This window comes from Antechinus flavipes, chromosome 2 (genome assembly GCF_016432865.1).
Source record: "Antechinus flavipes isolate AdamAnt ecotype Samford, QLD, Australia chromosome 2, AdamAnt_v2, whole genome shotgun sequence".
NCBI lineage: Eukaryota > Metazoa > Chordata > Mammalia > Dasyuromorphia > Dasyuridae > Antechinus > Antechinus flavipes.
In genome coordinates, this window is record NC_067399.1 from 639,036,410 (window position 1) to 639,289,991 (window position 253,582).

At 47.3% G+C, this 253,582-nt stretch overlaps 1 protein-coding gene across 2 annotated transcripts; it reads right to left on the minus strand.

The window, feature by feature from the left end:
• Positions 1-11,684: 11,684 nt before the first annotated feature.
• UNC5B (unc-5 netrin receptor B) lies at positions 11,685-135,532 on the minus strand. 2 transcript variants are annotated; one of them, XM_051982201.1, is made up of 17 exons: positions 135,018-135,532; positions 42,765-42,986; positions 36,559-36,702; positions 35,528-35,631; positions 30,248-30,428; positions 29,701-29,868; positions 28,433-28,597; positions 28,173-28,205; positions 23,437-23,631; positions 20,413-20,802; positions 18,856-18,943; positions 17,016-17,184; positions 16,534-16,767; positions 15,052-15,201; positions 13,591-13,755; positions 12,851-13,032; positions 11,685-11,924 (listed from the first exon to the last, which is right to left on the minus strand). In XM_051982201.1, exons 1-17 carry the CDS (start codon positions 135,130-135,132, stop codon positions 11,759-11,761), a joined length of 2,871 nt encoding a protein of 956 aa, XP_051838161.1. In that variant the 5' UTR covers positions 135,133-135,532; the 3' UTR covers positions 11,685-11,758. The 2 variants fall into 2 exon arrangements, with proteins under 2 accessions (XP_051838161.1, XP_051838160.1); XM_051982200.1 differs by lacking the exon at positions 28,173-28,205 and having other exon boundaries at positions 135,018-135,517.
• Positions 135,533-253,582: the final 118,050 nt, after the last annotated feature.

Genomic DNA, 253,582 nt, shown 5'->3' on the forward strand with positions numbered 1-253,582 from the left:
TATTAGATTCTGCTCTAGCCCTTTATTTTAACTCTGTGTGTCTTTCTGTTTCAAGTGATTGCTCATGAACACCATATTATTGGATTATAATTTTAATCCATTCTGTTATCTGCTTTCGTTTTACAGATTAGTTCACTGCATTCTCATTTCCCTCCATTCCATTTTGTTCTGATTCTTCTCTCAAAATCAACTTTTTAAGACAATTTGGGACACTAACGACAACTCCATTCTTCTCCATGGACAGAAACCTTGGAAAGCTGCAAGTGTGAACCTAGGCTGAGCTGGAGAGTAATTCACTCTGGGTAGAAAGTGAGCCACATTGAAGCTTTTCTATTTTATTTTTTCGCTTCTTTTATTTTTAATTTTAATTTTTTATTTAATTTAATTTAATTTTGGTTACTTTCTTGGTGAGACAATTGGAGTTAAGTGATTTGACAGTAAGTCTGAGATCAATTTGAACTTGGGAGCCAGTACTCTATCCACTGCGTCACTTAATTGACCCCTTGGTTATATTTTAAGCTCCAAATTGTCTCCTTCCTTCCCTCTTGATCCCACCCTAAAGAAGGCCACCATTTTAGAACTTTCCTATTTTAATTAATTATTCTTGTTAACTAATGCTAACAGCTGCTGTTTCCATGATGCTGAAGGACTATCTGTGCTTCTAGCAGCCTTTAAATTCACTGCTCTTGATCTAGCTCTCAGAAAAACTCATTCCTCTTGTCATGTCTGGATTGTAAGTTTATCTGGTCAAGGATTGAACCTTCTCCCCATTTCCCATCTCTCCTCTAAAGCTTGACAGCAGCGCCTGGCTCTCTGTAGCTACTACCTCCTAATGTCATTTCAATTCAAGTCATTAACAACATACCTAGAGACATAGTTGAGAAACTGGCAATAAGATGCCTGTCATACTCAATCTAGTTCTTAAAAGCATCGGAAGTCCCTGACCAACAGAACCTTCTGTCTAATCCTCACAGACTAGTTTGAAAATAAAAATCTTATCTTGTCTCTGGATGGAGTCTTTCAAAGTATATTCATGACCATCATCTCAGTCAATTAACACAAGAGCCTGAGAGGTAAGCAAGGATGCACTGGCAGCCGCTGAGGAAGGCCCAATAAGGTTCTGAGGTTATACAGAGAGTCACTCATGTCAGGGACTGGAAGCCGTGTCTTTTGGGTTTTGTTTTTATGCAAACACTAGAAAATTTAATCATAACTTTAAGCAACTTCAGAAACAAAATGAAACCAGTCAGATATTAAAATCTAATTATCTCCATGATTCCAGCATGGCTATATTTGTTCATATACACACAGACAAACACATGTAGTTTAAAAAATTTGTAATTTTTACATATTACTTTGTGTCATAGATCATGTTATTTAACTGCTAATTTAATGTACACATAATGTTCATCACAGGACAAGTGAATAAGAATAGTGCCATTGGATTTTATTATATTCTTAGACTTCAATCCTTCAGAGATTTCATTGGTGAAACCATAGCTAATCATGTTTATAATGGGGCTAGAGACACAAAATTCATTCTCCCCAATTGAATTATGGGAGTATGGCTCAGATGCCAGAACTCCTTTTTTGAGCTATTGCTAAATATACTCAAATAAATAAGGAGATCAGAGAGTTCATCTATAAATGCAGAGAAGAAAGATGGGAGAAGAAAGGTGAAAGGATGAGCCATCTGGTAGAATTCTATTTTAGCTAATCAATCTTGCAAATTAGGTTCTAAGTTCTATTATTTTCAAGTTGGGCCTGGACTTGGGCTAAAAGTCCAAGGGGCTAAAATGCAGTTAGACTTCCTTTAAATGTTGGTACCTGGTGGCAAAGATCTAGGCGCCCCATTTTAGTTACAGCTCTGTTCTTATTGATATAGCCATTCCCTCCACCAATATAAAGTTCTCACCCCTCCTTCATAATGTTGTAGATGGTGTTTTAGGCTTACTGTGTCTAACAATTTCATCACCCAATGACGAATCGGTAATGAGCCTCTCTGGGTTTAGATCACCTGTTCTTTGGACAACAAAATCACAGATTTGGAAGGAGCAGCTGAGGTCAACTAAGTCCAAACTATATCAGGACAGAAACTCCTTGTAATACGTGCAATAACAAGTCATCCTGTCTGTACTTAAATATCTTTGGTAACAAAGATCCCACTCCCTTCCTAATTGGTTGTTAGATTAGTTTTAATTATTAGGAAGCTTTTCTTTGCCTGAGTCCTAAATTTACTGCTTTGTCTTCCCATCTTTTGCTATAAGTTCTACTCTCTGTGGCCAAGAAAAACAAAAGTCATCCTTTTGTCATTTAGTTCATTTTCACTTGTGTCTAACTCTTTCTGTCACCCCTTTTGGGTTTGTTTTTGACAAAGATGCTGGAATGCTTTGATATTATTCCCTTCTCCAATTCATTTGACAGATGAGGAAACTGAGGCGGGTAAAGTGACTTGCTCAGAATCACCCAGCTACTAAGTGCCTGAGGTTAGATTTGAACATCCAAAGATGAACGATTCTTCCTGTTGTCAGGCTCAGCTCTCTATGAACTATGGTACCACCTAGCTGCCCCTTCCTTTTTTATAGCCTTTTATCCACTTGAAAACAATTATGATGTTCCTCATCTTTTTGATTATGCATTTCTGTCAGAAAACAAAACAAAAATTCTTTTCAGCATCTACTCCTGATATGTGTACATTTATTTATTATATGGTAAGGTACAATGGAAGGAATACTTATTCTGAAGGTAAAAAACATGGGTTCAAATCCCACCTTTGATGTTTACTGCCTGTGTGACCTTAGACAAGTCACATAATGTGATTTTTGATTAGAGGGCAAGAGAGTTGGACGAGGTGGTCCCTAAAGTCCTTCCTTGCTTTATGCCCATGGTCCCATGAAATCTAGATTCAATGATGTTTGACCAGAGTTGGTTAGCAAGAAGCCACTGGAATTTGTAGAGGGGGAGACTGGCATGGGGAGATGTAGACTTTTGGGGGAATCACCTTGGCAACTGGGGAAGGGGGACTGGATTGAAGAGACAAACGCTCAAAGACCAGTTAGGAAGTGATTGCCAGGCAAGAAGCAAGAGCTAATACAGTATTTCATGAGAATAGAAAGATGAGAGGGAAATATCAAGATTTGGTGTGAGAAGTGTAAGTGAGAACAAGGAATCATGCTACATCAAGATTTTGACCTTAGGGAACTGGTGGGATGGGGCTACTTCCACCATGGAGAAGGGCAGAAGGGGGAGTTCAAAAGGAAAGACCATGTAATGACATCTCTGCTCCCTTATGCTGGATGATTGATTTTGTCCCACCCCAAACAAAAAGAAGTGGGAGTGACCACTTACTCCTCGGCTCCTGCTAGCTGAGAAGCACCTGCTACAGCAGCAAGGTGACCCAGGGCAGTATCCTGGGCAACAGATTAGGGGAGAAGGATTTTTAATGGTACCTGCATACTACTGATTATAGGTGCCCAAGGGTCAGGTTACCCAAAGGAGATGGATGGAAGAAGAGAAGTTGAGAGTTGGTACAGAACTGGGAAGTTGTAGAGTGGGGGGGCATTGGGCAACTATGGGTGATATACCGTGGTGCTAGAGACAAATTCGATGATTAATTTTCACAGAGAAGGGAGGATGTGACCCTCTGATTGGCTGATCGCTCAGCTCTGGGAACACTGCCCTCTTAAACTAAGAGTTAAATGACAGTGACTGAGGCAGGAATTCCTCTCAGATTTTTTTTTAAGGTAATTGGGGTTAAATGACTTGCCCAGGATCACACGACTAGGAAGTGTTAAGTGTCTGAGGCCAGATTTGAACTCACAAGGACCTGAGATACGACTACTAGACTTCCACCATTGCCTTGGATGTATAATCTATCACCAGCCTTTCCCGCTTGGTAGGTGTTGCTTAGGCTTATACTCCTCCAGCACAGCCTATGCGGAACAGGGTCGCGTCCACACCCTTATGAGGTATCAGAGGAATATTTTGGATGGACGCCTCCTCGTGACTGGAAGAATACTTCAAAGTGAAGCCCCTAATGATGAAGGGTTAGGCAGTGTAGAGATAATTGTGTGAGAAAATACTTTATTGATACTAAAGGATGACAGAAGAGAACTAATTGGTCCGGTTTGTCTCCTTCCTAAAAACAGTAGGTCCCAGAAACTGTTACCTTCGATCCATTTTTAAGGTCTTTCATTGTTTCCATCCACTCAATAAATGGATTCCCCTGGAAGGAGCAGAAGCAGCTCCGGTATCTCTGGATCTCCTCCCCACTGCTACCCTTCTCTCCTTTTACCTCACTCAGCACAATCAAAAACAGTTGACTCCACAGTTTGGGTCTGTCTCTGACAAAAACAGTCCCTATGCTGCCTAGCTTAGCACAGAATGGAAATTTTAAAGGAAGAAATGATTTTCCCCCTTGTTTCAACAGAAATTTATTAAGTTAAAAATGAATGACTGAATGAAAATGCATTTATTAAGTACCTACTATGTACCAAGAATGATGTTAAATGCTACAAATCGAAAAAGCGGGGATAATTCTTTCTCGCAAGGAGCTCATATTCTAATTGGGGAAAACAAACTATCTTTTTAAAAGTTCAGTGGTAGGGTAGATGGAAAGGCCAAAAAGCATGTGTGTCTGGACTGATGGCTAGGCCGGTGCAAAAGTTCCGTAAGGTGCGGTAACAGAAGCGGGGAAAGGCATGAATCCCTTCCATCTCCCTAGAAGGAATAGAGGGAGTGACTCCCTCTATCATCCAAGTTGTGAGAAGAATCAACTAACATGGAGGCATTCTGGGTGGTGGGAATGGGGAGGAAAAGGGGAAAAGGGCCCCCTGTTGGTGCTAAGTCTTGCACCTAGACTATACAACTGGAATGGGTTCTAGAGCATACATTTAGCTAGAACAGGAACCTTAAGATCATCAAAGCCAATTCCACTTTTTTCAGGTAAGGAAGTGAAGGTACAGAAAAGTTAATTGACTTGGCCAAGATCACACAGCTAATAAATGTCTGAGGCGGCCCACAGAATGTACAAGGCACTATTTGTATGCACTGGGCACGGGGTTTGTCTCCATTTGCCTCAGTTTCCTCAGCTGTAAAATCAGGATAATAAGAGGGTTGTTGTGAGGATCGACTGAGCTGTTTGTAAAGCACTTAGGACAGCGCCCAGTGCGAGTAGGTTCTGTAGGAATGCTTCCTCTCCCTCTCTCCACCCTTCCCCAGTTACTGTATTTATCCATATGTCTCCGTTCCCTCTCTACAGTCATGTGTCCCAGGGGCATTTCATGGGGTAGATGGACTCTGGGGTCCAGCAGCCAAGCTGCGCTGCCAGTTTCATCAGTGGAATTGGCTCTCAGGGAACGGGAGCGGAGCCCAGAGCGGGGAGCGATTCCCTGATGCAATCGGGAGAAAGCTCCGTGTTCTGGGAGTGTAATGGAACATGGATGCCCCTGAAAAAGGCTGGAGTGAGGAATTCTAGGAGGCAGAAAGCCATAAAAACCCCATACGGAGACTACAGCGAGAGGCAGGAAAATAAACATGGATGCCTGTGACCCTCAGGGAGTGCAGAGAGCTGGGGCGGGGGTCTCCTTCTCTGGGAGAGCGGCCTTCCGCAGGTGTCGCCCACGGCCAGCATGTCGTCTCCCTAGTTTTACTCTTCTCCCACTAAGGAGGAGAAGGCTTTCCAGACTCCCGTCTCACTGCCAAGGGGTTTATGAGCAGGACTAGAAATAATATGGCGTCTCCCCTGCTGTTGGTCTCCTTTCTGGGCAGGAGGGTCTCTCTCTCTCACAAGATGGCTACGTTTGCCAATCTCTTAGCCCCATGGGGCTTCTGGTCCCCGTTCCGAGTGACCAGGCCGCGTGAGAGCCGCGCTGGGCCCTCTGGGGCTTGCTTCTGCCCGCTCCCCTCACCCCCACGGCCACCATCGGAAACACATGGCTTCCATCACTGCCCCTGCCGGCGCCGCCCCAGTAATGCCAGCGCCTTCCCCGAGAACCCCGCGGCTGGGCAGCACGAGGGACAGGACGTCCCGGCCACGGCCTCCCCCGCAGGAGCACTTCTGGGAGCACCGGGACAAACAAACAAAGGCTCCTCTTGCTCCACGTGGCAAAGCAGACACGGGGCTGCTGCTGGTACACGTGAGGGGAAAACCACCCAGCGTCCTCACGGAAGGGGAGGCTGCCTCCCGGGGCAGCGAAATCCTCTGCGAGTGCGCTCGTGTTAGCTGTGGCTGGGGGGCTGGGTTAGCATCCGGGGGTCCCAAACTCTGTGGAACGGCCCTGGTGGGGAGGAGGAGCACCGTAGCCCTGGGGACGGCGGCAGGCTGGGCAGCTCCCCAGGCCTCGGGCCTCCCGGCTTTCGAGGGCTTACCCAGCCCGGGCAAATGCTCAGTCACGGAGGCCCCGTTCCAGCTGTCCCTGCTTTCCCGCTCTGGTCCCGGCCCGGCCCCTCACATCCCAGCCCCCGGCCGCGGCCGCTCTCTGCTCCAGGCCTGAACACTTGTGCCCGGTACGCGACTTCTCTGATAATGGAGAACCAAAGGAAACCCCCCGGACGACAGGGCTCTGCGGGGGCACCAGCTTTGTAGCGGGGCCTCTGTGCCCACCTTGAGGCCATTCCCCGCCCCCGGGATGTCTGGCCCTTCCCGGATTTGCCCCAAAGTCATCTTCACCTGGGCTAACTGCTTCCCGGCACACCACCTCTCTGCCCTCCGTCCCTGTGCCCGTTTTCTCTCTCGCTGCCCCACAAACACTCCTTGCCTTTGCTCACACCATCCCTTAGCTTCTCACGGGTGAAACTTGGATTCAAATCTTGGCTCTGAGACTCTGGCCTGGGGAGGAACTTCACTTAGCGCAGAGCCTCGATTTTCCCACCTGTAAAATGGCACTCCTATGGAAATCTGAGTGGCCATATCCTAGAGGGAGCCTTACTTGGCCGTAACAGCTTTGGTTCCCTCCCTCCTCTAACCAGCTCCTGAATGCTCATACCCTAAGCGGGAAAACCCCGGAGGGCAGGGACGCTTTCCTCCTTCTCCTCAGCTCTCCTACTTGTGGACCCTGAGGAGAGAGGTTTGTTGATTGACTTAATGATCCCTTCCTCTTTCCCTTCAGGGTCAGGCGAAGGACAGCAAGAAGCCCAAACGCTGTTTTCCAATGTGCCAAAACAGAAGTTGGCAGCGGGATTCACCCGATTTCATTTTTTATTAGACTAGGAAATATAATTTATTCCATAAAAATTAATTTTGTTACAATAGGAATGCTAGACATTATTTACAGGTTTGGATTTTACAGAAAAGACAGCTACAGGTTCAGGGGCCGTGATTCCGGCCCCTGGCCTCCCTGCCCATCCCTTGCCATGTATAAATAGGAAAAGAGGATGCCCACTGAGCATAGCAATTGGCCCTTTCCCCCCGGAAAGACGCTCCCCCCACCCCAGCCACCGGAAGCCCCCCTCCCGCCGTGTGTCTGTCTGCCTGTCCGCCCGCCGACCGGGGACGCGGGCAGAGCTGCTGGTCCCTCTCAGGGCCTAGACCGGCCCCCTTGTGGACCCAGAAGCCCCCAGGCCCCCGGAGAAGGTCACAGAGAGAGGCAGGGAGGGCAGAGAGGCACATGGAGTCTGAAAAGGCTGCTCTCAGGGTTCTGGGAGAAAGGAACAGACACTTCAGATATCCCAAACTGGAGACAAATAAGTGAGCATACATCGTATGTAGTCAGGAAAATACAGCACGCGCACAAGGCACACACACACACTCACACAGCCCCTTTCGATGGTCTGCGAAGCCCGGAGGAAGGCGAGCTCCATCTCCCCGCAGCCCCCTTCCCGGCTCTGCCTCCGGGGGAGGCAGTTGTGCAGCAAACCTTATCGATGAGGGGCCCAGGAAGCCCTTTATGGGCCTATGTATAACTCCGGGCAGCTGGACCCATCCTTCCTGGGCCCATCCGAGCTGCTCTGCGCGCCGGACCTTCCCAGCACTTCCAGGATTCTCTCCATTCGAGGCTGAGCTACTCTGCCAACCCCAGAGCCCGGGAGCGGGCCGGCCGGGCCATCACAGAGCAACAGGGGAGGGCGGTCCGCAAGAAGAGCAGAGAGGGAGGTGTTTGGGGTTGTAGAAAAGGGGGACAAAGGAGGGAAAGAGGGTGGGAAACTGGGGCCCTCGGAGGCTGGGGCTTCTCCTCGGCATTTCCCTTAAGGATGACAGAAATCACTGAGGCTGGAAACAGGACCCCAAAGTTTGTGTCTAATGCCGCTTTGTCGTCATTTGACAGAGAACAAGACCCAGATCACTGGGGGCAGGATCGTAGACTTACACTTGGAAGGATGAGTCCAGACCTAAGCCCCCTCCCCATTTTAAAGATCAGGAGAATCCCTATGATTTCTCTGGGCGCCCAATCCCTGTGATTACTGTTCAGCTGCTTCATTCGTGTCCGACTCTTCCAGCCCCATTGGAGCTTTCTTGGCAAAGACGCCAGAATTGTTATTTCCTTCTCTAACTCATTTTTTACAGATGGGGATACTGAGGGAAACAGGTGAAGTGACTCGCCCAGATTCCCACAGTTACCAAGCATCAGAGGTCAGATCTGAACCCAGGAAGTCTTTCTGACTGAAGTCCAGGGCTCTGGGTACTACGGTATCACTTAGCGGCCCCGGTCCCTACGCTTCAGCTGCTCCAAGGTCCAGTTTGCCTCCAGCTGGTTGCTAACATTTGATTGCTAACAACTGACTTGTAGGGTGACTTTCCCTCCAGGGTAAACACCCCGAGTTGGGCTATCCTTGCACCCCAAATGGCCCCTCCCTCTCCGGACCCAGCTTCTGCCCCATCCTGAGTTAGGGAGATTTTCCCACCCTCCTTTCCTCCCCGCCCCACCCACTTGTGAGAACCACCATAAAGCCTCCAGCTCACAGCCCCGGATGCCCAGTGCGGCCTTGCCTCACGCACTGTAAAAAGAGCCGCGTCCCAGGTGAACGGCATCTTCAAAGGCACAGGGTCTGCCCGGCTTCCTCAGGTGAATTCCCAGCAATCGCATGATGGCACATGTTCCGGCAGGTCCCGAGATAATAGCCAGGAGTAGACCTGAGGGAACCGGGGCAAGCTCCCAGTCTGGGGCGGGTGGGAGGACAGAATTATGGGCTGATTATGAGCCTGTAAATAGCAAACACCCAGTGTTTGCCATGGAATGGGACCAGCCGGGGCAAGACCTCGCCCCCTCAGGAGCCAGAACTCTGCCCTCCTTCCAGTCCCACCTCCCCTTTCCTTTGTCCCCCTATGCTTTCTCCCCCCTCCCAGAAATAGGTGTAGTGGGAATACTAGGGAGGGTGTCTCACTTCCTGACCTCTCCTCCTGGGACTACTGCCCTTGCACTAAGGTCCGTGGGGAAGGGGGTCTCACTGTGCCAGGCTCACCATCAGGAGGTAAACAGACCCATATTTCCTCAACTTCCATGTCTGTTAAAATAGCCCAGAACTAGCCTGGAGGCTTCCATTCAAGCTTTCTTACATAGTAACACCTGGAAAAGACCTCTCTAAGGAGGGACCCCGTTAGAGAGGAGGCAGCCCTCGGAAATGAGACTCGAGAAGGCAGGAGTGAGAATAGCTGCCAATGCCATCCACACCTTGGCACTACCCCTTCCCCAAGCGGGTATTACTGGATTACTGATCCCAGACCCTCAGAATCCAGGATCCGGGATAGAGAATTAGGACGAACGCCAGAGATCATCAAATCCAAATCTCTCCTTATATAACGGAAAAAAAAAACTGGGACCCAGAGAATGTAGGGGTTTACCCTAAGCCACCTAGGTAGGAAGTGGGAGCTGAGTTCTATTCCACTACAGTTTCCTTAGCAGAAGCAGTCCCTTTCTCTGAGGAACTAGGGGGAAGAGCTGGAAAATCCCTTCTAAGCACAGTCTGCGTCCCCCGCTCCTTTTCTCGGATTGATTGATGTGCAGAAACAAGAAATGATTCCGGGCCGCCTAGCGACTCGCCGGCGTAGCCTCGACCAGAACCAGGTGACGCTTAATTTCCTATTTTTCACTATAGCAGGACGTCGGTCACCTCAGGATCCGCACGAGGGGCAGAGGCACGCCCCTTCTCTGGAGTCCCAGCTGGTGACCTTGCTCAGCCTGGCTGGTTAAGGAGCTCTTGGACCCTGGCTGCTGGCCCCCAAACCTGGCTCAGCTTGTGGGCTCCGGCCTCCTTTGGACTCCTCACCACGTGTATCCAGCTTGAGTCTTTTCTCTTACTTTTTTCTCCCACACACCTAAGCCCTGATTTGAGGAGCTCATCCTTCACCTGGGATACAGGGAGCACGGAACAATGACTAAGCATCCTCCAGGACGCACCAGGAATCTGCCACGTGTTGTGCATGGCGCGAATTGTATACCCTGACCCCCTCTGCTAACCTGGGCAGGCGGGCTGCCCTCCTTCAGAAGTGGCTCTGTCGTGGTCCCTTCTAAATCCCATAACAATTATTATTAATTTTTTTGGCTGAGGCAATTGGGGTTAAGTGACTTGCCCAGGGTCACACAGCCAGGAAGTGTTAAGTGTCTGAGGCCAGATTTGAACTCAGGTCCTCCCGACTTCAGGGCTGGTGCTCTATCCACCGCACCACTTAGCTGCCCCCCACTAATAATTTTAGCTTTAGCATCAGCATCAGCCAGGATACTGACCAGTGTCAACCCTTTCCGATGATGCCATCCCACTCCCCTCCCTTCACCCTGCTCAGGAGAAAACTCTCTTTTTCCTTCTCCCCCTAGACCCCAGAAAAGTAGGGGGGACCATTCTTAAGCATCTGGAGATGAGCAAAGCCAGGTGATTTAGCCTTCTTGTTGTCACATATCTCTTCTGAATTTAGCCCAAGATTGATTTCTTTTCCAGCCAGCCTCTACTGGTCTCCTTCCCTCCCTCTCTCCCTTCTTCCTCCCTCAATTTCTGTGTTCTCTGCGACTTTTGTCCACACCCCCAAATGCACACACTCATCCACTCAAGGAAACAGTTTTTAAATCTTTTTTTGTTTGTTTTTAGTTTTCTTTCTTTTTTTTTTCTTAAAAAGGACTCATCCAAAGATCTGGATAATAAATCGTTTTGCGTTTCCTAAGAAACTGGGTTTTTTCCCCTCTTTTTTTTCCTTCGTTGCGGCTTTTGTGGTTTTCTTCTTTGACCTTTTAATCGCCATCTATCTAAAGCTCTCTCTTTCTCTCTCTCTCTCTTTGACAGAAGAAAGCAATTTGTCTAGATCGTACTGGACTTCTTCAAAGCATAAAGTGATGTTAAAGGAGGAGAGCAGGGTAGGGCATTAGGAGGAGAGAGAAACCCATCATTTAAAAGAAATGGAAAGAAAATCCAACCCAGAAGCCTTAGAGAGAGCCCTGGTCTCCGAGGGCCGTGGGAGCTGTTGTGCATATATGTGTCTGTGGGGTGGTGGTGGAGGGGTCACCTCCCCCTTCGACTGAGACACTCGTCGTCACAGAGCCGTGGTCCCAAGTTCCCTGTGGCAGGAGGGTTGGAGCAGGAAGAGACAGAATCTGGGGCTGGGGGATTCTAGGCTCTCTTGTCAATGGAGTGTGTAGCTTTCCTAAGGCTGGTTATGGTAAGTGAGAGTGGGAAGAGGAAGAGGAAGAGAATGGGGAGACCCCTGTCTGCAGTGGTGGGGTGAGGGGGGAGAGGACATCTCCCCATCCCCAAACTCACCCCCTTTTTCTCTCCTCCTGTCATGCCCCCTATAGTTCCACCCTTCCTCTGTCCGTGGCTGGCAGTCAGGATGGCATCAGCAGTCACCGTCCGTGGCCATGACCACCAGCATCTCACTCTTGCCCATTTCTTCCAAGGCACTGGCCAGGGTGTTGAGGTCACCGTCGTCCTGGTGCAGGGATTCCCACAGATCCAGGATCACCCCCGTGGGGCTTGCTTTGGTGGCAAAATAGTTCAGGTACCTGGGATTGGTAAAAAGAGAAAGATTGGTTCCTTAATGGGGGGAAAATCAGCAGGTGATGCATCAGGGGAGGGCAGAAGGAAACAGCTGGATTTGGGGGATCTGGATTCAAATCCTGTGACCCATTTGGGGGATTGTAAGTTACCTCATTTCTGTAACTCAGTTTCTCCGTTTACAAAGTGGGGATAATAACAATCTATGCTAACAAATGAGATCATTTTCACAAGACACATAAAGAACTATATTACCATTATAAATATTATTAATACATGATTATATCATATATATTAATAATTATCAAAACATTATTGATATTGATATTAAAATATCAATTCAGCAACAATTCTGCACGCATATGTTGAGCGCCTATGGTGTACAAGACACCGTGCTAGGTGCTGGAAATACTAAGATAAAACAGGAAGTTTCTACCCTCAAGAAGCCAGGAGAGGCTTGATGTGCACATTGTAATAAATACAACACACGTCTAAAGTGGCCAATCAGTGGACATTAGTAGACTATAATAAAGTATAGAAATTAAACAAACTAATTTCAAGAGGAAAGAAACTATCAGCTGTGGAGGTCAAGGAGCTATAGGAGCTGCAAAAGGCGAGTGAGTGGATTCTGTACAAAGGCGCGGAGAGGGGAGACAGAAGACTGGATTTGAAGAACAGCAAAGAGCAAGTTTGCAATGAAGGCTAGAAAGGCCAGGGGAGCCTCGAGGGCAGGGGACTTTATCTGATGCTCCCCTTTATACCCTCGATAACAAAGGTGACACTCAGTGCTCGAAGAATGAGCTCAAATCCAGAGCCAAAGGTAATCCAAGCAGAGGAGATGGGGCTGGGTGAGGGGTGCGAGCACTCAGAGCCCTTTCAGTGAGGGGAACACGGCCGTGGTGGGGAGGGAGAGCAGGAAGCCCCCAGCACTCACCTATCCATAGACAGCTTCTGGGCCAACAGCCTCCAGTCGTTTCCCCGGGAGTTGGGAGCATCGAGGCTGTTGCAGATCTTCTGCCGGATGGACAATGGGATCTTGAAGGCGTAGGGTCCCACCTGGGTGGTCGCCGCACTGCTGGGCGCAGAGCAGAAGTTGTCCAGGGAGCCGGCGGCCGTCTGAAAGGGGAAAGGCCGGGAGAGGAGTTAGGGAGGGCGGAGGGTCCCTTCCCGACACTCCCTCGGTTCTTAGACCTCCTCTTTAATCAACCTATTTATTAAGCTCCTTCTATGGGAGAAGCAGCTGGATGCTGGGGGTACAAAAAAGAGGCAAAATATATTCCCTGCCCTCAAAGAGCCTACAACCTGCCGGGGAGGAGCCTGTTGAGGAAGCTTGTTGGCTACTGATGTCTACACAAGTCCCACCTTGGTCTTTAAGGGTGGGAATCGAGCCTGAAGACTTTTTCTTTTACCTAACAGCTAGCACGGTGCCCTGCACATTGCACTGAACTTCTTTTTCCTGATTTTCAGTCACTGCAGACCGAGCTCTTTTCATATTTGACGACATTTTGTCCAACTCTGCTATTTATTCACGGAAAGAGATGATCTGTCTCCCTGGGGTCCCGGGGCGGGGGATGGACTTGGCAAGCATCGTGAACGGTCTTCCCTGGCCCTGGTGGGCAGCTCCCTCTCAGAGAAGGGCCCAGCGGGGGCCAGCACTCCCATCCCCAGGCTCACCTCGGCCAGCGTCGTGTGCAGCTGGAATATCTGGCCCTCCCCCTCCACCTGCCGCACACAGATCTTGCAGGTAAGCTCTGTGGAGGCCAGGCTGTATCTTTCCAAGGTGAAGGTACAGTGCAGGGCCTTCTGGGTCCCGCTCCAGATGTGGTAGAAGGGGATTTCCTATGGGGAGGGGAGGGACGTGTACGGTCATACATCAGTGGTTCCCCCCTCTGCCAACCCATCCCAGGAGCATATGGCCACGCCACGGCTAGGAGCCCACAGCCAGTTCTAGGCTTCTCAGCCTGGGTTCCTCACTAGAGTAGGGTTCTAGGTATGTAGATCCCCTTGGCAGTCTGGGGAAGCCTAGGAATCCCTTCTCAGAATCATGCTGTAAAAAGTTGATGGAGGCGCTAAATTTCAATTATAGATTTGTGAAAGTGATGAAACGATTTTCCCATTTGAGTTTAAAGAGTCTTTGAAATCCATACATGGACCCACATGTTCCATGAGAGCATGTGACCAATCCCTTCCTGTCCCAGAAGAGGAAATTGGGGAAGTCATTTGTCCAAGGTAACACAACTAGTAAATGGCATGCACACACACACACACACACACACACACACACACACACACAAGTATTTCAAAATTTAAGTAGAAGGTTGGTCTATATTAACAACCACTTAAAGACTCCATTTATTATTCCCATTTCTACATCCTTTTCCTCTTAGTAGTAATGACTAACCCTGATTTCAGGACCAATGAGGAAGAATATTGTCCATCTGCTGCCAGAGAAATGATGGACAACACGTGAAGAATGAGGTATGCCTTTTTTGGACATTCTTTCTTTCTTTCTTTCTTTCTTTCTTTCTTTCTTTCTTTCTTTCTTTCTTTCTTTCTTTCTTTCTTTCTTTCTCCCCCCCACTTTTGTTTCTTTCTTCCTTTCTTCCTCCCTTCTTCCTCTTTCTTTCTTTTTTACTTTCTCTCTCTCTTTCTCTCTTTCTTTCTCTTCTCTTCCTTCCTTTCCTCCCTTTTTCCTTCTTTCCTTCCTTCCTTCCTTCCTTCCTTCCTTCCTTCCTTCCTTCCTTCCTTCCTTCCTTCCTTCCTTCCTTCCTTCCTTCCTTCTTTTTGAGAGGGAAGGGAGGTGAGAGGGAGAGAAAAAAAAATCAAATTTGTTTTAAAAAGAGAAAGGGCTCAGCAAACTTGCCAGTGCTTTAGAAACAGCAGCTGTTTCTATGATTGTTGAGGAAATGTCTGTATATGGAAAAGCAGGCCCATTAGCAAAGAGAGTCAGAAGAGCTGAGTTCAAATTTTGCTGATGGTGATCACTACCCCTCTTACCCTGGGCAAGTGCCAACCCCCCAGGCCTCAGGTGGACGACATGACTTCGGAGACCCCACAGCATGGCCCTGTAGTCTTGGGTCCATAGGCTCTCTTGATGTGTGGCCCTCCTCTCCGACACCCTGCCAGTTTGCTCACCTGGTACTTGGCCAGCAGCTTGCTTCTCCACAGGGCATGGGGGATATCGTGAATGGAAAGGCGGAGGTTGTGGTAGCTGTCCTTAAAAAGCAGGGGCTTGGGCTCCTCCAGCAGGTACCCACCCAGGGTCTTCTCCAACTCCAGCACCTCCTGCAGGGCAGCCAACAGGATTGCTCAGGGACCGGGCCCTTTCCCTCTAACCCTGACAAACTCTAGCAGGACCAGAGGGATCAGGACCAAGGAGAGGGGCGCCCAGGACAGACTAACAGAAGCCCAGCCCAGGGAACGGGGCAGATGAGAGAGGAGCTAGGCTGGAGAAGGCAGAAGAGGATGGCACCAAATGCCAGGCTTGAAATAAAAGATGAGCCTGTGGTCAGAAGGGACCCAGTGAGAAGACAAAGATGGTATAACTCGATGCAGGGAACAGTTATTGATTTGTAAGGAAAAGTGGAGGGAGATTCCAGAGACAGATTTATAAGAGAGACAAAAAGAATAGAGATCCCAAAGACCTGCTAATATTACGTAGAGCTCTCTGAGACAAGATCACTCTTGGTTTAAGCTAAAGTGGGTCTGCTGAGGTCTCCCACTCATTCCAGAGGGTTAGATCATGTGTCATTTTGTGATTCAATCTATTCTCTGGGTATGGGCGGGATCTTTCATTACAAATCCTTCAGAGTAATCGGGGATCATTGTCCTGCTGAGAACAGCAAATAGACAATGTTTCCTGCCAATGAAAATGCTCCGTGGAGCCTTCAGGCGAGCTCTCTCCTTGCTGAGGCCCTGGTAGACTCGCAGCCCAGGAAGCTCATTGAGAGCCACACGGGAGCCAGGGGAGACCTGCAGTTACACTGGCTGTGTGGCCTTGGTCCCATCGGTAAAACGTGGGTCACAGCATCTCCCGTTATTGCCTGGCTAACTTCCATTCAGCTTTGAGTCCCAACTATAACTGCCCCTCTTCAAAGAAGCCTTCTGGGACCCCCTCCCTCCACGGCTGGCCCTTCCCCCCCTCCCACGGCTGGCCCTTCCCCCCACCCTCCATGGCTGGTCCTTTCCCCCACCTGAGGGACTTCACGAGGAGCCCTGGTTTTAAACCTCGTCATTCCCAAGTCTGGCTTCCAGGCCAGCCACGACCTATTTTTGGAGGGGGGTTGGTGGGAAAAGTCTACGGGATAACAGAGAGACGTACCTTGGAGGGGACTACATTATCAGGGATGTCAGTATTTCTGTACGCAGTTGGGGTAGGGATGAGGGGATGAGGGGTCTGATGTAGCCCTTGAGACCAGGGACTTCCATTTTTGTCACTCTACCCCAGGATATCTGGCACAGCGCCTGGCGCTTAGTAGCATTTAAAAAGTGTTTTTGTTTATTGAAGTCAAGGAAGAACCAAGATGGCCCCAGAGGAGTTGGAAGGTGCCGTGTTGAGTCGTCAGGGAAGCGTGGAAAATAAAATAGGGGCTGTCCCCAGACTGGCAGCCCAGCTACCTTGAGCGCATCGGGTGTGTCCTCCAGGCAGTAGACTCTGAGGCTGTACTCCAGAGAGGTGCAGAGCGCGGGGGCAAAGATGGCCAACTGGAGCCGTTTGATGGCCGAGCGGGAGTAGGATTCTCCCATGAACACGTAGGTGCCCAGCTGGTCCAGAAGGATGTGGCAGGACTTGGCTTCCAGCTGGCAGTAGCAGGGGGTGTTCAGCGTCTCCTCATCCAGAGTCACGACCTCCTGCCAAGACAGGGGTGGGAAGAGCCCGGGGGGGTAGAGGTCAGACCCGAGACGCGCGCCGGCCTCCCCAGGTTCGGGGCTGAGCGCCCCCAGAGTCTCCTGGCTGGTGAGCCAAAGAGGAGAGGACCCCTCTCCCTGAAGCCTCGGAAGGAGCGGGACAGGGAGCTTGAGGGGTTCCCCCAGTCCCCCAGCCCCATGGAAGGGAATGAGAGGTTGCTTTGTCCCATTGCGTTCCCCTTCCTCCTCACCTCCCAGTTCCCCTGGTGGGACTGAGTCTTCAGCTGGAAGATCCAGTCACCGGAGCTGACCTCAGCACAGTGGGGGACCGTGAGGATGACTGGACGGCAGAGGAGCAGTCCCGTGGGCCCGCAGGTCACCATGGGGCTCAATACTGTCTGGGTCCCTTCCGAAGGCAAACTAGAGAAGGGGAGGGAGAGAGGGGGGGACAAAAATGAAGGTTGCTGCCCTCAAGCAAAGCGGGATCCTAAATGTGGGACACTTCTCTTTCAACCAGAATGGAAGCAGGAAGGACCTGAACCTGGCAAGAATCTGTTCCTGACCTGGCTACCATCTTCAAGGGGGCCTTGTGGAGTCTCAGAATGTCCTTGTGTCAGAGGGGGAAGGATAACTCCACCCTCCCCTCACAGTGAGAAGACTATGGGACAGAAACCCAGCACTGCCCGACGCCCCCTTTATTACCGGGAAGGGACCGATGCCGGCCTGTCCTGGGACCCCAGGGGACCCTCTGTCCGGGGGACAAGGGGTGCAGCCTACTTGGAGGGAAGGGGAAGGGCTCTGGGCAGCTACTGCTGGGGATGGGATGGAGGGTGGGGGTAACTCCTCTCTAGGGTTCCTAAGCCCCTCCGAATGTATTGCTGTAAGGTAGTGTAGAAGCAAAGAAAGAGGGAGGTGGGTGGGTCATGGGGAAAATGCCCATTCCAGAATTGAAGGACTTAAGGTCAAATATTGCCTATATTGCTTATGATCAGGTCCCACGGAACCAACCACTTAACACCCACAGTCCCCAGCTGTCAGATGATGGGGTTAGACTAGACAGCCTCGGGGTCCTTCTAGCTCTTGGATCATAGATCCCCCCATTTGCATCAGGGTGACTCCCATAATATTGCCTAGTCAGAGAAGGGGGCTCCTTACAAATAGAGACCCTTTTCCCCACAATTCTGGGGGTTCCATTTCCCATTCATGGGAGGTAAGGGACAGAAGGAAAGCAGGGTCTGCAGCAAGGTAGGATTTGAGAGACATGAGGAAAGGCTGCAGTCTTCCCTCCCTCTCCTCCCAGCTCCCTCTTCTATTGTCCAGTGAAATACTGCAGTATTCCTCCACCAGTGACTCATGCCTTTGGCTTAAGAAGCATCAGTTTTGGACATGGAAATGCCTCTGGGAAGGGTGAGGCATCAGACTGTCATTGTGAGTCCCTCACACTTAGCTGTGGGAAGTACTTTATTCAGATCTTTTTCCTTCTGACAGCTGGCTGAAATCCTGGCATTCAGAGAGTAGGGTTTTTTTTTTTTCAAAATGATTTGCTTTTTTTAAAAATTATAGCTTTTTATTGACAAAGCATATGCATGGGTGATTTTTCAACATTGACCCTTGCAAAAACTTCTGTTCCAACCTCTCCCCTCCTTCCCTCCACCCCTCCCCTAGAAGGCAGGTAGTCCCATACATGTTAAATATGTTAAAGTATATGTTGTATTTAACATATCTAGAGTTAACATATTTAAACATATGTTTAAAATACATGTGTATCTAACATATATAAATATATACATATCTATACAATTATCTTGCCCACAAGAAACATCAGATTTAGAAAGAAGGTAAAAATAACCTGGGAAGAAAAACAAAAATATGAGCAAACAATAACAGAAAGAGTATAAATGCTATGTTGTGGTCAGGGAGTGGTTTTGATGGGAGAGAGAAAAGGGGCATTTTGGAACAGAGGGCCCAGCTTGGAAAGGGAGGGCAGGACCACAAGGGGCCCCGGGCAGCAAAGGGAGGCTGACAGAAAGGAAGAAAAGAGTAGCCCTGGGGTAGGGAGGGGTGCTGGGGGAGAGGGGCTCAGCTACTCACAGGGTGTTCTCTGCCTTGTTGATGAGCAGGTACATCTCGTAGAATTTCCCCTGGGGGATGGCTCCGTTGGGCACCAGCAGGCTCACCCCTGGAGGGAGAGGGAGTTCAGGGCAGGAAGGGGCACGAGCCCTGGGCTCTACAATTGCCTCCGCCACGGAAGGACGGATAGGCTGCTCCGACTGACGCCAGGGCTGAGGTGCCCAGGAGACACATTTGGTTGGGATAGAGACACGGTATAGTGGAAGAGGAGGGCCAAGCTTTCAGCCAAAAGACCTAGCTTTGCTCCTTATTAGCGGCATGACCTTGGTAAATCTGAGTCTATTTTCTTAAAATGAGGAGACCGAACCGGATCACCTCCAAGATCCTTTTCAGTACTGACATTTCGCGAGTCTAGATCCTACTGCACATAACTAACATCTCGGAGTCAGGAATATCTCAGTTCAAATTCTGCCTTTGATGCTTCCAAGCTATGGGACTCTGAACAGCGGTCTTAAGGTCTTTTACCTACAAAATGAGGGAGCTGGCCTTGGCAGTTTCTAGGTCATTTTCAGCTCGAAAGATTCTGAACCCATGATCTTCGTGCCAGGTACAGGCCCAGCAAGAACTAAATGAAATCTTGTGTGATTTAGCCAAGCCAACTGAATCTTTGAGGTAAAGGTCCAGTAGTCAGCTTTAGTGTCAGGATGAAATCCTCGCTCTACCATTTACTGTTTATGAGGCTGTAAGAAACTTCCCCTTTCTGATCCTCAGTTTGCTCATCTGTAAAATGGGGATAATAACACACTACCTACTTCACAGGGTGAGGGTGAGAAAAACTATAAAAACTATAAAGATCTACAGAAAATGTGAGCTATTATTATTTCCTTCCAGTTCTAAAGTCCTATGACATTATGACTAGATAGAAAAGCGGCAGTGAAATATATGGTGCTAAACTTCAGTTTTAAAAGATTAGGGTTCAAATCTTGCTTCTTATATGTACTGAGTGAATAATTTTTTCTCTCTGAGATTCCATCTCCTCAACTGTAAATTGGGGATAATCATATTACCTACTTCATAGGTAAGACTCAAATGAGGTAATGTGTGAAGCCTACCTCAGTGTGAAGAGCATAGGCTTTGAAGTCTGAAGATCTGGCTTTGGATCCTGTCTCTGGCACTTTACTAGCTGTGTGAGTAGAGGCAAGCCATTTAACCTCTTTTGCTTTTGATTTTCTCATCTATAAAAGGAAGAGTCTGAACACTGAGACTCCTTGGGCTCTAGAATGAAATCTCTGCGATGTGTTATAAGTGCTCTGCAAAGCTAAAATGCTACCTAAATGGCAGCCATCATCATCATTTTCATCACTAAACCACATAATAGAGACCCTAACAGCGGTATGATCCAAAGGGAAAGGGAAAAGGAGCCAGGGCAGGAGGGGGCACAGCCACAGCAAAAGGAGGCAGGACCAAGGGAGAGGGACAAAGGAGCAGAGCTAAGTCTGGGGCATTCTACGTGGCCCCACCTTCTCAGAATAAGCTGCTGCCCTGACAGGGTTCTAAACACTCTGACGGGGGGCATACCTGTGCCAGGAATAGTGAGTCTCCCCCCGAGGCAGCCAAATGTCCCACTGGCACAGTTGCTAGGATCTCGAGGCAGCCCCAGGGACTGCTGGGAGCTGAGGCTGGCATTTCTCAGGTTGAGGAAGTGAGCATCCCGGATCCCCTCACTCGGGTAGGTGCCCACAGGCAGGACTCCCAGCAGATCAGCTCTATCAGGCAGACCCGGAGTGGATGATGTGGTGGATGAATTGTACACCTTGATCTTCAGGCTGGGCAGGGGGTCAAGCAGGGGTGAGTTGGTCATAGGAATCTTATCAGAAGAGTCCTGCAGAGCAAACACGGGCCCTCGGTAGATGCCTGCACTGGCTGTGAGGTCAGGAGGCACGGATGGGTGCAATAGTTGCGGGTTGTCTGCAATTCAATACAGAAATCAACAATTAGTCAATAAGCATTTATTAAGCACCTACTGTATGCCAAGCACTGTGCTAATCATTGGGGATATAAAGAAAGGCAAAAAATAAGTCTCCCCTTGAGGAGTTCACCATGTAACATGCTAACAATTGTATACAAATAAAATACAAAAGGGATGAATTGGAGATGAACAACAGAGAGCATTACAGGGAATCACGCAGGGCTTCTTGGACTAAGCGGGATTTTAGCTAGGCTGAGAAGGAAGCCAGGGAAGATAAGGGGCAGAAATGAAATTCCAGGTTTGGGGGATAGCCAGAAATCCTGCTCAAGAGTCTGGAAAAGGAGGGTGGTGCATGAGAAATAGCAAGAAAACCAGTTTCACTGGATTAAGCGTGTTCAGGTCACTGTGCGAGAAGCTGAGTGATGGGATGGGATAAGATAGTGAGGGGAACTGGGATTTCCTTGGCATAAGGAACTCTCAAGTGAGGAAATGCCTTCTCCCAGGGCAGGCTGGCATCTTCTTGGCCACTTATAGTCTTGGAGGTTGTTGAGATCATTAAGAAACTAAGCGACTTGCTTACGATCACTTAATTAGCATGGCTTATAGGCAGACCTTGAACTTGTCTTCCTAGCTTCAGGGTGAGCTCTATAACTAACATACACTTGCCTACGATCTGGGGCATACAAAGACAAAAGGAGAATATTCCTTGCCTCCAAGGATTTTCCTTCCTACTTGGAAAAGTCAATATAAGCAGAGATAAGTCTCATATACAAAGTGCTCTATAATTGCTAGTTGTTATCATCACCACCACACCATCATTGACATTATCATCATCATCATCATCACCATCATCAATGTCATAATTGTCATTGTTATTGTCATTATCATCACTATCATTGTTATTGTCATCACGACCATCACGATCATTATTATCATTGTTATTGACATAAGCTATCATCATTATCATCACTATCATTGTTATTGTCATCATGATCATGATCACGATCATGATCATCATCTTTATCATCAGTGTTGTCATTGTCACCATGATGATCATGATCATCATTATCATGGCCACTGTCAGCATTTTTAACATCATCATCAACCATTACCAGTGTTGTCTTATCATCATCATCATTATGCAAGGTAGAGAGTGATGGAAGTAAAAGCAGAGATCAGAGAAAGTGTTCTCTAAAAGTATTAATCTCTTTTTTTTTTCTTTTGTGAGGGAACTGGGATTAAGTAACTTGCCCAGGGTCACACAACTAGGAAGTCTTAAGTATCTGAGTCCAGATTTGAACTCAGGTCCTCCAGAGTTCTAGTGCTCTATCCACTGTACTATCTAGCTGCCCCATGTTCTAGAATAATTTGAGGAAGGAGAGAACATGATCAGCCAAAAGAGATGGGATTAGAAAGTGTGACCTGGGACACTATTCTTCACCTTACATGCACTGATCTCCTCTCCCAGAAGGAGCTTTTAGGGACCCTTTACCCTAGTCTTAATGAAAAAAATGCATGGTTTCAGACCCAGTGTCAGCTTAACTCATTACTCAGTGGATACCTCTTCAATAAAGTCCTCCCTAGACGATCCATTGGGCATTTCTCTCTATCTTGAATAGACCCACATCTTATTCAATTTTGCACTTATTACACTGTCTCATTGGCCTCCAGATTATTTTCTGTATCTTAATCTTATTCCCCAACGTTTTCTGGGATGGGTAGATAGTGATTTTCCCCATTATATAGTCAGAACTAGCATTTCTACTTTCAGATTTGCAAAGTACCTTACAAATACCATCTCATTTTATCCTCACAACAACATGGGAGGCGAGAACTATTATCACCCCATTTTACAAATAAGGAAATGAAGATAGACAAAAATTAAATGACTTGTCCAGTGCAATGGTTAGAACACCAGCCCTGAAATCAGAAGGACCTGAGTAACTCTGGACAAGTCACAACCCCAATTGTGAAAGAAAGAGAGAGAGAGACAGACAGAGAGAGAGAGAGACAGAGAAAGAGAGATACATAGGCCTAAGTCCACAACATATGAAAATCAGTTAAGCTAACTGAAAATGTTCAGCCTGAAGAAGAGAACATTCAAGGAGGACTTAATAGCTATATTCAAGAATTTGAAGGGTCACCTTGAGGGAAGGAACTGCTTTATCTTTGTCTTTGCAACCCCAGTACTTAGTATACCTCTGGCACACAGTAGGTGCTTAATAAGTACTTCGCGGTTAGCTTTATTCTCCAAAGAATACCTGATGCTCCACCAGAGATCTGGTCTGGGTGGACCATGGAGCCAACGCTGATGTTTGGTGCCCCAAGAACCCAAGCTCCTCCTTGTCTCTCAGCTTATTTCTCCTCCCCATAATCCCATCCCTTGCTGGGCAGTGAGCTCCTCAAGGCTGGGAGTAAGGCAGACTTATTCCCTGTGCCAGACACTGTGCTAAAAACATCTACATAAGTATCCCTTCACAGCTGGGCATACAGCAGGTACTCAATAATTGCTCACTAATAGAGTCTAAACAAGGCCTGGTGTCCCTGGCTCCCCATTCCCTCCATCCCAGGATTCCTGCTCTCTCCAAGCCTCAGCACTTCTTTCCTCCCCTTCTCCTTCTCCTTCTCCTTACTGTGCCGCGCTGTCTTGAAGTTAACCGGGTGGAAGCCACCAGTGAGGGCGGCGGATGAATCGGTGATGTCGGTGTCGAAGTCGCGGCAGCTGCGCCGGTACACCACCACCCCGACGGCCATGAGGATGACGATGAAGACGAAGATGGCCACCACCAGGCCCGCATAGAGAGCCACGTCTCCTGTTGCCTCCATCACTGGGAAAGAGAAAATGGAAGTGGAAAAAAGTCAGGAAAGGGGAGGGCAAAGCAGAGATCCCCACCTCCGAAACCCCAAGCAATCCCCCTGGCTCCGACCTAGATCACCAAAGGTCTGAGTTCAAATCCTGCTTCTGACGCTTTCTAGATGGGTGGCTCTGTCGATCCCTTAACCTTTTTGAACATCATCAGGGACAACACAAACAGACTCCCCCAAAGAGACCCTGGTGCTCCTGTCAGAGACCTTGTCTGAACAGACTGTGGGATCCACGATCATCTCACTAGCCCTCCAGCATCGTGGTGGAGGGTCCTAAAAATAGTGTATGAAAATTACTTGGGAGACTCTAAAATGCCATAAAACCGTCAGGTGTTATTATAAACAGGAGAGACCCCAAGGCCTAGTTTGCATCTTACAAAGGGGATCCTGCCCTGCTCCCCCAGCCTTTCGAAGCTTTCAGCATGGACAGGCTCGGGCTCAGGGACCTGCCAGACCAGGGCAAGATACGTCCAGAGAAGCAAGTACTCATCCTTTCCAAACACTATTAGGTTTTTCCCAGCCCAACCTTGGATCGATTTGACAGGGCAGAACAAGGAAACAGGTCTTGGAGAGGAACAGGTACATGACTTAAACAAAGTCACAGAATGAGTTACGGCGTGGAACTCCAGGCTTTAGAACTGGCTTTTCCCACTAGGCCGTACATCCTGTGTGAGCTGCCCCTGGGATTCAACCCCACTCCCGTGGCTGTTTCCATGTTCAGGAAGCAAGATGGTCCCACAGGAAAGACCACATGGTAGCCGAGGAGATGGCAAGAGGGGAGGAAGAGGAGAAAGCCATAGTCCCGAAAATTAGGGGGAGAAGGGATGGAAAGCAGTAAAAATAAAGAGGAGGGGAGCAGGTGAGGAGGGAAGGCAGAGGCAGCCCTTACTCCTTTCCCTTCCTCCCACCACGTAGAAGGTCACTCGCTTTGGGATGGATGTGGGGCTGGGGCGAGACTGACCAGCTGCTGTCACTAGCTAGCCCAGCTGGGCACACCGGGTGCAGCCATTCAGCCTCAGGACACCCTGATGTGCATTATAGCAGCTAATTCTTTCCTTCCTTTCTTCTGCGGAGCTCTGGGTAAATCTGCCTTTCCCCCAGCCTTTCAGGGGATCCCCCCCAACCTCATTTATGAATAAGGAAACAGGTCTTGGAGAGGAATAGGCCCTGACTTAGAACCAGAGTCACATAATGAGTTATGGCGAGGGTCTCCGGACTTTCAGCTCTGGGCTTTCTCCCGGTACACCCTGTGTGAGCTGCCCCTGGGATACAACCCCATTCTCCGGCTGTTTCTGAGCTCCCACGTTCAGGAAGCAGGATGGTCCCATAGAAAAGTTAGAATTCTTAAATAGGCTTTGTCTGCAGCCTACCCCCTCCCTCTGCTTCCTCTTGCAGCCTCTCTCTCATTTTAGAGCTCTTTTGCCCAATGTGTTTTAAGCCGTTTATCACATCTCTCGATTAGACAAGAAACTCCGAGAGGGGAGACACTTTGCCTTAAGTGAACCTGGTGTCTTCCCAAATGTCTAGCCCAGGGCTCTGTGAAAAGAAGCCATTTAACTGAATCTCTGCCTCAGCTCCTCCTAACTGTATGCCCTAGGCAAATAACTGGAGGTCTCTGAGCCCCAGTTTCCTCATCTGTCAAATGGGGATAATAATAGTGCCTACCTCACAGGGTTGTTGCAAGGATCAAATGAGTATCTGTGTCTTAAAGGGCTACACAAATGCTAGTTATTAGAAGCCATTATGTGATGGCCTCCAAGGTTTCCTTCTGTGACTCGGGATGGCGGGCTCAGTCAGGGCAAAGATCATGTGTCCCATCCCGGATCTGGCTTCCCCGGACTCCCCAGCTCCTAGCATGCAGGAGGTGCTCGGTGATGCTCTCGGCTGGCCAATGGTTTGGCTGAGAGGCTGGGCTTCCCTGCCACCCCCTGCTTTACCCCGCTCTTGGATGGTTGCAGAAATGGGGGCCACTTCTGTCTGCCTTCTCATTCACTGTATCACCCACATGTGGCCATTTGCTCAGTAATTTACAATCTCCAATTAGCCAACCTGGCTTCTCCCTCTCCCTCAGCACTCCCCCCACCGTCCTCCAGAGAGCTGGGGGTCGTTCAGCATTATTGCTAATTTTATTACTCCAGAATTATCTGGGAGCTGTAGTTTAATTACCACAGTATTATTTGGCTATTGCTGCTTTATTAGCCTTGGTGTTATTACTGTAGCATTATTAGCATGGACACCCGGGGGGGCTGACTTATGAGACAGTAAGTCCCTGACAGGATGGGGAGAAGAGAAAAAGGGAGGGAAGGATAGAGGAAGGGAGGAAAAATAGAGGAAGGGAGGGAAAGATGGAAGAAGGGAGGGAAGGATGGAGAGAGGGAGGGAAAATGGAGGAAGGGAGGGAAAGATGAAGGAAGGGAGGGAAGGGTGGAGGAAAGGAGGAAATGATGGAGGAAAGGAGGGAAGGATGGAGAAAGGAAAGGAAAGATGGAGGAAAGGAGGGAAAGATGGAGGAAAGGAGGGAAAGATGAAAGAAGGGAGGGAAGGATGGAGGAAGGGAAGGAAAGATGGAGGAAAGGAGGGAAGGCTGGAGGAAGGGAGGGAAGGATGAAGGAAGGGAGGGAAAGATGGAGGAAGGGAGGAAAGGATGGCGTGGAGGAGGCTGGGAGGTGATCTGGGTGAGAAGAGAACAGGGAATGACGGGGTGCCCAGGGGTAACTTTGGAGAGCATAACCAGCCATTTGGGGCCAGGAGAGGCCACATCAGTGGCTAGAAAGCCCAGAATTCTAACCCATGATTTGGCCATGTGAGAAGAGCGTCTCTATTCTGAGAGAATAAGAGCCAGCTGAGGATTGAAGGGGAAGGAATGGGGCATAAGGGACAGGACTCAGGCATGTGAGACTGAGGGCACAGGAGTGAGGGAGGGCAATGGCACGAGGGGATCAGAGTGGGGGAGGACAGAGCCTCAGTCGGGGGATTCAGCACTTTGGCTCCCTCCAAAGAAGCAGCAGCAGCACTGACTGAACCCCATACATCAAACCACCTACGCCAAGTGGACCTTGCAAGCGAGGTCTGTAGTGCTCTCCGCTGCTCTCCAGCCAATGTATCCATCTCTCTACAGCTACAAGAAACAATCCAGACACCATTCCAAGCCAAGAGCATTGTCTCTCCGGGGAAGATCCCCAGCATCCTTCACTTGGGATGGTCTACTGCTTGCCCATATGCCTCTAGCCTTTTCCCTTTCTCTCCTCAGCTGGTTTTGGGGGGATAGAAAGGGCCATCAGTGAACAAAGAACTCTCCTTGTGCCTCCCAAATTCCTCATCAGATAAAAAGCTCCTTCAACCATTTCTAACATATTTAGAGGGTAGGGGACCTCAGATTTCATCTAATCCAGGTGTTCCTCACCTGAGGCCCACAGAGCCTCCAGGCTCCAAGGTCTGTGCTTTAAATGGAAAAAAAAATGAAGCCCTTTTTCTCCTTGAATGTCTAACTGAAATATAGCATTTCTTAACATTGCTTTAAAATATTATGATAAGGTTTCATCAGACTACTGGGCGAAACCACGAGAGAAAAAAATGTTAAAAATAATCTAATCACTTCATGTTATAGAAATGATATTGAGAGAGATTAAAGGCTCTGTGTGTGTGTGTGTGTGTGTGTGTGTGTGTGTGCGCACAAATCTTATGGCTCCTAATATTTACTTTGAGGTAGGGATTTCCTATTTGACAGAAAAAGAAACTGAGGCACAAAGCTCATTAATTTGCCAAATGTCAGGTCTCCAGATCCTTGGATCTGCTCTTTTCAGTATCTTAGGGGTGCTTGCCTTTCTGGGAGCAATACTACTATGTCCAGCAAGTTCTAGTTGGTTTGGGCAAGATTTGAATGCTGGTCTTCTTGGATGGCATCATTCTAAGATTACATAATTCTCATGCCCTGGTTTTTTAATCTGTCAAAGGAGTTTCTATGGTTGCCTCCAACTCTAGAATCGAAGACTCCAGGAGCTAACTGGGGGAGGCAGGAAATGGTCTGCACCCCAGAGGAGAAACTCAGCCTGAGTATCATCTCCAAAAAATTACAGGGCTTAAAAGGATTGGCCCCAATGCTACCACTGTGTGATGTTGGAGGAGTCACTTTCCTTCCCCTAATCTATAAAACAGGGTGGGAGTGGAGGTGTCGAAGGGTCCTCCCAGTGCTCTCCTTCTATCCTGTCTGTTCTCCAGGGCTCTTGCCCCTCCATCTCTACAGACGGAAGTGTGCGGTCTCTATTTGACAAAGCAGAATGCACCCAGTTGGATGCTATCACCCCTCAGAATGCGGAGAAAGCCCAGCCCCCTCCGGGTTTCTGGATCCTCAGGACGCAGGTTCCAGGAACGAGATACTCTCGGTTCTTCCGCTCCCCCAGCCCCCGAGACCTCTCATCCCTCTCCAGCCCATAAGAAGACAACCAGTTAGAGAGAACCAATGATCCCATAGCAGATAGAAAATGGTCATGAAATGGGGACTTACGGTGGCTATTGGGTTCAGTTAGAACTCTTTTATCTGTTAGAGAAAACAAAGTAAAAGAAAAAATGATATGGGTGAATATGATGAAGATGAAGATGACACAGAAATGACACGTGGGAGGCCCAGAGCAGCCCCCCTTGGCGGGCCCTCATGCAGGCGCCGGTGGTTGGGGACAGCTTTGGGGGGTCGGGCCTGCTGTTTCCCCCCCGCTCCCCCCACGCCTGCTGGCCCCCGCCCGGCCCGCCCAGCGCCAGCTCACTCACTCTGAGTGCACAGCCCGTCTGTGCAGTTCTTGGAATCCAGAAGCGTCCCGCTGCAGTCCCGACCCCCGTTCTGGGGCGGGGGGGCCGTGCATTCCCGGCTGCGCCAGTGCGTGCATTCTGTGCTGCAGGCCGACCACTTACTCCATCCTGTCCACGCTCCGTCTACTGTGGATCACGCAGCAGCCGCCCACGCATTCACACCGGGATGGAGAAACATGGGGAGCACAGGGGCCCGCAGGTGTGCGGGGGAACAAGGCAGGTACATGCAGGTACACAGCACGCGCACGACATATACAGTCAGACAGAAGGACAGCCAAACAGACAGTCAGATGGACAGTCAGACAGATGGACAATCAGACAGACAGTCAGACGGACAGTCAGACGGACAGTCAGATGGACAGTCAGACAGACGGACAGTCAGATGAACAGACAGACAGTCAGACGGACAGTCAGACAGACAGACGGACAGTCAGACAGACAGACGGACAGCCAGACATAAAGTCAGATGGACAGTCAGACAGACAGACAGTCAGACGGACAGTCAGAGAGATGGACAGTCAGACAGACGGAAAGTCAGACAGACAGAAAGACAGACAGATGGACAGTCAGACAGACGGACAGATGGGAGAGGCGGACAGAAGTCACGCATTCACACCGGGATGGAGAAACATGGGGAGCACAGGGGCCCGCAGGTGTGCGGGGGAACAAGGTAGGTACACGCAGGTACACAGCACGCGTATGACACATACAGTCAGGCAGACGGACAGTCAGACAGATGGACAGTCAGACAGACGGACAGTCAGACAGACGGAAAGTCAGACAGACAGTCAGACAGACGGACAGATGGAGAGGCGGACAGAAGTTACCCATTCACAGTCAGACACACACCCAGAGAGAGCAGGACACAACACAGAGAGAGGAGCATATGGAGAGTCGGGTATCAGACACACAAAGCAGACAATGAAACAAAGAGAGGAGGATTACTCATCATCAGACTGGGAAGAGCAGCTGAGGAGTCTCAGGTGAGGAGTGGGGGCGGTGCCTTTTCCCAGGGATCTCTGGGCTCATGCAATGGGCAGCACCAGGTGAGGGGGGATCTGTGGGAGACCCCACTAAGTGATCCCCGGAAGGAAGCCCCCAAGGGCAGCTTCCTGAGCCTCCGGGGGCTCCGAGCTAACCTCTGGCCTGTCCCCGGGGAGGGGGCGATGGGGCATCAGAAGGAGAAACAACAGGTAAGCTTGTGTGGGCCATCTGAGGCCTGCCCTTACCTGGGCACATGGTGGTACAGGCGACCTTCTGGAAGGCCTGGCCCTCGCAGAATGCGCCGCCATTGAGGGGCGCAGGGTTACTGCAGGTCCGGGTGCGGTTCTGCCAGCCCCGCCCACAGCGGTTGTTGCAGGGCGACCACTCTGACCAGGTGGACCAGCCACCATTCACTTTGGGGAGAAGGGAGGGAAAGAGAGGGGGGAGGGAGGGAGAGAAGGAAGGAGGAAGAAGAGAGGTTGGGAAAGATGGAGGGAAAGAGGAGAAGAGGGAGGGAAGGAGGGAGGGAGGGAAAGAGGAGAAGAGGGAGGGAAAGAGAATGGGAGGGAGGGAGGGAAAGAGGAGAAGAGGGAGGGAAGGAGGGAGGGAGGGAGGGAGGGAGGGAGGGAAAGAGGAGAAAAGGGAGGAAGAGAGGGAGGGAGGGAGGGAGAGAGACTGTCATTGTTGTTGCTGAAGCATCCACCCCATGGCTAACAACCCCAACATGGCCCTGCCTCCCAGGAGGCGCCCTCCCTCTCGGAACGAGCAGCTTCGAAGCGGAGGGAGCCCTACCATAAACAATGATGGTGGCCGTGGTGCTCCGGCGCTTGGCCACGATGTTCTTGGCCACACACGTGTAGTTGGCCGTGTCCGACAGCCGGGCCTGCCGGATGATGAGGTTGTGGTCGATGGTGAGCAGGTAGTTGCTGTCCTGAGCAGGGTCGATGACATCCTCGTTCTTCAGCCACTCGACCTGGGGGAGGGGGAGGCAGAGAGGAGGACTTAACATCCAAGGAACAAGTGCCCCCCAGCTCGGGAAGCCCCCGAGGGCCAGGCCGGCCCCGCTCCCAGGGCACCTGCTTAACACACACTGAGCGCTTGGAGTGTAACAAAGGAGAAAGAGGAGACGTTCAAATCCAACATGAAGCTCCTTCCGGGTGGAGCAAGTCCCCAAATTTGGGAAATTCTGCTTAGCTCCCGAGGCGTTTGTGAGCTCTGGGCCAGGGACAAGGCCGGGACCAAGCAACCAAGGACAAAAGTGGTGTCCTCGAGGAGCTGTTCTATCAGGGAACGGTGAAGGCCCGTACGCGAGGTACACGGAGAAGTGGATCCGGAGGTACCCCAGAGTGATCCATCCGGCCGGGGCTCGGGGAAGGCCTCCTGCGGGGCGGGGGCCGAGCGGGGGACTCCGAGGGCCAGGGGCCAGGAGGGAGAGTGTCCGCTATGGAGAGAGACCCGGTCCCTGACTCACCGGGGACTCCGAGGGCAGGGGCCAGGAGGGAGAGTGTCCGCTATGGAGAGAGACCCGGTCCCTGACTCACTGGGGACTCCGGGGGCCAGGGGCCAGGAGGGAGAGTGTCCGCTATGGAGAGAGACCCGGTCCCTGACTCACTGGGGGCTCCGAGGGCCAGGGGCCAGGAGGGAGAGTGTCCGCTATGGAGAGAGACCCGGTCCCTGACTCACTGGGGACTCTGAGGGCCAGGGGCCAGGAGGGAGAGTGTCCGCTATGGAGAGAGACCCGGTCCCTGACTCACTGGGGGCTCCGAGGGCCAGGGGCCAGGAGGGAGAGTGTCCGCTATGGAGAGAGACCCGGTCCCTGACTCACTGGGGACTCTGAGGGCCAGGGGCCAGGAGGGAGAGTGTCCGCTATGGAGAGAGACCCGGTCCCTGGCTCACTGGGGAGAGCGCACAGCGATGGGGAAGGAGCCCCACTGATCTGCAGCCATGAGTCCGAGCTTCTCTCCTGACAGACAAGGAGACTGAGGAGCGCAGAGACTGAGCGGCCTGCCCAGGGTCGGGGGCTCGTGTGGGGCACTCTCTGAACTGCAGGGTCACCTCGGCCCGTGTCTCGGAGCATGCGGAGAGAGGCCTACAAAGTGTGGCAACATCTGAGGCTGGCAAGGGCACCACTGTCTGTCTCCTTACAAATGAAGCAAGGGAAACCTGCACGAGATGACTTCCTCTGTGTTCTGGAGTGGATGAGGGCAAGGAGCAAAAACAAGACTTTCCCCCCTTATTTTCCCTAACCCCGTGCGAACCAAGGCTGTGGCTGTGGTGATGGAGGTGTCGGGGCGTGCAGAGGGCTCGGGGGCGCGGCGCTCATTAGCAACGGGGAGATCAAGGGGGCAGGGAGAGAAAGGGGGAAGGGGAGACAGAGGGAAGGGGAGGGGGACACACAGGGGATGGGGCAGAAAAGGAAGGGAGAGAGAGAGGGAAAGAGAGAGGCAGACAGGGAGAGAGAGAGAAAGGAGAGAGGAGAGAGAGGAAAAGAGAAGAGGGAAGGGGGAGAAAGGGAAAGAGAGGAGGGGGAAGAGAAGGAGAGAAAGAGAAGGAAGGAGGGAGAGAGGAGAAGAGAGAAAGGGGGATGGGAGGGGAGAGAGGGACAGACAGATTTTGCCTTTTTTGTCCTGAGATGTGAGTGGGAGGACCCTCCTCCTCCAAAGGCTTGGCTTCCCTGGCCTCTCATGAGGCAGTTCTTTAGATGCTTATTTCTTCCTGTCATCTCTTCACTCTCTCCCCATCCTGGGGTTGACTTTTCGACATCTTCCCGTTGCTAAACTTGCCTGTTGCAGTTTCTCCCAGGACTGGCAGAGGGGATTTAACTTCAACCCGCTCGTTTTTTATTTTTTAATGACAACAACATGCTCAGAGAGATAAATGGCTTGTCCAAAGCTCCACGGAGCTTCTACCTCTACTGGTCCTTTCCATGCAGCGTGGTGCCATAATGGACATAATGTTTCAGACACCGGCCTCAGTATTCTCACCTGTAAAATGGGTATAATAATAGCTCCTCCCTCCCAGGGTCACTGTGAAGCTCAAATGAGATCATATTTGTAAGGCGCTTGACCAACCTCAGGTCAGTAGATGAATGCTAAGCACACCCACGGATATTTTATGTAATAACATCTCTCTCAATCTGCTGCCTCTTTAAGATAATTCAGTGTCCAAGGCTAATAGGAGTGCTCCTCCTAAGCAGGGAGGAAGGGGATGGACCCGTCTAGGGAAGGGTGGGAGGGGAGAGGAGGAGAGCCGGGGAGTTCACACATCCCCTTCATCCATATCCCACTTTCTCACAGCAATAACAGGAATATAATGATAGCTTACGTTTATATGCTACTTGAAGGTTTAAACAGCACTTCACAGACTTCTTTTGAGCTTCCCTCAAAAGCTGTGAGGCGTTATTATCCCCATTTTATAGAGGAGCTAACTGAGACTTGGGAAGTTGGATGATTTCATAATACCCCAGAGCTGGGACGCATCCCAGAGACGTGCTGGAGAATTCCCCTTCCCTCCTCCAGCGTCCCGGGCACCCAGCCATGGCCGGAAGACCAAGAACAAGAAAATCACTGCGTCCCAACGTGGTCCGTTCCACCGTCCGAGAGCTTTCGGCGTCAGGAAGCTTTTCTTTGCTTTTGTTTTGCAGCAAAACCAAATCTGCCTCTGCAAGGCCCCTGCACTGCTCCCAAGCAGAACAAACCCGAGCTCTTCCACGGCTCCTAACCTGCCGACGGAGCTAAGCTGCCTTTCCCCAGGCCTTCCCTGTCCCTGACCGTGCCCAGCCCTTGCACCCCATCTCACGGCTGCCATGCTGAGCCCCGGGCCGTCCTGATGCTCTCCCCTAATCTTTCCCATTGAGTGATCCAAGTTCTTCCCGAGGATGTTGCTCAAGGTCCCACACTGCCCCTTCCACCTCATTTGGCTGCGTGGGGGATGGAAAGGGAGCGGGCGCGCTGGGTGCGAATCCTATCTCTGATATTGTGTGACCAAGAGCTTAAGTTCTCTGAGCCTCAGTCTTTTAAGCAGTAAAATGGGGATGATAACCTAGATGTGTTTATATCACACAAGACCGAACGTGAGAACACGCAGAAGTGCTTGGTCCCCCTAAAAGAGCTGCCATCAGCAGGGACCCCTCAGAGTCTGCCCCCGAGGCTCATCTGCGTATATGGACCTTTAGACAGACTCAGCAGCCCCGGACCAGCGTGGAGGTGACGTGTGGGATGAGGAGTCAGAGCAGCAGCCCCGCCGTCCAAAATAAACATTTGGGCCCAAATAGCAGCTGACAGTCTCCTGACAAGCCCATCCATCCCTCACGCCCCCTTCCATCTGTGCAGCCCGTGCGAGCGGCTGCATCATCTTGCTGGAACTTCACCAGTGCCCTGAGGGGGTCTCGGCGGAGCCAGGAACGCTCCCAGACACCAGGGCTCGAGCTGCCAGGGATGCTAGGAAGTGGCTTCCACAAGGAGGTCAGGGAGGGCTTCTCTGAAGGTCTCTTACTTAGAGGGATGGCGCGAAGGGAGACAAGGAACCAAAGAGAGGAGGTGAAGGGGAGGCAGGTAAGTGGGGGATCCTGTGTGGTGTAGACTCCTGCAAGTCTGTTCTCCTTTTCTCCTTTATTTTCCTTCCTCCCTCCCTATCGTCCTTCCTTTCTTCTTTTGTTTTTTCCTCTCTTCCTCCTCCATTTCTTCCTTCTTTTCTTTCTTCCTACCTTCTTTCCTCCCTCTCTCCCTCCCTCCTTCCATTTCTTTCTTTCTATCTTCCTTCCTCCCTTTTTCCTTCCTCTGTTCCTTCTTCCATTACTCCTTTCTTCCCTTTCTTCTTCCCCCTCCCTCCTTCCACTCTTTCTTTCCTTCCTTTCTCCCTCCCTCTATTCTTTCTTCCTCCTCCCTCCTTCCATTCCTTCCTTCCTTCTTCTTTCTCCCTCCCTCCTTCCACTCTTTCTTTCCTTCCTTTCTCCCTCCCTCCTTCCATTTCTTTCTTTCTATCTTCCTTCCTCCCTTTTTCCCTTCCTCTGTTCCTTCTTCCATTACTCCTTTCTTCCCTTTCTTCTTCCCCCTCCCTCCTTCCACTCTTTCTTTCCTTCCTTTCTCCCTCCCTCTATTCTTTCTTCCTCCTCCCTCCTTCCATTCCTTCTTTCTTCCTTCCTTCCTTCCCCCTCCCTCCTTCCTTTGCTTCCTTCTTCTTTCTCCCTCCCTCCTTCCATCTCTTTTTCCTACTCTCCTTCCTTCCTTCCCCCTCCCTCCTTCCATTCCTTCCTTCCTTCCATCCTCTCTTTCCCCCTCCCTCCATTCCTTCCTTCTTCTTTCTCCCTCCCTCCTTCCATCTCTTTTTCCTACTCTCCTTCCTTCCTTCCCCCTCCCTCCTTCCATTCCTTCCTTTCCTTCCATCCTCTCTTTCCCCCTCCCTCCATTCCTTCCTTCCTTCTTTCTCCCTCCCTCCTTCCATCTCTTTTTTCCTACTCTCCTTCCTTCCTTCCTCCCTCCTCCCACTGCTTCTCTCCTCCCCGACTTCATTATTACAGGGAGTTCCCATGGGTGAAGATCAGCACTTTTCTCTCGCGCTGTGCCCGAGGCCCTGACAGGCTCACGGGGCCAGTCTGCCAGAGGGGCCCGGGCCCGAGGACTTCCCGCCTCCAAGCCAGCGCGGGCCACTCTGCCTCTCAAGGAACAACTGTCTTTCCCGTTAACTAAGAGCTGGGCCTGTTAGCAGGAAGAGCTGCATTGGAGCCGTGGTCAATGAAGACCAGGCTCAGAGCCATAAAATGCCATTGGACAAGGGGCTCTCCGGGCACTCTGCCCCCAGCCCCTGCGGCCTGACAACTTTAGGAGCTAAAGGGCAAACACGGGCGGGGGGCAGCTGGAGGAGGGGCAGGTCGGGGGAGAGCAGGGGGAGGAGGGGATCCCCAAGGCCCCACTAGGGGAGGGATGGCACAGGTTTAAGGCCAGAATGGAGAAACCTGAGGGACCACGCCCCTCCTCCGGCAGATGGGGATGCACTAAAGGGAGCCTCTCCTGGGCCGGAGGGCAGGGCCGCGGCGGGTCGGGACCAGGGGGCAGGCCCGGTGCCCTCACTCACCTCTGCGGGGGGCACCCCCTCGGGGGGCCGGCACTGCAAGAGCACCTCGTGCTCCAGGGGCACCTCCTTCCCCAGCGGCTCCTGGTCAAAGTTCTTCCGGAGGTCTGGAAGGGCGAGAGCAGCAGGTTAGCGCGAGCGGGGGCAGCCACCTGACGGGGGAGGAGGCCCGAGCTCCCAGGCTTCTGCCTCCCCGGACAAAGCTCTTCTCTAGGGGATGGTTGGGAGGCGGGGGCTCCGTGCCGGTGCTGTCGCCACTAGATGGCGGCACACTCCCTGGGAAGGGACGCCCGAAGCCGGGCTTGGAGCTTGGGAATGGGGGTGACTGGACTCAGGATGGATGAGGGAGCGAGCTCCGGGCCCGGAACCGCCACATGCAAGCATCCCGCTGACGGGCTGCTTCTGAGAAAGTGGGCTCGGGCCCTCGCCAGGGGGCAAAGGCTGCAAGACCCTGCCCACTGACTGGTGCTCGGGGCCGGGGGAGCAGAGACCACCCCGGGGAGGGCCCTGGCCAGGCTGCCCGGGGTGGCGGTTACGGGGCCCTGGGGGTCTTGGGGGCAGAATCGCAGACTTAAGTAAAAAGCTACTTCAGACCCCACCTGGACCAATCACGTCATTTTATGAGGGAGCTTCAGGCAAACAGAGGGTCTGGAACCCGGGGAAAGCGGGCCCCAGAGGCAGATCCAGAGATGCTACTGTCTATTATAATTTCGTATTAATCCCCCACTTAGCTAAGTGTGCAGTGAATAGAGCTCACTGGGCCTGGGACTCATCCTCCTGAGTTCAAACTGGCCTCCTCCAGCCTCTGGGCAAGTCACTGCACCCTGTTTGCCTCAGTTTCCTCATCTGTAAAATGGACTGGAGAAGGAAATCACAAATCTCTCCAGTATTTTTGCCAGGAAATTCAAAAAAAAAGAAATTCAGGACACAACTGAACAACACAGAAATCGGATTCTCTCCTGTCTAGTGTTATCTGTTTGCTTTCCTCGGCTCCCACAGGGAGGGGGAAGGCTCGGGGTGCCGGAGACACCTACAAGCGATTCGGATGTAGGCCCGACGACTCTTGGTGGTGCCGGCCGAGCTCCAGGCCACACACTGACACCAGTAATCCTCCAGCCCGAACAGCTCCTCCACTTGCTGCCGGGACACCTCGATCTGCACCTCCCGCACCAGCAGGCCTGTGAAGGGAGGGAGAAACACGGGTCAGGCTGCGCCGTGAAGGGTCGGAGCGGGGGAACTGAAATGGGAGAAGGAAAAAGGTCTTTCTCTCCCCTGCCCAAGGGCACTGCCCGGGCACAGAGCCAGGCACTCAAGGAGCCAGCACCGAGGCCTCGGCCCGTGCTGAACACCGGGAGGGAGATAGAAACCGTCCCTGCCCTCGGGGAGCTTACGCTCTCCTTATAGAGAGCATGCAAAATAAGCACAATACAAATAAGTAATAATCAAAGCAATAAATAGAACAAAAGAGGCCTGAACATTCTGTGGGAAGTGATTGTCCAACTAAGCTTTAAAAGCTTTAAAGAGCTGCTTCCCGGAAGCGATGGGAGTCATGTGTTCCAGCCATGGGAGAGAGCCTGAAGAGGGAACCATCCCAGAATCCTAGATCCGGTACTCTCGGAATCCCAGAATCTCACAATCACTGAGTTTGTTTTTGTTAAGAACCTTTGAATTATAAGGGACCCTAGAGAGCCCCCCTCCAGCCAGGGCCGGACTCTGCTCTGCAGTTTCCTCCCGGACAGCAGTGACTCATCTTGGGCTTGAACACCTGGAGCCACAAGGAAGTGCCCAAGTGCGTGGTGAGCACATCCTACGCTGGACAGCTCCCCTTGCAGTGTGACCTCTCCCTGAGCACCAGCCCCGCCTTCCAGTGACCCAGAACCGCTGCTGGACCTTTGGGAGTGGGTTGTGGCCGAAAGCCCACTGAGTCTGAGTCGGGGGACGTGTATCCAAGCCACCCAGAGCTTTCTAGCAGAGCTAGAAAGCATTTCAAAGGTTCAGCTGGTCCAACCTGCCCATTTCACAGAATGAGAAAACTAAGGTGCTGAAAGTAGAAATGTCTTTCCCAAGATGATGCTGGGAGAGAGCCAAGTTTCAAATCCAGGTCTCCTGACCTCAAACCCACTCCCGACTATGGGTAAGAGCCCTAAATATGTGGTGTATGTGTGAAATATACACACATACACATACACATGTATAGTATATATATATACACAACATATACATATGCATATATTTTATATGTGTGTGTGTATATGTTATGTATATGCAATAAGACCCCTCCAATTCTCTTCTTCTCCAGACACTGAGCCTCTCTCACTGATTGTGACCAGCACCCCTTCCCCCACCAACTCTTCCACAGAGAGACATGGAACATAAGCTTCTTCCCGAGGCTGAGCCGGGAGTTAGCGTGAACAGGATGGAGCTGGGGGCAGGGCCCCCCCTCAGAGGCAGCTTCCTCAGGCTCTTAGAGATTTCTTAGCTCCCTGTCTTGGCTGGAGCTGATCGGCTCTGGGGCCCCTGATCCTCCTTGGATAAATGGCCCGCCCGCCCCCCGAGTGCCCGTCACTGGCCTTTGCCCGGCCTTCAGCCTTGTGCACTTCATTCATGAGTCAATCCTGCCCGAGCTCCCGGGACAGGGGGTGGGGATCTGTGGGGAAGGCCATGTAGCAAAGGAGAGAAATTAAAGTACAGGAGACTAAAGCTCAGGATCTCTTTTCCACCACCTGACGTCTCATCAAAGACGCTAACGGGCTGCCGTCATCTCGGAGAGAATGGCCGGGCTGGGGACAAAATGAGGAACCGTGGCTGATGAGGCCGGGAGAACGAAAGACTTGGGGGAGAACATGGCAGCTGTTTTCAAGCATCTCAAGAATCGTCGTGGAGGAGATAGATCAGGGGGGCTCAGCTTGGCCCCAGAGGGCAGAGTTAGGGGGCAAACTGCAGGCTCATTGTCAGGAAAAGTCCCTTAACAACCAGAAGGGTCCAAAGGGCTGCCAGGCAAGGTAGTCATATCCAAGGGAAGGGCTGGCTCCTTGGCAAGGTTGTTGTATACAGGGCACTCCTGTTGGGCAGTCCACAGGCGCGGCTCCTTGGCACGGATACCGCATAGGACTCCTGTTGGGTGGTTCCTAAATCCTATTTCTGGGCTTGTCATGTGGGAGTGGGAGGGCTCCTGAGGACCCTCGTCATTATCCTGCTAATTCTTCCATGCAGCCTTCCAAGACTACTCTGAACTCCTCCAGGGTTCCCCTTCTTACCATTGAAAGATTATATACAGTCTGAGATTATTCTTTTTGAGTGTACGTTGCCCCCCGAACCAGAAAATAAGTGCTCTGACGGCAGCAAGGTAGTTCTTCTGGTGCCCCCATAGGCACAGTCTGAGATGATTCTTTTTTTTATTACAGCTTTTTATTTTTAAAACATATGCATGTTGGACATGTATAGATTATTGTATTTAACTTATACTTTAACACATTTAGCATATATTGGTCAACCTGCCATCTGGGGGAGGGAGGGGGGGAAGGAGAGGAAAAGTTGGAACAAAAGAACTCGCAACTGTCAATGATGAAAAATTACCCATGCACATATCTTGTAAATAAAAAGCTATTTAAAAAAACCATATGCATGGATAATTTTTCAACACTGACCCTTGCAATACTTTATGCTCCAAATTTTCTCTCCCTTCCCCCACCCCCTCTCCTAGATGGCAAATAATCTAATATGTGTTAAACATATTAAAATATAATTAAATCCAATATATGTATACATATTTATGCAATTATCTGCTGCACAAGAAAAATCAGATCAAAAAGGAAAAAATGAGAAAGAAAATAAAGTACAAGCAAACAACAAAAAGAGTAAAAATGCTACATTGGGATCCACACTCAGTTCCCATAGTCCCCTTTCTGGGTGTAGATGGCTCTCTTCATCACACTGGAACTGGCCTGAATCATGAGATTATTCTTATTGGAAGTGTATGCTGGCCCCTAACCCCAAAAGTAAGCGCTCTGAGGGCAGCAAAGTATTTTCTCCTCGCGCCCCACAGGCACAGGACCTGTTGAAGTTTTCATGTTGTATTGTCCATCAAAGGGGGGGCCCTCTCAAGGTTGGCAGGCTGCCATATTGGAAGACCCAGTGATAAGGGTGGGATAAGAGGGGCACAGTAATAACAAGATCAGGCCAGAAAATGGGAGAGAACACCTAATCTATCATTTCACAGATGGAGAAATTCAGGACTGAAGATGGGAAATGTCTTGCACAAAGTCACATAATTAATGAGTGAGCAAGGATTTGACCCCAGGTTCTCTGGCTCCTCAGTGTACCATGCCAGTGGGTGTCGACTAAGGCCATGCAAGAAGGAAGTAGCGGAGTCCAGTTTTCTCAGTCTAAGGTTCCCCAGGCTTGGAGGACAATAAGCTAACCTGGGTGGTGATCCCATCCGCAGGGGAGGCTGTTCTGGCTCCCTGATCTACTCCCAGGCATGTTAGGGTAAATGTCCGGAGGGGCAGGACCACCAGTATAGCTGTCAATACTTCACAAGACACTGAGGTATCTCGTGGGACGCCAGGAAGTGGGGGCTTCATCCTGCCCAGTTGGTGAGGGCTGGGTGGGCAGGGCCGGTCCCCATTATCCCATGTTAATGAGGGCAGCTGCACCCCAATTTTCAGGACACATAAGGCCTCGTGCTATTGCTGTCACAGTTAGGAGCGGAGGGGACAGTTACCAATCCCCATCCGCCATGTACAGAAGTCAGGACACATCTCTGGCCTCATGACCCATAAAATATGGAGTTGTCAGGAGGAAGAAAGGAAAGAGAATCATGGAGGGAGAGAGGAGAAATAGAAGGAGAAAGAATAGAAGGGGCACAGAAAGAAGGAAGGAGAGAGGAAGAGGGGGAGGGAGAAGAAGGAAGAGGAGAAGAGAGGGAAGGGGGATGAGAGGGAAGGACCCCTCCTGAGAGGGATGCTCTCTCCAACAGCCCTGATAAGTAGTGGGGCAACTTCCAACAACGATGGAGAACTCACTCTCCCCAGAAGCAGCCTATTACACTTTTGGGCAGCTCGAAATGTCTGGACGGCTTTCCTCTTTATCCAGTGAAATCTGCCTCTCTGAATCTCCCGTTGTCCGTAGCTCAGTATCACAGATTTGAACCACAGAAGCTCAGGGGCCCAAAGCAATCCCATGTGTACCCGAGCGAGAATCCACTCTATAAGACCTTTGCTGACTTGGGCTGATGTCAGGGGCCCAAGGAGAGACTCAGCTGGGATAAATAATCTGTGGGCTCGCCGGGGTGTTAGCCCTTCTCCAGCTGCCCCCCATCCGTGGGGGGGAGGTGGTCTAATGAGCAGCCAGCCTGTGGATTGCCACCAAGACGTGGAGATGTCTCCTGGGCACCTAAGACTGAATAACGAAGCTCAGCATCCCCATACAGAACCTCCTCCGCGGATCTCCAAGACCCCCTTCTAATGGCTGCTCCCCAGGGACCTGCCTCCCTTGTCTCTCTGGAAGCGGTCTCCATTACCTCCTTCTGTGGCTCAGATGATCACAGGCTCATCAATGTACAGCTGGAAGGATCTTTCGAGATCACCCGAGTCCAAGCCTCTTCCTCATTTTACATTTAGAAGATCCGAGAGGTAAAGTTGCTTGCCCCAAGTTTGCACAGGCAAGATGTGAGTTGAGTCAGTTGATACAGACCCAGTGCTCTTTTTTCCCTACACTATCCCACTGGCACGAATAACTCAAATGAAATCTTGCAGTGGAAAAGGTTTCATTAGCAAAATAGAGATGATTTCTAGGGTCTAGAACAGAGGCAATCTATGATCTGAAAGATTAGCTATTCCAACCATCCTCATTTTCTAATCAAGTTCTGCCAGTCAGTCAATTAACAAGCATTTATTAAGTACCTACTGTATGCCAGGACTCTGCTAGGCTCTGGGAAATTAAAAAAAAGGCAAACAAGTCTCTGTCTTTGAGGAGTTTACCATATAATGGGAGAGACAACATGCAAACAACTATGTACAAACAAGCTACGTCGGGGATAAAGAAGAGAGAAGTCACTAGAATTAAAGGGAACTAAGAATTACATTCAGTGAAGGAACTAATGTGCCATCATAGTTAGAGAGCCAGTGCTGGAGCTGAAATGAGTCACAGAATCATTATTCCGGAGCTGGAAGGGAGCTGAGAGATCATTTAGTCTGATGCCATTTGACAGATGAGGGGGAACGATGCCCACAAGCACAAAAACCAGGACAGATCCCGAGACTGGGACTTCTGATGTCTGGGGGAGTCTTTTTCTCTGTAATCACCTTCCACGGCGTAGCAAGGTGACTACCCGACAGAACAGATGAGAGAAGGAAGTAGCCTCTCAGGTTACCTGGAAACAGGAGGCACTGTCAAAGGGACTCTCATCTGTAAAATTTGGATGATGATGGGGATGATAGTAGTTCATAGCATCATTGTGTGGATTAAATGGAATAATGTATGTCAAAGACTTGAGAAGCCTTAAAGCACCCTAAATACAAGCTTTCGGTGTCCTCCATTCCTTCTATTATTTGGCTCCTCTCCTCCTCTAGTCATATATGCCATCGATGACATTCCTCATAAAATACGGTAACAACAACAACAACAACAACAACAACAACACTCCAGATGTAGATAGGGAAAAGACAGGAGGATGTCATCCCTTTTGTCTGGGTACTACCACTCAATCAATCAGCATATACTGTTTAAGTACTTATGATGTGCCAAGTGATACAAAGACACAAATGAAACCCTTCTTGTCCTCAAGAAGAATATATTCTTACCATCCTGTACCCCTTGGCCACCATGTCACACTGCTGACTCACATTCACCTAGCAATCCATGAAAACAAACACTTTTTTCTCTTATGAATTGCTATTTGGTCCCCACTTCCCTCATTCTGGATTTTTGCAATTGGTATTTTAACCCATTTATATCAATGAATCTCTATTAAATTTCATCTTTTTAAAATATTGTCTGTTGTTCAAATATCTTTTTGGAATCGGAGTCTGATTCTGTGATCCAGCCTAGTGAACATCACCTGGGACCATGGAAGGGTCTTACCCTGTAAAAGAAACGACTCATATCAAAGGGGTGGGTGAGGGCCCTTCTGACTAAGGGTGATTTCGTTATATGCCCTGGATCTCCTTCAGAGAAGGTGGGGGAATGGGGTAGGAAGGGAATGGGACGAGGCAAGGGAGGGCAAGTTGAGGTTCCTCACCCGTGACCTCGTCCAGGCTCTCCTTGGTGAGGTGGTCATTCTGGTTGACCCATTCGCCATTGCACTTGAAGTAGATCTGGGTGGCTGGGTTGGCTCGGCACAGCAGCTCCACGGGCTTGTTCTTCACAATATAGGCATCCTGGGGCTCTTGCAGGAAGTGGGGCAAGGGTTCAGCAGGGGCAGATGGGAAGGAATCTGGAAGAACTTCACCATACTCGATTCCTGTAGACAGAAGGAGACAAACAGATAGAACTGAGTTTAGCTGGACAAGTAAATCTCTTTCACCAGTATCTCCCACCTCTAATAATAATAATATTGCTCAGTCCATTGCTCCCCCACATATGATCCCACAACATCACTGTGAGGAAAAAGATAAATGAAGAAGTGATTCAGAGAATTAATCATATTTTATATTCATTTACAAATAAGAACTAAGGCCCAGAAAAATTACAACTCACACGAGCTCACGATGAGTTAAAATGAAAAAACAGCAGAGATGAGAGGAAAATCCAGGGGTCTCAATAAGCCCACATCCTGAAAATCCACAGTATGTCTAATGCTTCATCCCCAAACCTCACTCCACCTTCTCATTGACTTTTCTCTAAACTCCCAGCATTAGTTCCTTCCCAGCTATAATCTGGTTTCCAATTTATAACAGGCAGGGTGCCAGAGCACCAAACACAGCATGGAGCTAAGGAACAGGGCTCAAAGTAGGGCAGACTGAGCCCACCAGCAAGCTGACCTTAGATGCCTCTCTTCCTTCTTGCCATCACATGGATCGAGGCAGCCGGGCTGAAGGAAACTGGAAGGATATGTTAGGGACACTGGGGGTGGGAGTGTTGTATGTGCTCTGGAAGCCAAAGACAATTCTCCAACCCCAACCCCAAAATGCTGCCAGGGTGGCAAGGGATCCAGATGCCCCTCTTTTCCCCAAGCCACTGAAACTGGGCTCTCCCAGAGTCTCTCCCTCTCCCTCAGCATGTAGGTTCTTCCCGAAGGTCAGTAGGGAAACCAGACCTTGAATTTCTCTCTGGGAATCTCAGCTTTTGAATAGGGCTTTGGACCTAACCTCAGCAGTCCTGTCTTGTAGTTAAACCTGAAACCACCCAGTCAGCCCTACTCCTCCACCACCATCAATCAGAACCCCGCTCAGCATTCTTTTTCTGGTAATTTCCCGAGCCACCACACAAGCTACGGCATTCTCTTGTAAGAGCTCCAGAAACTGTTCTTTGGGAAAGCTGTCTAATAATGGGCTGGTCCCAGGGCCACCTAACTTCTTTTACTAGACCATGTTCTATACTTCTCGATCTCTCTTCCCTATCCTCCCACCTTTTAATCTTATAATTGAAATCAAATCTGCACTTGTTCCACTCTCCATCCCTGTGACTTCCCAGACTAAAATATAGCCCTTCCCAAGTGACCAATTCCCTATCTGTGTTTCTCTATTGGAATATAAGCTCCTTGACAGCAGGAACTACTTTTGTGCTTAGCACAGACTTGCCTTTTACCTATTAATATGAGTAATAAAAGGTAATTCATTCATTCATCCATCCATCACAGATAGAACTAACATTAGTTACAGTTGATCCTAGATTCAAAGAAATGAAAGAGCTTCTCACTAATCCCAGTGTCCTCAGCATCACCAACTGGGAGCCATTTTGTGAGTAATACAATGGAGGTAGAGTCAAGAGAGAAGAATGAGATGATCTCAGAAATTCCTTTTTCAATCCATATGGAATATATGTAGTCTTTCAGGTTGCTCCTCCAAATCATGGGATCCCAGATCTATAACCAAAAGGGCTTAATACTAGTTCTCTTTTATTAATCGAATGCTATTTCCATGGCGGCCTAATAGACCATCATAATTATAGACTATCAGAACAAAAAGGAGACTTAGTGGTCGTCTAAATCCATCTCAATTTCATCTCCATCCTATAGACTGAGTCCCCAAGAAGTAAAACAAGTTGGGGATGGCTCTTTCTGGACACCCAATTTCTTTCCCAAAGGAAGTCCTATGACAGGGACTTCCAGTCTCCCTTGGAATCACTAGTCCTATGAGGAGAGAAGCAGAGAAGGAAACAGGAAAGGAAGAGGTCCAGAATGGGAGAAAGACCTTGATTGAGCAAGCGAGCTCTGGAGCAAAAAGGGAGGGGAAAAACAGCTAGGCTAGGTCACTCGTTTAAAATCCATTTAGGAAAATTGACTTTCCATTTCCGCTCTAAGTCGGCAGGGAGAAGAGGCAGCAGGAGGTTTGTCATAATCCATTAGCTGTTCTTTTGGAAACAATGAATTAAACTGGGGGTCAGTTCTCTCTCTCCTTCCTGAACAGAGTCTAGCCCTCTCTTCCCTCTAATTTGCTCAGCACCCTTGCAATTATTTTGGGAATTGTAGTCATGGGACATACTTGGTCTTCTCAGGAGACGGGTAGACAGGATGCCAGGTGTGCCCTAGGCTGCCGGTCCAGCCATCGCTCCCTTGGAAGGTAGACTGGATGACTCTTAAAAGTTTCCTTTTAATCCTTTGAGGCTAAGAGGCAGCAGTCTTAGGATTGGACGTGCTAGGAGGGGTTATACAAAAGTGGGAAGACTATATTTTAAGCCACCTTAGGATGCCTTGAATCAGGACAGATAGCAATGGCTTGGGCAGAATTTCCAGAGACAATTTGTCGTTCTTATCTGTCGGAGGAGTACAGACATGAAATTGGACCACAATTTGCCTTGATGGCCCCATGATTTGCCTGGAAATTAGTAGACAATCTTTCCTATCTCTGTCCTTATTTCTGCCATCTGTTAGTGAAAGATACCCATTTCTCATGACATCTCCTGGGAGGAAGTGCATTCAAACCACCTTCTTTTACAATGAGCCCTGGTCAGGGAAATGGGTATTTTGTCTGCACTTAACTGCCTCCACTTTCTCCCCTCTCACTTCTCATTCTTTTGTAATAACTTCAAATCTCATCACTCAGCTGGACAGCTCCCTTCAAAGTTACCAGAGACCCCTTAATTCTCAATGGCCGTCCTTTTTTGGACCTTCCGCTGCACTGAACCCCAGTGGCCACCCTCTTCCTTCTGCATCCTCCAAGGATCTTTGGAATACTCCGTCACATTACCCCCAGCTTATTCCAAGCCTTCAATACCACAGCATGTTTCTTCTGACCTCCCTTCTCTGAGCCATCCTTCCCCCACACAGCTGCCATGGTAACTTTCCTTAAGTATGTAGAACCTTTTTCAATAAACTCCACGGGCTCCCGTTGCCCTTATGACAGAAGTTCTTAACCCTTTTGTGTCACAGATAGCTTTCACAGTCCGGTTAAGCCTGTGGACTCCCTCCCGTCCCCGGGCCTCCTTCTCAAATCACCTCAGTCCCTTCAAAGCACCCCCCACTTTTGCTCTCAAAAGAACCGGGCCTGAAGCAGGTTAAAATGTAATCGAGAATATTTGACAAAATAAATAAAAATGCAATATAATATTGATAATGTAAATTTGTGGTTTTCTGAGTCAATAGGGGGCCCATAGAAATCATTTCTATTCTGATGGTCTTTCCTAATCCCCTCAGCTGCGGGTGCCCCTTCCCAGAAGACTGCATTGATTTTTATTCTCTCTATACTTAGGTATGTCCATTTCTCTCCCTAACAGAAATTCTCATTTGTCTCTGGATGCCCAGGGCCCAGCACAGTGCCTGGCACATAGTAGGCACTTACTAAATGATTACCAATTGACTGACAGCCCCCTTTCTTAAGGACAGGAACTCTCTTTCATTTTGGTATTCCTAGCATCTATCACAGTACCTAATCCATAGTAGGTGCTTAATAAATGTTTGCTGATTGGCTGGTTGATTGAATCCAATCTATATGTCACACACAGATCACCTAGGTCACATAATTCAAAGTATAATCAGATGCCCTTGACACAAGCCCATGCTGGAGAAGAGAAGTCATCCTCTTCCTTGGATGGATTTAGAAGACACTTTCAGGACCTGGACAAATGCCATTAGGAAGCTCAATGCACCTTCTATTCCCCAATTCCAGAAGCAAACATTGTCATGCATATAGTAGGTGCTTAATATTTGCTTGTTGATTTTCAACCCCTTCCTTGAAGTTAAATACTATCTTAACAAAAGTTGTAATGAAGGCAATTTGAGACAAATTTGCTTTATTTAAGAATAACTGCTTCAGAGGTTGAAAAACACACCCATGCTACAAGAGTCCATTGGGAGAGCAGTTACCCTGGAATGGATAATTTTACCACTGAGTCAAGGTCAAAAGAAGTGTAGATTTAGGGCAGAATGGGAGAGGAGGGACATTCCTGGTCTGTGAATGCTTCTTTCCACTAGAACAAGTTCTCCAAAGAAGGGAATATTTATGGGAGGCAGACTGGTTACAATGGAGGCCGGGGCCGGTGTCCTAGCTTTGTCATTAAACAGACGGGTGACCCTTGACAAGTTACTCCCCCTCATCTGCTAAATTAAAGGGAGGACCAGATGCTCCCAGAGTCCCTCGTAGCACTTACAATCTATTAATCTGTTCGGAGAGGGGAAGACTGCATGGTGCACTTCTGCCATCTTGGTTCCTCGCCCCTTCTCTCAGAAGGCCCCCAAAAGGGTAAAAGATGGTCTCTACATCTCTGCTCCCCCTCTCCCCATTCCCACCTCCCTCCATATCAGCCCAGAGCTCTCACCCCAAGGAATATTTTCGGTTGGTCATTCATATCGTTACCCAAGGTCAGGGGAACAGAAATTTTGGAATTGGAAAGGACCTCAGAGGTCAACCAGTCTAACCCCGGAGGGTTCAATGATGTTCAGTGTCACACAGGGAGCAAGAGGCAGGGTCAGAATCTGAACCCTGGGCCTCCGGCTGCAGTCAGTACACTTTCCACCAGAAAGGCCAGAAGCCAGATGGCCTTTTCCATATCTGGAGAAAGGAGGGCCCAGAGACTTTACTCTTAGGCTAAAGTGGGGTTAAGCCAGGCTTTGATGTTGGAAAACAGCCTCCCAGAACAATTCTGGGGTCTCCAAAGAGTGGAAGGCCAAGGGAGCCCTTGGGCTGGGACAGTAGGCAAAGTCCAAAGAAAACTTGGAAAACCAAGTGGGCATCTTGGACCACCTCCTCCCTCCTTAGTCAGCTCAGATCTAGACCCCAAACCCCACCCCTACCAACCCCAAACTTTCTTGCCTCCTCCTCCTCTCTTCTCCAGTTGTCCCCATACTTTGTGGGATGGGCCCATCGAGATGAGTGTTCTACATCCCTAAGAAGGGGCTCACTTATAAAGCTGGCCCAAGTCTGAAGCACGTGCACATTAGAAATCCATTAGCCCGAGCAAGCGACTGTGTCTGTTCCTCCTCCTGCCCCCACCATCCACCTTCCCTCCCTCCTCACCAAGTAATCTCTCTCAGATATGGCTGAGGAGAATCTTAAAGATTACAAGTACTTAAAGATAGATTACCCCTGGCCTCTGAGCTCCGCGGGCCCAAAGCTAGTGATTTCCTCTTCGCTATTGTTTCACTGTTTTGATTCTATTATTCATCTCCATTTCTCAATAACTGTATTTACCCTGTCCTAGATCTGACTCTACACTCACTCCCACCTGCTTGAGTCCCCTGAAAACTAATAGTAGAAGATGCCCATGGAAGAATCCCTGGGCTGAGTCCAGATCCTGCCTCTGCCATTGCCTTGTGACTCTGACAATTCCCCTCTTGAGCCTCAGTTTCCTTATCTGTAAAATATAAACTAAATGGTCTTGAAGGTCGATTCCAGTTTTTAAACTGAAGGATTTAATAAGGACCAGATAAGAGGGTTATACAAAATGAATTATAAGTTTTAAGCTTGGACATTTCTACAAATATCAAATTCTCCATTCAGAAGAGGGAGGGGTATCTATTACACAGCTAAATCAATTCAGGACTTATACTCTGAGAGATTCATGCTGTCCTAGACATGGAGCCTCCATTCATTGCTCAGTCTGGGAGGCAGCTTGGGACAGTGTCAAAAGCACTGGTTCTAGGATTTGGGTTCAAATTCTACCCTTTATAACTTATTATCCTGTGATCTTGGATCACAGTCATTCAACAGAGAATACATTCAGCACATTCACAAACAAGTCATTTAACTTTCTTAAATGGCTTCAATCACCTCATCTAAAATGAGGGGATTGGACTAAATGACCTCTGAGGTCTTTTTTTGTTCTCAATCTGTGGCTTATTTTCTTCAATTCTTGTCCGTGTTATTATATAGACCTTCCAAGGAGGACCTGTCTAATGCCTGCTTCTTTAAATATTTAGTAAGTGATGTTACTGCTGCTACTATAAAACTACTACTATTATTATTACTACTACTACTACTACTATTACGACAACATTATCACTACTACTACTACTATTAGTATTACTATTACCACTACTACTACTACTACTATTAGTATTATTATTACTACTACTATTACTACTATTACTACAACATTATTACTACTACTATTAGTATTACTATTACTACTACTATTACTCCAACATTATCACTACTACTATTAGTATTACTATTACTACTACTACTGGTTAATATTTCTATAATGTCTACTATATATACTATGCTAGCTACTTTATAATCATTCTCTCATCTGATACTCATAACAATTCCAGGAAGTAGGTGCTATTATTATCCTCATTTTACAGAATAGGAAACTGAGGTAAAAAGAAGTTTAAGCGACCTGATCAGTATCTGATTCACATTCGAACTCAGGTCTCCCAGACTTTAGGGCTGGTGCTCTATCCAGTACATCACCTAGTTTTCCATTGTTATCTTTTGATACAAAATAGAACCACTTCCTTTTCTAAATATATATGGCCACGATGATATCTTCCATGTTATTTCTCGCCTACATGTTATCATTGGAAAAAATCAATAGTCTACAAATATATCCACGATGCATTTTTCCAATTCCTACTGGGTCACCTGAAATTAGTTGTTGTTTTTCCTGAGAACATGATATTCCATGATTTGCAGTCACCTAGAGTCAGTAGTTCATTGGTGTTTAAATGATGGAATTTTGTGTCAGAGGGCAGATCACGATTGCTGAAAACACTGAAATTTCCCAAAGTTAATTTAGCCTCCCATCTTCCTCTTATTCATTTCTGTCCACTCCATCATATCCAACGTATGATTTCTGATAGAATAACTACATCTCAGAATCTGAGTAATATGCATTTTTCATCCACTTGGTTTTTCCTACATATACTGCAAGACCAATATCTTTTAAGAGGTTGAAAACTTACAAGAGAATTAACACAATGCCATTTATAAAGAAGAGAATCTCACTATTTAATAATAATAATGATATCCACTGTCTATAAAGCCCTTTAAAATTCACAAAGCCTTTTACAGATAATCTGCAATTTGATTCCCACCATGATCTTATCAGGTAGAAGCTATAATAATAACCATCTTGCAGATGAGAAAAGTGAAAAGCTGGGGATTTCTTGACACAGAGAGAAGTGGGAAGTGCAATCAAACCACAGGGAGATGTCTTTGCAAAAGGCACCAATTTCAAGCAATAGCCAGGAGCCTAGATGATGTAAAGGAGATAGCAAAAAAAAAAAAAAAGTCCAGAAATGTGTATAGAGCCAGAAAGGTCAGTCTGAGCCATCTGCATTCCATCCTGGAGGTGATAGGGAGCCACTGAAGACTGTTGAGCAGGACAAGCGATGGGACCAGAACTTTGCTTTGGGATTTAATTGGCCAGGGATGTGGAGACCGGATTGCAGAGGGGAGAGAAGCTGGAGAATCGCTTCCACAGTACACTCCCCATTCCACATCTCCTTTAATGTCTATCCTCAGAGGCTCGGAACACAGTATTCTCTGTGGATTTTATCTGTCACGGACTCTTTTATAATCTTAACATATTCATGGTAAACACCTTGTGGGAGAGAAATTTTTAAGACTGCCCTTGGTTCTGGGGAATCAAACCTTTCTTATAATCAACAAATAACAGACACAGCGGGAATCTGTCTTCTCTACACCTCTCAGTCAATTGTGTGCCTCGGAAGAATAACTGCTGAACACGCACGTTCTCTCCTTTGGGCCATGTTAGGGCAAATGGGAAAGGAGAGGGAGAAAGGAGGAGAGGGGGAGACGGAGACAGACAAAGAGAGAGCCTGTGCGTCCCAAGCCCCTGGACCCCGAGCCAGCCCCGCCGGACAGCCAGGACAAGTGTGTGACCGGTCCCATCAAAACCGGCTCAAAGAGGCATTTAAAGAAATCCTTCGAGGAAAGCTGGAGGCCCAGATGAGGGGGACACCCGATTGTTCACAAATCAAATAGGAATATCTTCCCAAATCGTTTTTGAAAAAGCTTCCTTCATTCAATTCACTGAGCACTTATTAGACACCTACTAGAGGCAAGGTGTTACTGTAGGTGCTAGAAATGAGAACTCAAACAACAACCAAAAACTCAATCTCTGATCTCAAATTGCTGCTTCCTAAAATTGAGAGAGTGAGAGAATATATTGGGCTGCCTTGGGTGGTGGTAGAGGACCCCTCAATGGAGGCCTTCAAGCAACCCCATATCTGAGATGTCAAAGACAAGGATTTTAGGTCAGATTCGGGCTTCCCCTGTATCTCCAAGACACCCCAAAAAGGAAGACATAATAAGAGGTAATATCTATAGAGCACTTTATAGACAGGATCTCATTTGGGAGGTAGGTGCTATTATTATTCCCATTTTACAGATTGGGAAACTGAGGCAAGCAGATTAAGTGATTTGTCCAAGGGCATAAGCTCTACACCCTTAGCCTGCAGACCTCTAATGAGGGGCTACTTCTATGTCCCTGGCCAGCCTGGGACCACTTTTAGTCAATTAACAGCTTAAAAGATTTGGCTCTTTACAATTACTATCCATTGCTCCTACTTGAACCAAGTAGAACGAATCTAATTCCTCTTCCAAAAAACTGCCTTTCAGATATTAGAAAGAGGGGCAGCTAATTGGTGCAGTGGATAGAGCACCGGCCCTGGAGTCCCAAGAACCCAAATTCAAATCCAGGCTCAGACACTTAACACTGCCTAGCTGGGCGACCCTGAGCAAGTCACTTAATCCCAATTAGCTCAAAAAAAATTAGAAAGGAACTATCATGTTCCCCATCCACCCTCCGCCCCTTCTCTCCTCCATTCCCAGTGCCTTCAACTACATCTCATCCAGCCTGACCCTGAGGTATGACCTAGATAATTTATTTTGATAGCATGTTAGTGTTTACAAATCATTTCCCTCAGAACAATACTGTGAGGTAAAACGTCTATAAATATTATTCCCATTTTAGAGATGAGGAAATTGAGGTTCTGCGAGGTCATGATTTCCTTATAGTTACCGTGTGACCTTCCCAGCTCCTTCTATGAGTATGTGTTTGGAGCACATCTCCCTCCTTTAATGGACTATTTCCTAGAACAAAAAGGCAAGCATGTTAGGTTATTCCTCGCATTTCATCACGTTCATGTTGCCCTTTCTTAACTTAAAAAGCCTGATACTTTTCCATTTTTCCTCTCTACAAACCAGCAAAGCTGACCACACGCTGATGAGACTCTGTCTGAACCACGGCTGGTTTTTGTCCATGGGTCAGTGGCCATCAATAGAAAGGAAGTTCCCTCCCTTTACACAATAGATGTGTTCTTGAAAAGTTATGGGTAAATAGAAGTTTTATAAATCAAATCCTATTTGAAATGCAGCAGGGGAGCCAAGGGCAAAAGGAACCCCACGGGGAATTCTTGGGTCATTTGAAAAAAATCTTTCTGCCAAGTGAGCAGCCAGACTCGATTTATCTGTGGTAGAGAAGTAGCCATTTGGTACAATGGAGAGAGACCCAGACTGAGTAAGGATGACCTGAGGTTGTCCTGGTCCCCTGGGCCTAGAGGTAGGAAAACCACGGTTCCAATCCGGCCTTGGACACTTGTTAGCCGTGTGAACCTGGGCAAGCCACGTAAGTGTCTGCCTGCCTCAGTTTCCTCATCTGATCTTGGTGATAATAGTACTGATAATGAGGATAATAACAGTACTTCCATCACAGGAGGGGGAGCAAATGAGATACATGGGTGAAGTCCTCCTGAAATTATAAAGAACTACCTTTGTATTTGCTCTTATCATTAATCAAAATTTGTACGCACTGAGTTATTTAAAGTGAGACCCACGGAGCACTGCCATGAGCCTTAGGGAGAACTCAAGAGACACAGCGGGCTCTCGTTCTTGCTCTACCAGGTTATCTCCTCTCTCCATCATCAGCACTGAGCATGGACGGATCTTGGAGAGGAAGGAAAGAGAGCGGCTTGCCAGTGGGCCCTATGTCTGCTCTAGGGCAGAAGGCCGCACCCTCCATCACAGCCCTGGGCCGGATGGTCAGTGAGATAGGGACTGACCTCTTCTCGGGAGCTAACTCAGAGTGTCTACCGGGATCAGGAATCCTGGCTTCGATACTTCCCAGCTGGAAGACTCCAGACTAGCCCATTTACCCCTTGTTGAACTGAATCAAAGAATCTGGGCCCGATCCTCCCAAGTCCTCCAGGACAGGAAACAAAATTTAGGAGAAAAGAAAGGGAGCCTCTACCCAAAAAATCACCCTCTCTCTTTCTCTCTCTGTGTGTCTGTCTGTCTGTCTGTCTCTCTCTCCTCTCTCTGTTTCTCTCTGTCTCTGTCTCTCTTTGTCTCTCTCTGTCTCTCTCCTCTCTGTCTCTCTCTGTCTCTGTCTCTCTCTCTGTGTCTCTCACTCTCTCTCTGTCTCTCTCTTCTGTCTCTGTCTTCTATCTCTCTGCCTCACTCTCTCTGTCTGTGTCTCTCTCTGTCTCTCTGTCTCTGTCTCTGTCTCTCTGCCTCTCTCTCTCTCTCTCTCTGTCTCTCTCTCTGTCTCTGTCTCTCTGTCTTTCTGCCTCTCTCTCTCTCTGCGTCTCTCTCTGTCTCTCTGTCTCTGTCTCTCTCTGTCTCTCTGCCTCTCTCTCTCTCTCTCTCTCTCTCTCTGTCTCTCTCCTCTGTCTCTGTCTCTCTATCTCTCTGCCTCTCTCTCTCTCTGTGTCTCTCACTCTCTCTCTGTCTCTCTCTGTCTCTGTCTCTGTCTCTCTGCCTCTCTCTCTCTCTCTCTGTCTCTCTGTCTCTCTCCTCTGTCTCTATCTCTCTGTCTCTCTCCTCTCTGTCTCTCTCTGTCTCTCTGTCTCAGTCTCTCTCCTCTCTGTCTCTCTCTCTCTCTGTCTCTCTGTCTCTCTCTCTCTCTGTCTCTCTCTCTCTCTGTCTCTCTCCTCTGTCTCTGTCTCTGTCTCTCTCTCTCTCTCTGTCTCTGTCTCTCTCTCTCTCTCTCTCTCTCTCTCTCTCTCTCTCTCAACTATTCTATATAGGGGAAAGAGACAGAGACAAAGAAGGGGAGAGGGGTCAGGCTATTCTGTTTTCCAAGGGTTAAATCATTTGGATAGGCAAAGGAGTCTTCTTCCACTGGTAGAAAGACCTTCCACAGGTAACCTGACTTATTTATGATATCTAGGAATCCCAGAAATAGGCCTTTGAAAGCAGCAGTCTCTGGATAAATAATAGGATTTTTACTATAAATATTATATATACTACATATCTATAGTATAAATATAGTATAAAATATATATGTATACTATACACAAGTGTGGAATTTACTTACAGGCTTGTCTGCACCAAAGGGGATGAAAATACTATTCAAGAAAATTTTAAGCCATTATAATCATCAGTATTATTATTATTGCTATTATTACTGTATTCTAGGGCAAGAGATTCCTAATGAGTTATTAACTGCAGCTAGGGCTATTTTCTCAACTTTTGAAGATCATGTCAGGCAGACCACCCCATTCTATGCCAAAATAAGCCTCTTAATGTTTTAGTGAAATCAAAATATCATTTACATTTATATAGCATCTGGAGGTTGTATAAGTCTATTACCTATATTATCTCATTTGATCCTCACAGCTCTGGGAAGTAGGTGCTATTATTGCCCCATTTGACAGCTGGGAAAATGAAGGCTTAGAAAGATTGAGTAATTTGCCCAAGATCACATAGTCTGCATGGATCTAAAGTTAGATTAGAACCCCGAGTCCTAAACCTCATGGGCCACGGGTCGAGTATTTCCTGTGCTCTTAGACTCGCTGGAGATCAAAGCAGGATCAGAGGGGCACCTGTACCTGTTCATTCATCTGAAAATGCCATTAGTCCAGAAGATATAGTACAAAAGAACATTTAATGGAAATATGCTTAGAAGAATTGCTGTCTAGGGAAGGGAGGAGAGGAGAAAGGAGAGAGAAAAATATGGAACACAAGGTTCTGCAAGAGTGAATGTCGAAAACTACCTTTGAATGGATTTTGAAAAATAAAAAGTCATTATTTAAAAAAAGAAAAAGGAAAATAAAAGAGCAGAGTCAGAGGCCCTGGATTCAAATCTCATTTCTATCCCTTGCTTCATTATCTAGGCAAGGACCTCTCTTTTCCATCTGTGGAATTAAGGGATTTAAAGTCTCATTTCCAAGCTATGAGGAGCTGATTCAAATTTATAATAATAAGAGCAATTTGCCAGCTGACAAATAAATGGCCGAGATATGAACAGACAGTTCTCAAGAGAAGAAATCCAGCTATCTGCAGTTATATTAAAAATTCTCCAAATAATTAATAATTTGAGAAATGCAAATTAAAGCAACCATACAGTTCCACCTCATGCCTATCACATTGGCAAAGCTGACAAAAAAGAGACAAATGGTCAATGCTTGGAGGGGCTGCAGGAAGATGAGGGTGCATCGTTGCACTGTGATGCAGCCACTCTGGGAAGCAATTTGGAACTAAGTGCCACAAGTGACCAAACTTTGCATGTCCTTCGTGTAGTGATCCCATGATCTAGGCCTCTGAGAATTCAAGGAAGAGGCAAAGGATCCTATATGTACGAACTGATGCAGAGTGACTTCAACAGAACCAGGAGAATAATTTAAACTAGAATAATGCCATAAAAATAACCCCCTTTCAAAGACTTGAGAATTCAGATCAGTGCAACGATTAGCCACGATGCTGCTGGGCCAGTGATGAGGAAGCTACCTACCCACTGCCAGAGAAGTGACGGACTCAGAATGCACATTTTTGGAAGCCAACATCAGAATTTGTTTTGTTTCATTATTAGCTTATTTGTCACAAGGGTTTTGTTCCTCCCCCATCACCGCCCCAATTGGCTGAAGTAGAAGAAGGACTGAAGGGAAATGAAATTTAATTTTAATTTAAAGACACTCAAATGAAAAAATAAAATCGAGAAGACTGAACTAGATAATCTAGGGTCTTTCTTCCAAATCTAAATTATGAAATTAAGAATACTCTTATGCAAGGGGGAGATAGATGGCTCTGCCTCCCAGGAAGGGAGAGGTATTACTGGGCTGCATAGTGTAATGGGAGCCTCCTCTGGAGCTCTTATTTCTGGAACAGTGTGGATTTTCCATAACTGCACACTGGATAGCCCATTCCCAGCTGCAGTCATGCCGTCAAACCCCAAGACTCTGTGGGAACAGGCAGTGGGGTTCTAGGCCGATGAACCTGGCTTTGGACCCTTCCCAAGAAGCCAGGGAAAGGAGCATAAGCTTCCTAAATTCAGAGCCCGAGCTTCTCCAGACTTAGAACAGGAAGGGACCTTAATCAATGAAACAACAAGCATTTATTAAGCAGCTACTGAAAGCAGGAATCGGATCAGGTGCTGGGAATACAATCCCTAGATGCTCACCAAAAATAGCGCAGGCCCTGGAATCAGAGGACCTGTGCCTGCCATTTCTGTCTATGTGAGTCTGGGAAATCCAGTCCAATAAAATCCAGTAAACATAGTAAGCACCTACTATGCTCCAGGCACTGCACTAAGGGCATTTAGAAACAGGAACGCCATCGCTTCCTCCTCTGCACCATTGTGGGTCTCAGAGACGATCTCCAGCCATCTTTCCAATTTGAAATCTGGGATCCTTCTGTGGAGTTGGACATCCTAGCTGTACAGACAGGGCAGGGCAGGGAAGTGATCCGTCCAGGCACAGAGAGTGGCGGCCCAGGAAGGGCCTTCCCTGGTGGGGTTGGGCTCCGCGGTCCCTTTCAGCCTAAATCTGTGAGCCTGTGATGGCCAAAGAGGGAGGGGTAGCCGAAAACCCCAGAAACGGTGTCCACAGCTGGACGCGGTTGTGAGACTGTCTCTGAGGCAGGTCACTCGAGTTGGAGCCAGCGGGGAGCGGGGGGCTGCCGGCGGGGAGAAAGGGAGGCAGGCAGACGGGAGGTGGGGAGAGAGAAACACGCCACGCTGGGCGCATTCATCACAGGCAATCACAACAGCCTTTCACACACCGGCTCTGCCCCCTGAACACTAGCTAATTCCAGCCAGACTTGACCACCCACTGCATGGAAAATCTCTTCCATTCTCTCTGCTTAGCTAATGCTCGCAGTGGGACGTGGGGAGGGGAGAGGGGAGCAAAACCCATTTGTTATGATGTTTAAAAAATACACAAACCCCACACTGAAAGACCCCCCGCCCCAGACAAAAAAAGCCTTTTTTTCCATCTGGCCCCAGCTCCCAGCGTCTGGAGGGGACAGAAGGGCCCTGGCCTGGCTCCCCTCAGAGACCGTCACAATGGCCGTTCCTAATGACAAATGGGGGACTGGTGGGGCCTGGGGACATGAAGCTATTCAGGGCTCCCTCTGGAAGCCATTTTCCCATACCCCTGTCCCCTAGTCACGACGGTGGGGGGACACGAAGTGCCCACCAGCCAGCCTCCCCATTATACGGGTCCTGGTGACCAGGGATGCGGGACATCATCTGCCTTACTCCTCCACCTGGCAGGCCCTGAGGGAGCGGAGAAGGGGAGGGGGCCAATGGTGGACAAAAACAGTCTGTCCCTCCCTCAAGGAGCCAGAGCTCCGGGGCCCGAGACATCACTTTGTCCCTTTGGCTGCATTTTGTGTGCTCATGTCCGGCCCTCCGTGACCCATGGTCCCCAGCCAGCACTGTACTGGGCTTTTCTCGGCCAGGCTACATCTCTCGTGGATGAAGGCGAACGGGAGTTAAGTGACCTGCCCAGAGCCCTCCAGTTCTAAATGTCTAAGGTCAGATTTCACTCAGGGACTCCAGGGAGTCCAGCGAGTGCTCTAACCACTGAGACACCTGGTTGCCTTTTACAGGTGAGTTAGTGGGAGCCCGAGCTGACCATGAATGGCCTTGCCCACAATTCCTTTCCCAGCTGGGGACTGTGTGCAAGGGAAGTCAAAACAGCCGGCATCGATTTGGGCCCTTGAGGGGGAAACAATCTCACAAGACCCAGGATCAGACAGTTAAGACATTTTGGGAGGGAGGATCTGAATCCAGGTCTCCTACTCTGAGGTCTGCAACTCTTCCCATCACATCTCATGGAGCCGGAGCAGACAGACAAGTCTGACCTCTGGACCACAAAGAGAGGAAAGGGTAGACTTTGGGGTGGGGCATGAGAGCCAGGTCGGGGGTCCGGACCATCCATCACTGTCATGGAGCCCTCCCCTCCCCCAGCCACAAATCCTAGCCACTGCAGCCACTACCCTCTCCCCCCAAACTGGGAAGTCAGAAAGTACTCAGCGATCCCCAAGCATCTCCTCTCCCCAAGAAGGCCACAAAGGAACACTCGTGGAGGGGGATGGAAGAAAGCCATAGGTTCTAATATCCCCCAGTACCATGTAGACCAGAGATTCTTAACAGTCCATGGTCCTAATCCGGGATCCGTGAAGACCCTCCAAATGGGGGATTTACCCAAACTTTTATGGCTAAATAGTGGTATTTAGGAGGGTCCAGGAATCTCCTGGTAGTGAGACTTGCGTTCTTACCACTGACCCCATTCCTGCCTCACCAACCTTCCCCAGGGGCCATCAAAGGGTGCAGCAGGTTCTCCCTGCCCCTTCTCCTGTGCCACCCGTGGGCACCCGGAGGGCAGAACCGAGTGAGTAGACTCATGGGTCTGAAGAGGGAACACTGGTGACATGGGGTGGGACAGAAGCTGCGGCAGAACGCCAGGTGGTACGCCACGGCCAACCACGCACGGAGCCGTCCTTGACACCCGGGCAGCAGAGGGACTCCCTGGGACCGGCCCGAGCCGGAGAGCTTGACATTGGAGAAAGCTATCTCTGATCCGGCGCACAGGGAAGGGCAGAGCAATACACGTGTTCAGACGCCATCTCGGAGGACTCTGGAAGGTCACCAGGAAAACCTGGGGGTGAAGGCGGGCTGCAGAGCCGGAGGCCCCCCATCCTTGCCTGTGCAAATCACCGAAAGGTTTGTTGTTGTAGAAGGTATCACACAAGCAGTAGAGATAAGGCATTTTAAACTGAGATGATATCTTACTGAGCTTATAAATTTGTCCTTCAGAATCTTGTCATTGGATTTCCTGGCTTGCCCATCCCCACTCCTAAATGTGCACACACACCCATGCTCAGACATTTACCAATTGTGCTATAAGGGGCAGGTCACTTACTCTCTCTCTCTCTCAGTTTCCCCATCTATAAAATGGGGGTGATATAGCACCTCTATCTTATAGGGCTGTGAGGATTAAATCAAATAAAAAAATTTAGTGCTAGCTACTATTTTTATAATTTTAATTTTACTGTTTCATTATTCATTCATTTATTTCACTAGTCCTTCTTTTTATAGGAATAAAACCCTCCTAGATGTCATAGTATCTTTCATTTTGAGCTAGAGGGGATCCTACAGATTACAGATGAGAAAACTGAGACCCAGGGGAATTGACTTCTCCAATAAGCATATGAGATGGGATCCCAACCAAGTCTCGACTTGTCCCACCTCGGTCCCCTATAATATAAGCCTATGGACCCTTTTCTTGTATTCTGAATGTGCCGTTGGTGGTTGACCGAGTTACTTCCACTGCATGCTAAGGATAATTCACATTTATTTGGGTTTTAAGGCCTGCAAAACCCTTTGGATCGCCTTTAGTATTTGCTCCTCCGCACCTCTGTGGGGCAGCTATTACCGATGTGATCCCACCATTTGAGGGGGGCTGGAGGTGGAATTGAGACTTAGAGCAACAACTTGTCCAGGATGACAGAGCTAGTGAATATGGAAGGAGTATCTGAAACCATGTTAGGCTGGGGTTCAAAACCACTGTTTGTGGTTCCTATTTGTCTCTGATTCTGCCATGGGAAAACCACTGAAGTGGGGGTCGATGGAGTCTGAACTCCAGGCTTATACGCCATATTTTGGGTAAACTGAAGGTATCAGATGGGGTAGCCTCTGTCCCATCCCTTCCAGCCCTAAGCCTGGGCGGCCTTTGACCTTCAACACGGTTACAAGAACCCAGCTCTCCTCGCTGCCATCCCTTGGGTGCAAATTTCATCAGGCCGGCCTGGGAATAGAGCCCAGAGCTGTGACGGGGAGGAGGGCAGTATCGATCCCAAGAAATTCCTCCCGGAACGTGGGATCCCCCAATCCGATCCCTTCATTTTTCAGACAAGGAAACTGAGGTCGCCAAGTAAAGTGATGTCTAAAGTCACAAAGTAGTGAGGCGAAGGGCCAGAATGGAACCTAAATTTTCCAAAATTAAGTCTTTTCTGGCATCCCATAGTCAAGGAGCCTTCTGTATGGACCTGAAGAGTTCCAGGCGCCATTATCCCGGTCAGCCCACAGTGCCTGTCGTCAGTATTCTTCTTCCCACTGTCTTTCATCCTCAGCTTGAACGGCCGCTCCCCCGAGACAAATCTCCATCTCTGATCCCTGCCAGTCCCCAGAACTCTCTTCTCCATCTTCAGCCCCCCATGGGCCAGCTCCCTACCAGCTCCCCCCCTCCTGTGCCCAACTGCCCCCCAAACCCATTTCTCTCTTGGCCGATGACACTCCCACCCTCCCAGGCACCCAGGAAAAACTTGTGCATCACCTTTGCCTCTGTCCTCCCTCTCGCTCCCCCAGGCCCCACCAGCTGCCAAAGCCTGTTGATCTTTCCTCTCCTATCCACCCACTTGTTTCCATTCCCACAGCCACCTCCCTAGTTCAGGCCCTCATTGCCTCTCACCTGGACTATCACAACAGCCTCCTAATTGGCCTCCCTGCCTCCAGCTTTCATTCTCTCCAACTCATCCCCCACACAGCTATCAAAACAATCTCGAGCCTGACCGTGTCTCCGCCTGGCTCTGAAGCCTCAGCCGCTTACTGCCTCGGAGCCAAAGTCCAGAATTCTTCATACTGGGGTTCTGAGCTCTAGCTCCGGTGCTTTCCCCACATTATTTCACATAATTCATCTTCATTTATTCCCTCTTGCTGTTTCTGGAACATTGCCCAACCCCGGGCTGTCCCCTAGAATTCTCCTCCTTTTCCGCTCCATCTCTTGCTCTTCTTGATTTCCTTCCAATCCCAGTAAACTTATCAGGGGCAGGGGGATGGCACAATCAGGGAGATCCGAGTTCAAATTCAGCCTCAGATACTTACTAGCTGTATGATCCTGGGCAGGTCCCTTAACCTCAGTTGCTTCTCCAAAACAAACCCTCCAAACCCAGACTAATCATCTGACAAGAAGCCCTTCCTGAGCCCCTAAACCCCTTCCCTCTGCTGCTATTTCTAATCTATCCTGCAGACACAGCTTGTTTAGATGTCATTATTTGTGTGTTGTTTCCACCATGAACTCCTCGCGGCCAGGACCAGATTTTGCCTTTCGTTGTATCCCTAGCACTTAGCCCAAAGCCTGAAATTTGGGAGATATTTAATTGACGTTTGTTGGCTTGTCAAGGATGGGTGGGACGGTGGGAGCATCATGGGCTCGGTGTCAGGAAGTCCCTGCCCCGGACACTTACATCTGTGTCTAGGGAAGCATCACACGGCACTTTCTAACTTCCTTGTGTGTAAATTGGGGACTGGTCCCCGCCAACCCTAAACCTGTGGGTCAGCGGGGACATCCTGAGAGGTCCGCGGCTGGGTCTGTCCCTCTTTTCTGCCATCCTTCTAGAAAGCATCATGTTACTCTATCCGAGCCCTTCTACCAGAGATTTAAGGAAAAAAATCTTTGGACCAGCAGAACCTGGCACATAGTTGGTGTCTAATAAATGCTGAACTGAATTGAAATATCTCCTTATTGTGGAGAGCAGAGTGAATGTTTTTAAAAGTAATATTAAGAAATGTTCTAGGTTACACCTCCCCAGGTGTAGTACCCTAGGCAACGGCCTCCTTGCCTACCCCTGGTCCCTGCTCTGCCCTTGAGGTAAACAGAGGGCAGTTATTACTCTGGATATGGAAATCGCATCCCAGAGGAATTCAGCCTGAGGTTGCAGTTAGTAACATGAGAGACAACTCCGGGAAAGGGCTTAGAGGGTTTTGGACTCAAGGAAACTGGGTCCAAGCCCTGGCTTTGACAGGGGAGCCATTGCCAGGCTTCTCGGCACCCCAAACCCTGCTCTAATACCATAAATTACAGGCGAGATGCAATCTGCACAAGCAGAGGATTTTTTACGCCTAAAGTTCCTCTTGTCGTGTCCACTCTTTGAGACCCCGTTTGGGGTTTCCTCGGCAGAGATACAGAAGCGATTGGCCTTTCCTTCTCCAGCTCATTTTCCAGAGGAGGAAACGGAGGCTCAGGGGACAGACCGGCCGGTCCAGAGTCATAGAGGCTCAGGGGGATGGACTGGGCTGTCCAGAGTTACAGAGGCTCAGGGGGACAGACCGGCCTTCCAGAGTCATGGAGGCTCAGGGGGATGGACCAGCCTGTCCGGAGTCATGGAGGCTTGGGTGGATGGACCGGGCTGTCCAGAGTCATAGAGGCTCAGGAGGATGGACTGGGCTGTCCAGAGTCAGGGAGGTTCATAGGACAGAACGATCTGTCCGGAATCAGGGAGGCTCATGGGACAGACCGGCCGGTCCAGAGTCATAGAGTATCAGGGGGATGCACCAGCCTGTCTGGAGTCACGGAGGCTCAGGGGGATGGACTGACCTGTCCAGAGTCACACAGCTTATAGTGCCAGGAGCAGGAGTCAGGCTCATTTTCCCTCAGGCTGCCCCCGGCACTGCCTGGCCTCTCAGTATCGGCTTCATGGCTACTCTGGGAGCTCCCAGTCCTGTCTCCTCCCTCCTGGACATCCCAGATACTCCTAACCAGGGAGGCAATGGCATTGCCATTAGTGCTTGACACGGGCACTCAGGGCCCTGCTGCTGCACACACACCCCTCCAGAACCGAGGGCAGGTCGGGCAGCTTCTCCAGCCCTCCCCCACCTCCCACCTCCTTTTCCTGGGGGCTGCTGCAGACCCTGTTGTTCCATGGCTGCTGAAGGTGGCCCTCAGCCCTTCCCTGCCTGGCTGACTCATCCCTCTCCGGCCTCCTGAGGGCCTTTTATCAGCAGAAGGACAATGGGGACGAGGGCACCCGCTTCTTCCCTGCCGTCCCTCTGTGAGCTAACAGAAGAAAACAACAACCCAGGGAGCCGCGACCCAGTGACCAAGATGGTCCCACTGCCCGCTGGCTCTTCAAAGCACGAGTGAGGCCGCCGCAGGCTGCAGCCGGTCCCGGGAGGGGGCAAGAGCCGCCATGTCAGACTCCTGTTCACAGGCCTGTTGGGCACGAGGAGCTGCCTCTGCTTCAGCTGCTCATTGGGGGGTAGGGGTGGGGGGCAGATAACATGGACGCGGACTGGGGATGGAGCCTCAAGCCTGAAGCCCTAAGCCCAAGCTGCTCCTCCTCCCCCTCCTCCCTGGTTCAGTCAGGGGCTGGTTTTGAGTTGAGGGGAAAAGAAGAAAGGGGGAAGAGGAAGAGAAAAGGGAGGGAAAGGGGAAGGGGAAGAGAAAGGAAGGGGAGAAAAGGCGGAAGAGAAAAGGGGAAGGGGGAAGGAAAATGAAGGAGAAAGGGGGAAAGAGAAGAGGAAAGGGAAGGGAAAGTAGAAGGGGAAGGGAAAAGGAAGAGAAGGGAAGGAAAGGGGAAAGAGGGAAGGAGGAAAGGAGAAAGGGAGGTATCAAGAGAGAAAAGGGGGATGGAGGAAAGAGGAAGAAAAGGAAAAAAAGAAGGGAAAAAAAGGAAAAAAGAGGAGAGGAGGAGAGAGGAAAGGAGACCAGAGGTTGGAATACAAAGGCAGAGACCAAAAACTACTCAGCTGGCCCTCCAGACATGCTTTCCCCTTCAAAGCCGCTGAACCAGTGTTCAGCTGGCCAGCTTTCCCGTGTCCAGTTCCTTCCTCTTCCCAAACACAAAGGGTTGGAAGGTACCCCAAAGGCCAGGCAGCCGAGCACGCACTTGGGCACAAACACCCTCTAAAACCTCCCTGACAAAAAGTCCTCCAGGATCTGCTTGGCTACCTCTGGTGATGAGGAGCTCACTCCCTAGCAAGGCACCACCTTGGAGAGCTCTGCGCTCCTTCCTCCTGTGGAACTGTGGCTATTTCTCTGTCATTTCTCCCCATCACTTGTAGATTTGTCATCTGGGGTTTCAGCAAATCTGTTCCTCCTTCCACACGCCAGCCCACGGAGTCCATGGAGAGACTCCCTTTCCTTTCCCCCACACCCATCTTACTTCCTTCAACCAATTCTCGTGGGGCTTTGCTTCCCCAAGAGCAAACTGAGGCACAGGAGCTGTCTCAAGCCCGGGCAAAGCAATGGGAAATCCAGGACCAGCCCGCTTTCTCTGACTGTCCCTACATCTGGAGCAATCCTCCCTCTCCCCTGATTTCCCCGAAGTTTTAGCTCAAGTCCCATTTTCTACAAGAAGCCCATTTTCCTGATTTTCCTCCTCTCTGCTTTTTGCTGAAGGTCTCCTGTGGGGACATGGTCACGTGTTGTCTACCCCACTACACTGTAAACATCTTGAGGTTTTATTTTTGACTTTTCTTTGTATTTCTAGCCCAAGTCTGTAGTTTTATTGTTACTCCATCACTTTCACTCACATCTGAAACCCCCATTTGGGGTTTTCTTGGCAAAGACACTGGAGCGGCTTCTAATTTCCTTTTCCAGCTCATTTTACGAATGAGGAAACGAATCAAACAGAGTGAAGTGACTTGTTCAGGGTCACACAGCGAGAAAGTATTTCAAGTGAAGTTTTCCTGATTCTGAGCCCAGAGCTCTAGCCCCTGTGCTACCCGGCGGCCCACGGGTCAGTGGTACTTTCTACTTAATGTACGTCAGTCAGAAAATGGGGCAGCGCTCACTGGGTGCCAAACCTTAGGCCAGGGGCTGAGGCTCCATGGTCCCCGTCCTCAGGAAGCTTACCTTTGGTGGAGGCGTGAGTGGGCAAAGCCTGGGTAGGTGACATTCTTGTTAATTAAGTGTTTACACTTACAGACACACAGAGTCACAAACATACTCCCCCACGAGCACACACACACACACACACACACACACACACACACACACGTCAGTGTGTACCCATCCCAGCTGGCCTGGCTGCTGCTTTTGGCCCAGACTCCCAGGTGGAGAGATGAGCTAAAAGCTGACAGAGCTGGCGCCCGAGGCCGGCTTACGCCATTAGCTCATACCACCCAGGTGTGCATAAGAGGCACAGACAGAACTGGAGGCCTCCGCTCTTCTCTCCGGACCAGACAGAAGCATCTGAAAGGGAAGCCCTTGACTAGGGAGGAGGACACGGGGGGCGGAGGGGCACAGCCAAGCTGGAGACAAACAGGTTCCCTGGCCAGGTATAACCTGGGCAGCAGAAGCCCAGCCTCGGTCGGGCTGACTTACAGCCCTCACTTCCCTCAGCTGGCTGAGGCTCAGAATCACCGCTGGCCCGCCCTGCCTGGAAATCTTGCAAGATAAGACAGTCTGCGCACAAGCTCTTTCCAAAATATCAAACTCATGCCTGAAGAATCCCGGGCTTCCTTCAGGATTTGGCGGAGAGGGAGGCAGCTTCCCTGGGCCTTTCCCTTGCAGGCCGGGCTCCTCCCCGTTCCTGGGGTCCCCTCTGGCGGTCCGGAGGAACTTCTCAGTTATGTTTTTAAATGCGTGGTATCATAAAGGAAGCACCTTATACTGAAACTCAGTTATTAAAGGATCACTTAAGTTCCTAAGACCCAAGTTCACAGAGGGATGAATACAGAGAGGCCTGAAAGACTGACAGGAACTGATGCCGAGTGAAATGAGCAGGACCAGGAAATCATTATTATCAACAATAAAACTATATGAAGATAAATTCTGATAGACATGGCCCCTTCAACAATGAGATGAACCAAATCAGTTCCAATGGAGCAGTAATGAACTGAACCAGCTACACCCAGCAAAAGAAGTCTGGGAAAAGAGCATGGACCACAACAAACATTTCCACTCTTTCTGTTACTGTTTGCTTGCATTTTTGTTTTTTCTTTTCAGGTTATTTTTACCTTCTTTCTAAATCAGACTTTTCTCGTGCAACAAGATAACTGTATATATATGTATACATACATTGTATCGAACATATATTTTAACATATTTAACATGTATGGGACTACCTGCCATTTAGGGGAGGGGGTGGGGGGAAGGAGGGGAAAAGTTGGAACAGAAGGTTTTGCAGTTGTCAATGCTGAAAAATTACCCGTGCATATGTTTTGTCAATAAAAAGCTATAGTGAAAAAACCCCATGTTTCTGGAATATACCTAATTACTGGCACATCTGTGCTGGTAGAGTGTAAGCTTCTTGAGGGCAGCGACTGTTTTTGTCTTCTCTTGCACATTCCCATGACCTAACACTGCATTAAATGGATGTTGATTGATCGACTGATTGACTGGTTTCATAGAAAGTCTGCATGCAAGGACAGGCTCAGGAAGGGAACTGATTACTACAGGGTGAGCAATGGTACAAGGAACCTTTAGCCAAACTCCGCAGCGAATGCCAGGGAAGGGTTTTCCATCTGGTCGGCACTTGGCCATAAGCCCCAGATGCTGAGATTTCAATGTGACTCCCAGGCCCAGCGGCTCCCGTACTCTCCTAAGAGAGTAAGGGTCTCTCAACACTCTCCAGGGCCAGAGAGTGGCTGTGCCCCAGGTCTTCTCAAGCATTCTCCATTGGGATTTCACAGTCTTCAGTCAACAAGGAAGAAGCGCAGAGTTAAACAAAATGGCTACAAAGCAGGAAACGGCTTTGGGTCATTTTTAGGTCCTTCCGATTCCCATCACCCCCAGTCAAATCTTGTATTCACCAAACTTCCCCTGTGGACAGGCAACCACCGCAATAATGGGCCGTGGCTAATGCTCTTCCCATCCCCCCTTCCGTCGGAACTTGTCTCCCCCTCCCCAAAGTTGGAGGGGACTTTGGGAGTCAGCCCCGCCTCCTGTTTGACTGGGGCACAACTGAGGGGTGAGAGGGGATTAGTCCCAGAGACAACGGCTGAGCTGGGAAGGGAGCAGGCGGGTCATAGGGCCCGTTCCTGGCCAGGCCCTGTGCTAAGTGAGGGCCATCTCCCTTGGTTCTCACAGACTTTACTGTTCTAGAACTCCCTTCAAGATTGCAGAATGGCCTCTGTTCTAGATCAGTTGTAGATTAAGGGATCCTAGGATTCAAAGAAAGACAGATTTAATCTGAGTAAAGGGGACGCCGCTTCGTCCCATTCCTGTCCCTCTGATCCCCATTCAGCCCCCAGACCCTTAGTCACCATGGGGGGGCGGCGGTGCTCCATGTTCTTTGGAGAGCCGGACGGGGGCATCAGAAGGCAGAAAGGAAAGGAAGAATGAAGAAAGCTTGGCTCTCAAAGGCCTCCCCTCCGCAGTCGGCCGGGCTGGGTGATTTGGAGGCTTTTCCCAAGAGCTGACAAAGGGGCCGAGGAAATAAAGGCAGCCTCCCCCTGGGGCAGCTGGAGAAGGGGGGGAGGAGATCCCCCCGCCCCCAGCTCCTGGTGCCCGGGGAAAAAGGGAGGCTGGGAGGGGCTGCCTTTGGGTGGGCCACCCTGGACTCCCTGGGATGGTCCCAGCAGCTTCCCTACGGTTCCTTGGGAGCCAGAGAACTCGGGTTTCCCTCACACCAATTCTGGCGTGCTGGGGACTTAGTGCCATAGATATCTGATTTAGAACCAAGAAAGGCAGCTGGGCTTCCAGACCCTGACTCTGCTAGGTTACTTTGGGATTCTCTGGGCCTCAATGTTCCCATCTTCAAAATGGGAGTAGTAATTCTGGTATTCCCTGACTCCCAGGAAGGCCCTTTTTAAATTTTAAAAAATGGCTGTTCTTGTTTTTGTTTTGTGGCTGTTGTTATTCTCCAGTCAAGACAAGGAGATGGAGCAGAAAGAGCTCTCCCAGTAGAAGGGCTAGAAAGGAGAGAGAATTCATTCGTTCATCCATTCATTCATTCATTCAGCGGGCACTAATTAAATGTCCAGCATGTGCAAGGGACCGCGCTAAGTGCTGAGTGCCCACGTTACAAAGAAAAACAAACCAAAACATCCTCTGCCCTCAGGGAGTTTCTGTGCATGGGAAGGTAATAACATTCACCGTACACAGATAAATAAGCATAAAATATATGTAGAAGTTCAATGCAAAGCAAATCCCGGGGGGTGGAGGAGGCTAACAGTGGAGGCGGAGAAGAAGGAGGCCTTGGGGAAGAGGTGAGCGGGGCAGAGGCTGGGCAGCTCCTCGGTGGGCAGGGGGCACCGCAGGCAGGGGGAAGCCAGTACAAAGACCCGGAGGTGGGAGATGACGAGGACTCTATGCCTTTAGTCAAATTCTTTCCAAGGCAGGCGCTCTGGAAGGAGGCGGCGGATGTGTTCTGCGGGCAAACTGATGCAAACAAGATGGAAAACAGTGAGGGAGAAGGGGTGAGAGCGGGGGTGGGGGAGGGAGGAGAAGCCTTTGAAATACCAGGAAGCCTGGTGGGGATCCTGTCAGTAACAAGCTGCCGAGGGACTGAGGACAAGAACCAGACTCGGACAGGACGGGGTCTGTTCTTCAGAGCAGAAAAACGACTTCAGAAGGCAGCCCAGGGTCGGGGGGAGGGCAGGCCCAGCCCCCGGCCCAGCCCGCGCTACAGCTGGCCCTGGGTAAACATACACACGGGACCAGGGAGCCCCAGAGCTAAGAAATCGTCTCTGACTCAGGAAGGAGAGAACGGGGTCAGAGGGAAAACTGGCCAGCCCAGGCCCACGGCACATGAGGGCCGGGTTAGGGTAAAAGAACCTTCTCGCGCGGCCCTCGTGTCGGCGATCGGCCTCAGCCAGGGGCTTCTGGGGAAACAACCAAGGGGATCAAATTAGGACCCGGATCCTTGGAGCAAACGTCCTGGGAAGTGGATGCTAATATCGGTCCCATTTCACAGACAACTGAGGCAAACAGGTAGATGGGCGATTAAGCAAAGGCACGGCCAGTAAGTATCTGAGAAAGGATTTGAACCCAGGACTTCCTGACTCCAAGTACAACAGTCTGATCTCTCATGAAACTATTTCAAGCCTGATTCTGGTGGCCTGCTTCTGGCTCTACATTGATAATCCCGAGTTATCACTCTCAGCAGGAAGAGAGGGATCCTGCTGGGGCACATGTTCCTGAGCAAAGACCAAGGGAACAGCCTGAGTTTAAGGGGCCGTGGGGCGGTCTTTAGCATCAGAACTTTTGTCCGGGCTCTCCAGGGTTGGGGGGCAAGGAGGGCCACACAGGGGAAGGGTGGATGCCCCCATTTCTCTGGCTTTTCATTTCCATACCCCGGGAGCACAGAGAGGTCCCTGTAGACCTGCTCGTGCCCACGGCAGCCCCCGTGCTGGCGGGATGGAGCACACCCTGACCCGGCTGTTGCAGAGAACGCTGACGGCTAACAATAACAATATCGCCGAAAACAACAATCACGTTCCATGAGGGCCGCGAGGCTGTTACCAAGGCCTTCCACCACTGTTGTCTCTGCTGAGCCTGCCACAGCCCCGGGACATGGGCTGGGCGGGGTGATCCATCCAGTCAGCCCAGACAGAGAAGGAGATTCCAGAATCAAGAGCAGCAGAAAGGCCTCTGGGCCCCTGGGCCTGGACTCAACCTTCCAGGTCCCTGGCAAAGTTTGGTTCAATCCCCTCACTATTAAAGTTAATTATGATTATTCAAAACGTGTGGAAAGGCATAAAACAAGACCCACAGGCTCACAAAGGGAGATTGTTCTGCTGAAATGTAGCTATTGGAGAACTGAAGTACACAGACCTGGGGCTGAGGACTGGTGAGAGAGAAGCATTTTACAGAACAGGAAACCGAGGCACAGGGAAGGAAAGTGGTTTGCCCAGTGTCCCACGACTGGATGGGGGCACAGCCAAGTCCCCTGGGGGATCATATTAATGTGAGAGAGCTCCTCAGATGTTGTCCCAATGAATAAAAGGCAGCACGATTTGGAGGAGCATCAGAGAGGCCGGATGGACTCCCTGAAAAACTGCAGGGTCTAGGAAGTTCCTCACTGTGCCCCGGGACCAGCTGGAGCGGGCAGCTTCCCCTAGAGGGCAGGCAACCTTCAGGCTGGGTCCAGCCGGCCAGGCAGCTGCTCTGCCCCAGGAGTCCAGCCCAGGTGGGAGGAGACACCAGGATGCTCAGCCTCTTATGGAGGCAGCTGCTCTGCCCGGGCCGGGCCCCCACCTAGCCCGGCCCAGGCGGGAGGAGACAGCCCGCATGCTCGGCCCCTCTCGGAGGCAGCTGCTCTGCCTGGGCCGTGCTCCCCACCTAGCCCGGCCTGGGCTCCCCACCTAGCCCGGCCTGGGCTCCCCACCTAGCCCGGCCTGGCCTCCCCACCTAGCCGGCCTGGGCTCCCCACCTAGCCCGCCTGGGCTCCCCACCTAGCCCGCCTGGGCTCCCCACCTAGCCCGGCCTGGGCTCCCCACCTAGCCCGGCCTGGGCTCCCCACCTAGCCCGGCCTGGCCTCCCCACCTAGCCCGGCCTGGCCTCCCCACCTAGCCCGGCCTGGCTCCCCACCTAGCCCGGCCTGGCCTCCCCACCTAGCCCGGCCTGGGCTCCCCACCTAGCCCGGCCTGGCCTCCCCACCTAGCCCGGCCTGGCCTCCCCACCTAGCCCGGCCTGGCCTCCCCACCTAGCCCGGCCTGGGCTCCCCACCTAGCCCGGCCTGGCCTCCCCACCTAGCCCGGCCTGGCCTCCCCACCTAGCCCGGCCTGGCCTCCCCACCTAGCCCGGCCTGGCCTCCCCACCTAGCCCGGCCTGGGCTTCCCACCTAGCCCGGCCTGGCCTCCCCACCTAGCCTGGCCCAGGCGGGAGGAGACAGCCCGGATGCTCGGCCCCTCTCGGAGGCAGCTGTGGGCACCCAGCTCTGCTCCTGCTGACAAGGCCCTGCAAAAAAGCTGATGCAAGTTGGGAGGCAGCCCTGTAATAGAGTCCTGGAGCATCCCAGCAGCCCCTGGGGATGTGCTGCTGATGTAATCCGGGGCCCTGTTGGCTCAGAGCTGGGTGCCTTCCTCTGAGCTGAGGATGGGAGAAGAGGCAGGAGGAGGTCAAGGCAGAAAGGACTGAAAAACAATATGGATGGAGCAGGGAGGAGCCAGGGAGAAAAACCATTCTCGGGCCTGGGAGAACAGGAGGGGTCAGAACTTGTGGGAGAACACCCTGTCAGTCAGGAAGGGTTCAGATCCTCCCTCGGAATAGCTTTGTGACCCTGGGCAAGGGACAACTGCCCTCAGTCTCAGTTTCCTCATCTGTAAAATGGGGATAGTAATAACAATTCCTTTATATCTGAGAATCAAATGAGAATGTCTATCATGAGTTTTACAAACCTTAATAGTAAATAATTATAATATTGCCACCCATCTCTCATCTTCCATGGGACAAGATTTCCACGGAAGGAGGACTTGGCTGAGATCGCTCAGGTTCCACCCAGAGTTTCTGCCCCCAAATCCAGGGCCCTGATCACCTGGAGGATCTCAGATTTAGAATTGGGCCACCTGGAGTTAAATGAACTCTCTTACAGCGGCCCCCAGGATCACACAGGGAGTAGATTCTGTTCCTGATCTGCCTTTAGACCAGAGCTGCTTAAACTTTTCCCACTTGAGACCCCTTTTCAATTTTTCCGTGACCACGGGCATATTGGTATATAGATGAGGTATTGGAATCAAACATTTACTGATAATAAATCATAATTTCACAGCCCCCACATTCAGTTCCGAGATACCATATATGGTCCCGAACCATAGTTTAAGAAGCTGGGCTTTAGAGGAGGAATTTTACTCCTTTGAGGTTAATTGCTGTATCCATAAAATGGGGATAAGTAGAGGCCCTCCCTATCTTAATAATGACAATCATGACTCACAGTTTTAAAGTTGTTTAAGGCTTACAGAGCTAGGATTATTATTATACCCATTTCACAGATTGGGAACCAGACAAAGATCTGCCTGTGATTATGTTCGCCCTCGGGTCCCCCCATTCCAAGCCCTTTTCCCTCATTCCCCGCTGCCCTTTAGACACTAAAGAAGGACGGGACATTCTGGAAGCGTCTGGCCAAATTTTCCTGTCTATACCTTCGGAAGCCCCCAATGCTGCTATTACTGAGCTGGGACTGCTTGGGGGCTCTCATGCGGGCCAGGCCATCTCCCGATGGAACCTCCCTGTGGGCAGAGCCTGGCTCGGGGTAGGAACCACACAGCGCCCAAGCCTCTTCGGATTTATTGTGTTTCTTTCCCAACTAGCAGAGCCCGAGAAGTGGGGAGGAGGAGGGGGAGGAGTGCTTTCCAGCTCAGCCCAGCCCAGCTCCCGAGGGCCTCATCTCGGGAAGGGAGAGAAGATGAGGAGGCAACTTTGCAGTTTCCCTGAGGACCCAGGGACTCCAGCAAAAATCAATGGAAGGAAGAGCAGAAAAATGCTCACTGAGATCTCAAGGATTCCTACATCAGCCGGGAGTCTGGATTAAATTTAGTTCAATTCAATTTACAAAGAATTTAGTAAGTGACGACCATGATCACTGAATAGGCAATTATTAGGCGCTTACTGTATACTAGACACTGTGCTTGGTACTAAAAACACAGAGACAAAAAAGAACAATTCCCTGATCCCAAGGAGTGATACATGATGATACATGTATGATACCTGCAGGCAGGAAAGAAAATATAAGGGAGTGGTGGCTTGGGGGGTTCAAGGAAGATTTCTCACATAAATGGTGCTTGAGATGAGTTCTGAAAGAAGCTACCAATTTTAGGCAAGAGGAGCGAGAAAGGATCGCAAGCCAGAAAACTAGAAAGTACCTGCATGTTACAGAGAAGGAAACTGAGGCTCAGTGAAAGTAAGCGACCTGCCCAGGCCCCTTAAGTAGACACAGAATTGCCACAGATTGCACGCCAAGCACGCGGAAGGGTCTGTACAAAAACCCAGAGGTGGGAAACAATACTGAGTTCAGGGAAGTGGAAATGGGCCATTTGGGACGCAGTAGAATATAACACATACCTGCAAGGTCAAACCAACGTCAGAATGTAAAGGGCTTTAAGTGGCAAGATGAGCAGCAGTCTATATTTTATCCAAAAGGCAATAGGGAACCACAGAAGCTTCTGGAATAGGGGAGTGCCATGGTCAGGATTTTGGCAGCTACGTGGAAGGTGGATTAGAGGTGAGAGACTGGAGGCAGGAAGAATAGTTAGGAGATTGTCTAGGCAAAAGTGATGGGCCTTCACTATGAAGGTGGCCGTGTATTTGTGTGAGAGAAGGGAGGAGAGAAAGATGAGAGGAGAGAAGATGGGGAAAGGAGGAGAGAAGGAAGAGAAAAGAGAAAAAAGATGAGAAAAGGAGGAGAGAAGAAGGAGAGAAGAAGGAGAGAAGAAGGAGAAAGGAGAAAAAGAGAAGAAAACAGAAAAAAGAGGAGAAGAGAGAGAAGGAAGGAGAAAAGAGAAAAAAGAGGAGAAAAGGGAGGAGAGAAGGAAGGAGGAAAGAAGGAGAGAAAAAAGGAGAAAAAAAGGAGAAAAAGAGAAGAAAAGAGAAAAAAGAGGAGAAAAGGGAGGAGAGAAGAAGGGAGAGAAGAGAGAAGTAAGGAGGAGAGGAGAAGAGAAAGAAGAAGGAGAAAAAGAGAGAAGGAAGGAGAAGGGGGAAGGAAGGAAAAAAGAGAAAAAAGGAGAGGAGAAGAGAAAGGAGGAAAGAAGAGGAGAGAAAAAAGGAGAAAAAGCAAGAAAGAAGAGAGAAGAAAAAAGGAGGGAAGAAGGGAGGAGAGAAGGAAGAGAAAAGAGAAAAAAGATGAGAAAAGGGAGGAGAGAAGGAAGGTGGAAAGAAGGAGAGAAGGAAGGAGAAAGGAGAAAAGAGAAGAAAACAGAAAAAAGAGGAGAAGAGAGAGAAGGAAGGAGAAAAGAGAAAAAAGAGGAGAAAAGGGAGGAGAAGGAAGGAGGAAAGAAGGAGAGAAAAAAGGAGAAGGAGAAAAGAGAAGAAAAGAGAAAAAAGAGGAGAAAAGGGAGGAGAGAAGAAGGGAGAGAAGAGAGAAGTAAGGAGGAGAGGAGAAGAGAAAGAAGAAGGAGAAAAGAGAAGGAAGGAGGAAAGAAGGAGAGAAGGAAGAGAAAAGAGAAAAAAGGAGAGGAGAAGAGAAAAGGAGGAAAGAAGAGGAGAGAAAAAAGGAGAAAAAGCAAGAAAGAAGAGAGAAGAAGGAGAAAAAGAGAGAAGGAAGGAGAAGGGAGAAGGAAGGAGAAAAGAGAAGAAAAGAGAAAAAGAGAAGGAAAGACAGAAAGAGGAGAGAAGGTAGACGAGAAGGAAGAGAGAAGGAAAGGAAAGGAGGAGAGAAAGGGAAGAGGAGAGACTGGAGAAGAGAAAAGGAGGAGAGAAGGATGACAGGGGTGATGATCTCCCCTCCCATCTCTACAGTGTCTCCAAGCTTTCACAAAGCACTTTGCTCATAGCATGCTTGGAGACAAAAGCAATAAGAGTTATATCATCCCCATTTAACAGATGAGGAAACTGAGCCTGTGTGATCTGGGCTGCCCCTTCTCATGGACTCTCAGCCTGGATAGAGCTGTCTCCCCACCCCCACCTCTCCTTCCCATCCCCCTCCCCTGAGACAATGTCCGGCGTGGGATCAGGGAGGAGGAAATGGCTCATAGCCGGCCTCTGACTGCGGCTATTTTGTTTTCAGGCCCATTACATCCTAGTTTCCCATCCAGACTACAAAGTCCTTGGGGAGCAAGGACTCCATCTCCCTTGCTCCTCCTATTCCCCCCTCAGCGCCTACTTCAGTGTTTTCACATATAAGACAAAGTCAATAAATCCTCATGGATGCTGGGCTGAGACCTCATTTTGCCAGGCAGGAGCCAAGGGCACAGTAACACGCTCAGCACGAGGAGGGGGACCTCCGCCTGGCTCTCTGCTGCCCTCATTCTCCCAGCATCCCCGGGGCCCTCGCCCTCCCAGCATCCCCGGGGCCCTTGCCCTCCCAGCATCCCAGGGCCCTCACCCTCCCAGCATCCCCAGGGCCCTCGCCCTCCCAGCACCCCCGGGGACCCTCACCCTCACAGCACCCCCAGGGGCCCTCAATGTCCTGGGGGCCCTCAGCATCCTGCCTTCCCCGGGGGCCCTGGCTCTCCCACCATCCTGGGGGGGGGGCCCTGACTCTCCCAGCCCCTGGGCCCTTCTCCCTGGGCTTTTTCTCCTAGCAGGGCACCCGCGGCTCCAGATGGACCACTCCTGTGATCTTGCCCCGCCTCTCCCTCCCCCCAGGTCCCTCGGGACCCCTAGGTCAAAACAATGGAGGCCTTTGCTCGCCCTTGGTATAATGGCTTATTAAGTGGCTAATTTTAGCAAGGAGACACTCGGCTTTTTCCCAGCGGCAGCGCTCCCCAGGACAAACAGTCTTGCTTTTTTCTCCCCAATTGTTCTCAGGACGGAGGCTGACTGAGGCCTGAACAATTCCTTTTGTGTCTGCTTCCTGGGGAGCGCTGGGCCCTTGGTGAGGAGAAGTGGCTCCCAGGTGCACCTCCCGGCTCCCAGGCCAGTTCCCTGGCTCCCAGGCCAGTCTGCCGGCTCTCAGGCCGGCCCCTGGCTCCCAGGCCAGTCTGCCGGCTCCCAGGCCGGCCCCTGGCTCCCAGGCCAATCTGCCGGCTCCCAGGCCGGCCCCTGGCTCCCAGGCCAGTCTGCCGGCTCCCAGGCCGGCCCCTGGCTCCCAGACCGGCCCCTGGCTCCCAGGCCAGTCTGCCGGCTCTCAGGCTGGCCCCTGGCTCCCAGGCCGGCCCCTGGCTCCCAGGGGCGCCTCGATTTGTGGGAGAAGTCAATGGAAGGTCTCGTCTGTCCCAAAGTCCCGGGCCATGGAGGAGAGGAGAGGGGGTAGGGACCCTGGGCCATCCGTAGAAGGAGATAACACTCCCTGTGGGCCTAAGCCAGCGCTGCCCAGGCAGAGCCCAGGATCCCAGGGACAAGGGTGCGGGGTCGCCGCCAGCTTTCCCTTTGTGGAGGCTGCAGTCCGGCCAAACCCTCCATGAACCCTGTTTTTCCCTCCCGGTTCTGGCCCCCAGAGAACACCTCCTCCAGGGCAGCGAATCAGCACCACAGGCCTAAGAAACCTTGTGATTCATTCATTCATTCATTCATTCATTCATTCATTTTTCTCCAGCCCCCCCAATTAAGATTTTACTAAGATGCTTAAAATCGAGGGCTGCAATAACTCCCACCTCCTTAGCGTGAAGGTTCACACAAAGCCCTTTTCAACACAAAGTATTCCCATGTTACAAATAAGGAAACTGAGTCTCGGCCAAATGCCAGCAAAGGCATTCCAACGGTGGTTCCTCCTTCCCCGGGGGTCCCCTTCTTTCCCGGCAGGGCTGGGGGAGGGGAGAAGCCCCTGACTAAGCCCTCCTGCCCCGAATGGGACCCTCCTTCTCACGGGTTTCTCTGGCTCTGGAAGGACCGAAGGGGCCTGGGGGAGAAGGACATGGGAGGATGCGCGCAAGCTCCAGTCCCCTGCCCAGAAACTGCAAGGGGCCTCCCCAGGGCCGGAGCCTCCTCCTCCCTCCCCGGGGAGCCCCAGAGCCCTCCCCAGCCCCTGTGTGGAGTCAAGTACAATGTGGGCCTCTTTACCGTCCCCTCCCCCCATATGGTCCCTGGGAGCTTCCTGCTTCCCGGCCCCTCCCCTCCCCCCATAATTACCGAGTATTCCTCCCAGGCTCCAGTAATGAGGGGGTACCCGGAGCCAGCACTAATTACAGGGTTTTTAAAAGGAACAGGAGCCTCCTTTTAAGCAAAATTATAAAGTCTGAAGCTGGACTCCCTTTATATGGGGCATGGGGGAGGGGGGAAGGGGACTCCAAGGAACCAGGGAATTTCTGGGAAGCTGGGCCCTGTCTGGTCACTGAGAGGGAGACGTGGCCTGGAGTTCAGCGAGGCGGGAGAGCTGGGGATCTGGGGGGAGGTTACTCTCCTCCAGGCTCTCAGCTGCTCCACTTAGACCTCTCTGACTCACCCTCCAAACCAGGAGCCAAAATCTTCCACCTCTCCTGCCTCAGTTTTCTCATCTGCTAAATGGGGGCGGTGTTGGGTGAGCCGGCCTTTAAGGCCTCCTTAAATCTCCGCTGTTGAGTAAGCCGTTCAGCGGCTCTGTGGCAACTGGTTGCGGGGGAAGATGGCTCTCCGGGGGAACTGAGTCACGCTGTTGTTGGTCTGGATGGGTTTACAACCCGGCCAGCTCCCTTCCATTTTCCTCCCTCACAGGGTGCTTCAGCCACCGGCTGCCCACTCACCCCAGGAATCAAAGCCCTCCCCATTACCTCCTCCTCCTCCTCAGGGGGCATCCCCACTGGCCCCGACAGGCCCTTCCATGGAGCCTTTGATCAGGGATCTCAAAGCACTTTTACAAGCAGCTGGGTCTCCCTGAACCCGTGTGTGTGGGTGGATGGGATCGGGGTCCCTGGTCTCCAGAAGAGAAGGGGGCGACTCCCCAAGGTGACCCCGGAGCCTCCAGGAGAGGGGCCGCAGGCTTGCAGGAGCAGCGGCCCCCCTGGCAGCCCCACCTGGCTGGAGGGCGTTTGCGAGGGCACCTTAATTAGACAGCGGCGGGCGGTCAGCCAGGGGAGTTATGGGGCCACACCTAAGCACACGCCTTCTAACCTGGGGCCGCTATGGCCGTCTCTCCGCCCGGGTCCCTCCCGGCTCCTGAGCCGCGCCATTCCCGGGTGGAGGGGAGCCCTGACGTCGCCCTCCCCACTGTCCCCAAAAGGAACCGCTTCCTCCAGGCTGGCACTCCAGAATCCGGGCACGGAAGGGGTGCAGAGGCAGCAGGAGAAGGAAGGATTCTGGGAAGGAGGAAGCAGAAAGCCCCGGCCTCCGTCTCCCTGGTGCTCCCTGCCAGAACAGAGCAGGGGAGAGACCGGTGCCCCACGCAAAGCGGGAACGGCCACTGGGGCTTCTGGGCGCCAGGGCCGCCTCCTCCCCCAAGCGCCAGGCCCGGCTCCCTTGGAGGGCCCATCTGCCAGGGTTAGATAATTTCCTCTGAGCCAGCCAGACCATAGGCAGTGTCCAGGGATTCCGGCCATGAACGCTCCCTCCCTCCGGAGAAGAGCAGAAATGGCCGCCTCCTGCCTGGCCATCTGGGCGTTTGGATGCCCGGGCCCCAGCGGTGGCCGTCCCCCGGATCCTTCCTCCACCTGGCAGAGGTGGCCCTCGGGGACCCACCGTCGGAGCGTGGCCCGGCCCTGGCCGCCGGCCGAGTGGGGCTCTGGGGCCTGGCCCGGGGGAGGACCCTGTGCTGGGGAGCGGCTGGGGGGCTGTGCCCACCTCCGCCCCTTCCCCACCTTCCCAAGGCAGCCAGCCGGCCCGCAAAGGCGGAAGGCCGGAGCCCAGCCACCTCCACCCAGACTGACCTTGAGGGCTCTCACTGACAGGAAGAGCAAAGCAAACTGCCCGAAAGCTTCTGTGCTCATGAATGGTGTCTATCGATCGGGTATCATGTGCTCTGCCCTCTCCTCTCGCCTCCTCGGTGCCCTCTGCCAAGTCCTCGGCTATTAGCCCCCCCGGCTCCCCCGCGGCCTTCTGGAGGGCACGCTCCGGCCCGGCCTTCAGGGCCTCAGATCCCCCCCCCCCCAGCTCTCTCTCAGGCCACGGGCCAGTCCTCAGGCCGCTCGTGCCCCCGCCGACCTCGGCGGCTTCCCGACAGCTCCTCCTGACCACACTGTCCTTCCCTTCAGAAAGCTCCCGGCTTCCGCCCTTCTGCAGGTCGCCTCCGCTCCCGTTGGGACCTTTCCTGTGCACCCAGTGTGTTAGAATTGTCCCCGAGTGTGCTGGCAGACTGCCTCACTGCGCCTACTAGTCTTCAGGGGCCCGAGGAAGGGACGGGACTGCCTGCCTGCCTTACTCTTCCTGCACGGCACCCAGTAGGCCCTTAAATCCTTGCGGTGCACTTCGTGTTCCCGGGATCGCAGACGGACCCTCTGTCCTCCCCCCGACAGAGAGAACCCCGGCATTTACAGAGCAGGCAGAGACTTGCAACGAGCCGTTCGTGAGTTCTTACTGGTCCTCACGGTCCTGAGAGGTGGCCGCACTGGGCCCATTTTACAGATGAGAAAACAGGAAGACGGAAGCTAAGAGACTTGTGGAGGGGAAGGGGTGGAAATCCCACAGCTGCTAAATATCTGAACTCAGTCTCTCAGAGTCCGGACTAGACCTGTGAACGCTGCTCCCCGCCCCCCTCCTCCCCCCCCACTGCCTCCAGACGGCCTGAGGTTGCCCAGCAAACCCGGGAGCCACGTGGGAGCCCGAAGCTTCCGGGCTCCGGACCTAACGTTCCCTGCGATCACACCGGCAGCTTTCCCCGGGATGCAGACCGGGTTTCCCCTCCAGTCTCTGATCCAGCTCTGAGAGGGCTGTCCGTGTGTCACGAGGCGAGTCCTTTCTCAGAGACAAAGCCAACAGTTTTTTTCCTTGGGCCCGGGGGGGGGGCCCGAAAGGGGGTGAATTGGGGCATTCTGGTACCACTTTGGTCCCCAGATTCGGGCCTGGTCATAATAAAGACCCCACCTTCTCTCTGTGGAGCGAGGCCGGCGGCAGGGGCCCACTCGTCTCCCTCCTGTCTCCGGCCACCTCCTGGCACCGGGGACTTTTTCCTGACTCTTTTCAGGGCTGGAAGGAGCCTTGGAGGCGGGAAGGGCTCTGCCTTCTGAGGGGTGAGGAGACATGTCTGGGGCAGGCGAACCGTCTCCCCGAGTCCCAGAGGCAGAGAAGGGCCCTCAGGGCACTCGGGTCCAGCCATTCCCCATCACTGCCCAAGAGCCTCTATTGAGGGCGGATCCCCCTGTCCCGAGGCAGCCCCTTCTATTTCTGGACAACTTAGATCATTAAGGAGTTTTTCCAACTCCAGACCAGAATCCCCCTCTATTACAGTACTCAAAGAAGTGAAATAATTTCCCATAGTCACACTCAGCTATCTGCGCAGCCCCTTTGCTCTCTCGCACAGCCGCTCACTTCCAAGCTAGCGCTTTGTCATCGTCCTTTCCCGGCCACGTGATCTCAGGAAACTCAGATTTACTCATCTGCAAAATGGGGAGAATGATACTTGGACTCATTTCCTCAAAAGATGACGTGAGCTTCAAGTGGGTTGCATGTAATGTGGTTTGTAATCTTAAAATCGCATATCAAGATAAACATTATTATAGTCATTCCCTCATTCAATAATAATCTGAGTTCCTTAGTTAACCATATGCTGTGGAGGAGGAATGTGCTCATCTAGGGAGCAAACAACCAGCTCTTTAGCATTCCAGCAAGTAACCTTTAGTAAATGTTTAACAACCAGCTCTCCAGAAGGAAAGAGCATGCATGATAGGATTCCAGCAAAAGTATGCTGTTAAGCATTTAACAACCAGCTCTCCAGAAGGAAAGAGCATACATGGTAGGATTCCAGCAAAAGTATGCTGTTAAACATTTAACAACCAGCTCTCCAGAAGGAAATAGTATGCGTGATAGGATTCCAGCAAAAGTATGCTGTTAAACATTTAACAACCAGCTCTCCAGAAGGAAAGAGCATGCATGATAGGATTCCGGCAAAAGTATGCTGTTAAACATTTAACAACCAGCTCTCCAGAAGGAAATAGTATGCATATGTGACTTTAAGTTTATGTTACAGGATTAACATTTTCTCCACCATTTCTTAAGTCTAGACAATCTTGCACTGTGCTGTTAACATTTTCTCTATCACTTTCTTAAGTCTAGACAATCATCCAAACAATAATTAAGCCCCAATTTGTTGCCTCTGCCAATTTTCAAGGTGTAAACGCTCAACGCTGATTATTCAACAATCGGAGCCGACGCCCCTCTTGACATCTCTCTGTGGTTTGGTTTTCTTGTCCATAAAATAAAGACCCGAGTTACAAAAAGATGAGATCATGGGGGCTCCACGAGCCTTAGGGGGGAGAGGGAGATCTGGCTGCCTGGCCCACCTCTGACACTGGGGCTGCGTGACCCCAGGCTGGGCCACGTTCTAGAGTATGGAATGAAGAGTTGGATAGATGGTCCCCCCACTTGTTCTTTCCCTCTCTGTCTGTCTGTCTGTCTCTCTCTCTGTGTCTCTCTCCCTGAGACACCATGTGTAAGGGTTGTGATCCAAGGGGAAGGTACAGCTATTACCTGCCATGCACCTTCACATAGAGTAGGACCTTAATAGAGATGGTTATTTTAGAAGTGAAAAACCGGGATACTGAGGTGGCGCAGTGGAGAGAGCACCAGCCCTGAAGTCAGGAGGACCTGAGTTCAAATCTGGCCTCAGACACTTAACACTTCCTGGCTGTGTGACCCTGGGCAAGTCACTTATCCCCCATTGCCTCAGCAAAAATAAATAAATGAATTAATAAACAAATAATAAAGTGAAAAAACACTTTAGATGTCTCTGCTAATCAGAGAAAAACAAATTGAGGCCCTTGAAGACACTGTCTTTTACATCCCTGCAACTGTCCAAAAAAGCTAAGAAACAGAGTAAAAAGTTAAAATGATTATTTTAAAAATAAATGATCATTGAATGAAGACACATCCATAGATAAAGATAAACTATGGCGCAGCTGGAGAGGCAGCGTGTGGTAAATGCCAGAGAAGCACAGCCAGTGTGAGCTGGAGGAAGAAGGAGTAGCATCCCTGTGAGCTAATAGAAATCCTGGAAGGCTTCTAGGAGGTGGCAAAGCTTGAGCTGGGGCTTGAAAAATGGCTGAGATTTTGAGGGTATTTTAAGGGCATTCTGGGAAAGGGGAACAGCCCGGGGCCTAGGACTGAAGCCAACGAAAGTCTCAACGGCAGATGAAGGGGCTTAGGGCCTGGGAGCTTATAGGAACAAGTGAGTGATGAGACTGGTTCCTGGCAGAAGGAAGGGCCATCCGGAGGCTCCCACCAAATCGTTGCCAATCTGGGCCTCGAAGGACTCACGACGGGGCGGACCTGCTACCTGCCAGAGACCAGCCACCTGGAGTTTTCCTCCCCCGGTCATCACTGCCCGACCCCCAGTCCCCTTCTCCCCATTCGGCCTCTCTGGGACGGCTCCTGGGCCAGCCAGTTTCCACACTGCTCCAGCCCACACTGGGCCCATCACCTGGGGAGGCGGCGTGCTAGGAAACCACGGGGAGCCCTTCCTCTCTTCAAAGCATTCCTGCTCGGGGTGTGGGCGAGGAGCCGGGGGGGGATGGAATGAGGGAGACAAGTAGGTGGTGTTCTCCCCATTTCACAGATGGGAAAATTGACTCAGGCTCTTGGACACTTGCCTCGGGCTACCTGGGCCTTGGCCCGATGTGATCTTCAGTCAGAATCCTTCACCTCCATCCTCAGCAGCGTTGCGGTGGGGAAAGGAGAGTCCTCCAGAGTCTAGGCTGCGCTTAATTCTTCCACGCTCCGCTAAATCTGGTTTGGCTCCGGGAGGCAGAGGATGGGAGGGAAAGGGGGAAAATACAAGGCAACCCAAAACTCCAGGATTGTATGAACACTCATCTGGGGCGCGTTCTGGGGCAGACCTCCCTCCGGGGCTCAGTTTCCCTCCCTGTAAAAGGGAGGGCTTGGACGAAATGCTGGCTGCGTGACCCTGAACAAATAGTTCTGTCTCTCTGAGCCTGCGGGTCCCCCAGGGTCTCGGCCTGGGTTTCCTAGCTCCCCCCCGGAAGAATGGCGGACTTTCCTTCCAGTCTCCGCCAGAACTGCCGATGATTTGGTCCGGTGCATAATGCGCTTTGAGCCTGCTGTTGCTCGTGCACCTGCCGCCGGAAGCTCGTCGGGAGACAGGTCATTGTTTGCTGGCGCGGGAAGAGAAAGAGGAGGCCGGAGGCGGGGGCGAGGGGCGCTATTCCAAAGGCAGGAAATCCACCCATGAAGCGCCACTTTCCCCCTGCTCACGGGGAGCCTATTGATGGGGGCTCTGAGCATATCCTCTGGGATTGTGAGCCTCCTCCCCAGGATATGTGGGAAAAATTTCCCATCGCACAGGCCCACGAAGGCTCCTTCCCCAGGAGCCCCGGGTCTGGGAGCTTCCTCTGGGTGTTTCCTGCAATTGTAGGACACCAAAGACAGAGGAACAGACCTCTTGTGGGCCGAGGAGGAGAGGACGCCGGACGGCTTGCTCACCTGACAAGGCTCCTATCCCAGCATCCCAGGGGATGTCTGACCTCCCCTCCCCCCAGGCTGACCGGGCCTGGCTGTCCCCCATCCTGCCCGCGTGGACAAGGTTATTAGTCCGTCTCTCCAAAATGAGGGCACTGAGCCAGCTGACCCCTAATTCTCCCGCCAGCCCTCGGCCTTCATCTATAGCAATAGGTGGAAGGACAATTAGAGAGCTAGATCAGGAAGGTGAGTTCCAATCCGGCCTCTGACACTTACAGTGGGTGTCCCTGACAAGTCATGTGACCCACCTGCCTCAGTTACCTTAGCTGCAAAATAGGGATAAAATAGCATCCAGCTTCCAGGAATACTGAGGATCAAGTGGGAGAACAATTATAAAGTGCATAATAAGCACTATGTATTAGCTGTTATAGATCTCTATATAACCATCTATCTCTCTCTATATAAACAGAAATAACAACAGCACTTTACAGGTCTGCTTTAAGAAGCAAATGAGACAATAATATGTAAAGAGGGAAGAGCAAGATCACATGTCAAACACTTTGCAAACCTTAAAAGTGCTAATAAATGCTATGATTATGACCCTATTGATTGGAATAAGACCATATTTTTTCTGTCTAATGTGGATTATAAAAGAGCCCAGTCTGGGAATGAGAAAATCTGAGTTTGAGTTCTTGCCCGGCTATTTATTGACTATTTAGCTGTTAACTCCGAGCATGGTACCACCCTCTGTGGGCACCGAGCAGGGGCGGGCCTAAGCAGCCCGTGCCCAACCATCCTTGGGGCCCCCGGCCCCTGCCCAGCAACAGCGGTGATTAGGCCCGGCCTCGCTCCAGCGAAACTCTGGGAAGGCACCCAGAAGGCCGAGGCTGCTCCGGGAGCCCTGGCAAGGGGCAGGGGGCAGCCTGTGCCATCTGGGGAGCGGGCGGAGCAGGGCCCCCCTCGTGCCCATGGCACCAAGACAAGCCGTCAGCCGGGCCAATCTCGCCGGGCTCTGACATCTGTGGCCGGCCCTCGCCCGCCTGCTCCAGGTACCTCTCGTGCCATCATGCAAACGGAGAAGGAGAGAAAACCCGTTGTGCCTTTGTGGGTAAGCCGGCTCCTGTCACGTTGCCGCCCGTTGCATCAGGCTGGTGGGGCCCTGGAGGCCGGGGAGGAGGGGAGGCGGCAGAAGGCCCAAACTCCGGCCTAAACTGGGGACTCTTTCCTTGCTGGGCCTGGGGGGCCTGGGGCAGACTATGAGCAAACAGGGGAGGAAAGAGTGTTTCCTGCAATTGTGGGACCCCAGAGAAACTCCTCTTGAGTTTTCAAAAGTCTGTTCAAATCAGGGTGAGGGATTCTGTCTCCATTGGGAGATGGGAATCATCATCACCATCATCACCATCACCATCACAGGGAGGTTTTGATGAAAAGTGTTTTGTCAACCTTTGCAGTGCTATAAAAATGTGAAATGTTACTTCCAAGGCTTCTTCACAACTCCGAGATGGCAAAAATGGCTGTTGCTAAGGTTCTAAAATTCTCTAGATCCTGGGAAATTCCCTGATAAAAACCTTGGAATTCGGTCTCCAAACAGGCATGGAGCCAGCAGCAAAACCAAGGGACGGGCAGCCGAGGGCTGGGTCCGGGGGAGTCAGGGACGTTTAAAGCCGTGGCCGCTGGAACTCAACGGGGCCTGAGGAACGGCTTCACACAGAGGAGGGAGCCCTGCTCCCCACATCTTGTACTTCTCTGGGGATTTCTCACGGGTGCCTTCCTCTCCCTGGGTGAGAAAGGAAGAAATGGATCTGGGCCACCACGGGGACGGGAGCCAGCACTGGGGACCCTAAAGATCACCCCCTTTTCTGCTGCGTTCTCCGGCCTTTCGGGGTAGCCCTCTCCCCCTGCTCTGATCTAAGCTTAGGGCATCAGAAGCGGGATCTGAACTCAGAGCCCATGTTGATAAAATTGTGGCTCATTGGGACTGCCACAAGGCTGCTCCCCCCTCCCCGAAAAACCCCATCTAGGAATCGTGCTCCTTTTTTATTTTTTACAAATGGGACAACCAAGGCTGGAAGTGTCCCGACTCACCTGAGGTTGCCCGCTGACAAAGTGACCCTGTCGAGGCAGGGATAATCTAGGAACACTGCCTAGAAATGCGACGGGAAGGGAGGGGACACAGAACAAAGAAAGTTTCCCGCGTAGTCGTGTGGTTATTGGGGAAGGGGGAAGGGTAGAATAGCAGAAATTTGGGGAAAACTTGAAATATAAACACCACATTTTTTGGCACCCTCCCGAGATCTAGTTACTTTGTTAGCTTCGAATCATAAAAAATGTATCACGCATAACTGGGTTTGCTCACAGAATTATCACATTTGGTATATTTAGAGATGTGAGGACCTAGGGGGAAAAATGAGAAAAATCCAAGGGGGAAAAGCGGGCCTTCTTCTCTGTTATTCTTTTAAAAAAAATGAAACAACACAAAACCACAGGAAACAAGAGATATTTTCCTAGATTCTTTTTTTTTTCCAAGCCGCCCCTTCTCTAGCCTTGACCCCAGAGCTGAAGGCTTCCCTAGAAGCTTCCCAGCTGCCCCTCCCACCCACTCAGTCCTGGGTCAGTGACTTCCAGTCAAGTGGCCCGGGCTACAGTTTCTGGGGCAGGCTGCCTTTTACCCACTGGGGCTGGGGGCGTCACGGGGCCCCCCTCGCTGAGGAAAGAGGCCCAGGGAGGCTGCGGGAAGGAATGGTATAGGACGTGGGGCCACTGCCCACCCCACTTTACAGACGAGGAAACAGCTTTTCCAAGATCATAAAAATAACATGTAATCAAACCTTAGGTTGAACCCAAGTCCCATGTGAGGGCATTGTCGAATTTGGAATTGGAACTCTCAGATTTAAATTAAATTCAGTTTCTGACATTTACTACCTGTGTGACCCTTTGTCTCAGCTTCTTCTCTGCCCCCCTCTCTCCCTCCCCTGCCCTCTCTCTTTCCCTTTCTCCCTTTCTTTCTTTTTCTTTTTCTCTTCTTTCTTTCTTTTTCTTCCTTCCTTCCTTTTTCTTTCTTTCTTTCATCCTTCCTTCCTTCCTTCCTTCCTTCCTTTTCTTTCTTTCCTTCCTTCCTTCCTTCCTTCCTTCCTTCCTTCCTTCCTTCCTTCCTTTTCTTTCTTTTTTTCCCTTCTTTCCTCCTTTTCTTCCTTCCTCCCTCTCTTTTTCTTTTTTCCTTCCTTTTTCTTTCTCTTCCTCTCTTTCTCCCTCCCTCTTTCTTTCCTTCCTTCCTTTTCAGCAATCAGGTTTAAGAAACTTGCCCACAATTAGTAAGTATCAAGAGTCTGAGATCTGAATGCAAGTCCTCTGCCTCCAGCACCAGTGTTCTATCCACTGTGCTACCTACAGGCCCCTGCCTCAGTTTCCCCACCGAGACGGTTGGACTAAATAGCCTCTGAGGTCCTCCAAGCCTAGAGTCCTGTAAGGTTTCTTTTGGACCTACATCTGTGCTCCTCCTCCTGCTCCCATTCTTGTGCCCCATGGAGACAGCAAAGGCTCAGAGAACTTCTGAGGGAGAGGATGTACAGACAACAAGTCTTTCCACACGGGGCGGGCCCCATCGACCTTGCCGAGCTCACAATGGGCCCACAGTGCTCCGGGCCTGTTCTAAGGTGCCCCCCTTCGGAGTCTGGGCCCAGCTGGCAGCCCAAGCTCAGGAAATGGTCGGGATGAATAGTGCCCGTAGTGTCCTCCCTGAGGTTTGTGGGGAAGAAGGGAGGTGAGGGAGTTGGTGGCTAGATATTTTCCACCCAGTCCTCATGGGGTCAAGGTCTGCCCGGCGCCCATCACACACACGTCTCAGCACATGTCCACTGGCACGTCATCATCTTCCACCCCAACGCCGTCTCTGGGGGGCGAGGCCGCAGGCCGGGAAGTAATGAGGATGGGCAGATCTGAGCCCCAGAAACCTGAGGCACCTCACAGGCCCCTTGGTCTCCCGGGCACCAGTCCTGACAGCTGCCATGAGGAGCCCCCAACTCTACCCAATTGTGAGGGAGATCTCCCTCTCAGGGACGGCTACCCGGGGTTCTGGGTTCTGTCCTCTGGGGCCAAACAGAACGAGTGCGACTCCTCAACCCGGGGATGGTCTTCGTAGGATCAGAGACTCAGGGTTGGAATTGAAAGGCACCTTGGGGATCACCTTAGTTCAACCCTTTAGTCTGACAAGGACAGCTAAGTTAAGCAGTAGGGACTAGGTGGGACGGTGGCTAAAGAGCCGGGTCTGGGGAGCCGAGTTCAAATCTGGCCTCAGACACTTACTAACTTAACCCCGTGTTTCTCAGTCTCCTCCTCTATAAAAAAATGGACTGGAGAAGGAAATGGCAAATCACTTCAGTATTTCTGCCAGGAGACCCCAAACGGGGTCACAAAGAGCCAGAGTGATTGAAAGCACTGAACAAAAAATAGAGCAGCAGATAGGACACTGAATCGGGGGTCGGGAAAACCTGTCTCTCGCTGTGACCTTGACACATCAGTTAGCCACCGTCTGCCTCAGTTTCTACTTCTACAAAACATGGATAATAATAGCACCTGCTTCCCAGGATTGTTGCGAGGACAGAATATAAAAATAGTCTCTGCCACTATAGTCTCTGAGAGATAATTATTTATAGAACATTTTGCACACCTTAAAGGGCTATATAAATGCTAACTATTATTAATTATTATTCTTATCACAGAGAAGGAAACTGGAGGAAGCCTCAGCCCAGGAGCATGCAGCCAGGAAGCACCAGTAGGGATTGAACTCGGGTCCTTCCGATCCCCAAGCCCATCCCCTTTCCATTTCTTGAAGTCAGTTAAAATGTCCTTCATTCCCTAAAAAGCGCCAGTTTTCCCCCTTCATCCTCCCATGGCCCTTTCTAGGCACTTTGGGACGTCTTTTTCTTCTCTCACCAGAACAGTAGCTTACGTTGGTAGAGGATGCTGGGAGCAGTTCTCAGCCAGGGCAGGGAGGCCCGGACCGGGACAGCTCAGTTTGAACCAGTCGGGCCCAACGTAACACAGCCAGCAGAGGACCTCGCCCCCGGGCAGCCCTTAAAACGCCCTTGTGTGAGGTCTCCGCAAAGGGGTGCGGGGCCGGAGCGCGGCCCTGTCATCCGAGGCCGGCCTGGCTAAGTTTGGAGAGGCTCGCCGCCGGCCGCCGCAGGGCGATCGATTCCTCAGCCACATTAAGTCTTAAGAACATCTCCTAAGTGGCAGGGGCGGGGGGAGGGAGGGGTCCGCATCTGCACTGGGGAGGGAGGGCCCACACTGAGAAAACCACAGGTTCTTGAGGTAGCAGAAACATTTAAAGTCTGCAAAGTGCTTTTCGCCTAACAATTCGAGGCGGGACAGAAAGTCCAAGTTCTATAGTCCCAATATTCCAGAGAAGGACCTGAGGCCGGTCAGGGGGAGCCCCGAGCCCCCAGACTCCAATCCCCTGTGAGTGCCTCCAGGCAGGCAGAGAGCTCGTTCTGGACAAACGGCTATTTATGCTGCTCCAGGTCTCCTCCCTCCCCGGGGACATAGGACCCTTCCAGAGCAGGCAGGGGGAAGCAGGGTCCGTACCCCTAGGGACATGAGCCTCTCACCTAAATGCCTGGGGAGGGGAGGGGTCCAGTGGCCCTGAGCCCCCTGGGCTACTCAGCCCGGCCTGGAGCTTGAAATGACAGAAACAGCGGCCTGAGCAGCTCTTTGTGACCATGGTCCGCCCAGCTTGCTCTGGGTGTCGTGGGAGGTGTGGGATTCGGGAGAGCAAGACGGTCAAGGAGACAAAGGCTTCAGGGAGCCAAGGGGGACGGCGAACCCCAAACTGGGGGGGGAGTTCTCGGGACCCCCGAGTGTGCGCCGGGAGCACCAGCTGCGTATGGGGGTGCCGTGCCCCAGGACAGACTGGCCCCAGGGGGCAAAGCCGGGCTCGGGGGTGAGAGGAGCTCGGGTTTACATCCTGGCCCGACTTCCTTTGGAGCCCTTAGTCACTCAGCCTCAGTCTGCGTGGCACGGGAGGGCCCTCTCAGGGACGGCTCTCTGTCATCCCTGTGGACCGAGGGCTCTGAGTGCAGCTCACTCCGCAGCATTTTCACCTTCTTGGGGTTGTCTGCTGGCATTTTGTTTCCTTTCTCGTTTTTTCCCTTTTTGATCTGATTTTTCTCGGGCAGCAGATAAATGTGGAAATGTGTACAGAGGAACTGCACATGTCTAACCCATGTTGGTTATTTGCTGTCATGGGGAGGCGGGGAGGGGGAGAAAGGAAAACTCGGAGCACAGGATTTTGCAAGGCTGAAAGTCAGAAACTGTCTTTGCATGTATTGTGAAAACAAAAAGCCATTATCCAAAGAGAAAAATAAAATAAAATGACCCGGTTGAACCAATCTCTCCACGGCTCCTCTCCCGCCTCTAGAGGATACGTTGGAATATGTTCTGATGCTTCCACATGCGTGTGCACACGTGCACACTTACATGCCCTCTGCCACACGGCTACGTGTGTACCCTGTGTGTTCAAAGACCTGGAAACGCCAAGGAAAAGAAGTCCCGGGAAAACCTGGTGCGCTGAGATTAGCAGTCCACTGGGGGCTGTTACTCTGACAGCGTGGCCATTCAGACTAATGTATAAATTACTAATGTAAATTAAAGGATAATTGAAGGCCTTTAGGCCCAAATATTTAAATTATTTAATATGCAGTCATGGTGAGGGAGAAAGGTGGGGAAGGAAAAACAGAGCTTAACTCCCAGAGTTAAAGAAAATTGCCGGTCCAGGGGGAAGAAGGAGGGCTCTCCCCTTCCTTCCTCCCCTCTGGTGCTTGCTCCAGTGGGAGAACTCCCCCATCCCCAGTGCTATTGCCATGATTCCAGCTTTCAGCCAGAAGAAAAGGAAAGGCCCATTTCTGGGGACTTGGCCTGAACCCTGCAGGACAGAGACCCACCCCCCCTTTCATGACTTCTCTTTGGGACTCAGGCTTGATTTTTTCTTCTCTCCCTAATGTCCCACCCCCTGTGCTCATGTACTCCTCAGGTGCCTCACTGTGGGCCTGGGCTGTGGGAGGCTGGGCCCGAACTGGCCACTCCAGAGAAACTTGAGGAGGGGCTGGGAAAGGGATGGTGGGCCTGCATCCAAGCACCAGCTTGGTCCTAGAACCTAGAAATATCACTGACCCATGAGCTAGTGTTTGCTCCCTCTCCCTCCCTGTCTCTCTTTCTCTCTCTTTCTGTCTCTGTCTCTCTTGTTTCTCTTTGCCTCTCTGTGTCTCTCTCTTTCTCTCTTGGTCCGTCTCTGTCTCAGTCTCTTGCTGTTTCTCTCTCTTCCTGTGTCTCTATTTCTCTCTCTGTGTGTCTCTTTCTCTGTTTTTCTTTCTTTGTCTCTCATCTCTCCCTTTTCCTTCTCTCCTTTCTCTCTGTCTCTGTATCTCTCCATATTTCTATCTCTGTGTCTGTCTCTCTCTGTGTGTCTCTCTATCTCTCTGTCTCTCTCTCTGTCTCTGCCTCTGGCTCTGTGTCTCTGTGTCTTGATCTATCATCCCTCCCTTTTCCTCTCCCCCTTTCTCTCTGTCTGTCTCTTCACCACTGGACCGCAGCCTGACAGAAACCAGAGAGAAGAGACCCTGGTGGGGGGGACCTAGACCTTCCATACCTCCCAAGGGAGGCTCTGACTAGGGCCCTTCCTGTGATCTCATCAGAAGAAATCCCCCAGCGTCTCGGGTACAGTGAGTCCTCAGACAGAGCTCACACCAAGAACACCGAGTCCTTAGCAAGACTGAGAAGTTAAACATTTTTTAAAAGGTTAAAACCATTGACCTTTCCATTTGGTGTCAAGATTATAAAGCTGAAGAGGAGCAGAGCTGGCGGGGCCGAGGAGATGCCCTCTCCATCCCCCTCATTTCGCAGATGAAGAAAACTGGCATGGGGGGGTCACAGCAAGTGGGAGGCGGGGGGGGGGCTCCCAGGTCTGGAAACCAGGACATCTCAAGGGCACGGGGGCAGGCAGCCTTGCCAGTTCTGGCTCATATGCTCGTCCCCTTCTCAAGTAAGAATTCAGCTAAATTCAGCAAACATTTAAGAATGATGCACCTACTGTGTGAGAGGCAGCTAGCTGACACAGGGGAAGGAAGGCTAAGCCTGGAGCCAGCTGTGCGGCCCTGAACAAGCCACTTCCCTCTGTTTGCCTCAGTTTCTCCATCCGTAAATTAAAGCTGACTGGAATCCTCCCAGTCTTTCCAACTTTAAATCTGGGGTCCTGCCATCATATTATGGTATCAAGAGGGAAGGAATAACCGTACCTGGGAGGTTCAGGAGCTTAGGTGACACCTGAGCTGGACTTTGAAGGGAATTAGAGAAAAAACTGAGGAGGGACAGTGAGTCACTCTAGGAGGTAAGGTGCCCTACGCTTCCCCCCCATAAGTGGTTCCTCCCAAAATGAGCCTCTCCATGGCCATTATTGGGGAAGATGGGCCAGCCTGTGACTCCGTGATCCTCTCTGGCCTGGACCGTTACTTCCCTCCAGGGTCTATCCCCATCACATCCTTTCCAGCAGTCGGGGGACCCTCCCCCCGATTCCTGCTCCCTCTTACATGTTGCCTTCCCGCATTAGAATGTTTATTCCCTGAAGATAAGAGTCTGGACTGTTTGCTGCTTTTTGCATCCTCAGCCCAACACCTGGAAAACACAAGTGCTTAATAAAGGCTCTGCTTCTCTATGTGGCTGGACATGGTTAGCCCTTCAGGGCTTCCAGCTCCCTTCTCAGAATCCAGCGGACGCCACAGCGTGATTTTTCTAACATCCACTGCCGGGATCCTCAGATTTCCAAGAAGGGCCATTTCCCCACCTCTGGTGCTAAACCCGTACAATTGAGGAGAATGAAGAAGACAATAACCCATAAATAGACCTGGTTATTTCTCTCAAAGAGCTCGTGACCAATCGAAATCTGGGAAAGCAGAACTAAGTCCCATTAAATAAGTAGGTCACCATACAGATCTGTCATGTCACGAGTGGGTCTCGCATCCAGCACGGAGTACACAGCCTCGCCTAAGGAGGGGCAAGAGACAACGGAAAAAAGGATAGACTTGGGGGGCCTGGGTTTGAGCCCAGACACTTCCCACCCCTGTGACACTGGACAAATTACTTCCCGTCTCCGTAAGCCTCGTTTTGACCGTCTGTAAGATGTAATACTCACTACCCTAGCCCACCTTCATCGCCTCAGAGTTGGAAGAGATCTCAAGAACCACCCAATGCAATTGACACGTGATTGAGAATCCCTTCAGTGATATTCTCAAAAAGTGACCCTTCAGGCTTTATCTGAAGCGAGGGGGACCCCATCCCCCGTTCTCCACGACCAAAGCAGACCATCCCACTTCTGAATAGCTCTAATGCAAGATTCTTAACTTCCCTTGTGTTGCTGACCCCATTAGCAGTCAGTATGGCAAAATGTATGCATCCCTTCTCAGAATAATGTTTTTAAATGCATCAAATTAAATACATAAAATTTCAAAGAAAACTAATCATTTTAAAATAAACTTCCCAGATCTACTTCAATCTATCCTTCGGGGAGGGAATCCAAGAACCCCGTGTTAAGCACCCATGCTCAGTCACCCCTTGCTCCCAATCTTGTTCCCACTGTGGTCCCTTCTCCCCCAGTACTCTCACAGGTCTCTGTCCCCTCAAGAAGCAGGGTGCCCCGTAGGAGACCTGAATATCAAACGAGAGGTCCTAGCCTCAGATCCCAACCTTGGGCAAATGATTTAAAATCTCTGAATTTCCCTTCATCCACAAAATAAAGAGTTTGAACTCTGCCCTCCAACATCTTCCCTTTCCAGGATAAAAGCTTTGACCTTTCCTGTGATCCTTGGATTGCACAATTGTGAGAGCGGAGCTTTGTGAACCATCTTTGGAAACGTGAGTAATGATGAAGAACACAAAAGGAACCCCAACCGTGGGGGGCAAGAAATCTGGATTTAAATCCTGTCTCTTCTCCTAACTACTAACTTAACTCTTAATTCTCTTTTCTAGTCATCAGTTTCCTCAACTCTAAACTTAGAGACAAGCTCTAAGGCGCCTTCCAGGCCCAAGACTTCATGCCCTAGGTTCTCCAAACCTAAAAGCATTCAGAATGGGCATCTCAGGCTTGACTTTGTCTAGCAGTGAAGGAATAAACTCTCCCTCCTAAAAATCCTAATGATGGGACGATGATAGGGGAGAAGGGACGGCCTTCCGGGGACCAAGCTCTGGACTCAAACAGTTCTCAGAATTAGCGTTTACTCCTTCCTTGGGGTTTTCTTTGTGGCTTATTTTAAATGGGATGCCTGAAAAATAAAATAAAATAAAATGGGATGCCTGGTATACAAAAAGGTAGATGAAAGAACATTCCAGAAGCTCTCTTATTGTGGGAGTGATGTTCAATACTTTCCATAATGGCACCAGGGCATGTATCAGAAGCTCCCCCTCCCCTCCGCTGATGGGGAGCTTTATGCAGCCCCTCCGCCCTGGGGATGATGGCATCCTGGGGCAAGGTCCCTCCTGCACACCGAAAGCCCTGCAGGCTTCCAGCCGCAGCCCGACTTCAATGGGCAGTTTTTAAATCACACCATTTCCCAAACTTCCAGCCACAGACTCCCAAAGTACTCAGCAGTCCGCCGGGAATGTACGTCATATGAGAACCAAAAAAAAAAAAAAAAAGAAAAGAAAAAAGAACCAAAAAAAACTTTTTCAAAAGTGGGAATGGGGAGGCCGGAGGGGAGAAGCTGCCCGGAGACAATAGTGAATAGATTTCAGATTATTTCCTGAACTCTGACTCCTCGTGGGAACGGGGTTATGAAAAGCTTTTCTTAAAATGGTTATTATTTGGTGGGCCGTCCAAAATAAACACACGCACGCAGAGCACGGAGCCAGGCAGGAAGTGAGAAACATCTGGGAGACATCTGGCTCCTTGCAGTGTGGAGAGCCAGAGGCTGGGGGGGGGGCAGAGCAAGGGGGGTTATGGGGACTGTCTTCGGGAGTTGTCAGCAGGCTGGGACCCGCGTTACATACAACCCAGACACACACACACACACAGAGCCGGCCACTCGGTTTCGCTTCTGTGGTTCATGTTGGACGCTCGGCATCTACTTTCCGGGAGCCGAGATGGAGAAACTGGACAATCTGATGAGTGGGACAAGCGGGACGGCTGCTCGACTACAAGAAATAGCAGCCGTCCCCCCGGGAGCCCCGATTTGGAACTGGCGAGGGAACGTCCAGGAAATCTAAACTGAACTTCAGACCCATTTTACAGATGGAGTACTGAGGCTCAAGAGACTCGGTGACTTGTCCAAAGTCAGGCAGGCAGGAAACGAAAGAGCTGGGATTTGAACCCAGATTTTCTGAACATACACACTCTTAAGCCCTTGTTGTGGGCCAAGCACTGCATTATTAAGCCCTTGCTATAAACAAGGTACTGTTATAGGTCTTGGGAATACAAAGACAAATTGCAAAACATCCCTGCCCTCAGTACGCTCACATTCTGCCGGGAGGATTCATTTACAGAAATAAGAAGGACAGAATTAGAGGGGGAAGAAAGCGACGAAAGGACGGGTAGAGAACGGCAAATCTGGTAGACTCTGAAGGAAACTTAGGGCTTTCCTGGCATTGGGGCTAGAAACTGAAGTAGGAAATCTCATTACTAAGCTGGGTAATGTAATAACCTCCTAAGTCATGTCTCCGCCTCTGTTCTCTCCCCCTTTCCCCTATCCTTCATAAATTGCTAGACCGACCTTTTGTATGCACCTCTGACTGTATCGGCCTCTGCTCTAAAGCTTTCAATGGCTCCCCATTGCCCACCCAACAGCCTAAACTTTAGCCTGCTCTTTTCTTTTCAACTCCAGCTCACCTGGTCCTTGCCATACACCCAACACGCCAGCTACACTGGCCTGGTTGTCCCAATTCCTTAAGCACATCTAATACAAGATACCCCCGAGAGTCCCATGCACTCTGAGCCCCTTCTCCTCCCACGCTTAGGGAGGCTTCTATCCCAGATGGCGCGGAGGGAGGGGACTCAGAGATGGAGAATCCATCTGAGACTGAAACCACTCAAGGAGGAGACTTTGGGCAATTACCCTCATTTCTGCTTCTATCAAATCAGGGGCTGTTTTTATGGAAGTTTTAATCTTTTTCTTTGTCATGGACTCCGTGGGCAGGCCGGGAAGGCCCATGGATCCTCGTCAGAATCATTTTTTAAAAACATACAAAATAAATATCAAGAATGACTAAAGCCTTCACTCTTCCCCTCCAAGAATGACAAAGGAAACCAGTTATATTTAAATAGATTTAACAAAATATCCTTTAAAGGACAAGTTTATGGAACTCAGGTAAGAACTCCTGAAACTAAAGGATCACTAAGGAAGGTCTCTCCCAAAAGAGCAGGAAGTTGGGCAATAACTCAATGCAATAAATATTAATCGAATGAATGAATGAACAGTTGGGGGTGGGGGACAGCAACAACATCAGTTACAACAACCATCTTAGGGCTGTTTTCCAGGACAGGCCTTGGCAAAACGAACCAGTTGGCCAGGATTACCTCCAGTGCCCAAAGAACACCATCCCCACCCAACCCCACCCCCATGCTGCCCACCAAGTCTTTTGCTGGCCAACATTCTGTTCTGTTGAGTTGCTCAGGTCTCTTCAACCAAATAAACTCATTCATAATAAACTGTTAGAAGTTTAATTCATTATCCACTAACCGCGCCCTCACCAAGGATTTACATTTTTGAAAGATCCCTAAAGAAAGACATTACTGATGAGGGAATTAATTTCTAATGGTGGAAATTTCCAGCACCTCCCAGACCAGACATCCATCCTCTTTCCCTTAGAACACCCCCAATATTCTTTACAATTCTTTCCCCCTGTTCCTCAACATCTCCCCCATAATAGAAGGTTCAGAAGCTTTTCTGTCCCCCTTTCCCTTTCTGCTGTTCCCCATGACAAGATCCCCTGGGCTCTGGGGACCTTGAGTTCTCCATTTCCCATGGTCCCACACAGGGACCATGAAATGAAGAAGGTGCTTTCTTGGCCGGCCATTAGATGGAAGCAGCAACAGCACCAGGGAAGGGAAACAGGGAAAGCCGAGCTGCGGTGTGAACATTTCAGACTGCGATTGGCTAATTCTCCCTGAAACTCCTCTTCCAATGCTTCGTCTTGGGATGGCGGTGGCTCATCGCCCCAGAAGGCTGGCCTGTGAGAGCCCATTTCTGGTGGGGCCTGCGGAGCTGGAAGGCCTCCACAACCGGTCCTGCTGACGACTTGGACCATCTGTGATCCGAAGGCCGGCTCGGACGTTCAGAGAGATCAGTCACAGGCTGGCTCTGGGACAAATCTCCTCTCGGCGTCCCAAAGGAGCGATCATTTGCAGTGGCGAATGGAGGGCCCACTAATGGGCACACGGGCTCCGAGAGCTCGCTAGTCGCTGGGACGAGGGGGTCTGGGGAGGGGGTTTCAGGGTCAGAGGATCATGGAGGATCCAAAGCCCAGCCCTCCATTTTACAGATGAGGAAACTTAGAGAGGTCAGAGTGCCAGAAGGATGCAGCAAGGAGCCAGGACCAGAAGGGCATGGCTGCCCTGGGCGAAAGCAGAGTAACTTTGAGCATATCATTCAAGCTCTCAGGTTTTGCACAGTAAACAGGGTATCACCATGATAATAGTAAGGATGACAAAGCTCTTTATAGGCAGTACCTCATCTGGTCTTATAACAGCCCTACATCTAGGCCTTGTAATGTATTATTCCCATTTTACAAATGCGGAAACCAAAGTCTGCCGGGATCCAACAGCTAGTACGGGTTTGGAGCACAGTAGGCACTTTGTGTGTTCAGACTGTCAGCAATTCAGTCCTATCTGCCATATTCCTCTTAGCAGGGGGCAACAGCCGGCTCTGCCTTGGTGGGTGATATCCCAGGCCTAAAGAACAGAAATGAAGGAGGGGGCAGAGTAGGAGAGGCCATCCTGAGCCCACCTGGGCAGGGGTAGCTTCCCCGGGAGATCCCATCATCCTGCTCACTCCCAGCTGCGGCACATCTGGTGGCCAGTTATGGGTCAGTGTGCTCTGCAGTAGAGCTGGCTCCTCCCCCCAAATCTGACTTGGACATGGATTCTGCAACAGGTGCTGAGGAAGTTAGCAGTAATCACCATCCGTTACGGACCTACTATGTGCCAGCCAGTGTGCTGAGCTCCAAGAAGTCACAAAACTGTCCCCTCCCTTGAGAAGCTCGTATTTGAATGAGGGAGACGCATTCTATAATTCTATGTCTTTATCTATGTAAATACACAGCAAGAGACAAATATATATATATATATATATATAATATATATATTACACGTATTCATGCACACACAAACATGCATGTGTAGAGACACACAATACATGTATATTCCCAATACATACATATGTATATACCCTCCCTACATATACATACATACACACACATATGTAAAGAGCAGAGGAAAGGTAATGTGGGAGGGAAGGGGGAAGACCCTATCATCTGGGAGTGTGGGGGATTTCCTGCAGACTGGACATGGGCTAAGTCTTGAAGGAGGCCAGAGAAACTAGAGCAGAAGGAAGCAAGGAAGGAGGCATTTCAAAGCCAAAGGACAGAGATGAGATTGAGTGTTTTGCAGCAATTACAAGTAGGGCCAGCGAGGCTGGATTATAAGAGGAGTTAAGTGTAAAAAGATTGGAAAAAAAAACCAAGAGGAAAACGGGTCGAGAAGAGCTCTCAATGCCCAACCAAGTACTTGACATCAGATCCTGGAGAGAAGAGGAAACCATTAGCATTTACCGAGTAGGGGACAATATGATCAAACCTCATTTTGGAAAATGACCTTGGCAGCCGAGCCAAAGACGAATGGCCAAGGGGAGAGATGAGGCAGGGAGGCTGATCTGAGCCACTGCGGCGGTCCGGAGAGGTAACAGGGGCCCGGCCGGGGCTGGTGGGTGTTTGCGTGGAGAGAGAAGAAGGCAGAAGACACATGTGGGGCTGGAAAGGACATTTGGGAGTGGATTCAACGGCAGTGAGGGCTAGGAAGGAGCTGAGGGTGACATGGAGCTTGTGAGCCTGAGTGTCAGAGGATGGAGGTGCCTTTGAGAACAAGAGGGAAACTAGGAAGAGGGGAGGATGGGAAAAAGAAGGAGCTCTGACTGGGCATTTGAGATGTCTGTGGGATATCCAGCTTGATATATCCACGAGGCAGCTGGTGACAGGAATGGTGCTGAGAAAGAGACTGATACAAATAGACAGCAAGAGAGGAAAAGAGAGCAAGACAGAGACAAAGAGAGATAGAGGAGAGAGACAGAGAGAAGAGAGAGAGAGAGAGAGGGGGGGGGGAAGGGAGAGAAAGAAGAAGGAGGGGAGGGAGAAGGAGAAAGGAAAGAGTGGAGACAGAGAGAGAGAGAAGAAAGGAGGGAGAAAACACAACCTTCAAGGTTCTCTCCCAGGGGACATAGGGAAAACAGCTGCAGCAACAGCATCCTCCAGGGACCAGGACGCGCCCAATGGCTGCTGCCCGGGTGACAGCATATGACAGCCAGGCAGTGCACAGCATCACTCTACTGTGACTATGGGCTATCTTGATAGCCCTGGTTGCAAAGAAAGAGATAAGAGGCTCACCAGAGGTCCAAAGATATTATTTGAGATAGAGAATCCCAAATCCAATTAAAAATGAAGTCAGCTTCACTTTTTTTTTTTTTTTTTTTTTTTTTGCTGAGGCAATTAGGGTTAAGGGACTTGGCCAGAGTCACACAGCTGGGAAGTGTTAAGTGTCTAAGGTCGGATTTGAACTCAGGTCCTCCTGACTTCAGGGCTGGTGCTCTATCCACTGCACCACCTAGCTGCCCTTCCACTTTCTAATGTGATGCCCAGTATTCCTTTTTCTGGACTAAGACTAGGGAGTATCTCAGTCTTATAGCAAGAACCAAAGGAAATCAACGTTTGATCGTGGATGGAAAGTGAGATCAGCAGATTTAGAGTCAAAGGGTCTGGGTTCAAATCTCCATCTCTGCCATCTGTGGGCTTAGGGCCAGCCACTTAACATTTCTGACTCTCGGTTTCCTTATCTATAAAACGAAAGGCTGAGTCAGGATGGTCCTTAAGGTTCCTTCCTAAGGTAAATCTATGATTTAATGAATAAAGGATTGTTCACAATGCTTTCTCTACCCTCCCTTCCCTCTTCTAACAGACAGCAAAGTCACTCTCCCTGGTCAATTAGCAATTTCATAAGTGATCTCAAAGTTCCTTCAAATGACTTTAAAAAATCCAAGGCCCCAGAGAAGCACTCACAAAATGTGTGATTCAGTCCCTCTTCATCAGCTTCCACTTACCCAGCCCCTGTTGTTCCACTGCTTGCTACCCCAAGTTAGGCTCATCCTGCGAAAAGGGAAGCCCAAATAGCAGAGTGAGGTAGAACACCATACAGATCAGTCTGGAAGAGGTCCACTCACCCAGCACTTGCTTCCAATTCCCTGGTGGGGTTAAGGTTAACCTTAAGGTTAAGGGAGGGGGTGTCAAATGGGGGAAGTGGGCCCTAGGGATGCAGAAAAGGGCTCAAGACACCAGGGCTGTAAGAGGTTCCACGCCATCACTCACACCGATTTACTGTGTGACCCTAGCCAAATCACTTAGCCTCTCTGAAACTGTATCCTCAAAGGAGATGAACTATGGGATAACAGAGGTGAACGCTCAGAGGAATTATTATCACTATTGTTATTTTTATTGTGCAGATTAGTCTGACCTTAATCCACCATAATAGGACAGGCCCCATTAGCCAAGTATATTACAAAGATCCACTGTTGGGATAACAATCTCTGGGCCAGAAATCAGGTAGCTAGATGATCCTATCAACCTGTATTAATGCCAATTATTATCATCACTACCTTCATCTTCATGATTAAAGTCAAACCTATCCTCCCTGTGGCAAAACTCGAAAGGAAAGGCCTTTTTTAGATGCCATTTTTAGAAAGGGTTGTCGTCCCTTCGATTAGCTAGGAAATAAAGAACTCCCCGGTCTTTTGCTAATATGGGGGCTCCTTGGGCAGAAGCTAAACTTTCAGAAATCTGCCGACAGAGGCAATTGTTCCGGTTTCGACTCTTTCTTGCCCACCATCACGTCGCCTTTCATATTTTCACTCTGCAGACCAACAAAATAGCCAGCCTGAAAAACTGGGAGTCACTAATTTCTAGTTAGTGAATCCTTAAAACAAGAGGTCTTAACTTTTTTTGTTCTGGACTCCTCTGGCAGTGTCTGGTAAAGCCTGTGAATATCTCAAAATAAAGTTTTTTTATTTTTTTAAAAGCTTTTAATTTTCAAAACACATGCCTAAGTAGTTCTCAACACTCGCCCTTGCAAAAGCTTGTATTCCAAATTTTTTATCTCCCTCCCTTCCTCCCACCACCTCCTTCAATCAGCAAGTCATCCAATATATGTTAAACATGTGCAATTCTTCTATACATATAAAATAAATATTTTTAAACGCATCAAATAAAATACATAAGATGATGATGGAAATTAATTATACTGAAATATAGTTGTAATTTTTTTCCCCTAAATCGACAGTCCTCAGATTTCTTTTAAAAGAAATCGGACTCTTTGAAAGTCCCAAAGAAATACCCACTGCTTGCTACCCCAAGTTAGGCTCACTGTGCTCTGGGAAGGGAGGTAGAATACCATTTAGGTCAGCTTGGAAGCCTTCCTATAAGAAGACAGAAAATCTCACTGAAATACCTGTTCCAGACTGAGTCCAGTCTTTTGACAAAATTTACTGGGCACCTACTATATGCCAGCCACTACATAAATGCTGAAGTTCCAGAGACAGAAAGGAACTGGTCTGTGTACTTAGAGGATTTACATTTGACACATAAGCAAACACATTTAATATACTCAGGAACTAAAAGTAGTAGGGGTAGCACTAACAATTCCAGAAATAAGGCAAGGCTTCCTGTAGGAGGTGGCACCTAGGCTGTGGGCCAAGCAAGCCCCAGATCGCTCTCTGAGGTTTTGCAGAGGCCACCTGGGCAGTGGATGTGTTTGGGTTTCTTTCTTTCCTGTTGTCTTACACCACAGAAGCTTCAGAATCCCAGGCTCTGACTCACAGAACCTCAGAATGCTGGAATCCCAGACTTGATCAAGGTTGGAAAGGGTTTTTAAGGTCAGAGTACTTGCCATGCTCCCAGCACTGTCCTAGGCACAAGATACAAAGCAGTCCAAGACAAAGACTCTACTCTTAAAGATCTTAAAACTTTAGATATGAGAAAAGAAAGATAGCCAGAAAACAAAAGCAAAGAATATCCCTAGTGTCCAGCACAGCAATAATACGTTTAGTGGAGCATGAAGTCCCAAGTGGGAGATTTGTATGGTCTAAAGTTTAGCAAGGGAAGATTTCCCTTTAGGAGGGGTCTGCCACTTTGATCCCACTCTACCAAGGATCCCCCTCCAAGGCATACCTAACAAAGGTAGCTAGCTGCCACAGTAGATAGAGCACTGCACCTGGAGTCAGGAAAACTCAGGTTCAAAGCCAGTTTCATTTAATAGTCAATCAAACAATAAATATTTATTAAGTACCTATAATGGGCAGCTAGGTGGTATAATGCATAGACTTCTAGATCTGGAATCAGGAAGACTCATCTTCCTGAGTTCAAATCCAGCCTCAAAAACTTATTAGCTGTGTGATCCTAGGCAAGTCACTTAACCCTTTTGGCCTCAGTTTCCCCATCTATCAAATGAACCGGAGAAGACAATGACAAACCACTCTAGTATCTTTGCCAAGAAAACCCCAAATGGGGTCACAGAGAGATGGACTGATCAATTAAACAACAGCAAAAGTCTATTATGTGCCAGGCACTGTGCTAAGAGTTAGGGATACAAAAAGAGGCAAAAGACAGATCCTGGATGAGTCATTTAGACTCTGCTTCTGTTTCCCTTCACTGTAAAATGGATCAAATGAGCATCTATGCATCTTTTGTTTTCCTTAAAAATTTTAAATGCAAATAGAATTTCTTTCCAATTACATGTAAAGACAATTTTCAACATTCATTTTTTAAAAATGATTTTGACTTCCAAATCTGATATAGGCTATACATGTGCAATCATGTAAAACATATTTCCACATTAGTCATGTTGTGAAAGAAGAAACAAAACAAAAGGAAAAACCATGGGAAAAAAAAACAAAGAAAGTGAAAATGGTATGCTTTCACTCTGCATTCAGACTCTAATAGTTCTTTCTCCCGAGGTGGACCTACTCACTTTGGGTTGCTGTGAGGTACTTAGCACAGTGCCTGGCACATAGTAGGAACAAAATAAATGCTTACTGACTGATTGCTTTTTTCCTTCTTTCCTTCTAACAAACAGGCATCCAGCCTCATTCGTGGGACTCAAATCCTGGCCCTGTTTTGAGTATCTTAGGGAATTATCCCACATCTCTGGGCCTCAGTTGTCCTGATAGTAAAAATGGCAAGTGGCCTTGGTCCTGGCTTAAAGAAATATCTGAGTAGAAATATAAAAGAGATCAAATCTCTACTAACCCCTCACAGATTAAGCCTCTTAAAAGTTTGTCTTTTTCTTTTTTTTTAAGGGATTGAAAATTCAGGAATGAAGGAAAACAAAGAAATATAGTCAGAACCTAGAAATCTGGTTGTAGTTCAATGCCCAAGAAGGAAAATAAGGAATTCCTTTGGATTGGGTGAGAGGGCTGTCCTGGCACTTCCCTGCTCCTCCTCCCAGGCTTTGAGGGCCTTCAATTCAGCCCAGAAGCTCCTGAACAATCCCCTGCTCACTTTTTGCCTCCCTTGCCTCACAAACCTTATTTACAAAAGTCAACTGCATCATGGTGCTATGGGGAAAAAAGAAGTAGGAAACTTGGTGGTCTGGAGATCCGGATTCAAATTCTGACTCTGACATTAACCATGTTCTTCTGGACAAATTGTTTAATCCCACAAAGCTTAATTTTCAATTCTATAAAATGGAAATACCGATGTCCCTCTTTTTCCTTGACAGGACTGTTGTGAGAAAAGGCTTCCAAGGCTATGAAAAGGATGCAGTTGGGAAAATCACTGATAGGAGGTTCTGGAAACCCTTCCTGAGCAGCATCCTCTCTCTCTCCAAAGAGTCATTCAGCCTTTGCTTGGAGACCTCCACCCGATGCGCTGGCAGCCTGGCCCCTTCAGATTTCACGGCCACCAGGGAAGCGATCCCCACAGTGTCCGTCTGGAAGCCCTGAACACGCTACTGGCCAGCTCACCTTCTTTTCTGGGCACATGGGCCCTTGGGGGGTCTTGTATGCCTTGGTTCTGTTCATTTTCTTGTTGTGGATGAGTCCCCACTGGTAATGTCATACGGGCTCCTCAAACCTATCAGAGAGCTTTGCTTTATTCTCTAAAGCATCTCCACAATTTGGATTCTTCTGAGACCACAGGGTTTCCATGAGTGGCGGCCATAGAGTATCACCGGAAGAATATTAATGGCAGAAAGATGGGTTTTTCAAGAGGGAACAGCTTGGGAACAGTGAAAGCTAAACAGTTTCCCCACTGTAATCCAGCCGGCTGGCTCTCCTCCTCCTGCATTCTGTGCCCAGATCTTGTCTCTCTGCAGCCCTGTGCAAGGTAATGATGGACCAGCTCAGGGGGCAGGAGAAATTTCTCTTTTTCTCATTCCCTTTCTCCTTCCCCTTTCTCCTTTTATCTCCTCATTATTTTCAATTGGTTCTCTCTCTCTCTCTCTCTCTCTCTCTCTCTCTCTCTCTCTCTCTCTCCCCCCTTTCCCCATCTCTTCTTCTCATCAGGTCCAATCAATTTAGCTACCATCTCCCAATCAATAAATCACAAACCTGCCCTTGCACTTAGCAATCTTCAGTAGCTCCCTATTTCCTCTAGGACAAAATAGAAATTTTTCTGTTCCGCATTTGGAGCCCTTTGCAATCTGGAACCAGTGTATCTTTCCAAGTTTATAGCACATTCTGTTTACATCATGTTCATCTACTCTCCACTGACCTACTTACTGATCCTGCTATGTGACATTCCATCTCTCACCTCTTTGCTTTTGTCTGTTCCCAATATTCCCCCTTATCTGTCTTTCAGAATGCTTCTTGACACTCATCTCAAGGGCTACCCTCCGCGAGGGGTATATTGCCACCCTCTCCGACTGCTATCACCCTCCTTTTCAAATTCTTTTATATTTACTTTGTGTAAATTTTCATATATTTATTTGTCTTTGTGCAAATTCTCATATACTTATTTATCAATGTTGCCTCTATCTCCATAGAAAGAACACTAGTTGAGGACAGGAACATTTTATTATTGTCGTCACATCCACAGGGACATGAATAGTCTAGAGAAAATGGTTTAAGAAATACCTGTTAAAGGTTAATTGTACACTATTTCAAAGTCCGATTCTTTTTGTACAGCAAAATGACTGTTTGGACATATATACATATACTGTATTTAACATATACTTTAATGTATTTAACATGTATTGGTCAACCTGCCATCTGGGAGAGGGGGTCGGGGGAAGGAGGGGAAAAGTTGGAACAAAAGGTTTTGCAATTATCAATGCTGAAAAATTACCCATTCATATAACTTGTAAATAAAAAGCTATTATAAAAAAAGAAAGAAATGCCTGTTAAAGTAAGTATATATATATATATATATATATATATATATATATATATATATATATATATATATATATATATATAGTATTGTTAAAGTAGACTTGTGATGGAAAGAGCCATCCACATGCAGAGAACTACAAAGACTGAATATGGATCAAAACATAATATTTTCATCTTTTCTTGTTGCTTATTTTTTCTCGTGTTTTTTTTCTTTCACCTTTTGATCTGATTTTTCTTGCACAGCATGATAAATATGGAAATATGTTTAGAAGATTTGCTCACGTTTAACCTATATTGGATTACTTACTATCTAAGGGAGAAGGAGGGAAGGAGAAATATTTGGAACACAACATTTTGCAAAAGTGAATGTTGAAAAATAGCATGTATTTGGCAAAATAATAAAACTATACTAAAAAAACATGTTTGTAAATGGCTCTGCGAATGGAGCACCTGCCTTGGAATCGGGTCCAAATCCAACCTCAGACAGCTGATACTTAACTAGCTGTGTGACCCTGGACAAGTCACTGAACCCTGATTGCCAAGAAATGCTTGTTAAATGAACATGTGCACAATATATATCCTTCATCCACATTGTTTTTCCTGTGCTCCCACTGTTTGGAGTATTTACATCCCTCACTGAGGAGGCTCAGTGTGGTGAAAACTCTATCATTTACATGAACCAAATATTCTGTGAAATACTCTACCCCAGCATTCTGGGAACAGACCCTTCTTGGTATCCTGGGATGCTTCTACACCCTCTGCCCCTCCTGGAGTCAACAGGAAGTGAACTCTACCTTGAAGACTAGCTGTAACAGCTAGGATATGTGTACCTTAGGGGTGGATTCAATCCTGAGGTTGGGAGTGAGGGTTGTGTATGCTTTAAAATTATTATAGCTATTTATTTATTTCCTTGGCTGTCCCTAATTCCTGCCTGAGGGAGTTACCAGCAGCCAAGTTATTTGTAATAAACTTAATGAGGCGGACTCAGAGCAGGCCTTTCTCTTCCTTCCCCCAAGCTTCATGGGGAAGGTAAAAGGGGGCTCCCTTTGGTCCCCAAACCTGCCGACCCATGAGACAGCCTGTTACTCCCCCTTTCTCAGCATCCCCATCGGGTCACAGCAGGGCGAGAGTGAGGGAGACTCCCTTCCCTTTCCCCACACCAACAGCACAACTCCCAACTTGCCATAATGATAGAGAACCAATCTAATTTCACATTTTATTATCTTTTATCGCCCTGACACAAGCATTAAAAGTTTATTTTAAAAAGCCCTGATCCAGCAACGTGAGGGCCTCGCCTGGGGGTGTGGGCAGTAGGACTGACTGCCAAACAAAAGGGCTTCTCAGAAGAGACCCTCTGACCCTGAGGATTGGATTTGTTTTCCTAAAACCCTCTTCCCTCATGTAATTCTTCTGCTCATAAACCTTTAGTAGCTCCCAAAAGCCTCAGTTGGGACCTCAGTTTCCTTCTCTGTAATATGAAGGGGCAATTAGACTAGATGACCTCTGACACTTTCTCCCACTAGAAACCCTCAGCCCCCTGACACCGCCATTCAAAGCCCTCTGGAATCTGACTCCATCCGAGCTTCCCAATCTGAAGCTATGGTCGTTCAGGGGAGCGGTGCTTTTGATCACCTGAGAATGCCCTCTTGCTGTAGAAACTGCACTCCTCCTTCTAGGCCATCTCAAATGTTGCTTCCTCCATGAAGCCTTCCACAGTCTGGCTAGGGCACAAGCTTCTTTCCCATCTCAGTTTTCCTCATCCTTTATGTTGAACTTTGATATATTGATATGTCTTGCCGTCTCTGCCATCATCACACAAGTTAAAAAGCATTTACTCAGTGTTGTATACAACGGATACAGCTGACCTTGAAATTAGGAAGAACCACCTGGGTTCCAATCTTGCCATTGACACAGAGCAAATCAGGCTTAGGAGCTCTCTAAGCTACAGCAAAAGTTGCACTGATGGAGGTACTTTTCTTAACTGGGAGTTCCCCATATTAATTAAAACATAACTCCCTGTTCCTTGTTTTTAAAAAATAGTGCTGGGTTCTGAATGAGACAAAAATAGAAAATGTCACAGTCCCTGTTCTCGAGAAGCATACATTCTGTTGGGAGGATACCAAAAATACCCACGTAAATAATCTGAGGAGAATTATCAATCTCACACAGAGATGGTTTAAAATAGTGAGTATCTCCTAAGTGGAGACTTGAATGAAAATTAGCATCATGAGATAAGAGGATAGTCCAAAAGTGGGAGAGAGACCAAAATCAACAATATGGGAGATGGAGAAGAAGCTGGAGTTATGGGAGAAGTGAAACTGACAAGGCTGGGAACCGGATTGGATGTGGGAGAAGGATGACGTCAGACTGTGAATCTGGGAGAAGGATGATGCCCTCAGCAGAAATGGGGAGCTTGGAGGGTGGGCAGGCTCGGGAAGGAGGGACTGTGGCACAAAGATAATGAGTGTTGTTTGAGACATATCGAGCGGGGCAGGCCTCTGGGATAGCTGGGAGATGTCCAGCAGGCAACTGGCAAAGTAGGACTGGAGTTCAGGAGGGATATTAGGACCGGAAATATAGATTTGAGAGTCAACTGTAGAGAGATAATTGAGCCCCTGGGAGCAGGTAAGATCACTGGGAGAGATTGGAGAGAAGAAGGTGACCTCAGACAGAACTCTAGGGAATAGCCAGACTTAGGGAGCCAGAGATGGATGATGAGCTAGCAAAAGAGCCTGAGAAGGAGCAGCCAGAAGAGTGGAAAAGAGAGCAATGTCAGGGAACCCAAGCGAGCAGAGCATCCAGGAGGAGGAGGGCGTGACAAGCAGTAGTGAAAGTGGCAACGAGATTGACTGGGAAGAAGAACGAGAAAGGATCATTACAGATTTCACAATCAGAAGACTTAAAGACAAAAATTAAAAAACAGACCCTAATAGTCCCTACCCTCAAGGAGCTTTCATTTTCCTGGGGGATCATAACGGGTACGCAAAGTCAACACAAGGCAATTTGTAGAGGAAAGAAGTACAGAGGAGTCAGAGGAGATTTGGAAGCAGGAGGGACGCCTCAGTCAGGCCTTGGAAAGGATAACTTTCAGTTGAGTGACAAGGTTGAAAGCCAGTTTTTGAAGGGATGAGCAGTGAGGAAATGGAAGTACCAAGGGTAAATGAATTTCTGGAAGCTGGGAAAGGTGTTATTAGGCATTTGTTTGAAAGAATGGCAGGATTTTTGTTTTTCTTCCCGGCTTATTTCTACCTTCTGAATCCAACTCTCCCTGTGCAACAAGAAAACTGTTCGGTTCTGCACACATATATATTGTATCTAGGATATACTGTAACCTATTCAACATGTATAGGACTGCTTGCCATCTGGGGGAGGGGGTGGAGGGAGGGAGGGGAAAAATCGGAACAAAAGTGAATGCAAGGGATAATGTTGTAAAAAATTACCTTGGCATGGGGTCTGTCAATAAAAAGTTATTTAAAAAAGAAAAAAGAAAAGAAAGAATGGCAGCGTCAACTAAAGAGTTTTAATTTTTTTAAAGTATGAGAAATACTTAAATATAAATACAGGGGAAGAGTAGAGATGAAAGAAGAAAGAATGGTATAAGCTTCTCGGAGAAATGGGAAGTGACGGCATGAAGGGCAAAGTAAAGGGGGCCTGAATATATAAATAGTTATTTTAATAAGTGAATGAATGAATGAATGGAGAAAGGTTAGTTTTCATATTCCCAAAATTTTCACTCTTCTGCTGGTGACAAAATTCCTTCCTTTATTAGGCATCTTCCCACCATCCCTTAGAAATCATCCTGGTTCTTTTGGGCCACCAGGACCAGTCAATTACCTTTCTTAGATTCCAACAACTTTATACATCAAGGAGGATGGTTTACATGATCCCTTTTGCCCCTTCTATCCCTGACAGTGAACAGAGTACTAGATTTTGAGCCAAGGAACTAAGGTTCAAAGCCCAGCTCTGTAGTACTTAACCTTTGTGACCTTCCACAAATCACTTCAACTAAATGATTTAAATAAATCAGAGATTTTGGGGGTGGTGGTGGAGGCAATTGGCCATACGTTACTTGCTCAGAATCCCATGACTCATAAGTATCTGAGTTCAAATTTGAACTTAGATTCTCCTGACTCCATACCCACCATCCTTAATCTGGGATCTATTGCCTTTTTAAAATTTTTTTTTTGATAATTGCATTTCAATAAAAATCAATTTCCCTTGTAATTCTATATCTTTTCTTATTTTATGCATTAAAAATATTCTTCAGAGAAGGAATCCATCAGGCACTGCCCAAGGGGTCCAAGACACACACACACACACACACACACACACACACACACAATGATCTTAGAGGCCCTTCCCATCTCTAAATCTGTGATCCTATAATCTATAAGTTTCACCCAAACTAGAAGAGGTATTTAGGCTAGGCTGCCCACTCAGGTTCTTGAGGGTTGTCTGGCCCTCATTCACCCTTCAGGAAAGTCAAATGCAATGAGGTTTCCTAATTTACAGGGAGGAAGAGGAGATTAAAAAAGGAGGTCTGGGGGAGAAAAGGGAGAACCAGCCACTGAAGGGACTCCAGGACATAAAGATAAGGAGGGCCAGGGGAAGCCAGGGTCTTGTAGAGGAGAGAACTCCTAGAGTGGTGGGGTAGAGATGCCCAGCCCCCATAGTCAGCGGTGGAGGCTCTGGGAAACATTTTATGACTTTCTAAGTGGGAGCCCCACTGACAGCTTAACGATGGGCTTCTGGGCAGTGGCTTAATATTTACGAGCTGAAAGGCTCTGAGGGGGAAATGGAGGAAGCCCCCATGAGCAGTCACCCAATCACCAGCCCCCTGCTCTGAGCTAAGCAAAGAGCTCCAGGAAGCCATAAAAAATGATCTGACTTCATCCTGCTCCCTTTGGTTGTTGTTATTATTTTTTTTTTGAGTGGGGGGAGATGTCAAGGAGAGGAAGGAATCTTTTGTACTCTTCACAATGTCTGCCTCTATTAAATATTCATGGCAGAAAAAAACACTGAACTGCCTCCTCTCCCAACCTTCACTGAGGAGAGCTCCCCAATACCCATGAAGGCTGGGAAAAGAAGGAAGAAGGACGGGGCTGAGAAAATTGAGAAGGAGCAGGGGAGGCAAGGAAGGGAACTGAGCAGGGACACCCTGCAGGGAGTTTCCTAGAAAAAGGCGAAAGATTCATACTACTGCCGCTCCCCTTCTTCCTATAGCAAAGAAAGGACCAGAAGAGTAGGTTGTCTACCCCGGGTATCTAAAATCTACCCACCAGCTAACTTCAGCACACACACTCAGATAAAAAAATCATTTACTAGAACTATAGGAATAAAAATGCTGGATCTGGAGTCAAAAGTCCTGGGTTCAAATCTTGCTCTATTACTTGGTGCCTGTGTGACCATGGACAAAGCAACTAGCTTCTCTGAGCCTCGGTTTTCTCATCTATAAAAAGAAAAGGTTGAACTAGAATGTCTTCTATCTCTAAATCTGGGCTCCTCAGATCCTACGGAGTCCTGTGCCCCAGTTTAGGACATTGGGCAATGTCTCTCCCTCCTTGTAAACTGTTTATGTTATTTATAAAATGAAAGGTTGTTCTCAGTGACCTGGGAGTCTCTCTTCTCCTAACATTGCATGTTCTCAAGACCCTTTCTTTCTGTGGGTTCTCATTTATACAAAGGGGGTGAAGGGTTAGCTCCATGATGCTTTAGAGGACGGAGTACAACTTCTGGAGCCACTGAGTCTGAGATTGAGTCCTGGCTCTGAAGGGCCCTGCCTGCCTGCCTGGGCACCTTGCTGGGCCTCTGAAAGGGTTGGACCAATGACCTCTGAGGACACTTTCCAGCTCCAGGGCTGTGACCCCTGGGATGGGGCAAGAGTCTTCAGCCAATCCCCGAGGATCTGGTTTCTAGCCATCTCCCCATCACCCGCCTCTCAATGGCCCCATTTGGCCACAAACATCTCATTTGCGCCACTCCTCAAGTCCATTCTCCCGGCCCCAATCTCAGTTTTATGGGCCAAGGGGGGCGACCATGGTTTTATACAGTCTCTCTTAATGAATGGCCCTGCTCAGCTTCCTCGTCTGTAAAACGCAGTTGGCTTGAATAATCTTCAAGGTCACTTCCAGCTCAGAAAGTCTAGGACTCTTCCCTGAGATGGGAAAGCCAGAAGCCCCTGTGTCAGTCACTGGCCTCTAAGCATCCTCCTGGTGCCACCCTCTGCCCTCGGCAGATCCAGCTCTACATTTCACAGCGAGCGGGGCCGGGGGACCAATTCCAGTGGGACCTCTCGGTCTCTGGCTGGCTCTGGGGGAGCAGGATCCACCCACATGGTCCCACCCTTCTCCCCTCTGCCCTCGGCAGATCCAGCTCTACATTTCACAGCGAGCGGGGCCGGGGGACCAATTCCAGTGGGACCTCTCGGTCTCTGGCTGGCTCTGGGGGAGCAGGATCTACCCACATGGTCCCACCCTTCTCCCCTCTGCCCTCGGCAGATCCAGCTCTACATTTCACAGCGAGCGGGGCCGGGGGACCAATTCCAGTGGGACCTCTCGGTCTCTGGCTGGCTCTCGGGGAGCAGGATCCACCCACAGGATGTGGCTGTCTGTCTGTCTGGCCAGCCCAGGCCTCCACCACATCCCCTCTGGGTGCTGTCCAGGCCCGATACCGAAGTACACTGACCAGAGAAGAACCCCCACCCTCCAACCCCTTCCCTCACCCCAGCTCCAAATTTAAGCCTGTCAGCTTGGGTCCTCCCCCTCCTCCTCCTCCCTAAATGGGCCCAGACCCAACAGCCGCCCCTGCTTCCAAGGAACAGAAGGCAGGCCCCTGAGAACCAAGGGACGGCCCCCTCACTGCTGGGCCCCTAGCTCTCCCTCCTTTTCCTCCCCCAGCCTGACCTTCTGCAGTCTTCTCTGCTACAGCTAGGATTTCAGGGCCCTCCTTCAGGGCCCTCCCTCTGTCCAGTCATTTCACAGATCCCACAAGGAGCCCCGGCCCAGGCGGGACTGGGGGGCAGAGAGCCCGTCTGTCTGGCCAGCAGCCAGGCCTCTGAGGCTCCCCCCACCCCCAGCTCCACTTCCCCTCGCCTTCTTTATCTGTGGCCTGAGGCTCCTCTCTGCTCTCCCCCCTTCCACCCCCAATGAGGGGCTGTCTGCAGATAATCAGGGAGCAGATTTGGAAGGGGGGGAGGCACTCAGGCGCCAGACAGGATCCTTATCTCCTTTCGATGAGGAATGTCAGCAGCAGGGCAGCGTGGGCCACATTTTCAAAGGGTGGGGGAGGGTGGGGGACAGGCTTCTGGTCACAGAGGAGCAGAGACATAACCTGGGGGGATGAGGGAGCGAGCCTGGCCAGAGACTCAGGGACCAGTAATTCTTGATTCTAAAACTCTGTCCCCCAAGGGGCCTGAATGCAAACTTCCGGGACAGTGAAATTTGGGCCGGCTTCTGGGGGTTTGGGGCATCGGATCCGGGGCAAAGTTCTGTTAGCTGTGAAATGGACCCAGCCATCCCTCCCTCCTTTACCCCCCTAACCAACAAGGTTATTGGGAGGGCTGAAGGAGGTGATGGGCCGCAGGATCAAAGAGCCTCAGCGGTCACCCAATCCCGAGCCCTCTATTCACAAATGAGAAACAGAAGCCCAGAGACCCGCGAATCTGCCTTTTGTAGCAGGGGCAGGGCCACGACTGTCCCGAGGGACCCGATGATGAAACCCTTCCCACAAAGGCACTGGAGAGAACAGAAAGAGCCCCACGAACCGAAGGGCTCCCCTTATCCGTACACACGGCAGGTGCCCAACCCGACTAACAGAAGGTAAACTCCCCGAGGTAGGAGATTGTGTCATCGACCCCTCAGGGCCTGGCCTGTACCCGACGTGTAACAGATTCCATAAAAACCCACTGATTGACTGGCGGACCTAACTTTCACATCCCAATTCTGTGAATGAAAAAGGAGGAAATCTGGCCCCGCCTCAGGCGGCCCGAGCCGCTATCAGAACCGAACCGAGCCCGCCCCCAACAAAAAAGCTGAGGGCCCAGTCTCCTGATGGAGGATCCCTCCCCATGGTCCAGCGCCCACCTGCCCCCAGAGACGGGCCTGTGACCTCCCTCTTCTCAGGCCCCAGCCCAGAAGCAACAAAGAAAGGGTCTGATCCAACGGCAAATCGGCTCCAGCTCCAGCCCCCTTTTAAAACTCAAGCGTCTCCCCAGGAGGGCGAGGGCTACTTCAATAACCGCCCTGACACACAAGGAAAAGAATTTCTCCCCACTGCTGCCGCCGTCCCTGATTAAAGCGGCTCCCCCTCCCTCCAACCGAGCCTGCCCTTTCAGTCCGTCCCCCAGCTGTCAGCGCACGGGGGCTGGTTCTCATTAGAGGCCCCGGGCCGGGCCGGCTGCCGAGGTGACGTCTGTCTGCCAACAGAAGCCGGGCTGACACCGTCCCCACGGCGACTTCTCGGGCACCTCGGGAGCCAAAGGTGGCCTTCTGTGGGAGTGGGGGGAGCGGGGAGGGGGAAAAGGCAAGGAGTCCGGGGGAACAGGGGGACGAGAGTATCCCAGCTCCCCTCTCTCTGGCAGCTTACAGAGTGACCGCCTGCCCAGGGAGGCGCAGGGACCGGTCCCATTTCCCAGATGAAGAGACTGATGCTGCCCAGGGTCACTTGGCCCGTCCAGTCTGCAGCCAGGATCCAAGTCTAGTGGGTTTTTCCCAGCACAGGGCTGCCCGGGCCAGCCAGGCTTCCAGCTGAGAGGGGCCCAACCAGAGCTTTTACTGGGGAGAAATGTTTTATTTACTTAAAGATTTGACACTCAGATCAGCTATTAGCTCCACGTTTGTTTATGGGCTGTCGGCTCCTCATCACTAACAGGAACTCAATGGAGGGGGACCCAGGTCCCAGCGGGCAATCAGTTCTCCAAATCTGATCGTTCTTGCCCTCCTGGACGAGCCATAGAAAACCAGAGGGCAGGAGCTACAAGGAATCACAGCTAACTCAACTTTCTCCTTTTCCAGAGGTTTAAATAACCCTAAGTAACATGTCTAAGCTCACATGGGAAAGGGACAGAGGGAGGATTTGAACTCAGTTCCCATGACTACAAATACTTGTGCCAGGGATCTGGGGCCCTCGTGCTGTCAGAAAGATCTCGCTGGCTTAGGTTCAGCGCTGCTTCCCCTCCTCGGAGTTAAGCGAGGGGAGCTGGGGCCCAGCTGTCAAAGGGTAACGTAGCCTACAAGTAAGAGCCCACTGCTGCCACCGGAACTGGTGCCGGCCTCCAGGCAGGCGGCCGCAAGGGGCGTTTACGGAGGGACAGAGGAGGGATGGGTCCCAGGCGTACAGACCCTGTGTGACTGTGGGAAATTAGACCAGGGAGACGTCAGCCTTGGGACCTCATGACATCGGACCAATCGCCATAACCGGCGACTCTGCCCAGGCCATGTACATGAAAGGCTGCATCCACCAAGGATGAACCCAAAGAGAAAACTCACATCGGAATCAAGATGGTAAAAGAATGGCCCCCAAAACTCTCAAGGCACCCTGTCTCCCTAACCCTCCGGTGGCCCTCCATCCCTCCTTCAGCCCTTCGTCCCTCCTTCGGCCCTTCATCCCTCCTTTGGCCCTTCATCCCTCCTTCGGCCCTACATCCCTCCTTCGGCCCTTCATCCCTCCTTCGGCCCTTCGTCCCTCCTTCGGCCCTTCATCCCTCCTTTGGCCCTTCATCCCTCCTTCGGCCCTACATCCCTCCTTCGGCCCTACATCCCTCCTTCGGCCCTTCATCCCTCCTTCGGCCCTTCATCCCTCCATCGGCCCTTCCTCCTCGTGTCGGCCCTACATCCCTCCTTCAGCCCTTCATCCCTCCTTTGGCCCTTCATCCCTCCTTCGGCCCTTCATCCCTCCATCGACCCTTCCTCCTTGTGTCGGCCCTACATCCCTCCTTCGGCCCTACATCCCTCCTTCAGCCCTACATCCCTCCTTTGGCCCTTCATCCCTCCTTCAGCCCTTCCTCCTTGTGTCGGCCCTACATCCCTCCTTCGGCCCTACATCCCTCCTTCGGCCCTTCATCCCTCCTTCGGCCCTACATCCCTCCTTCGGCCCTTCATCCCTCCTTCGGCCCTTCATCCCTCCTTCGGCCCTTCATCCCTCCTTCGGCCCTACATCCCTCCTTCGGCCCTTCATCCCTCCTTTGGCCCTACATCCCTCCTTCGGCCCTTCATCCCTCCATCGGTCCTTCATCCTCGTGTCGGCCCTACATCCCTGTGGTATCTCGGCTCACCTGGTGCCTGCACCTGGATCTCTCCCTCTCTGTCCCCCACTCGGGACCTTAAGCACTAGAATGCCCAAAGCTAAGTGAAATTCCCTTCCCAAGCCCCCGGGACGAGCTGGAGGCTTCAAGTCCTCCGGGCCCTTGCCTGCCTGTCTCATACCCTTGACCCATTAAGTCAATCAAGAAATACACGGGACACCTCGTCTTCCTTCCTTCCCAAAAGCTCTCTCAGGTCACCTTCTGAGCCCCGGCCTCTTGGTCTGCTGCTCGTCTCCTTAGGACTAAAACCAGACCAGACAGCAGCCTCTCCACCCCAGAGATAGTCTGATGGGCTCCCCATCCTGTCACCCCATCCAGGTGAACGGATGCTAAAACTCACTCCGGGAAGAGCTTCAGGCTCAAGTCTATCAATCAGCAAATCTCCCCAAACACCAGTTCCTGAAGGCTCTAGCGAGGGGCTTGGGGAAGGGGGGGCACCAAGAAGCTTCGGCCAGCAGAGACTCCTGCCCCCGGGGGCTTCCAGGCCAAGGGAGGAGACCGGACACAGACACAATGCCCAGGGCCTCGCTTGCTAAGGGCCCAAAGACGGGTATAGATGATGTCGTAGGTCCCAAAGGGAGGGAGGAGGGCTGGGTGAGGGCCGTCCCTCCCAGGGAAGGCTCCCAGAGACTCCCCGATGGAATGGAAGTTGAGTGAGGAAAGGGCTGGTTCCTTTCTGTGTTTCAGCCCCGACACCTGGGTAGGAAGGCGCGCCCCTACGGCTCTTGCTCGCCTCCACTGGCCAGGGGGATGAGGGGGAGGCCGGGGGTCTCTGTTCCCAGGAATAGGGTTACGGCGTCTGGATTTGGGTCGAGGGAAGGGGTCTTAGTTAAGGCGCTCTGTAGGAGGCCTGAGGGACCTGAAGTCTGCAGGGGAGGAGGGCCGGAACACAGGTCTTCGCATCCAAAGTAAGTGCTCTTTCTCCTAGGCCACACAGGCCCATCGACGGGGTCTGAAGAGGCTATTTCATGACAGACTCTTGTGTGGAGAGAAGGTTCCTTCTAAGGGAAGGGCTGCCCCGCATCCCCGCCTGCCACAGGAGGAAGCGGACCTCCGAGCAGGGACGAGAGCTGCCCGAGGTCTCACCGGGGCTGACAGAGAGAGGCTCTGAAGCCGGGCCCTGGGGCTCCAAGCCAGGCCTCTGCCCCACAAGGCTCCGGGCTCCCGGGCACGCTCCGTCTTTGCCAGAAGATTCCTATCCTTGGCTGGTCCTCCTAAGGGGGCCCTTCCCCTGCCCTCCCAACCTACACAGGAAGCAGAGGAAGAGGAGGAGGAGACGCCAAGAAGTGATGAACGACTGATTCACTCAAGCACTGGGGGGAGGGGCAAAAAGAGGGGGCAGCTTCCCCTCTCCCAGCCGGCTCCGGCTTCAGCATTCTCCTTCTCTTCTCAGGTGGAGAAGGGTGCACGGGGGGAGGGAGGGGGCAGACTTCTCCACACAGTGCTCTGTCTGCCTTCTCTGACTGTCTCTGTCTCTGTCTCTGTCTCTGTGTCACTGTCTCTCTCTCTCTCTCTCTCTCTCTCTCTCTCCTCTCTCTCTCTCTCTGTCTCTCTCTCTGTATCTGTCTCTGTCTTTTTTCCTTCCTTTCTTCCTCCTTCCCTCCTTCCTTCCTTTCTTCCTTCCTTCCTTCCTTCCTTCCTTCCTTCCTTCCTTCCTTCCTTCCTTCCTTCCTTCCATCCTTCCCTTCCTTCCTTCCTTCCCTTCCTTCCTTCCTTCTTCCTTCCTTCCTTCCTTCCTTCCTTCCTTCCTTCCTTCCTTCCTTCCTTCCTTCCATCCTTCCCTTCCATCCTTCCTTCCTTCCATCCTTCCCTTCCTTCCTTCCTTCCTTCCTTCCTTCCTTCCTTTCCTTCCATCCTTCCCTTCCTTCCTTCCTTCCTTCCTTTCTTCCTTCCTTCCTTCCTTCCTTCCTTCCTTCCTTCCTTCCTCCTTCCTTCCTTCCTTCCTTCCTTCCCTTCCTTCCTTCCATCCTTCCTTCCATCCTTCCTTCCTTTCATCCTTCCTTCCTTCCTTCTTCCTTCCTTCCTTCCTTCCTTCCATCCTTCCTTCCTTTCATCCTTCCTTCCATCCTTCCTCCTTCCTTCCTTCCTTCCCTTCCTTCCTTCCATCCTTCCTTCCTTTCATCCTTCCCTTCCTTCCTTCCCTTCCTTCCTTCCTTCCTTTCCTTCCTTCCTTCCCTTCCTCCTTCCTTCCTTCCTTCCTTCCCTTCCTTCCTTCCTTCCTTCCCTTCCTTCCTTCCATCCTTCCTTCCTTTCATCCTTCCCTTCCATCCTTCCCTTCCTTCCTTCCTTCCTTCCTTCCTTCCTTCCTTCCTTCCCTCCTTCCTTTCCTTCCTTCCTTCCTTCCTTCCTTCCTTCCTTCCTTCCTTCCTTCCTTCCTTCCTTTCTTTCCTTCCTTCCTTCCTTCCTTCCCTCCCTCCCTTCCTTCCTTCCTTCCCTCCCTCCCTTCCTTCCTTCCTTCCTTCCTTCCTTCCTTCCTTCCTTCCTTTCTTTCCTTCCTTCTTTCCTTTTCCTTTCTTTCCTTCCTTCCTCCCTTCCTTCCTTCCTTCCTTCCTTCCTTCCTTCCTTCCTTCCTTCCTTCTTTCCTTCCTTCCTCCCTTCCTTCTTCCTTCCTTCCTTCCTTCCTTCCCTTCCTTCCTTCCATCCTTCCTTCCATCCTTCCTTCCTTTCATCCTTCCTTCCTTCCTTCCTTCCTTCCTTCCTTCCTTCCTTCCTTCCCTTCCTTCCTTCCATCCTTCCTTCCTTTCATCCTTCCTTCCTTCCTTTCATCCTTCCCTTCCATCCTTCCCTTCCTCCTTCCTTCCCTCCCTTCCTCCTTCCTTCCTTCCTTCCTTCCTTCCTTCCTTCCTTCCTTCCTTCCTTCCTTCCTTCCTTCCTTCCTTCCTTCCTTCCTTTCTTCCTTCCTTCCCTCCCTCCCTTCCTTCCTTCCTTCCTTCCTTCCTTCCTTCCTTCCTTCCCTCCCTCCCTTCCTTCCTTCCTTCCTCCTTCCCTCCTTCCTTCCTTCCTTCCTTCCTTCCTTCCTTCCCTCCCTTCCTTCCTTCCTTCCTTCCTTCCTTGCTTCCTTCCTTTTTTTCCTTCCTTCCTTCAGAGGATTTTTTTGGCAAAGACGCTGGAGCAGTTGGCCATTTCCTCGTCCAGCTCATTTTCCAGATGAGGAAACTGAGGCCAACAGGGTTAAGAGACTTGCCCACAGTCACAGAGCTAGTGAGGCTGGATTTGCCCTCGCCCCTCCTCCCTCCAGGGCCTCCTCCCAACAGCAGATCTGTGACAATCCCAGCCAGAAAGACAAGGAGGGCGCGCTCTCCCACCGGACAAAAGCCCAGAGAGGGAGGACAATGTGGCTGAGCTCGGAAGGGGGCGGGGAACAGGGTGCGAGAAGCCCGGCAGCCTGTGATTCTGGGGCCCGAAGCCGGGAGAAGCCTCTTCCCTTCCCACCTTGGAAATGGGAGCATTGTGGAAGAGAGAGAGTGTGTGTGTGTAGGGCGGGGCTTTGCATCTCCAGAGCAGGAAGCCAGAAGGGACTGGAGAAGAGCAAAAAAGATGAACTTATTCACGTGTTAAATAATCTCCATATATTATTTATAGTTACTAATAATGGAGATTAAACAAGGGCCCCCTGAAGGGACGGAGCATCTCCTCGCGCTCCTGGGGGGCCGACCGCCCCCCGCCCCCGCAGGACGCGGCCCCCAGGAAGGAGCACGAGGCCCCTGGCTCCGGGCCCAGGCCTGGGAGAGGCGAAGGGCCGCGCGCTGCTCCTGCTGAAGCGCCAGTGCAGGCTGGCGAGGGGCCCGGGCCGGGCGTTCTGGGCGCGGGAGGGGGGGGCGGCCTCGGGGAGCGGAGGAGCAGGGCCGCCGAAGCCCTCCCCGAGCGGGGGAAGGTGCCCCTTGCACCGGCAGACTGAAGGCGCAGCGGGGCGCGGGGAGGAATCCGAGCAGCGGGCACAAACCTGCCACTCCCCACCGGCTGATCGGCCGCCCGCATCCTGGTTTTCCAAGAACATTCTCTCGGCAGGAGGATTATGTAACTTCTGGTGAGAATGGCAGATGGTGCATTTGTTCTAATGACATTAAACCCATCACTTAATGCTAACCCTTCCTGACGTGGGGCTGCAGCCCTCTCTGGCGCTGGGAGGGGCCCGGGGGAAAGGGCAGGGCCTGGCAGCCCATCCTCCCCGTGCCCTCCACCGTTCACCGGCCTCCTCCCTGCTCCCTGGGACTCCTCCCCGAGCCCCGTGCTACGGCCTGAGGATGCTGCCTCCATGTGCCCCCCCCCAGCCCCTGGCTCTGTAACTTCCCCAGGCCCGAGGATGCTGCCTCCATGTGCCCCCCCCCAGCCGCTGTCTCCCTAACTTCCCCAGGCCCGAGGATGCCGCCTCCATGTGCCCCCCCCCCAGCCGCTGGCTCTGTAACTTCCCCAGGCCCGAGGATGCTGCCTCCATGTGCCCCCCCCAGCCGCTGGCCCTGTCTCCGTAACTTCCCCAGGCCCGAGGATGCCGCCTCCATGTGCCCCCCCCAGCCGCTGGCTCTGTAACTTCCCCAGGCCCGAGGATGCTGCCTCCATGTGCCCCCCCCAGCCGCTGGCCCTGTCTCCGTAACTTCCCCAAGCCCGAGGATGCCGCCTCCATGTGCCCCCCCCAGCCGCTGGCTCTGTAACTTCCCCAGGCCCGAGGATGCTGCCTCTGTGTGCCCCCCCCCCCAGCCGCTGGCTCCGTAACTTCCCCAGGCCTCTGCCCGTCTCCCAGCCCTCAGTCTGCCCCCAGACCGGCTCTTCCTGGGAAGGCCCCGACTACTTCAAGTCCCGACTCCTTAGAACCTGGGGCCCTCCACCCTGCTCTCCCCTTTACTAACTGCCGGAAACAGTCTCCGAATTTCTACCGTTCTTTAACCTTCCCGCTCCTGGCACAGCGGCTTACGATGCACCGGGGCTCGCTCCTGTCTAAGACACTCAGCCCGACACTGGCAAATCATGCAACTGGTGCCTGCCTCAGTTTCCCCTTCTGCAAAATGACGATAGAGGAGAAGCTCTAAAACGCGAGCTCCTGTTATTATTATTATTAATGATCCCTAATTGGCTACAGTCGAGTAATATGGATCAGGACTAGGGCCACCTTCTCGGAAAGCTCTGAAAGGGGGGAGAACTCAGGGCCTTGAGGAATGATATACTCTAACTGAAAGGCTGCCGGGTGGAAAAGGAAGGAAGCCGGCCTCTAACAGCCCAGTGGGCCGGCGAGCAGTAGCCACAAAGTGATCTAAAATATGTATATCTCTCGATGATATATATTATCATATATGTGATTGATGTAATGGTATAATTAGGATTATTTTATTGATATATAGATCAATTATGTCTCTGATATAAGAATTTTCAAATAACTAATAAGAGCCGGTATTTTTCCCAGCACTTTCAAAGGTTAAGAAGCACTTTATGCAGGATTTCCTTTGATTCTCATGACAACCTGAGAGAAAAAGCCCACTATTACGCTGACGCCCTCCGGGGAGTTAAATGACTCCTCCAGGCTGACACAGAAATATGTGGCCGAAGCAAGATCTGCCCTCTCTCACATCTGGCTGGGAGCCCCCAAAAGTCAGCTAAGCTGCCCGTGCTCTGACCACCTCTGCTCCCTGGGCATCTGCCCCCACTAATGGCCAGGGGTGGGCGTGGAGCTGGAGGGAAGAGGTCAGGCCCTTGTAGTTAGGAGTCGGGCCAGGTTGGGGGGCTCAGATGGGGGCCAGTGGGCTGTGGGGGCGCCCTCGGGCCCGGCTGGCCCTTACTCTGTCAGCCTCAGCCGGGTATGGCTGAACGGTAATTCTGAGCTCACTGACCTTTGGGCCCGGGTCTCACATGGGAGAGGAAGTAAGTGGTTGACTCTGGCTGGGCCAAGGAGCCTGTCCATGTACATCCCGCTCCCTAAAATGGCCTCGGTTTTCCCAACTGTAAAATAGACAATTCTCACTCAGCAACTGGAGAACCCCAGGAGGATTATTGATTAGAGGCCCGGAGATCCAGGAAGAGCCTTAAGCATTCAGGAGATTTTCGCTCTTCTTGAAGACCCCCTCTGAAGTCACTGCTCCTGATGGGGAAAGGGAGGCAGCGTGGGGGCTGTCCCCTAAGGCGATTCCCAGGTGGTCACTTCTGGTCAGTCCAGCAGCCGCCTCAGACTCACGTCACGCTGTCTGGAAGTGGGGGGTGGGAAGGGGACTGGTCAGCGAGAGCAGAAAGGGCTTCTTGGAATCCTCCCTGCCGGCGGCTGCTGGTGGGGCGCAGGCCCCAGGTCGTGCCGGCAGGCGCCTCCTCATCCCATTATCCGGCTGCCGGCAGACACTCCCGGGCCTCCTGGGGCCACCGGCTCCTGGGGGAGCTCAGCTGAACCCACCCGCCCAAACTCTCCTAATGGGCAGCATCTCCTGGGGCTGGGAGCGCTGTCCCCACGCCCCGCCCTCCCACAGCCTCTCAAACAGCATCAACAAGGGCTCCTTCAGGCCAGAAAACGGGGGGACGAGCCTAGGTTCTGCTCAGACGCATTCACCAGGGGAAGGGACAAGGCTACGGGCAGGAATCCTCAGGTCTGGTCTGGCCAAAACACCCCCAGGTGATTCCACAAAGTCACATCCAAGGGAACCGGATCCAAACACCTGCCTTGGGCTCCTTCCCTGGGGACCCTGGCTCGCTGCCTCCTGCCTCCCCCTCCTTCTCCGGAACGCTCACCCCTCAGCGAGTCCTCCTGACCCGTCAAGGCCTCTCTCAAGCCCACCTTCTCCAAGGGAAGGTTCCCCTTGGCGGTGCCCCCTGCCAGCCCATGGACCAGAAGGCCACAGAAAGGGACCCGAGGAGCTCAGTCCAGTCAACCTGACAGATGTGCACACTGAAGTCTGCAAAGATCATTGACTTGCCTAAGATCACACAGGGCTGCCGTCACAGGCATGGATATTCACCTGCCAAGTTTTCTGGGCTCTAGATTTCCAGCCTTCCTTACCAGTCATCTCCCTTCCCATGTGCCCTCCATTCAGTCTGTCAGTTCTGTTCTCTGCAGTAGGGGAAGTAATCTCTGAACCTTTGAGAGGAGAGCTTCTGTCTGTCTCTCCTTTTCTCTCTCTACTCCTCTTTCTATCTCTCCTCTCTATGTCTCTGTCTCTTTCTCTCTCTCTCTCTCTCTCTCTCTCTCTCTCTCTCTCTCTCTCTCTCTGTCTCTCTCTCTCTCTGTCTGTCTCTGTCTCTCTCTCTCTGTCTCTCTGTCTTTGTTTCTCTCTCTCTCTCTCTGTCTCTCTCTCTCTCTGTCTCTCTCTCTGTCTCTCTCTCTGTCTCTCTCTGTCTCTCTCTCTCTCTCTCTCTCTCTGTCTCTGTCTCTCTCTCTCTCTCTCTCTGTCTGTCTCTCTCTCTGTCTCTCTCTCTCTCTCTCTCTCTCTCTCTCTCTCTCTCTCTCTCTCTCTCTCTCTCTCTCTCTGTCTGTACTTAGGAGGCAGATGATGCTAGGAAGCAGAAACCCAAGTCCACAGGCTAGCTGATTTACAGCTCTGGAGAGAAACCCAGGGACGCATAATGCACACAAGGGCACTCCAGTCGATATATCGACTTTCAGGAGGGGCCTCTGGTAAACACAAGTGGGTCCGGAGGTCTGTCTCTCCTGGAGTGCTGGGGCGCTCTCTGAAGGAATCGGGGAGCCTCCCACTTTAGAGAGCACAAAAGTCAGGGGCCAGAGGACGCTGACTTGGCTTGGTCACGGCCGGCCGGGGGCCTGACATCTCCCCTCTCTCCATCCTTCGGCATCACGGGGCTTCCTCTCCTCGGGTGGCCTTCAGCTGAGGCTCCCGGGGAGCCTGGAGGCAGATGGAGTCAATAAGCGCTTAAATCCTCCCGATTCGATTTGCCACACTCTGTCACCGAGTCTCCCGGCCTCACCTGGGCTGGGACTCTGAAAGTAAGTGTACGAATGGGCAGGGCCCGGAGGTCGCTAAGGAGGCGGTGATGGGAGGGAAAGGCCACGGCGCCAGAGGCCGGCCTTTGTCCAGTGGGGCTGAGGAGGGCCGGGCCAGCCTGCCTCGGCTGCGCTCTCCGCTCCCTCTCAGCCGATCCGAGCCAGAGGCGTGGGGCGAGCGTCCGGTGTGAGCGAAGAGACCGGTATGAAGTGTGGAGCAGCTCAGAGCACAGTGACTTCACAAATGAGGGGCTGAGCAAAGAAACGGGGGCGATCGCTTCTGATCCCTCCCTACTCTTTCTTCTGATGGATGTGGAGAGGAGAAATCCAGCACACACACACTCTCTCACAGACACACACACACATACACACTCACACACACACTCATTCACACTCACACACACACACTCACACACTCACAGACACACATACATACACTCACTCACAGACACACACTCACACTCATACATTCACTCACAGACACACACTCACACTCATACATTCACTCACACACACACTCACACACTCTCACAGACACACACTCACTCACACACACACACACTCACACACTCACACTCATACACACACTCTCACAGACACACACACTCTCACACACACTCACACTCACACACACACACACTCACAGACACTCACACACTCACACTCATACACACACTCTCACAGACACACACTCACACTCACACACACACACTCACAGACACACACTCACACACACACTCACAGACACACACTCACACTCACACACACACTCACACACACACTCTCACAGACACACACACACACACACACACACACACTCATACTCACTCACACTCATACACTCACTCACAGACACACACTCACACACACACTCACTCACACACACACACACTCACACATACACACTCTCTCTCACAGACACACCCTGGCACAAACAGCCCGACTTTTTCATTTCCTTTCTCCCTGATGACTTCCCCCCTTCCCAATGTGCTGCGACCTGCCGTCCGGGGCTCCTTCCCTCCCCCAGGTGTGCAGGTGACTGAGGCACTGGATGGGAGCCATGGGAATACCTCCAAGTCAGAACCGGACGAGCCCTCCCCTCAGATCAGCCGCCAGCCCCAAACGGGGCTCATGGAGACAAGGAGCTTTGGAAGCCTCTAGAGACCTGGAAAAGAAGTCCCAGACTGGGAGATGGGAGAGCCCAGGGCCGGCTGGTCCCACCACGTACTGCGCAGCTCAGGAACCTGATGCGGCGACCTTGCCAAGGTGGTGCTGGGCGTTAGGTGGCAGAGGTGCCAGGAGTCTCGGGCCGACCCTTCCCAGCCTTGTCACTAAGACAAGGGAAAACTGCCTTCTCCTAGACCTCAGGTGGGAGGAAATGGACACGGGGAATGGAGCCGTCACCTCGTCCTCAAACTCTGGGGGTTCAAGACCCCAAAGTGTAAACTCTATAGAAGTTTCTGGGGATTCCCCACAGAGCTTTGGGGATTATCGTTGTAGGTATTTTTCATACCAGAAATAAAAGTGTCTCGATGCTATTAGAAAAAAGCTGCCACTTCCTGGAAAGGGAGCCCAGGTCCCTGACCCACACTTGGGGGACCTCCCCTACATGCTGCAGAGAAGGACACTGAGGCGCCCAGAGTGGAAGAGGGTGGCTGAAGATCAGAGAGGACTTAAGCTGGGCTCTCGGGCCTGCCTCCAAACCCCGGGCTGTCCCCTTGCCCCCGGAGGTGAAGCCCTTTCCCCCTCTCCCTCCGCCTTCGGGTCATGGCGAGGCCGGCCCGGTGCTCAGGCCTTCCGGATGGCCCCCGCTGTTGGATACGGCTCCCGTGTTGTCTTGCTTCGGTATTTAACTCGAGATGTCCATTTGTGTCTCTTATCTCCCCTCCTAGACTAAGTGCCTGAAGCCAGGGGCTGCTATCTCCGCACTCGGGTGTCCTCCCACCAGACGGGAAGGGGAGGGGAGGCCCGAGGTGCCGCAGACGGCGACTTCCCGACCCTTGGACCTCGCCGCGGAGGGAGGGCGAGAAAGGGCAGCTGGGGCCCGATGTCGCTGCCAGCTCTGGGACCTCCCCCTGCCAGGTCCCGGCCCCCAGACGCCAGGTCCCCGGTGCCAGAGGCTCTCGTCCTCCGGCAGCGCCGCCCTTAGGGTTCTGATTCAGTTAAGCCCTGTCTGCCCTTTCTTGACCAGTCCCAGGAGCGAACTCTCCAAGGGACGGTGCTGAGGAGCGGCCGCGGGGGCAGGAGCCGGGGCCAGGAGCACACTCACACACTCACAGACACACACATACATACACTCACTCACAGACACACACTCACACTCATACATTCACTCACAGACACACACTCACACTCATACACTCACTCACACACACACTCACACACACACACTCACACTCACACACTCACTCACACACACACTCACACACTCACACTCATACACACACTCTCACAGACACACACACTCTCACACACACTCACACTCACACACACACACTCTCACAGACACTCACACACTCACACTCATACACACACTCTCACAGACACACACTCACACTCACACACACACTCTCACAGACACACACTCACACACACACTCACAGACACACACTCACACTCACACACACACTCACACACACACTCTCACAGACACACACTCACACACACACACACACACTCATACACACTCACACTCATACACTCACTCACAGACACACACTCACACTCATACATTCACTCACAGACACACACACACACACATACACACTCTCTCTCACAGACACACCCTGGCACAAACAGCCCGACTTTTTCATTTCCTTTCTCCCTGATGACTTCCCCCCTTCCCAATGTGCTGCGACCTGCCGTCCGGGGCTCCTTCCCTCCCCCAGGTGTGCAGGTGACTGAGGCACTGGATGGGAGCCATGGGAATACCTCCAAGTAAGAACCGGACGAGCCCTCCCCTCAGATCAGCCGCCAGCCCCAAACGGGGCACATGGAGACAAGGAGCTTTGGAAGCCTCTGGAGACCTGGAAAAGAAGTCCCAGACTGGGAGATGGGAGAGCCCAGGGCCGGCTGGTCCCACCACGTACTGCGCAGCTCAGGAACCTGAGGCGGCGACCTTGCCAAGGTGGTGCTGGGCGTTAGGTGGCAGAGGTGCCAGGAGTCTCGGGCCGACCCTTCCCAGCCTTGTCACTAAGACAAGGGAAAACTGCCTTCTCCTAGACCTCAGGTGGGAGGAAACGGACACGGGGAATGGAGCCGTCACCTCGTCCTCAAACCCCAAAGTGTAAACTCTATAGAAGTTTCTGGGGATTCCCCACAGAGCTTTGGGGATTATCGTTGTAGGTATTTTTCATACCAGAAATAAAAGTGTCTCGATGCTATTAGAAAAAAGCTGCCACTTCCCGGAAAGGGAGCCCAGGGTCCCTGACCCACACTTGGGGGACCTCCCCTACATGCTGCAGAGAAGGACACTGAGGCGCCCAGAGTGGAAGAGGGTGGCTGAAGATCAGAGAGGACTTAAGCTGGGCTCTCGGGCCTGCCTCCAAACCCCGGGCTGTCCCCTTGCCCCCGGAGGTGAAGCCCTTTCCCCCTCTCCCTCCGCCTTCGGGTCATGGCGAGGCCGGCCCGGTGCTCAGGCCTTCCGGATGGCCCCCGCTGTTGGATACGGCTCCCGTGTTGTCTTGCTTCGGTATTTAACTCGAGATGTCCGTTTGTGTCTCTTATCTCCCCTCCTAGACTAAGTGCCTGAAGCCAGGGGCTGCTATCTCCGCACTTGGGTGTCCTCCCACCAGACGGGAAGGGGAGGGGAGGCCCGAGGTGCCGCAGACGGCGACTTCCCGACCCTTGGACCTCGCCGCGGAGGGAGGGCGAGAAAGGGCAGCTGGGGCCCGATGTTGCTGCCAGCTCTGGGACCTCCCCCTGCCAGGTCCCGGCCCCCAGACGCCAGGTCCCCGGTGCCAGAGGCTCTCATCCTCCGGCAGCGCCGCCCTTAGGGTTCTGATTCAGTTAAGCCCTGTCTGCCCTTTCTTGACCAGTCCCAGGAGCGAACTCTCCAAGGGACGGTGCTGAGGAGCGGCCGCGGGGGCAGGAGCCGGGGCCAGGAGCACACCTAAGGCCGGGCCAAGCAGCACAAGCACAGCCGGGCCCCCACAGCTCAGCCGGCTCCCGGCATCGTCCCTGGGGCAATCTGCCCCAGGGCGGGACTGGAAAGGAACCAGACCTCAGCTAACAGTTCCTGATAAGATGAGAAGCCTGAGACACCCCAGGGTCATGAGAGCATAGATCAAGAACTGGACGGGGCTTTAAAGGTCAGTTAGTCCGATCTCTTCGTCTTACAGATGAGGAAATTGAGGCACAGAAAATGAAGCCGCTTGTCTGACTTAGGTTAAACAAACAGCAAGAGTTGGAGCTGCAAGTTCAAAGTGTGCGCTTTCATGCAGTGTCATTCTGTCACATGTACAGCGCAGCCTCTGACCTCCCCTACACACACACACACAGCAGACAATTCCCTTCCCCTCCTTCTTCCAGCTCACACCCACCCACACCCAGCAAACAGCGGGGCCCAGTGGTTAGGGTGGGATCGGCTGTGGGATCTTGGACACAGCCTGCTCTCCTAACACACACATGCATGTACAGGGACAGACACCTGCACAATCACCAATCAGCCTAAAACAAGCATGCACCTAGACCCTCGGGCCAAGTGCCCATCTAGGCCCACAGGCCAGGTGCCCATCTAGGCCACAGGCCAGGTGCCCATCTAGACCCTCGGGCCAGGTGCCCATCTAGGCCCACAGGCCAGCTGCCCATCTAGGCCCACAGGCCAGGTGCCCATCTAGACCCACAGCCAGGTGCCCATCTAGACCCTCAGGCCAGGTGCCCATCTAGACCCACAGGCCAGGTGCCCATCTAGGCCACAGGCCAGGTGCCCATTTAGACCCACAGGCCAGGTGCCCATCTAGACCCACAGGCCAGGTGCCCATCTAGACCCTCAGGCCAGGTGCCCATCTAGACCCACAGGCCAGATGCCCATCTAGGCCTACCTACCAGGTGCCCATCTAGACTACAGACCTGACTCTCCCCGCCCAATGGCTGCCCCAGCCCCATCTACACTGGCGCTGGCAGCCGAGGACTTTCACATATCCTGCTGCCTCATCCACCCCCTCACACCCTTTTGCACCCCCTCACCCAGCAGTATAACCCCCCCCACAGCACACTGCCCCCCCTCCCCGGGAGCACAGGAGGTTGCAAAGTGCTGGGGGAAGCCTGTTGTCGAGGTGCGGAGGGGGCGGCCCTCTCGCCCTCACCGCTTTCTGATTGCATCACTTATGGGGGGGGGGGACAGAGCGGAGGGGAGGCGGCCGGGTGGGAGCGAGAAGAAAAGGTCCCCGCGCTGCCTTGGCTGCCCGGCTCCGAATTAAATCCCCATCGCCTAAGAGATGCTAATCAGCCCGCTTTGTTGCGCGGGTAAATGCGGGAGCTTCCAGCAACTCCGGAGCTTTTGGAGAGAAGGAAGAGGAAACAAAGCGGGAGGGGGAGATGGGAGCGGGGGAGAACCGGCCCGTGATTTATGCCGGCACTCCAGCAAATGTTTTCGCTGCCATTAGCATTGCTGAAGCCAGAAGGAGAGAAGCGGAGGAGACCTGTGGCTCGCAGCGGCTGTAGCAAGGAACTCTGGGGTCCCTCGGGGGGAGGGGCGCGGCCCCAGGGAGATCAGGGTGGGGGCGGGGCGGCGGCGCTGACCTGGGGAGTGGGCTCCGGCTCGGAGGAGGGGCTCCCCTTCCTCGCCCTCCCTCTGCGACCTCCGCTAAAGCCAGGCCAGTGTGACCTTGAGCGATCTCGGCCTGGAACTGTATGGCTCAGTTGGGAATTGGCAGGGGGTGGGGGGGGAGAATTGGACAAAAGGACCTAAGTTTTCTTCCAGCTTTTAACCTTCTAGACCCCTGATTTCCTTCTAGACACTGTCCCCCAGCATCCCCTGCTTCCTCCCTGTCAGGTACGCAAACATCTGAATCTCTAAAATGGGCTTCCATCAGGCATCCCGAGCCAGGGAAAGAACGCCCAAAGATCTGGGTTCAAATGGTGGGTTATTTTATTGTACGACTGGGCAAATCACCTCCACTCTCTGGGAGGCCGCTTCCTCATCTGCAAAGGCACCAGGGTGGACTGAGCGACCTCACGAGGGTGGATAAAAGTAAGTACAAAGTGCTTTGGGGAGAGGAGATCTGCTTCTGCTGAGCAGAACCCAGAGGCGCTTGGAAGGACCCCAAGGGATCCATGGGGCAGTGGGAGGCAAAAAACCTGCCATCCTCCCCCAATTCAAGCTGCCTCTAGGGGGTGGCAGAGAGAGGGGGCAGGGAAGAAGCCCCAATCGCTAAGGAAGCATCCTCTGACTGCTCCCCAAGCAGCCTGGAACACACGGTGGATTATTCTCATTCCAGAATTTGGATTTTCTTTCTTTCTAATTGAAAGAAAGAGCACAGATTGGCCTTGTTTGATTTCTTTTCTCCTCTTCTAATGATTCCATTTGTGGGAGTTGTTTAGGAAACTGGTGAGGAGGATGGCAGCAGAAGAGCAGTTTGCTCCAGAAGCTCTTGACGCCCTCTCCCAGAACCCCTTCTCTCTCTTGTCCCATCCGGTAGCGGTGCCAGTTCTGCCTCCAGGTGGCTCTCCCAGCTCTGGAGTCCATGATGGTACCCCGACTGTCCCCTACAAACAGTGGGGTCTCTGTCTCTTCTCCTCTTCTTCCTCTTCTTCCTCCTCTTCCTCCTCCTCCTTTCTCCTCCTTCTAGCTTTCTCTTTCTCTTTTCTCTCTCCCTCCTTATCCTCCTCTTTCTCTGTGTGTCTCTCCCTCTCTCCCTCTCCCTCCAGCCTTCCCTCCTTCCATCTCCTAGTCTCACCCATTCTTCTGCATTCTTAGTTCCCACCAACTTCTCCACCCCCCCCCCTTAGAGGCAGGCGGCTGAGCTACAAGCTCCAAACTGGCTCCCTCCCCCCCTCCGTCTGTTCACAAGCCCATATGTTCAGTGAGCAGACTTGGGGTGAGACTCCCCCGACAGGTCTGCACTATTTTGGGTATCCCTGCCTGTTGTAGCAGCCCTACCTATTCCCCTGCACCCAGGAACTGGGGAGGTTTGGGGAGCTTAGACCTGGTTTCCTTCGTCCCCCAGAAACCTCTACGCCCTTTCACAGTGGAATCCAGTAGCTCAAAGATGGGGCTGAGAGGCAAATCCTACCAAGGGCAATCAATGTCTCAATAGCCCAGCTCCGCAATCCAACTGCATCCCAGAGCAACCCACCCACCAGCGGGGATACCAGATTCTTTGGAAATTGGGGAACAAATCGGGCTGTTGGTGAATACAAAATCTCGGATGAGTTATAAAAAGGCTACAAATAGGGTGGTCCTGCCCGAATGGGCTTGTCTTGTTTATACTTTTTAATCTTTTCTCCCCTCTAAGCTGTTTAGGGAGGAAGTGATGCAGAATGGGTCAGATCCAGCTGTCGAGCGAGTCTGCTATGTCCTGCCGGTGCCCCGCTGGCATAGAGATGCTATTTGATGAACCCCACTTTCACAGGGGGGAATCCCCACAACCCAGATCTGGTCAAGATCATGACATTCACCACCGATGTCTTCAGTTCTCAACTCTCTCATCCATCTACCTACAATATTGGGACCCCTAACTCCTCACCCCTCATTCTGTAACTTGCTCCCACTGGAAGAATCCATGTTTACAATCCCAAGTCATCAGAGATCCATCAAGCCCTGCCCAGAGGTCCCAGGTCAATCGGGAAGGCCTGTAATCAAAATGGAAATAATTGCAGTCCATTGTATGATCCTGGGAATGGAACTCTGCCTTGGTTTCCTCTTCTGTAAAATGGGAGGGAGTGGGATTAAGTAATCTCTTAGAGCCTTTCCAGCTCTTAGCTTCTATGGATCTTTGTGGAGGGAAGGGGTAGAGAAAGCCCTTCCCTGTACTTGGGATTTAATGAGAAAACTCATTATAACCCTCTTGACTTTCCATTTGTTTAGGTGAGATAGCTGCTCTGTAAAGTGTGGAAGCAATGGGAGGAAAGGAAACACACTCCCAAGGATGTGGGGGGAAACTACAGCTTTTAATCATACTTTAAAATGAAGGGACTGTCATCACACCTTGGTTTCTGCATCCCAGTGAGCGCAGAGGGAGAAGAACGTTGGATGGATTTGGGGAGGGGGCAGATCAGGGGGCGATTAGGACCGGGCTGGGCCCTTTGAAGTGGTCTCCGCCTGCCTGCCTGCCTGCCTGTCAGTCTGTCATTGAGATCTCCCTCTCGGGGCTAAAGCTTTTATAACTTGATCTCATCATCCAAATTCAGCAGCCATCAAACTTTATGCTCTCCCTGCTGTCATTTCCCCTGTGCTCTCTCTGCCCTCTCCCCAGGAGCCAGGAGGGAGGGAGGGAAAGCCAGCAGGGCGAGGGTCCCAGGCTGAGGGCACCCTCAGTTAAAACTGAGGGCTCAAGAAATTAAAGTTAAACAGAGGTGGAGATGGGATTGGGGGGGTCTCTCTCACCACCAAATTTTGAAAATATTGGGGTAGTGTGTCAAAGGAGGTAGCCTGGTACTATAGAAGGAGCAATAGCTCTTCAGTCAGAAGAGCTGGATTCAAATTCTGCGTATGGATGTTTACTATCTGTGGAATATGAAGGTTATTTCCATATACATATATACACATATATATGTATATGGAAATATATATGGAAAACATATATTAATATATTATAGTTATAAAACATACAATTATCTATAATGTGCACCAAATAGATTAATAGGCCTATGTGACTTCTAAGTCCTTTCTGTTTCTTTCTGAGGTCTTTTCTATCTCTAAGTCTATAAGACTCATATATTATACTATCTGGAGCTCCTAGATAGAAGCTGCAAAGACCCTCTGACCAGAAGTCTCTTTGGACAAAAAGAGAAACTTAGGCAGCTGGGTATCACAGTGATTAGACACTGGACCTGGAAACAAGCCTTGAAGTCCAATCCAGCCTCAGACCCTTTCTAGCTGTTTAATCATATATATCACTTCAACTCTATGCCTCAGTTTGTTCATCTGTATAAAGGGAATAATGTTAGCTCCTACTTCCCAGAGTTGTTGTGAAGATAAAATGAGATTATCTTCGAAAAGTAATTTGTGAACTCTAAAGCACTCGATAAATGCTAATTATTATTATTAAATAACAGGGAATCAAAACTTCCAGAGTAGACTGCCATTGACAGCCTAAGCCCTAAGGAAAGCAAACGCTTTCAGCCTCTATTTCCAAATCTGTAAAATGGAACACTTCAGGATTTGAAATAATAATGATTAACATTAAAACAACACTGTGTGTTTAATAACATATCAAATTTCTTGCCTTCTAAGTGAGGGGAAAAAGAAGGAGGGAAGAAAGGAGAGAATTTAAAACTCAGTTTTAAAAAAATATGAAAAATTGCTTTTACATATAATTGTAAAAAATATTTTTTAAACCACTATGTGCCAAGCACTGTGCTAAGTCCTTTACCATTACTATATAATTTGATTTTCAAAATTTGGGGGGGTAAGTGCTGTCATTGTCTCCATTTTACAGTTGAGAAAAAGGAAGCAACACGGGTGAAGCGACTTGCTCAGTTTCACATCGCTACCAAATGTCTGGGGTTGGATTTGAATAAAGGTCATCATGACTCTGGACTCACCTTCTATCCCTTCAAATGGGAAGGAACTGTGTTCTGTATGTTCAAGAATGCCAGAAGACAAAAAGCTCTCCAAGCTACAAATTTAAGGGTTAAACTCCAAATCTGAGGGACCCAGAGGAAGAAGCCACAGGAAACTTGCACTAGTTAGCAGCCTCTCCAAAGTGGTGGGCATTCAGCACCTGGGTGCAGCCGGTAATGAGCATAATTTAAACCCCAGGTTCAAACACAAGAGAGAGAAATCAAAGCCCATTATTAGAGGCTAGCTCTAGCTGGGTACTTTTCTTTCCAGGCAAGGCGGGGACCAGGCACTTTATTAAGCAGGCCCACTGAGACAGCCGATTCCTCTAGGTTAGCCCTTCTCAGAAGACAGAAAAAACTCAAGATGTCCTACTAGCCCTAAGAAATGCAACAATGAAAAATCTGGCCCAGCCATTTTCAAAGTGCCAGCCCTCTCCTGATTGTCCAAACTCCCAAACTCCTCTCTGACTCTCCCATCACTTGATCTGCAACTCCATGAAAATACTCTCAGCACCCACTCATAAATCCTAGTTGGTTTAGTGGCTAGAGGTCTGTGCCCCAGAGTTTCTCCACCTCAGTTTCCTCATCTGTAAAATCGGAATAATATCATCTACTTCCAAGAATTATTGTGGAAATTGTCCCACTAAATTCCTTGCGAGCCTTAGAGGTCTATAGGATTCTACCACCCCCTTTTAAAAAATATGGTTCATTCTCCAGTCCTCCTTCCATCAATTAGAACTCATTTCCAACTTTGAGATTCATCTTTAAATCCCAAAGGCTGCCCTCGAGATGAAATGAGAAGCTTTGGAACTTTACAGCTCAAGAAATAAAAATAAAAACAGAAAGAAAGAGAAAGACAGGGCGGGGAAGAGAGGTGATTATTTAAGAGCAAACCCGGAATTACAGGGCCCATTGACCCGACTAACAAATAATCAGCCCCCAAGGTGACAGCCATTTGTTATAGTGAAGGGGGTAGGAGGGTAAAGTAATGTAAATAACTACCACTCTTCTCCTCTGCCCCCCTCCCCATCATACATGCTTTCTGTGTCATTGGGCCTGAACTCAAAGAAAGAACTTCATGTAACACACAAACACACACACACACACACACACACACACACACACACACACACAGCCAAGTACCGCACGCTCAGCTCGGGTCCCAGTCCCCACCTGCCTGGGCTCCAGCAGCAGGAGGGGGCTTCTCTGCCTCCTTCTCCTCGGGCCCAGCAGACTTATGGCCACATGGGGGATCGGGAGAACGCTTGGATTAGTGGCTGGGGATGGGTGGGGAGGCGCGGCATCTGAGTCTGAGAACCCACACCTCCCCGCCCCCCAGTCCTCTACGTACTCACAAACAGACACATGTCCCGCTGGGAGATTTCTTCCTTCCCTACGGTGAGAGCCAGGGCCCTCGGCCGCTTGGGCGCAGCCCTCCCCGGCCAGACGGCCCGACGGAGAGCAGTCCGAAGGAGAGTGACCTACTTACAGGGGAGCTCGGCCTGATCCGCACACACCCCACCCTGCCCCACCCGCCCGGCCCTCTGCAGCCCCTGCCCACCGCGGGCTCGTCCCAGCTCGAGCCCCGCACGGCCATTTCGCCCTTCAGTGGCCGAAGCCCCGGAGCTCGGCGCAGCTCCAGCCCCCGAAGTGTCAGCGCGCTGGCCTGGGCTGCCCTGCCCCGGTCCCGCAGCTGCCCTGCCCGATCTCCCCGCTTCTCCGCCGATTTCTGCCAGAGAAGAGTGCGAGCCGAGGCGAGGGAGCCCGGAGCTCCCTGGGAAGTTGTCCGGGAAGGACGCGCGTACCCCCGCGCATCTCGCGTGCATCGCGCCCGCCCTTCCCCGGTCCCTCCTGGGTTCCTGGGGATCCGGGAGGACCCTGGAGCTGACGCTCTCGCTACCCGGGGTACGCTCAAGCACCCAGGAGAAAGCCTTGAGACCCGGAGAGTCAGGGCGGTCGCGGGGAGCCCTTTTGACCAGACAACACCCTCCAAACTAACCTCCCCGGAGCCGGAGCCGGAGCCGTCTAAGACGCCACCCTTCTCCCCTCACACCCATCCGCCCCACACATTTTCCACTTTTCTAGCGAAAAGAAAATCCCAATCACCCAACGGGGGTCTCTTGGCACCCTTCGGGCTCCCTGTCTCTCCTCGCCCCAAGGAGCAGTATGGGCTCCCCTCGGGAAGCCGCTGCAGGTTAGCAATGACCTTTGGCGAGAGGATGATCGAGATCTGTTTGTTTGTAGGGAAGGGGCGTTTAAAGGGGGGAGAGAACCTCTGTAGAGGCAGCCGAAGCCCCCGGACGCCCCCACCTCGAACTCCCCGATCCCGGACCCCCAGATCTTCCTACCTGCTCCGCACAGCCTCAAGTTCCAGAGCAGCAGCAAGGCCAGGAGGCGCGCCCCCCGCGCTGTCGGGGCCGCCGCTGTCGCCGCCGCCGCAGCTGCCGCGCTCCGAGCTAACATCGTTCCCCGGCCAGGCTCCGGCGCCTCTCCCCCGGGGATCTCTCCCTGGCCCCAGCCTCGCCGCCGCCGCCGCCGCCGCCGCCTCTTCCTTCTCGTCCTCGTCCTCCCGAGTACCTCCAACCTCCGGCCCCCGGCCGCCCGGCCGCGCCAGCCCGTGCCCACCCTGGGGGCACTGCCAGCCACGCTTTGGGGAGGGAGGCACGGGGCACTGGCACCCGGGCACGGAGCGGCGTGGAGGAGGCGGCCGCCGCTGCTGCGCCGCGCAACGACTGGGAGCGCGGCGGCGTCCGGTGCCTTCTCCGGTGCCAGGCTACTTCGTGCCCCTCCTTGCCTGCGGGCTCCGATAGCTCCCTCCGCTCTCTCCGAAGTTGAGCAACGAGTGAGTGCGGTCAGCGCAGCGCAGCGCAGCCCTCAGCAGCTCCTCCTCCTCCTCCTCCTTCTCCTCCTCCTCCTCCTCCTCCTCCTCCTCCTCCCGGCTGGCAGCCCGCCCGCCCGCGCTCTCCTCCACCGGCCACTCAGCTGGGCTCCGGCATCCTCCCCTGCCCAGGCCGCCAGCCACAATGCCGAGGTGTCCCGCTTGCTAGCCCGAGTCCTGGAGCTTAGGGGAGACTAGAGGAGGGAGGGAAAGAAGGAGGGGCCTCGTGAGAAGGGGTGGGCACTAGGGGGGATCCGACGTCCGCACGGGCGCTGCGCTTGGAAAGGTAGGGGCCCCTCAGGGGGACTCGCGAAGAGCGGGACCCTGTTCTATGGAAAACCCGGAGGACTGGCAGAAACTCCGGGATGGTACTGGACTTCACCTTCCTAATTACCCCCCGGACGTTCCTTGTCCCATCCCCTCCTCTCAATAATCCCTAGCTTCCTCTTTGGGTCGTACCTGCGCCTTCCCTGGTCCTCTGATTGTTTCCAACGTTCCTTCCCACATTCCTCACCTCCTTGAGTGATATCAGTTCTGGGCCAGAGACCGGAGTTTTCAGGGGTGGTAAGTGGGAAAAGGGGTTCCGAAATCCTGCTTCCGACTCGAGAATTTCACCTTACCCAGGACCTCAACTTGAGATCCGTGCATAGATTTTAAGGGGTGCAGAAACTTGGGTGATGAAAAAATTAGATCTTTATTTTCATTAACTTCTAGCGGAGTCTGCAGATTTCTTTCAAGTGTTTTAATCCAAATTCTGAGAAGCGGCCCAAAGGCTTCCAAAGGATGCTGGGAAACAAAAAATGTTAAGAACTCCTGTCTATAGGGCTTAAGAGGGTGAGTTGGAGGTAGTATTCCCCAAGCCTTTCATCTTTCCAGAGTTGAAGGGGTTGTATAATCAAGAATCTGCTCACCTTCTCTGGGCCCCCTTTCCTCTTTTTTTCTCAAAATCCTTTGGGAGAAATTCTTACCTAGGATTTCTCCGGGGGATGGAGTCCGGTGTGTTATCCTAATGGTATGATGGGAAAAAATCTTGGACCCGGGAAGCAGGAGGCCTGGGTTCCAGTCCAGATCCTGATAATGATTTGCTGTACAAGTCCCAGTCTGAGCCAGTTTCTTCATCTGATTTATGAAAAGGCCAAACTTTCCATGATTTTATGGCTGCATTTAAGTGTGGGATTTGTGGGGAACAGAAAATTGTTGGGCATTGATGTGTATCTTTGTGTTTTCCAGTGTCCGGTTTCCATTAGAAGGGATGGAGAAAGGTTGGGCTAGAGAGGACGAAACAATAAGCAATGGGATGAGTGAGGGAGAAGGCTGTGAGGAAGAAGGGCTGTGAGGATTGGAAGAGGTTTATAAGATCAGATTTGCAGCTGGAAATGACATTTTTATCTACTCTTTCCCTCATCTCACTGAGAAATATAAGGCCCAGAAAGGGGAGAGCTCTTCTTTTTTTTTTTTTTTTTCTTTTTTCTTTTTCCTTATTAAAGCTTTTAGTTTTCAAAACATATGCATGGATAATTTTTCTACATTAACCCTTGTAAAATCTTGTGTTCCAAAATTTCCCCTCCTTCCCTCTACTCCCTCTCCTAGATAGTAAGTAATCCAATATATGCTAACTATGTTAAAATACATATTAAATCCAATATATGCATACATATTTATACAGTTATCTTGCTGCACAAGAAAAATCAGATCAAAAAGGAAAAAAATAAGAAAGAAAACAAAATGAAAACAAATAACAAAAAGAGTGAAAATGCTGTGTTGTGATCCACACTCAGTTCAAGGGGAGAGTTCTTAACCAAAGTGGTGCAAATATACAAGCCAATGTTTTCAACCTGGCCTAGGCCAAAAGAAGGCCTTTTGCCCTCTCATCCTCCTGGAATTCAACCACTTCCCCAAGGGAAAATCAGCCCTTCTATCCAGTTGGCAAATATCAGGCCCTGACAGAAACTGTAGGGTCTGAGAGGAGGGGATCACACAGCAAGACTCATTTGTCACCTACACTATCCTGCTAACAGGAAGTGTTTCTGGAAGGGGGCAAAAGGAATTGGAAGTGGCTGCCTCTATAGCCATTCAAAATAGGAAACCTGGGGGGGGGGAGGGTACATGAAAAGAGGGACTAACAGTCTTTCCCTTTCCTCCTTAATCTTAGCGTCTCCTTCTCAGACTACCCTCTCAGTTATCCCAGCTATGTCTTGTTTGTCCATAATTGAATGTTTTCTCCCCACACCTCACATTAGAATGTGAGTTCTAAAAGAATGACTTTTGCCTTTCGTTATAGCCCAGTGCCTGGCACACAGTAGGTGCTTACTTATTGGCTCCCTCCCTTCCTGTCTAACTTGGATAGAGAGTTTGAAAAGGTCGAATAGGGGCTTTAGGAAGCTGGAAGTTGGAGGTGGAGGACTTAGAATTGGAGAGATACAGAAATAGGACCCTTAACGCAGGGTAGGTGGCTGGCAAAGGAAGAAAGGTTAGGATTTTTAAACTGCCTTGGACTTTCCCCATTTGACTCTCCCTGGGGTGAGGGAGCTCTAGGGCTGTGTTCTGACCTGGCAAGGTTGGGGAAGAAGGCCCAGGAGGCTTCCCCAGCCCACCAGAATCTTCTCCTGCAGCCCTGCTCTGTTCTGCCACTGATTTTAGTGCACAGAGATAATGTAAACTTAGTAGAATCCCCAAGACCCCCCTCCAAAACCAGGGTCCTCTGGTAGATGGGGCCTGTTCTTCCACAGCCCCTAGAACCCACTAAGACAAGTGCTGGGTTCAATGGCAGGATGGGGGGAAGGAATCAGGAAGGGGAAAGCTCTGAGACCATTCTCTCACTCTGCCCCCCATTGTTTCTGGGCTGGAGGAGGAAGAAAAACAGTCCTCTATAGAAACCCCCACACACAACCCTTGGGGGGCACAGCCCCTCAGCTTCTGCTGCTATCTCTGATCTGGGGAGAATCTTTCCCATTGGGTGCTTAAGAGGGACTACTCTGATTCCGCGATGGCTCTGGGTCTGCAGAAGCATTGCAGAGATCAGGGATCTTGCCCTGCCCCTGAGACTGTCTGAATCTCCACAGGGAGGAGGGAGTGTGGTGGTCCTCGGGACGCTGGGTAGGTGACTTGGCTGCCAATGAAAAACCCAACACCTCCAAAAGAAAAGTTGGAGAATCTGGGGTCAATCCCCAAAAGAAAATGAGATGTGAGTCATCGATTCCTCTTCTACATTGACAAATAACTACAAAGACACACACACACACACACACACACACACATACTCACCCCTCTGTAGACACAACCCAAGAGAGACACAATTACAAAGACCCTCCTACACAGACTTGTTGCTAGACAGACCACTCCCAAAACACATCCCCACCTCCATTCCAAAGGCAGCTCCCACTACAAAGCAACACCTCCCTGTGACTCCAAAGACTGTCTCACCAAAGGATCTATAAAGTCCCACTCATCATTTCAGGCCAGGATGCTCCTTTTGATGAAATAAGCATTTATTAAACACCATTTGGATACATGACAACAAGTCAAAGCCCGAGAATATAAGGATGGGGAGAGAGAAAAAGTACTCAATACAATGAACCATAAGCTGGCTGTCTTTTAGACACACTTTCTTGCTAGACAAAGACATAAACTCTGGTGTTCATACAAAAAACTGATCGAGGGTCCTCAGGGAAGAAGAACACAGTAAAGAAATCCTCTCTGTACCGGTTTTTAAGCTTCTAAAGCTTTCTTCTCAACAATCCAGTGAGATACATGTCACAAATATTATGGTTTATTTTTACACATAAAGAAACTGAGCTTTTAGCTGTTGTGATTTGTTCTTCCACGATCACATGGTCAGGGGATGTCTGAGTGCGGTAGGATTATGGGCCATATATTATGGTTTATTTTTACAGATAAAGAAACTGAGTCTTTAGCCGTTGTGATTTGTTCTTCCGCGAGCACACGGCCAGTGAATGTGTGAGGGCGGTAGGATTATGGGCCAAGTCTATGCCCATCCTACCAGCTGTTCTTGCTCTCAGGGACATACAACATCTACCAGGAACACACATGCTTTAGAAACCAGAGCTCTCCAGGTGGGGGAAGGGGGGTGTTTATTTGAAAAGATTATGCAGACTAGGTAGCAATTATACCAAAGTGCTCTTCTATCTCCAGTTTCAAATTTCAGTGCTTTGTTTAATTCCTGTGGCTGGAGGTGGGGGAGGGAGGTGGACAGACAGAGGATGAGCTGCTTCTCTTCCTCCTCCCCTCCCTTCCCCAGACCCCGGATTTTTCTCTTAAGGTTTTGACTCTTTGAAATCCAACTTTGAAGCTTTCTGGCCTTCTAAGTCCAGCCAGAGAGAGCTAACCTATACTCTGCTCCCCACATGCCCGCAGAGAGCAGGAGTTTCTCCAGCTCCCTCACTCCCTCTCCCTTCAGGTTAAGTCAGGAGTGGAAAAGGCAGAGGAATGGATCTCTCTCTTCGCCGATCCCCATTCTGGCCCCCATCCTCCGCCACCTGAGTAGCCCATGCAGATGCTATCTCTGTCCCTTTCTCCGTCCCCTTCCCCACTCTGTGCTAATTGCCTCAAAGCCTTTTGAAAGGTTTCACAAAGCTGCCCCCTTTCTACATTTTCTCAACAGGCGAATTGCGAGTCCCAGAGTGCCAGAGTGGGAACCCATAAGCCATCTGGCTTAAAGCTCTCCCTTTCTGAGAAGAAAAGGCGTGTGAGTGGGCCAAGGTCACGCCGTTCGGTAATGTCGGCGGGGGGACTGCTAGCCCAGAATGCTTTCCGACGCTCCCCGCCCTCCCAGTCCCCCCTCATCCCTGTTTCCCCTCGATGAACTAGGATCTGGAAAGTCCTCTCAGATGGGAAACCGCTCTTCAACCAGAGGCAAGAGTAGTTGCTGTGAACTGCGTCTTTAAATAACAATAAAAGCAGCTCTGGTGATATTAATATTAATAATCGCGATAAAGTTAGTCTGCGGCCAAGAATAAGCTGGAGAAGAAATCTCCGTGGTTGCCGAACTGTTATCCGGAGAGACACCACCAGGGGGCGTCGTGAGGCTTTAACCTCTGTGGTCAGTATTTGGACCGGAGAGTAAGGATGGGAAGGCAGCCCCTCCTGCCCACCTGTGCCCCGACTTCGGACACGGACACACACACGCGCACGCGCGGTTCTGAGAGGATCTAAAATCTTAAGGGCAGGAGATTTCAAGCTAAAACAATGGGTTGCAAAAGCACACATGGGGGAGGGGTGCCCACACATCTCCCCCCAGGTCTTGACTAAATGTAGACTGGAGGAAAAGCTGGGACTCGTCGTTTAAAGCGGAGGAAAGAGCCTGGCTTTGAGTTCTGGCTCCGTGGCTAGAAATCCAAAGTCTAGCAGTCGGACCTCGCACTAGCTCCTTTTCGGAATCTGTCCCTCAGTTTCCCCGATTTGTAGATGAAGGGAGAAAGAGTCCCCTGGTTCTTTCACCGAAGGGCCCTCCCGGCTCTGGCATTCTCATTTTCACTGGGCATGTTGGATTCTCTCCCGGCTCTATTTTCCCAGGTGCACAGCTGACCCTACACTGTTTGTCCTCAAACTTGGCTTTCCAGACTCCTCGAGGAAGGATTCAGCTGAAGCCGTTAGAGGGGGGAGCTAATGGGGTGAGAGTGGCGTGGACCTGGAGAGATTATTTATCTAGAGGGCTCCCTGGGTCTCAGTTTCCCCATCTGTGAAATGATGAATCTGGACTAAGTCCCTGCGAGCCCTTTCAGCTCCAGACCGATCATCCTATGAAATGAAAACGGTGGAAAGATCATCTGGGTAAATTTCTTCCTTACTTCTCACCCAAATCTACACACTTAAACTCATTAACTTACCACATTTATTCAGTTCGTTTCAAAAGCTTTACATTTTGAAAGCTTAAAACTGCACTAAAACTTTGAGGCTACCTATTAGTATGAATGTTTTTGTATTAAAAGGCACTCTCCTCAGAAGTCTCAGGTAGTATGGATATTATTATCTCTATTTTTAACATATGAAAAAAATTGAGAATCAGAGAGTTCAGTGACTAGTTCATAGTCTTATAGTTAGCGAGTGACAGGAAGTCTGGACTTGAACCCAAATTTCTGGTTTCTGGATAAGCAGCCAGCTGAAATCCCTGTCCAAGGGTTAAAACCAAACAAGGAGCCACAGCCTCCTCCGAGCCCACTTTTCATACAGGGAGGGGGCTGAGCCCCACCCCTACATCTACACAGCACCCCCCTCCCCACCCTAGGGCTGGCTACACCAGGCAAACGAGGACAGAGGGGAAAGCATCAGACCTGCTTCCCAGCAAGTCTGCGCTCTCCCGGGCTCCCTCCTTCTTCTGGGAAACAGAACTGGTGCCCAGACGCCTAGACAAAAGCTATTTTGGAAAGGATATTCAGAAGACAGGCACTCTGACGTGTATTAACTGTGTGACCCTGGGCAAGTCATTTAATCTCATTTTCCTCATTTCTAGGACAGTAACATTGCATTCCCCATCTTAAGCTTTGCAAACCTCAAAGTGCTATCAGCATGTGATCCATGTTTATTGCTATCATCACCAGGAGTCAGATGGGGAAGAAAATGTTATAAAGCACCTATTATGTGCCAGGAACTTTGCTAATTGCTTTTTATAAATATTATCTATTTGATCCTCATAACAATTTTGTGAAGATGGAACTGTTATGAGACCCATTTTACAGCTAAACAAACTGAGGCAAATAGAGGTAAAGTGATTGCAAAGAGTCTTGTAACTAATAAATGCCTGTAGCTGGAGTCAGCTTACTGACTACAATCCCCGACCTCTATCTGCTGAATAACCGCTGATGACAACTTCCAGCCCTCATGCTTTTTGGGTCTCGGTTTTCTTATCTGTAAAATGGAAACAATGGTACTTGTACGACTTAGCCCACAGGGGTATTGTCAGGAAAACCCTTTGAAGACTCCAATGTGCTATTTATCTGGCATGTGAGCTGTTTTTATTATTCCCAAGAGTCAGAAGACCAAGGATCTAGCCCAGACCCTGCAGCTTAGTTGTTATAGGGCTCTGTACAACTTAGTTGGCTGCTTCAACTGGATTAAAGGTCTCTAAAGTTCCTTCCATTTCTGGCATTCTCTGATCTATGGCTCAGTCTGAGCCCCCAATACTCCTGAGACTGGGGGAGGGGGAGGCCCCAAGCTGAGCTGGATTTGGGGTTCTCCCTTCCTGTCCCAACAAAGACCAAATAGGGTGATTGACTGAGCGTTATGTGATCTTTAGAACTGGAAAGGGCTTCCTCTGGTCAAGTCTCTGCCTGAAGCACAAAGGAGGTGACCTTTAAGTTCCCTCGGAACACTCCCATTTCCTACAAGAATAGCAGGTTCTTCCTCTCCTGGTCGCTCCTGTTGAGCCAGTATCCTCCAGAGAGCCAAGGGTCTTTTCCGACTGAGCTGGAATTCACCCCGTGGCCCAAGCAGCTTGCCAGGATTTACCTCCAACAAAAGTATATAAGGAAATAATAGAGTTGCAACCCCTGAAGACAGTTTATCTTCTCCACCTCTTCCTTCCTTCCTTCCTTTTATTACTTTTATTTTTCTTTTCTTTTGTCTTCTTTCTCAATCTATCTTGTTTTATTATTCTTCCCTCTTTTTCTTCCTCTTTTTTTCCTTCATTCATTTTGTTCTTTCTTCCCTCCCTCCCTCCCTCCTTTCCTCCCTCCTTCCTTCTTCCTTCCTTCCTCCTTCCTTCCTTCCTTCCTTCCTTCCTTCCTTCCTTCCTTCCTTCCTTCCTTCCTTCCTTCCTTCCTTCCTTCCTTCCTTCCTTCCTTCCTTCTTTCTCTATTTGTATTGCTACATCCTAGGTAATTTCTCTGCTCCCAAATCAGTTCTAAGAAATCTACCAAGTTCTTTCCCTCCTCACTCCACCCCCAATCTAACCCTCACCTTTTTGCATCTTCTTATTCCTAATTCCCACAGTTCTTTCTAGGAAATAGCAGATATATAAAGGGCATCTTGCAAATAGGAGTAAATGAGGTACAGTGCAAAGAAGCACTATCACTGAAGGTGGAGAACCTGGGTTCAAATCAAAGGATTCCATGCTAGGTATTGAATAAACCATTCGATTTTCCTGAACATTAAACGAGCGCTGAACTAAATAGCCTCTGAACTAGAATCCAAATGAGAACCAAAAATTTCAATTCAATAAACATTTAGTAAACACCTACTATGTGTCAGGCTATGTGCTAAACACTAGGGATATAAAAAGAGATAAAAGACAATCCCTGCACTCAAAACACTTTACAATCTAATGGGGAAAACAAGATGCAAACAAATAAATACAGTGCAAGCCATTACATACATGTTAAATAGGAAGCAATTAACGAGAGAATGCAACAGAATTCAGAGGGTTTGGGAAAGGCTTTCAATATAAGAAGGGATTTTAGTTGGGATTTCATCGAATCAAAGGAGAGAGAGAATTCCAGGCAGGGATGACGGCCAGAAAAATTTTCCAGAAGAAACAGAGCAGAGATGGAAGTATCAAATAAGCAGTGTTGTTGTGGTTGTTTGTTGTTGCTTCCCCTTCCTCCTCCCATATAGATAGATTTATAGTCAGAAGAGAATGAACCAGTAGACTGGGAGAGTTTGAAAATAAAAGATAGCATGGGAACGATGGAGAGGCAAGCTATTGGAGGAGACAGGATAGAATGGGATCACCTGGATAAGTAAAGAGTTTAGCCTTGCTAAGGAGCAAGGCCATTTCATCAGGTGAGGCAGGGACAGAGGAGGAGAGTGGCAGAAGGCCAATGATAGGAAATGAGGACGAAGAAAAAAAGGGAGCCCGTGGTGAATCGTCTCAAAGTTTTCTCTCTAAAATGTAAAGGTTCTTCGTTGGAAGTCAGAGAAGAGGGAGCTATGGGAAGTTCAAAGAATGGTGATAAGATTTGGAAGAGCCACTGTAGATAGTGGGATAGTAAATCGGTAAGGTAAGTTTAATAGGATTGCCTAGCAACAGTGAGGGCCCAGTTGATGTTGTCTTACATAAATCTGTTATGAAACCAGTCAGATGATGGTGTGATTTTCTCTCTTTGTTCAGCTGCACCTGTGTGGGAGTGAAGGCAGCCGTGATGGGAATGATCCAAGATTGAGACTTAATAGGGCTTAATTGGCAATATGATAAAAGGGATAGAGACCTAAGAGAGGAGAACAGTGCAGAGGTGGATTAGTTCACTAAGGAGGCAAGATGGAGGAAAGAGGAAAAATTGATTAATGCAGGGGAGATGACTTGGGAGGGAACTGAGGAGTCAATGGTATAGATAAAGAGTAGGATTTTGTAAGGGAAGATATGAAGGAACGGTGAAAAACTAATGGATTGCGATCAAATTAAAGTGATTTCAGAATTCTTGAACATAGAGGTGGTACATTTGTGGGCGATGGCAAGATTAAGGGAATGGCCATCTTCGTATGTAGCTGAGGTTGGATGGAGGAATAGTCATGGGACATAAGTAGATTGAGGAAATGAGTGGTTAGGATGTTAGAGGGAGAGTCAATTTGTATGTTGAAGTGTAATGGCCGGAGTTAGGGAAGAGTGAAAAATTGTAAGCCAGGAATCAAATTATTTAAGGAAGGAAAGGAAATGACCTGGGAATCAATAGACTACAGTTACCAGGATTTTGATTAAGGAGTAGATATGAATAACATGAACATCAAATGAAGAGAGGTTACTGAGGAAGGAGGAACCCTGGAAGTGACTTTGGGGAGCAAGGAATATTTCAGCTCCCCCACCTTGACCAGTGAACCAAAGAGAATGAGTAAAAGTACAGCTTATACTGGAAAGGGTGACCAGGGAGACTTTGTGTTTGGAGGAGGGTGGAGAAGCGGGTTTCTAGGTGCTTGGTTTAGAAAAGGAGAAGATTTAAGACGAAAGGGACTTTGTTGTTTATGGAACAAGTATTCCAGCGTGGTATTTGGTTAAAACTTTGGGGGAGGGGAGTTGCGGGGGGTAGGAATGACAAATTCAGAGGGAAACGTGGGCAATGAGGTCTGGATGATCTACAGGAATTCTGAGTCACTGGGATGGGAAGGTATAAGAATGCTCTTCATTGCAGTGGAATTTGGAGCTAGGACTGAAGACGTGCATTGGAAGAGATCGGAAGGTAGTACGGTTTTGCCACTCGTCTGCCGTTCAGAGATTGGATAGGAAGGGGATGCAACTGGACTTGGAAGTTGAATCTACACAGCAGGAGAAAGGAATTCACTCTCTGCCAGCTTGCCTCTTCCTTTTCTTTTTCCTCTTCTCTCAAAGGATGGCTATATCAAAGATGGGAGACCTTACTCAGATTTGGGGTTGATTTTCTTTGTCCTGGATGCTCTCCACATCCAAGTTGGGAGACTGGGCTGGCAGTAAAAGATATTGTCAGCCGCTTGTAAAGATAAAAGTCTGAACTTGGAGGAGATGGAAGACCCTGCTGTAATCAACAGGAGATGGAAGGCGCTAGGAGAAATCTGGGGTCTTCACCTATGGAGACCCGCTATGAGATGGCAGCAGAAAGTGGTAGTCTTCCTGCAAAGGGAGGGAGAGGGTCTTCATCCTGCTCCTCTATTTACCTGGCTTCAAATCTAGCTACTTAATAGAGGTCTTAGTTTCTCTACCTATACAAGGGGTTTACACTAGATAATAAGAACTAATATTCAAATAGAACTTTCAATGTCTCAGGCAGTGTGCTAAACACTTTACAATTATTATCTCAATTGATTCTTATAACAACCTTGGGAAGTAGGTGCTATTGATATCCACATTTTATGGACGAGGAAACTGAGGCAAGCAGAAGTTAAGTGATTGGCTTAGCTACAAAGTATCTGAGGCCAGATTTTAATTTAAGTCTCTGGGACTCCAGACCCAGTGCTCTATCCACTGAGCTTCCCAGCTGCCAAGATGGCGGTCCTTTTCGGCTCTGGGCCGTAGCCAGCTCATACGCTCCTGTCACATACCCAACAGTAATATCATCTTATTCTCTTCTAGAGATTTCTATTTTGAAGATCAAAAGGGATCCTTGGAGATCATCTCGGGCTTCTTAACCTGGGGTCTTTGAACTTAAAACAAAACAAAAACTGTATTTCAATATAATTGGTACCCTTACAGAGGAATCCAATATATTTTATAGACTTCACCGGGCTCTCAAAGGGGTCTAACACACACACACACACACACACACACACACACACACAGTGAAATACTCTGACCTAAACCATCTTCTTTACTTTAAAGATATGGAAACCGAGGCCCAATTGTTTATACAGGCACCAAACAGCTGAGCTGAAATCGAACCCTACATTCAAGGCTCTTTTAACCCTACTCCAATGAGTTGCTTAATTGTCAAAGGGTTTTCGTCTCATCCAAGTCCCCCCAAAATATCTTCAAGATAGGCAGAGGAGGGACAGGGTTCCCCTTCCACAGACAAGAATACTGAGGTCCAGGGGGAAGCTGGGTAGATGGAGCACCAGCCCTGAAGCCAGGAGGACCTGAGTTCAAATCTGTTCTCAGACACTTAACACATCTTAGCTGTGTGACCCTGGTTAAGTCACTTAACCCCGATTGTCTCAGCAAAAAATAATAACAATGCTGAGGTCCAACAACTTATCAAAGTTACTCAGCAGGTCCGCGCTGAGACCCAGGAGTCCAGCTCCCAGCCCGATGGGCTCAGGCCACTTCTCTAGCTCCCCCTCCAATCTCCGCCCCCTCCCACCGAGAGCCGACTTCACCGAATGAGCCAAAGCAGCCCCAGCGCCGGACTCATAAACATCCGGGAGACAGCCACGGGCCCGACCGTCCCGACCGGTTTTGTGCTGCCAGTCCCCGGGCCCTCCTTGCCAAGGATCCCGATGCGCCCCCCTTCCCCTCAGCCACAAAGGGAGAAGCCCGGCAGCCCGAAGGTGGCTTCTCTGCTAATGGAGCCGAGCAGCCTGAAGGCCTCGGGACATATTTCACTCACTTGTATCTTCCCTCCACTTAGTCCCCTTTTTGCCCTGTCAGCCCTGACAGGCCCGATGAAGCGCCATTGTTTATTATATTTATATTGGAGAAATCCCGGAGCCTTCCCCCTTCCCCCTTCCCTCCCCCCACCAGGGCCTGCCTGTCAGCAGGAGGCCTGTTTGGCTTCTGATCATTATCCCCAGACCTGTTTGTGCCGGGCAGATTAGGCGAGGAGGATGGCCCCGGGGTGGGAGAGAGGGGAGGGGGAAAGAGGAGACGCGGCTGGACCCGGCTCGCGCTCCTGGGGGGCGGGCGGGGGGCGGGGGCGGGAGCCAGGAGCGGGGGAGGGGCGGGAGACGCCACCGGCGGGGGGCCCTTTACCCGTTTGGCGTTCGAATCCCGGGGGCCGCGAGTTGGGAAGGACTGGGCCCCTTGGGAACAGCGCTCTTAAATGCGCTCAAATACACCGGAGTACAAAGAACCATTCCACGAGAATAGTTATTTATCAGCGTGTTTTTCCCAAAATGTTCGTGGGCCCCAAAGTAAGAACCCCTGCTTTAGGGACTGGCCCACGTGAGAGGATCTAAAAGGGACCTTAAAGGTTCACTCTGGTGATCCTTTTATTATATGGGAGAGGAAACTGAGGTCCAAGAGTTGAAATGATTTGTGCAGTGTTGTGTAGGTAGTGTGGAAGAGGCTTGAACCCAGATCCTGACGTTCTAAACTGAGTGAGTGGTCTTCCCGAGGTATTGTTTCTCTCTCTCTCTCTCTTCTCTCTCTCTCTCTCTCTCTCTCTCTCTCTCTCTCTCTCTCTCTCTCTCTCTCTCTCTCTCTCTCTATTTCTCTCTCTCTCTCTCTCTCTTCTCTCTCTCTCTCTCTCTCTCTCTCTCTCTTCTCTCTCTCTCTCTCTCTCCTTCTCTTCTCTTCTCTTCTCTTCTCTTCTCTTCTCTTCTCTCTTCTCTCTCTCTCTCTCTCTCTCTCTTCTCTCTCTCTCTCTCTCTCTCTCTTTCTCTCTCTCTCTCTTCTCTTTCTCTCTCTCTCTCTCTCTCTCTTCTCTCTCTCTCTCTCTCTTCTCTTCTCTCTCTTCTCTTCTCTCTCTCTCTCTCTCTCTTCTCTCTCTCTCTCCCCTCTCTTCCTCCCCGTCTCTCTCCTCTCCCTCCTTCCCTTTCTCTTTCTCTCCCCCTCCCCCTCTCCCCTTTCGATCTCTCTCTTCCTCTTTCCTTCTTCTTCTTCCTTTCCCTCTCCCTCTCCTTTTCCTTTTCCCCCCTCTGTCTGTCTCTGTCTTTCTCTCTGTCTGTCTTTCTGTGTTTCCCTCTCTTGTCTCTGTCTGTCTCTGTCCTCTTTCTCTGTTTTTCTCCCCCCCTCCAGTCTCTCTCTGATTCTGTGTCTCTCTGTGTTTTTCTCCCCCTCCCCCTGTCTCTGCATCTCTCTCTGGGTCTCTCTTTTTGTCAGGCAATTGGGGTTAAGTGACTTGCCCAGGGCCACACTAAATGTTAAGTGTCTGGGATTGGATTTGAACTCAGGTTTTCCTGACTCCAGGGTCATCCTGGAGTCTATCCACTTAGAATCAGGGGATAAAAAGCTGATAGGATCCCTTGGAATTATGTAGAACATCGTGACTTCTTTAAAAAAAATAAATTTAGTCTTATTCTTTTGACTTTCCCAAAATTTATTTTCTCTCCCTTTTAGCCCTCCCTATTGGGAAAAGAAAAAATGGAAAAACAAAAACCTCATAACAAATACAAGGTAAAAACAAAACAAAAACAAAAAACCTGACTCTTTATTTTAAAGAAGTAACTGAAACCCTGAGAGGTTGTGACTTGCCCAAGTCCAGCTCTTGCTGTATGATTCTGAGCTAGAAGAAGGCTGGGCTTGGATTAGGAAGACTCCTCTTCCTGAGTTCTCATCCACGCCTCAAACTTTTACAACCCTGTTTGCCTCAGTTTCCTTGTGTGTGAAATGAATTAGTAAAGGAAATGGTAAATTACTCTACTAACTTTGCTTAAATACATGTCATGAAGAGTCAGATATGATTGAACAATAAAAAAAGGACCAATCTTCTCTGAGTCTCAGTTTGTTTATCTATAAAATGGGGTTAAGAAGAGCTATACTATCTACTTCAGAAGTTTGTTGCAAAGAAAACACTTTATTCACTTTGAAATGCTTCAGAAATGTGAGCTCTTGTGTTAGGCCGGGTGGAGAAGAACACGGAACCCAGAAAGTCCATGCAAGGTGGCACGGTTGAGCTGGAGCCAGTTTGAGAGCCCACCATTAAATTTTCAGTGGGAGCATTTATGCCTTGGAAATGAGCAGACACTACAAATCAAGTCCTGATTAATGTTTTGCTGGTTGTCTAGACTTAAGCAGGGGAAGGAAAAAGTGTTGATTATGCACATCAAACTTTAAAAGTATGTCAGGTGTTTTGTTTTTTGTTTTTTTTTTTGTTTTGTTTTGCTTTGTTTTGTTTTTTAGAAAGAGATGATTGTTAAACATTTACCAGCATAGTTCTGTTTATTTGGACCCGGTGTAGGTCTAGGAATTCCCTGTATTTCACCTTGTTTCACAGGATTCCCACAAGTCTCTCATCCTTGTCTTCAAGGGAAGGAGAATCACAGCATCCCCAGGTTGTCAGGCCCCTAGAGACCATGCCCAAGATCACAAATCAATAAGTGTCTGAGTTAAAATTTGAACTAGGGGACTTTGGCTCTCAGAAAACCCAGATTTTTTCCCCAGATAGTATCCAGTCAAACCCTCACTAGAATCACAGGATTGAAGATTTAGAGTTTAGACTCCATCAGTTTCAATCTCTTCCTTTGACATATGTGGAAACTGAGGCAGGAAGAGATTAAGGGACTTGCTCAGAGAATCCCTTCCAGAGTCAAGAGGGCTTGAGAATTGACCCCAGATACCAGGTATATGCCATGAGCAAGTCATTTAAGCTGCCAGTTCCCCAGAGGACTAAAATTGCTGAATAGTCCCAGGTCTGCCTTGGTGGAGAGTGGAAGTTCCTTCACCAGTGAAATCCAAGTCCACATCAGTAACAAAGAAAAAACAAACCGATTCTAGCGGAAGAGGGCTCCTTCCTTCACTGAGAAACAGATGGGGAAACTGAGGCCCAAGGAAGTCAGGTGATTTGTTTAAAGTTGGTCTTCTGACTTCCAACACTGCTCTTCTCGATACATGTGGGGCTGGATGGATTCCAACCTTTCTAAAAGACTAGACCCACTTGTAGGTGGGAGGGAAGTCTCTAACCGAGTGTCTCAGGGATCTGTCCTAGACCCTCCACTAATGACTTGGAGAAAGGCATTAGTGCCATTCAGACCAGACTTGTGCAGGACACAAGATCAGTGGGAAGGGTCAAGGAATCGAATGACGGAGGCAGAAGGCCAAAAGATCCCATGCTTTTCCCACTCTGACTCCAAGTTTTTTGAAAAAACAAAAAACCCTTAGTGGGCTTAAGAAAAGAAGAGGTTTTGCCCTTGGTCTCAGCAGGAAAGCCCAAGGAATTTAGGTATCCTAGAATCCAGGAGGGGGCTAATCACAGAAAAGTTGTTCATCCTTCATTCTCCAAGAGGAGAGGTGATGTTATAACTTGCAAGTGAAATGGATTGTGGGAGGGAGGATTGTGCAAGGTCACAGAGCCATCTGGGCCCAGTGGCCAGATATAGATCGGGATGACAGAGATGGCCCTGGATGCCGTGGGAGACTTTGGCCCCCCCCTTTTTTCTGGGGCAATTGGGGTTAAGTGACTTGCCCAGGGTCACACAGCTAGGAAGTGTTAAGTGTCTTAAGGCCAGATTTGAACTCGGGTCCTTCTAATTTTAGGGGACTTTGGCCTTTTAAAAATAAGATCTTTAATAGCTGAAGCCACACCCATTCAGTGATTAAGTCTGGAGAATGGTGAAAAAAGGGTCACAGAAATATTGGGAGCAGCTGGTATTGGTGCACTGAAAAATAAGGAGACCTTCACTATGAGAGGCTCAGACTCAGCTGCCTCCTTTCTTTGGGCCATTTCTTCACATCCTTAAACCATATTTATGTTTGTGATGACAGGCAGCATGCTGGTGGTGACCTCGGTTTTCTCTTCTTTAAAACAGGGATAATAGGCCCACATCACCTCCCTCCTATTGTCCAATATGGGAATAGGGACCAGAACTGTGACTTCATTATGAGAGAGACCTCCTGGAGGAGAAAACTTCCTCCGTGAATGTGGCTTGACGCCTTCTCTGAAATTTATGAGCTCGGAGAATTGCCCAGAACAATGACTTGTATGTCACATGTTCAAGGTCACAGTATGTTTCAGAAGGAAGATCTGAACTCTGATCTTCTGGCTCCAAGGCAGCCCCGTATAAATGGGGAAGATGTCTGGAAATGCCTCTGTGATCGTTAAAGCGCTAAACAAATGTCAGTTAACGGTTGTTATTGGGCCCGGCTTAGGCATTTAATAGTCATGTGACCTTAAGTAATGACTTCTCTCTGGACCTCAGTTTCCTCCTCTGTAAAAATGAGGAATTGGAGAAGGAGATGATCTCAAAGCTTTCTTCTGGCTTTAAATCTACAAGCTGGAGTCTCACATACATCCCCACACCCAGCCCATCCCCTCTAACCAGACTGCAGCCTCTCCCTCAATAATTTATCACCAGAGGGTACAATAACCATCAATAATGCACAGGCAATAATGTTCTACACGCTCAAATTCACGATTGTGTTATTCCTGAGGTAGCAGAGATCAGGCAGGATCCTCTCCCCGAAGCTCCCCCTCCCGACGCCTGGCCCTGAATAGACAATCACCGATGATAGCTCCCCCTCCAGATCTCTGGGGAGTGGAAAGCCCCCCTGGGTTCCGTTCTCACCGTGATCCCACTTCTCAACTCCCTCCCTCCCCAGCCGACCTTCGTGACTGCCTCCGAAACTCCTTTCACTCTATCCCACCTTATGAAGACATATGGCCCACCCGCCCCAACCAGCCTCCAATGTGGGCGCCAACATGGTGCCTCGACTGAGCCTTGGGGCCGCAGGCAAATCCCTCACCTCTGCTTCCTTGTCTGTAAAACAGAGATAATGACTTCTTTGACAATAAAACTCAATCATCCCTCAGAAAGTCTTCAGAGACTGTCTCTGCCATGTAAAGAACCCGATTGAAGAAAGGGGTCTTGGGTTCGAATTTCTGCGGTCACTTGCAACCTTGGCGATCTCAGACAAGTCACAACCTCTCTGAACCCTAGTCTGCTTGTCTATAAAAGGGGAAAGGCAGGTGAGACGACCTCTCAGGTCCCCTTCAGCTTCATTTTTATGGATGTGCTAGAATCGTGGGTGGTGGGAGTAATAAGAGGTCACAGTCCCATCGAAGGAGATAAAATTTAACTGGGAAGAAAGGATTAGTTCACAAGAGAGAATTTGGGGCCCAAACAAGACAAAATACAGCTTAATGCTAGGGCCTAGCAACCAAGGGCCGCCTGAAATACCAGAATTTATATTCTCTCTCTGCATAATATGTTAATATATTAATTTATGGCTTGTTTTGGATTCCCCAGATAATCCAGTGAGGAAGACAGGAAAAGTCCTGTATCCCCATTTTCCAGATCCAGATAGAACTATTGTTACAATCTAGTGCCTGGGGATGTCAGTATTAGGTATGAAGTTAGGAGAGGAAAAGTTATGTTATTCCCATTTCCCAGATAAAGATATAGCTATTGTTACAATCTAGTGTCTGAGGACATCAGTATTAGGTATGAAGTTCGGAGAGGAAAAGCCCCATTATCCCCATTCTCCAGATACAAATATTGCTATTGTTACAATCTAGTGCCTGAGGATGTCGGTATTGGGGTTGAAGTTCGGAGAAGTTAGACAGCTAACTTATAGAAATCAGCGGCTGAGCTGGGACTTACACTTGGCTGCTTCTTAGGACAAGCCCGTGATCTTTTCATTAACCACTTTGGATGCTTTGCCAGGATGAATAATCCACAATTGTGGGGGATCCTGTTACTCAGCTTCAAAAGTTTATCCCAATTGATCCATTTCACAGATAAGTAAACGGAGTTCTGGAGGTGCAATAATTTGCGGCTAGCAAGTAGGTATCCGGGAAGCTGGAATAGCAGAGGTGTAAGTGCCGTCCTGCGGCGGCTCCTGAGGGATCCTGTCCCAACAGGCTGCAGAAGAGAAATGTAACGACCATTTCCAAGAGCCTGGTCCGCCATTGTTCTGGGCTCCTAAAAGACAAGAAGCTGGAAGAACTTTGAGGTCGCCCCGCATCAGTTAACAACGAAGAAACTGGCATTCCAGGAGAAGGGCCACCCAGCGGTCAGTAGCAGAGTAGGGATTTGAATCCAAGTCCCACTAAGGCTCTGTCTAGAATTCTTTCCGAGCTTGCTGGGAGCTTCAATGAAGCTGTAGTCTCTCTCAGGGAGCTTGGGGGGGAAGGGGGAGTTGTGATACATAAATAACTGCTGCCCCTGACATAAGCGCAAGGAGCACATGGGGCTAAGCGGCGGAGGCTCCAGAATCGGAGAAGGGAAAGAGGATTTCCAGATTCACCGGAGGGAAACAGTGAAAGTCCTTAAGAGCAAGAGGCGCCTGGATCTTGAAGGAAAGAAAGAGGATTGGATGGAAATGGAGACTGAGGGAGCCCGTTCCAAGCAGGGTGTGTGTGTGTGTGTGTGTGTGTGTGTGTGTGTGTGTGTGTGTATGTGTGTGTGTGTGTGTGTGTAAGAGAGACAGAGACAGAGGGAGGGAGGGAAGGAGAGACAGACAGACAGACAGAGAATGTATGCATTGATGTAACAGGCTCTTAATAAATATTTGTTCTTTCCTTAACCTGGAGTACAGGGCAGCTAAGTGGCACAGTGCACAGAGTACTGTCCCTGGCATCCTGGAGGACCGCAGCTCAAATCTGACCTCAGACACTTCCTGGTTGTGTGACCTTGGACAAGTCACTTAATCCCAATTGCCTCAGCAAACAAAACAAAACAAAACAAAAAAACAACCTTAATCCTGTGTGCCTCAGTTCCCACATCTATACAATGAGTTGAAGAAAGAAATGGACAAACTACTATCTCTGCCTAGAAAACTCCAAGTCACAGAAAAGCATGACTGCAAATGAATGACTAGAACCTGGATTCCACAAGCTTTTTTAAAAAAAATAATATTAGCTTTTTATTTTTCAAAATATATGCAAAGAGAATGTTTGTGGTAGCCCTCTGTGTAGTGGCCAGAAACTGAAAACTGAGTGGATGCCCATCAATTGGGGAATGGCTGAATAAATTGTGGTATGAATGTTATGGAATATTATTGTTCAGTAAGAAATGAGCAGCAGGATGATTTCAGAAAGACCTGGAGAGACTGACATAAACCGATGCTGAGTGAAGTGAGCAGGGCCAGGAGATCATTATACACGGCAACAACAATACTATATGATTATTAATTCTGATGGACCTGGCTGTCTTCAGCAATGAGATGAACCAAATCAGTTCCAAAAGAGCAGTAATGAACTGAGCCAGCTATGCCCAGCAAAAGAACTCTGGGAGATGACTAAGAACCATTACATAGAATTCCCAATCCCTATATTTCTGTCCATCTGCATTTTTGATTTCCTTCACGGGCTAATTGTACAATATTTCAGAGTCCGATTCTTTTTGTACAGCAAAATAACTGTATGGACATGTATACATATATTGTATTTAACTTCTACTTTAACATATTTAACATGTATTGGTCAACCTGCCATCGGAGGGAAGGGGTGGGGGGAAGGAGGGAAGAAGTTGGAACAAAAGGTTTTGTGGTTGTCAATGCTGAAAAATTACCCAAGCATATATCTTGTAAATAAAAAGCTATAATAAATATATATATATGCAAAGATAGTTTTCAACATTCATCCTTGCAAAATCATGTGTTCCAATTGTTTTTTCTCTCTCTCCCCTAGACAGCAAGTACTCCATTGTAGATTGTGCATTTCTTCTAAACATGTTTCCACATATGTCATGCTGCCCAAGAAAAACTAGATCAAAAGGGGAAAAACAAGAGAAAAAAAATAAGCAAACAACAACCACCACCATGAAAATACTGTGTTGTGATCTACACTCAGTTCCCAAAGTCCTCTCTCTGGATACTGATGAAATTGCCTTAAATCACCTCACTGCTGAAAAGATCCAGACTTTGATTTTTAAAATATATTTTTATATATTTATTTATATTATTATATATTTATATATATTTTTACATCCATTTCAGATCCACTTTTCTTTGTTTTTGAAGGTATTTTCTGCATTTAAAAACAAGATTTTGAGATGGGGTCTCTAAGTCACACCAGACTGCCAAAAGGGGTGATGACTCAGAAAAGGTTGCCTTCTGTCATTCTGGGTGTCATCCTGGCCCTGGGGAGTGACATGGAACTAGGGATATGAGATATTTGCCAAGTTCCCAGCAAAATGGATCCCTGAACCCCCCAAGCTTATTGTTCTGAAAGGCCTGTGCCCCCTTCACACTGGGAACACTGACTACATCTTCCGACTCTGGAAGGACACAGCCATGGACAACAAGATGGAGTAGGGCTAGTCCCTGGGTGTAAAGTGCCTGCAATTAGGACCTGGGGCAATGAGGTTCTATCCCATTTCTGCGACTAATTTGCCGCTGACTTTAGACAAAGTTACTCTCCTTTTTGTGGGTGTCATTTTCCCCACCTGCCAAAGGAGGGTCTTGGACACCCCAAGCAAAGGAAAATGCAAAGAAGCCAGGTATGAGATTAAGGGGCTTGGGTCGGAATCCTGACTCTCTCCTTTATCACTTGTATATCCTGGGGCAGGCCACAGTCTCCATGAGCTTCAGTCTCCCCAACTGAAAACTGAAAGAACCGAACTCAACCACCTCTTATGTAAAGTCCCTTCCAACTTGAAATCACAAGTCCCTGGAGAGGCCTCTGCTCACTGTCAGGTCATTTTCTGGAAAGAAATACCTAGAAATGCATTTCTCTGAGCAACCTGACAAGGAGAGGGCTCCACGGGAGTCCTGCCCCCCCCCATCCTCTCCCGACTCCCCTCTCCTTCCTTCGCGGCCTCTCCTGAAATATTCATTCCACCCGTATCAATGTTTCACCTGCTTTCTATCCCCCTCACCCCTGCCATTGACTTCAATCACTGGGGCCTTGGATCATGAAAAATAGATGTGTTTACCAACCCCCTGTCCCCCCACCCCCTTCCTGGGTTCAGAAATAAATAGGAAATGTTTCTGTTCAAATGCAACCTCCTCAACCCCTTGGCTTCCCCCCCCCCCCACTTTCCCTGCACAGAGCAGCTTCTGTTCAGGCAGGACCCTTCTAAGCCTATCATCATGATTTTATTTTATAATTATTATTGATGACTGTCACAACCTTGGGGGGAAAAAACCTTTTGTGATGAGAGTGTGGCTTTTCCAAGCACTTTTACAAATTTTCTCCAGCAATAATTTTGAGGGGGAGGGAAAGCTATTAACATGCCAGTTTTATAGATGAGGGATCTCAGCGGCTCAGAGCTGGGAGCTTTGGCCTTCGAGGCCATAGAGTGAGACCGTTAACTCCTCCAAAACACAAGGATTCAGCTTCCACTTTGGGGACTCCAGCAACAGGGAGATCATTACCTCACCAAGATAGCCATTCTTCTAATTACTTCTTCTTCTAGAGAGGGGAAATCAGTCCCTTTCCAACTTTCTCCTTGTTCCTGGTTCTAGTCTCTAGGATTAGTCAGGAAGAAGCTGATCCCTCAGCCCCATGACAGCTCCTTAGATACTTGGAAGACAGTAATCACATTTCCCACCCTTTTATCCCCAAATTTTCTCCTGCATCCCAGAAAGGAAAAAATGGACGTTAGACCCATCCCAGGCCTGGGATGATGAAGTGGGCAGGCCATGTATATCTACTGGTGAATGTGTTCTTCCCATTTCTCAGTTTACTTTGATTCTCTTAATCTAAAATGGTTTTTCCTTGACCTTGGATAACCTGTTCAAGGTCACTTTGGTAGGGTCAGTTAGTTATCCTCTTTCTAGGCAGGATTTCCCTTTCGATAGCCTGAGTATAGATGGAATAAGAGGATGCAGCTGATCTTTTATTTATTTATTTATTTTTGAAAATAGCAGAGATCTGGACTTCAGACATTCTGTTCAGGGGAGCAGACTCCTGAGGATATCATTGGTAGTGATGGTATGAATCCTTCTCACTGTCTTCTCCACTCAGAGGGCCAAAATGGAAAGAGTTCCTTATTTCAAGCATAGAGGTAAAGAGAGTTGGAGCTGGAAGAAACCTTAATCCAACCCTTCATTTTACAGATGAGGAAACTGAGTCAAGACTAGATACTGAAATCCCTGGCTTCCTTGTCCAGGAATGCTATGTTATACTCTCTTGTTTCCATTCAGTTAATTTAATTCAGTTCAACACATTTACTAAGGACTTGCCACATTTCATGCTAGCCATTGGAGAGATAGAGGTGAAAAATGTCCATGCCCTTAAAAAGATTACATGTATCATATACAAGAAGCTGGGATCCATGGGCATGGAATATTGCACTGAATGTAGACTTTTTCTTTTTTTCCTGACATATTGATCAGTTTTGCAGAATCATTGTTTTTCTTTCTTTTTTTCTTAAATCTTTTTTTCTTCTGGTTTCCATTCCTGACTCTCGAAGGATTTTCTTCACCATACCACAGCTGTCTTCTCACTCTGGACGTTTATTCACACTGTCCCTGTGGCCCCTTCCTCCAGTTGGTCAGTTTCTCCAAGAACCTTTATAACAAGGATAGTGCACAGACCATCCAGGTCTTTATTCCCCTCAAAGCTCCTGGGGAAATTTGGGTGATGGAAAAACAAAAGAGAGGGTTTCTACAGTCCTCTATTTTAGGCAAATGAAGTTGGGTAAGAAGAAAAATTGGGTGAAGAAGTTAAGGCTATCTCTCTCCCCTGGGTCCACTATCCCGCCTTCATTACACAACTCTGCTAGCAGCAACTCAATAGTTTCAGCCCTCTACATCTACCGCTTTCTTTTGTTTTAGAACTCAGGTGATCACGCCCTCCCTGACTTCTCAGGAAGGGAGATTAAAAGCATGAAAAGAATATGGGGATTGCTAGTGGATTTCTGGGCTGAAGGGTCTTATTAGAAACAGGTATGCACAAACCTATCAGCATGGGAGGTATTACACAAGCACATCACAATAACGCACAAGCTATTAGTGATAACTCTCCCCACAACCAGTGCAGGCTCAATGTGGTGCAACAAACATGAATTGTATATGCAAGTAGTGATATAACAAACAATATAAATCAATATGGTATTATAAGAGATTTCCAGAAGTCCTAGAAGGAAGGTATGTAAAACAGTCACACATACGCCTTCTTCACCAGACAAGAAATAGTCCAAAACCTATCTATTGTCCATTGCTTCATGTGTCAGGGAATCCAAGATCCCTGCAAGTTTTTGAAGTCCTGCAACAGTCCTTTTATGTGTTAGGGAATCCAATGATCCCAGCAGACTTTGAAGTCCTGCAACAGTCTTATCATTTTTCAGAAAATCCAATGATTCCTGAGGGTTTTCAAGTCCTATAACACTCATTCTTCAGAAAATCCAATGATACCTGAGGTTTTGAGGTCCTATAACAATCTTATCATGTCTCAGAGAATCCAATGATTCCTGAGGGTTTTGAAGTCCTACAATAGTCTTATCATGTCTCAGAGAATGCAATGATTCCTGAGAGTTCTGAAGTCCTACAACAATCTTATCATGTCTCGGAGAATCCAGTGATTCTTGAGGGTTTTGAAGTCTAACAATTTTTGATATCCATGAGTCAAATGCCATAACTTGTGTTATTTTTGTGAAGGCTTCACCCTTGTCATTTTTATTGAGGAGTCAAGTCCATGCTTTGATTGCAACAGCAGCAATTTGCCCATAAACTGCTAAGGGGTAATCAATCTGTACTGAAATTTCTACATAAGAACCTACACTTGTTAGTTGGTCACAGGTGATTGGAGGATTAACTCCACTATGATTATTTTGTTGGGCTTGTATCCTACAGAGCTCAGTATATTCAGAAATCCACAATAAGTTTTGTTCAGGTTCTAAGCATGTCCTTGCTATAGATTTCTAGTCCCTAGGGGTTAAGACTTCATAAGCCAAATTCTGTAGTAACATAAGCTGATGTAGCCCCATACAGAGTGCAAGCCTTTTTCAGGTCTTTGAGGATGTCTATATCAAAAGGAGCAGATCTTCTACTTTCTTGACCTGAAGAGTCAAACTCTTGAATCACTGGATACATTTCCAGTTGCAAATCACTTATATTCTGGTCTGTCTTAAATACTACCTTTTGCAATCTAATCATAGGAAGGGGTGATTGGGGCGGGGGGGAGTTGGTGGTGTCACTGCCCCTCCCACTACTCCTCCCCCCTCCATCCCGGAAGGTGAAGTTGATGGGAGCATGTCAAGAACCAGTTCTGGTTTAGGTGGGGTTGAAGCTGCTTTGTGAGAGTAAGAATCACCCCGCCCTTCACCACGCCCTTCATCCTCACTTAACTCCCCATGCCCTTCAGTGATATCACTTGTAATCCCTCCTTTGTCCTCCTCATTTTCCTCACACTTCCTCATCTGGCCATTTTTAGAATTTTTCTTTTTCTATAACTAGCAGGATTCTTTAAGGCCAATTGTATTATGTTGTATGTATAGAACGTCTCCTTAGAAATTGAAGGAGGAACTCTATCATTGTAGTATTTGCATAATTGCTCTCCTACCAGCTTCCAATTATCTAGCCCTATCTCCTCTTCCTTTAAGAACCAAGGGGACATGCAGTTCTAATGTATCCAACAGTCTAGCGATCTGCAACCAAGTTACAATTAAGCCTTGTCCCTTGATCAGCTTAAGCATGCTTTCTATAGCGCCTGCTTGGAGCAGGGGTGGGCATGGGACTGGGGCTGGGGCTGGGGGAGAATCTTTTCCCAATATCTGCCCATTTCAGCCAGAAAAGGTTACTGGTTTAGCCCTTAAGAAAGTAAGTTCCCTGTTTGTCTATTAAAATACTCACCCAATTTACTGGTCACCAGAGACTCCTTCAGTGAAGTTAGGGTCCTCGGGCCCCACACTAGAGAGCCAAATGTGTACACCCCAGATTCAGCCAGAGTCAGGATAAGCAAAAGTCCTTAGTCTTTATTCTCAGTCTTTAGACGCAGGATTGAACAGGAAGGAAGCAGAGTCTCCGTGACCACCAGAGTGATCCTGGCCAGTCTTACTCGACCCCCTAGTGCCTCCTACAATCCTCTGTATACACCAATTATCGAGCCAGCATAGGGTAGTGGGAAGGACCATTTTCCAAACATATTCCCATAGAGTATTGTCCAATCAGTAGTTAGACTCAGGTGCTCAGCAGTCCTGACCTTAGTGCATCAATTCAATAGTTTCAGCCCTCCACACACGTGTAGATAAATAACTATGCTACAAGTTAAAATATGATAAGTGAAGCAAAATAGTTGAACATGGGGGATTGAGAGATTTGGAGATAAATGGAAGGAGAAGTCACTTTTAGGCCAGGTCAGAGAATCCTTCAAGAAGGGGCTTTGAAGGCAAGAAAAACTTCCAAAAAGGAGCAGTGGAGAAGGAGTACATCAGGCCTGGGGAATAGTATAAAAAGAAGAAGGTGGGAGGGAAGCCAGAGAGCGAAGATGGAGAATTGCTTTTTAGAAGCAGAGGATGAGTTCAAGGACCCATTACTGGCTCCTGAGGGTTTATAGATTCATCCAGTTGGGTTCAATTCAATACACCAGGCATTCCCCAAGTGGCTCATTTGGGCAGAAAACAGTGCTGTTATAGCTGAGAATTCCAAGTTTAGAAATAACACAGATACTCTAATGTCTGCAGAATGTCTTTGGGCCCTAGAATGTTCCATTTTCTCCGTCTGATCCTGATACTTCCCAGTCATCTCATGAACCTGAAGCTAGCTCCATGAATGTCCCGAAGATAGAATGGCAAAGGAGTTAGTAGAAGAGATTGCTTATCTTGACTGATGGAAGACTCTAGTCCAACTTGTCTCCTTGGGAGTAGCCATGGTGCTGGATGACATCACTTAGATGAGTTAATGGATAAAGGCAGGACCCTGAATATACAATGATAGGGGCACCTTTCCTAAATTAATCTGCTCCATAAGCCCAGCTCCACCCTGTGGGACCCTGGAGACACCCTTCTATGTAGCAGATTTCAATTCCTCCAAAATGAGGAGGTTAGACTAGACGGCCTCTGAGATCTCTTCCAGGTCCAGGGCTATCATCCTTGGATTTTATGTCTTCAAATAGCACTTCCTCATCTCCTCATGACCCTCCTCTAAGCAATATCAGCTTTCTTTCCCAGATGGGTCACTTCAATCTGTTTATTACCAATCCCAAGGCTTTTCTATTCATCTTAAAGTTGGAAATCCCTGCAATCACCTCTTCTAAAATCTGAAGCATTCTACTAAGCAGCCGAAGATTGTTGGCAGTGGAAGGTGTGAGTGGATTAGTTCAGAAAGGAGATGTTGCTACAGAGAGCTCATAGATAACCAGCCTCTCCATCGTTGCCCCCAGTGTTGGTCCTAACACTGAAAATAATGAGAAGAGAACTGGAAAAAAAGCAATAGTTAGCTTTTATTTCAAAGAACAAGTATCCTGAAGGTACACAGGCTGGCAGGAGTTGGGCAAGGCAGACCAAGCCCTTCTTGTGATGTGGAATATAATGGCTGTTTTCTTCTCTGCCATCAGGGTTTTTGCTTAACTTGACACAAGACCCTTTCCAGAATATCTTCCCCCACCCTGCTTCTTTATTCTGGCTTCTATCTGGGTTTTTAAAAAATTCAGTTAAAGAATATTTTGTGTTTTCTAAGAAGTCACAATCTAAAGAACTCTTCTTCAGGCTGTCTTATTTTCTGGAACAGGAAGGCCAGCTTTCACAAGAAGCTCTAATTGGGGAATGCCTCAGGCAGGGATGCAAGTGCAGGACAGCCCCTGCAGGCCATCACAGGGATTCCCTCAGGGGCTACCCTCCTCAGTCTTTAGATAAAGTAATAACAGTTTGTTGGCAGTTACTAGACTAACCCCTTCCCCCCTCCCCCAAAAAAGGGCAGAAACTTTGGGAACTATTTAAATGCAAGATTCTATTATTATGATTGCATGAGTTTCTGACATGTAGTATTTAATCGATGTTTGTTGATTGATTGGCCCATAGGAATTATTTATCTTACTTCCATCTTTGGACATGGTATTTACACAAAAGATGCTCCTAAAGGAGAAGAAGGACGCAAGAGCTGATTGATCAGTCTTCCCAGGCGGGATCCTTTCTAATCAGCTGACTTTGGAACTCCACCCCTGTAAAGTGTTCTTTCTGGTGGGATTTTTGATACTTCTATGTGTTTCATTGCATGGAGCCCCAGGAAACAAAGGGAAGCCTTTTCTGGGTCTGGCAAGGGTTTGGGGGCAAAACTTAGATGGAAAGTCATTTTACTTCAGTTCTAAAATGAATGGATTGGATTGGCTGGCCCCTAAGGTGCTTCCTACTCTCAAGTTACCAAGGTAATTAAGAAGTAGGCTTGCTTTCTGGTCTTCCGATAGCACAACCCTCTCCACCCCCTCATTTACCCACCTCTAGAACATATCAGTTTTTTTTGTTTTTAATGGATCGACTCCACTAGCCTTCATCCGGTTCCTCAGGATCAATCTAACCATGTTAAAGTCTGAAATCCCTGCAAGTAACTGCTTTGCCCTTGTTTTGGGTGGCTTGTCCCTTGTGCGGCTTGGGGATGGAACCTGAAAGGACCTGATACCTAGAACTATCCCCTCTTTAGCCCTCTCTGTGCATGGGGTGCACGTGTGATTGACTGAGCCGTGGGGATGCAGAATGCAGATTCCCCCCACTCAGGAACAGTGAAGGGAAGGCTCTCCCTGGCCTGCCTAGCTACTGCCAGTAGTTATGAAGGACATTGCTAAGGAAACATCCCCTGTCCACCGAGCTTGTCCATTTCCTGTGCATTAGGTTCTGATGCTAGCTAATGTAAACATGATTTGTTTGGGTCTGAAGGGGAATATTTCCATCCTTGATTAGACACAGACCTTTGGATTGCAGGAAAGAAAGAGAAAGCACAACTTCAGCCTGCTGGAGCTCCCAGTTCTTGGCCCAAATCAGCCCCGGTTTAGGGAAAGACCTCTCGGCTGATCAGGAGGTACTGGGGCTGCAGTCTAACAAATGAGGGGAGCCTCAGGGTTCACCCATGAGACTGACTACTCAAGAACACTCTCCCCTTGCCCCAGGGCCAACAACCCTTAGCCCCTTTTTCCTATTATTAGTTCTGCTCCCTCTGGAAAAGCCAATGCATTTTTTTTTCTATTTGCTAGTCTTTCCCATAATTGTTTGGGGCCATAAGCCCCAAGAGCCCTCAACTAGAGCTCAAAATAATTTTCATTTGTGATTTTAAAGGTACCACACCTTAGGGAAGTCTCCAGGACAATAGACTAGCCCCCAACCTTTTTATTCCTCTGAGTAGTTTCTTACCATTCCAGCAAGTGTGTTCCCAGCTGGTGTGGAGTAATGGTCAGAAGGGATGGATTTGGAGTCAGAGGGGTTCAAATCCGAACTTTTGCTCTTTGTTATTTGTGTGCCTTGGGTATCGGTCCTTTAAGTCCATTTTAAAGTTTGCCTGAAAAAGCAGGAATTTGGCCTTGATGATTAGGAAGGACATGAGTTCAATTTTATTTAGCTTTCTATGGCCTAGAACAGTAGTTCTCAAACTTTTGTTCTCAGTATCTTCATGTTGTTAAAAAAAAAAAAAAACTATCGAGGATCGTTCAAAGAGTTTTTGTTCACATGGGTTATATTTATAGCTATTTACTATATTAGAAATAAAAAATAATTTTGAATTTGTAGATCCTCTGAAAGGGTTTCAGAGACCCCAACAGTTCTTTGGACTACACTTTGAGGCCCGCTGAAAAAGCGATGATTAAAGAATAGTGGGGAAAAGTAACAGGTTCTCTGACTGTAAATAAAGAATAGAGTGAGGGTATTAAACTAGATCAACTCTAGGATTTCCTGGACCTAGAAAGCCCTCTCCTCTCATCTCCATTCATGGAACCCCTTCAATAATAATAGTTTTCATTTATAAAGCATTTTAAAGTTTGTAAAAGATCTTACAAAGATTATTCATTTTATCTTCAAAATAAGCCTGTTAATCAAATATCTTTAGTCCCATTTTGCAGATGAGGAAACAGAATCCCTGCTCCCAGGGATGCTGAGACTGGTGGTTCTGTTGAACTCTGGAATTCTGAACTGAAGTGGTCTAATTTGATTTACTTATGAGGACAATTTTTAACATTCATTTTTTAAAAATCGAGTTTCAAATTTCCCCCCTTTGTCCCCGGACTTGTCCACCCCAGACAGTAATTAGCTATAAGCTATATATGTGTAATCATATAAGACACATTTCCTTATTATAGAATAATTATGACCAAAAGAAAAAAGCGCAAAAACAATAAAGAAAGTGAAAAATAGTAGACTTTATCAATTCTTTCTCTGGAGATGAGTCACAGTTTTTTATCTGAAAATAGCAAAATCATCGCAGTTGATCATCATTACAACGTTACTATCAATTGGTTACAATGTTCTCTTAGTTCTTTGCTCTTCGCTTTGCATCAGTTCATGTAAGTCTCTAAAAGGCAGGATCACTAACCTCAGTCAAAGCCTTAGAGTACCAAGTCCTCTTCTGGGGATTGCCCCAAGGCCTTTACCTTCTTAAAAGCCCCAGGGCTTTTAACTTTCACCACCTCTCTGTGACCATTGGAACTCCACTCAAGTCACAGGACCTCTGAGTTTTCCTGGGCCTCTGAACTGGTTCGGATCCTTGGGTTCAGAGATTCCAATTGTTAATTCCAATGACCTCTTCCTCTAGCTATTGTCCAGGTCTTGGAGCCTAGGTCCTATCCTCTCTTTCCTCTCCCTCATTTAACCTCCATCTCTGTTCACTTCAGGCCATAAAAGTGCATTTTTGTTTCCTGAGATTATTTACGAGAGAAAATATACAAATTCAAAAATAACACACTAGGATAAAGTCCACATAGAAGTTCAGTCAGACCCAGACTGAATGGCACCTGAGCTTCCTAACTTACTCATTAGTCCAGATTCTCCAGACCTTCCTTGGCTTGGTCCCTCTTGATTCCCTCTAGGCCAGGGTTCTGAACCTTCAGTCTGCTGAAATCTATGGACCCCATCTTCGAATAGCATTTGTTGCCTAGGTTCAAAATTACAGGAAATGTTAATTTTCAGTTAAGAAGTTAATGAAAATAAAGGGATGGGTTTTTTTTCTCCATCTGTATTCAGTCTATTCACAGACTCCCTCAAGAATCTATAAACCCCAGATTAGGAACCGCTACCCTTGCTGTGGCCTCTAGCACCCTCACTAGGGATGGTTTCCTCCTTCCCAATAACCATCCCAAATCTGATTTTTCAAAGTGGCCAACCTAAGGGTCCATTCTAGCCACCCAGATTTATTTTTCCCCCCAATAATGAAGCCTCTTGAAGATGGGGTAGATTTTTTTTTGCAGTCAACTCACTTTAGATAGCTAATTAATTTTCCTTCTTTTCAGTTAAATGTCAAGGAAGAAATGTTCCTACTATCGTGAAAATCCTAATTCATTCAAATTACCCCGAAATTCACAACACTCAGTTGGTAGTGTGTATAAAAAACTGGACCTAGAAACAGGTCTGGGGTTTGAAACTTGCCTCAGATACTTACTAGTTGTATGACCATAGTCAAATGGTTTAATGTCACTGAGCCTCAGTTTCCTCAGTTGTAAATGGGAACAATAATATTTATGTCACCTAAATCAAAGAGTTATTGTAAGGAAAGTATTTTGAAAACTTTAAAGTGTTGTATGAATGTGAGTTATTAACCTTTCCTTTTGTTCTTTATTTACAGTCAGAGAACCTGTTATTTTTCCCCATTATTTAATCATAGCTAGTATTGAGATAACTAGATAATGTCGTATATAGGGCACTGGCCCTAAAGGCAGGAGGAGCTGAGTTCAAACTCCAGATTGTGAACAAGCTCATTTAATTCTTTCAAAAAATTTTTTGAAATCATAATACTTATATATTACTTTAAGTTTTTCAGTGCCTTTTATTGTTGTCTCACTTTAATCTTTGCAATAACCTTGGGAGTTAAGGGTTATTATCTTTATTTTATGACTGAGGAAACCGAGACTGAGAAAGGTTAAGTGATTTGCAGAACATCTCAGGGCTTTTAAGTGTCTGTAGCTGGATTTGGATTCAAATCTCTAGGTCCATGCTGGACCACCTAATTGACTAAATGTTTTTTGACCCTAAACTTGTGTCAGGTGAGTTAAAGGAAGAACGATCTGTTGACTCGATGATTGGGAGTATGGGTGGCCACCTGGAATGGGCTAATGGCAATAGCAGAGGCAGTAGTTTTGGGGGTCTGGCCCAAAGGAGAAATTCCTGTTTCTTCCCAAGGTCCAGTCTAATTCTGCTGCCTATATTTGCTCAGAGCAACTGCCTTGAGACACTTTTCCCCAGCCATGATCAGAACGAGGTGTCTTTAGGCCATAACTAACATGGAGTCAGCTGACAGCACCAGGTGGAGAGCAGCAGAGAGATGCAAGAGTTGAAACTGGATAGAAGAAGTAGCTGGGTGGGTAGTGGGCCTGGAGTCAGGAAGCCCTGGCTAAAAATCCTGCTTCAGACAATCACTAGGCCAGCCTTTTAAATTCATTCTTCCTCAGTTTCCTCATCTGTAAAGTGAAAGGAGGTCAGACTCAGTGGCTTCTCTAACTCTGTGATCTTATACACGTGGGTTCAGATGAGGCTCTTATGATCAACAACGATTTATTAAGCACCTACTATGCACTGTGCATCATAATAGTGCCGATGGTGGAGTCGGGAAGATGCACGTTATGTTCCTGTCTCAGTTACTCACCAGCCATGGAGAGCACCCGGTGGATCATTTCACCTGATGGGCCTCAGTTTCCTTACCTGTAAAACCAGAGGGTGGGAAGGACCAGCCAGCCTCCGAGTCACTCCAGCTCCAAATGTGTGCCCCAGAGACCCTGCGATTATAAGAGCTGGCCAACTGGGTCTGCGAGGAAATTAGGGACTTTGTTTGGAACTGGCCTGGAGGCGCTGGAAGGAGCAGGGCTCAGAGCTGCTGCGAAAACCTCTCTCAACACCTCCTCCCCACAGGGTTAAGACCAATCTATTACTGTTTCCTTGTCCTTCTGTCACCGATCTAATGGACGTCGATAATAGTTGAATAAGAATTGATGGGGAGATAGATTTAATTAACCCCGTGTCAGCAGCTGCCAGGGCTGGGACCCTCTCCCGAGCTTTGCCGGGAGCCCGAGGCCAGCCGGGTAATTCTCTGGCTCAGCAGCGCTTCCGGAGAAAGGTGCGTTTCCACTAACCCAGCTGGGCCCCAGCCTTTCTCCACTTGTCTCCTCGGGACCCCGGCGTCACCTAATCAGTGGCAATTAAGGAGAGGAGGGCTCAAGAATCTGCAATTGTTCCCTGTTGCCTGGCAATCAAGGCCCTCCTGCATCCAGAGCCTACCTGCCTTTCTTATTTTACCCAAGATTTCAAGCTGAAGAGACCCCAGAGTTCATTTAGGCTAGCCCCCTCCCTTCGTTTTTTACAAACAAGGACATTGAGGCTCAGAGAGATCACTCTGTGGCCACAAAGGTAGCCAGTGAGGGTCTGAGGTAGGATTTGAACCCAGGAATGAGACCTAGATGGCATAAGTGACTTGGTGGTCACACAAGTACGTAGCAGGATTGAGACGAGAACCCAGACCCTTCAATTTCAAATTTAAGGGCCTTTCTTCGGCTTTCTGTTACCTTTTTTATCTTATAATAGATTTAGAACTGGGGGACGGGGCAGAGAGCCTCAGAGATCATCCAATCCAAATACTTCATTTTACAGAAGAGCAAATTCCCAGAGAGACCAAATAATGTTGTGTGTGACTTTTTGAGACCCCTATTTTATATTTACTTGACAAAGATACTGGAGTAATTTGCCATTCTCTTCTCTTAATTTTACAGATGAGGAACCTAAAGTACACAGAGTTAAGTGACTTGTCCAGGATCACACAGCTAGTCAGGATTTGAACTCAGGAAGTTGAGGTCTGGATCTCTAGCCACTGTACCACCTAGCTGCCTAAAGGTAAATAAGTAGTAAGTGACAGCACTGATATTTGAACTAAAGACTTCTGACCACAAATCCACCTTTCCACAGGGTCAAGGTGCGCTGGCCATAATACACAAACTTATCATCTTGAGGACAAGGAAACCTGAATTTCCTGTTCCAGATGAAAGATGTTTTCTCTGCTCTCTTGTCCCCTCCATAACCAGTCACTCAGGTATCTACAGTGAAATAAACAATTTGGAACTTCACACACAGATCAGAAGAATTTTCATTCAAAATCACAGAATTCAAAAGCCACACACCGCCCCCCCCCCCCTCGGCCCCAAATGCCCTGTATTATGTGAACAACAAATGGCCATGCAACCTTAGCTCGAAAAGACCTCTAGAGAGGGCAAAATCCATTCACTAACTCCGCCCTCCACCCCCTGAGCAGCCCAATGCATTTTTGGATGGCTCAAATTGTCAGGAAATTTTTCTTCCAATTAGAGTCTAAATCTGCCTCCTTGTTGCCTCTTCTACCTTATGGGACAAATCAGAATAAGTTTATTGCCTCTTCTGAGTGGCAAATACTTTGAATTATAACATTTAGAGCCAGGAAGGAGTATAGAAATCATGTAGTTTATTTTCTCCCCATTTTATAGATGAGAAAATTAAGGTTTGAAGACAGTGATTGCATCCTCTCCACAAGATCATTCCATGTTCCAAGTACACACTCCATGTTCTTTCAGATGATTCTTTTGCGCTATGATATGAACTCCATCCCCTTCCTCATTTTGAACCCTCACTTTCTGGAACAAAGTTCTCTTCTAGAACAGAGAGTATGGTGGTGAACATGACTCTGTTTATTCCTTTGGCAGAAGTTCAATTTTCACTGGCTTCTAAGACCTCTTTATAATAATATGCATGGTGGTCATACATCTAGGACAGTTCCCATTTCGAATGCCCTGTCCATAAACCACCAAAATGTCTTTGGAATTCTAATGTTTCCCAAACTGACGCTGAATGAACCATCCATAAATAATACAGTAAAGATGGACCCAAAACAGGCTAAGCAAGTCAAAGTATAGAAATGGGATCGAATACTGTTGGGCTGTAAGAATTGATGAATAACATTTGGGTTTAGAGAAACCTGGTAAAACTTTAATGGACTGAAAAAGAGCATCGTGAATAGATGCAAGAAAACAATTTCTACAATGCCTACAATACTGTAAAGACAAACAACTTTGAAAGACTTAAGGGACTTTGATCCATTTCATAACCAGCTAGGATCCCAAAGGACTCCGGAAACATGCTACTCACCGCCTGATAGAGAGGTAATGGACTCCGAGGGCAGATGGAGGAGATGTATTTTTAAATATGGACAGTGTCAGATTTTGTTTTGTTCAATTATATGTATTTGTAAGGGGGATTGGTTTTCTTGCTTTCTCAATAGAGGGTGAGGAGTAGGTGTGTTGGGAAGGGAAGAAGAGAGGATTCTCAGACATTGAAAGAAATGAAGTCTAATTTTAAAATAGAATTCAATAATCTGTTTAATAAGCAACAAAACAAAAATTTAAAAAAGCTAGGTCCACAAGTATCTTGATGTCTTCTTATCTGGGAATGATGGCTCTAAACTTGTCTGTGTGGGCATAGGCAATCAGCAGTGATGTCTGGGGCACTTGTAGGGCTAGAGCCTCCTCCATCCTTAAGGTGCCATTGGTTCAGGTACGGAGCCTTTCTTAACCCAACTAGCCAGGTGAATAACACTTTGATCTCATTGTGATTGGCCTTTGTTGTATCTCTTTTAATTAGACTCTAGGTTTTATTTCCCATTCTTCCCTTGGGCTTCCAACTTCCTTTCTGCTCTTGCCTATGGCTGTCCTTGCTTCCATCCTTGCTCTCATACCTTGAATGGATTCCCTCTACATCTCCCTCCACATCTCATGGAAATAATCCAACTCAGCTCAGGGGGCAGAATGTAAGATCTTTGAGGGTAGGCTCATTTTTTCATCTTTGTATTGCCAGGGCCCTATGAAGGGCCAGATAACAAGTGCTTAATTAACATTCAATTAATTCAATTAAAAGACATGCTGTATGCACTCATAGAAAAGTGTTCAATTAAGCAGGGAAAAGAGAAAATAAGCTTTATTAAATGCTTATTAGATATCCTGCATTGTGCTAAGTGTGTGTTTTGATTTTTGTTTTACAAATATTGTCTTATTTAATCCTCTAAACAACCCTGGAAAACTATTACTAGTTCCATTTTAAAGTTGAGGAAACTGAGGCATGAAGTGATTTGCCCAGATAACTCAGCTCTTAAGTGTCTGAGGCTAGATTTGAACTCAGGTCAATGCTCTGTCCACTTTACCAACAAGGTACCTCAAGGCAAGGAAGTAAAGTCAAATGTCCTTGTGTCCACTGGTCCTGAAGTAGTGCAAAGCACTAGTAGAAATACAAACATGTATTTATACCAAACTCTCTTTGATCTCAGTCCTTTACGGGGAGCAATGGGGTTTACAGGCTACAGCTTTTTTAAAGACTATGCCTTAACTGCTCTGGTTCTTGTTGACTGGCCAACAGTGGATCCCAGCCCAAGCCTCTAGGTTATTGTTTGGGCACTGATGGCTCAGTGTAACTGTAAATGGCAATTGTTCCTACTTTGGCCAGAAACCCTGAAGGTCTTCCTCTCCCAGACTGATGCTGGGTTTTGGTTTTTGTTTTTAGTAAGTAAAAGAGGCCATTCTCACTCATTTTTTACCTAGCCTATCACTGAATGGCATTGCCTCAATCAAAGTGGGACCTGGGAAAGACCTTCACTTAAAAAAGCCAAGGCTTCCCAGTGCATCTAGGGTCATCTCCAGGAGTCCTCACCTATATCTGGCTGCTGGATCCAGATGGTTTTAGAGGAGAAAGTAAAGCTGGTGACTTTGCACAGTCCTCCCTCACATCAATCCAATTCGTTTGCATGTCATGGCGTCACTTTCCTAATATCTTGTCCCTCTTTGAGAATGAAAGAGAAACAAACAACACAAAAAGAAAACACACACACACATATGCACATTTGCACTCATATAGCTAGGTATAGGGAGACATGATGAAAGTGGATATATATCAGTAGGAGTCATCATGTCTCCTATAGTTTGGAATTCTCCATTGTTTATGTCTCTGAAGTGAAGGCATCTGGGAGTCTATCGTTACTTCATTATTTGCAGACCTGATTCACTCAGCTGTCAGAAGTCATATATACATATCTCTTCTAGTTTCTCTATATTTATCCATTCATCTGTCCATCTTTTCATCCATCCATTCGTTTGTTCATCCATCCATCCATCTAGATCCTTAGCTATCTGCTGCCACTTTTTCAGGCCAAGATTGAGGCCGTAACATTTGCACTGTAACTGACCCCACGCTCTTGGGTTCCAGTGTGCTTTCTGTTTCATTACATCATGCTACCTGTATCATGGAATTGTGGTGAGCAAATATGTGAGACAAAGCCTGAAAAACTGTGTAGAGTAAAACACTCAATGCTTGCAAGTTGTGATTTTTCTAAGTCCCTGCTTCCGGATGTCTTTTGGATGAGGTAAAAAATCATCGTAGATTCATAAGGTCCTGGGTTTCAGACTAGATGGTTTGTCTAAACCAAACTCCATGTGTTTTAGATGAGAAAAAGTGGCCAAGATGATGTAAAATAGAAATCAGCTAAGTCAGCATTCAAACTCAGGTCTCCCAACTCCAAAGCCAGCACATGCTTCTTTGCCTTGTCCTGACCTCTCCAGAGGCATCTCAGGTTTGTTCTCCCCAGCCAGCCCATTCTGGAATCCTGCAGTGGGCCTTCCATGTGGCCTGGAGAAGTGGGCTGATATCCTGGCCTCTCTGGGTACTTCCAGTCCTCATTGGACCCAACCCAAATCCCTTTGATCTTGCCCAAACTGGTGAAAGTGTGCCTTTGCCATCTTTCCCAGTCACTGAATCCGCTTATCCCCATCTGCCTCTGAATCTGCCCTCTTGACTACGGGCTTATTTGCCATTTGACGCCAGCACTTACAAAGGGCATCCCAAGCAGGAAGGGCTCAGCAGCCTCCATCACTCCATTTCCCGTTGACCAGCCATTTGACCCTGGTCAGCTAGCTTCAATTCTCTCTGCCTGTTTCCCTCTCGGAAATGAGGACTATTCCCTCTACTATATACGTACAGGACAGCTGTAAAATGGCTTCTGGAGGTGTATGTTTTCTTGATCTTGTTCTAATGCCTTGGTTTGGCAGCAGAAGGCTACCAGAATATCTGGAAAGCCTCAGTTTTTCCAGAGCAAGTTCCTCACAAACAGAATAGAGATATATCCTCTGCATGTGGAAATGGGGCTGGACCCTCAGTACTCTGTGTCAATTGCACTTGGGATCAAGAACAAGCATTTGGGAAATGGTTCTTGCTAGAGTTTAGGGTGAGTTCTCCCCTCTCCCCCAACTTCTGCTGTCTGTATAAAAACCTCTAAGGGATGATTGCCATATTGTCTTTTATTATGTTCTTGCTCCATGGCTCTGCTTATATATGCTATCTCAGGTTCTAGCATGATGGGAAAAAACCCAGAGCCTTTGGGCTAGAGGAAAAGGACTGAACGATTTCTGTAAAAAACCAAGTCCAGTCAGAAGCTCAGAGTAAAAGGGCGATAAAATCAATGTCTGTCTGACCGAGCCAGTGGTGAGACTTGGAGAACCAGCTCTGGAAATTGGCCTGAAGTAGGGGCAGAATACCCCTATCTCCAGGATGTAAGAGGTGCTGATGATTAGGGGCAGGCCAGAATCAGCTCTATATGGAGTCCAAGATCAGATATCAGAAGTCAGATTATGTGGGTCTAAAAGGGATTTTAGAGATTATCAAATCCATTCTTCATTTTACAGGTGAGGAAATTGAGTCTGAGTGAAATTAGGAATTTACATAAGGTCACAGTGTTACTGAGTTATCTGAGTTGGGATTAGAATCCAGGCCTTCATGACTCCCCCTATCCCATTTCACACATCAGGAAGCTGAATGGGACTAGAAATGGTTGAGTCAAGGAGTTGGGGGTCAAGCTGAGTTGTTTCTCTACCCCCATCTCTGCCAATGGCCTGGACAGAGATGTTATTACTTCTGTCCTCACATCTGGAAGAAAGTTATTTCATGTTTCCTGAAGGTCTGAAAGCAGGTTTCTGTCCCATACTTACTATAGGTTAGAGGAGGTGGGAAATCTATGTTCCCAAAATCTTGAGTAGTAGCAACAAAGGCAGAGAAACCCTTTCAATCAGTCAGAGAATAGAGGCAATGGAGACTTGGACCTTATTGTGTTGTCCCTGTCTTTTCTCTCCGCAGCCTTCCTGGGTCATCTTTCCCCATCTATTCCTGTCCCTATGTCTGGGCTCCCATTCTCCTTTGGCCAAATGTCAAAGACAGAGTCTTTCCTGGACAGATAGTTGCCATCCATCTGCCATATTTCTTGGGGTGGAAGGGAGCTGAATACTGACTTTAGATATAGCGCTCCCTTCCCCCTCGGGGTTGGGGGGACCTGCTGGGGGGCTCCAAGGCAGGTGTGGGAGGCAGCTGAAGTGCAGTGCCTGCCAGCCACCCTGTCTGGCAGTCTTTCATCCCTGTTTCACACCTCCTCTCTCATTCATTTTCAGCTCTGATTGGTTTTCTTGTTTTAACACATACCCTGGCCCCTGTCCTTGACCCTCAGGATGAATTTGATGCTGCTCCCCGGGGCTCTGGCTGGTGAGCATGTTTGGAGCTGCTGGGGAAAGAGAGGAGGAGGAGGAGTGAGGAATGAGCATAGAAGTGGGAGAATGTGAAAATCCCCTTGCACAGATATGGTTCTTTTTGGACAAATAGGCTGGCTGCTTTTTGTATCCAGCTGGACCAGATCCAGGAGACGGAGCCACCGAACAAGATTGTCCAGGAGTTCAGGAAACTGCAATTTAAATGAGGCAGGTTCCACTTTCCTCCTCCTAGGAGCCCCTCCTCATTCACGTCTGTATATGAGCCAGTGTCCTCCATGGCTCATCACAGACTATCTATGGCTGAGACAAACTAGAATCCTTGAATTATTTTAAAAATGGAATAGGATTTAGGTCTTTAATAGGAGTTGGGGAAAGAGTAGGAGGCAAGAGGACCTGAGAACCTGGAATCAGAAGACCTGAGTTCAAATCTTGCCTTTTCTACTTACTAATGGCAAGACCCTTGGCAAGTATTTCTCTTCCCTCAATCTCAGTTTGCTTACTTTAACATGAACAAAACAGGAGAGATCATCTCTTCTAACTCTAGATCTGCTATCTCTAACCCTGCTTTCCAAAGAACATCCTCAGTAAGGTTGGGGCAATATGGCAGCAGGACAGAAGTACAGAAAGCAGAAGAATTCATATCACAACCCAGATGTTTGCTTTTCTCTAATGCCCATTAGCTGGTGGTTTGGAAATATACAGATGTTCAGAGTTTCGATTTTCATCTTGCTGTCTGAAATTGTTGAATCATTCTTTCCTTCTCTTAAGTCTCCCTACTATCCCTTACCCACAATGCAAAGAATGCAAAATCATCTTCCTGAGGATAGTCATAATCAGAGATTTTAAAACTGGAAGGGGCTGTGGTCATTAAATCCACATCTTTCATTTAAAAGATGAGGAAACTGAGGCTGGCTTGCCCAGGATCACCCAGTTAGAAATGTCCTCCTCAAAAGCATTCAGTAGTCCCCATTGCATCTAGAATAAAGTATAGATGCTCCAGCCTGGTATTTAAAGCTCTAGGTATCTGACCCCACTTCACCTTTCCTTCCTGTCTTATTTCATATCATTCCTCTCAGACATCCCACTTTCTGGCCAAATGGATCACAAGCTATTCCCTGGACCTAAGCCCATGTCTTCATTCCACTTTCATGGAGTCACACAGGCCATCCCCCGTGCCTGGAATATCCTTCCTCTTCATCCCCGCCTTTCACAACCTTTTTCCTCTTTCTTCAAAGCTCAGCCCCAGAGCTCCCTCTTTTATCAAGTCTTCTCCTAATCCCCCAAATATTGATAGATCATTAGGGCTGGAGCTCTTCTTGCAGCATCCATATCTGCATAGTAGCATATCCGACTTTGGTAAGTCAGAAGCTCCTTGAGGGCAGAGGCTGGTTCATTTTTGCCTTTAGATCCCCAGTGGCTGGCACACAGTAGCTCACTTAATATTCCAAGGGTACTGGGTAGTACACTGTCTGTTTTGTCTCCTTCCATATCTCTACATGACCTTGAAAGTAAAAAGAAAAATGCTCAAAAATCATATCTTCATCTGGAATCAAGCAAGGCTCTATAATCACAGCTGCCAGTTACTTCAATGCCCTGGGACCCGGCACATCCAGACTTGATGATCTGATTTCATCAAGGGGACCTAAGTGTTCAGCCATATCTCCTCACTCATCTTCTTTTCCCACTCCCTGGGAGTCCTTTTTTTTTCTCCATCCCAGATCATCCTCATTTTTGTGATAAAAGAAACAAAACAGATGTTGAGCCATTATGCCTTCTTGTTGCTAATTTGTCTCTTTTCCCCATTTATTCCAAGCTCTGGGCCTATACCTTCTTTAATCTGGTCCACGATCCTAATGTTATTTTAAAAATTCCTTTTGGTGTCCTCATTTTTCTGTCAGTCTCAGCTAATTCTTAGTTCTAGTGCTTCTAATGCTATTCAATTCAACAAGCATTTATTAAGCACCTACTATGTGCCAGGCATTATGATAGGCACAGTGGGGATCTAAAACAAGAATGAAACAATCTCTGTTTTCAAGAAGCTTCAAGGACTGAGTAGTATGCAGTTCAGCATGTTATCCCTAAGAAGCAAGTAAAGAGGATCAAAGAGAGACAAGATAAAATATTCTAGGAAAAACTGAGGCAGTAAATATCAATAAGGGAAGCACTCGGAAAGACATTATCAAGAAGGTGATGACTGAGCTAATTTCTGAAAGAAGAGAGAGATTCTGAGATGCAAAGTTGAAGAGAGCATTCTAGGCATAAGAAAACACAAGCAAATATATCATGATGGGAAATGGAATGTAGATCTGTGGGGGGAAACTAGTAGTCCAGATTGGATGAAACTTAGAGTATGTGAAAGGGAGTAATGTTATTCAAGGCTGGAAATATAGAATGGAACCAGACTGTCTAGGCTTTAAATGTCATTTTAAGTTAAGTTTTTTCCTTATCAATGATAGTAAGCCACATAAAGTGTTTTTTTTTTTTAAATCAAGGGGTAACATGGCCAAGTCTATGCTTTAGGAGATTATTTTTGCAGCTGTGAGGAGGATGGGATGGAAGAGAAAGGGACTGGAAGCAAGGAGACTACGCATTACAGTGTTGAGAGGTGAAGTGATAATGATGGTCTGAACTAGGGTGGTCTTGCATGTGGAAAAAATGAAACAGATTCAAAAGATGTCAAGATTTGTCAATGGGCTGCTAAGGGAAAGTGAAGAGTTCAAGCCCAGTCTGAGATAGTGAAAGTGAGTAGGAAGATGGTGGTTCCAACAACAGAGATAGAAAGTTTTTGATAAAGGAGGAAAAGAGGGGAGGGAGGAAAGATGATTTTTCAGTATGGGATACATTGAGTATGAGATGCAAATATTCATCCAGAAGGCAATTAGAGACACAGCCTGGAGTTGATTAGAAAGAACGGGGATGGATAAGTAGATTAGAAGTCATCTCTCTAGAGGTGTTAACTGAACCAACACAAATAGATGAGTTTAACTAGAGATAAAATACAGACAGAGGAGTCAATGTATCACCTTGAGGGTTACTTAGATTTAAGAAGTCAGAGGTGGATGATAAGCCAACAAAAGAGTCTGAGATGGAGCAGAGAGTGTGGAGAGAACCAGGAGAGACCTTTGTCAAGGAAGCTAATAGCAATGGGAGGAGGGAGGGAGCCAGTGATGTCATGACATACAGCAAAGTAAAGGAGGTTGATGATTGAGAGGTCATTTGATTTAACAGTTAAAAGATCATGTAGAGAGAGAAGAGAGCAGTTACATAGAGTCATGGTATGGGAAACCAGACTATAAAGGGGCAAGACTTGAGAGGAGACACATGGGAGACTAGCTAGCTTGAGGGAAGAGCAGGATCAAATGAAAGTTGAAAAGGAGGGAAGGAGCAAGTATTTATTAAGTGCCTATTACATTCCAGGCAAGGAAGTATCTGGTGTATCACTAGATAAGAAGATGTTTGTGTGTGTGTGTGTGTGTGTGTGTGTGTGTGTGTGTGTGTGTGTGAGAGAGAGAGAGAGAGAGAGAGAGAGAGACAGACAGACAGACAGACAGACAGAAAAAGACAGAAAGAGACAAAAAGAGAGAGAGGAAGAGGGAGGGAGAAACAAAAAGGAAAGGAGAAAGGGAAAGACAAAGGGAGAGAGAAAAAAGACAGAGAGACAAAGAAAAGGGAGCAGAGAGGGGGAGATACATACACACACACACACACAGAATAAGACAAGAGAGATAGTGAGGAGAGAAACAGAATGCCAAAAACAGAGAGATGGAGACAGGAACAGAAGCAGAGAAAGAGAGAGAATCATACGCAGAGTAGTCAATGGAACAAGCTCTTAGACAAGATCATGGATGGTCTTGATTTTCTTAGTAAAGTAGGAAATGAGATCATCTATTTAGAGATGGGAGATGAAAGAAAATTAAAGGCTTAAAGAAAAAGGAGAAGGTGTGGGATAACAGCTGTGGGCATCACCGTGGAGAATCAATAATCATGGCAGTACAAAAGGATTGTTGTGCAGCAGTGAGATCCTTCAAAGTTTCCTACTCCTTTTGGTTGGGCCTGATACCTCTGATTTCTGACCTTGGTATCCAATCCATCCTGAACGCTTTAAAACCCATTCTTCCAATACTCCCAGTCCACATCAATCTATACTTGGCTTTCTTCTCTGTCGTCTCAAAAGTCTGGTCAAGGAGATGATGGAAGTGGGAGTTCAAGCTCCTCGTTTACATGTCTGTAATTTCAAGCAGAGATTTCCCAGCATCAACCTCCCCCTCACCCTGAGAGTTTTTGCCCCAATCTTGAGGCTGAAAGTCCTTGAGAATAAGAAGCCAGAAGAGGGGGAGGAACTAGAGAGATGGGAGCTAAGGAACCTACTTCCATGGAAAGCAAAGGGAAGGCCAGTGGTCATGGAGTTCTTGAGCCATGGTGGTAGGGAAGATACAGGCAAGTATGATTATAGACAGCACTCACTAGTACTTGTCTTTTCATATCCTGACTAGTACTGAATGACCCCTGTGCCCGTGGCACTTACAGAAGCCATATGGGTACTGCTTCTTAAGAGATCTTCACACTCGTTTCTGTTGTTATTCAGTCATTTCAGTGGATCTTTGTGAGCTCTTTTGGGCTTTTTTTTTTTGGCAAAGGTATTTGAGCGATTCACCATTTCCTTCTCTAGCTCATTATACAGATGAGAAAACTGAGTCAAACAAGTCAAGTAACTTGCCCAGGATCACATAATTAGTAAGTGTCTGCGGCGAGATTTAAAGCCAGGTCCTCCAGTCTTGTGGGTTGGTGTTCTAGCTGCCCATACTTAACACATGGTGAGATCTTAATAAATGCTAACTAGATGACTGTGAATATGAGGATAGGTCATTTCATAGCTCTGATTCTCAGGGTTCTGATCTATAAAACGAGGAGGTTGTAGTAGATCTAGGAAGTCCCTAAAGTTATGATCTAACAGAGGGTTTGTGCTTATGATAGGCTTTAATGGTGGCATTCTGGATTGGTAAAGGAATTAAGCTTACATAACCTTGGATCAGACATTTCACTTTTCTAGATCATTTCCTCACCTGTGAATTGAAGAGTTTGGGCCAGATGAGTTCTGAGGTTCATCATTAGTTCTGTAAATATGAATACTCTTCCCATTCTTTCAAGGAACAGATGACTTTCTCTGATAATCTGAGAGAGTGTTCGTATTGCCTAGTGGGTTTTCTACCCACTGGCCCTGAAATGAGGAAGGCTTGGATTCAAATCCTGCCTCTCACATATTGATAATGGGAGTCATTTATCCTCTCTGAGTGTCATCTTCTCATCTATGAAACAGGGAATGAAAAACAAAGTGCTTACTTCATTCCAAGGTTCCAATAAGGTAATTTAGGTAAAAATGTTTTTTCAAATCTCAAAGGTGCTATTGTGATTATTGTAACTGCCCATGCTAGCTATGTTTTTCAAATCTCAAGGGGGCTGTTATGATTATTGTAAATGACCATGTTAGCTAATTCTCCAGAGAAAGCATCCCACAAAGTATTATCATTCATTCCCGAGGCAACAGTTCGGTCTACCCAGTGGGAATGAAAGAGGAAAGAGATGGGAGATTGAGGGCCACCCTACTCGGTGATAAATATTTTGACAACGTTCTGACAGAAATGGGAAGGGGTAGGATGGTTCAGGACTGCTTTGGAAAAAGGGCTTCTGCTTTTACCAAGTGATGCTGCTTCCCAGCCCTAGCAAACATCCTGCTGGTACTGTGACACTGCTCACTTCCTGCCCAGTCACGGCCTTGAAACTTCCAGGCTTGGGCCTGCCTATGATACAGATGAGAGCAGATGCCAAAGTGCTCCGGGCTGGGCGGGAATTGGGGTCAAATGGGCGGAACTCTGGTTCCCGGAGCCAGCTTCAGCCTGGTCTTCAATCAACCACTCATCAGGAAGCCTCCTGACTGCTGATGGCATTTTTGCAGTCCACCTGGGGAACAGGAAAGAGATCTCATAACAATAACAATAACAATTTAATTCTTGAAAGCTACATGATCTCTGTCAGTTTAGGTCCTTTCTCCGTGAAAAATTACAATCTGCAAAACAGAAAGTTGAGGGTTGTCCAAAGGCCAATGGAGAGACTCATGGTCTTGGCAATTATACCACTGCTATCTTTCTCCTATCTGTCCCTTTCTCTTTACTCTTGTGACCACCTCTCTGGGACTAAATTCACTTGATTGATCTTACATCCGGACTCCCTCCCTTCAGATCCATTCTTCACCTAACTGCCAAATTAGTATTCTCCCCTGCTCAAAAGCTTTCAATGGCTCTCTATTGTCTAGAGAATTAACTAGAGGTTCCTCAGCCTGGTATTTAAACTTTCCAGATTCTGGCTCCCACTTACCTTTCCAGTCTTATTTCATCTAACTCTCCTTCATTTTTCATTCCAGCCAAACTGGCAGACTACATATTCCCAGGCCATATTGATGTTTCATGCCTTTGAAGAGCCTCTCACCAATGTCTGGCTTGCTCTCCCTCTTCAAATCCCTGGCTTCCTTCAAGGCACAGCTCAGATGTCTCTTGCTACCAGAAACCTTTCCTGATCCCTATTTCTTAGTGATCTTTCTCTCCTCAAATTATCTTGTGTTTACTTGTCTGAACACATATTGGATATACCCAGGAGAACATAAACTCCTTGAGGGCAGGGACTTGTTCATTTGTTTTAGAGCACCCCTTGGCCTGGCACACTGCCTTGCGTAGAGTATGAATTTTTAAAAATGTTTATTCGGTGCATTGGATAGTGGTACATGCGGGCTGTAACACACCACAGATAAGAAATTATGCAGAAGAGCACAGACAGACATCATCAGAGAAATGTATGACTTTAACATGGACCAGTCATATAGCAAGAGGGAAGAAAAATGGATAGACAGCTTGCAGCCTCAAAATGTCAAGAGGATGGGAGGAAGGGCCCCAACACAGAGGATGGGTTCCCTGGGGTGGATTTTTGGACAAACATGGGCAAGAATCCCACAGACAGAACGGACATGGCTGGCTCGTGATGGAGGAGGTGCCCACAATGCCTCTCTTGGTCATCTGTTGCCCTTCATCCCCACTCCTGTATGCCCATGGTTCCTTCTAGCCAATCAGAATCTCCCCCAGTAGAATGAAAGTTCAACTTCTCTTCTTCAGTCCTTGGGGGAAGTGAGTGAGCCAGAGATGCGGGTGGTAAATAATCCTTCATTTATTAAAGCTTCATGTGGAGTGTTCCTCCTAGCAACGTTCTGTTGCAGCCCCTCCCTCTGTCCTCAGTGACATGCCCCTCTCGGTCCCTGTAGCAACCAGAGCATTCAGAACAGCTTCTTGAAGGACTAGTTAAAGAGACAATGGCAAAGAAAATCTTCCTTTGGCTCTTACCGGAGCCAAGGTTTAATTATGGTATCGAACCATGCAAGATCAGGACCAGAAGGAGCTTTAGAGATCACTCAGTCTCTAGCGCTCCTTTTGCAGAGGACAAAACTTAGACTCTTTAGTTTCTCCTGCTTCTGCCTATTCTTTCACCATCTTTCCTATCTTTTTCTTTCTTGTTTCCCTTTTCCTGTTTCTGTCTCCCTTGTCTCTTCTGGCTCTGACAACTTTCTCTCTCTCCTGTCTCCCTTGTCCTTGTCTTTCTTATCCCTCCCTCTGTATCTTATATCTCTGCCTCTCTTTCACCTCTCTCTCTTTGCCTTATTTCTCTTCCTACTCTTCCCATGGCTGCTTCCTATCTTCCTTGCTTATCCTGTTTCTGTCCGGTCTCTTTAATCTGTCCAGTCCCTGCCTCTTCTGTCTCTTATTTCTCTTTTTCTACCTCTGTTCTCTCTTGGCTGGGTCTGGTGAGGAGGTGGAATGTGATCTCAGGGCTCTGAATGGGGAGGGGAGGAACAGGGGAGAAATCAGGAAGCAGGAAACAGCTGCCAGGAAAGAGGGAAGTGAAGGCAGAACAGTGGGGTGATCATGGCGGGAAAGGATGATTCCTGAATCAATGGTCAAAAAGATAGGAGGAAGAGACAGATAGAGAAATTGAAATATGGAGCCAATGAGATGGGCTCTCCTCTTGAAGGTCCCTGATCTTACTTTGAGGCAGGAGGGAGGCAAGAGGGTCCCCCCATGTGTCTAGATGTAAGAACTAGTCAGAACATGCAGCTTTTGAGTTGGTAGAATGCAAGCATGCTCTTTGAAGGGAAGGAAAGTTTCATTTTTATATTTGTATCCCCTCTCTCCCTACACCTAGCACAGTGCCTGGTGGGGCATATAATAATAAATATTTGTTGATTAAATGATTGACTTCTCCCTTCAGATTTATTAAGAGGTGACAAAGGCAGAGACTGGGAAATCCTCAGGGTCTGCTCATCTGCAGTTTCCCCTTCCCCACCCAGAACTCTGGCTTCAGCCAGAAGGATGTAAATTAGGAGAGTTCAGCCAGATCCCAAGAAACTTCCATTACAACCCAGCATGCTTTCCCCCTCCCCCCAATAATCTGAGGTAGAAAGGAGAGGGAGGGAGGGAAGAAGGGAGAGAGAGAAAGAGAGAGAGAGAAAGAGAGAGAGAGAGAGAGAGAGAGAGAGAGAGAGAGAGAGAGAGAGAGAAACAGAGACAGACAGAAACAGAAACAGAAACAGAGAGACACAGAGACAGAGACACAGAGAGAGAGAGACAGAGAAACAGAGAGATGGAGACAGAGAGAGACAGAAACAGAAACAGAAAGACAGAGAAATAGACAGAGAAACAGGGAAAAAACAGAGTCAGAGAAAGAAACAGAGAGAGAGTGAGACAGAGTCAGAGAAAGAAACAGAGAGAGAGAGAGAGAGAGAGAGAGAGAGAGAGAGAGAGAGAGAGAGAGAGAGAGTCAGAGAAAGAAACAGAGAGAGACAAAAAACCAGAGAGGGAGACAAAGACAGAGACAGAGAGAGGGAGAGAGAAACAGAAAAAAACAGACAGAGAATCAGAGAAAGAAACAGAGAGACAGAGACAGACAGAGTCAAAGAAAGAAAGAGAGACACAGACAGAGACAGAGGGAAGGAGACAGAGACAAACAGACAAGAGGCAGAAAGATGCAAGATGAGAAAAAAATTGGAGTCAAAGAAAAAACTGAGAAAGGTAGAAATGATGATAGTCTTAATGATTTTGATAGCCTAGATAGGTGAGTTTAGAATTTGCTTAATTACTAGCCCCCAAACATAGTCAGTTAATGGTACAAATAATATCTGTAGTAACTAGTTCATGGGATTATCCCATCATATAATGTATGTAAAATGTTTTGCAAATTTCCTGGCACAATATGACTGTCATTATTATCATTTGTACCATTTTGCAGATGAGAAAACTGAAGTTCAAAGAATTATCTTGTTCATATTACTAGTGTTATATATGGAATTTGAACAGAGGTCTTCTTGAATTCAAGTTCAACACTCCATCCACTATGCCATGTTGATGGAGCCCATCAATTGCCTCTGGCCATTCTGAAGGATCTATATTGGTAGAGCATCAGCAGTCCATCTGGTCATTTGGTCCATAATATATTCTCATTGCAATATTGTTTTGTTTCTCCTTTCATCATTCCACAAATACTGTTGACTGGGATTCTGCTCTTGGATTGGAGCCTTGGCTCTTTGTTCTACAGAACTCAGAGGTTCAAAGAATGCTATGAGGATGAATGAGGTGATCCATGTTTAGTACTTAAAGGTCTTTAGAAAAAGGAAAGGGCAGCCCTCAAAGAGTGATGTGATTATGGCCGTTGGATTGGGAAAGGAGTAGAGTGCACTGAAATCTGTCTTTAGGGTTGTGTTTGTGTGAATAATTATGTACTATGTTCCTATAAATTTGCAGATAGGTACAAGATGGGGCACATATATTTAGAGGAAGGAATGGCATGTTTAACTTGAGTGGCGATCTTTGGGCAGTGGAATGGCCACCTTGTCAAATATGGTTAATTCAACTATAAATTCACATAAATATATTGTTGTTTAACCCTCATCTTTACATCTTTTCCACAAAGATTGAATGAAATATTTTAAAAAATCACCACTGCTATCTTTTCTTTGTATTCATTAACCATTATTTAATAATACATTTTAGATTTAATTTTAATTGAATTTAATTTTGCCAGGAATGAAAGCAAGAATTCCTTTCCAATTCCAAGTTTCCCCTTTGTCACTTAGCTTTTATTATCACTCACTGGGATTATTGTAGCAGTTTCTTAATAGATTTTCTTGCCTTCAGTCTCTTCCTTCTCAAATCCACACTTTGTAATACTGCCAGAATAATCCTTTTTATGCATAAGTCTTGATGTGATGTTTCCCTGATCAAAAACCTGCATTGGCTCCCTATGGTCTCCCCAGTAAAGTTCAAACATTCAAATCACTCCCCAAACTGGAATCAAGCTATCTTTTCAAGCCTCATATTACTCTCCTTCATATACTCTCTACTCCTTCCAAACTGGACTACTTTTTTCCTATCCTGCCTCTAAAATGGTATTTTATTCATGCTTGCTCTGTCTATTCCATATCCCTAGAATGTCTTCTTCCCCATTCTTCTTCTGTTTAATTCCTAATGAAATTCTTTTTTTACTAAAGCTTTTTATTTTCAAAACATATGCATGGATAATTTTTCAACATTGACCCTTGCAAAACCTTATGTTCCACATTTTCCCTTCCTTCCCCCTACCCACTCCCCTAGATGGCAAGTAATACAATATATGTTAAACATGTTAAAATATATGCCAAATCCAATCTATGTATACATATTTATACAATTATCTTGCTACACAAGAAAGACCTGATGAAATTCTTTAAAGTATTATTAAAGTAATGGTTAGTGCACCCAAATAAAAGATAGCAACAATCACTTTAAAAAGGCAGTATGGCTATTTAGAGGAAATAGGTCTAATTAGATCTTTTTAAGACAAAGTTTCTAAAGTGATCGATTTTTGAAATGCTACAAAAATACAGTCCCAAGATTTTAGCAAAGCATTTGATAACATCATTCATGGTGTCCTTGTGGAAAAGGCAGAGAGATGAAGGCTGGACAGTGATGAAATTTACATAGATTCGTGGTTGAATACTAGACATAAAGAGGAATCAGTGATGATGGTAACTTGGAAGGAGGTCTCCGGTGAATTGCCACAGAGATCTATGCTTGGCAGTTAAGATATTTATCTAAGATTTGACTAAAAGTACATATGGCATGCTTGTCAGATTTGCAAGTGGTACAAAGCTGGGATGGATAGCTCCTGCTATATGATGGTCAAACTCCCAAAAAGATCTTGCTAAGCCAAAACACTGAGTTGAGTCTAATCAAATTATAGGAGTAAATGGGTTCAAAACCGAAAGCTTATAAGTACAGGACAAGAGAGGCATTGCTAAGTAGGGAAGGGCAAAGGAATAAGCACTTACTCTCTATGATATGTCGGTCACTGTGCTGAGCCCCTTGTGAATGTTCTCATTTGGTCCTCCCAACAACCCTGTAAGGCAGGTGTTATCATTATCCCAATTTTGCAGTTGGGGAAACTGAGGCAACTAGAGAGTAAGTAACTGAAATTAGTAAGCATGTGAAGCTGGATTTCAGTTCAAGTGTCCCAGAACTCTATCTCCTTGCCTTCCAGCTGACTTTAATGTGAGCTTGGACTGCAATTAAGAGAGACCTCGCTCAGGGGAACAAGGAGGTGATAGCTTTCTCTGTACTGTGTTCTAATCAGATCACTTCTGAAGTACAGTGCTTAGTTCTGCGTATCATAGTTTAAGAAAAACATTGATAAGCTAAAGGGCATTCTGAGGGCAACCTCAAGTCCATGATAAATGGAGATCAACTGAAGGAACTGGAGAAGTTTAATCTGAAGAGAAGGCTTGGAGGGCATAATAGCTGTCATTCTTTGATTCTGCCACCATTTATTAAGCATCTATAGCTCCAGACACTTAGCTAGTCTGGGGATACAAAGGCAAAGACAAAAGTCCCCGAGCCCTGAGGACAGGGTGAACAACAGGTTGATAGAAAAGCCAATACAGAATACAGGGTGAGCCTAAAATTTTAGTGCAGCCATCAAAGCTTTTGGTATTTTAAATCTGCACCAGTATTTAGGACACCCTGTACATACAAAATAGTTTTGAGGAGACGGGGCACTAACATCTGAGGAGATTGGGAAAGGTTTTATAAAGGACATAGCGCTTGAGCTGAACTTAGAATGGAGCTTATAAGCAATGGAGTTAAGGAGAGAGAACATTACAGGTGGGGGGTGCAAAGGTGTGGAGGTGGGAGAGAAAAGGCCAAGTTTGAGAAAAGTAATTAGGTCAGTTTGTTTGGAACATAGAGTACAAGAAGATCAATCTGAAAAAAAAAAGTAGGTTGGGGCCAGACTGTGAGGGACTTTAAATGCTCAACTTTAAAGATGATATTTTATACTAAAAAACACAAAGGATGAACAATATTGGAGACAATAGGGAGCCACTGGAACTCTTGAGTAAGGGAGTGACATGGTCACAACTTTAGGAATATTCGTTTGGCCACTTGGTGAAAGATATTTAAAGGTCTGTGAGAGAGGGACATTAGACTTTTTCTTTCATGGACCATGATGGGAGAGCCAGGAGCGATAGCTAGAAAATAAAAGGAGGGAAGTTGAGTCTTACCATTAAGAACCTTCCTATATCTAGACCTCTCAAAAATGGAATGAGCTGTCTCAGGAGGTACTGGGGTGTCCCTCACTGGATGACTCCAAGCAAAGACTACACAAGCACCTGCTAGGTGTGGGGGCCTTTTCTGATTCTTTCTGTAGGGAAAAAGCTTCCCTTGAACATCATATAGTTTTTTTTAAATAGTTCCACAATATACTTAGAATAATAACTATTTTCTGCATTTGTGCCTCTGCCCCACCCCCAGCTCCAAAAGAGATTTTTCTATCTATTTTGTCTAAATATCTAAACATTATGTCTCCCCAGCGCCAAACAGAATACTCTACAAACAGTCATCTTTGAACAAGTTTGTTGAATGAATGGCTAAATGAATGGATGGGAGTGTAGGGGTGGGTGCATGTGTCTGGAAGAAGTTGTATAGATGAGAGGCTACGTGTGGGTGGGAGGAGATGTGTGTCAATGAGTGTGGATGGAGCCGTTTGCCTGCACATGTGGCTGGTCTAAGCATCCAGCTTGCGGAAGTCCCAAGACCCTTCTCCCACCTCTTGGCACATTGATCTGAGCTTAACCCCCTCCCTGGGGCTGAGGCAATATTCTCCTGAGGGAAAGTACCAAGCAGACAAGCTGATGGGGCCTTTCTCCTGAGTTCCCTGAGCCACAGGGTCCCCTTCCTTTGGCTTGGGCCAGTGGTCTGGGACCAGAATCCCAGCTGTGGGGCTCCCCTCGATCACCCCTATTCCTTGGTTCAGGCTCCACCTTCCCCCGCTGCTCAATGCCTGAGCAACTAACAAAAGGGTAAGATAGTGCTCTGTTTCCAAGGGAACCTAGGAGGCCTATTACAGCCTCATTGAAGGTCTCTTGAAATGAAGGACAGCTAGAGAGGGAGAGTGGGCAGTCATGGCCCTCCAGCCCTCACTGAGGCAGTTACCTGGAGACCAAAATTAGAGCCTTTCCTTAACTTCTCAGCCTTGCCACTGGACCTGGGCAGTGTACCTCTGCTAACATGACAGAGAGAAGCTCAGGATGAGGCAAGAACTCCCAGCAGACCTTGGTATAGACATGCTCCCATCTCCAGACTTGGACCTTTATCTGCATCCTCTCTCCCCATCCTTGCCCCATTCACCTGTTCTTCTACCCCACCCCCCCAGGGCCTCTGTGAAAAAATGGGCCTTCCCAAATTCATCAAGCCTGGTTTGGGCTATTCTGTCTCCGTGGCAACCGAGGTGGTTTTTTCTGGATCTTCAGGGAGCAAGGGGAGGGGGAAAGTACAGATAAACATTTCTCTTTGTAGCATCTGGAGCTGAGATGAAGCAAAGCGAAGGGGAGAGAGACAATGGGCTATGAGCTGACCCCCCCCTTTATCTGTAGCCCCTTACATTATAGATAAGAGATCCAGTGTAAGATCCTAGCTGTGGAAAATGCTATGAAATGCTCGCCTCTCCAGAGGTATTGTAGCAGAGTAGAAAGAATACTGAGCTGTAGTCAGGAGGGCTGGGTTTGAATCCTCCCTAGCATTTAGTTAGCAGTGTGATCTTGGGTAAGTCACTTAAAACTTGTCAGAGCTTTGCTTTCCTCACTTACAAAGTGGGCACAGTGGAAGACATTCTACTTTCCTGCTGGTGTAAATGTGGGGAAAGCAATAGGGAAAGTTGAAAGCACTTTCAGTGGGCATTCATTCCAGTCTGGACATTTGGCTAAAGCTGCCTGGAAGAGAGAAAAGGCAGATCTGGAAGAGTAGGAGGAGAAGGGAAGAAGAGGGTCAGAGCAACTCCAGAATGTTTTCCTCAAAGAGCATGAGAAAGCCCTGCCCTGTGAGTCCTTAGAGAAGAGGGGACATCCAGGCCCGAGTTCCTAGACATTGCCCCATTCCCAGGTCTAAGTCTTGAAGGCATAGACTACCCCTTCCCTTCCATTTCCCTTCTGAATTTTTCCAAGGGAAAGGCAGGGATCAAAGTAAGTCTCCAGAACTATCATGTAACAGATACTATGCTATATGCTCTACAAATCATAGGTGTTATTATCCCCATTTTACAGATGAAGAAACTGGTAGATTAAATGACTTACCCAGGATCACACAGTAAGAATCTGAATCTCGATTTGAATCCAGGACCAATGTTCTCTTTACTGAATGGAATACAATCCTACCCCTGGAGGAGATTGAGAAGAAGATAATTCTTTCATGGTTGATGTGTGGCCTCCTTTTCAAAGCAGGAGCCCTTCTTTCCCCAGTTGAGAGTCAGGGCTATGGAGCCAGAGGCTCAAGGGCCCAGGGAGTCTGTAGCAATAACTAGGGAAGGCAGCTCGGGGCCAGGGAGTCAGACAGCAGACCAGGAAAGCAGGCCTTAAAAAGAACCAAAGCGATTTCCTCTCTCTCCTCCTCTTGGCCAGTTCATTCCCAGGTCAGCCCTGTGCTGGTCATTACTGGGGAGCACCCACTGTTCTAACTCCCCACATCCTTCCCTTCCTTTTTTCCTCCTCCCCAGCCTGGACAACCCCCAAACACACACACATGTACACACAGAGACATACACACACATACACCCAAAACATGGAGAGACAGATACAGACACATATGATGAGGTTTTCAGTGTTAGGTATGGTTCACAGAGAAGTTGATCCCTGAGGCAGGCAGGGAGAAGGCCCTGAGAGAGACCAGTTTGGCTCCTTGGTTCCACCCTCTGGGCAGTCATCCAGTCAGAAATCCAAGTTATGTCAGACCCCTGAGACCCCCCATCCCGTAGGGATCTCCATCAGTCTCTCCTTGCCATGCCCTGTCAGAAATCCCAGTCATGTCCCCGAGGCTAAATTTTCCCTATAAAATCTACTTATGGATCATCCCAAAGCTTCTGCCTTCCTTTGGGTCAGCCTATCACGGCACCCTGCCTCATGGTGTCTTTCCCTTTCCCTTCCCCCATGCCACATGGTATCTCTTCTAACTCCATTATACTTCCCAACCCCACTTCTCCTCATAGCTAGCTAAATGTTTTGGGGCGCTATGTCCCTTTCAGGAAAATCCCATTCTAGTTCTTCCAACTTGATTTTATATTTATCCTTCCCAGTGTGTATCCCTTCATTGTATCTGTAACCCATTCCCCTAAATAAATCTACCTTTTGCCAGAAAGAATGGCTATTGTGAATTCTTCACGTGACCGAACCCCAACTTTTGGTGCCATCATTTGGTCCCAAACCCCACATCATAAACCACATCACACAGACACACACACAAACACATACACACATGTAAACAGAGACATATAAGCATGCATACATATACACAGAGAAATAACAAACAATAGACACATGGACACACACACACAAACACAAATACACACCCTTTCACTCCTCATCAACAAGGGTCAAACATAGAGCTATTGAGGAGACACAGAATGGGGCCTAATAGAGAGGGTGCAGAATCTGCAGTGAGAGGACCAGGATTCACATCTTAGCTCTCTGATCCTGGACAATCACTTAATATCCCTGGACCTCAATTTCCCTCATTCTCCCTAGGCTTCCTTTTAGCTCCCCCAAATCAGTGAAGCTCTGAGATAAGGGGGAAATGATGTCCCTCAGTCTTCACAGCATCTGCTGGTAGAATGGGATCACTGAAGGCCACACGCTTCCCAGGGTAGGTGGGAAATCAGAGTTGAGGACCACAGAATCTTCAAGTTAGGAGGGAGCTCAAAGTCAAGCCACCCCACCCATACTGGAAGCCAGAATCCTTTCCTGCCAACCTCTGCGTAAAGTGATAGAGTAGGAAAAGCTCTGGGCTCTAGGATTAGAAGGCTTGGGTTCAAATCTTGATTGTGACACTTATTACTCAGTTTACCCATATGTAAAATGGAAAGGTTGGCGTAAATTGTCTCTGAACTCACTAGTAACTCTGAAGCTAGATTCTATGAACTTCTGCTAAGAGGGAACCCGCTACTTTCTGAAATGACCCATTTAGGTTCAGTCATTGCTAACATACAATGTGATTAAATCTATATATGATAGGGGTGGTATATATGGGTGTGTATATATATGCAAGAAAGTGTCCATAAGAATGGAGTTCACCCTAAGTACTTCCCCCTTTCTATGTTTGCTAATTTCAAAAGCTAGGGGAAAGACCTAAAAATGGCAAGTCTTGGGATATGTGAAGAGGTAATTACTAGTTTTTTTTTTTTTTTTACCCACTACTTTATCTGTGAGGAGGTAATTTTATCCATTCCTCTGTCCCCAAGCAACCTTGTTGCTCTCTCAAAATAAATAAATATCGCTCCTTAACAACAATTACCCAACACATCCTTCCCTACTCTCAAAATTTTATCTCTTGCTATGGTTGGTTACTCATTCTGCTGTTTCACAGACTCCCGTGCCAACTATTTCTTTTTGTGTATATGGTTACCTGAAATCCTTTGGGCTTAAAGTTCAGGGATTCTTCCTCTAGAGGATTAGAGCCAGCCATTGAGGGACAGGGATAAAAATGATCAACCAAGAGTATAAGGGAGGCTCTTCACTAGGGAACTCCAGAAGTGCCTGAAGCCCTGTGAAGAAAGGGGGTTTTCAGGATGGGGAAGTGAGGGCTGAACTGAACAGTCTGACTTGGGCTTGGTGATGTGAAATGGGATGGAGACAAGTTGCTTTGCAATACTTTTCTTGGGGGTAGACGTATAAATTATTCTTTGACTCCTTTCTAATCCCTTAGTACAGGGCACATAATAGGTCATCAGTGCATTTCTCCCTTTGATATTTTCCCCTCCTTTAATGAAAAAGGGTAGTTAGGTGGTATAATGGGTTCTGGGCCTGGAGCCAAGAAGACTCATCTTCCTGACTTTGAATCTGGCCTCAGATTCTTACTGACAAGTTACTTATCCCTGTTTTGCCTCAGTTTCCTCATCAATAAAGTGAGCTGAAGAAAGAAATGACAAATATCTCCAACAGCTTTGTCAAGAAAATCCCAAATGAGATCACAAAGAATCAGGTACAATTGAAAAATGTCTGAACATCAACTGACGATGAGAGAGAAAATCCAAATTCAATCAGGAAAAGCCTTTGGGACTAAATCCCTCCTGAAAGATGCTGGTGGCAAGATCACTTGGACCCTGATGTAGAGCCCAGCTGTTTCTTTCTCAGTGAAGCTGGAGGTTAGGAATGTACCCATTTCCCGTTCCCTCCCATTTCTAGTCAGGCCTACAAAATCTGATGAAGACAGAGAGATCAGACTGGGTGCCCCACAATCACCCGTGGCACTCCTGCCCTCCTTTCTTATGATAGGAAGTTTTTGTTGGGGAGGCAACAAGGTTACATTGGGCCTGCAGGTCAGAGGTTCTAGGTCCCAGCTGTCTCATTTGCTTCTGACATGACATTCTGGACTTATTTCGTCATCTGTAAAGCGAGGGTGTTGGATGAGGGCGCTGCTTATTCCTTTACCGTCTGGCTGGGAAGAAACATCACCGAGATCTCCTGCTTAGCTCAGTCTTGACAAACCCTCATCTTGCTCCTCCTTCCACATATACAAGTCATCCCTCTCAACACATGTCCTTGCTTTTCAGCACAGGTTGAGACTCCCTGCAGATGTTGTCACTTCCAAGACCAGGTTTTTACTGCCCTGGCACATGGACTGTGGTCTCTGGATTTAGATAATTTGGGTTCAGATCTGAACAATCACCATTGTGTTATTTGGGGCAAGTTCCCTTTAACTCTCCAGGCCTGTTTCTTTATCTTAAAAAAAAAGGGTGGGGGTTGGACTAGGGTCAGAGATTTAGAGCTGGAAGGGAATTTATAAAATAACTCCTCATCTTGCAGATAAGGAAACTGAGGCTCAGAAATGACTGCCATGGGTAGATGGTAGTAAAGAGCAGGCCCGAACTTGAAGCTAGAGAATCCTGTCTCCAAATGCTTCGCCCTGACCTTTGGGGGCCGGCCAGTCTTACCTCTGAGCCTCTGAAAACAACAACAAAACAAGCTGCTACTCCCTTGGCACAGGCTTTGTCCTTCCCTTGGCCAACACTTATATTTCGGGAGAGCACATTGCTACTCCTCTGCACATGTTGTTTCTCGGGGGCACACACTGTTACTCACAAAGCAAGCATTGTTACCATGAACGCATGCATTGTTACTGCTCCAAACCATATATTGTTACTCTGGAAGTACAAACATTGTTACTCTCCTCCTATACATTGTTATTGGCAGTGCATACATGGTTACATTGAAAGGATCCATTGTTGCACTTCTGGCAGATGTTGTTATTCCAAGGGGATGAATTGTAACTCTTTCTCTCCTTCCCTTCCTCTCTCCTCTCTCCCCTCTCCTCTCTCCTTCCCTTCCTCTCTCCTTCCCTTCCTCTCTCCTTCCCTTCCTCTCTTCTTCCCTTCCTCTCTCCTTCCCTTTATCCTTTCTCCCTCTCTCCTCTCTCCCCTCTCCTCTCTCCTTCCCTTCCTCTCTCCTTCCCTTCCTCTCTCCTTCCCTTCCTCTCTTCTTCCCTTCCTCTCTCCTTCCCTTTATCCTTTCTCCCTCTCTCCCTCTCTCCCTCTCTCCCTCTCTCCCCTCTCCTCTCCTCTCCTCTCCCCTCCCCTCCTCTCCTCTCCTCTTCTCTCCTCTCCCCTCCCCTCCTCTCCTCTCCTCTTCTCTCCTCTCCTCTCCCCTCCCCTCCTCTTCTCTCCTCTTCTCTCCTCTCCCCTCCTCTCCTCTCCTCTCCTCTTCTCTCCTCTCCCCTCCTCTCCCCTCCCCTCCTCTTCTCTCCTCTTCTCTCCTCTCCTCTCCCCTCCCCTCCTCTCCCCTTCTCTCTCTCTCTCCTCTCTCTCTCTCTCTCTCTCTCTCTCTCTCTCTCTCTCTCTCTCTCTCTCTCTCTCTCTCTCTCTCTCTCCCTCTCTCTCTCTCCCTCTCTCTCTCTCCCTGTGTGTGTGTCCCTCTCCCTCCCTCTCTATCTTTCTCTTTCTCCTCAATCTCTCTCTCAATCTTTGTTTTTGTCTGTCTCTGTCTCAGCCTCTAACTCTGTCTCTGCCTTCTGTCTATGTCTGTTTCCATCTATTTTTTCTCCCTCCTCCTCTCTCTTTCTCTGTTTCCCTCTCCTTTCTTTTCCTCTTTCTCTCCCTCTCAGTCTGTCTCTCCCTTCTTTTTCTCTCACTCCCTTCTTTTCCTCTCTCTCTCTCCCTCTTACTCCTCAATCTTTGTCTCCATCTCTACCTCTCTGTCTCTTGCCTTTTGTCTGTGTCTGTCTCCATGTCTGTCTGTCACCTGCCCCCTCATACACACACACAAAGATACCACATACTCTGTGATTCTCTTTATCTTTGACTATCTCTATCTCTCCACTTTTTGTCCCTGTCTCTCTCTGTCTTATTTCTGTCTCTATTGTCTGTGTATTGGGGAAGTAATACATCATGTTTTTTTTCCTATCTCAGCTCCTACAGTATAAGCAAGGTGGGCACAGTAGAAAGAGCACTGAGTTTGTATTCAGTGACTTAGAGTAGGGTGGTAAGAGTTGGAGTCTTGGTTTTTGACCTTTACTAGCCAAGTTTCCATTTCCTCATCTGTAAAAAGGCTATAATTCTTGCACTAATTTCACAAGGTTTCTGGGAGAGAAATGCCTTTTCAACCTTAGAGGACTCTATTGATATGAGTCACTATGACAATATTTCTCACATTGGATGGTCAGGAATCCCATGGTGCCATAACATTCATGAAGGACACGAGGGTCTACTGTGGTGATATCTTTTCTCCTCTGTCTTTTTTCCTTAAGGCAGGTGAATTGACTTATTTTCTAGTGTGTGTGTGTGTGTGTGTGTGTGTGTGTTTGGGATATTGTGTGCATAAGTTCACAAGCATGCAGGGTATAGGATGAAAAAGTCAGAAAAGCTCCATGAGGCTGGGGATGGATAGCATTTCATAAGAAAGCCTTCTCTCCTTCCTCTCCCAATTATTGTATTCTAAGATTAGCCAATTTCCACATAACTGAAGAGACAAATTACTCTTGAGAACTAGGGAGTACCAAGCCCTCAGCATTTCATGCTTATCTCCTCTAGGAAGTCTCCTTTGATTCCTACTGACCACAGAGATATCCCTCACATGTGATTTTCTGCCCCCCTCATTTGGCACTTAGCATATGCTATGATGTATGTATGTCTGTTTCTCTGACTGAATTGTAAAGTTCTAGCGGACATCTATTCTGTTTTAGATCCGGGTCCAGAAGAAGCACCCTATTAATTCTTCTTGTATAATTAATAGGTAAACCAGCTTCCCAAGCAATTATATCTTTTGGAATTCTACTCTTCCATTTCCCCACCTCCAGCTATGGGGCATTAGCTCTAGTTAGAGCCCTCTAGGGCAAGAATTCAGATGAACAGGAAGATCAAATATAGATATGTGTGTATAGCATCACAGACTTTGGTGGTCTCGTGAAGCCTTTGGATCCTTTTTGTTAAGAACCATGCCTAAGTGCAAAACCCAGAAAGCCTGTAAAGGGTTAGAGGGGACAATACCATTAAGGAACAGGTCGGTTCTCTGAAAGCCCCCACAGCTGTGACTCATAACACACTTGAAAGAAGTGCAAATCAGCCTTTCCTGATGCAGATGTTGCTTATGGGTTGGGAATGAAATGAATCGGAGGCAAGAGGGAAGCTGAGAGAGGTCAGAGAACGCAACAGCCTCTCAGTGGAGAGGTCAGAGAACAGCAACTGGCTTTCACTCCTTGTATTGTTATCATCCTCTCACATGAAGGGATCTATTCTGCCGGCCAGAATTAGATTCCCAGCAGCCACTAGCAAGCAGGTTGCTCCTGTAACATCCTTTCATAGAGTAATATTTTTAAAAGTATAAAGTAAAATACATAGAACTGCAAAGGAAACAAACCCTATAAAATAGTTATGTATATATATGAATATGTACACACATATACATACACATACATATATGCACATATACATATACTTATATACAAATATATATATATATATATATATATATATATATACATATACATACATACATACACACATCTATATTTCAAATTCATAGCCCCTAAATTAAGAGTGCCTAATCTAAAGAGACCTTCTATTTCCTCCCCTGGATATTATTGACCAGCTTTACCACTTGAAAACTCGTGATCTCAATCCCATGCACCACAGTTTAGAGAGAATGCTACAATGATATGGAAAGAACATAGAGGCTGTCATTAGAAGTGCTAGGTTTAAAGCCTGATTGTTGTTCCCCATGGTCAGTTGTGTGATCTCCCCAAGTCTAAGTTTCTGCAAATAGAGATCATGTTTTTAGCACCTGATCTCAGGGTCATTGTGAGATTCCTTTAAGCAAATGTGTATACATGCTACAGAGTGTTGTAAAAGTCTTAGTGCAGTTTTGACACAAGGAAAGCTTAAAATTATACTAAAAATTTGGGGACCCCTTGAATAAATGTTAGTTATTGTCCTTGTTTGTTCAAACAAAACAGGATTCTCTACTTCCTATCTTCTGATTTTTCGAAGCCCAAAGAGACTTCTGGTAAGTTTTCCTACCATACTTTCTGACTTCTCAGTCAAAAGAATTCCAATCTCTTCAATCCCTCTTTAAAGTTTTCCTTTAATGCCTCATGGGTCAGGAAGCAATCCTAGAGTCCTCAACACTGTGCCCATGGAAGAAAAGTCAAACAAATATAAGTCAACAGGTATTTATTAGGTGCCATTTATGTACCAGGTATTGGGCTAAGTGCTAAAGATGTAAAGAAAAGAGAAAAAGTCTCAAGGAGTTCATAGTCTGGTATAAGGAGGAAATGGGCAAACACGTATGTATAAATGATACAATGATACAAATGATGTACAGGATAAAATGAGGATAATCCCAGAGGAAAGGCACTAAAAGAGAGAAAAGATTCCTTTTTTTCTTTATTAAAGCTTTCTATTTTTCAAAACATATGTGTGGACAATTCTTCAACATTAGCCCTGGTATAACTTTGTGTTCAAATTTCCCCCCTTCCCCCAACCCCTCCCCTATATAGCAAGTAGTTCAATACATGTTAAACATGGTAGAAATAAATGTTAAATCCAATATATGCATACATATTTGTACCATTATCATGCTGCATAAGAAAAATCAAATCATACCAGTAAAGAGAGAGAGAGAGAGAGAAAGAGAGAGAGAGAGAGAGAGAGAGAGAGAGAGAGAGAAGCAAAATAACATGTGAGCAAACAACAACAAAAAGAGTGAAAATGCTATGTTGTGAACCACATTCAGTTCCCACAGACCTCTCTCTGGGTGTAGATGGCTCTCTACACCACTGAACAATTGGAACTGGTTTGGAGATGATTCCTTAAGGCAAATGTGTTGTGGTTACAAGTCTATGGTCCATGAACCAATAACCTGGATAAGTTCAGAGAGCCTCATAATAAAGTTGTAAGTAGAGTTTGTTTTTATTTTGTTTTGGGAGGGGGAGGGGGAGGGAGAAAGCACAACAGTTTTCCAAAACTGTCTCCTAAATTATTGAATTGGTGACTAAATTAAAATAGTTAATTAAAGGTTTAATTGGTACAGGGATTCACTGATAAGGAAACTTTCTCACAATCTAAGTACAATTTATGATCTTAAAGGGTTGCCCAGAATTCTGATGATGAGGTGCTGAATGGTAAGTGTGGTTGGTAGATAAAAATTGGAATATTGATAGAAGAGAAGGTAATGATAGAGATCAGTTTAGCTCTGTGGTCTCATTCTATGAGGAGATCATCCCATCAGAAATCCAAGTTATGTCAAATCCCTGAGATCCACCCTTTGTAGGGTTGGCAGGTAGCCAGTCAAGAAAGCCCAATCAAGTACCTGTGGCCAAATTTTCCTTATATAACAGCTTATGGCCCAAGACATGGCCACTGCCCTACTTTGAGTTAGTCTGCCATGGCACTCTGCCTTGTGTTCCCCCCTTTCCCCTCCCCCATGCCACATGGTGTCCTTCTTAACCTTATCATGCCTTATGGTGTTTCTCCTCTCTTGACCTCACTTCTTCTTATAGTTAAGCAGCTCTTTTAGGGCACTGGGCCCCTTTCTGGATGAGGTATTTCCTTTCTCCTGGCACTCCTTCCACTAGGGAATTTGCCCTTTCCATAAAGCCCCCTTTTATGCTCTCCCAACCCTATTTCATATTTACCTTTCCCAGTGTCTAATGTATCTCTTATTTTGTCTGTAACTTCTCCCTCTAAGTAAACCTTCCTTTTGCCAAAGAGAAATGACCATTGTGAATTCTCCATGTGACTGAACCTTTGATACCTACCATCATCTGGTGTCTACATCAGCCACATCACTAAGATGTTCAGTGACTTGCTAAGGGACACACAGTCATAGGTGGTAGCAAATTTATTTTATGTGTGTGTCAGGAAATTTACAAAATTACTTTGATAGCAACTCCATTCTCCATCCCCCACCCCATCTCATAGAGAAGAGGAACTTTGGGAAGATCACAGAGCAAACATGGTAGTTACAGCTAGAACTGGTCTCCATTAGCTAGAAGGTACTCCATCCCCCAACCCCATTCTTCTATCAGGCAGGCTCTAAACTTCCTTTAGCCACTGACCAAGCTATGACTCAACCTCGGAATTAGGAAATGACCCAGTATTTACAGCACACACATGTACACAGGAGATGAAAACCTCCCTCGAGTGGGAAATGATGACTTATTTCTCCCTGCATGGCTTTGTCTTCTGGTATAAAGTACACAGCCCAGTGAATCAGCAGACCCGGGGGCAAGCAGGGAAAAGGCTTGGATTTTATTCCAGGCCAAGGAGTGCCTGAGGGTAGATGTGGAAGGGGAGGTTTAGGGAACAAAGCCTTTGAGGAGCCATTTCTTCATATAAGTGTAGGAGGGAGTGTGGAGTAGAGTTGAGTGGAGGGAGTAGGAGCCATAAGTGGAGGAGCGGGCGTTCAAGGGGAATGTCAGAATCTTATGTTGGGGGATTAAAAAAGGATCTCAAAAGGAGGGGATACACACCTAGAATTAGGTCCAAGATCCAGGTGATTCTGGGAGGAGTGTCCTGAGAGGAGAGCAGTGGGTGAAAGCCTGTTATAGACATCAAAATATAGAGACAAAGGCAAGGATTGGTGATTTCCCTCAGCCCCTAAGGAATTCCGTGACTTAATTTCTTGAGTGTCCATTTCCTCATCTTTAAAATGAAGGGATTGGATCCAAAATCTAGAATCCCTTATAGCTTTAAACCCATGATTGGAGAATGCTTTTATATCAGGCTGAGGAGTTTATATTTTAGCTTAAAGGGAGTAGGAAGCTTTTTGAATAGAAGGATATCATTGTTGGACCAATGTCTAAGGAAGAATATCTTACAGACTGTGTGAAAGACGGTTTGAGAGGGAAGAGGCAAAGGGGTTAGTTAGGAGTTGTTAACAGAATCCAGAAGAAAGGTCATAAGTGATAGAGGGATCAAAAAAAAAAACTATATGGAGGAGGTAAAATCAACAGTATTTGGGAACTGATTGAATATGGGGTGGGGTGGGGGCCAAGGAGAGGATAAAGTAAAAGATGGTTCTGCATCTTGAACAAGATGATGGGGGTGTCTTTGGTATGGATAGGGAAGTCAGAAGTTTTGGGGTGGGGGGAGAAAATGATTCTCCCTTTGGAAGAGTTGAATGTCAGATGCCCATAGGTCATCCAGAAAGAGATATCTAGACACAAGGTGATCAAGCAAAGCTGTAGTTTGGAAAGGAGTTTGGGATCACTTTATCACCTTTTCTGCATTGAGGTGATTTCTGGGATAGAATTGCCTAGGGAGAGGGTCTAGTAGAACAATCAGTTTCAAGAAGAGAGTCTTGGGGGATCATTATGCTGATACTACTCTGGAGGCAACTTTAGGAACAGGTATTCTTCCATTTTTGTTTTTGTAATAGACCGGGGTTGAATGTCATTTCTTGACATAGGCAATAGTTAATGTTGAATTGAATTGAATTCTAACAGGCAGTTAGCCATGATGCAGAGAAGGTGTAGTCACAGTGATAGCACAAATTAAGCACAAATGCGTTAATGGGATGATGAGTAGCCCAGTCTGGTCAGAACCTGCAGTTCAGAGGTGAGTCTTGTGACATAAAACTACAAGCTGGGCTAGGGCCAAATTGTGGGATTCCCTTGAATGTCCTCCCTCTCTTTCTCCCTCACGTTTCTCCCTTCCTCCCTTCTTTTTCTCCTTTTCTCCCTCCCTCCTTCCCTCTCTCCCTCCCTCACTCCTTCTTCCTCCCTCCTTCCCTTCTTTCTTTCCTTCCTTCCTTCCTTCTTTCCTTCCTTCCTTCCTTCTTTTCTTTCTTCCTTCCTTCCTTCTTCCTTCCTTCCTTCCTTCCTTCCTTCCTTCCTTCCTTCCTTCCTTCCTTCCTTCCTTCCTTCCTTCTTTTCTTTCTTCCTTCCTTCCTTCCTTCCTTCCTTCTTCCTTCCTTCCTTCCTTCCTTCCTTCCTTCCTTCCTTCCTTCCTTCCTTCCTTCCTTCCTTCCTTCCTTCTCCCTTCCTCCCTCCCTCTCTTCCTTCCTTCCTTCCTTCTCTCTTCCTCCCTCCCTCCTTCCCTTCCTTCCTTCCTCCCTCCCTTCCTCCCTCCCTTCCTTCCTTCTTTCCTTTTTATCCTTTTTTCTTTCTCTATCAATAGGCTCCTTGGTATTTGGTCTCAGTAGTGAAATGCTAAATCAGACATTAAGGATCATTTAAATACTTTTTGTACTTAATTTCAAAATGACTCCTGGCATAGTTGAAAAAATTCACAGCTCCACCAACAGAAAATTAGTGTGTCTATCTTCTCACAGCCCCACCAACCATGAACATCCCCCTGTTTTAGCATGTTTGCTAGCTTTGTGGGTATGAGCTGGTACCTTAAGGTGGTTTTAATTTGCATTTTTAATCAGATTTTGCCAATATGAGGTTCATGATGTTTTAGGAGATGATAAGTTTGTTCAGAAGTAATGTTGAACATGGCTGCAGTATGTCAGGTTCCATCATATTTTGCTTGTTTCTCCAGCAGATGCCTCTAGATAAAACAATCATAGCCTTAAGTATATTTTCCAGGACCCCCTCCTACCATCTATCTGAGCCCTCCCTCCTTCCATATGGGACACCCAGTGTGTGTATGGATGTGAAAATTGTCATCTCTAAACCTATTAGAACACTCCAATGGAGCCAGCCCCAGCTCCTCCTTGCTGAATCCCATCTCCCTTCCCCAGGCCTTGGGTGTGTGTGGGGGGGGATGTCCCCTGGACATTCAGCCTCCCTGAATAAACTAATCTCTTTTCATCCTCCCCCAGAGGCAAGCATTCAGAATATGGTTACAAGGTAGAAAGGGGGAGTGTGAGGCCTGGAATGGGGGTCCCCTCAATCCTGATTGTCTGTGCTCCTTGGAACATTTTAAAAGGATTAAAGGCTGGGAGCTGGGGACTGGGGGGTGGTCGTCTTCAGGGATGTGTGCTCAGTGGGGGAGAAGATGGAATTCTTCTTTCTTCCATCAGACTTGTCCAGAAGGGCTGGTGAGTGCAAGATAGATGGCAAGGATAAGGGGGCATCCAATTAATTCCAATTTAAACCCAATTTTGTCTCCTTTATAATTAGAACAGCAGGCGTGTTTTAATAGTGGATTATCTCTTCTGGGCAGTTGTTCATCATCTGCTTCTTTGCTGTGTCAGACGTCCCCTGAGCTGAAATCCACATATATGGAAAGAGGGTTGTTTGGGACATGGGACAGCTCCGGGCCTGGGGGCTGGGATTGTGCCATTGGACTTAAACCGTTTGCCCGGGCAGGAACATGTTCGGCTAGTAGAGCATTGGACTTCTGGGGAAGATTCAGGAGAGACGCTGGAGCCCCAGTTCTGTGGTGGGCTTGATGCTTAGGGCAAGCCTAGAGATAGGCCTGCATTTCCCCAACTTTAAAACGAGGGCTGATTTGCTTTGCTGTTTTCCCCTTTTCCTTATTAAACGAAATCTGCAGATAGCAGGGCAGCCAGCTTGCTCTTGCTGAATCCCATCTCCCTTCTCCAGACCTTGAAGAGGGTATTCCACAGACAGACAGACTTCCAGGTTAAGCAGGGTGAAGACAGTGGTTGAGAAAAGTCAAGTTTGAGATGGTGGGTTTCATACAAGCTGGCAGTCTGGACAGCTCTATTCTTTTGAGAATTGATGGGAGGAGTCCTCTGGTTTGATGATGGGGGGGAGGGGGTAGTCATCTACAATACCAAGCATCATTCCTGAAACTCTCCAAACCAAAATATCTGCCTCCTGGCCATGGATTGTTTTCTCCTTTTAGAACAGTTTTGGCCATGACCAATGGGGGAATTTATCTTCTTTGAAGATACAGACTTATTACAAAGGTTTTAGTTTTTTTCTTATTTTTTTTTCATTGAGTTAGAGGGAGTTGGGAGGGATAGACAAATAATTGATTGTTAACTAAAAAAAAAAAAAGAAAAGAAAGTTAAAAAAACTGAATTTAATTTTTTTGAGAGCATGAACTACCTTCATTTTTGTATTTTTGGCCCCATAGTAAAACCTTAATAAATTTTAATTTCTCCCTTCCTGCCTTCCTTCTTTTTTTTAAGTAACTTTTTATTGATAGAACCCATGCCAGGGTAATTTTTTTACAGCATTATCCCTTGCATTCACTTCTGTTCTGATTTTTCCCCTCCCTCCCTCCACCCCTCCCCTACATCTGCCTTCCTTCTGTCCTTCTTTTCTTCCCTCCTCTCTTCTTTCTCTCCTTCCACCCTCTCTCCACCTCCCTGTTAGTCCCTCCCTCCCTTCTCCTTTTCTTCTCTCTCCCTCCCTTCCTCTTTCCCTCCTCCCCTCCCTTCCTTCTTTTTTCCTTCCCTTCTTCCTTTCTCCCTCTTTCCCTCCCTCCCTCCCTCCCTCCCTCTGTTCCCCTTCCCTTCCTCCTTCCTCCCCTCCCTCCCTCCTTTCCTCCTTCCCTCCCTCTTGTCCTCCTTCCTCCCCTCCCTCCTGTCCTCCTTCCTCCCCTCCCTCCTTTTTTCCTTCCTCCCTCCCTCTTTTCCTCCTTCCTCCTCTCCCTTCTCCCTCCCTCCTTCCCTTCCTTCCTTCCTTCCTTCCTTCCTTCCTTGCTTCCTTCCTCCTCTCTCCCTCCCTCTCTTTCTTCCTTCCCCCATTCCTTCCCTCCCTTCTTTGTTCTTTCCCTCCATGTGACTTTGCTCTAGATATACTGTCTTCTGTCTAACACCCTCTTCCTTTTACATTCCATGTACTTCTGAAATCCTCGCTAAGTAGGAAAGACACTACCTCTTATGTGAAACATCATCCTTCCTTTGGTTTATTGTTGATCCATAAGATCCTTGGGCTACAAGAGATTTGCTTTGCTAATACATGGGGCAGTCCCAGTGTGGGGGGTGGCTTGCTGCTCTGGTTAAAATGAGACCTGAGCCATCTCTGACACTGGCCTGAGAAGCAGCCCGGATAGCTGGAGCTATGAGTGCTTAGATCAGGGATATTATGAGGTTCAAAAGAATGAAAGAAGCTAAAGCACTATAGAAATGCCAGTTGTTGTTGCAGTTATTCTAGTATTATGCCATTATTATTATCTTATATTCACCATATCCCCATTCTGGTGATGACTTAATTCTCTGAGCCTTCTATTGCTCTCCTGCTGAGCTCAAGCAATGTTTATGGAGCAATACAAGGGTATGCTGGTAAATGTTTAACAACCAGACTCTCAGGAGGGAAAATGGATTCAAACACATACTGTTAAGTTTAATATGCATTATTAACACTTTCTTAAGTCTAGTCAATTAACGAAACAATAAATAAAGCCCTAATTTGCAGGAATTGCCAATTTCTGAGATATAAACACTTAAACAGCAAATTAACCATCATGAACTGCCTTCAAATCATTCTTGGATGGGGTTCAAGGAACAGCCTCTATTCAAGGCCATTACTGAAACTTATTCCACTTTTTTACTTTATCTTGAAATTAGTTACATCCAAAACCTGGACCCTGGCTAGCCTTCTCCCCTCCAGAGTCTGATTGTGTCTTTATCCTCTTTTCTTCATGCCCTGGCACAGTCATATGGCCTTCCCTTGTGAGTATTCACTTGCCAAATAAGGGGCCTGCTGCTTTGAGCATCACTGGCCCATCTGATTCTTCTGCAAACCCTTTTAAGTTTCAGCAACAGATGATGCCATTTCCAGGCTTGGCTCTTTCACAGATTTATTTGGTGCTTATGAGCATAGCCTTTGCTCTGTGTTTCCTCATCTCACAGTATTACGGGATTTAGACCTAGTGAGGACCTTAAAAATCATTTGGTTCAACACTCATTTTACAGAGGACACAGACGCCGAAGGGGGTAATTTGCCCAAATGTACAGGTTGAAAATATCTTTCAAGCTGAAAAAATCTTTCAACTTTCAGCCACTATCATTTTAGGGACAAGCAACCGAGTTGCTCAGAGTTACATAGGTAAGTGGCAGGGGACGTGTTGAATCCAGGACTTTGGACATCAAGTCTGGTGTTCTTGCCATGTACCACAAGGTTGTCGGTAACAGAGGTCCTTATTCCAACTCTAAGACTGATGCCTCATGGACCACATCACATCTCTGGAAAATGAGGACAAGAATCCCTCTGTTGCCAATCTCACCGACTGAGCTGTTATGACATTCACATGAGACTTTGTGTTTAAAAATGGTTGGAGAAGTTTAAAGTGTTGCAAAAATTGAATTATTGTTGACTGTTTATTAATTAAAGATGAAAGTGGAAATATGAGGCACAGGGGCACCATGGGACCATTCAGAGCAAGTTTTCTAAAAGTCCAGGATAAATCCCATTTAATTAAGAAAATACAATGGGAACCTCTGGAGGAAGTGATTGCTTCATCTTGTAGTTTGTGATGGATGAGGGTAGAGAGCCTGGTATAGTTCAACTTGCACAATCCAGAGAGATTAAGAGAGAATATTTCAAGAGCTCAGAAAAAGGGCAAATACATCACACATGAAAACTTTTTTTTTCAGCAGAAAATAGTCTAAAAGGGAAGGTAAATTTTGGGAAGTAGAAGTATGAAGATATAAAAAATTCTAATGAGAAAGAAAAGGAAGAAATGAATATAGTGACTAAAAAGATGCACAGCTACTAGCTGACCTAAGAGACCAATACAATAGAATAGCACAACCCCAAGAGAACAGATGTCTCAGGTTCAGGAGGCTGATAGCATCGAGAATAAGAGAGGTGGCAATTTCACCATCCTTCTCCCAGACCAGACCACATCTAAATATTATATCCACATCTGGGCACCATACTTTTAAAAAGACACCCACCCATATGAATTTAGAGTGAAGATTGAGAAATTTTTAATTTGGACCTGCCCAATGAGGGAATTTGTTTTGCTTGACTAGACATGTTTGTAACAAAGCTTTTGTTTTTCTTCATTTTCAGTTGAGGAGGGGAGGAAGCAGGAGGGAATGATTGGAAAAATAAATTCAAAAAATGCATTGTTAAGAGGGGGCAGTTTAGTGGGGGATATATAGCATCAGCCATAGAGTCAGGAGGATCTGAGTTCAAATCTAGCCTCAGATACTTGACAGTTAACTGTGTTGTGACCCTGGGCAAGTCATTTAATTCTGATTGCCTTGAAAACACATATAAACACACATATACACATTGTTAAAATAGAGTGTAGGAAAGACAACCAGGATGGGGAAAGGAATAGAGATCATTCTGATGGATATAAAGAATTGAGTTTTAAGAAACTAGGATGCTTAGCATACAACAGAGTATTCTTGAAAGAAACATGATTGACATCTTTAAAAGCCTAAGTACTATCACTGGAAGAGGGATTGGACATATTCCATTGAGCCCCAGAAAGTAAAATGAGAAGGAATGGGCAAACAAGCACAGAGATGATGTGTTTGGTCTTCTGTCACAAAACAATTCCCCACAACCAGAGCTATCCCAAAGTGGAATGTGCTGCTCAGAAGGTAACAAATTCTCTATTTGGGGATGATTTCAGGCAGATGTTGGATGATGCTGATTGGGAGTGTTGTAGAGAGCATTCTGGTAAGATTGGTTTAGACGCTTCGGAAATCTTTCCAATTCTGAGATTCTATGATTCCAGCTGGAACATTAGGGCTTGGAATGAACTGAGACTGGTGATGAATACTGAGAACAAAGAATGGATCTTCTATTCAACAATGAGGGAATCAGAAGAAGATCAAAGAAGAGAAAGGATCATTTCCTGATCTGGGTAAAGGGATGGAGAATGGGATGATTACAGTGTTTGTTGGAGAGAAGAATGAACTACTTGATTTTTATCTTTGCTTTTGTTTTCTCTACTAAGGACACAACAAAAATGGCAAATAGGAATTTGGATTCCAAGATGAATGAGAAGACAGAGAACATTTAGATGCCTTTAATAAATCCAAATGATCTGTTTTGGAAAAATGTCCTCCTGATACATTGAAAAAAAAACCGGAAAGAATATGGTTTCTAAATCACCATCACTGATCATTAAATAATATTAGAGAGCACAAGAGGTATGTCAAAATTAGGATCAGGTGAATGTTTTCCTGGTTTTTCAAAATGGTGAGTTCTTCAATCATGTATCTATTCATGCAAAAATTCTAGAAAACATTATTTTTAAAATGAAAATTATTCATTATGTCTCCATATAATATGTTAATCAAAAAGATGGCTTATGAGTATTTTAAAAAGAAAGCACTTAGAGCATCAGCCCTGAAATCAGGAGGACCTGAGTTCAAATTTGACCTCAGACACTTAACACTTTCTGGGTGTGTGACCCTGAGCAAGTCATTTAACTCCAATTGCCTCAGCAAAAAAAAAAAAACACTCATTGAAGATTTAACATAGATTTGCCAAATATAAGTCACAGCAGACTAATCTCATTTTATTTTGTTTTGGAAAGACTTACTGAATTGATACATCAAAACCAAGATGGAGAGATGTAGGCTAAATGATAGGATAGTTAGTATGCATTAAATGGCTGGACTTAAAGAATGATCATTAATGGATTAATATTGACCTGGATGGAAATGATATGATCCAGGTAGCTGTCCTTGGTCCCATTATGTTCTATTTTTTTTAAAGCAATAAGTTGAATTAGGTCATAAATGAAATACTCATCAAAGGTGCAGAAGACACAATGCTGGAAGCTCCTTGAGAGCAGGGGTTATTTTAATTTTTATTCCCAGCCTTAACATCTGGCAAGTGGTTATGGAATATTTATTCATTAATTAATTGAGCTAATATGTGATGTTATAGAATCAAATGCATAAGGACTGAGAATGAGTCTTGGCTCTGGAGATGGAGATGTCAAATTCCTGACACTGACACTAAATGTATGTTCTTGGGTAAGTCACAATTACTGAGGCCCCGGTTTCCCCAATTCTAAAATGAGAAGGCTGCACGGGATGGTCTGTCTGAGATTCTGTAGCTGTAGAGTTAGGTGATTTTATGCTCTTTTGACCTTGGAGAAATGAGGTTTTCTTCTCAATTCAAGCTCTCTGCCCCAGCCCCAGTATATTTCATGATCTTGCCTTACTGTCAGCCTTTGCTCATGCTGCCTCCCTACTGAAGTGCCTTTGTCTCTGCATATCTAAATACTATCTCTTTCCCAAAACCCAGTTTGAACCCAGTTCAAAACCATCAGCTCTAAGAATACCTTGTTTGGTCATTTCATCCCACATTAAACTCTCCTTTTATCTCCCCACCACACTATGGGTCTGTGAGGAAACCATTGGCCAGTTTAGGAGAAAAGGTGACCTGATGAATTTCAGTCCCCTTAGAGATTTTTAGTTCGTCCTATCTCTCTGAAATTTCAATAAGTTGGCTGATTATCTCTAGATGTTGTTTGGATGGAATCTCTCCCGGATTCTCACTTTTGTGGCCAGCTGCTCACAGCTATTCAGAGAGCTCCTAAAAAAAAAAAAAAAGTGGTTTTACTTTCTCACCTCCCAGTAAAATCCCAATCTTATTTCTCAATCAAATCCTGAAACTCTGGCTTCTAATAATGCCAATTGTCTGGAACTATGCTTCAATGCTATCAAAAATCTCTTTATTGCTAAGTTGGAGCTTTGTCGAGTCTCATCTTTCTTTCTGCAGCATTCGACTCTATTAACAACCCTCTTCTTTTAGAAGGGAAGATAAAGGAGGGGAATGCATATTTATTAAGCATGTATTATGTGCTAGGCCCTGTGCTAAGATAATATTTACAAACATTATCTCATTTGATCCCCATGATAGCCTTGTGAGATATCCCCAGTTTACAGTTGAAGGAACTGAGGCAGGAGAAATGAAGTGCTTGTTTTCAGGATCATATAGCTAGTCAGCATCCGAGGCCAGATTTGAATTCAGTTCCAGTGCTCTATCCCCTGTATCACCAACTGCCTTTCCTCTTAAAGGAGGGGCTTCCTAGGGTTTCCCACCATTATTCTTCATTTTCCCCCTTTATCTGTCCAAGTTTTTGTGAGGAGCTTTTGAATAAAATGCATTTATAAAACATTTGCTAGGCACAGAGCAGTGGGAATGCTAGTAGAAAAGGAACACAGTTCCTGCTCTCAAGCATCTCATGTTCTAAGAGAGAAAGAGAGACTACATAGAAAGCTTCACCTTTAATTCAGATGGAGAGGCCCCATAATCCTTAGAGCACAGTAGAAAAGCAGGTGGTAATGCATCATACTTAATGGTATTTATCCTGATAAAACTATACTATATCCATTTTAAAATGGATTAGAAAGTTTCAAGATTTTGGTGATGAAAACATTCTTTTTCTGGTCTTTCGTAGCAGCTCTGATTACCAATGAGGCAGAGGCTGCAGTTTCTTAAGAAGTATTTACCAAGTCACATGTCCACAAGAGTTAATTCTCTGATTATAGCTATTTGGATTGCCTTGGAAGTAATGTAGATGGTCAAGATGATGTCAAAGGTTTGATTTGCTTAGCATATCCTTCCTCTTCCTCCTCCTCCTCCTTCTCTTCTTCCTCCTCCCCTTCTCCTCCTCCTCCTTCTCCTCCTCTTCTTCTTCCTTCTCCTCTTCCTCCTCCTCCTCTTTTTTCTTTCTTCTTCTTCTTTTCTTTTTTCTTCCCCTCATCAGCTCTGGTCTAGATAATTTCAATAGCCTCTTAACTAGTCTTCCTGCCCCTTCCTGCCTGTCCACCCAACATACTGTTATCACATAAATTTCCTCAAGCACAAATCTTATCCCATGACTCACTCCCCTATTCAACCATCTCCAAGGGCTCTTTAGGGCTCTTTATTGCTATAGGAGAAAAATAGAAATCCCCATTTACTTTTAAAATCTATACCTATTTTGAGCCTTATTGGACATAAGTTTCCTTTCCACATCTAACTAGTTTGTGTGTTCCCCACTCATGACACCCTATCTCCCATTCCCATACCTGAAAAGCATTTCTTCCTCATAGAAACTCTTCCTTTTAAATACAGTTCAGGCACTGTCTTTTGCATGAACTTTTATTGATGCTCCCAATTGTTAATGCCCTGCCTCCCAAACTACCTTGTATTCAACTATTTTTGTGTTCATACTTATTTATATATATACATAGATCACATATATTTATGTATACATTACATAGATGTATACACATATATGTACATTACATATATAATACATACATATGTAAATTTATTTTTTCTTTCTACATTTCTTGTAAGGTTTGTTTTATTCTTTGTTCTTATGTCCCCAAGCCAAGGAGAAAGGATTTGCCCAATATATGGAATCCAGGAAAAACAAATTGAAAGGAGTGTCCTGATGCTTTTGAATTTTTGAGAACAACAATTTGCCACCGTAGCTGAGTGGCAAAGAGCAACAGAAATTTATTTTTAATAACTGTTTCCTTGGTTGGCTGCATTATTCCTCAGAGAATACAAGCAAATAGAAGAGAGGCAGGGAGGAGTGCAGTAGCCCCTTCTCTGCAGGGAGACCACCCAGCGGTAGTGCTGGGGTGTACAGAGGTGCCTTCTTTTCCATGCCATCCTTTGTTCTGTTCCTTCTCTTGCCATCCAGAGAAGACAACCCTAAAAGCCTTTCTCTGGCGCATCCTAGAGATTCCATTCTTTGTGTCCACATCTGACTTGGTGGGCTGCCTGGAGGCAACCAAAAAGTTGATGTCAATCTGAACGCCTCAGGCTCAGTTGTTGCTGCTTTGGGGATATAACCTCCAGAAATCAGTGCCTTCCTTTCAGAGCATGCCTAAGGCAGAGCTTGGAGGCTTTTTCATAAAGATCTAACAATACAAAGGGGGTTATGGAAATAATGAGTATACAGTGATTAGTCAAACTGTCTTAGGACCCCTTTATCTGGTCATCCATAACAAGCAGTGGTCTTCTCTCAGAGGTTCTAGGTCTATGTGTCCATCTTGTGTCAGGAAAAACCTTGTCTCTCTTAGTTCATACAAACTTAACTTGCTCTTCTTATCCTCGATGAGAATAGCCTAGCCTTACACACCAACTCCTGAGGAAGATCTTACACATTTCTATCAATTGTACTCCCCAAGGAGCTTGTCATATTAGCACCTTTCTGTCCACTCAAGGGAAATTTTTTAGGTCCTTCTCCCCTTATCCATCTTCACCCCACCCAGGTTCACACTGTACATCACTACGTGCCCTTAACACCACCAGGTGTAAGAAAGAGAAGTGTGATTTCTTCCTTTCTCTCATTTGACACTTAGCCTTCACAGTGTCTTAGAGTTTATAAAATCATAGAATTTAGAGCTCAAAGTAGATGGGCCTAGTCCAATCCCTCCCAGGAAGGAGGAAATTCAGACCCAGAGAGGGGAAGGGATTTGCCCAAAGTAGCAGAATAAGGATTTGAACCCATCTCTGGATTACATTTCCATCTGCTTTGTATTTCCCTGAGGAGGACTGGGCTTTTCCTTTGGAATTGCAGCTAAAACCTCCTATAATGTGTTGTGTCTCCTGATAGAATGTGACTGTCATTTCTCTTTGTATTCCTAATGCTTTTTGTATTGTTTTGCACACAGTAAGTGCTTAATAAGTGCTTTTTAAAATTTAGTCACTCATCCATCTTTCCTTTCTATTATTTATTGATTTATACCGTCTTCCTCCTAAATGCCCAACACCCTCATACCTGGCTCATACTAAGTGGGTGGTGAAGGTGACTCTATCGATGGGGAGATTACAGGGACTGCTTGAATCTCCTCTTCTGGGTGAGCCCCCGACAAAACTGGGCCTGCCTGGAGATACTCCCGGCATGCTCCGTTCCCAATTCCCAGACTCGAGGGAAGCCTCTCCTTTGCTTGGTAGAATTCATGCAGAGATGTCCCCAGCTCTTGAGGAAGAAGCCCTTGTGAGTCATTTATGTCTCTTTATCTGCTCCTTTCCAATCAGCTCCTGTCAGGAAAAGAGACAACATGGGAAACCATTTCAATCTTTTTTTAAAATTTACTTTCTAAATGTCTTAAAATAAGCCAATTGCTGCTTTTACCATTTGCCTAGGACTGTTTGGAGACCATTGCCAGATGTTCCTATAAGGATTTCAAAGCATGTTAGGAGGGCCTGGGGCCAGGTGCCATTGTCATCCGTGTGATTTATATTTCTGATTAAGTCGCTCACGTGGGCCAATCGGAAAGCAGAGCTGTCCCCATTAAGAATAATCTGTTCCATTTGTATGATATTTTATAGTTTGCAAATGGCCTTCATCTCCATTATTGCATTAGAGCCTTGAAACAACTCAAGGAGGAGGAAGGGGAGGTATTATCAGGATGTCCATTGTGCTAATGAGGAAGTCTCTTCCACTCATTAATGGGCCACCCACCAGGGTTATTGAGGCAATTGTCCAGTGCTCTCTACGGAGGGTAGGGCACCCAGAGGGCTGAGATCACACAATTATTTAGTGGCAAATGCAAGGGCAGAATTCAAATCTCTTGATTCCTAGTCAATCAATGAGAATTTATTAAGCACTTACTGTATGTACTGGGCACCTTGCATGACTCTGGATACACAAAAATAAAAATGAAATAGTCTCTGGCTTCAAAGAACTTAATAAGAGAGTCACCATACACATATAGTAGGATATAGCTGATCTTTGCAAAACTAATAGTTTGTTTTAGTAGGAAATGCATTAGCATCTTGGGAGTCAGAAAGGGCTTCACAGTGATGGTGATGCTTGAGCTATGTCTCAAAGAATAGCCTAAAGGATTTCAAGAAGTAGAAATGGGCAGGAATCACACCTCAGCCTTGGGACACAGCCTGTATCAACACAGAGACAGGGTAGAGTGAGTGTCTAGTTTTTTTTCTTTTCTTTCTACCAGCCTGCCTTGGAGATTATATGTTCTCTAAAAGCAAAGTGGCCTCCAAGATCAGAAGCACCATTACTAGCACTTTTCTGCCCTCTGTATCACCTGTAGTCAGCCCCTAAAATCAGCAGCTCAATATGGTGGAAAAAGCATCGAATGTGGAATCAGAGGGCCTATTTCTGCCAAGAACTAGCACGGTGACAGGAAGCAAGGCGTTTTTCCTTTCTGAGCCTGTTTTCACATCTGCAACAGAAGGCAGTAAAAATAGCCCACCTCTGAGGTATTTAACATACTCTAAATCTATCACTAATAATAATAATTCAGATTCATATGCAAAACACTACTCCACTAACAGTCTGGTGAGGTAGGCAGTGCAAGAGGTAGGAACTAGTGCACCACTTAACATACTCTAAACCTATCAATCACTAATAATAATAATAATAATAATAATTCAGATTCATATGCAAAACACTTTCCCAATAACAATCTAGTGAAGTAGGAAGTACGAGTGTTATTATCCCTAGTTTACAGATGAGAAAACTGAGCCTCGTGGTGGAGAAGTAGTAATGGCAAGTGTGGGAGGAAGGATATAGACCTCAGTGAGACCTTAAAGAAGCTTAGTGATCACATCTGCCAGTTGTTTAAGCAGTGGAGGAGGTGATTATTCTGGACAGGATGCCTTGGATTTATCAAGGATGGCAAGGTGGTCTCTGGCCTTCTCCTTACTCATCGCTTCAATGATCACTCCTTCTGTTCTGTCTTCCAGTCCAAAGACCATTCCCCATGCCAAATGAAGGATCGAGGAGGTCTGCCTCCTCTTCATTTCATCCATTCTAAGCAGTGGTCTTATCCCTTCCTTGATTCTTCTTCTTTCCTAGCATCAAGTTTCAAAAAACTTCAGATGGTTTTCATTGTCCTTAGCTCTCCTCACGAGACACTCTGAGCTTTAGAATTCTGACACTATTCTTACAGTTCTGCACGAAGCTTTCTTTTCATCCTTTGTTCCCTGCCCTTGTTTCTATCTTCTCTATGAGTCTTAAAAAATCTAAGTTGTTTGATGAGTTCCTTGTGTATCCATAATTGTTTCTCTTTGTGCCTTTAGGTTTTCATTCTTGAGAGTTTCTCATCCCTCCTGACTTGACTTTTCTTATCGAATTCTAGCCAGTGGAATAACACCAATTCTTCCCTGAACCCCTTGAAACCCACTAATCCCTGATCCAAGGAACATACCAGATATCCCTGGCTTTCTACTCTTTCTTTATCATAAATTTCATCAGAGAGTGGTCACTCCTTCTCCCTCACCCTTGCCCAAGGTTTCTATCATTTCCATGCTAGGAATCAGTTTCTTTCCTATTAGTGAAAATCAGCTCCAGAAGGGAAATTTTCTCTTGATTCATCCACCTTTTGAAGGTGAAATTATCTATAAAGCAAATCAAGAGATTACTGACTTCCCTGCTTAGGGTAGAGCGCCAACAGATGTCCATATAATCAAGGTCCCCATCACTAATTTCTATTTTTTTTTTTTTGCTGAGGCAATTGGAGTTAAGTGACTTGCCCAGGGTCACACAGCTAGGAAGTGTTCAGTGTCTGAGGCTGGGTTTGAACTGAGGTCCTCCTGACTTCAGAGCTGGTGCTCTATCCACTGCACCCCACCCCATCACTATTTTATCTCTACTGTGCCAGGTTTGTGAACTGTGTATCGAACATCTCACCTCTGTCATCTCTCTGTCCTGTGGTCTGCAGAATATTCCAATGACAATATTGCTTGTCTATCTATACCCATTAGCATTCATAATAATTGTCTCCACTCCTCTCCTCTGTTTTCTATATTTCTTCAAGTGAGTGAATAAATGAAAAACTATTAAGTAACTACTCTGTGTTAGGCTCTGTGCAAGGTGTTAGATCTAAACATAAAAGTGAGACAGTTTTTGCCTTCACAGAGCTTACATTCTAATAGGATAAATCAGAATATATGGGGCACTAGTGACTAAAGAAAGGAGTCTTGATCTAAAGAATCACATAGATTGTGAGACAAATCATTGCAGAGTTGATTGATCTACTAGTAATGGGACTAGTGGTTTGATTAATGTTCTCAGAGAAAGAGATGCAAAGGTGGGAGTAGAAATGGGGAACTCATAGATCTGACTACAGGGAAGATGACAAAGTGCCTACCTAGGCTGAATAGGATGGGAAGCATGGTCTAGATACAGTGTATTAGTTGGATTTTTAGTTCAATAGTATTTTTTTTTCCAATTACATGCACTGATATTCTTCAACATCCATTTTTATAAGATTTTGAGGTCCAAACTTTTTTCCTTCCTTCCCTCTCTTACCTTCCCCTCTCCCCAAGAGAGCAAGCAAAATGACATAGATTATACATGTAAAATAATTTTAGAGATATTTCCACATTAGTCATGTAATGAAAGAAAAATCGGAATAAAAGGGGAAAACCACAAGAAAAAACAGCAAACCAAAAAAAAAAGGCAAAATAATGATTCAATCCACATTCAGTTTCTCTGGATATAGATGATATTTTCCATCCAAGTTTATTGGAATTGTCTTGGCTCAATGTACTATTAAGAAGAGCCAAGTCTTTCATAGTTGATCATCACAAAATCTTGCTGTTACTGTGTAAAGTGTTCTCCTGGTTCTGCTCACTCTACTCAGCATCACTTCGTCTAAGTCTTTCCAGGCTTTTCTGAAATCAGCCTGCTCATTTCTTAGAGAACAATAATATTCCATAACATTCACACACCGTAACTTATTCAGCCATTCTCCAACTGAGGGGCATCCACTCAGTTTCCAGGTCCTTGCCACTGCAAAGATTGGATTAGCTGGACTTGTATTCAGTTTGGTGGGAAGATGATAAGATACTGTTTAGGTCCTGGTTTTGTGGTGAATGCTTGTGTAATGGGGGGAGGGTCAGGCCTCACGTGGTACATCCATGTGGAGATGCCATCTGAGAAACTACAGGTGCCCAGACTCCATTTCACCTGGATAAGTTTATCTCCTCCACGTGCAGTGCTCCTCCACCTCTCCTTTACACATCTGATTTCTTTTGCATAAGGCATATCCTTCCTGGGTCACGTGCCAGTGATGCTCTCACATCTCAGTCTCAGGGATCAGCTCTGTCTTCATTTTCTAAGATCAGTAACTTGTCTCGGTTTTTTCCTATGCATTCGGGAGCTTGTATATAGACATTTGAAGTAATTAGCTTTACTATTTATTCCTTCCTTGAATTTTGCCTCCTTTGAGCAAATTGTTGTCTCAACTGCATCCTCATCCCAATCCCCATCCCTATCCCCTTTGCTACTAATAGCTTCAGTATCGCATCACCATCATCAGCCTCATTAGGGTCACATCTCTGTCCCCTCCCCCACAACTCCATCCCTATCCTTATCTAATCACTGACAACTCTATCTTAATTCCTTTTATTATCACAGCAACCATCCCCGTCCCTCTCTCTATCAGCATAATCTTTATTTAAAAAACATCTCTGTGCCTCTTTGTCCAGGGAGTGGACTTCAAACATTAATGATTTCAAACAAGCAGCACTGGCTCTCCCTCAGCCATCAGAGAAACTCTGTGACTGGACCTTACTTTTGCCAGGACAAAGGCATGGTTTGTTCTTCTCCAGCCTTTGTAGAGACCTTGTTTGGTTGTCTCATCTCCCCTAACTATATTGTCAGCTCCCAGTGAAACCTCCCAGTGAAAGTTTCTCTTCTGAGAACATAGTTTTGGAAGCATAATTCTGTGTGTTTGTGTGTGTGTCTGTCTCTGCACATCTCTCTCTCTCTCTCTCTCTCTCTCTCTCTCTCTCTCTCTCTCTCTCCTCTCTCTGTCTCTCTCTCTTTCTCCTCTCTCTTCTCTCCTTTCTCTGTCTCTCTCGCTGTCTCTCTCTCTCCATCTTTGTTTGTCTCTCTCTATCTCTCTCTGTCTCTCTCTTTCTCTCTGTCTTTGTGTGTGTGTGTCTCTCTCTCTCTCCATCTCTGTTTGTCTCTCTATCTCTGTCTTTGTCTCTGTCTCTGTCTCTCTTTGTCTCTCTCTCTCACCTTCCCTCTATGGGCCTTAATTTTCCCAATTGTTAAATAAAGATGTTGGATTACATGATTTATAAAGTCCCTTCCACATCAAAATCCAATATGTTGTGAGGAGCTGGGGATAATCAGATAGAAATAGGAACAAGTTAACTCAGCAAAGGTAAACTGAACAATTAGAAAAACAACTGGGGCCTCTTTAGATCCTGATTCTTGTGTCATATAATGCATCCCTGCAACTGTTGTAAAGTCCTTTCTAACTCTTTGTGAACCCATATGGGATTTTCTTGGCAAAAATACTAGAGTGGTTGGCCATTTCTTTCTCCAGGGAGTCCTCATTTTACAGTTGAGGAACTGAGGCAAATAGGGTTAAATGACTTGTCCAAAATCACATAGATACTAAATATCTGAAGCAAGATTTTAACTCAGATCTTCCTGACAATGGCATGGTGTGCTATCTGATGGGACACTAGCTGGCCCAACTCGGCTCCTCTAGTGTACTGTAGTCTGATCTTTTATGTTCATCTTTTTAGTTTTGAGTTAAAGTCTTCTGGAAAGTAATGTTTTTGATGGACATTGAAGAGAAAGATAAGGCAACTTGTTCTATAAGAAGCCTTTTCCTGCTCATTCTTCATTCTAGTGCCTTCCCTCCATTAAATACTTCCAATTTGTCTTAGAAGTGGCTTGTTTATTCATAATTATTTACATGTTTTCTGTAAAACTGTATTAGTTCTTAGATTGTAAGCTCCTTGAGGCAGGGATTGCCTTTGATTTTTCTTTGTAATTCCAGCACCAGTACTTAATAAATGTTTCTTAATTGATTTAAGACTTCCAGGAGAATGGGGTGAGAAGGGGAAATCTAAGACATGAGAGGCTAGAAAAGAACACTGGCAAAGAGCATGGATTTCAGCCCCACAGCTACAGAGTGCAGCTCATCAGAGAGGGCAAAGGAAGAAAGATTCAGGCAAGGCTGAGTCTGGACTATGGTTCTGAGCCTGGCCACAGCCATGAGGAGGGCCCTTTAGTAACTCCCCTTTCTGTGTTCTTTCCAGTCTGCAGGGAGCTGTCCCCACAGCAGTGGCTGGGACTGGAGAAATCGTTGTCTCCATCTAACTCTACTTATATACTTAATATATTAATATTGTATCTAAATATACATATGTATGTATGTGGGTATGTATACATATATATATATATATATATATTTAACCCTATTTGCCTCAGTCCCCCAGGAGTATATTATAATACACTCCAGAGAAAAACCAGAGCTCAAAGACATTAATTCACTGGTCCCTCCTTAGCTTTCCAAATTTTATATATAGCATGATTTTTATTGCAATCAATCAATCAACAAGTATTTATTAAGTGCCTGTTGTGTACCATGTAGAAGGTATGTCAAGATAATCCTCAAGGAACTTATATTACACTGGAGAAAAACAAGATATATTATTCATTTATATAAATCTAAAATATATGCAAAGTAAATAAAAGGGTGGGGTTTTACGGGGGAGCAGGAGGAGGTGCTAGTACTTTGTGTTACTCTAGGCATAGTTCAGAAAGGGGACCCAGAGTGTGAAAGTCACGTCTTATCCCAGAAACAATTTCCTAGTGCCACAAGCCCCTAGAACCACTCAAGCCTCTTTTGCCTCAAGATACACAGATATCTGTTAAGTTGTTTTTTTACTCTTATGCGACTCTTTGTGATCTCACTTGGATTTTCTTGACAGAGATACTGGAGGATTTTGCCATTTCCTTCTCTAGCTTATTTTATAGATGAGGAAACTGAGGCAAAAGGGGTGAATTGACTTGCCCAGGGTCATACAACTGATAATAAATATCTGAGGGAGAATTTGAATTCAGGACTTCCTGGTTTCAGACCCAGCATCTGGTCTGAACTCCATAAATGTGAATTATTCTCATTATTATTCTTCATTATCATCGTTTTTAGGAGTGGGGATGATTTGGAGTCAGAAAGCCTGTCTCTATTACTCTCTTAATTATATAACCTCAGGCAAGCCATTTCCCCTCTCTAGGAGTCAGTTTTCTCATCAGTAAAATGGAATATTAGTGCTTTTATGGCCCAGTTCATAGAGTTGTTGTGGACGGCTGTCCTACGCATGAACTGTGACTGTTCCTCAGTGCCATCTCTGGGAACTGGCTGCGTTCATCTCTAAGCATAAGTTCCCAAGCCCAACTTCAGGTACTATATTTGGGATATTCAAATGCCTCTTCCTCTGAGTCCCCAGCTAAGACTGATGGGAGGGATTCTTTCACTTTAAAAACCCTATAAATGTCTTTCCTTTTATTCATGGGGTTCAAAGGAACTCTTAGATCTTTGCAAGATAGGAGGGCTTATATTATCACCACCATCACTATTCTCTAGTACCCAGCTTCTTAAACCATGGCTTGTGAACTCATCTGGAGTCTTGTGGCTTAATGTATGGTCATGAAAGTATAATTTATTATGAGTAAATGTTTAAATTGTATACCTGTTTTATATGCTCACCTACCCAGGGTCACATAAAAAATCCTTGGGCCAAAAGGGGCCACGAGTGGAAAAAGTTTAAGAAATCCTGCGTCTAATAGATTGTGAGCTTTTTGAGAGCAAGCTTTGCTTTCTTGTTTTGCCTTCCTGTCTAGCCCGTGGTAAATGTCATGGACGAGCATAGCACATTTCATTAGCATGAATACCCAGGGAAATTTATTTTTATATTTAAGAAACCAATCGTTTATTAAATATTCAATAATGAAAGATATTATTTTTACTCAGCAAATTAAAAAAAACTAACTTTAAGCATATTTTAAAACAAAGAAGAATATATTCAGCAACTTAATTAAATCACAGACCTCTTATTTTAAGAGAAAGAATAGGGTATGATTGGACATACTTGGCTTCATACCCTGGAAGTATACTTAGAGCAGTGCACTTGATATGCTTGCTAAATTGGATTGAGGTCAGGTGACTTGTCCAAATTCACACGTGTGCAATAAAATACATAGAAGGAGCTGTATTTAAAGCCAAGCTTTCTGATTTCAGGCTCATTTTTGGTTGGCAATTTTATTTGGCCTGTGGATATTGCGCATGTGGCTGAGGTGAAGGGTGGTGGAGGCTCTGGGGAAGGATGGGGAATGGCTAAGTGGTGGTTGATATTTCTTATGGTGGGAGCTAGCCTGGAGCCCATCCCCAGAGCTCTTGCAGAGGCTGCGTGGTCACTTGGGAGGTAGCAGAGGGCATTCTCCTTCAGACTAGACGTCCCCAGAGATTCCTTCCAACTCAGATTCTGTGCTCTTGGAGATTTGAATTTGGGGAATTCCAGCTATAGGGGATTTGAGAGATTATCTAACCCAACCCCTTTTTTTTTAAAGATTAGGAAACTGAGGATCAGTGGAGGGAAAGAAGGAAACATGGCTAAGGAAAGGACAGAACTGGGACAAGAGCTTGGATCACAATCACTTCCACTTTACAACTGAGAAAACTCAAGCCAGAGAGACTGAGCCCAAGGACGAGTAAGATGCTTAGAGGCAGAGGTAATCAGTTCTCTCGAGTCTCATTGTGCAAGTGCACCCAGGCACATGGAGCCAATATCCATGGCTAGTCTCTTTCTGCTACGACATTCTGCCTTCTTGCACCTCCCTTTACAAAAGGAAAACTGAGGCTCAGTCAAGTTCAAGGACATTTCCAAGTTCACACAACTGATCCTTGATGGTCCTCAGGTTACTAACAACCCAGGTTTCCCCCACAGTCAACCAGTTACTTTTTGGCAAGTACCCTGAGGAGTAGCATGATAGGGGATGGCACTGACCTCATGTCATCTCCCTGTAATCTCCCTCCCAGTGCCCATTTTTTTCACCTGGTCTCCTACTTACCCTCCTCCTTGCCCACCTCATCCTCTGCTACCAGCCCCTGTCAGGGGCCTCACAAATCCTCCTGGAGACATCTGGGTAATTAGGAGATTCTTCATTTGCTGATGACACTTTTCATTACCCAAACCGATTGCTGGCTTGTTCCCTCCACGCTGCCCGACCTGGGGTCGTTCTTTACGTCGGGCTGAATTGATGGCCTCAGCTGCTCTGTGACAAATACCCTCTTCCCCATCTTTTCTCCCTGGACTCTCACCCCCTTTTCCCACACCCCATTGAAGCTTCTCCCCTCTCCTTCTTCTCTCTTTCCTTTCTCACTAGAATTTCAGACTCAATTAAGTAGATGTTGGGAACCAGAGAAAGATGAGATAAAGAAGGGGAGTTGAGTCAGCATGGTACAATGCAAAGATCACTGACTTGGAATCACAGGGCTTGGGTTCAAATCTTGCCTCTGATACTTATTACCTGTATGATTTTGAGCAAATAATTTCTCCTCCTTGGCCCTCAGTTTCCTATATAGTGAGTGGAATGGTCTGGATGGCCTCTGATCCCTTCCAACTCTTAACCTGTGATGCTTTGATATATCTAGAGACACCCCCCAAAAAAATCCAACCCCATGGGCAGCAAATAGAATGAAACAATCTATACCCAAGGAGACAGTGTGGCGTAATGGAAAGCAACTTGACTTTGTTGCCAGAAGACCTGAGAACCAGTCTCAGAACCTTCTCTGAGCCTGTGATTCTATCACATTTAAAATGGGGGTAAGATTTCCAGGCTTATGAACCTCACAGAATAATTGTGGGAATAAAATGACTTTGTAGATATGAAGGGGGGTTGAAAAATATAAACTACCATATAGGTGCAAGAGATATCGATTTGTCATTTGAGGAGGGGCTTGAGGAGGATTTATTTTTAGTGACAAACAGCACTTGGTCTTTCAACAATCTCCAAATAGTCCATAGGTCAAAATACATAGAACCATTGGCTAAGATGATAAAGGGAGAGAGGAAGGGAGGAGGCTGGATTAGTCTGGGATTGGTTCCCCCTCAGAGGAATAGAAGAGGAGGCTGACCTGTAGAAGAAGAAAGACTGGACAGGTCAATGACTCTTTCTTCCCCATGTATCACCTTGGCGTGAAGTCAGGATCTGCTTCCACTTTTCACAGCTATGGATGGTTACAAGCAGGTTATGTGAGTGATTTGAAAGAATGGAAAAATCATTAGGTCCCTAAGCCCATCCTAAGTTTTTTCTAGCAGCAGTCTTTGACCAGGAACAACAAGGGCTCACTTCATCACTTTGGAAAGTTATTTATCAGAGCCAACTTAAATCCTTCAAGCTGAGGCTCAGAGGGCTCCCGGCACAAACGACGTGATTCCGGACAAGTCAGCCTGTCAACTCTCGGATGCTCTGGGAGACGGTAAGTTGCCGTGAAGGCGGCCTGGGAGTTACCAGTGTGATAAAAGCACACGTGTGATTCCTATCCCAGCACATACGTGACGTTGGGCAGGTCAGTTATGTATCCTAGTCTTTAGTTTCTTTATCTATAAATTGAACGATCTAGGATAGATGGCCTTCCCAGCTTGGTAGAACCTTATCTTTGAGGAAGAGATCAACCTCTCCCTGTGAATACTTAGGCACCACAGTCTTTAGTGGAGACCATAGCCTTTCTATCTAGGTCCAGTCCAGGAGCTACAAGGGACCTCAATGGCTCCCTGGGGTGACTCATACATGAACAGGAAAGTCCTCAACAGCAAACCTGACCAAGTCTTTTCTTTAAAAGCCCAAATGAGGGAGAACCTGCTCTCTGAGGGAGAACTCGGTGATATTTTTATTTATGTAGGAGGCAGAAACAGAAGAGTTAAGTAGTCCTGTACTCACTCTGCCATCAATTATCTTCTTTCCTGGCAATAGTTCCATCCCTTCTTGGACCCTCTGTCTCTTTTTCCCCCTAACATTAAATCTCACTTTCTTCATTGTCTGAACTTTAGCAGTCTACCTCCTATTCTTTTTTTTCATTAAAACTTTTTAAAATTTTCAAAATACATGCATGGATCATTTTTCACCACTGACCCTTGTAAAACCTTGTGTTTCAAATTTTTACCCTCTTCCCCCACCCCTTTCCCTAGATGCTAAGTAATCCAATATAGGCTAAATATGTGCAATTCTTCTATATGTATTTCTACAATTATCACATTGCACAAGAAAAATCAGATCAAAAAAAAAAAAAAAGAGAGAGAAATGAGAAAGAAAATAAAATGCAAGCAAACAGCAACAAAAAAAAAATGCTATGTTGTGAAACACACTCAGTTCCTACAGTCCTCTCTCTGGGTGCAGATGGCTCTCTTCATCACAAGATCATTGGGAACTGGCTTCAGTCATTTCACTGTTGAAAAGTGGCTCCTGTTCTCAAAGGTCTGTGTCACACTTTTTAAATTCACCCTCCGATATCTACTCTTGGTTCCATCTTCTATACATTTCTTTTTAAAAACTAAGCTTGTTGGTGAGCTCCCTACATATCCACATCCATTTCTTTTGAAAAGTCTCCTTTTTATGACTCCATACTATTTTAAAAAATCTTTTTCCCCCTTGGGCAATTGGAGTTAAGTGACTTGCCCAAGGTCACACAGCCAGGCAGTGTTACATATCTGAGACCAGATATGAAATGAAATGCTCTATTCACTGTGCTATCTAGCTGCCCTGATCTCCTTTTTTTCCTCGTTATTGAAGTTGTTTCTCTTTATGACATCAGCTTCTCTTGTGAGAGGAGAGTTTATATCATCCATTGAATATCCTAGTGTGGAGTGGTGGCTCTAAGCCCTTGGAGAGTATACCCATAGATCAGACCCTTCTGGCCATTAGCCTAACTTTAATTTTACCACTGAGGAAAATAAGACCAAGGTGACTAATTGACTTCCCCAGTAGGACATCTTTAAGCAGATAGGAGCTGTACATGTGCTTTCATTGACATTGATAATCCCCCAAAGCGTCTTCATTGCCATTTGTCTTTTAAGAAGATCCAACAGTTCTCAAAGGTTGATTTGTCTAGGATCATATAACGAGTCATCAGAAAGGTGAGTTTTGAACCCAGACTTCCCTAGATTCAAGGAGAGCTCTCTCTTCCCTGCTCCACGATGCCACATTGGATTCATCTCCTCAGGAAATCGGTTCGTTGAGTTAGAGCCAAAAGAGTTGTCAAGGTCTTCTTCTCTAAGTTCCTTAGTTTATGGATAAGGAAATCGAGGTCCAGAGAGGGCAAGTTGTTTTCTGGTAATACCAGTCCTAAGTGTCAAAGGTCAGATTTGAATTCAGGGGTCTCTTGGGGCTCCGAGTCCAGTGCTCTTTCCCTGGGACCAGGCTGGTACAAGGACCAGCTTTCCTGACTTCCGGGAGCTAAATCACCAGGCAGGCCACGGAGGGATCCATTTTTAATCCGTGGAAACACCTGAAGACCATCTACTCAATTGGAGGAGAGCTGCTGTCTCCTTAAGGCAGTGGGTCTGTCTATAGATGAAGCCACATATATGTGAGGTATTAAAGTAGATACACATATATAATTATATAATTAGTCACACACACACACACACACATGCATACAGCCATAACCAACAGGGGCTCACACACATGTGCATATAAACACACATGCACAAGCACACATGTGAGCACAAGTGTACATATGCACGCAACACATTTGCATATATGTATTTGCACACATGCGGGCATAAACACAATGCACTGTGTGCATGTACAAGCACGATTGTACATCTATGTACAATACATTTGCATCTGTGTTCATACACATATAAACATACATGTTTGTATATGCATATATGTGTGATCACAGTTATATGCATCTACATGTACATTTGCATATGTGTTTGTATCATATAATACATTATATCTGCCACACAACACAACCTGCTCATGCACACACATGCATTCATATGTCCACACAGGGCACCATACGATACATGCATGCACATAAAACACATGCGCACACATGTGTATATACATATGTGCATGTGCTCGCACACACACTTTGTGGTATCGTTAAGAACTTCAGGCGCAGCTTGAAATCTCACCAGTGACAAGTGAAATTTAGTTAGCGGGCGTCCCTTCTTCCCAATTTATTACTTCTCGGGAGACTTGTGTGGGCTTCAGGGCTGGAGGGAAAGCGACAGCGAAGGCAGGGAAGGAGAGGGCGGCCGGGGTGGCTGGGGCTGAATTATGAGTCACAATTTATAAACCATTACGTGCTATGGATTTCAATGATATTTATTGCAATCCGAGAGCTACCATTTCAAAAATCAATTTAGCAAATACAGAGGGAAAGAGGGGAATTATGGGTGTCGTTTCCCTTCCTGCCCCACCTGAGCGGCCGTCCCCGGGGACCCGGGGCTTCGGGCAGGCTGAGGCAGGGCACCCACCGCCCCCGCCCCGGGCTGCCTGGCCACATCCTTAACGGAGATCCCCGAGCCACTCGCGGTTGGAGTGATCACAGTTCCTTTCCCCTCCGCGGGGTGGGCAGAGGGAGAGCTCGCAGTGGGGAGAGAAGGTTGGGGAGGGGAGGCGGTCCCCTGTATTTTGTGTGAACGCTCAGAAATGTTAAGTGACTTGCCTTAAGACACACAGCAAGTGAGGAGCTGATCTGGGACTAATAATAATAACCGCTGACATTTATGGAGTGCTTTTAGAAGCCTGCTCACATATCATCTCTCCTATTACTCACAGAAATCCTGGGAGGGAGCTGGGGGGGGGGGGTTATTGTTCTATTTTACAAGGAGGGAAACTGAGGCTCCAAGAGGTGGTCCCTTCCTTGAGGCCATAGAATAGGTGACATGGCTGTGGGACAAACCCACCTCTTCAGACCCGAGGGGGACTTCTCATCTGCGGCGCCAGAATTAGAACTCTGGGTATTGGGATCCTCCCAAAGAATTCGTGGCCAAAACGGACAGGAAAAAATGGCCAGGGACAAAAGATGAGCTAGGTGGGCAGATTGCTGCTCAGAGAGGGAAAGCAACTGTCCCTCTGTCACACAGCACGGCAGGGCTGAAAGTCCTCTATGCTTAGAGCTCCCATAGTTCCGAATCTTCTGCCATCCATCTGATGCACGAGGTATCTCGTCTGTAGCTACAGTACACTCTGTCGGTGGCCGCTTTCACTGGAACACTAAGGGAGGGACCTGGCTTCCAGGTCTAGCTTAAAAAGCGGGGACCTTATCTAAGTTAGTCCACCCTCCTAGCATGGTCCAGTGGAAAGAGTCCTTGCTTTGGAATCAGAGGATCTGGGTTCGAATCTCACCATGGAGACGTCCTAGCTGTGTGACTTTTTTTCAAATTTCTTAATTCCCTGGGCTTCATCTATAAAACCTGAACCAGTTGATGTTGGGGATTCCATCCAGCTCTGGATCTATGATCTATAATCTATGACCTTCTCAGCAGTTTTTCTTTTTTTGAGAACGGGGAAGGAGGAGGAAGCAGAAAAAAGTCATTCTGAACAGAGAGGAGAGACGGGGCTCAGAGATAGATGTCAGATTTTTCCCAGCCTCCTTTCCTGCACATTACTCTCTCCTCCAGCTCCCCCCCCCTCACCCCCATCACAGGGAGTGTGATAAAGGGGAAGACAGACCAAACCAGGCTTAATGTAGCTGGAGTGAATTAATAATTGATGCACAGAGAGATGAAATCTGCCTCTGAGGGATGAGTGAGAAAACGGAGGGGAGAAACTCTAGAGTAGGGTTTGACTGTACCAACTCAGGAAGGGGTGGGGGTGGGGCGTGATTGGGCACAGGAGAGCTTCCAAGGCAGCAATTGGTGATAGGAAGGGGTGCTGCCCTAAGACTAAGGGTGTTGGTGGGGTGCTGGAGAGGGAAAGAAAACCTGACTCAGTGGCCCCCTCAGGGGAAGAAGAATTCCTGATATTTTGGAATCCAGCTGGGCAGCTCATGGTGTGTGTGTGTGGGGGGGGGGGGGATGTCGGCCTTTTGTCCCGATAGGGGTAAGGGGAGCGGGCTCTCCAAAATATTGGCCATCATGCATTGAGGGGATGCCTGGAATATACCACCCAGGAGTCTCTCCCACAAATCAGAATTTCTCTTGCAGAACACTCATCTTTGGGTTTAGAACAAGCCTTCCTCCGGCCCACAGGTACGTAACCGAGGGACCTTATCATGGACAGGGTGCTGAAAGGGATGCTTGCTTGCTAATCGAGGCAGGTGAGAGAAGCTTAAAAGAATGACACTCTTAGGGGGAAATTGCAGGAGCTTAGATTTAGCCTTACTTGACCTAGAGCAGAATGGAGAATCCTTTTCCATTAGTAGTACTTGGCTGGGGGGAGATTTAAGAATAGGAGAACTTCTCAGTCCTCAACATATCACAGAAAATAGGGAATTCTCATCTTTGCCCAGTGGAAAAGCTCTGAATATTTAATCATGATCCTTTAAAACTAGATTAGAGTTCAGGTTGTCTGGTGACACAATGGAAAGAACAGTGGGATGTGCAATGCAGAGACTTGAATTCAAATCCCATTTCTGCCACTTACTAGAAATGTGACCTTACGTACATTGCCTTTCTTTATCTCTGGGTCTCAGTTTTCTGATTTGTAAAATGGGGATAACAATACCCACGATACCTCTATCTCCAGGGCTATTATGACCATCAAATAAGATAATGGATGTAACATGCTTTGAAAGCGTGAATCCCGGCATAAATGTCAGCCATCAGAGAGAGTTGGGCTTGGTAATTTCTAATGTCTCTTCCGGCTCTGACATTTTGTGATTCTCTGAGAAATTCATTTGCGATGAGGTGTGAGAGCTTAAAAGAATGACACTCCTTGGGGGAAATTGCAGGGAGCTTGGAGTCAGCCTTACTTAGCCCAGATCAGGAGAGAGAATCTTTTGCCATTAGGAGTACCTGGCTGAGGAGAAATTTGGGGATAGGAGACCTCTCAGTCCATCCCGTAGCACAGAAAGTAAGGAAATTCTCATCTTTGCCCAAGAAAGGGAAGCGCTTGGTAGGGTACCATGTCACTGGCATAAATTTATTTAAACTGACAATAGGCAAGTACTCCGAAGCTGGGGGAATGGGGAAGGAAGGAAAAAAACAACTCCAGGCTAAAATGTGATTGGGCAAAGCCAGGCCCCCTTCCCCGCCCCCACCTTCTCTCCTATGGCAACTAGCCATCTATAGAGCAAAGGGTACAGGCAGGGTGTAGAGGCAGAGCAGTCAGGAAGGCAGCGTACACCGGATAGGTTAGCATGAGCTGTGGTTCCATCCTCGGAGCAGCCATTTGGGGCCCATTGTTGACCATTGTTGGGAGCTATCCAGATGTTGGCTGATCTTTACCTCCCTCACAAAGGATTTGGGCAACTTCACTGACAGGGCACTAGAGAGCACGATATGAACCAAGGAATCCCCCTCCTTTAGAGTTTCCTTTCCTTACCTCAAATGGGTCGACCCATTGCATTCCGACACAAGCAGGCAGGGTCTGTCCTTTTAGTCTTGAAAAGGCAGAGAATCTGGGCTGTGGATCTGGCCGAAGAACTGAGAACAAGCCTGAGTTTATCAGGTTGGAGGAAGTAATAATAATAATAACCAATTAATAATTAGTAAACATTTATTAAGTGCCTACTATGTGCCAGGTACTGTGCTGAGCTCTGGGGATACAAAGAGGGGCAAATGACAATCCCTTTCCTGTTTACAATCTTATAGGTAATGATAATAAAGTAAGTCAAGGCTACGTTTCAAAGTTTGCAAAGCATTTTACATAACGTCATCTCATTCAAGTCTCAGAGACATTTATGAGAGATCAGTATTTTAGCCAGTGTCATTCCCATATTGCAGAAAAAAGGAGATTGGCTATTAAAAGAGGTGAATAGAAAGACACTTGTCCAGGACCCCCCAGCTGCTGAGTGTCAAAGTCATGTTTCACACCCATATCTTCTCCACATGAAGTCCTTATCAAGAATAGCTTAACAAGGGCACCTGGGTGGCACAGTGGATAGAGCACCAGCCCTGAAGTCAGGAGGACCTGAGTTCAAATCTGGCTTTGGACACTTAACACTTCCTGGCTGTGTGACCCTGGGAAAGTCATTTAACCCCAATTGCCTCAGGAAAAAAAAAAGAAGAAGAAGAAGAATATTTTAACAAGATCCCTGATGACACTGATTATCTGAAAATGTGGCATCTCTCTACTCCCATCTGGGGAAGAAGATAATAGGATCAGTTAAGCCCCTAATGGGCAGCTAGGTGGTACAGGAGATAGAGTTTTGGGTATAAAGTAAGAAAGACTTGAATTCAAACCTAGCCTCAGACATTTATTAGCTGTGTGACCCTGGACAAGTCACTTAACTCCATTGTCTTGGTTTCCTCATGTGTAAAATGAGCTACAGAAGGAAATGGCAAACGATTCCAGTATCTTTGCCAAGTATGAGGTCACAAGGAGTTGGAAAACAACCAGACAACAGGCAGCTAATGAACCAGCAAGGTGCAAAATAGTTACTTGACCGTAACAATTGGAGGAGAGGGTATTATCCAAAAGGATTTGATCTTTACCAAAGAGTAGGGGATGAAGATGTGTCATAATAGTTTTCTTTTGGGGAGGGGAAGAAGGAAAAGAACCAGGTTGGAAAAGATGGGAGATGTCAGATAGCCAGTGGCCTTGGGAACCCAAGGTCACATGAAGGGGGACAAAATATCCAAGTCTGGAAGGCTCTCGGCCCTATGCCTGCCCATATCTCCTCTCATAACTCTTGGTCCCTTAGCACTGGCAAGACCTCACACCCCCATCCCTCCTCTCCCTGGGGACCTCGGGGCATGAAGGAATTGTCAGAGCACATCAGCACACCAGGACCGGAGCTGTCACTTTCAGAGTCATCAACCGGGGTGACTGAGCACAGCTCCTGAATATCATCCTTCTAAATCGCTGTCATTTCTTGGGGAGGGAGGAAGCGGGTACCCTTTGGTCCCTTCCTTGGACCTGGCCGGCCTGAGCTTCTGGGAACCCAGCCAGGGAAAGGATTATAAAATCAGACATTTACTCAAGTCCCCAAATGGTAAATGTCTTATCCAAGGTTACATGGGTATTACCTAGCAGAGGAAGGATTTGAACCCAGATCCTCTGACTCCAGATTAGAACTTTTCCCACCATACCATGAGCTGGGACTGAGAGCTCTTTTAAATATGTACAATAGAATTGTAGAATTCCAGGGTGTGAAGGGACCTCTAAGATTATCTAGTTCAGAACCCTACTGCATCCCCATTTTCAGAGAGAGAAACCAAGGCCCAGGAATTAAGTGGCAACTTAACATCAGGTAGCCAGCTAATGCTAGCGCGCCGTCTCTTCCAAAGTATGATCTCCATTCTCTATTTGAAATTCCACCCGCAGATCACAGTGCTTCTTTTGGTACTATCTACCTGACAGGGTGGTTAGGAATTTCCCATCATAAAATGTAAATACCCTCGGACTATATCTTTATAAAATAGCATGTGGCAACGATATCAGACTATAAGGGAGAATGGACCTCAGGAGGGTGGGATTGTAGGGGGATAAGAGGACTGTTACCCTTACTTTTAGTGGGTTGGTGTGAGCCCAGTTTTTGAACTGAAGCACCTCTTTTGGATGCAGGGGGGAGAATGAATCTAGACTGACTTCTCTGGGAAAAGCCCTTCCTAATGAATTCACCATAAATTGAGCAATAGACATCTATTTTCCTGCATTAGGGGATATCCATAGCCATGATCTCTTGCTCATATCCCTAGTTCTCTGAAAGATTGAAGGAAGAGATACAGAAGGGAAAATGGGAAAGGGCACCAAATTCTAAGACCGGGAACCTCCCTCTGAGACTGGGAGTGCAGGAAGGTTGGTTCTATTTTTCTTGAAGAGATGCTGGGATTCTGCTTTCTCATTCCCTAAACTGCCCACACCAGGATTTGCTTTTCTTCCTTTTTTATTTTTCACTCTCCTTCTTCCTATGAACCACGGTCACTACCTCCTTTCTCAGCAATGTTACCTTCTGCCTCTCCAAACAGCCTTGCCTGCTTCTCTCCCCACTGCTGAAGGAGTCCTCTCTCCTCTTATCCCTGAAGCCCTTTCTAGCTCATTTATTCGCACCTGGAACGTTTTGCTTTAGATTATAAGGATCCATGGAAGAGTCTGAAGTCTTGAGGCTGGGGAAGAGAAAACTGGGGCACCTGGCAGAGAACAGATAACCCATCTCCTATTATATAGTGTTATCATTTGGATCTGTATCCCCTAGAGGGCAGAACCAGGAGTCGGTGGGGCTCAAAGTAAAGGAAACGGTCCTGAGATTGCAATTCTCCCAAAGTGAAATGAACTGCCTTGGAGGGTGGTGAGTTTCCCTTCCTTGGAGTCTTCACACAATGATGGCTCACCTAGGGGTGTGGTAGGGGAATTCAGATTTGGGTACGGATTAAATTAAATGCCCTCTGATATTCTGTGATCCTTGCCCTCCTTCCCACCCCTCACAGTACATTGTAAGCTTCCCTAATGGTCAACAAGCATCTGTTAGGGGCCTACTATGCATCAGGGACTGTGTTAAGCTCTGAGGATATTTTTAAAAAATGAATGATAGTCCTTGACCTCAAGAGCCCCAAATCTAGTGGATGAGACAATATGCGGATAATTGCAAACAAGATATATAACTGTAAGTTAGAAGGCATCTCAGGAAGGGCCCTAGAGGAGCAGGAGCTAGCAGAGACCTTCTGTAGAAGGTGGGACTTGAGCTAAGTCTTGGAAGAAGTCGGGGAAGTTTAATCTCAGAGGAGGAGGAAGCATCCTGGGCACTGGGAAAGCCAGGGCCTTTAAGGGGTGGAGTCTGGAGATGTAACGATGCAGGGGAGGTACAGCACGGAGCACGGTGTCATTGGATCACAGAGTATCCGGAGGTTTCAAAAACACTCGAAAGGCGGGAGGAGCCAGCCCACTAAGCAGAGCATTTTCTAGTTCATCATAAAGGTAATTGGGAGTCGCTGTGACCAGAGGGGGACATGGTCAGAACTGTGCTTTAGGGAATTCTTTGTCAGATGGGTGGAGGAAAGATGGAAGAGAGGGAAACTCTTGATGGTGGACTGGATCTGGCTCTTTTTAAATTTCCCGACTTGGAGACTTTGCTGACAAATATTTACTGGCAAATCAATGAATGAACGAATGACCCTCTAGTTTCTTTTACACATCTTGGTGCATGAGTGTGAGCACACACACACACACACACACACACACACACACCCCTAAGGGGAATTCTGGATTCTTCTTGGCTGATATCATCTGAAGGGCACCTGAGACGCTCTCAAGCATAGGGGCATTCCCCAAGATCCTGCAGTAAGACATTGGCTAAACAGAACCAAGATCCTGACATGACACGTTTTGATCCCCTGCCCACGATGTTATTACATGGGGGCTCAGAATCACTACCAGATCACTGACAACCACCCGCATGGGCTGGAAGAACTGGTCCAGGAAATGCAGAACAGGGCTTGGAGGGTGCTGTTAAAAGCATGTCCTTGCCTGAATTTTAATGAAAATATAATTGTTTTTGCTTCCTAATTTCTCTTAGACCCGGCCTCATGGCAGTGTGGGACTGAGGATTTTCTGGAAAGGGAAATGATTCAGTGCCAGTGGCCCCCACCTAACCCCTGTCTAGTGTGCCCCAAAGTGCAGGTCTCAGAGACGGTGGGTCTGGAGGGGGAGGGATCTAGGGCCAGGGCCCGACCAGGCAAGCAGTGATTTAGGAGGAGATGAAATGGGGTTCATTAATTAGTTATCAGGGTGACTTTCCTGAGCAGGCCAAGAATAGCTGTAGAGAGTGTGTGGCAGCTCCCACCGCAGAAAGGCGGGGATACCTCTGCTGGGGCAGCTTCCTGCGAGCCTCCATCCCCAGCCCTATAGAAAGAAAGAGTCAGATCCATTTGGGGAGAGGGAAGAGATAATGGGAGCTTCCAGGAGGCAGAGGGAGCAGGGGTGGGGGCGATGATAAGAAGAGCCTTTATTATATCTTTTTCTTTGCACAGCCATAACAGCTGAGCTTTATTCGGGGCTTTAGGGTTTACATAGCTCATTATACATGTTATCTCCTTTAATACTGGCAGTTATCCTACCAGGTAGACACTATAGGCATTATTATCCCCACTTTATGGAAGGGATAACTGAGTTTGAGAGAGATTAAATCACCTGCCTATGGTCATGCAGCTAATAATTATCAGCGATGAGATTCAAACTATCTTTTCTAACTTATGTCCATCCATCTCTCTATGACCCCATGTTTCCTATTCTTTTATTTGACCCAGCCTTGTGAAGGATGTAATGTGGGTGTTATTATCCTGATTTTTGGGTGGGTGCATCTAGATCTGTAACTTCAGTCTACATGACTGCTATAAAGAGAACTTCACGTGTGGAAGATTCTCTTTGTAATTATGGTTTGGCCACACACCCGAATGAGTCGTCTGGGATACTGGGAGTTTAAATGACTTGTCCACAACTAACAATGTGTGATAGAGGTAGAATTTGAACTCAGGTCTTGCTGACTCCAAGAACCAACACCCCTACATGTTTCTATCTCCATTTCCCAGGTAGAGAAACTGAGGCACAGAGAGGTTAAAGTTATGTGCTCAAAGTCTTCCATCTTGGATCAGGGGATGCGGAGGCGGCCAGAATCAAGAGGGCTGTGTGGCAAATAGATGGAAGAGTGCTTTGATGAACATTAAAAGTAGCAGGAATTTTCTTGTTTATTCTCAATTTGATAAACAGATTCTCACATACAAAGCAGAATAGAAAATAGCTGAACTTCTGCTATGTAGGCTTTTTAAAGAATATATTAAAGTTACCCAGTAGTAACCAAAGTGCCCTTTTTATATTCTAATATAAACTGTTTTTAGGACGGTCCAGAGACATTGATTTTCCCCACAATGGAGGAGATGTGGAATAGTATTGGGACCAGGGGCCCTAGTAGCAAGGGGCTAAGAGTTCAAGTCCTGCTTTATTAGTTGAATGATTGTGAGTAAATCAATTCGTTCAGTACCCCAAGACCGTTTTCTAAGATGAGTTACCAGGCTACAGGTAAAGGGGGTTCACCTGGGCTAGCATCTCAGTTCAAAGAGATAATAATAGTGCCAGCTTGCCAGGGAGGATGTGCAGCAGTGGATAGAGAATGCTTTCTAAACCTTGATGCAATAGAAGTTGTTTGGGGAACCCCCGAGTCTCCTTTCTGTTATTTCTTTAGCATAGAAAATTGTTAGTGAGGATCCTGATTCCCTTTACCAATGTAGATCCATAAGTTTTCTGCAAATTGTTATTTTTAGAGAATTTTCTGAATTACTGAGAGGGGGAATTACTTGCTCAAGGTCACATGATTGATATGTGTCAGAGACAGGACTTGAATGCAGGTCTTCTACACTCTGAGGTCAGCTCTCGGGACATTATTCTAGACTGTTGCTCATATAGTGTTAGCTCTCATCATCATCATCATCATCATCTTCATCATTATCATTTTCTTCTTCTTCATCAACATCATCATCATCTTCTTCATCGACATCATCATCATCTTCTTCATCGACATCATCATCATCATCATCATCATGGCACAGACAGGGTTCAAGGACAGCTATCTTGACCCCAAATCCAGTGTTCCTTTAAGCACACCACAACCACTGTTTGGCTAGGTCCGAGGAAGAGTTCTCTCTGACCTAATCCGGCTCCCTGACTGCTGCTCACAAAGATGCCTTGTATTTGCCTGGTGCCTTTAATGCTGATCAAAGTACTCTTGCATCCATTTGCCATATGGCACTTACATCCCGCTGGCTGCCAAAAAGACTATTGCAACCTTAGTCTGCCTGAACAGAATTCTAGCGTCCAGGAGGAGGCAGGTGAAAATCCCACTGTGCTTTGCTCCGGTCAGACACACCCAGAGATGGTGTTCAGTCCTGGGTACCACCTTTCAGGAAGAACAATGACAAGCTGGAGGGTATCCAGATGGCGAGGGGACTGGAGATTGTGCTACTTGAGGATTAGTTGAAAGAGGTGGAGATATTTAAGTTGGACACGAGATTTGGGGGGTGGGTATGGGGAAAGTGGGAGTGGAAGACATGTCATCTGACAGCAATATTTTGAAGAGATGTCATGTGAAGAGGGATTAGATTTCAGCAGCAGAACTAGAGGAAATTTAGGCTTGATATGAGGAAAAACTCCTTTAATTTTTTTAATCCTTAAAATATTAATAATTTACTTTTACTTTTTATTTTATTTATTTTTATTATTTATTAACTTTGAAAAATTTAGATTCCAAATTCATTCTTTCCTTCTTAAACCTTCCTTATTCATTGAGAAGCTGAGCACTATGATATCAATTATACATGTGAAATCATACAAAAACATATTTACATATCAGCCAGATCATGCAAAAAAGCAAGAATAATAAAGAAAGTTGAGAAAATTATACTTCAGTGTGCACTCAGAATTCATCAATTTGTTCTCTGGAGGTGGACAACATTTTTCATCATGAGTCCTTTGGAATTATCTTGGGTACTCATCTTGATTTAAATAGCTAAGCTCTTACAGTTGATCATCACTAAAATATTGCTGTTTATTATATTACCATGATCTTCTGGGTTATGCTCACTTTCCTTTGCATCAGTTCATATGTATTTCCATGTATTTTTGAAACCATCCCTCTCATTTTTTATATACCTCTCTTTATTTCTTATAGCACAATAATACTTCATCACAACCATTTGCCCCAACTTGTTCAGTCATTTCCCAATTTATGAGAATCGCCTCAAATTTGAACTCTTTGCCATCACAAAAAAAAGTTGCTATAAATATTTTTATACATACAGGTTCTTTTCCTTTTTTTCATTAAAATCTTTGAGATATTATTAACTTAGTATTGATATTGCTGGGTCAAAATGTATACATAGTTCAATAACCTTTTGGACATTATTCTAAATTGTTCTTCAGTGTTTGGACCAGTTCATTGCTTCACCAATATTTCATTAGTGTATCTATGCTATTTCTAGCATTTGTCATTTCTGATAGGTGTGATGTGGTGAGTTATTTTAATTTGGATTTTCCATTCAACTGTAGCTTAAGGCATTTTATATGACTGTAGATAGTTTTGATTTTTCTTCTGAAAACTCTCACAATTTATCAATTGGGGAATGACTCTTTTTTTTCATAAATTTGACTCAGTTCCCTATATATTTGAAAAAAGAGACTTTTATTAGAGAAACCCATGTAAAAAGTTTTACATTACTTCTTTGTTTATGGTATCTTTTATTAAAAGGTGAGTTCCCTGAGTATCTCTTTTAATTGGGTATATTTTTTGCTTTTATTTTGTTTGAGAACATGATTGCTGCCCCTGCCTTTTTTTTACTTCAATTGAAGCATAACAGATTCTGTTCCATCTCCTTATTTTAATTCTATGTGTCTTTCTATTTCTAGTGTCTCTCTTATAAACAACATATTGTTGAATTCTGGTTTCTAATCCATTCTGCTATTTCCATTTTATGAATGAGCTCATCCCACTCACTTTCACAGTTATGATTACTAACTGTATTTCCCTCTACTCTAGTTTCTGTTTCTCCTCCAAAGTCTGTTTTTGCTCCTGACCACTGCCTCTTTAATCTGCCCTTTCTTTTATCATTATCATCCCTTTTTGTCTTATTCTCCTTATCTTTTATTTCCCTGTTGGGTAAGACAGATTTCTATTCCTAAATGCATATATCTATATCTACATCCCTATCTCTCTTTCTCTATGTGGAAGAATAAATACAAATATGCTTCCCTCTTTGAATCAACTTTCTTGAGAGTAAGGTTCAAGCTTGACTCATACACCCCCTTCCTGTTTTTCCCTCCATTGTAAAAGCTATTCCTTACAAGTCTCTTTTATGAGATAACTTCCCCCATCCTATCTCTCCCTTTTTTTTTTTAATCAATGCATCCCTCTTGTTCCTCTTATAGCTTGGGCATTCATACAGCTAGCTGGTATCAGATCCAGCATTCAACCCCCACTGTCCTACCCCAGAATTCCCTGACTATGGATACTCCATCAGAAAGTATATTATAGAAAGAGCCCTGGCCTTGCTGTTAAGAAAACCTGGGTTCAAATAGTAGTTCTTTTTTTTAATAACTTTTTATTGATAGAACGCATGCCAGGGTAATTTTTTAAAGCATTATCCCTTGCATTCACTTCTGTTCCGATTTTTCCCCTCCCTCCCTCCATCCCTTCCCCTAGATGGCAAGCAGTCCTTTACATGTTGAATGGGTTGCAGTATATCCTAGATACAATATATGTGTGCAGAACCGAACAGTTCTCTTGTTGCACAAGGAGAGTTGAATTCAGAAGGTATAAATAACCCGGGAAGAAAAACAAAAATGCAAGTAGTTTATATTCATTTCCCAGTGTTCTTTCTTTGGGTGTAGCTGCTTCTGTCATCCTTGATCAATTAAGGCTCTCTTTATCGAAGAGATCCACTTCCATCAGAATACATCCTCAAACAGAATCGTTGTTGAGGTATATAATGATCTCCTGGTTCTGCTCATTTCATTCAGCATCAGTTCATGTAAGTCTCTCCAGTCCTCTCTGTATTCATCCTGCTGGTCATTCCTTACAGAACAATAATATTCCATAACATTCATATACCACAATTTACTCAACCATTCTCCAATTGATGGACATCCTTTCATTTCCCAGCTTCTAGCCACTACAAACAGGGCTGCCGCAAACATCAAATAGTAGTTCTGACATTTACTAGCTTTGTGACCATGGACAAGCTTTTGAACCTCAGTTTTCTCATCTATAAAATGAGAATAATAACATTTGCATTCTCTACCTGAAATAGTTGTGAGAAAGGCACTTTGTAAATCTTAAAGCAGTATAAGTGATTGTATGTGACAGAGTAACAAAAGGATCAAAGATTATGAACTCAGACTTTCTTCTCACAGACCAAAGCTCCATTTCTCATCTTTCTCTTTTTTCTCCTCTCTCCTTCCCTTCCATTTTCCTTTCATCCTTTCTTCCTTCTTTCTCTCCTTTCCTCTCTTTCCTTCTTTCCTTCCTTCCTTCCTCCCTTCCTTCCTTCCTTTCTTCCCTCCACGCATGCCTCCTTTCTTCCCTCCACCCATGACTCCTTTCTTCCCTTCTCTTACTTCTTCCCTTCTTTCCTCCCTTCTTCCCTCTCTTCTTTTTTCCCTCCTTCCCTTCCGCCCTCCTTCCTCTTGATAAGGTAGGTACTTCATTATGCTCTTTTTTTTTTTTTCAGAAAATGAAGCTGAGGCTAGAGGTGGCTAAATAATTTGCCCAAGATCATACAGTTAGAAGTGTAGGGAATTAGAATTCCAGTGTGAATCGTTCTGATTCCAAGTCCCAGCCTTTTTGCTCTGGTTCTTCCTGCATTTTCTAAAATGCCTTGGAGCATGGACCTCAGTTACTTTTGGTAACACTGGAGCCTGGTAGCTGAGCTGAGAACTGATAAAGACATCCTGGCTGTCTGCTCAGCTGGCAGGCATGGGTGGGGGGCTGCACCCCTTTCTTGTCAATGAAGGGGATGTTATCAAGATGCAGGGGATGGTGGACAGCTCCCCTGAAGGACCCAGCTTCTGATTCAACAGCTGTTAGGCTGTCCTCTAATACCCTACAGAATTAAGCTTGATGTTATCTGCCAGGATGACAGCCTTTGGGCCCGGACACCTCCTGTGCAGGGCAAAGTAGGGGAGGAGGAGAAGGTGGGCTGCTTCCTTATCAAAGCCACTGAGCTCAAACTACTTTCTAGAGAGAGGGTCTCAGGCAGGAGAGTCTCTCATCCATGCTGATCAAAATCTCTCTGAGTCAGAAGATGGAGGGCAGAATGGTATGGTGGAAAGAAGGTGGGAATTATGGCTGGAAAACCTAGGTTTGTATCCCAGCTCTGTCACCTCCAAACTGACTATGGGCCAGTCAATGTACATGCTGATATATCAGTTTCCTCATCCGTAAAATGGGCAGAGGGTATTGAAATTAGATGACCTTTGAAGTCCCTACTAGCTCCAATATCTGATCCCATTCACTGCCTTGGAGAAGAGAATTTAGTTTCCCACAGATCCCCACTTTATAAAATGAGATGATTAGAGTAAATGCCTTCTATGATCCCTACAGCTCCACATGCACTGATGGAATGGAGACCCTGCTTTGGTCCAAAGGACCAAAGATTTAGACCTAGAGGGGATCTCAGAGACTATTTACTTCAATACTTTCCCCCAATTTACAGATGAGGAAACTGAGATCCAAAGAAGTTAGTCATCCAGGCACTAAGTGACCCAGGCACCAGTGGGGTGGGAGTCAGATCCTCCAGACTTCAGGGTGACGTCTCTTTTTATGGTCTCTTGTTGCCATCTCTCCAGGTGCTGTCCCAAAAGACTCACTCCCTCATCCCTCAACCTCCAAACTTGGGCTCAACCCAGACTTCCTCAGTAGTTCTCTGGAATCTTTCCCCTCTATAAAATTCACTTACTCCAGGAAGTCTTCCTTGATTATGTGGCAAGTGAGGTAAAATTACTTCCCTTTGTCTAGCCTGTCTGCAAGCTCACGTCCTGCATCCAGAGACAGAAGGGCTTGCCATTTTGTGAGCAAGCCATCAGGCATTATTCCTTGTCGAAAGTGTAGACAGAGCCTTCCCTAAAATGAAGGGTTTCAGGAGATGAGGAGGAGGAGAAGACTTGTACCCAAAACAAAGCAAGTGCTCCTTGGGGGAGGGCAGCTAGGTGGCTTGTGCCTGGAGCACTGGATCTAGAGTCAGAAGACCCCAAGTGCAAATATGAACTCATAAACTCCTAGCTATGTGACATTGAGCAAGTCTTTTAACTTCTGCCTCAGTTTCCTCAACTGTCATAATACTGCCTAATTCCAGGGTTTTTGTGAAGATTAGAGATAATATTTGGAATGTCCTTAGATCACTGCCTGCCAATTAATATGTCTTTTATAAATGTTTATTCTCTCTTTCTTTCTCTCCCCCTTTCATCCTTTCCATCTAGGATTCCTGGATTCTAATTATTTAAGGAGCTCTGCAGACCAATCCCCCTCCTTTTACATTTACCTTTGGCCTGTCTTCTCCTAAGGGAAGTCATTGGTAGAGGAGAGTGGAAAGGAGATAACTGATTGGTTGACTGGCTGGATAACCCATCTGTCATTGCCTCTTCAAGGTCTGAATCGTTTTTTTTTTCAGAAACTTAAAAACATGTGCTATTGAATTCCCCCAAAAGAATAGAACTCCTAACCCAGTCACTTATTGACCTGGATATTCCAGCCTGGGCAAGGGACGGCTGGTGATGAAGTGACCTTTCCCCTGCAGTTAGTGGAGACTGTATGTCCTTGGACTTCCTGGCATTAAGGAGCTATAGATTTACCCTGGTTTCTCCTCTAGGGGAGCCAATGTGCCCAAGGTCTTGAGAACTAGAAAGTGGGTAGAAGCAGCAGCTAGGATAGGGCAGGTCTGATATATTCATTGGTTCTCCAGAGTGTCAATCTCTCCAGCTTCATTAAGGAGTGCCTGGTAGATGAGATTCCTGACAACTCTGCATCTCAAACATCTGTTTGGGAACTTAGTTGGAGCCTCAAGAGGGATCAGGGAGCTTTAGGAGAAAGGATGAGATATTTGGGGAATGGGCTGGGGTTGTCACAAAATTATATAATGTTAGCAGTTCAAAGGACATTATAGATCGTCTCCTTCACGCCCCTCATTAAAAAAGAAATATACAGGGGCAGTTTTTGGCTTTTGCCGTTTTCATCGCCCTTATCTATTCTTATAACAAAGAATAAAAGAGAGAGGAAAGTAATTAATACAGCAACCAACATATTAACTCTATCTGGTAGGATATACAGTATCTCATACTCATAGTCCCCCTCACTGCAAAGAAGGAAGGGTAGTATATTTTCCTCAAATCCTCAATACATTTTCCTCTTTCTAGGTCAAGCTAATTTATTTCAATTATGCAATATTCAGTTTTGTTTTCCATTTATATTTCATAAGATTGTAAATATAAAGCTAGAAGGGGCTTCAGAGGTTATCTAGTCCTCACTTTACATTTTAGGAAACTAAAGCTCATGACTTAATCGACATCACATAGTTAGTAAGCATAAGAATCAGGTTTCGAACTCAAGTCCTCTGCCCAGAATGATTTTTCTGTAACTGGTTCCCATTTCACACCCATCTTCTTTATTAAAATTGTGGCAGTGTGCTGCATAGTGGACAGAGTGCTGGTTTTAAAGCCAGCAATGCCAAGATTCAAGTCTCATTTCTAAATTAACCTTTGTGTGTGTGATCCTAAACAAGTTACCTAATCTCTCAGTGCTAGAGGCAACTATCTAAGACGCTAAGGTACACAGGAATCTCCTTTCATGGGAGTTCCTAGTACCAGTGAAATCACAGGTCTGATCCTTATTTTTGCCCTTTGTTGTTGTTGCTGTTTATTTATTTTTGGTTTGCTTTTTTAAAATTACTTTCCTTGCTTTTTTACAGAAGAAAATAAAATTCAGGAAGCTTAAGTGACTCAACTGAGGTCATACAAGTAATAAGAAAGCCAACCTGGCATGGCGGGGAAAGCATGGAATTTGGACAAATAAGATCTGGCTTCAGATCTTAGCTCTGCCACTTTATTACCCTAGGCAAGTTCTTTCCTTTTGCTGTTAGACTAAATGGCTTGGGAGTTCTCTCCACTCTAAATCTATGATTTCTAATAATCCTCCCAACTATAAAATCTTATTACTCTCTAATGAGCAAATCAGGCTCTGTGACTCTAAAGCCACCGGGATTTTATGTTCTATTCCCCACCGACAAGAGAGACGCTATAGAAAGAGATCAAGGATCTAAAATTGGCTTATAATGTGAAGTTTTGTTGCAATTATCCTATGAAATGGAGAAGGGAAACATTTCTATAGTGCCTACTATGTGTTAGGTACTGTGTCATGTGCTTTATTTTTAAAAACAAATATTATTTCATTTAATCCTCACAATAATTCCAACAATTCTTTGAGGTAGGTGCTAATACTATCTCTATTTTGTAGTTGAAGAACCTGGGGTGAAATGATTTGCCCAAAATCACACAGCTAGTTAGTGTCTTGTTTGAACTCTAGTCTTCCTGACTCCAGATCCAGAGCTCTATCCACCAAGCTATCAGCTGCCTCTGTGGAGAATGTAAAGTATTACATTCCATTTTATTAATATTAATATTTTATTTATTATATAATTATAATTAATAATAAATCTAATGTTAATATTAATTAATATTAATATTTATTAGCATCAGCATTTCCATTTTACTGAGTAGGAAACCGAGGTTCAGAGAGGTCAGATGACATATCCAAGGTTACAAGCCTTGAGAGAAATGAAGACATCAGACTTCTGATCATGAAGATGATCTCCAAGGTTCCTTATCTCTGACTTTTTATGGTGACCCCAGGCCACCATCTAACAACAATACCTTTACTTTCCTTGCTTCCACTCCTCCTAGAGATGAAGCGAATGTACTTAACCCAGTGTCAGGCAGGAACTGCTCCAGTCTCAGTACTAAGTTTATCAGAGAATGAGGGGGCCAAGCCATGGTAGAAAAAAAATCACACAACTTTCATGCCCTACTCTGGTCCTTCTTGCCCCTGTGAGGAACACCATGGTTTTGGTTTCTAATGGTTAAAAGGACAAGGATGCCTGCTTTTACCTCTAGCATAGACTTCACCTGGGCCTTGGAGACTTTTGTTGCCCCTTCTAACGCAACAAAATGCTCCGGGACCCCTCACTCTAATCTCACATCTGAGTCAAAGTCTAGGATTTCTTTGAACTTTTCTCATGTCCCTTGGTTGGTCCTTTGGGTCCCCTCCAAATTATACTGAAGATTTCACTTAGTAAAGCTTCAAAAGAACTGGGTGGAGCTGAGGTTAGAAGCTTCCTGTTTTTAATCTCCCCATATTTCTCCCTGGATGCTGGACAACTCAGCTGGGAAGCAAGACTAAAAGGGCCCGGGAGGGGCTCTGGAAACTGATGATTTTTGTCCCAATTAAAAAAAAATTTGTTAATGCTTTAAAAATTTCACTGCTAGTTCTCAATATATACCACCCCATTACCTTCAGAGGATCATCTCTTGGAATAAAGAATAAGGTAGCTCTCTTTTTATATGATTCCCTCTTCTTACAGTTAAGGAAACTGAGGCAAACAGGGTTACGTGATTTGCCCTGAGTTGTAAATCTAGTAAATGACTGAGGCTGGATTTGACATCAAAAAGGGAAGTCTTCCTGACTCCAGGCCCAATGCTCATTTATATGAAGAATCAGACACCATTTAAAAATGATTAAACAACCAAAAGCACATTCCCCAAGGCTAGAGGCCTTTGTGCATTTTGGGGGTGAAAGTGGGACTCACTGGAATATAGGGACTGGGGGAATCACATCTCTAGAATTCCGTGTTTGTGTCCTTTCAGAAGGGAGTCTAACCCACAGATTGCTATGAATCTGGAGGATGGAATACTTCCCTGGGGAGAGCAAATCTCACCCAGGTCTTCTTTGTCAAAATCTAGTGCTTTCTCACTACATTACGTTGACTTTCTTATGATCAATATAACATTAGAAAACACTCTTCTCAGAAAGAGAAGACTTATTTTTTAGTCTTTTTACATGTTTTCTGTACTTTCCATGGGGTAAAATTAAGCAAAACAAACTGACATGATCATGTCTTATAACATATATCTCATTCTACTCCTGTAATGGGCTGCCTCTAATGTGAGTTTAGAATTTCATTGATCCATATTTCAGTGTTGCTTTCCTTTTCATTGTTGCTGCCTTCATATTCTCCTGGTTCTGTTTATTTTGCTCTGCATCTGTTCACAAAAATCTTTCCAAATTTCTCCAAATTCTTCAAGTCCATTATTTCTTACACTTTCAACCTGTAACTCTCCAGCAACCAAATTCATTGTTTTCCCCTCAGGCAAAAAGTTCCAAGAAGATGGGTTTGCCATCAGGTAAATTCCCTGGGCACATGGTCCAGTGTCCTCTGGGTAGCATCTCCCTGGCTCTCCTTTTAGCTCTGCTGAATGTGTTTTCTCCTCATTCTTTTCTTATATTTCCTCTATCTCCCCTCGAGGAGCTGGCAGGAGTAGGAAGCGATGTCTGGAGAAGAAGAAAGGGTGGGAGAAAAAGGAAAGTTTCCAGACATGGGGTGTGTACAGCTTTAGAAAAGCCACCTGATGCTTATCCTCAAATTCCCTGCCTGTTGTTACAATATTTGTGGTGTACACAGTGCTGTTATTTCCAAAGTATGTTCACCTGTTTATCCTCAGAAAATACATCCAGAGAAGGCAGAAAAAGCTAAGTGTTGTAATGGAAAGAACCCAGGGCCAGGAAACAAGAGACTTGCTTTTCAAAATCTGCCATTAAATGACTCCGTCCTCTTGCTTACATCACTTCCCTGCCAGGGACTCAGTTCTCTTATTTGTCAAAACACTTGAACCCATCAAGCCAGGCAGACCACTAACCATCCCCAGAATATGTCCCTTGCTGTCTAGAGTCTATATCTGAAATAATTCCTATTCTTATATACAGCAGCTCCTTCCTTTCCCTACCAAATGAATAGAGATTCAGTCTTTAAAATCCATTGAATTCCAGCACATCCTGATAGCTCTTCTATTCTCCTCAGCAACAATCTTTGCCCGCATCCCTCTTCCTCACCTATCATGTGTCATTTTGTATTGTAGTAACTTTCATATGTGTTATATTCAGGGCTGAGCTGGAACCAGCTCAAACTAGCTCATGAAATCAATTGTTCCGTTTTCATTGTGTCCATTTATATCTTAGAAATCAGCAAATTCTATGAATCGGGGTTTGGTTGATGGTACTGTTGATTGTCTAGACTTAAGACAGTGATGGGAAAAATATGAATACAGATTAAATGTAAAAGTAAGTTATGGGCACAGTTTTTGTTGTTGTTCTTAACAACAGAAAAACCTTTTCTTAAACATTTACTAACACTCTTCTTCCCTCTCCCTCCCCTTCCTCTAAACTGCAAGCTTTTAAGAATAGTAACTGTTCTTTTTTTTTTTATTCAATAGTATTTTATTTTTCAAGTTATAAGTAGAGAGAGCTTTCAACATTCATTTTTGTAAAATTTTGAGCTGCAAATTTTCTTTTCTCCCCCTTCCCTCCCTTTCCTCCCCGATCCCCAAGACAGCAAACAATTCAATATAGGTTATCCATGTATAATCGTTTTAAACATATTTCCATATCAGTCATGTTGTGAAAGAAAAATCAGAACAAAAGGGAAAACCCCCGAGAAAGAAAAAGCAAACAAATTTTTAAAAAAGTAAAAATAATATCCTTCTAGTCACATTCAGTCTCCATAGTACTCTCTCTGGATGAATGACATTTTCCCTTCAAAGACTATTGAAATTGTCTCGGATCGCCATATTGCTGAGAAGAGCTGAGTCCATCATAGATGATCGTCACATAATCTTGCTGTTACTGTGTACAAAGTTCTCCTGGTCCTGCTCATTTCACTCAGCATCAGTTCCTGTCAGTCTCTCCAGACCTCTCTGAAATCTCCTGCTGGTCATTTCTTACAGAACAATAATATTCCATAACATTCATATACCATAACTTATCCAGCCACTTCCTAACTGATGGGCATGTGTTCAATTTCCAGTTCCTACTGGAGCTGGAAGCAACAGTGAGCTACATTGGGAAGGTCATTGGATCTCAGTCAAATCATGTGTGACCTTGAAAATGTCTTTTGCTTTTCTGAGCCTTAGTTCCCTCACCTTCCAGACGAGGAGTTGGATTTGATGCCCAGCTTACAGCAGCTGCTTCCTAAGTGCTTGGGGGTGGGTGTTTGTATTGTCCACTCATGATTTAGTCTCATAGGGAGCTACCCAGGAAGGGAGGCCCTTCTACCAATGGAGACTGACAATTATCTGCAGTTTATCATCTCAGTTACCGGAAGCCCAGGCAGAATTGGAACCCAGACCATTGCTGTTCTGAGACCACGGTACTACTCAGGAATATTAATTGAACTGAGTTGAAATGTCTGTCTCCAAGATCCCATTTAGCCTTCATCAGAGGGTTCTATGTGCAAGGAAGATAAATGACTTCGCTTTCTTTGCTTTTGAGAAACAATAGGGATTACAAGACTTGGCCAAGGTCACCCAGCTACAAAGTGTTAGGTATTTGAGGTCAGATTTGCACTCAGCTCCTCCTGACTCCAAGGTCAGTGCTCTATCCATTGCACCACCTAGCTGCCCCCAACGGATGACTTCTTTAAGCTCGCTGAGCAAGCTGGGGTACAGGGGGAGGGCAGATGTCAGAACCTCAAGAGTGAGATCCCATCTGCCAGTTGGCAGGGCTGTCTGATAACTCCCATTCCAGCCCTCAGTGCCCAGGGGGCGGCCAGTGTGGCCTCCCGGACTGCCAGGCTGATGGAGAGCTTTAACCCTGTGGGCAAGCCGAATGGCGGAGGAAGCATCAGAAAGGTCAGTTCTGTCCGTCCCTCCGTACACACAAAGCTCACTCAGCTCAAATGTGCCTCATGTTCTTTGAAATGCTGATGGGAGGGAGGCCAGAGGGAAGAGTTACATCGTCTGTCACCAGCCAGGCACTTTTTTAGCTGCTCAGTGGGACGTGAGAGTCACGAGACCCGAAAACCTAGAAGCCCAGCGTGGCAGTGACAAGCCTCAGGGACCAGTGCCACCTCAGGGGTTGGCCCCGTTTCGGAATAAAAAGTGACATGTCTCCCAACCTGTGTGGGAGCTTTGCAGTGCATCTATTTTTATTGGAAGGATATTCATGTTTCATTCCTGCAAAAGGAAGGAATGGGGGTAGGGGTAGCTCACCCTAGTTTGCCAGCAAGTTTGAGCCCCTTTGTTTCAATCACTCTGACTCTCCTTCACCTTACTCATCCCTCTTTCAGCCTTTCTTGAAGGAATGAAAGAGGAAGGAAGGAAGGCAGGAAGGAAGGAAGGGAGGGAGGAAGAAAGGAAGGAAGGGAGGGAGGGAAAATGAAAAGAAAGAAGGGAGGAAAGAGGAAGGAAGAGAAGGAGGAAAGGGAGAACGGGAGGAAGGAAGGAAGAAAGGGAGGGAGGGAGGGAAGATGAAAAGAAAAAAGGGAGGGAAGAGGAAAGAAGGAAGGAAGGAGGAAGAGAAAGAGGAAGGAAGCAAGAGAGAGAGGAAAGGGAGAAGGGAAAGGGGAAGGGAGGAAGGAAGGAAGGAAGGCAGGAAGAAGGAAGGAAGGAAGGAAGCAAGGAAGGAAGGAAAAAAAGGAAGAGAGGAAGGAAAGGAGAAAGGGAAGAAGGAAGAGGGAAGGAAGAAAGGAAAGAATGAACAAAGAAAACAAGTATTTATTAAGTACCTACTCTGTGCTAGACACTGCTAAGCAGTTTACAAGTATTTTTCTATTTTGAGCTTCACAACAGCTCTGAGAAGCAGGCACTAAAAATCCCTTTTTCTATTGAAGACACTGAGGCAGACAGAAGTTGATTGACTTGCACAGGATCACACAGCTAGGTTACTGTCTGAGGCTGGATTGGAACTCATCTTTCTAATTATACGCATTCTATGCACTTCTAGCTGCTCAATAGCACTGATCTCTGTGGAGTTAATGGATGCCCATCTAGCCTACCTGTCCTGCCCGCCCCTATCATCCCCCAATCTGGGGATGGTATCACTATCCAAGAGAGAGATCTTGGCACATCTGCTGCCACAGGATAGGATTGGTGAGTCCCTAAATGAAATGACCTTGGACAAATGTGACAATCATCTCAGAGGTCTTCCAGTCTGACTCATTCATTTTATAGATGAAGAAACTTAGACAAGTTGAGAGACCTGACCAAAATTAGCCTGAAAGTATCAAAGGTGGGATTTGAATCCAAGCCCTCTGACTCCCTAGCCTCTGTCCATTGTCCGGCCTTTCCTCTCCTCACTCTTTTAGTTGAATTTCATGGGTTCATAGATTTCAAGCTGATAAAGACCTCAGGACTGATTTTTCCACATATTTTCATTTTTCAGATGCACAAACTAAGACCAGAGAGATTGGTCACACAGGTAGTGAGCGGCAGATCTGGGACCAAAACCAAGGTCCTCTGACCTCACTCTCTGGCGGTCATGCTCTTTCCTCATGTGTAAAATGAGTGGGATCAGGTGGCCCCTAAGGTCCTTTCTAGCTCTGACTTATTCCCTCCTGGACTAGTTGAGTCTGGAAACATTTTCAATTCTTGGATCCCGCAATGGGCAACGTCCCATCATTTCAGTGCTCTCTGCACCCTTCAGTGCTCTTAAATAATGATCTGGACCATAGGGCAAGGACTAAGCCCTGCTCCTCATTCCTTGTATGTACGACCTTGAAAAAGAAATTTCTCTCTGAGCCTTAGTTTCCTTCTCTGCCAAACAAGGAGCCTGTAGAAGACAGTCTCTTAGGTCTGTTCTGGATCTGTCACGGAATGAGTAAAAAGTTCCTTTGGCAACATAATCTCCGGCCTTATGGATTCTGTCTGGTCACTGCAGGCAGGAAGCCCCAGCATCCTCTTGGAACAAGGATCTGATGTGACAATGTCTCCCAAAGCAGGTGAGGCTGCCTGATTGCAGGGGGCTGGAGAGAGAGTGTGTGTAAATTAGGAGCTATGGCAGCAGAGACACGGCTGGTTAATGGGCCCATTAGAAGGCATTAGTGGATAATAGCAGGACATTGACCTGACTCCGGAGAGAAACAGCATCACCACTGCCCTGGCTGCTGCCAAGAGGGGAAGGAGGAGGTTGCTCCACAGACACCTGAAAAGCCAAAGGGGACAAAGGCTGTGCTTCCGTGGCCTCGGATGCCTTCGGCTCCACGGCCTAAAAGGCCACCTTGAAACAAATGGGAAGGCTTAATGACCAGCTGGAACCCGGTTGGCTCTCAGTAGTCACATGAACACCAGGGCCAGTGACTGTGGCTTGATCTTTATCCTCAGTGCCCAGGCCAGAACTTCGGGTTCTTTCCTAAATTTCATCTCATCTAAACCTCTAATTTGACCGAAGGAAAGTGACTTGCTGAAGTGGCAAAGCTATCTGCATCTGTGGGACTTCAGGTTCTCTTCATCTACCTTGCAATTTGGCTTTCTATCCCAATTAGAGTGTGGGCTCCTTTAAGATAGTAACTGTCTCACTTTTTCTATTTTTATTCCCAATATTTAGCCCAATATTGACATATAGTAAGTGATTAATAAATGCTTTTTCATTCATTCATCCATCCATTCATTTATTCATACCCAGATCTTCTTACTCTACTGACATGAAGCAACTAGGTAGGAGAGTGCTTTGACAGCTGGTCCTGGAGTTCAAATTTGGTCTTATACGTCCTCATACATTTATGAGCCCCAGGCAAATCACAGAAAGAAAATGTTAGTAGCTTCTCAGGACTGTTAGGCTAATCAAATGAAATAATAGCTGTTAAAGCGTGAGTACAATCCCTGGTACATAGTAGGAGCATAATAAATGCTTGTTCCCTTTTTACAGTATCATTAAGCTGTAAATCATCTCCTCAAAGACAGAGCTCAAAGTTTTATGCATCTTTCAATTTAATTCAATAATGTGCCAGGTACTTGTGTAAGTGCTAGGGTTACAAAGATAAACTAAAATAATACTTTTCCTCAAAAAGAGTATGGAAGTGGGGGTAGACTGTGTAGGAAATATAATGCCATATAGGGGCAAGCAAATAGGAAGCCAATATGAATAGAATGTGTCTTTCTATTTCCAGGCTTTGGGGGAGAATTGAGTGGGTGAGTGGGTAGGAATTGTATTCAGTAAGTATTCAATAAATATTTTAGAAAATAAGTGTGAAAGTAAGATCCTCTAAAGGTAAGGTCATTTAGTATCCAGTATTCTAGGCACTACCCCCCACTCTGTCAGATGGAGAGGTATAGGGAATGTGAAGCAAATATTAATTTTGTGTCCCCTAAATCCCAGTGTCCACAATGTGCCCATATCCATTCAAAGAAAAGATGCACTTATTAACTTCTCTTTTAAAGGAAGTTCATGGCTAGCACTGGGAGAGAGGAGACAGGGACAGTGGGGAGGATGGGGAGGGCGCAAGATGGGGGCAGGGAAGATTTCTGTCTGGCATGTGGCAGCTCCTGTCCCCACTCCCAGGCTGAAAAATGTCAGTGACTTTTGGAACATCACCCGTGTCCCACCTGCCCGCCCGCCTGGCCCGGCACATTCATCACCCGCCAGCTCTGACAGGCAGGGCTCATTGGAGCAAGGAGGAACAAGGAGAACAGGGATGTGGAGGTCTGGAGGCTTCCGGGACCGCTCCTGCCGGTGCGGCTCCCAGCCCGGATGAAGGAAGAAGGCGCTCTGCAGACCAGGAGTCCTGCTCGCGCTGGGCACTAGGGCCAGCTGAGGGCCTCCCTCCAGATGGACGTTGGGAGCCTGAGCCAAGAGCAGCACCGGAGTGAAGGAGCCCCTTCGTCCCTCATTCATGTCTCTCTGACCTTGGGCAGTGCCCTGCGTTCTGTCTCTCATTCCAACCCACTCCCGACGTGGCACCTGGCAGCCGACTCCTGGATCATTCCTCTAAAGCTCTGTCCAAAGCTCTCACTTACAAGTAAGGAAGCTGAGCGTGGGGACACAGCCAAGCTCACCTCTTCAGGGTTTTCGAATTGTATTGAATTCCTAAAGACAGAAAACACTTTTCCATGTCCTTCCTCTATTATTTCTGGTGGCATCCCTGGGAGGAAGAGAGGATTTTTAATTCTATTGCCTATGGGATGTCTTTCACACATGTACCTTTTTTTGGTTCCTATTCAGCCTCCATCAGGACCTCAAAAGCCTTTCCCCTGGGCTATTGCAACTGTCTTTTAATTGGCTGCCCTAATTCTAGCGTCTCCCTTCCCCCAATTCATCCTTCTCACAGCTGCCAAAATGACATTCCAAAAACACAAACCTGAATGTGGCACTCCCCTGCTCTCATAGCTTTGATGACTCCCTATTACCCCTGGATTAAAATAGAAAACCTTCAGCCTGGCAGTCTTCACTTTCTGGCATCTGCTTTCCTTTCCAGGCTCCCTTCCCTCCACAATCTCTCCCCTCTAGTCAGCCTTATCTGCTCACTTTTCTCACTCCACAATACTCCAACTTCCCTGATTACCGTCCCCCCTCCCCAAGTTCTGTGTGCCCGGATTATACTTGATTCATGCTTCCACCTCACTGAATTCCTTACTTCCTTCAAAATACAGTACAGGGGCCACCTCCTGGGTGAGCTTTTCCTGACATAATTTTAGTTTTCCTCCCTCATAAAGCTTCTATATTACTTCTCAGTTTTTGTGTGAATTATCTGACTACGAAATAGCTCTCTGTTCCATCCTCCTACAGAACATAAGCTCCAGAGAGCAGAATCCTGAATAGAAGATCCTTGTCTTTGACTATTGCCTCGCTACCCCCTGACACGAGCATTTAATAAATGCTTGATGAACTGGATTGAATCAGTTCCCCAGGACCAAGGCCAGTGTCTGTAGCAGTTAGAAGTTCAAGGATTAAGAATTGCTTCCCTGGTTTTACATGCCGAGAAAATGAGACCCAGGGTCTAACAGAGTAAGCTGGCCAATCAGGAGCTAGACTACTTTTTATTCTAGTTGTCAATGAATAAACATTTCTTTTCTTTGCACTGGTAAAAAAGAAAACTCTAGCGAATAAGTCTACAGTCGGGGAGAGCAAATTCCCACCCACACTGGCCATGGCCAGCAACATGATCTCTCTGTCAGGAGGCGGGGAGCGTGCTCCATCATGGGTCCTCTGGAACGGTGGGTATAAAACTCCACCTTGGTCACTTCCCTTTCCTGATTCCTCTAGAAAAGTTCTCAATGGACATGGGACCTCCATCCTTCCACCGCCTCCATTCCCTTGAGCCAACCGAACGGTCACAATTGCTTCTGGAGGCTCCAGTTCTCTCATTGACTTTCACTCAGTCTTAGGCAGAGAACTCCCTCTCTCCTCCAAAATCTGTTTATCATAGGCAAACGAGCGTTCTCTATGTTTTGAAGCAATTTGGGCAAATGGGACTGAGCAGGTGCTGGAGCCCATGAGGCCACAAATTCACAATAATTGACTTTTCAGTTTTCAAAGTCCTTTCATGTCAGAGATTTCATTTGATCTTCACAACAAACCAACAGGGCAGATAGAGCAGGGATTAGACTTTCCATTTAATAGATGAAGAGACTCAGGCTCAGAGTCAAGAAGTACCGGGTGGAGCTGAGGCTCACACCCAGTTTCTTCCGGCTGATTTCAACAGTAGACAGATGATGCTTGCAGATTATTTTACATAGGGTATTATATTTGATCTTCATAATAGTCTTATAAGCTCAATATATGTGCATGACGATTGCTCTTTTACAGATGGGTAAGCTGAGATTCAGACATGCAAGCTGGCTGGTTCATTTACCATCAAATGGCTTATGTGTCAGAAGGAGGATTTGAACACAAGTCTCTCGTTATTGCATGACAGCAAGCTACCCACTGTGCCACACTGTCATTTCCATTGCACACTGGTGGTTTCGTGTATAATGGAAGTAAAAATTGTTCAGGGAAAAGCAAACTGTCTAGCAATTCAATTTCTCCTTCCAACCCCATTCAAGTCCCCAATTTTCCTGTCCAGCTTCCACCAGTCCCTTCTTTCCCTGACCCCGACCCACAACCATCTGCCATTCTGCCTCCAGCAAGGACCTTGTTCCCCAAATCTAACACTCCCCTGGACTTGAACTTCTTCTTCCTTCTTCTTCTCCCTTGAAGTCCCCGTCATGTCTTTTGTCCACTTGTGTTGTGTGTCTGGAACTCCAGACCATTTTTCAACTGTTTATTCTTCCTCATACACATCCTGTTCCCTGGGGATGAGAACAATGACTTCAATTCAGCATTCTCAGAACCAACATGTCCAACAAACTGAGAACCAGACTTGAAATCAGGAAGGTCTGAGTTTGAATTCTGCTTTATATACTTCCTAGGTTCACAAACCATTTAATCTTTTTTTTTCTTTTTTTTTTTTTTTGATTTTGAAAAAATTTTCTTTACAACACTATCCCTTGCACTCACTTCTGTTCCGACTTTTTCCTTCCCTCCCTCCATCCCTCCCCCAGATGACAAGCAGTCTTATACATGTTAAATATGTTACAGTATATCCTAGATACAATATATGTTTGCAGAACCTAACAGTTCTCTTGTTGCGCAGGGAGAATTGGATTCAGAAGGTATAAATAACCCAGGAAGAAAAAACAAAATGCAAACAGTTTCCATTCATTTCCCAGTGTTCCTTCTCTGGATGTAGCTGCTTCTCTCCATCGTTGATCAATTGAAACTGAGTTAGATCTTCTCTTTGTCAAAGAAATCCACTTCCATCAGAATACATCCTCATACAGTATTGTTGTTGACGTACATAATGATCTCCTGGTTCTGCTCATTTCACTTAGCATCAGTTCATGTAAGTCTCTCCAAGCCTCTCTGTATTCATCCTGCTGGTCATTTCTTTCTTTTTTTTTTTTTTTTAACATTTATATGTTCCTTTAATTTTTTTTTAATTTTTATTTTTTATTTAATGATTACTTTATATTGACAACATTATCCCTTGCACTCGTTTCTTTTCCGATTTTTTTTCCCCTCCCTCCCTCCACCCCCTCCCCTAGATGGCAAGCAGTCCTTTATATGTTGGATATGTTGCAGTATATCCTAGGTACAATATATGTTTGCAGAAGCGAACAGTTCTCTTGTTGCACAGGGAGAATTGGATTCAGAAGGTATAAATAACCCGGGAAGAAAAACTAAAATGCAGATAGTTCACATTCATTTCCCTGTGTTCTTTCTTTGGGTGTAGCTGCTTTTGTCCGTCATTTATCAATTGAAACTTAGTTAGGTCTCTTTGTCAAAGAAATCCACTTCCATCAAAATATGTCCTCATACAATATCATTGTCGAAGTGTATAATGATCTCCTGGTTCTGCTCATTTCACTTAGCATCAGTTCATGTAAGTCTCGCCAGTCCTCTCTGTATTCATCCTGCTGGTCATTTCTTACAGAACAATAATATTCCATAACATTCATATACCACAATTTACTCAACCATTCTCCAATTGATGGGCATCCATTCAATTTCCAGTTTCTAGCCACTACAAACAGGGCTGCCACAAACCTCTTGGCACATACAGGTCCCTTTCCCTTCTTTAGTATCTCTTAGGGGTATAAGCCCAGTAGTAATGCTGCTGGATCAAAGGGTATGCACAGTTTGATAATTTTTTGGGCATAATTCCAGATTGCTCTCCAGAATGGTTGGATTCGTTCACAACTCCACCAACAATGCATCAGTGTCCCAGTTTTCCTGCATCCCCTTCAACATTCGTCATTATTTTTTCCTGTCATCTTAGCCAATCTGACAGGTGTGTAGTGGTATCTCAGAGTTGTCCTAATTTGCATTTTTCTGATCAATAGTGATTTGGAACACTCT

Bases quoted from the DNA above. Each gene is read 5' to 3' on its own strand.
- UNC5B (XM_051982201.1), bottom strand. From the start codon at position 135,132: ATGTTAGCTCGGAGCGCGGCAGCTGCGGCGGCGGCGACAGCGGCGGCC. The intron at 36,703-42,764 runs GTGAGGAACCTC...CTCCCTTCACAG, and splicing joins GAGCCTGGACGAGGTCACGG to GCCTGCTGGTGCGGGAGGTG. The intron at 28,206-28,432 runs GTGAGTGAGCTG...TTTCTCTAACAG, and splicing joins AGACGGGCTGTGCACTCAGA to ATAAAAGAGTTCTAACTGAA.